The 288,358-nt window shown below is 40.4% G+C and overlaps 4 protein-coding genes across 8 annotated transcripts; 3 read left to right on the top strand and 1 right to left on the bottom strand.

Annotated features, from left to right (window-relative positions):
* The first annotated feature begins 61,254 nt into the window (after positions 1–61,254).
* On the top strand, positions 61,255–140,419 carry LOC138620666 (E3 ubiquitin-protein ligase HECW1). Of its 5 annotated transcripts, none has more exons than XM_069698096.1 (30): positions 61,255–61,434; positions 68,814–68,871; positions 73,195–73,516; positions 74,586–74,693; positions 77,816–77,910; positions 87,553–87,628; positions 88,902–89,071; positions 102,739–102,881; positions 103,263–103,363; positions 104,512–105,506; positions 106,439–107,018; positions 112,890–112,988; positions 117,776–117,929; positions 118,997–119,100; positions 120,756–120,862; positions 121,019–121,204; positions 122,021–122,155; positions 122,875–122,989; positions 123,104–123,200; positions 124,290–124,373; positions 124,510–124,616; positions 127,449–127,563; positions 128,038–128,151; positions 128,672–128,824; positions 129,795–129,893; positions 130,154–130,283; positions 130,560–130,706; positions 131,002–131,116; positions 131,445–131,643; positions 135,334–140,419. In XM_069698096.1, the coding sequence occupies exons 2-30, from the start codon at positions 68,845–68,847 to the stop codon at positions 135,443–135,445; spliced, it is 4,989 nt and encodes a 1,662-aa protein (XP_069554197.1). In that variant the 5' UTR covers positions 61,255–61,434; positions 68,814–68,844; the 3' UTR covers positions 135,446–140,419. The 5 variants fall into 5 exon arrangements, with proteins under 5 accessions (XP_069554197.1, XP_069554196.1, XP_069554199.1 ...); XM_069698097.1 differs by lacking the exon at positions 61,255–61,434 and adding an exon at positions 64,686–65,165; XM_069698095.1 differs by lacking the exon at positions 68,814–68,871.
* Positions 140,420–142,076: 1,657 nt separating this feature from the next.
* On the top strand, positions 142,077–183,431 carry stk17a (serine/threonine kinase 17a). The gene is made up of 7 exons (XM_069698107.1): positions 142,077–142,512; positions 160,933–161,145; positions 175,617–175,758; positions 178,336–178,462; positions 178,551–178,599; positions 180,267–180,446; positions 180,760–183,431. Exons 1-7 carry the CDS (start codon positions 142,331–142,333, stop codon positions 181,199–181,201), a joined length of 1,335 nt encoding a protein of 444 aa, XP_069554208.1. The 5' UTR covers positions 142,077–142,330; the 3' UTR covers positions 181,202–183,431.
* Positions 183,432–193,136: 9,705 nt separating this feature from the next.
* vopp1b (VOPP1 WW domain binding protein b) lies at positions 193,137–244,084 on the top strand. The gene is made up of 6 exons (XM_069698093.1): positions 193,137–193,436; positions 215,402–215,460; positions 226,689–226,766; positions 229,549–229,682; positions 237,826–239,053; positions 239,167–244,084. Exons 1-5 carry the CDS (start codon positions 193,386–193,388, stop codon positions 238,023–238,025), a joined length of 522 nt encoding a protein of 173 aa, XP_069554194.1. The 5' UTR covers positions 193,137–193,385; the 3' UTR covers positions 238,026–239,053; positions 239,167–244,084.
* A 2,971-nt stretch (positions 244,085–247,055) lies between these two features.
* Positions 247,056–279,014, bottom strand: lancl2 (LanC lantibiotic synthetase component C-like 2 (bacterial)). Its single transcript, XM_069698091.1, has 10 exons — positions 278,555–279,014; positions 275,734–275,948; positions 270,959–271,076; positions 270,650–270,857; positions 269,597–269,744; positions 261,378–261,524; positions 258,679–258,861; positions 256,675–256,851; positions 253,739–253,811; positions 247,056–248,762 (listed from the first exon to the last, which is right to left on the bottom strand). Exons 1-10 carry the CDS (start codon positions 278,718–278,720, stop codon positions 248,686–248,688), a joined length of 1,512 nt encoding a protein of 503 aa, XP_069554192.1. The 5' UTR covers positions 278,721–279,014; the 3' UTR covers positions 247,056–248,685.
* Between the last annotated feature and the right edge of the window lie 9,344 nt (positions 279,015–288,358).

Here is a 288,358-nt window from a genome sequence, read left to right as displayed (position 1 = left end):
CTCTGACTGGCTGGAATCCTGGAGGTCACTGTCAGGCCTTCCCTAACTAAGACCTACAACTGCCTGGAAGTCAAGAACAAGTATTTATAGCTGATTCTGTGATCCACTATTTTGTCATCATACAGTATATTGCCATATATTCAATAATAAAATTCCTGAGATTTACACACTTGTTCATAAGTAACCGGAGAATTGCGGCTACTGCTGATGCAACAAGGGGTATCACATTTACTTTACTAGATTTTAGGCCCTACCCCTCCTAGCTCAGTTGTGAGGGGCCACAAGAGGGCGCTTCTAAATAAGGGGTAGGGCCATGGGATGGGAAATGGGATTGGACCTTACTGTCTTGCAAGTCTCCCTTCGTCCTTTCCTGTTCCCATTTTCTTCAGAGCAAAACAGATAAAAAGTTAGTCTGTCTACTTTCATCCAGACCGGCAAACAGTAAAGGACAGTGTCAGCCTTTCATACTGAAGTTTTGTAAATAAATGATTAAGCCGTGAACAACCTGAACTTTGTGACCCCCTTATCAGTACAGGACACAGAGCAGTGTCTATTTTGCTCTACCTCTAATATTCACATTGCCCTTCCTTTCCTTGCTCCCCTCTGTGAACAAAGACAGAATGGAATGCACCCCAGTAGCTGTTTAACATGCCCTCACTGACTTGGGCCATGGGCACTCCTCCTCCGGGATCCCTGCTGCCATCTTAAGTGCCATTCCATTACTCTGAAAACTCCAGTGAATGTTTGTGAGATCAAGCCTTCAAGGGCAGTGGGGGAATGCTTTTTGGTTTCCTCTGCGCAATGCACCATGGGAAGTCAAGTGATAACTGGGTAAACAAACAATGTTTCAAGGTTTCAGACTCAAGTAGGCAACTCTTCTGCAATAATGTACTTCTTTTTCTGGGAAAATGTCATCACCATGCCCTAATATAACATATATAGTACACATCGTGACAGATAAACAAATACAAAAGGTGTATCCACAGCACCGATCCACCATTAATCCGACCCTCCTCTTCAACATCACAGTATTCCTTGCACTGCTGCTGAATGCTGCCATTGGCAAACATTTTGAAGTATCATAACAAGAAAAGCGCAGGCTGAAGTAATATCATAAATGATGTATGTATTTGATTTGGTAGAGCTAGTTCTCAGGACTGTGCATGCTGACTCACTGATGTGCTTTAATGAGATATTTCAATGCAGCAGAGCCATTATTAATGTCTTTAATCACAACCGTGCTTTTCCTACTATGACAAGTCAATGTATCTGTCAGGGAAAAAGATCTCTTGCTAATGCAGAATAATCAGTCAAGGAGGTAATTTATGAGAGACAGAAGGCTTTTCTTAATACAGATTAACTTTGAACTCCAGTTCTTGTCAGTTTAAAAATGAGCAGTTGAACTCTGGAGTCACTCTATTTGTTTATAGCCTAATGACAACAGTGATCTTGCAAATATCACCACACTGTTTGACTCAACATAGTTGGCTACACCTGTTGTGTGACAAAATAAGATCTCAAAGAAGCCTATATCTTTATCTTCTTATTTGTATTATCACCAGTTATCACCAGTATGTGATTGCTGTTGTTTTCAGAAACAGTGGAAGCCGTGGAAGTACTTTTTCTATTGGAAGGTAAGTCAATTGATTTTAATCTCGGTCATATAAAGTTTTCTTTATTTCATTTTTGTAATTTGATAATACACTGATGGTTCCAACAACCTCATCTGTTCCCTGAATTACTTTATCGGCTTGCTAGTTTGCTAAATTCTTAGCCTCAGTGGCTTCTAAAAGCTATCCTCGTTGCCTAGCAGCTGTGTTTTTACGACTACAAAACGTATGTGCATGACTTCCCATGTTGTAACCACAAGCTCACAAGTTCCATTTGAAGGCAGCAAATCCATCTCAGTGTCTATATGACCTTAAATTAAATAGCATCCATTTTTATTGAAGTTTTGTATATGAAAGAAGCCAAAAGTCCACAGAGGCAGCATGGCACTGAACAAAAACATTATTATACCTGCTTTATATATGCTGATGCTTTGTGTGCCATCAAAGCAGCTCAGACTCATCGAACATGGACTCTAAAATATCTCTGAAGTTGCTCAGACCCCTGGCAGGAGGTACTCACTGCAAGTCGGACCCAATCATCTGATCATGGCAGTTAGCCCAAGTCATTTAGGTTTTTACACCTGCCAATCTCTTCTACACCCAACATGTTCACTGTGAGGACCAACTGTGCATTTGCAATGTAATGTATTCCAAATATGTCTTTACAAAAACAAATCTTTACATATAACTAAACCGAGCAGTAAAAACATTAAAAACATACTGCAAACAGTGATATACGGGCCCTCACACTCCTGTACGCCGCCTTCCCAAAGCCACCTCCCCGAAGCCGTCTCCCCAAAGCCGTCTCCCCGACGTGCAGCGCGCGAGGGACCGCATATCCCTGCTTAAAGTTACTATTTTTGTCTAATTTCCTGTCTCCAGCAGGGGGCGCTGGCGATCCGTTTGACCACGCCCACTCGCAAAACACATATCACAGGTATCGTCTCACCACGCCGGATGTATGTGACACGTTTCGTGAGGTTTCAAGCATCCTTTGGCCTTAAACATCAACTTCCTGTGTCACGGCGAGCGAGCCGTTTGGCCACGCCCACTCGCAAAACACGTATCACATGTATCGTCTCACCACGCCGGATGTATGTGACACGTTTCGTGAGGTTTCAAGCATCCGTTGACCTTAAACATAAACTTCCTGTGTCACGGCGAGACATCAAACTTTGCCGCATCGTCACGGCGACGCCCATTGACAAAGTCGAACGAATGTCTCAATATATCATCAACTACATGTTTAGGTTATTGTGACCCAACTTTAGGTTCATGTGATCAACCAGCTCGACGTAGAATGTGAAAGTATGAAAAGTGTCATTTCCAGTGGCCAACAGGGGGCGCTATGACTATGAGTGAATATTACCCCACAGGGGTCTTCAGGGCGGGGCTGTTATCATACCTGTGATGTTTGGAGAAGGTCGGTCCATGTACATAAGATTTAAAGCAACTCCTAGTTTCATGGCGATGCCCTCAAAATGGCCACCACGCTATGGGCACACACATCGATGAAAACGAATTATTTTGATAACTTTTAATCCCAAACATGTTTTCTATCCATAGAAACTAAATTCAAGTCGGTGCGACAAAATCCCTCGGAGGAGTTCGACAAAGTAGAACGTGTCAGAATCGGCCAAAATGGCGACTAAATTAAAAATGGTGGACTTCCTGTCGAGTTGACGTAATAGTGCAATGTAACTTTTTTGTGCGTCTAGGTGTGATACACCTGTCCACCGGATTTCGTGAATTTAGGTAAATGTGGCCACCGGGGCATCTCTTTAGGGGGCGCTCTCGAGCCATTTGGCCACGCACACTCGCGACTCCACTAGAATATGAAATTTTTCGCAGGGAGACAAATGTGTATCCACTTTCATGAGTTTTTGAATATGATAAAGCCTCCAAAAAGGCAAATCACTTTACGTAAGAATAAGAACGTCTAAGAAGAAGATTTTTACGAAAAACAATAGGGCTTCGCACCATCGGTGCTCAGGCCCTAATTAAAACCCTCTTCAGATTACCAACAAGATTGTTTTTATATATGGATGATATACGATGTTGAGCAGTTGGCATGTATCCAAAAACCTCTGCAACTGCCTGGGCCCCATCCAGTGACCTCTGAAGTGTAGTGGGGCAGCTTCACCCTGGATGTCCTCCCTACACCTCGGAGGGAAAACAGTTGAACTGGGGGAGTTGGATGTCTCCTAGTCGTTGTCAATGCTGGTATAGCAGCTGTTCCTTTTCCTTGATTGGCCTGAAGTCTCCATCACGTGGTCAATTTTCTTTAGCCTGAATACCGAGCCAATAGAAGGTTCAGAAGTCTAGTGTTTGGTCAGACCACTTGAATTAAACATGGTGAGAGGTTCCCCTATGCAAATGTGACATAATGTTCATATATTGAATTTCCATATATGTAATATATGCACATATGAAGAAACACATACTGTATGTACATATATGTAAAGAACAACATACGGAACCTCAGCCAAAGGCCATCGGCCATCTCAGGCTTATTCAGAACTGGTCCGCCAGACTTCTGACAAACTCCAAGAGACAAGAACATATCACTCTCATCCTTCCAGCGTTACACTTGCTACCTGTGGAGAAGAGAATTGATTTTAAACTTTAAATACATACTTTTAAAGCCCGACATGGCCTTGTTCCAACTAATATCACAGATTTACTCAGGCTTCATGCACCGAGACACTGCATGTTTTCCTATTGAGGACCCTTTTAACTGTTCCCTCAGCTCGCATTGCTACAAATGGAAACTGAGCGTTTTCTCACTCCCTTCTTTTAAGTCACACCTTAAAAACCTAGGGATTTAATAGATATAAATGTTTTATACTACATAAAGCATAGAAGTGGAATATGTATGTATAATGATGCAAAAAAAAACTGCCTATCCCAGTTTTAATGAGTTGCATGCTGTAACTATTTTTGTCTACATGCAGTGACTTCCTTGAGTCTTGTTGTCACTGTAATGTTGCCGGGCAACCGGCAGATACTCCTCTCTGTTCCTTTTAATCTGCAATGTGTTGAACTCCCAAAGCCACTGCATTATTCTAAAGTAAAAAGGGGAAGAATGTGTGTTCCAAAACAATGAACAGAATCATTAAAAATGAGTACCTTGAGGATTTTGTCATATGTTGGGTCACGAAAAGTCACAGTCTTTAATCATAATGACCATCGCTGGCAGCTGTTCAAGAATAAGACGTATACAAAGTTGCATCAAATGAATGATGCTGAACAGCCACACAGACTCGATGTGGCATGTTGTCTTTGTGACTGTGCAATGAATTTAAAGTTCCAGGTGGTTGACTTGTCATCTCTCAAGGGCTGTCTCCACTAGCAAAGAGTGAGGATGCCTCCTCTGATGTTGATCATTCACTACATGGATCAAAAGCCCAGCAGCTGTGTATTCTCTGATGCTCAAACTATATCTTTATACCCACAAGCGCAACTCTTAGGTCTCCCATTAAACTCGTTCAGGCTAAGCTGTTCACGTGTTCAGGTCCCCAATGTTCTCCTAATTTTTCTCTAATTAGCCATGCAGTGTAATGTACCCAGAACAATGAATATCAAAGATTTCACACAATTTAGTCCCAAATGTAAAATAATAATTCGAATTTGAACTGACATTCCAATCGTCCAGATATTTTTTTTAGATTTATGTTAAACACAAGCACCATTTTGAATGTGACAGATTGGACCCCACATACACATATTTAGTTCCTGCCACATGTATTTTATGCAGCCTTGTGTGTTTTCAGTGGTAATATAGCAGGATGCATTGTGGGTACATGCCCTCTACCCATGTCATTTCCACACCAAGCAAATTATTCTAATACGGAGGCGTGAAATTATCCCTTTAGGGGGAGACTGCATGTACTCAATCAACCATGTACACGTGTGTGCATGTGTGTGTGTGTGTGTGTGTGTGTGTGTGTGTGTGTGTGTGTGTGTGTGTGTGTGTGTGTGTGTGTGTGTGTGTGTGTGTGTGTGTGTGTGTGTGTGTGTGTGTGTGTGTGTGTGTGTGTGTGTGTGTGTGTGTGTGTGAGTGAGTGAGTGTGTTTCCATATATCCCTGCAGTTTTCACGTCTCACCTCCTCATCCATCCACACTAACTATCAAACAAAATATGCATCAAGCTGAGATGCTTTGTTTTTGTTGAAGGCTTTTGGCTTGTGGATAGTCTCTGTAGTTAAAGATCTAATCCACCAATTAAAGTATTGTGCTTTCCAACATGTGCAGGACTAACAGGAGACAGATTTTTTTTTTCTTTATTAAAACAAAATCTGAGCTGACCCGGCCTTTATTCATTAATAGCTTTAAAACTGGATTGTGATCTTCCCTTGATGCAGCTGGATAGTATAACAGTTTTCAACGCCTTCTCTTTTTCCCATCTACATTCCCAGTAGTACTGTCCTTCCTGGCTTCTGATTGGATAGTACTTGTTGACTTTGTTGTTAGATTGGTGATATGGTTAGGATAAGGCTTGTGCTAGATTGGATCAGCCAAAGGGATTTTCTTCATATGATTGGTTGTTATACTATTTCATATACAGTGACTGTAAGCAGGAGTACAATGCATTTCTTCTCCTACTCAAAATAGTGGAGGGTGGTACTATGTGCTACTAGGTGTGGCTTCTGACAGAAATCGACAAGGCATGTATTTCTAGTGGAGGACACACTTCTAAAATATTTCTAAAACACACTGCAACATGATATGCATCTCAAGCATTGTCTAGAATGGCCCTGTCACAGCTGGAGCGCCACGCAGCGGGTCCAGGTGGAATCCAGCTATTAGGGCAAGAACATCAGGGTGAGAGCCAACTGCAAGCTGAGCTTGGCTGAATGTGAGCAGGAAAAAAGACTCCACACCACAAGTTTATAATGCAGACTTTATTTTACATTTGTACTTAGACAAGACGACCCTAAAGATATCTGTGACATTACAAAGTAATTTCCAGTAGTTGTTATCATCCACAAATTGCTTTGGTAATTATTCTTTTCCCAAAATTTTGTAGCATCTGCTTTTCAGGAATTGAGACTATGGTTTATTTATGTTAACTTTATATTTTTGGAAGCAAATAAAAAACTTTTTATGGTTTGCAAAAAAGTCAAAAAATGTAAAATAAAGTTAGATTTGTAGGATTGATTGTATTTGAACAAAATGCAAATGAACATTGCTTGATTGCCTTTCGGGCACCTGCCAAAGTGCTTCACACCTTGCAGTACACACAACAGGGTGGTTGTGTACCCTCTGATTCGCATTTGTGATTTTTACTTATTTTATTTATTTATTTAAATTATTTGGCCCATTTCACTTTCACATTAGGTATATTGTGATGCATTTCCGAAAAAGGTACACTAAAACTCTACTCTTCAGGTGTAATTCTATTTAACCTGAAACACATTTTCATGTCTCCAAAATCAAGTGTGGGTATGGAGGAGGACATCTTGGGACAAATGTCAAATGAAAGGCCTGAGTTCTTCATTTGATCCATCTTTAACTTTGTGGAAGTACCACACTGGAGTATTCTTGTAATGTTGTGACACTGATTTCAGCTTTGATATGCTACTGTGTATCACATGTGGTTGTAACTGTAGCTGAGTTGTGAACTTGAGATCCTCTAAAAAGGTAACAGGCTTTGGTGAGAAATGAGCTCATCTTTGTGTTATGCTGCTAACGCTGTGTGGCAGGACAACCTTTCCCTTCTATCCTCTTATCCTATGTGACAGATGAGCAATCTGCTCTTGATGAACACAGTATAAAAACTCTAGTTCAATTGATGCAGCATTTCAATTATGTCAACAGCTTTGCTGCCAATAAGAAGCATGCTGATGTTAAAAAAAAAAAAAAAAAAAAAGAATCATTCTTTTTCATCAAAATTTCAATCAATGCAGGTTAAAAGAACCCTCCATAGACGAAATGGTCAATTGTGCTGTCATATAAAATCAAACTGTACCATGTCCATCATGTTGGAGGTAGATGACACTGAGCTTGAATTGCAGCTCAATACTCGCTCTATGCACAGATACACGTGAGCCAGGAGTTACAGAACACCGGACATGTGACATACGCCCTCGAGCATTTAACATTCTCTCTTGCTGCTCTGTCTTTGGCTGAACATCTCATGTTCCAGCATCAGCAGAATCAAGGTTGCTGCAAACAGCCACTGCTAAAACACAAAATCCTTTTTCTTTAAAAAAAAAAAATGTTCTCACTCGACTGGTCTCCTCCTTTGATCTGGTCAGCATGAACATTCCATCTTTAGCCTGTTTGAGTGAGGCACATCAGTGAACAGCCCGTCAGATAATCATTATGCTGCAAACAGACTCAGCTCTTAATTGTTTAGTGGGATATTCATCTCTTGAATGCAGATTTTTTTTTTTTATCCCTAAATTTGGTCTTCAGTAACTTTTAAAGCAAGAAAATATTTGCCCCTATCTGTGGCAATATCTTATATGTTTTTTGCATCATGCATTTGACAACAGTAGACATATTCTGTCTCTTGGGCATTGCTTTCTGTCACATCAACCTGACACACTTTCATGACCACTGCTGATTAATTTGGACTCAAAACAAACTTCAGCCTTTGTCATCAGCAAACAAGGAAACGGCTACATGCAATGACATAACGTCAACAATGAATTTGATTTAAACAGAACTTATCATAAAATATGAATTAAGTCTATTATTTTGCCCTGATTCCATCATGTGTCATTTAGTATTGAGTATCTGTCTCTAATCCATCCCATCTATCCCATTCTATTCAAATCTTTGGTCCAGGCTTTTTAAACAGGTATTTTATAGATGGAGGGATTGAAAGGTAGCGTCTTCATGAAGTTGAAATTTGAGGTTTTTAAATGTTTAAAAAACTATTGGATGGATGGTTTACACATCTGAGTGCCCACATGTATGCTCAAATCTTTATGAACTGTAATTAATTAAAATGATCTGTTCCTAATCACTTTGGTTTGTGACCAAACACCTGCAAAAATAAAGATATTCCCTGTTGACATATTAATACTGCAAACATGGTAAACATTACACCGGCTTAACATCAGCATGTTTACATTGTGACGTTAGCATTTAGCTCAGCTTGCAGAGCTGTACATGTGGTTGCTAAATCCTCGTCTTGTTTCCTCACAGCTGAACTATGCTCATTGAATCTTAATGGGGCTTTCATTAAAGAAAATGTCATGGAATTTAAAAATAATATTATGGTTGTGTTTGTGGCTTTATGAGTTGCATAAGGAAAAACACCAGCTAGGGGCAGTCACTGTCCACAGCGCTCTAAGCTTTTCTTCGCACACTGAGGTTTTCTTCAGTGTCTGAACTGGCCCTGATTTTCTTATATTATCTAAACATCCTTTGGGCTGCCAATAAAGAGTCATCAAAGACAATCCCAAATCTGTATATTTCACCCTACGTATTGTTTTCTCATTCTCTTGATGCATTTTTTTAAACAACCGTCATTGTCAGTGCTAACCTGCTGTGACACATTGCATTTCCTGTGGGTATTTCATAATAAAGTTCCACTCATGTTTCACCAGCATAATGCATTTCCTGCGCAGCAGCAGGAAGATATTCCACTTGCATTGACAATAATGAATAGAGCTCTGATAAAGTGTAAAGATAGTGAACAGCAGACAGTCAGACTAACAATGAAAACCGCAGTAAAGCCAGATACACTTAGCATACATTCATTTAATGTCTGTGTAGCAAAGATGTCAACTGTAAATGGTATCAAAGATAGATTTTAGTTTCCTCAAACTGCATCAAATCACACATTTTGTTTGTTGAGATTCAAACCTCTTGTAATTTCAGATTTCACCAGAATTTGTTGCTTGCTTATTTTATGTTTTTTCCTCTCGACCAGTGTTAAGCTGTGATGGGCAAAAGACATGATGGCATCAGTGGGGCCGGGTCAGAAAAAACAAGTCAAGATTTCAGCTATCATGCTGTGGAGCAAAAAAATATCACTTCACATTTTACTTGGGTCACAATTATTTAATTGAAAATGTCATCTTGTAGATTTTAAGACGCATTCAGTGTGGACAATTTCTTTTGAGCTTAAATAAAATCCAGTAACCAGCTCTTATGGAATTTGCTTGTTGTATGCAAAGATATTCTATATAACTGCATATTTATGGGAACAGTAGTATAATCAATTTTTTACCATTGTGGCTAATCTCTAGTATGAACTTTTTAAACATAAAATTAGTTTTAATTCTTGGCCTGGACCAAAATTAGACCAAAATGTTCCTAAAATCTTTGTCAAATACTGTCAGGCATGTCAAATGTCAAATATTCTTCATCATTAGGTTGACTAAGTATGATTAAAACGTTGACTGCAGGACTAACTTCATGCTTGCTATTGTAGATATTTGCTCTGCCATGTGATCACTGCAGTTTAGGAGAACTTTAACAAATGTTTAAAAGCATACAGTATTGTTGTCTAAATACTGGTTAGATTTTAATACTAAATGTTCGAAATTGTCTTATTTGTCAGTTTGAGGATCCCCTTACTTCTACGTATGTGATGAGGTGCTGTCTAGTTCTTTTTCAATTCCACAAGTCACTTTCACTTAGTTCCTGACAGTCGTGGTTCATAATGTCACGTCACAGGGTCACTTAAGGTTTCTGAACCCCTCATTTTGGAAAATAGTAGTATTTTTCTGGACTGCGTGAAGCACGGACATCTAGATTCATTTCTTCTTCTAATAATACTCTCCATTGTTCCAAGAAAATGGGAAGTGTGACTGTGTGCTCTTTACTGGGAGTAAAAATATACGTTTACTGGGAGTAAAGAGCGCACAGTCACAGGAACTAGCAGGAGGACGACCGTGCAGCATGATTTAATGGATTACCATATGTGGCCCACCATGGAAAAGTCATTTGCTACTTTTACTTGCGTATGAAAGCCTGATTAAAGTGAATCAGATTAAAGCAGTTTGACTGAGTCATTTACATGGTTGGAAATAACCTAGTTTCCCCTAAATTTACTTCTGAGTTTAGAGGATTGGTTTACAAATCAGTCTCATGTCTGTGGGAATATATGTTCACATACAGGAAATGTCCATAATATCATAATAATAATGTTGTCAAACGAGGATTTAAAAGAATGCAGTCATCTCATTATCAGACATTATCAGACTCATTAATGTTTATGGAGATGCAGAGATGTTAGTAACATACTAGCAACTATAAAATCTTATGATCTACATGGTAATTTCACTGTATGAATAATAAGGTATAATAAAATATTGAGCAGTTTCTATTGATGTATTTCTATTGAGTAATGGAGTCATAAGAGGCAAACAAAGTAACTTGTATATTAAATACTGGGTAACTACTAGTAGTACTATGTAACAAAACCGCACCGCAAATTAAATGATTGTCATATTTTGAATGCCACACACGTCGCATTTTCTGGTTTCAACACTTTATATGACACTACCAAGTTGTTGTAAATATGTTGAACTCCAGACAGCAAAATTAGTGTCAGCAAGTATGTTCAAGCTGGCTAATTAAAGAGTGAAAACAGGCGAGAACCCAACACATCACTTTACAGTCCACACGACTTACAATGAGTGTGTAATTTTGACATTGACCTTATTAGTATTCTGGCACGTACGATGGATGTTAATTGAGGAAGGGGCTGCTCTTAGTGACAGACTCAGACTCTGCAGTTCACCACAGCTCTATAGAGCATTTCATCGACTAGATTGTTTTGGTTTTCAGCCTCACCAGAATCCAAGCTGTTGTTTCCGTTTTTTAGTAAAAAGCTGTGATAAACACATTGTCTGCTTTTTGGTGCTGGGCAGACAGTGTACTGACACATTGAGAGACCAGCTGGTGAACATGTTGGAGCAGTTAACAGCTGAGGAGACAAATATACATATTTTTTCCTTTGGGGTTGGTGAAGAGTTAAAAGAGGATACATTACATTAAACTCCAGAAAGCGAAATTAGTGGACATAATTGCAGCTCCAAATAAGAGATCATGTTACTACTTGTAACATATATGCACATAGATGACAGTATTCTGAAGATCTACATAATATGGCACCAGGATCGACAGTGAAGACAGTGAATAAAATAAGGCTTCCAACGTAGCTTTGCAAATGAAGAACAAACATGAAAATATTTGACCTAAATGTAGGTCCACTCAACATGTTTGACCCCTTCATGTGAGTGCTGTTCACTGTTAACACCTGCAGAGTAGTTCTTATTCCTCACTGATTATCCAAAGAATTCCACAGAACTACATACATCACATAATTACCAGATACAAGTTCAGATTGACTCTCTCGAGCAAGTGCGTTAATAATTAACATAATATAATTAATTTGTATTACTAATCGCATGAGAAAGACGTGTATCCTTCGTCACAATAAAAGCTGTGTACTAAATTTAAAGCTTTTTTTTAATTTTACCCTTAACAGGTTGAATAGCTGAACAGCCGACAACGGTCTGCAGTGGTATTTGATGTCTTTATTAAGTGAAGCCCAATATTTACCGTGTGAACCTTGGACAGAACGTTCCAGTTCACACTCTGTTCTTCCCCACAGCCATCGAACAGAGTGGATGTCTTCATTTCACTGAGATAAACCGGTTACATTGTAAGTGTGCTTTAAGGATGGGCTAACACAAACAGACACACTTCATTACGGCACCGAGGGTGAGACAGTGGATGAAAATACATGAGAATTCAGAGGCAGATTAGTCATTAAATCAGCCAAAGTGTACGGCAAGCTTCAGAGAGGAGGCAGCTGATAGAAGAACTAAATCAAAGAGAATGCATTTGTGATCAGAGATCAAATCCTCCCTATTAGCAGCTGAGTGACACGTTCATGGTAAACAGAGAATCAAGGCTATATTCAAAGGCATTACTGTTTTTAGGGGTTGTTAAAATGAACATTAAGAATTCACCGCACATACTAACTCATGTTTCATAACAAGATATGGTATTAAAAAAGAGATCTCAGAACACCATATAACAGATATGACAGTGGGGAGGTGTGCAAAACAAATCCAATAATTTGGCTTCAGAATTTAAACACCTCAGAACTAGTACTTTTGAGAACATCATAGTGGCAATAGATTTAGATCAAAGCTGGGGCCTGAAGGTTAGGGTAAGGGTTTTAAAAACAGTGAGTGGGATGAAATTAGCTGAAGCCCACTATAACCACCTACACGCTAAATTTCCACAGCTTTAATTCCACTCATCCTTCTGCTGCTCTCATTTTCTCCTTTTAAAAGGATTCTAGTTTCCATCTACCTCTTGATGCCAGTCATTTACACAAATCAGTTTTTTTGTATCAGCTCTGCCTCCTTTCTTTAACAGGTGCGAAACACTAATTGAAAAACAAGCCAAAAAGTGAAATTACTGGAATTATCTGGTTGAATGAAGCAGAGTGGTAAGATGTGACTTTGTTCTACTGATGTAAATAATGCTACAGTAATGGACATTGTATTGTATATATTTCATTCAATAAGTAAACATGGATTACACACATTACACAGTAAATTAACGGAGAAGCAGGGGAATGTCTCGAAGGCCTTGTTCACACCTGACATTAACATGCATCTCCACATGCGTCTCCGGTGACCACTTATGAAAGAATTTCACTTCCCTGCTCTATATGATAATTAACACATAAATCACGTAAATAAACATGTGAGCACGTGCAGAAACATGAGCAAATAGGAATCATAGCATCTTAGCATCTACTGGGAGATTTGCTCACCTGAGCCTCATTGTGTGCAGCATCAATTACCCTACTCATGACGCATTTCACATCTGTAATTTATCAGCATACATGGATGCAAATGCATGTTATTCCAAATAAAGACAAATAGTCTGATGAGAAAATTAACTGAATGTATGACTCAGATTTTCTGTTCGTTTTTATTTTGTGCTCAAAATGCAGAATTTGTTTTAACCAATTCTTAAAAGTGATCATGAGGGAAGATGTAGCAAAATGTCTGAATGCTATAGAATTTCTAATTTCTTAGATTAACACAACACTTAAGTCAGATGACATCAGTTTAGAAGAGGGTTCTTCAACATGATGCATGTGGATGCCAGGTCTAAACAGGGGTTAATACTGTGCATCTGTAGAATATTCACAGCGCTTCACTTTTTTTCACATTTTGTTATGTTACAGCCTTATTCAAAAATGTATTAAAAAAAATTCCTCAAAATTCTACACATAATACCCCATAATGACAAAGTGAAAAAAGTTTGTTTAAATTTTGTGCAAATCTTTTCAAAAATAAAGAAGGAAATATAACACATACATAAGTATTCACAGCCTTTGCTCAATACTTTGTTGAAGCACCTTTGGCAGCAATTACAGCCTCAAGTCTTTTTGAGGATGATGCTATAAGCTTGGCACCTATTCGTGGGCAGTTTCTCCCATTCTTCTTTGCAGGACCTCTCAAGCTCCATCAGGTTGGATGGGGAGCTTCGGTGCACAGCCATTTTCAGATCTCTCCAGAGATGTTCAATCGGGTTCAAGTCTGGGCTCTGGCTGGGCCTCTCAAAGACATTCACAGAGTTGTCCCGAAGACACTCCTTTGTTATCTTGGCTGTGTGCTTCAGGTCGTTGTCCTGTTGGAAGATGAACCTTCGCCCCAGTCAGAGGTCCAGAGCAGGTTTTCATCAAGGATGTCTCTGTACATTGCTGCATTCATATTTCCCTCTATCCTGACTAGTCTCCCAGTTCCTGCCGCTGAAAAACATCCCCACAGCATGATGCTGCCACCACCATGCTTCACTGTAGGGATGGTATTGGCCAGGTGATGAGCGGTGCCTGGTTTCCTCCAGACATGACGCTTGGCATTCAGGCCAAAGAGTTCAATCTTTGTTTCATCAGACTAGAGAATTTTGTTTCTCATGGTCTGAGAATCCTTCAGGTTAGGAAGTAAACTGTCATTTGTTGGCTCCTGATAGACACAGCGTCCAAGCAGGATTGGGCCCATTCTAAAAAAGTCACTATCTCCAACATGTTGCTGGTTTCTTTGGAACACAAAGATGTTCCTTGAATCTTCACCAAGTAGATTAAGTTGCATAAATTTAGCCACAAAATCCAACCAAATAGATCTCAGCTGTTATCTCTTTCTTTTGATTTCTCTTGCATGATTCTGTAGACTCTGTTACAGCAATCCAACTCAGAGAATCACCTGCTCTCAGGTAGATGCATGCACCCTCCTGACGGCCATTATGGAGAGACTATACTGGTTAGAAACAGTGTAAGTGACAAATGGTCTCAGTTCATCCTTATTTAGACATTTTCTTCCTGAAAAGTGACACACAGGAGCTGCAGTGTGCCTTCTTAAGGACCTGAGGAGTTCTTGCAGAGGCAGCTGAATGTCAACTGTTACAACATAGAATGGCTAACAGAAACTTTCAGTTTCACAGAATAGAAAGTTACCTTAGTCACAGAGCTTTGTAGACAGTGTCCACTGGCCTTTTCTTTATTGAGTCATCCTTCAACACCACATAAATATAACAAATAATAATTTCATACTGTGGCAAAATACATGGTAACATCTTCACCTGCAGGAAGCACGAGAGAAAATGGTTTCATCATGACGATATTGTTGTCACAGCCTTTCCGGGAGTTGCTTTACAAACTAATGACAGTTACAGATGGGGACAATAATTTATCTTTCACTTCAGGAATTTCACCAAGCAAACCTACTACAACAATGGAAAATGCATTGTTTCTATAGGACTTCTAACAGGCTGTAAAGGTATGTATCCCTTCATTTGTACTGCTAACCCAAAGAGGGACTCATATTTTAGCTTAAAAAAAATAATCAGAAAAGCCACAGCAAATTTGGCAATTCAGACTTCAATTATTAATATATAATATTCAATATTAATATAGGGAAAGGGTTTATTGCCCATTTAACTTTTTGTGACTAACTACAGAAGTCTCCAGCAACACCAACTTTCCCATCTTCACTCCTCTCGAGTCATGGTGGAATCCTCTTGCATTAGTTCCGGTGGGGGATGGCACCTCATCAAGACAGCTGGACACACCAGCACCAAATCAGTTTTAGGTTGGATAAGTCCTATCCTCAAGGGGCTCCAAATCCACTGAGTCATATCTCTTGTTTGGATTACAAGGCTGGCTCAGACGCCGGAAGGACAAACTCAAGAAAGGGTGGATATGGCAGCTCTATCAAAGCTGTGCATTGGCGTGATGACCTTGCTCAGGTTAGTGTTTAGAATTTAGAGTTAGGCACGAGAATAGAGGATATCCTTTCATTAACATCCTTAACATATTAGGTAATATATGGTCTGTTTTTCTACCACTCACCCTTACCGCTCTTGTTGATGATTAGATGCTATGTTTCTGAAAAAAAGTGACTTTTTTTAAGGTTAAGACGGAGATGAATAGTATCGAACTAATGTGATGACATTTTGAGATTGATCAGACAGAAACCAACCCTAACCCACACTGGTTCATGGCCACCTGAGTGTCATCCACGTATGACCTTTAATTACAACTAAGTTAAAATGACTACGGGAAGTCTATTAAAATAAAATATTTTGTTACGAACCCTGAAAATAATTAAATCCTTCTTAAAGCCAATTTGCAGATATACACTACTGTCCTCCTTAAGTTGAGCTCAGGAATCCTCTAAAGAGACCCATTCTCAGTCAAAAGAAGAAAATTGGAGAAGAGATCAAAGTATATCTTATTGGCAAATACAATAGCAATTTATATGTACGATTTATAAATCAAGATGAAAAATGTAGATGAAATGTTAATGACCTCTGTAGGGAAATCAGGCTGCCACTTTTTAATTTCTTGGGACAAATTGCGCAGCAATACCTAACCTGGCGAAACTTCAGTGCGAGTTTTGCAGCTGGCCCAGATCAGGCAGTATAATGCCAGACGCAGCGGAAAATTACCCACCACGTCTTTTGTCTATCCATTATTAGATCCACACTGCCACCAAACGTAGGACACCTTTTTCATAAACTAGAGCTGTAGTCATTACGCAATAGGTTCATATTTGCACTGTTTCTCAATATGTCAAGATGCTTTTTATAATTCTGCTACGACCAATGAAAAGTTAATTTCACTGCACAAAGATGGTCACCATTTCCAACTTTACTTAGACAAAAGGTCAAGCATGTTTATGTGTCCAGCTGATTGTCGATGAAATTACTGGTCCATTTAACCGTCATGGGCCCAGGTCAGCATTTTCATTCACTGGTAACAAACAAGGTGCAAATTCTTGTTAAGTATTCTGAAACAGTCTGTAACTGCATGCTATTTCAACATGATGACCTTTTACCTCTTTCATTCACATGTTTTATACATATATCAATAATCATCACAAACATCATAATATGTCATAATGGCATACTAAGATCAATTCTTTGGGTCACTAAGTCAACCCAAAGTTTCCCAATCAAGCTTCACATAAAACGGGCAGTGTTTGCAACATGTGACCAATCGGAAACATGGACAAGTCTGCTGGCAGCAGAGCAGTGCATTTTATAAACAAAGAGAAAACTATAATACTGGTCAAATATGAATAGATTAGTCACCCAGTAGGCTTAAAGGAACACAGTTGCAGCTGCCAAATGCAGAAGACTAGCTGTCAATATTGCAGTGTGTGAGTGCATACATTAATAGGTTTATAATATTGCTGCCCCAAGGGCACAAGTACATCTAAATAAATTCCATTCAATTATTATGTTGCTTCTGTGTATTCTGATGGGGTGTATGACATTTTGTATGGTATACTCAAACATAATGCAAAGTTGTAGGTAGCTTACTTATAAGTACTCATACAAAGTTTTAGTGCTTCACATCAGTACTATTGAATGAAATCTATAGTTTTCACACAAAAAGCATTAGGGAAAGCCAAAGAGGTTAGCCGGGCTCTTAATACTTTACCCTCTTATAGACTCTCTCACAATCTGCACACTGAGTTCTACAGGATCTTCTATGATTGGAGAGGCCATTTTCCAAGACAATTGATTGGTCAGCAGGTGGTGCTTTTATACTGTTTGATCTATGACCTTGAACAGAACCTGCTCACTAACCTCTCTAACCCCAAATCCTGCTTTGTAGAACAGGTGTTAGTTTCATGAAAACTTCAACATCAGTCATCAGCCTCCAACTTTTTTTCCTCTGAGAGCTACTTTGACAAAATAAAGGTGCCCAAGAACTCCTCATGTTCAGAAACATATACACATAGCTGAGCTCCACCCAAACAAGCTGAATACGATTATTTTATGTGAGCAATAACACATTGATACTCTTCACACACATTTTGTATCACAGCAGCTTAAATCTAACAGTATGTGCATGCTTTTTTCTGAATGTATTTCTTTACATATTCAATTGATACAGCTCTCACTACTCACATCAGTTATAGAAAACAAAAAAATACATATTGCTTACTTGTCATTATTTACTATCTGTCTACTACTCCGCTCCTCCGCTCCCTTCACTGGTTACCAGTAGCTGCCCGCATCCGTTTCAAAACACTGGTACTTGCGTACCGCGCTGTGAACAGATCGGGTCCAGTCTACATCCAGGACATGGTCCAACCCTACATCCCAGCCCGCTCCCTCCACTCTGCTTCTACCAATCAGCTTGTTGCTCCTCACTGAGCTAAACACTCTACTAAATCACGACTGTTTGCTGTCCTGGCTCCTAAATGGTGGAATGAGCTCCCCAACGACATCAGGACAGCAGAAACTCTGTACATCTTCCGCCGCAAACTAAAAACACACCTCTTCCGACTTTACCTTGAACAGTAGAACTTTAGTAGCACTTAAAATGACACTTACTGATAGCACTTTGTAGTTTGGCTTTCTTGAAGAAATTGTATTTTCTTGATTCTTGTTGTTCTGAGTTTTGTACCCTCATGGTTGAAATGCACTTATTGTAAGTTGCTTTGGATAAAAGCATCAGCTAAATTAAATGTAATGTCTACATATAACTATATCACATAACTTCCTGTATTATTCCCTGCATATTTTAATTTGAATATTTGTGCATTCAGCCGACCTTGTGTAACTTTGATCTTTCAAACTTGCTTCATAGTTTGGGCTCCACTGTTGCGGTCCAGCCAAAAATGTTGTATTTATGTTATTGTTAATTTTTGAGACCCCAATTCTTTCCATTTCAGTGTGAGAGTATAACGAGAGAGTGAATAAATATATAAAAAATACTGAAGTGGAATCGCCAAATATACTTGGGTGGCTGTCTATCTGGGAAACATTGCATATTGTTTGAATCTTCAGCGAGTTATACTCTGATAGCGTGTGAACTACCGGTTGGAAACCCCTGTTTTACATCCTCCCCCTGTTTGCTGAAGGATTGTAGCTCGCACATGTCTGTGCACTGTAGTTACTTGACAAGGCAGAAGCAGTCGGGAGGATGGTAGGGCATTCAGGAAGGCCGTTAGTGGGGGTCACTACATCCAGTCTGGAAGATATTTCTCATCTATTTCAGTGAGGAAGCCAAATGTCTTCAAACTACATATTTTTTCTTTAGGCTGGTGAACATTTATCTACCGTATTTATTATAAGTATACCTTTGTCATCGGTTGTACATCCGTGTAGTTTTTCCTCTGGTATAATTGTCATGCTGTGTGCAAAGCTGTAAACTGTGCATACAGCATGTGGGAATCAGGTTAAACTCCAGTTTACCCTCTTTGATGCATAACAACAGGTAATGTTCATGGATATTACATGACTATATGATAGTGCAGACAAATAATGCCATATTGCTGTAAGATTCCTCCTGACACAACTCTGGATGTATGCAGGGATTTAAAGGGCTCCTGGAATGTCCTGTTTCCTTTGGCAACTTTAAGAGGGCTTAGTTTTCCTCATCCTGCAAAGGTACTTGCGCACAACCCAAACAGAGAGACAAGAGCATTACACCTTCAAGTAACTGAGCATGGTTACTTACATTGATGTACCTTGTCTGGTTCTGGATGCCACATTTCTGATGTAGGTGGAAGTTTATTTTCTTAAGGTATCCAAGGCAAGGAATCATGACCTCCATATCCCAAACTGCAGCTTGATATCCATTCTGGTTGGCAGTAGGAGCATACCAGTATCCATCTCTTCATAGGAAGGTTCCAGCTCTTCAATAACATCCCTGTCTCTTTTGCCCAGACCCAGTCCAGAGTGGAGAGATATGCAATTGCATATCTCTCCACTGGTTGTAGCTTCTTGTCCCTGCAGCTTTACCCAGTTCTCAGCTAGCTTCCACCGGTCCACAATGAATCTTTTCAAGGATGTTCATTGTCTGTATTACTTTACAGCTTTTTCCACTGCACCACATTGCACCCTGGAGCAACTTCCATTGAGCGCTACTTGCTGAACTACTACTGCATTGCTCAGCATCCTAGATTGATGTTTTCCAGCATCAAACCGCTTACTGCACAGTCACCCTCCTGATTGTCTCATCAGCTCCCAACTCTGTCAGACTCTCATTTGTCCTTTGACATTTCAAATACTTTCCACATTTGTCTCAAAATATACATTTGGCCTCATACACTTTTAATGCGTGTGGACCTTGTCTTGTGGATTTTTTGAGTCTTCTGTGAGAAATTTGTCTTCTGAACTTTCTTTTGAAAGAATGCTGTGCTTCATAGTAAAGATACTGTGGCATTTCCTGTGATACAATAGTTATGTATTCTATATTCAGTAAGGTCTTCAGCAAGATCAAGGTTGGGGCTGCTCTTAGTCTTCTGTTCCACGAGGTTTGAGTCATCATCCGCAGTGTATCGAACGGTCCCTCCTGAGATACTTTGGCTGTGTACTTTGTACTTTTTTTCATACTTTTTTATTTTGTGCTGTATATGATCTGAAAATGAAATACATCAAAAACAAGACAATTGTATTACTTTTGTATTTGTCATTTATCTATTGTGTTATAGTCTACATAGTCTACATAGACTATAACACAATAAAGGTGTAATTATGTGATTCCATCTTAATCATTGCATACATTAAATTGTTACATAAGAATCTTATAATGGCTTATTGACTAAAACTGACTATAACTGAGCCCCCAGCTATCAAATCTATTAAATATTAATAATGCTAACCCCTAACCGGAAGAATCTGTAATGTGTTGTTTGTCAATGCAAATATTTAGTAATGGAATTCACAGGGGTATTAGTATGATCTGATATTATCCTACATATTTCAACATAAGATATTTTGTATGCAGTGGCATATGATCATTCTTCTATATTTCATCTTAATACACAGGACAGGAATTACAGCATTTACAATGAAGACTGTTTAAGTCTTTAATGGGTGCTGTTAAGCACGGCATTGGAACTTATGAACCTAAATGGACTGCAACTTTTTATTTTTCATTATTCTATGACATGTCAGAATGTAAACCTAACTGCACAGTACATGTGTAGCTATATTTTTCATTGTATATATTTCCTGTTTTTACATTAATGTTGTTGTAGGTTAGCTTCTTTTCCTAATGTGAGACAACTCAGTGTCACAGCAAAGCATGGAATAGACACACCTGTCCACCACAAAAAAATGTTTTAACTGTCACGCCTAGACATTGCCAAGTGTAGCTATCTCATGTTTTGCTGTAGTGTATTGGTGTGCCTATTTGACGCTTTGCCGTGATACTGGGTTGTGAGAAGAAACTATTTTCACCTTCTCAGCAGGTCATTTGTTTTACTGTCTCTGAATCACAACTGCATAATATTATTAACACATTTCTGTTAATACTGCATTTTATTTCTACATACTTATGAGCACACATGGTTTTGAAGCAATTTTACTACTGTTTGGTTGTAGTTCTTTTTGGCTTATTAGAGATATTGTACCTGTCAGAAATTTCCAATACATCCAGCTTGGAATTACAACTATGAAGGTGAAGAGAATGGTTTTAGCACAACACAGCAGTAGATCTATCAGCTCCACTTCCCCGCTACTTCTAAAACCATCAACAGGACAGATGTTATGTTGTTCCCTAATCCAACACATTTTTTTACTAAAAGTACAGTCAGCATCAGCAATTATGGGGATTATGCAGAAATCATGGATTCAAGTAATAACTCAGTTTGTTTAAAAAGCACAGAAAATTGCCTGTTTACACATGCATGAGACACAGAACAACATCATTCTGTCCTTGTGTTCGTATACACCGGCCGAATTCAAGTTATTGGAGCCCCTCCCTATTTTGTGTTCGGTCTTCGACTACTGGATGGAAAGTCTGGCTTTTTAGCCTCTATTTAAATGCCACACTGTGTTCATCAGCCAGTTCCTAAGTTAAATCAAAGATGGAAACCTAAGTTGATGAAAATGCTGGGAAAAAAACAAAAACAGAAAGGTTTTCGGGTATAAATCCAAAAGATTTGCTAAATAAAGTGTCTAAAACATTGTAGAGGGAACTGCATGATAATTCTCAGTGAGTTTGACACAAGTGACCCTTTTTACATTCCACATAGTCATAATTAAAAAATAAAATAAAAGCTGATCAGGACGGCTTAAAAGTGACCACTATTTACATTAATAATGTAACTAAGTATTGGACACAGGTTCATAATTATTATAATATATACAGTGGGTACGGAAAGTATTCAGACCCCTTTACATGTTTCACTCTTTGTTTCATTGCAGCCATTTGCTAAAATCAAAAAAGTTCATTTTATTTCTCATTAATGTACACTCAGCACCCCATGTTGACAGAAAAAAACAGAAATGTAGAAATTTGTGCAAATTTATTAAAAAAGAAAAACTGAAATATCACATGGTCATAAGTATTCAGACCCTTTGCTGTGACACTCATATTTAACTCACATGCTGTCCATTTCTTCTGATCCTCCTTGAGATGGTTCTACTCCTTCATTGGAGTCCAGCTGTGTTTAATTAAACTGATTGGACTTGATTAGGAAAGGCACACACCTGTCTATATAAGACCTTACAGCTCACAGTGCATGTCAGAGCAAATGAGAATCATGAGGTCGAAGGAACTGTCCAAGGAGCTCAGAGACAGAGTTGTGGCAAGGCACAGATCTGGCCAAGGTTACAAAATAATTTCTGCAGCACTCAAGGTTCCTAAGAGCACAGTGGCCTCCATAATCCTTAAATGGAAGAAGTTTGGGACGACCAGAACTCTTCCTAGACCTGGCCGTCCAGCCAAACTGAGCAATCGTGGGAGAAGAGCCTTGGTGAGAGAGGTAAAGAAGAACCCAAAGATCACTGTGGCTGAGCTCCAGAGATGCAGTAGGGAGATGGGAGAAAGTTCCACAAAGTCAACTATCACTGCAGCCCTCCACCAGTCGGGGCTTTATGGCAGAGTGGCCCGACGGAAGCATCTCCTCAGTGCAAGACATATGAAAGCCCGCATAGAGTTTGCCAAAAAACACATGAAGGACTCCCAGACTATGAGAAATAAGATTCTCTGGTCTGATGAGACCAAGATTGAACTTTTTGGCGTTAATTCTAAGCGGTATGTGTGGACAAAACCAGGCACTGCTCATCACCTGCCCAATACAATCCCAACAGTGAAACATGGTGGTGGCAGCATCATGCTATGGGGGTGTTTTTCAGCTGCAGGGACAGGACGACTGGTTGCAATTGAAGGAAAGATGAATGCGGCCAAGTACAGAGATATCCTGGAAGAAAACCTCTTCCAGAGTGCTCTGGACCTCAGACTGGGCCGAAGGTTCACCTTCCAACAAGACAATGACCCGAAGCACACAGCTAAAATAACAAAGGAGTGGCTTCGGAACAACTCTGTGACCATTCTTGACTGGCCCAGCCAGAGCCCTGACCGAAACCCAATTGAGCATCTCTGGAGAGACCTGAAAATGGCTGTCCACCAACGTTCACCATCCAACCTGACGGAACTGGAGAGGATCTGCAAGGAAGAATGGCAGAGGATCCCCAAATCCAGGTGTGAAAAGCTTGTTGCATCATTCCCAAGAAGACTCATGGCTGTAGAGCTCAAAAGGGTGCTTCTACTCAATACTGAGCAAAGGGTCTGAATACTTATGACCATGTGAGAATGACCAGAGAATCTTATTTCTCATAGTCTGGGAGTCCTTCATGTGTTTTTTGGCAAACTCTATGCAGGCTTTCATATGTCTTTCACTGAGGAGAGGCTTCTGTCGGGCCACTCTGCCATAAAGCCCCGACTGGTGGAGGGCTGCAGTGATAGTTGACTTTGTGGAACTTTCTCCCATCTCCCTACTGCATCTCTGGAGCTCAGCCACAGTGATCTTTGGGTTCTTCTTTACCTCTCTCACCAAGGCTCTTCTCCCACGATTGCTCAGTTTGGCTGGACGGCCAGGTCTAGGAAGAGTTCTGGTCGTCCCAAACTTCTTCCATTTAAGGATTATGGAGGCCACTGTGCTCTTAGGAACCTTGAGTGCTGCAGAAATTATTTTGTAACCTTGGCCAGATCTGTGCCTTGCCACAATTCTGTCTCTGAGCTCCTTGGACAGTTCCTTCGACCTCATGATTCTCATTTGCTCTGACATGCACTGTGAGCTGTAAGGTCTTATATAGACAGGTGTGTGCCTTTCCTAATCAAGTCCAATCAGTTTAATTAAACACAGCTGGACTCCAATGAAGGAGTAGAACCATCTCAAGGAGGATCAGAAGAAATGGACAGCATGTGAGTTAAATATGAGTGTCACAGCAAAGGGTCTGAATACTTATGACCATGTGATATTTCAGTTTTTCTTTTTTAATAAATTTGCACAAATTTCTACATTTCTGTTTTTTTCTGTCAAGATGGGGTGCTGAGTGTACATTAATGAGAAATAAAATGAACTTTTTTGATTTTAGCAAATGGCTGCAATGAAACAAAGAGTGAAACATGTAAAGGGGTCTGAATACTTTCCGTACCCACTGTATTAGTCAACTATAGTACATATGTACTACACAAAGATATAAAGGAACTTATCTGTTCCTTTATAAGCAGTTAGCTCCTAAATTGCCCCGTACTCATTCCTCAGCCGCTACTGTAGTCACCATTTTGTGTACCTAATGCTAAAGTCTAACCTTTTCAACACATAAGTGGGTCACCTTTCATTTGCCAGAGATGCCAGATGGTCAGTCTTTCTCATCCAGGTGAGTCAACATAGAGTTTTGACAACATCTACTGTCCTATTATTATGCCTTTTCTATTCAAAGTGTGTCATCATCCTTGGAAATGTTCAATTGTTCTCTCAGAAGGCTTAATTTATCCCCATGTGAATATTACCAGCAGGTGGATAGACGAGCCGTAGATAAATGGTTAGTTTTATTTCTCGGGCAGATTCAATTGCCACATTTCAGAGTGGTAGCTACCACATAATTGTTTACACTATGATGTATCTAATGCATTTAGTGTGATACACAAAGACAATAATGCTAAAATGAGAAAATTATTAAATGTTGTTTTTGTTGCCACCTCTTTTCAGACATATTTGTTCGTTTCCCACCGCGCACTCACACAGTTACACGTGTACAGTAGCTGCCTATTAACAAGCAAGGACCACAACCTCAATTAAGTGTAAAACAATGTTTAATGATTATATTGAGAATGGCGATGGATGGCTGAGGGCGATGGAGCTGGCTAAAAGTTTACAGTTTGAGAGACAAAGAAAGAGGGTGGGTAGAGAAAAGGAGAACAGACAGGTTTGCAGGGCAGGTGGCTATTTATAGACATATGACCTAAAGGGGAGTGCTTAAGGTGCAGTCCTGCTCCTGAAACTCAGATAACATTATCTCCAACTAAAACCACTGTCTAGTATGTTGCACACTGGCAAGCTTCATGGAGCAGTTTGGTGTGATGTGCGAAGTTTGGAGCGCTTCAGCTTTTAGATATAGAAAAGATAGAAAACTTTTTTTCTTTTTTCTTTTCCCCATTCATACGTCCTGATCCCATTTGTCTTTTATTAAAGAGAGACTCTTTCTGCTCCAAACCATCAAAAATTATAGAAAATAAAGAAAATAATTAAGATCTGATGTCATTTGGCTCATGAACAATGTTTCAAATACATGTGTAGTTCATATGTAGCTTGCTAGATTTAATTAGTGAGGATTCACAACATAAAACTGAAACTTTGATGACCAGTCGTAGAGGAAAGGCATGTGTACATCTTAATGAATTTTTAGCACTTTTATGTAATTCTTTTTTTTTATAAAAAGCATTAGAGAATTTGTCTGCTTTGGGGCCTCAAACAGTTACAGTTGGTAATTTCCTTAAAACCATGTGAGTAGTTGGGAAAGAAAATCTCTGCTTGGTGGAGCTACTAAGAAGTCAAAGACAAGACAAAAACATAAAAACAACAGAAAATGGAAGCCAGGTACACTGCTTTTTTTTATAAGGATCCACAAGCAAAAAAAAAAAAAAAGTTTTGTCTTTTACAATGCAATGTATTGCATATTGCACGTGTTTTCAATTTGTTTTTTGGCTGTGGTGGTTGCATGGCAAACAGACATGTTTCCTACAAGATGACACTGATGTCCTGATTTTTGCTCTCATGCCACCAGCAGGGTGACACTGGGCTTACTTTGAAATATATCCACAACGATAGTAAACATCAACAGAAATGTATTATAGTTATTCATGTTGTCCAGATGATGAAGCTTTGGTGATCCCGACTCTTTTATCTGTAGCTTCACCAACAGGTCGACATTTTCTCTGATGTTGTTCAATGTCTTAATATTCACTTGATGGGTTGTCAAAAAAATGGGTACAGACGTTCATGTTTCCCAGAGGATGAATCCTGGCTATTTTGGTGAACCCCTGACTTTTTATATAGTGGTGTCATCAGGTCAAAATTAAAATGTTTCGATCGTTTGTAATTCATTTTATGTTGTATCTCCCTCTGCTATGGTCAGAGTAAATTAGCACATGTTAGTATGCAAGCACACTAAACTACGTTGTTTTGGCATTTAGCTCAAGGCAGCTCGATGACTTAATGCTTTTGCACCTGTTTTACATGCACAGATTTAACGCACGCTGCCGTATTTATTACACGAGCACTCAGGGCTTAAGTTTAAATTTGCATGTCATTTGTTTCAGTGTTTGCAATGTGTCTCTCTCCTCATTGCATATGTATTCAAGTGCATTCAAAGAAGGTTAATTATACAGTATATTCCAATAGATGTGTGTTCACAAACTCAGTGAAAACCAAAAACCAGATTCGTAATGTCACTTTTTTAACATTGTCTTAATGTAAGCAAAGCTGACAAATATATGTAAAGAAGGGCAATATTTTATTCTGAAATGTAGTAGAGTAGAAGTATATAGTAGACTTAGACAGAAAATGTGTCCTTTTAAATTCACATTGCAGTTTTGTATGTCGTCTTCTTTGTAAAACAGACAGCTTATGAACTAAAAATGAACCTGTCGTGACACTCTTTTTATTGATATTAACTCATCTGTATTCATTTCTGCCCTTTCTAGCACAAACACCTTCCCACCACTATTGGAGTTTTAGTTCATGCTGTCAGGTATTATGATCGGAGGTTCAGAACTTCTCTCTCATACTGTCGTAGTGTAGGTTTTACTGATGAGTTGCAGTGCAGGGGAGGAAAGATGGAGACCCGCCAGTGAGATCAGATAAGAAAACTAACCTGTTGTCTATTTTTACCTGTCATTTTACAGCTATGTTGTAAGGACAGTCATCACTACAATAAAAACCGAACTGTAAAACTGTCAAAGACGAGAGTTGGCTACTCGCAGGGTAGCAGCAGAGACAAACGGCGTGCCAAAGACCGCAGGCTGAGCCAACCACAGGAAGTGCCAGCCCACTGGTCCAGCCAGCAACACTCGGATTCTCCTGTCAGGGACAGATTCTGTTTACTCTCTCAACTCAGTCATTCCTTTCTACCACATACTGTGCAGGACTGGTTTCAAGGATTTCTTTGCCTTTTTTGGTTTTGTTATATTTTTTTTATCAAATATGTTTTGTTTTTTTCCTTGAAAAGTTCCACCCTTATGTAACAAAGAATTATAAGTATTTGAAGGTCATTGGAAGTGGTGTAATACAATTCACTTCCATAGGCACAAACACAGCTGGAGGTAAACAAGCACAGGAAAGAGTCGCTGTAGGTGCACCATGAAAGACGAGAACAGTTTGTTTCCATCTTCTATGATGCACAAATCAAAACGCTTGAACTTTCTTTGTTATCGAGACAGACTTACTCTGTTTAACCAACTGGAATGCTTGTATGTCTTCCTGAAAAACAGCAAAATAACAATGAAGGTGCCTTTAGAAATTTTAACAGAATGTAAGTAACAAGGTCCTGAGACAAGCACATGTTTTTCCGAGTGCCGAAGTCCTCCTTGACTGCTCATGATAATGCTATCTCTGTCTTGGTGGAATAAACAAACACAGTGCAGATCTTTTGTTTCTCTGGTGGAGGAACAAAGTCAGTTAATTAAACCATCACATCTGATTATGTGTTTATTTTTGCTCGTCAGATCATCATAGTTTCTTTAGAGTTCATAAAGAGGAAAGACCAAATTTTTCGGACGCTTTGAAGGACTAACACTCAAATGTGTGTCATACCATGTATTCTACAGAAGTGGTCAGTCACAAACCACTTGTCAATACTGGTCCTGATTAAAGCACATTTAGGAAATAAACCATATCAGCGCTGAAATGAAGAATTGATTTATCTACTCGTTGATCCACAAAAAAAATATTCTTTTTGAATATTAAGTTAATTGTTTGTAATTCTTTATCTAAAAATGCACCAGGTCATGAAACGCACACTTGTTCCAGCTCCTCCTTTGTAGAGATTCGCTTGCAGTTTTTCTCTGTTTTATGTCTGTGTAAACAGAAGATCTTTTGGTTGTCAAATGTTTGATCAAACTAAATAAAACTTTAAACTTTAAAACTAAAACATATTTCATGTTAGCCCCTGAGAAATAGTGACGCCATGATGTTTAACTTTTTATTCTGTTGATAATAGAGATGTATGCATCACAACATTTGTATTTTCTGTTGATTTTCTCTCTTGCAACAAGTCCTCTGACCTAACTGACCATATACTATACTATAGGTGGCTTATCACTATCTTCTGACACAACCTGATAGCTGATTGGTTGAAAACACCCTCAGCAGTCCCTGCTTGACTTCCATCTGACCAGACCTTTGCTGCAAATTATTCCTCTACTTTATTTCCCTACATTTCCTGTTTGCATTTCCTGCAACTCCCCAATAGGAGGTGAAATTGGATAGTTAGACTATGTAATCGTCATGCTGTTATTTGTTGTTGTATGTCACTGTAGTAATTAGTATCGTTAAACAGCACAAGGTCTGCTCTAATTAGTATGACCCAAAAACAATGTCAGTTTGAAACAAACAGTGGTCTCCTGACTTCCTCTGTTGCTCCCATCATACTTACGTATAGTTACTACTACTAACATAAAGTAAACAAAAAAAACCGTTTACATTCAAACAGTTTTAAACATTTACAACAACCACAGGAACAATAATTATTCAATAGTTATTTTCTTTGGAATAAGAGTGCGTGCACAGCAAAACAATCATTTTTTTACTGTCATTATTCATTGTAAGAGTCAAAAGAAAAAGATGCTTTCAAACTTTTTAGTATTTTTTAGTAAAAAAAAAAAGTTTAAAAGAAATTGCTTATACTTCACTGGCGTCAACCTTTTTAAGGCTGAACCCCAATAAATGTGATTAACTAGTTACTACTTACTTGAACAAACCTTAAACAGTCCATTGTTGTCATATAGATATTGTAGAGAGGAAGAATTTTAAAAAGCTTGGAGAACAGTACAATACGAACATTCATGTCTGGTTTCACACACACACACACACACACACACACACACACACACACACACACACACACACACACACACACACACACACACACACACACACACAGGACAGTGAGCCGACGTACACGCCAATTTAACTACTCAGATTTGAAAATATTCCAAACTATTTGCTTTGACAATGTTGTGTCAGGGAGGAACTTAAAGATCAACACAAAGAGCTCTGGTACGTTTAGTCAGTGTGTGCAGTGGTGAATTCCTTATAAAAAAAATACAGCCAGGTACAGTTGTACAAAAACTGTTACCAATTTTCAGAGAGGTTTAAATGACAAACATTTTACTTCAGTTTAAAGAAAAGTAAATTTGACCTCAATAAACCCAAACCATAACAATCATTGTGTGAGCTCCCATGTTGTCATTTAATTACAGAACTTGCTGCAGATGGATCTGAGTAATAAGATCCACAGCCTGAAGGGACAGCAACGGTCCACCACCAATAAGTGACATCCAGCTGGGACAAGATGCCTCTTCATCAACAGCCCGAGGCCAGTCTCCAGCACAATGCAGGAATTTGGGGTCAATTTAGCTACTTGGCAACAGTTTGGGGATTATTGTAGCTCCCTTCACAAACCGCCATCAGTGTGCTGACGCTGTCTGTTTTTTTGTTGACACACGTGAGAAAAAAAAATTTCATGTGCTGGTTAAAGAAAATAGCTAACTGCAGGGAAAGTGAGGAAGATTCTGCACAAGTTGAACAAGAAACACAACGTCCCAAAGACTGAGTGATGGTGATGATGCTTTTTGCTGCTGAGGACAACTGGTAATGTTGCAGTGGACGATACAGGTTCCACTCGCAGCTATAATAGAATACTCTTGATTCTAATACATGTTTCATTGTTTTCGGTGTCAAAGAGCATCAGCCTTCCTGTAAGTTACAGAGCTTGTGGTCGTTTTCTGTTGAGCTAATTCCAATTTCCAAATTCTCATATAGACTGGATATGCTGATGGAACAGGAGGAGCAGCTGCAGGACCACAAGTGAAGTCTGGGAGGAGGGATGAAGAGGAGCATGAGGAAGCAAACAACTGAAAACTGTAAACATGAAACTAAACTTTTAAAAACCGTAACAGTATCCTGCCTCCCATTCATCCATTCAGACACACACCAAATGGCAACAGAGCTGCCATGCAAGGTGCTCTCAACTTCCACCAGGAGCAACTCTGGGTTCAATGTTTTACCCCAGGACACTTTGGAACCAAATATATGCTATAATGCTAATTATTGTAGCAAATAGTGATCATAAATCTTGAAGTTAAATTGTGCATGTAGGCTGATGGGATGAGATGTGAGACATAGTTGTGTTCTTTTAGTATGTTGTTTCCTCTACACAAATACAAAGAATAAAAAGATAGTAATTGGATCTATTTTGTTTTCCTTTTTTTAGTGCATGTCGTGTCGTATCCAACTCACCGATGCCACTCGATTGTTGTAGGCTGTAACTGACTGAACTACATACAACAATAGTTATGGTGGTCGTGTGTAGCGGGTATAATCTTGTGGCTTTGAAAAAAGATGTTCAAGGTGTTGTGGGCTTAACTGGACGAAACAGCGGTGAAAGGAGGTGCAAACTTGATAACCCCAGTGAGATACTGTACACTGTCACTGGGTTGCCAAGGCTTTGTTATAGGTGGATTTTACGTTGGTATATGAGCATAGCATGCATAGTGTTAGTTAGTGAGACATTTGGTAGATATTGAGGAAGTTGACCCTTGCAATGTTGTTCAGCATCAATTTGGCACTTTGTGTATTGAAAAACCGGCCCTGTGTGGATAATGGTAATTTTTTTTGTCAGCACCATAAGTGCCAGAGTAAAGTGCTTATAGTAAAATCATATATTGGATTATGCAGTGTTGCCCCCAAACTGTTGTGTGGTGGGTGTTTTACCAGGACCCAAATGCAGGCTCATAGACTCGGGTATCGGTTCCAAAATACAGTCTTTATTTTCATAAATAAAAACAAACAAACAAACCAAAAGGTGGCACCTACAGTGTCCACTTGCTTCCAAGTCGGGAGGGCAACTCAACCGACTGATCCAGGGAGACACGGCTGGCAGGGCAGCCGGTAGACCAGCGGACAGGACCGCTGGAAAAAGCAGAGTCTGTAATCCTCCGAGTCGGGAGGGAAACTCCACTGACTGGTGACTCGGACAGGTAGCTCTGCAGGTGGAACAGGAGCCGGAGGAACGGGAACAGGATGGCCGGAGAACGGACGGAGGACGGACGGGTGACTAACTAATGAACCGACAACCAGAGGAGTGCAGGGGCAGGTTACATATAGTCCGGGGAGGTGATCAGGGAGATGCAGCACACCTGCAGGTGGTGATCTGGGGTGAGTGGCTGCATCTGCTGGGACCGGTGAGGGGCGTGGCCACGGGAGGTGAGGAGAGGAGGACACAGAACAAGCAGACAGGGGACTGAGGGGACACAGGAGGAGAGGTGATCGGGGGCAAAACGGAGGAAAACTGGACTCCTGACACAAACATCTTTGTTTAAGGTTTTTACTGAACAGTGGTCAAGCAACATTTAACCTCTGGTAAATTAAGCTCATAGTTTCATATAATGACTGATGACAGCATGCTCATAATACGTGTTGGCAGTGTCTGTAATAACAATTGCAGTCCACAGATTTATGTGTGACAAAATGGAGAGCTTAAAAAAGCAGTGCGTCTCTTAAATGGAGGGGGAATATTCCTGCAGCAGGAGGCAGCAGCAGATTAAACAAAGAGTGTGGCGCATGAAGGAGAGTGTGACATTAATCATTGGCACAGAGATAAAACCGTGATATCAGTAATCACTTGCTGGCTGCTCCACTCTGACTGAACTTTATTTTATTGTCCTCACTTATTCAGTTATAACAGCACAACCTATGTATTTTACTCTGGTGTTTAGAAATACAACTTTATCTGTTGTAATCACAAAGGGAAATATACGGCCAGTCCTCAATCATAGCCATGAATAAAAGCATTTCACTTTCATGTTGAAAAAATGCCAAGAGGACCTGCCTGCTCATATCACCCTGTCACTATCTTTAATATTTAAAAGTAAAAATCTGAACAAAATCTTTCTACATTAGCGTGTCTGGTGATATCTAACCATTCAAAATCAATAGATAATATAAAATACCAACCACGTAAGATGTACCTATTAAACTAACAATTTTACCTCATGGATACAGTATCGAAACTCCTCTAGAGCTGAAAAAAGAGTCGATTAATCCATTGGTAATCACCATGAAATTGCAACAATTGCGATAAGAAAGTAAAATGTGCTGAAAAATCTCTAACTTGCAGCACAGTGGCGAGGGATTGCTGTGAACTGAATATATTTGGATTTGGGGTATTTTAAACTGTCACCTCAGGAAAATTGTAATAGGCATTTGGTTCTAGTTATTCATATCTACTGAGTTGTAAAATGGGCAGTGGAAGGAGTTCCCCCCACGCTGTACTCCTGTTTCAGTATTTTCTTTAAATGAACTATTTGATGTTACTGAAGACGGAAACAAAAAACTCCCTACATACAGTATTTCAATCAGGTTTTGTCCATTATTTTAGCATGTGTACCAATTTAACACTATTGAATTGAATTGTATTGATATGCTGTCAAATCACAATATGAGCCATCTCAAGGCATATATTAAAGTAGAGAACTTACAGTATTACAGAGAGACAGTCAACAAACTCCCTTTTCACAGGAGAAAATAGCCGACAGAACAAGACTAAGAGGTGGACAGCCATCTGCCTCAACTGGGTAGGGTGAGGGGAGAGCGGAGAGAGAAAAGAACAGTATAGAGAAACAACAAACAATAAACACAGGGCATGTTGGTGGGGATCATAAACATGCAACTCTGGAGTCAGAGACACCAGCAGGATGGTACAGGGAAAGAGAGTGCAGAGAGGAAAAAGTTAAAACTACACGAGAGAGAAGAAACAAAGGTAATGACATGCAATACTGAAATATAAATGTATGGAGAGTAAAAGAGAGGAGCGAGAGGACAGGTGCTTAGTGCATCCCCCAGCAGCTGAGGCGTATAACAGCGTAACTATGGTTTGGGGTCACCTGAGCCAGCCTGTAAGCTTTACCAAATAACAAAGTTTTAAACCTGACCTAAAAGAGAGGGTATCGGTTTCCTGAACCCAAACTGGGAGCTGGTTCCACAGAAGAGGGGCCTGAAAGCCAAAGGCTCTGCCTTTCATTCTGTTTTGGGGAATTCTGGTGACCACAACTAAAAATTCAATTCAATTCAATTCAATTCAACTTTATTTATAAAGCGCCAAGTCACAACATAGGTTATTTCATGGCACTTAACACATTAAAGTCCTTACAGCAAGACGTTACAATATTATACAGAGAAACCCAACAATTCAACAATTCCCACATAAGCTAGGAGGGGGAAAAAAACTCCTCTTTAAGGGAGAAAAACCTCCAACAGAGGGAAGAAAAACTCCCTTTAACAGGAAGAAACCTCCGACAGAACCAGGCTCAGAGGTGGAGAACATCTGCCTCGACCGGTACGGGTGAGAGGAGAGCAGAGAGAGAAAAGGACAGCATAGAGATAGAAGAGAAGAACTGTTGGTGGAGATGACAATCACAGAGCAGAGACATGCAGCTCCATGACGGGACATCTGCAAAAGAAAGAAGAGAAACTACGCGAGCGAGGGAACTGAATGGAGACAACAGACAATAAGAAAAAACTATGGGAGAGAAAAGGATGGTGAGGTATGAGTCAGTTAAAGAGTAGGAGGAAAGAAAAGAAGCTCAGCATGTAACGAGGTCCTCCAGCAGCCTCGGCCTTTAACAGCATAACTAAGGGTTGGTTCAGGTCTACCTGAGCCAGCCCTAACTATAGGCTTTATCAAGAAGGAACGTTTTGAGTCTAATCTTAAAGCTAGAGAGGGTTTCTGCCCCTCCAACACAAACTGGGAGCTGGTTCCACAGGGGAGGAGCCTGAAAACTGAAGCTCCGCCTCCCATTCTACTTCTAGAAACTCTAGGAACCACAAGTAGACCAGTGTACTGAGAGAGAAGTGCTCTGCTGGGATTATATGGTTCTATAAGATCTCTAAGATATGATGGAGCCTGGTCATGTAGAGCTTTGTAAGTCATCAAGAGAATTTTAAATTCTATTCTTGATTTCACAGGAAGCCAGTGAAGAGAAGATCAAACTAGAGAAATATGATCTCTCTTGCTAAATCCCGTCAGTACTCTTGCTGCAGCATTTTGGATCAGCTGCAGGGTTTTAATGAGTAATTTGGACATCCTAACAACAAGGAATTACAATAATCTAGTCTAGAAGTAACAAACGCATGAATGAGTTTTTCTGCATCACGCTGAGGAAGGATTTTCCTGATGTTATTAATATTACGTAGATGAAAGAAGGCAGTTCTGGAGATTTTCTTTATATGGTGTCTAAAGGACAAATCCTCATCAAAGATGACTCCAAGGTTCCTCACAGTTTTGCTGGAGGCCAAGATAACGTCATCTAGAGTAACTAAGTGATTACAGAAAGTGTTTCTGAAGTGTTTGGGACCAAGTACAAGAACTTCCATTCTGTCTATTTCATGGCACTTAACACATTAACGTCCTTACAGCAAGACGTTACAATATTATACAGAGAAACCCAACAATTCAACATGAACTCTGAGAGCAAAGGGCTGTTTTGGCCTTCAAGATATGATAGAGCCTGGTCATTGAGAGCTTTGTAGGTAAGGAGACAGCTCCTAAAATCTTGTCTTGATTTTACAGGGAGCCAGTAAAGCTAAAACGGGAGAAATGTGAATTCTCACCTGCACCCAGTTCCCCAATCAGCCCCAGCTGCACATCATTTGCAATCCCACGGTCAGTGCCCACTCCCCTTCAGTTACCACTAGTCACCAGATTGTTCAGTCATTTTCCTCATGTCAAGTGCTTCTGTGTGATTTTCTGCTTGGAATTAACCATGTTTTTTTTCCAGGAATTTTCCCCATGTGTTTTCACATGCATGGACCATGTGATTTGTAATCCTTTCTTGTGTGAGTAAAGCTCATTTATGTGGCCCATCCTCGTGTCTTTGTGTTGTGACAGGCAGTTGAAGAGCTTTCCTGTTCCAAGGCTTTCATTGGTCGGCCACAGGCTGTTAAGATGTGGTGTGTAAATGGACCCAAACGCAGATACAGGACAGCAGAATTCCTTCTCAAACCAGGGTTCTTTATTGTCTCCAGGCAGAAAACAAACAGGCCACAAAACAGAAAGTCCAAGTTCTCTCTCCCTTCCGCGATCGTGGCCGGCAGGCAGGCAGACAGAAGGCAGCGGGAGTGTGGCTTTGCTGGGGGAATCCTGAGGTCCTCCTCAGCGAGTGGCAAGGTGACGGAGCTTTGTGGGGAAATCCCGAGTGCAGCAGACAGGTTGGGTCACTGTGTGACACTTGAAGCTCTACACAGGATTGATCTCCGAGGAATGAACCGGAATCCTTCGTACAGGCGATACCCGAGGCTCGACGCTGGACGGAAAAACAGAGTCGACTGTGTGACGTCCGAGGTTCTACGAAGCCAAGATCTCAACAGCTGATTTCCATGGAACGAACTGGAATCTTCTTCGTTCAGGTGAATGCCTGTAGCTCGATGCTGAACGGCAGGAGCAGGAAACAGGAAACAGACAGGGAGTCAGAACCGGGAATATCAGGCAAGGAGACAGACAGACTTACGGGACGGGATGTCGGGTAGGTTAACGGACGGACTGACGTCGGTGGCGAGACTGGCCGGAGAATATATACCAGCTGGTGGTGATCATTGGAATGAGGCACAGCTGTGCTGATGGAGCGAGGCGAGTCAGAAGGTGGAGCTCGGAGGAGGGTACTGTGGAGTGACACAAAACAAAACTCAAACACGTGGCAAAACAATAACAAACAGACATGGGAATGATAGCACACATGAGGAGAGGTGATTGGGGACAAAATAGAGGGAAACACAGGTTAGGTTAGGTTAGGTAGTTACTTTATTAATCCCCAAGGGGAAAATTTTTTCGCTACAGCAGCATACAGAAGCAATAAGATAATAATAGAATAATAGAAAAGTAAAAAATAGTCAAATATAAATATAAAATGCACAGTATGTACAGTATATACAGTACAGTATATATCTATATGTATTATATACTAGGATCAGACAGGAACCCTCACACAGGCTCACCCACCGTTCTGGATTCATTGTTTGGTAAGATTTTTCAAAATCAGAAAGTCCGTTCTTGTCTCTTGTAGAAACAAACCAACTAAACAATTTTAGAGTGATGTGAGTTGGCGTTGCAAGAATGGATGTGGGCTTTCTGATTAAAGCTTCAGATCAATGTACCGTCAAACCAAGCTTCACCAGAAAGCTCAATGATCCAAGGTGTAGCAGCAAAACACCCACTTATGATGCTCACGTCTTCTAAGCAAGTTTCTGTCCTTGTCAGGGAATAAAGAAGCAGGAAGTTAGGTACAGGTTTTTTATGACCTTTGAGGCGAAAATCTTGGAAACCAACAGACCAGACGGCAGCAAAGATACCGGCACATGTTTGGAATTTCCTTATGACAGATAAAGTTGTGAGTATTTCTACAGAAAAACACAACCCTGTGGCTGGCTCAGGTATTATACTGTGAGCAATAATACCTGTAGAAAGAGCAAACTTTGTAATTGTCATTTGCAAGTGTGACATCTGTGGACCTTCTGTGGATTGTGGGACAACTTTCAAAAATACAGTTCAGAAATAAAGTCAGTAATCCTCAGTCTTTATTTCTGACAGGAGAAATGTTTCATTATTTAGCACTGATTTATTATGGTGCAAGAGAAGCAGTGTCCTAAAGTTTAGCACATGAAGTAATAACGACAACTTTGGATAACCTAAAATGCAGAAGGTTATTAGGTTTGTCTCGCATTAGAAATGAAGTACAATAATGTTCACTCATTTTAGTCATATTAGTACCAGGTAGCCTTTCCAGTTTAGCCCTTTGGAGACAGAGTGCCACAGTTTTTCTGATTATTAACAAGTGATGCAACTGTTTATGCGTCATGATGGCTCTTTAAACAAAATACACCATACACAAAAAAATGATGTCCTTTATATTATGTTTTCTTACTACACAATGGTTGAAACAGTCACAATGTTTCTTACTCTGAATAGTGAAACTTTGGCAAAACACAAAGGCCATGGAATCAGATCTTTTTAAAACAAGTTCTAATCATATTCAGTCTCTGTATCTCAAAATTCTCTTCATCTCACAAATCAGCTTCCTGTCAGAAGAGAAAAAAATTGACAAATTTGCCATCGGGAATATGACAGACACTGATATACCGAATATTTGATTGTATAAGCATTAGTTTCTGATGAAGAAAGCTAAACTGAAACCTAGAATTATTTGTGTTGCTGTTAAATATAAGGTTCTATTTCAAATTGTTTGCTGGTTCTAGCTGTTATTTTGCTGGTATTGTTTATTGGCATGATCAGAAAGATGTGACTGTCTAATTTCAGATGGTATCAGACATACTACTGAAGTGTAAGGGGAAAATTGTCATGTCACGTTTCAAATAAGACTGTTGCTCATACTGAGAATGTTTTTTCAAGATTCTAAGTGTTATAATTCATGCAAACTTTATCATAAACATGATTTATACTCTTAATTGTCAACTTTTGACCTTCCCAAAATATCCAAAAGGCCTTCCTGACCTTCCCAAAATGGTGGCCACGGATGACTTTTTAATGGAGATATGGCCTAAACTAAGTTTTAGGGTTAAAAGGTTAGATTAGAATCAGGTTTAGTTGAGGGTTAGGGTGAGGGTCACTCATTGCGTCCAAATTATATATATATTGTATATCCTATGAAACTCTTGGGCAACTTTGGCTTTCCAACAAATGCCCGTGTCTCGTCTGTAACAAAGTGTTTAAGAGGAAATGGATTTTGAAGTTGCATCAAATGTAGCTCTGCATCTCCACAACCAATACTCATACGCATACACATGAACTTGTCACTGCTTAAACATGAAACACATTTACAAACAGAGTGGGAATGTTGCATATTAGTAAATATTTATGTTGTAAAGACAAGTCAAACCCCTGCAGCATAATAACCACACATCAAAATAAACACCAGAACATACCCTTCTTAATGATACTATTTTTTTCTGTGTACAACAAAGTGTTTTCAACTAATCCAGTTCTGAAACTACGGCTGATTCCTGTATTGTCTCCAACATAGTGCTGACATTTTGCAGGCCTACCTGACAACACATATCACATCAGCGTATGCCTTGAGTGTAAATCTCTGGTTCACGTCCTGGTCAGCTAAACGGTGGCTGCATGTCATTCAGCTGCTCTCCCATGCCTCTAATGCTGTCCATCCCAAATGTCAACGCCAAATAAAGGCATAAAATGCCCATAAAATACGTTTTTAAAAGATAAATAATGTGTGTGCTTTTCAAAGCAGTGATACAAAAGTTGTGGTCAAAAGATGTCCAATATTTACTGGAGTATAACAAAGACGTTTATTTCCGTCAGGCACTGAGCACATATTTATTCAAATTGCATGTTTGTCCCACAAACATAGTTCAGATATTTCCAGATTTTATACAATCTCCTCTACACAATTATAAAAAATATATATCTACTGCCAGCATTATATGGTGAGATACTGTACATATAAAACCATAACAATTTCATAATACATCCTTTTCCAGCACAGTGGTGCAGTGGTTAGCATTGTCGCCTCACAGCGAAAAAGTTTGAATCCGGGTCTGGGCCTTTCTGTGTGGAGTTTGCATGTTCTCCATGTGCCTGTGTGGGTTCTCCCCAGGTACTGCGGCTTCCTCCCACCGTCCAAAAACGTGCACGTCAGGTTAATTGATGATTCTACAAATATCCCTTAGGTGTGAATGAGAGCGTAAACCGTCTTTGTTTCGGTCTGTCTAAAAGTGTTGGCCCCGTGATGGACTGGCGACCTGTCCAGGGTGTACCCTGCCTTTGCCCAAAGTGAGCTGGGATAGGCTCCAGCCCCCCCTTGACCCTGTTCAGGATAAAGCAGGTATAGATAATGGATGGATGGATCCTTTTTCCGTGATATAAAGACTTATGTAAGTATCAACAGATCAAACGATGACTGATTTGGATAGGCTGGAATGCTCTGAAAGAAACAAGATATAGCATGGATGGCTAGTCTCTATAATGACCAAGATGAGAGCTTAAAAGTGAAGGTCGTGTAATTAGCCTGAATAATAGCCGAGGGTTCATAAGGTTAAGGTTAGGGGCCAAATAATAAATTATGTCGATGAGTATCCTGACAAAGTGAAAGACCTATGGTTGTGTGTGTGTGTGTGTGTGTGTGTGTGTGTGTGTGTGTGTGTGTGTGTGTGTGTGTGTGTGTGTGTGTGTGTGTGTGTGTGTGTGTGTGTGTGTGTGCATGCGTGTGTGTGTGTGTGTGTGTGTGTGTGTGCATGCCTATTTGGACTCTTTCTGAACTATTCAACCGTGAACCTCCGTTTGAAATGTCCCAAAAGGGGATCGGCAAGCGAATGGGACATTAATCTTACAGTAGCCCAGGTAAAAAACATGCATAGATCAAGGGTTAATAAATAGTTTGATTCAATAAATAAATACAGTTTATTAAAAAGTAAGGTTAAACTACATATTTCATTTGTGTGTGATAAAATGTGTAAAATGTTCCTTAAATCTTGAATTATCAGCAAGATAATCTGGAGAACTTCCTGTTAGAGAAGTAGCAGTGAACTTCCACACAAAGTTTGATATGCTGTGACCTATATTCTGCTCGTTAATTCAGCGAGTAGTTAATTAGACACGTGTACGGACGGTAGCCTGCTGCTGTCTAACCCAGCTCCACTCAGTGGCTTTGTCTGGACTGCTGTGACGGTGAACTGAGAGAGGACCACCAGATAGCGCTTTGAGCTACCCGGGAATGCTCAGAGTTCCTCTGGCAACGCTGGATACCCCCCTGCATCCTCCTGTTGTGGATTGAGGCCTATGGACCAGTAACCCTGTCTGCTGAACTGCATTACTTCAGGAAAGGTACCACTCTCTCATTTGTTTTTGCTCAGTTGAGTGAAGTGACCGTGAAGTTTTTGGTCTCCACGAGCCCGAGCATCGAACCAGGCCTGCAACGTTTGTTATTTTTAAAGGTTAATTTGCTTAGTTAAGTATTTTTACTGGGGTGTGCATGTGTATTTGTGTATCATGGTCATAGTGAAAAAAGTGTGGAAGGCAAGGCAAGGCAAGTTTATTTGTATAGCACATTTCAACAACAAGGCAATTCAAAGTGCTTCACATAAAACCACTGAAAGCATCAAAACATAAGGAAAAAGAAAAGGAAATTTAAAGACAATTAAGAGCATTGATTGAAACATTAAAAACAGTCACTAAACAAGCTAAAAAATAGAATAAAAGTTGCAGTGCAGTTTAAGCAATAAAATACAGTGGTAAAATGCAGAAATGCAGGAAATTGATCAACATCCTTGAATCTGGTTCAATTAAAGGCAGCAGCAAACAGAAAAGTCTTCAATCTTGATTTGAAGCAGCTGAGAGTCTCAGTGAGTGTAGAGCACTAGGCACTTATTTTCCTTTTTTTATTTTTGATTCATTTGCCTTAGATTAAAGTGGGAAACTATTGTATGTAATTTTAAAACGGTTTCTGGGTGTGTTTATTCTCTTCAAAGGTTAAAGAGTTAGTACATGCATTTAGTAGCTATATTGTTATAGCAGTCTGTTAAGTTATATCTGTGAGGTACCAGGTTTCTTTATTGAGCCAAGACTAATAATACAGAGATAATTAGCTGTCCGAACACAATTAAATTAAGTAAAGAATTCAGGGCCTCATCTACTGATTTGGATAGTAGACGGGTTACATTATGTCGGAAACCATGTCTAAAACCCTCTGATGAAATGATTTTAATTTTGGGCAAGTGGGGACCAGCAGATGTGGATGTTCTAGCTCATACTGAGCCAACCACACCAAGCATGTAATATACCCACCAGTCCACAGCATGCTGTGTCAGTGTTGCAGATTTGATGCAGGCATAAAAAAACATGTGGTTACATTTACAACAACAAAAGCACGATGGTAGCCACAAACACTACCAGGTTTGGGTTAGGAAAAGGATTCCAGGAAGACACAGAGGTTAGATGTTTAGAAAACCTTTGAAATGGTTACAGATCTTCTCAGCTTTCACAAGAAGAGTATTTCAATCTATTTTACAATGTGCTTTGTGAGTTTAAATGTGAGAATGTAAAATTTTGTGTTGATGGATTTTACCGAAGAGGTCCACACTTGCACTTACATAATGACACCAGATGTGACACGCAAACAGCAGCAGGATTTTAGGTAGGAGAGCACAATAGGAACAAATAAATCAGAAGATGAATGGCAGCTTTCTGACAGTCGCTCAACCAAACATCTTTTACTAAGTGACTGAGTCCTGATGTTACAGCGTGTTCCTCGAGGTTAATAAATGAGAAGACAACAGGCACAGCATCTGAAGTGCAGCCGATAACTGAATATCTCATTGACTAGATTAGCATCAGTGATTTCAATGGGGCCTAAGCAAGTTAACAAAGTTATAGCATGAAATACAACAGAAAAAATATCAACATTATGATTAACAAAGACAAAAACATATGTTCAGATGCTGACCCTTAGGCTCCGGACACACAGGCTGCACGGTGTGCGCACAACGTCTCCCATGTTGCACAGCTGCGGCTCGTTTGCATGTGTATGCCTCCAGCAGTCCTGCTACTACCAGTCCTCTCATTGATTAATTTAGTTTCCCCTTGTTAATGGCCATCAGTATTGAATGTTTGAAGTCCCACAAGTGATGAGTTGTAACCAAAAAGCAGATACGTGATTTTTGTTTACCCTCATTCTGTGCAAGATACACCGACACAAAGTAGAGACAGAGATTGAGAGAACCGGGAAAATGCTGCCCTTCACCTTTATTATGGCCATGATATAATTAGAGCCCACATTGGGTTTCTGCTATTATTATATAGTGCACATTTTTTCCTCATCTCGTCCTTTGTTTCTTCGTTTAAATTTCTGCAAACTTGGAATCTCTATCGGCAATTTGGGGGTCAAATAGCTTAGAGGCAAAGAGTTTTAGTTGTGCTGTTTGAATCAGCAGATGTTATTCTGGCAGAATACATTATGCAATCAATTGCAGGTGATAAGTGTAGGCAGGGTTTGTCTGTGTGGTTCTGGCAAAGCATTGTGGGAAAAGTCAGATTTTTGACAGAATGTAAAAAACAGGCCGTGTGTAACTCCAACAATTAAGGACTATTTGAAAAAAAAAAACTGAGGAGGACGAGTCAGACACTGGACATGAGGTTTCTTCCTGGAAAACTCTCTAAGAGCCTCTTTGCACTGTTACATCCATTCAAAGATGACATCCGGGAGCCACGGCGCTGGCTATTCCAGATCAATCTATTGATGCACATGGAGCTCAGGGGACACCTTCGGGGTGTCAGGGTGGTAATGCTGCTCAAAGATAAGCTGAAACTCTGAAAGTCTGCTAAAAACCTGTGGCACACAGCATGCAGTTGTACCAATCCTGCAGTATGTGGACGTTTGATAAAGATTGTAGCCTATAGGGAGAGCGGCTGAGACGAGACAAATCCAAATGGCATAAGGCCAAGTATCCCTCAGTTCCTGCCCCACAGACATTACATGAGTTCTAGACCACAAGATTCACAGAGAATGTTATGAAATGCAAAGAAGGAGAAAGATGATAATTCTATTGGGTGTTTGTTTCCCTCAGTGAGAATAGCACTGATCAGCAGCAAGCACAATAAAAAAGAATTAACATTTGTGAGTGAAAATATCGTCTTGGTTCACAACAGATTGTAATAATGGATCCAACATTGTGTTAATTCCCGTTATTACATACATACATGATATAATAAGTTTCAAATCATTAGTATGTCCTTATACATAGTATGTTAAACGTAGTATACCAAAAGTACCAGGATGTTCTACATCCAGTTGTATTTTGTAGCATTGAGACCAGCATGCTACTCTGGCTGTTCTGACCCACAATCCTCTGCAGCGGAAGATATGTCACATCGGCCGAGCCGCTGAGACAGTTGGTGGCGCTAATGCTCCGCCCACAACAGGAAGAAGGAGAAGAAGAGACGTTAAAAGAAAAATGTGCTCATTACAAATCTCATCCTTTTTCTTTTTACTGCAAATGTCACATTATGGATTGCGACAGATATGACCAAGAGGGTCAAAGTTCAAGATGCATTTTATGATGAAGTAGTATGTCCCAATTGTAAACATACTACATGCAACAGTACATACTTTGTAAGGTTAGCTGCAGTACGCAAATAGAAGTAGTAGGCGATTTGGAGCGCAGGACTTGTTTCACACAGGCACAGTCTATAATCAAATTACACGCTTAGATAGTTCATCTACTAAACTTCAAAGCCCGGTGTTCTCAAATTTTCTCTTGAATGCTTCCCTAAAGTCTAGTAGGCACAGTTCATGTTTTAATAATCTTGTACCCTCTTTCGACAACACTTTCTCACACAGTGGGTCCTCTGTCCAGCCACAATGTGGAGCTCAAACTCAGTGTCAGCACAGTACTCCCAGGCCCGTTTTTTATGGAACAATTCCAATTTAAGCTTCGTCAAAAAAAGGTGACCACATCCTGAAAGCTGACAACAAGAGAAAGAGGCAGCATCACGTTTTTACATTAAAGTATGGAACCACCGATGAAAAATCCACAGTTGGCTTTGAAAGTCTAGTTTTATAGCTTTATTATAGCTCAGTGTCACGAAGACTACCTCAAAGGCTGTGTTGGTTAATATCCTAGCTGCAGTATTTTGTTCTCGTTGTATTTGGGTAATGTCAAATTTTGATAAGCTCCAGAAAAGTGTCTTATAGTAATCAAGGCTGGATGAGACAAAAGCATGAACAAGGGTTTTAGCATTAGCCATGTATTAGCCAAATGTACAACAATGCATTATGTATATGAGAAGGTTTCATTTAACAAAACAAGAGTTCAAAAATCCAACAAAAAATGACCCAAATAGGCTAAATACAAAAAATCTGAAGAATAAGAGTCCAAAAACAAGCTAATGACAAGGCACAGAGCTGAATCCAAAGTAAAGACAAAGTTAAAACACGGTGAACAAACTTAAACTTGAATGATAGCAAAAACGTATTGAAATGAAAATCCAATAAAGAGACAGCAGAACATTGGAAACTGAACATAGACACATACATGACTGATGACAATGAAAATAAAGCATGACAGTATGTGTGTGTGTGTGTGTGTGTGTGTGTGTGTGTGTGTGTGTGTGTGTGTGTGTGTGTGTGTGTGTGTGTGTGTGTGTGTGTGTGTGTGTGTGTGTGTGTGTGTGTGTGTGTGTGTGTGTGTGTGGATGTGGGGCCATTTCATATTTCCTCACACACATCCATTGTCCTGTAGGATGAATACAGGCTTACGTTCCTTTAAGTGTCTCCAAGTTGGTTCGTTACTTTCCGAGCACGTGTCAAAAGCGTCCAGCACGATCAGACTTGATTTAGCAGAACGTTATGTTAATCAGATGAACTGCAGCTGGGCTCATTTACATCTGTAATCTCAGTAAAAACATGGCTAAATTGAATTGAATTATGGTTTACACAACAATATGGCACCCCTGACACCAATCAAATCTACCAGATTATTTCACTAAAGTAATACTCCACCTCTACTTTGTGAAGTACTTAAACTCTGCGTGCTATAATTTGAATGGCACAAAAAGCACATCAAATACAAAATGCTGCAGCTTCTGTGCATCAGTGAGAATTGTAAAAGGAAGATTTTGAAATGTTTCATCCTCGGGTGTTGTGGTCACTCTGACTGTGCATATCTGTTGTCGAGATGTTGGATACACCACACCAGCAAAACCACTAATATCAGGGTAATTAGTACAAGACTCCACACACTTTCCAACTACTCTTATATTACAATATTTCACATAGATCTGCATGTTTGTTCTTACTGACGTCTATAATTCTGCCGCACGTCTTTGGTTTTGTTACACTGCACACACAAAAAAGAAATTAAGATAGAAATAAAAAAACTGGATGAACTCACCTTTACTCCAACAATTCAGACACAAGTGATACACATTTTACTTTACTGTATTTTAATTATAAATAAGATATTATGGTAAATATTCTGACTAATAATACAAAACACAGCTCAAGATCTACAGAGGGTCTTTAGCCTTTACCTTCAGCTACCCAGCAGTATATACAGTAATTGCTAATGCAAATGCTAATGTAAATTAGCCCCACCTTTACCTGCCGTTTTAGTGATGTACTCATTAATACATCTATAAGTGTAATCCAGTAAAATATGAGTCTAAAAGGGTTCAAGGGTATCTGAATAAGGGGTACTTTTAACATGAACTTTTGAACTTTCACTTAACACAGACTTTTACTTTACTTTAATTTTTACACTGATACCGCTTTAAGTGCAAAATCTGAGTACTCACTGGAAATCAGCCCACTGAATTAGCCCTCATAGCTCGTTGCATAAGGGTCTATATTCAGGGCAACCTGCAGGCTGTGAAGGATATTTGGTCTGGATTCTTTTTTTTTATGTCTCTGGGTTGCGTGCCAGGTTCCCTGAGCTGCAGCTGAAGCACAGAATGCCTCAAATGGTCTGAAAAAAAAAGAGAGATATTAATAATAGAGAGCACATTTGAGTGTATGGCCCCTATTATCTCTCTGGACAGTCTTGTGGGCATAATGTCAAGGGGACTGGATGAGGGTCTCATGTGCAACTCAGTATTCATAAGAGCATGCAGGGATATTAGCCTCAAGCAACTCAACAAATTTAGACAGAAATCAGGTGCAACAGAGGTCTGCAGCAGCGACAGGCGGTATGATGTTAACCCTGAAGTGGTCCATCTGATTGATAAAGAAGGTAAGGAGTTTTGTCACAATTAGTAAGCGGAAAAAGCATCTGTGACCTTCAGTTTACAGAACACAGTGTCCTTGAAGGCTGCAAATGCTAGATGGGGTGTGGGGAATGATGAACTAAGTTATAAATGACATTTATTTTGCTCCACCTACGAATGTGGTCTGAACAGATCAGAGCTCAGTGCTTCCTGAGTGTGTTTCCACCTGTACTTTTGCTGGCCACCTGTGGTCCGATCACAGCCAGGTCGCATATGTCTGGATTGAATTAGCCAAATAAACAGCCTCACTGAACACATCTGTTTATACACACGCTTCTGTATAAAAGAATAATGTTGAAATGGAAAGTATGAAGTCATAAATGTAGAGTTTTTCTCTGCAAAAGCTGATTTTGACCCAACAGTCTGTCAGCTGAAGCCTGGTGAAGGAGCTGATGTTTTTTCGTGTTCCCCATCATGCGGCTGTGTTTTAGAAGATCATGTTGGGTAACTGTTGTGTTTCGCCTTCCTCCCTGCTGGGACAAACAAGAGCAGCGTATGTCTATTACAGCTCCACGCCATTTTCCCTCTCTGCCTCTCTCTCCTCTGCGACTGTAGAATGTGGGTGAAGCAGAACAAACAGACTCGCTGGTTGTGGATCTAATGTTGATTTTGTGTTAAACTGTACATGTATATTGCTGCGATTATTGTTTAAGTGGCAGTGTTAGCCGTAAGTAGACATTATGTTCGCTCTATGCATGGGAGGTGAGCTGATTGCCCCCCCACCCCCTCCCCAGACTGTGTCCATTACTGTATCATCATTGGTGACAAGCATCAATGTTTTCCCATCTCCAAATGAAACACACCTCAACACATTAATTTAGAGAAATATTCAACACCTCTCTAATTGAAGTTATGGGCTGTGGGCACTGCTGATACAACTAATTGGATGTTATGGCTGTATGTCCGTCCTTGTTACTGCAGGAAATTAATGCTCTAAGAAGTTGTACAGGAAGAGACTTCTGTAAATAGGACATTGTTTAAATTGATACTGAAAGAGTTATAAATTAGAATATGGGAGAAAATGTAAAAATCTATTACGGTGTGCTCACGAGAGACAACTACTTGGTTACATCAACTTAGGGTCGTTTACTGTGTCTTGCATAACTAGTTCGTTCAAAGCTGCATGTTTAAGTTGTATATCTGCCTCTAAATGGTGAATCTGCATGTTTTAATGTACCACCAGGGATCATTCATAGATCATTTTAACACTATTAAAACACTAAAACATGGGATTTATTATGATGCATTAGCTGTTGGGAAAGTTTATCTTTGAGTATATTTTGATAGTAATTACAGCTCCACTTGCAAGAATGTTTGATTGTCATGTAAATTGTAAGCACACAGGATCAATGGCCCTTTTAGACACAGCACAAGAGGCTCCACTACACAACCCTTGCCAACCTACAAATTACCTGACTTTCAAAACTGCTCGAGTTGGTTAGAGATGAGTTTCCAATGTAGGACTTCCCTCCATAGATCTACAAACACAAACTTGTTTTTGTGTATTCAGGGAATTCAAACACACAATATATGAAAATTCGCCATTTTGTTTTTCATGGCAGAGATCAAAACTTTGCGCACAAGTTCGCCAAGCGTGTGCTTGGCTCAACACAGTGAAAAGCCATCACAGCATGGTGCAAGCCAATGGAAATAATCGGTGTCAGAACGTGGTGGTGCTGTCATGTTCTGTCTGATACTGAGCTAATAAAACCAAAGTGGATCTATACAATTGTTCCCATTGCTAGAAGGTTCAATTTTATATCTACCCATGAGCTAAAAGAAAAAAATAAATTCAAGGACTGTTCAAGTACAATGGGAAACTTTGCACGCTGGATTGTATTTTCGAGGGCTGGAATTGGCTTGGGTAAAAGATGAGACTTGTGGGCCTCAACACCATCCATAAATAATGGAGTGATATTGCTATCTACCTGTGGTCTGATCCTTTTTAATCATGACAGTGGCTGGAGCTAATAGACAGAGGAGAACCTTGAGTTTCTTCAGCAGTCTGCACTGAAGGAGCTGGACAATATGGCCATCTCACACTCGTATGTAAATCACTACCTTTTATACAAAGCAGATAACTGACGTTACAAACTGAAATTGATACTTTCTACCATTCTTGAGATATTTAAGTTCATCCTTTTAGACTATGTAATTCTAGTCATCAGTAATACTTGACCCACAGATGTAGCATTTTGAAAATATAATATGATGTATGCAGTTCCTCAGTCGATTAGAAAGGGGCCACATTTTGCTGCCCTGCCACTTGTCTGGGCAGAAATAGCAGTGTGCTGCTGCATCGCTGCACTACATTTTTTGTGAGGTAACAAGTAGCTGTATTATACAAAAGTTCAACTTCACATGTATTATCAGTCCATCTGCATCAGCAGCTCATCCGTCTGCTTTCCAAACTGCTGATGAATCAGAATCATGATGTAACACCTCTGCAACTAACTCTGCAAATTGGGTTGTCCAACAGAAAATCTTTACATGTGTACATTTTCTATCTGCAGGCCTTGCTATCTAAAAAGGCAAAGTGGACCAGGATCTTAATTGAATCAGTATAGTAAAATACATTTTCAGAACTCATCTATTTATTTCACATTTTCTTTCAGTAGTAGAGCTGACTACTCCACTCACTGGATGCCTCTCTGTTGCTCTTCCTGCTGGTCGACAGCGATCTGATTGATCTGAACAACTTGTTTTGAATGAAACAATGACAGATCAATCCTGTTGCTTCCCATCAACGCTACTCACCATTGTTAGGTGCTTAGGGCGCACACGAACAACGTCCCTCTGCAAGAGGCTTATACATCACAACAAACACAGGCCAGAAAACCTTTTTGTATAACTAAACCTTGCGGTGAGCACCCTGGATGGGTCCGGCGCTTCTGTCCTCTGCAGGCTTGTGTCCATTCAGTGTTCTTCATGACATGCACTTCCTTTAAGGAATCTGTTTGTCCATGCGATTCCTGTCTCGCAGCCACTGCTGTTGACAATATACATGTAGCTGCTCAGCAGAAGGACAGCACTTTGCATCGCCTTCATGACCTAGCACTCAGAGAGATGAGTGTTTTTCGTCCACTTCTTCACCACTACAGGATGTCATTCCTGCCCACCAGGGTAACAATATGTATGTAATGACTTCCCTCTGCACCAAGAGACTAATTCTCTGAGTGGCAACGCACGATGAACATTCTTCATAAAATTTTCACAAATAGAAGTACATTATAAATTCTATTTTGCCATAGTATGTCGTTGTAGTATTGTAGACTTATGTATATAATGTACGAGGGTAAATCAATAAGTTCCAAAACTATTGCCTGTGCGCGCGCTTGGAGCACAGCACCGTGACGTGCACGGAGCAGGAGAAAGATATAACCCTAATGAGTAACTGGTACAAATTTCGTCACTTGATCATCATCAGTTCCTGAGTTACACACGTTTTTGTGAGTAGTGGACCGGGTGCGTCTGCGATATTTTTCGCACTGAAACTTTAGCAGAGCGAACATTAAAGTTTGTGAAAAAGTTATGGAGAATAGAGAAATCTCAAAGAGCCAAATCCGGTGAATAGGAGTGGTGAAGAGCGATGATTGTGTTGTTGTGGGAGAGAAACTTGTACGTTTTCAATGCACTCTGCACGGGCGTGCTGTCATGTTGGAGAGCCTGAGTGCCATCGCCACAGTTCGGGTCATTTGAACTGAAAGTTTTTCATCAGACGTCTTAGTATATTATGGCAGAGCTCCATGGTTTCACTGCGACCCTCCTGGGATGAATTCACGGCACACAGCCCCGCCAATGTCAAAGAAAACCCACCTGGTTCTCCTGACCTGATGTGCTTTTTTCAGTTTTGGACACCGCCGTTCTGCCCCGTAGAAACGTGAATGTCACTAAGAACACCTCTCCAGGCTCATCAGAGACGCACCCGGTCCACTGCTCACAAAAACACCTGTAACTCAGGAACTGAAGATGATCAAGTGACAGAATTTCTACCAGTTACTCATTAAGGTTATATCGTTCTCCTGCTCTGTGCACGTCACAGTGCTGTGCTCAGAGCACGCGCACGAGCAGTAGTCTCGTAACTTATTGATTTACCCTTGTGTGTATATTTGTAAAAACAATGTTCTCTACCGACCTTGTTAACTGTTTTGTGTAAGAATATCTGTGTTCTATATCTTCTCTATTTCTGTGTCTATCTATCTGTCTATGTATCTGTTTATAGTAAGTCATTTTGACATATTTGATCATTTAGTATGCTCATTTTTCATGGTAGCAACAACTACTACTGTACAACTATTAGTGACATTAGCAGTAGCGTGTAAGCTATTCCATAACTTAGAATCTGTTGGTCTGATAAAATAATCTTAACTCAAGGTCCACTTACCACTTTTTCCAAATCTTTTAGCACATTTAATTGCTGAGGAAGACTATTAAATATGGTAAATATGTTGGAGGACTTGAAACAGAGGTAAAAGGAATATTATGGCAGTAACAGCAGTTGTCGATTTATTAGTGCTACCAGCAGCAATAGTTTTAGTACCTTGCAACAGCACTATTGATAGTAGTGATGGTAATAGTGTTGTAGAAACATTGGCAGAGTCAGCTGGAGTATAGCAGCAGTGACAGCACCAGTAGATGTGGTGGTCGTACCGGCAGTAGCAGTAGTGTTAGTCCTCACTGCACACATGCAGCAGTAATAGTGGTTACGAGGCATCAAGACCAGTCACATTAGTCGCATTAGTGGTTTACTAATGGTGAGAGAAGAAGTACTACAGTGGTATGACTGGTGGTATTAGCAACAGTTGTTCTTAACAGTAATAAAAGCAACAGTTGCAGCAGCAGCAGCAGTAGCAGTTCAATAGTGCCAGTAACAGTGGTTGTGTTAGGAGCAGCAGTCATTTTAACAATGGTGGTAAGAATAGTGCTTGTAGTAGCAGTACTTGTAGTAACTGTGATTGCAGCAGCTGCAGTATTAGTGGTCAGCTATTCACAGTGTCATGCAGCATTGGAGGAGGAGCAAGACAAACACAGAGGAGAGGGTGGGGGAGGAGGGAGAGGAAAGGTTGGTGGCACTTGAAGATGTTTCATTTGTTCCAGCAGATGCTGCGCCTTGCTGCCACTGACCGGTACAGACAGGGCAAACCAATACTGCAACTATCACCAAACACACACACACACACACACACACACACACACACACACACACACACACACACACACACACACACACACACACACACACACACACACACACACACACACACACACACACACACACACACATTTTCAATTCTTATGTAAACACAATATTGTGCACTGGTGTGAGAGAGTGAGATAGATACAACCACATGATGTTATAGAGAACATACAGTGAGCCCTTTCAATACTTCAAAAACAGTGAGAAAAAAACAGCAGTGTGCTGGCTGTGGAGAAGGACCACACTGCCCTCTAGTGCTGGGAGAAGATAAAACACCAAGGACAACTGCAGATGATTTCATCTCAACAAGATAACAAGTGGTTTCTTTCTGTGACATTTTGTTTTGTTGTGTGCCTTTCATGTGTGTGTGCCTCTCTCTCCAGTTGTATCCTGTGTGAATTTTAAAGTGTGGCAGCTTTTAAAGGAATGCTCCCATTATTTAACAGGGCTTGATGATAAAGACTTTCCAGGATAGCCGGGCTGTTTCTGTACAGTAAAACTGTCACAGACTGCTTGATGAAGTTTATGAATGTAATTTGTTGTGTGGCCTTACAATTAACTAAATAAATGGGAAGTAAAAAACCAACAGGTCCCAGAACAGCTTTTATGTTCCTTTTTTATGGATTCTCCACGTCTGTGGATCTCTACTGGAGGAATGAACAATTATGTGGTGAAGGGCGAGCCTATTATATAACCCTTTATTGTAATTCACATACATTGATTCAGTGAGCCATGGCCCCCTGTAGGGAACCATCTGCATCATTTTTACATTATACAGTTGTGTTAAAGCTGCACTTGTCATTTTCAATATTAACAATGGACCAAATAACTCTGTGAAATATGAGTGGGTCAAACACACCTCGACACGTGAATTACAAATGCATTATGTTCATTTTTTAGGATTGCCTCCTTTTTTCTTTTTTTTCTACAGTCTGTTTCCAGTTCTGCAAAATGTATTATATTTCCCTGTTTGGAGGAACAGACAAAACCATCAGTTTTACAACAGCATCACAAACTGGAATGTCATCTCCTTAATCAGTTAACTTCCCAGTTACAGTCATAAGAATTGGCTCCCAGTGGAATAATTAAAGGTATGTTACATAGCTTTTTCACACATGTCCACAAATGTTTAAAACAACCACACCTATTTGTATATTTTGTTGAGTTGTGTACTTACATTATCAAAAATGCTTCCCAGAATTCCAAACCCATATATCTTGATCAATGTGAAAAGCACTAAGAACTGCAATTGTGTAAAGTAAAATAATGTTGGGGATATACATCACTCTCTACTGATTGGTTGTAAAGTAATTTAATAAAATACCCCGCAAACCACTATCAACAAGAAATTGTCAAACATGAACACATTGTCACGATGAAGTAGGTTAAAGTCTCAGCTGTGTCTGCCTCGCAAAAATGTCAGAAAAATGAGTTGATAAGCTGGTGAAAATAAAAGACCATCAAGCATAAAGAGTCAGATGCTTCTCTCAGCTGGCTAAAAGGAGGCTGGTTGTTGGACTTCAGAAGGTAAAAAAAAACTTCACTTCCTGTGAATGTTTCTGCTGGATGTGTAAATGTCTTTTCTAACATGTCCTTGCTAACATCTGTCAGTGGATAGGCCTAATGGATCAGCGTTGTTCTGCTGCCTTCGAGTTGCCAAAAATGATCAATCAATGCAGCTTCAACAATGTTTAAATAATTATAAAATACTATGTAATAATACTGTAATTATATAACAACATAATTTAGGAAGATTTAATAGTTATTACACTTCAATATTATGACTATTACCCCGTTTCCACCTCGCATCAACATGTTTCATGGCGAAATCGGATCGCAGGTGGAAATGCTCCCAGGACGCAATGACATCTGCTCAGATCGTGTAACTTCTGCCACACATCCGATACACAGCTGTGAGAGAACCATTGCGTACTCGTGCAGTTTATTGATTCAAAGCAGCGGAGACGTGCTGGAACAATGAAGTAATCTGACACGAGCCGATCAGGTCCTCACGCTTTAGGCTGTGACTTAGAAACTCAAGAGTTCAGACAAACATGAAACACGTCTCACAGAGGGTGCATTAAAATGAGGCTCAGTGAGCAAAGATGTCTCATTTTGCCAAATGCCTGTTGCTTACACTACTCTTGTCTGTTTGTGTTCTTGTGATTATTTACTTGTATACTTCCGTGGTGTATAACGTGCTCATTTACATACAGAGCAGGGAAGTGAGATGCGATCACAAGTGGTCAGGCGAGACGCATCTGGAGAGGCATGAAATGCCAGGTGGGAACGCACGGCTTACAGCTGGCAACTTCTGATCGGATCTTGACAGGACGAATGTGGAGGTGGAAACACCTTCTCTATGTACTACCACTTATCTTACACATACCATCACTATATATCTCCATATGCCTGCCACAGAGAGTAATAAATATGTATTCTTGTAAGTTACAGTGCATAAATATTTTTTTTTTAAAAAGGTATCACTCATGTACTGTACGTCACAACAGCATATTGTTTTTGGACTATTTGGTTTAATACTCTTTTTAATATAATACCCCTTGAATGTAATGTCAACTTGACAGAATGATTGACCGTTTTTAACTGTTTTAAAACCCTTAAAAAGAAATCTTAATTGTTTACTTTGAAGCCCACATCTTTAGTCAGGTTTTGGTTTATCCCCAAATGCACCTCAATGGTTCCACAAAATCTCTGGAGAACCGACTCTCTAATAAGGAAGAAAAGATTGCATTTTAATTACTCTCAACAGTGCTTTGCATCACCAGCCCAAAGCAAAATATACAGAGGACAGTGTCAATTTAAAGGTAAACAGATTGAGATCTGGCTGCTTTAACTGCAGTCAAAGTAATGTCCCTGCTATTAAACCCAAATACCTCCACATTCTTCTTCTCCTCACTTAGATCAGGATTTTCAAAATTAGAACTCTCAGAAAACAAAATGGGCATTTCATTGGATTATTTCATCAGGAGATAAGAGAGACAGGTGTAAAGGTTGAGAACAGAAATAGAGCTAAAATACACAAATAACATAACCAGTTCTTCTGTGTTATTTCATGTTATTCATGGTCAGTGTTATCTACCATTAGTTCCAGTCAAACTGAATGAAGCTATAGATAAAGGACGCCACTTGAGATTCACTTCCCAGTTTTTTCCTCATGCCATTCCTTCAGTCTTTCTGCTGACGTGGAACTTGTGTGTGATGTGTGGGGAGCTGAAGCAGTTCCCAGAGATTGTCAACAACTCCTTCAACCAGAACGACCTCTGAGTATGACCCACAGGAGTGTCTCCTGAATTACCCGCCCTACTGTCAGCAGGGAACATGGCACAGATATTAAGAATTATGGGGCAGTCTTTTTCACCTGTGCTTGGTTAGGTTTAGGCACACAAACCAAACCACTTGGTTAGATAGGCTTTAGCCCTTTATCACCATTCAGTCTTCTGGAGTTAACACTTGTTAATGTTAATGGTGGCTATGAAGGGATACCGCATGAAGGTAACTAATTGTATGACACTACTGACAGTGTTAATATATTTGCTGTTTGTTGTTACATGGTTCAGATCCAGGGATTTTTCTGAATGCAGGAACATGTTCTTATCCACATTGATTTTATGTCAGGATTCCTGTTGCTCCTACTGTTTGCTCCTCTGTTTTGTCCCCAATCACCTCTCCTCATGTTTTCTGTCTTTCCCCTGTCTGTTTGTTATTGTGTCCCCGTGTGTTCTGTGTCCTCCTCCCCCTGCCTCCGGTCACCTCCCATGGCCACACCCCTCACAGGTCTCAGCAGCTGCTACCACTCTCCCCAAATCACCACCTGCAGGTGGCTCATTCCATTAATCATCTCCCCGGACTATATCTGCCCTGCCCCTGCAGTCATGAGGCATCGGTCCATACTGCCAGATACTGCCAGATACTGCCAGGAAGTGGAGGAACGGTGTCGTCGATCCGGCCGGAAGTTAGTGCCCCGATGTCAGCGACCCGTCCGGAGACAGGAACGGGAGGGACGGAGTCTTTGAACCAACCGGAAACTGGTGGTCTGGCGTCGGAGATCCGTCCGGTGACAGGAACAGGGGGAACGGTGTCGTCGATCCGACTGGAAGTTAGTGGCCTGACGAGCCGTTCAGAGACAGGAACTGGTACCCTGTTTCTGCTTCCAGTTCGTGCGATCAGTCAGTGCTCCCAATCTCGGCTGATCGCCGAAGCTAAGCAGGGTCGGGCCTGGTTAGTACTTGGTACCGGTGAGAGTTGGTTGAGTTGCCCTACCGACTCGGGAGGAATAAGAAGACTTTGACTTTAGGTACCATACCCCTGTGTCAATAAAGACTGTGTTCTGAATTTATACCTGAGTCTGTGTGCCTGCGTTTGGGTCCTGTTACACCTCACCATCTAACATTTTAAGTATCAGCGATGGAATAGTGCCACCAAACAGGAAAACATGACATCACCTGCTACATATATCAATTATTTTGAGGAATAGCAGGAAGCTAAGACTACATATAAAAAAGTATATGTTTCATTTTATATAACTCACAACCTTATTTTATGTCTTATCCTACGGTCTTGTCCTGAGGCCTTTTAAATCTTATGTAAAACTCTCTGTATTTTGTGTAGAAGGGTGTCAGACTAATAAACTTGTTTTGCTTTTGCGTGTCTTTTCATAAATTTCTTAAAGTATATCAAAAGTCCAACCTCCTGTTTCACTCTATCTATCAAAATCCAATTGAATCCATTTCAACACCTCCAAATCTGCATGACTGTACAGCTCAAGGAAAGTACGGTATTGTGAATTCCTCAGCAGCTCTGATTGTGTGGTTACTGGACATCATAAAAAAAGTCATCCTGACTTCCTCTCCTTTCTCTTCCTCTTCCTCCCGCTCATGTCTCAGTCATTGGTAAGATGAATAGGCGGCTGTTGCGTCTTGTACTTCAATGAATCCACCTTTATGGAGAGCTGCTGACGGGTGGACTCGGAAAAAGAAATCAAGAAGTGGATGAAGGAGAAGGAGGAGGAATAAGTGACATTTAAGGCAGGGGAAGAGAGGGATGGGAGACGACAGTGAGTGAGTGAAAGTGAAACGGAATGAAAGGGAATGGCAGATAATGTGAGGGGGTGGGATGAAAGGGAGACGGAGGGATACCAGGGGACTACAAGTGCAGCCAACCCAGGAAGATGTAAATGTTGGTTACTCATTTACATTCTCTGTGGCAAATTCTCCGTCTCCCACTCTCTTCTCCCCTCCATCTCCCTTTTTCCTCCTACACAAGAGCATAGGCAGAATGTAAACTGAGTCCTTGCACAGTCATTTCACATGCGAGTGTTTCACCATCTCTGCTGAAACACTCGGCTTATATTCTGCGCTGAAGAGCAGCCGCATTAACCAATTCCTCTGTAATCGTTGTAAGGGTAGATACTCAAGTGATGTAATGCAGATGCATCACCAGCCTCTGTCCACTAGATGCCACCAGAGGAACAGGCCACTCTGATCTCTACTCATCCCACTCCAGAGGGGTTTGTTCCATGCCCAAAGAGGTCAAACTGGATGGCATTGAAATCTATCTGAAGGAAGATGGTAAAAGATTTTGGAAAAATGAATCTAGCTCTGTTCTGTAGATTTCTGTTTGTTTCCTACCCAGATAATGAGCATGTGATGCCATCAGTTTTTGTCTTTGCAGGAGTGGCTGACCACTCTATCTAAAGAAACCAGTGTTTGGCTGATGTGAGACTGTCAAGGATCCTGGTCGTGACATTAAACTACGTCAACCCTCTAAACCTGTAGAGTGAGAGGGAGACACAGGTTTACACAATTAGCCTCTTAACACACTAATGAAGCTTTTCAAGTGACAGCAAGCCTGCATATACACCTTGTTAGAAACACCTTATAATACTGGGTGGTGCTTCCCTTTGCACTCAAACAGCAGCAGATCTTGGTGTTACATGTTAGTGACCTCCCTTTGAGATTCTGCTCCATGTTGACATGATTGCAACACATCATTCACGTCCCAAATGGGTTCTCCTGGGTTTAGATCTGGTGGTTGGGGAGACCACTGATGTCTACTGACCTCATTCTCATGTTCATGAAACCATTTTGAGACAACTTTTGCTTGGTAACATGTTACAGAAGAGAGTAAATTGTGGATATAAAGGGATGCACATAGTCCGCAACACAATACTCAGACAGGCTGTGGCATTCAAACCATGATTGATTGGTATTAAGTGGCCAAGGAAACGTTCCCCACAACATGACACCAGCAGCAGAAGCCTGGACTGTCGACGCAGGGTTAGACTGGGTCCATGGATTTATGCACTTAATACCACATTGTGAGCCTAAATCTTATATATTGACTTAATATATAAGATATATATCCATATATATATATATATATATATCTCAATATGTCTTTACCTCTAAGTATTTTCCCTACCTTCTCTCTTTTAAAACATGCAATGAAAATACCATGTAAACAGAAGGTAAATAAAAGCAATGTCTATTTCTTTTTGTCCAGATTAAAGGAAAACGACGCGGTGGGGATTCAAGTATGGAAAAGCTGTTTGCTTCTGTAAGCAAAGTCTCAGGAAACTGTACTTTTAAAGCCCAACAGTGGTTTATAAACCTGCCGAGCTCATAAACTACAGGATAACACTTGACTGTTTAGTGCTACAGTATTCGGGTTTACGAAGTTAGAGAGCAGTGATTAGATAAACAGTAAAAGTTTGAAGTTCAGAGGCTCTTAAGCAAACGACAAAGACCTCATCTTGAAAAATGTTAAAACCCTAAAATACTACATAGTAATGTGACCCACTAAAATTAGAGTATTTATAGAATTTATAAAGAAAGTTGTGTTTTTTGTGGTGGCTCTGTTCAACATTTGAACTGAAATCAGCTATGTTTTGTAATGTCAAGCTCATTTTGAATATGCACCCATTGGGCATGGTTTCTAAGTGACAGAGTGTAGACGGCTGTTGTTACACTTAAAATATGTACAAACTTACTTCTAAAATGTAAGTGTATGGTTTCCGTTTGTATTTGGAACATCCATCCTAATGGCCAGAAACAGTCTGCCAACATAAAGGCTCCACTTTTCCTCGGTACGACTTTTCCATGTCTACGTGAGTTTATTTGAACAAAAACCTGTTGGAGAAAGAGAAATTCTGAAAACCTATTTGGCTTCAGCATGTATAATACATGAGAAAAACGGACATTTTATTACATGGTACAAAAGCGTGGTTGAAAACTTCAAAAATTAAAGAGTTCCCATGCATGCCTTATGAAAGAGGCCAATTAAAGTCTATTTTTCAAATAACCATTGTTGTTGTTGTGAGTCATTTATTTACATCATCTAAATCACATCTGTTACATTTGAAAAAAAACCCTAAATTTGACTTTCGTCTTCTCAAGCAGAGTACCACCCTGTTACCAGACATCTGAGGGAGCAGTGTGTGTCCTGAACAGGCCCTGCTCAGAACAGCTCCAGCTGACACAAGTCCAAAAATGTAGAAAATACTGAATTATGCAACACTTTAATTTGTCTCCATGTATTGCATCTGTTCAATGTTAGCATTTAGGCTGGAATGAAAACAATGATGTTTGGAATACTGTCCACACTGAATCTGAACCACTGATGGATTCAAATAGCTTTTTTAAATGTATTTTATTTGTTGTGTCTCGGTGTGTGTCAGAGCGGGTAAAAGCTTCCAGTGTTCCAGTGGTGTTACAGCAGTTCATCCATACAAGTTTAACAAAGTCAGCAGAATGTTTGTTTAATCCTTTGCACACCTGTGACCTGTGACCTTAATGTGTTTGATTACATCTCTGCTGCTGCCACATTTAAAGGCAATAGAATGGCTGATACAGTGGCTGAGCCAGTAGAAGGATAAAACAACCATCAACCCCTTCCATTTCATTCAGATCTAAGAGCACACAGGTTTTTAGGTGTCAGCCGGAATCATAACAATATATAACTGAGGACATTGTTTCTGCTTTCTCGAGTCAGAGGTGCTTGAAAGTATTTTCCTCTGCCTTAAGATAGTGTGGAAGACACTTGACTGAATGTATAGAGAGCAGAGTCTTTGCATTCATCCTCTTTGGGAATGATCCTTCCATTCAAGACAACTGAACAGATGGAGTTTTCTTAGAAGCACCACTCTTGATCACAGAACCCTCCACTGATCACTCACTCTGCCTCTCCGGGACTTTCTCTGCCATTATACCATGTTGGCGCTTTTGTCCTTCACTCATTTCTCCTCCTGCCTCCTCTGAGTCTTTACATCATACCACCTCTTTGGTTCTACAGCTCTTGCTCTTGCGTGGAGACTCAATATGCATATTGAGTCTCCACGAGGTCTCTGTAGATGCTGGTTGTCGCTGTTTAGCCTTGTAGTGTAAAATCCAATTTTTTATCTTAATAATGGATAATAGAAGTGTCATAGATTAGATATATGAATGTAGGGCTGGGTATTATCAACAAAATCAAATATCACAATATTTTTGTCGATATTGATATGGATATTGTGGGGACGACTATGCTTTCACAAAATATTCACACAATGAGACATTTAATCATCAGTAATTTAAATATACTGTCAAAGTGGTTTAAGGTAAATATTGAACAGCTACAACAGCCTGGAGATATTAAACACTAAACAGTCAGTTGAATATACAATAAAATAATTGTATTGATAATGAAAGTAATTGTTGGCTGTAGCATTAAGTTATACTCCTGTGAGGGAAAGATAAGACATTATCTGAGGTTTTGTGTGTTGATGGCTTGACATATACGTTGTAAAAATAAATAAATAAGCAAAGCCTTGCAAGGTTGGGAATGGATGATCCACTGGGCATTTGAAGCAAAATAACAAATATCAAATTTGATAAATAAATCCCGAAAACAACCAACCAGCAAAATAACAAATAACAAATTGAATAAATTTATCCAGGAAAAAAACGGGGATGGGTGGGGAGGTTTGGGAGATTTTGGGGTCCCGGAAAGTCGGCTATATTACCCCTATAACAATAATATTTCTCTGCCTAGCACCGAGAAGCCAACTGTTTTCTAATACCAGAATGCTGAAGTGAACGGTATTAAAAGTTCATATTAACATCTGAGGTGAACAGTATTTCTCCGAAGGCGAGCTGAAGTGCATCGTGTATCAATTGCAGCTCAGTGAGAAGGATGCACGAGAAGGGAGGATGGGATGTGAGCGCGTGCCACGTCGCGCATGTATGTAGGCTACATGTTTACGTGCGCGTTAGTAGGCAGAGACGAGGAGGCAGCGCACGCGATGCGGAAAAAACGCTTTCTGATTGGCTGTGAGACATTGGTACCCAGCTCTGTCAAGTTAGTCAAATTTATCTCGAATTTGACCGGAAATGAAACGTTAAAAATAAAATCCCATTTTAACGTTGCAATGACTACAGTGACAGAAAAACAAAAGAACAGATAAAGCTATTTCTCACAGACATATTTGTGTCATGTTAGTAAGATCAACTGTATTTTCCATGAAAAATATGGACCAGAATTGACACGGGCTTTGGTTTTGTAATGCCTAATTTTAGAGGTGGGCGGAACATGTACGTTGCACGCTGGCTCGCTTTATTTTGGTCCAGCGAAAGAGGAAAGGATGTGACTCGAGCCTCTCTCGCGTGCCTAATCGGCCCTTGCTCGCTACGCTGTTTATGTGTTCCCCATCCCTTTACCGTCGAAATGGAGCTCCGTGGAAATTAGTAAACGTGTACCTCCTCGAGTTCTCACCCCTACCTTTGGAGAATGATCCACCGGCAGGTTATTTCATCCCAGGTAGGTCGTCTCCATTGTTGCTGTATGAGGTAACTTGATGTAGCCTATCAGTCTCCAGCAGCGGCCCATTCTGTGTAACCCGCTTATGTGTCATTCTCTCCCGTGTGGAGGAAACGATGCGCTGAATTCTGTAAACACCGAGTGATTTATCGGTAGCGGCACAATGCGAGATTACTTAAAAACATATGGTTGCCTCGGTTTCTTTCTGCAACATGGAGCACAATTATATACCAAGCAGCACTTCAACGAAATTGCCTTTTAGAGGTGGTTTACATTCGGCCAGACACGGTTGTCTTTTAGCTTAATTTTCTGCCGTTGCCAGCGAGCAACATCATTCTGTTAAGTTGACATTACATGAAATCGATTATCTAAATCACGTCATTGTGAGTTATTTGTTATAAACCGAATCAGAGATTGGGTACCATTCTGGGAATGCACCGAGTCATCTTTCATGTTCAATATCTACATTTTCCGGTAAGCAGCGAAACATTAAATTCATGGATTTCCTGAATGGTGTTTGGCGTAATATGTTTGCGCTAAAGATGTCAGGGCCATACAGCATCGCCCTAGTTTCTCTTGATACAGGATGTAGTAGCCTACCACGAGTATGTGACGAGAGGTTTCCCCCTTCCCTCTTTGTGGGGGATTCCCATCCTCAAAATCCTCTTAAATAGGCTACTAACCAGAGCAACACGCAACGGGTGTATTTCCTTTTGTTTGCCTTTGTGTTTTGACGTCATGCAGATGGTTTTATCGAGGAAGGTTTAAAAACAAAGAACATGTACATTTTCGGAAGCATTTTTAAAGATGTGACTTTGAGCTGCCTATCACCACGGATGGTGGTTGTCAAGATGTCAGTATGGTAAATTATTACCAGGTGACCATCATAACACTAACCACTGCCACAATGCAGAAAAATCTAAAATTATTTAACATAGTAGAGATTTTTAGGCTACATTTTACTTCTCATTGTGAAGTGTTACCAAAAGCTTTAGAAACACAAGATCAATTCTGCCAATAATAAGAAGGGTAAACTAGTTTATGGTATTTCGTTGTTCGGCTCTATTTCTGGACGCTAGTGATTTCCCACAAGCTATTTTGAACACAGTCATGAGTATGTATATGTTTTCTCTTGCTATAGTTTAGTGCCAGTTAAGGATCATACTGCCTCATATATGCAGCTTTTATTTTGTGTAATGTTGGTCTTGATAGCTGCTTTAATTGGATGAAGCTTTGCATTGGCTGGCTCTATCCCAGAGGTGAATTCAGGCAGTTGATGATAATTAGTCCTATGACAACAGGCCTATTACCAGATCCTCTGTCGTTATTTACTTCTATTCATGCTACCCTTTGAAGCATGTGGACTATTCCCTATCCCACTGCAACCCCACACAGACGCTGCTTCGATTGTGTTTCCATTTCATTTCTGTGAGCATTGTGAAAATGCAAAAGAGCACCAGTGTGACATTGACGAAGGCAGGTTTTTCTTTGAGTGACTCAGCCTCTTGTACAGTGATGTAGCTCTGTGATACTGATCAGACACATGCAGAACCAACAGTCTTGTTTATGTGTTAATCATGACAAAACAGAAACGTGTGGTGTTTGTTAACAGAAAGATTTGTGACATTCACCAAAACTATTATCAATTATGATATAAAACCTGCCACTTCTGAATAAAGATTAGATGCTTAGAAACAAGGGCTTTGGCTGCAGATTATTTCACTGTTAATTCATGTGTGCATTCTTGTTTCTATTAATTATTATGGCTTATTAGTGTCAAAAAACAGTCAAAATGCCCATCATAATTTCTCAGACCTGGTTTCAATCAAACCAACAACATACCAAACAAGGGTATCATCAGTGTAGTTTAGGATCTTGTGATACGGAGGGAGTAATTAAAGGGAATCCTGATGGTCAGTGCTCATCATTGCTGTTTGAATTTTTGCCATCTCATATTACCTTGATATCTCTATGTTGATTTTAAAGTGCTTTACCTGTAGGTGCTTCTGTCACCAAATTTCAAAATACATTTGTTCAAATTACGTATTACGTAACAACATAAACAGAAGCCTGTTTGTCCCTTTCAAACCAGAGGAAAGCACACAGTCGATCATAAATGCAAGGTACATGATCATAATGGAGTAGAGCGCTAACAATTAGTCAGTTAATCAAGAGAACAGGGATCTGCAACTGTTTTCATACTTGAGTTAACAGTCACTGGTTGCAGCTTCTTAAATGAGAGGATTTGCTGAATTTATTTCTCTAATATGATGGAAAATGTTGTATAATTGGGTTTTTAATGCTGAGGAGGACAAAATGTTGCTTCCTGGCAGGGAGGGTTGCATTGTTCCCTAAATTTGTACATAAATCAAACAAAAAAATCTATGAATTGTTACAATAATTAAGATATTTATTTTTTGTTTCAACCCTACAGCACACAGTTCATATTTTAAAGTGGAGCATCTAATAATGTGTATAATTTCACCACATCAGCAGTGAAACTGAGCAACAGAACTGTGTCTTTAAATCTTGCCTTGTTCCAGTCATAATGCAGAAAAAGCTCAGATAAATGCTTGGAGAGGCTGCTGGCTGTTTTCATCATAAAGAGCTGTTTATAGAATTTGAATTGATTCGCAGTATATGTGCTACTTTGCTGAGAGAGACACGGACAGAGATGGAATCTCCCCCCTGTATATATGTTGGATGAGCGATAAAATGTTGGCATGAGTTTTATGTTTGAATGTGTGTTTAATCTGCTGTTATTAGTCTTTGTGAAAGCCAGAAGCTGAAACATTCGTTTAAAAATAAAATAAAATTGAAGAACAGTTGTTTTAGAGATTAGATATACATGATTAGATAGATTGTGGTTGTTATGATAACAGATTGCGGCGAGCATCAGTACGCTGTATCAAGGCTCATACTGTAAGAACTTTTCTGCTGTGGGTGTGAAACAGCAGCTCTTTTGAACTCTGTCAGAGTCTTTCGGACTTTACCACATTTTAACAACAGTAGACCTGCGTGAATTTGGAATTGTGTGCAAAATACCCAGCAGTATCCACAAACTCAAGGGACTTTATTGCTTTATTTTATGTTTATTCTATACATGGGCCGTGCAGGGAAGACCAGGGATGGCATAACAACAGGCGTCTACATTTATTTTTGTGTGTGTGGCATGACAAAACAGTCACAGTTTTGGATCTGTCGCCCACATTTTCTCATTAAAGTAACAGTGACAGCCACATGGGCTGATCCTAATAATATAGATATTATTAGGAATTAGCTTCAGCCGGTGCTGAAGACTACAAGTTTGAAAAAAAAAAAAAAAAAGCAAAAAGATCAGGCGTTCAAAATAAGCGAGCTGACCAGCCCACTGGAACTTCCTCCTCTCTGCTGCAGTAGAGCCATCAGGCTACATTAAGCTGCCATGAAACAACATGGCATGCAGTGCTACGAGGCTGCGGTGGAGTGTGTGTGGCTCGGCGGTGGAGTGTGTGTGGCTCGGCGGTGGAGTGTGTGTGGCTCGGCGGTGGAGTGTGTGTGGCTCGGCGGTGGAGTGTGTGTGGCTCGGCGGTGGAGTGTGTGTGGCTCGGTGAGATTAATTGCCACGGTGCAAACGGGGGAGAAATGTGCAACGAGAACTGCAGCTGGAGAAAAAATATTTGTGTGGAACTCCTGTAAAAAAAAAAGAAAAAGAAAATGAGGTACAGCGCAAATTCTGCCAGGTAAAGCTTGTAAGTCTGCCACAACTACAGTATGGACATTCATTTAAGGGTAGATGGTCCGTCTACAGATCAGCAATCAATGGCTGGCATTGTCACCAGACAGATCTCAAAGATGAAAGCCAAATACAGGCTCTTCATCAGCTTTGTCAGAGGCTTCAGTGAGTTTCTCTCTCTTTCTGTTTGTGTAGCAGTGATACCGAATCCCTTTGAATAGTAATGGACTAGTTTCCATCCCTGCCATCGCACTTCTGAACATGTTTAACAGCAGTTTTCTAAAGGAAGGTGCACACCGAAGGCTCTATTTTCATACCCGGTGCAGCGCAGATCCGGGTGCATTTGCAATTTTGGTGTCTCGGCACACGGAGCATGCGAAGAGCAGCTCGTGCTTCTTTCCTTAACTCGCGTCGCCGTTCTGCTGCTCTGGTCAGGGAAATACCTCTCTTTATCCTTTTTATTAATTAGAAGAAAAAAAACAACCTTTTTCAGACACCTTGATGTACTGTCAGGCCGGTGCTGCCCGTGAGGCCATTCAGCTACAAGCAAAGAGTTCCACGTCCTGTGATCGGATCCTCTGATCTGCTCTTTGGAGACCGCCGGTCAAACTTTCTGGAGCTGATACGGACCGATCGATCGGAGCACCTTCAGTTATTAGTTAGCAGCAGTCGATTGTATGACGAGTATTATGCTGACACGTGCATAAACACGGGGATATAAACAAACATAAAACAGTCTTTCTTTTATCTACAGGCCATAATATCTCTTTACTCAATATTAAATTAAGGAAGGGTATGTAGATGCTTATTTCATTTTTAAGATGTTTTAACTCTCAGCTGTCGTTACAGGAGATTATTTGATATTGGATGAACTGCATTGACAGTCCTCTGCTGCTAGCTAATCGCCATGAGGCCATTCTGTATTGATTGCTGCTGGGTTGTAAATGATGCTGTCCAGCTTTGACATGATCTGCTGGGGAAAAATCATTCTGAGAGTACTGTACAGATATAGATAGTTAGCTGTACATAATGGCTAGAAGCAGAGTCAAACAATGAGCCTGGTTCTGTTCAAAGGTTGTAAATACGTCTAAAGGCCCCTCTAATGCTCCCTAGTTAACATGTTTTATCTTATTGGTTCACCTGAATGTCAACCCAACAGAGGCAGTTATATACAAAACTATTTCATCTCAGAGCACTCAGACTTCTTGAAGTCTTGACCATGAGGTTAAGTGGAGAAGGACCTTCAAGATAGATTGAAGATGTCATGTGTTGAGTGTTTGTCACCATCCGTCCCTCTACAATAGGAGCCATACTGAATGATCCACTTCTCTCAGGAGAGTCGGTCCACCATTGGCAGCAAAACTGATATTTCATTGTACCAGGCTGTAGTAACTGACCGTGTACCTTCAGGTACCTTTTTCATGAAACAGTATTGAAAGTACATATCAGTTTTCAGTAGACGTGGGAAATGGAACAGCTGCAGAGTGGAGGGTTCGTGTGCTTTACATGTGCACTGAAATGACAATCATGCCATCTCCAATGTGATTATACCAATTCATTACATGAGTGTCAGATCAAGTAGGAAGAACGAGTGGGGATATTTCCCAGGAGATTAGGATACATGTGTGTTAGAGGAGCTAGTTATGGCACCACACTAATACGCCAGTGCGTAACTAATGAAGACTGTAGAGATTTAAACCTTTCTATAGTATTTCTTTGTGCTCTTACTAATTTGCATATAAATAACGTTGCGGTTTAATATGTACACGTACGTAAAACAGCTTGCCAAATTAAAAATAATCGATGGTGGCATGTCGGTTTATAAGAATCTTTTTGCCCAGAAGAAAAAAGAGCGACAACAACTACCGATAACTATGTTCTTCTCTTGAAAAACCACACCTGCACCGCCGGCTTTAGAAGAAAGAACCGCTGCAGAGCGGAGTCAGGATGCAGCGGCTCAGTCAGAAGAGCAGTGAAATACACGAGTCACTATTTGTCCGACTGTACTTTGTATTTGTTTTCATAATCATTTTTCATTTCCTCCCGTTCTAATCCAATGACTCGGGTCGCAGTGGGGCGGTGCCGATCTCAGCAATTTGAAGCCTTCAGTTCGTATTGATGATTCAAATTATTATTTTACAGTACAGTAGTTATTTGTAAAAAAAAACATTTATACAGTACTTTTATTTGTTAAACAAATGCTTGGGCTTGTAAAAAGGTTTTGTTCTTTGGTTTCAATGTATTATGGAGTATTTCATTGTATAGTAATTGTAAAAAAAAAAAAGGTTACTACTTCACGGATTTCACCTATCACGGTCTCTATTTGGAACGTAACCCCCGCGATAAACGAGGGTTCACTGTATGTCAAAGATTTGCGTTGATACATTTGTCCTCCTATGTCAGCGCGCTAATTGTTAGTCCCTATGGTAAGATAATACAGAGGGGGCGGTAAGAACATGTCGACATCAGGATAGGGGGTAACTGAAAATGGATTCTACCATTTCAGATTAGGGCTTCCTCTCCAGGGTCAGAGGTCAGACCTTCCTTCAATATGTCAACAAAAAACATGCTTGTAGCCTATTATATTGGGCAATAGAATAGAACAGGGAGTTTATTATGAAGTCTCATTTCAGTAGATCCACAGAAGCCCTTCGACAACACTGATAGCACAGCAATGGGACTCGACCTAAACGGGTGAAGTGGCTGCCTGGTAGATAAAAAACGTAGAGGAGTAAAGGTTTGGGAGAAGTCATGCTCAATGATGCTGAGTGCTGGTGGGGGCATGGATGAGAACAGGGAGCTGCCTGCCCATTTAATGTTTTGGAAAGGATTTCTGGCCATGTGAATAGTCGTATCTTCTGTTCACCTGAAGGGCATTAACAAACTGAATACTTCACTCTTTAACCATCGCAGGTCGGTGTTGGCGGTGGGCAGCCTGTGCCAATACGAAAAACAGCTGTTGCTTAGCTTTTCACCTGAGAGCTCTGCTTTTACTCTGGACATTCTGGGTTGACCTTTTTTCACATCATCCTCCTGATGAGCGTTCCTCTCAGCACTGCACGGACGTGCACTTGATCAACATGTCCCTTACTCCTCCATTAGCCTCATTACATCTTTTGAGCACGATTCATTAAATCACCGGAGGTCCTCTGATAAACACTCAGTGAGGTGTTGAAGAGTACTGCAGTGAATTCAGGACACAAACAACAGCATTCATCGGACCACATTGTTTGCTAATATTTGCTTCCTTTTGCAGGCTTGCCTTTAAACTGCAGCAACACAAACCATGTGACCATCCATAGATGCACATGCAAACTGATGAGATGTTGTTTTTGTTGCTTGTGATGAATATATTTGAAGTTAAACATCATGAGATGCTGTGTTTGTTGTATCTGTGTTGTCCTCGTTTCACCATTGTCTCTGTCTCTCTGTTTCGTCCTGTTTCCTCTTGTTTGTCCATCTGTGCTCCTCCTTCCGCTCAATTATTCATATTTTTATCTGGCAAAGATGAAGTATGAAAGGATGATGATGACGTTTTGTTTTTGTTTTTTTCCTTTAACATGAGGCCACACAGATGCCACTCTTCCACCAGCTACATTTGTTGCCTCTGGTTTTTGTTTCTGTGGTTTGTAACACGCCGCCCTTCTCCTCCCACTTCCCTCAGGTTTTGGTCTGCTTTGGGTTGACTGGTCATTATGCTGATGCAGCTCTATAGTTTCAAGGTCAGTGCCCCCTCCCTCCCACCCACCATCACCCACCATCATCCACCATCACCCACCACCTCCTACATTTGCCTGCTTACCTCCACCCAGCCTACAGTTTGTCAGTAGATTATGGGATGTTGAACGGTTGGTGCTAATACAAACATATATGTACAGCATATTTAGTTTTAACGTTCGGTGCCTTTAAATGTGATCATTTGCTTGACTAAAAATAATGTGACTGTATTGCATTTTTGAACTTAAAAAAAACAAACCATAATAAATTAACAGTAGAAAAACAATTAAAAAAAAAAGTATTGTAATAACTTCCTAATAATGCTGGCTTTTCACTGATATTAATATGTCATGGTGGCACAAGCCAATACATTAATAAGTAGCGCTGTGCGTGCAGATAACTGTGCTTCATCACCAATTTTCATGCACAAAAGGCTTCAGCATTTAGACCGATCTGTCAGGGCCGGCTGAGTTGTACGCCGAAGCTGCTTTCTAACTGGAGCATCCTCTGATCTGATCTGATCTGATCTGAGTTCGCATGATGGTAAACTCTCTCTCTCATGTTTGGGCTTTCTGGTAATGAGGCTGCATCTTGAAATGATCAAAGCTTCTACACTGAACAGACACTGAACTCTCACTGGGTCACACCACACCTTAAAAGCATGTTTACAGGCTCAGGAAGGTTCACATTTACAGGGTCTTACTGGCAATACCTGAATGTTGCTCACTGAAGTCATTTCTAAATACCATCACCAACCAATATTTCACTTTTGGGCTGGACCACAATGATAATGTCACTGAATGAGTGATTGAGTGATCAAAGATGTTCCAGTTCTGAACTCCTGAATTTTTCTAATTTAACCTGCAATCCCAATAGATTATCTAATAACACATTATGCTCTTTGGCTTTTGAGATAACACCTGAATGAATTTGAGTTCTAGAAACGTCTGTTAGCATGATAACATTAGCAGCTTATGTTAGAGGAGACAAACTTAAGGTCTATTCTTTGTTATGCTGCTGTATAAAAAAATATTAGAAAATATTAAAAAAAAACATAAAAGTTTGACCAGCCTGCTACGCGTAGTTACGATTGCTGATCTATGACTGGAGAGTCACTATTTAAGGGACCTTTTGCAGTTAATTACAATTCTGTGTGGAAGGCATGGAAACGACCACATAGAGCAGCTGTTGCCATACAAATGCACTGCATGTCTACTGTAACATTGTACAGACATTACTATGTTAGGTGCTCTGCTGTGATGGCTTGTGATGTGATTTGGTGCCATATAAATAAAACTCAATAGAAGTACATTTAATATTGCTGAAACATTTCCAAAATAGTGTTCAAAACAACATTCAGCACATCAAATTTTGTGGCATTTTGTTGAACAAACGGATCCACAAAAATCCCAAATGTTATAATGCCGAAATGTATGTTGTTATATGGACTGAGAGATTTTACAAAGCACTCAGTCATGCAATTCCAGGCCATCCCAAAGCCTTAAATATATGTACAATTTGTTTTAAACCAATTGATCATCTCAGAGAGCTAATGCCGGACGGTTGTAGAGCAGACACCAGGGTTCTGTACCTCAGAGCCAGAGTTGACCCAGATGACAGTGAAACCTCCAAATTGAACAGATCCACTTACTATCATCAACAAACTGACAAAGGGAATTTACTGTATGTGCCGCCCTCTGCTCCAATTCAACCATCCATTCCACATGAATTACTCTGCAAACATTCCTGGACTCACATTCTTTATTTAAATATTTAATGTTAAAACGAAAAACTAAATTGCTTTGGATGGACGTCTCCTTCCCTCAAACGACCAGTCGCTTCGGTGTCACTCTCATCACCCACCACCTCACTAAACTGCCTTAATGATGGCTTTTTGCCCACTTAATAGCTTTTGTGTGCATTGGTCCAAAACATGTTTTGATGCTTGCACACTTGCATGTTCCTTTTGGGTTTGTACAGTCCATTTGTGTGTTTGCGCGAATGTCCAAATAATATCTCTACAAATTGCTGTGAACAAGTTTCATCATGTTAACATGATGTGATTTATGACACCAGCTTCAGAAAGGTTTTCTGTGTTGGATGTAAAATCCAATGACAGACAGTAAACCTTGGATTTTGTTGCTTTATACAGTTTTTTAACATCTCTTTGCCGCATGTTGATTTTGTGTAAGAGACACTTTTCTAGGTTAAACAGTTGTAAAGGGAGAGATCAGGACATCTGCTTTGCATTGAAATAAATTGGCTGGAACATTTTCTGCTGACGGAAACTGGAGGACAAACTCGAGACCACTTCTGAGAATAAGGAAATATGTTCACTCCAAAGGGTCTTATACACCTGCCAGTCCACTAGATGATTAGAAGTCAATCATTTTGACTCACCAGGGCGTGAAAAGTTAGGTGCTTTAGGTTTGTACCATCCAAAGCCACGTGATTAGGTTTAGGCACCAAAAAGATCACGGTTTGGGTTCAAATAACTAATTTAGGTAACATCAGGTCAGAAACGGTGCATAACGCATATGTTAAATATGTAATGTAATAACTGGGAGGCTGTGGCTCAGACAGTAGAGTGGGTTGCACACTAATCAGAAGGTGGGTGGTTCAATCCCCAGCTCCTCCTGTCCACATGCCCAAGTGTCCTTGAGCAAGACACCAAACCCTAAGTTGCTCCTGATGGTATACCACTGGTGTGTGAATGTGCTCCTGATGGCAGCACCTTGCATGGTGATCTGTCTCATTAGTGTGTGAATGAGAAAACCATGTTAAAGCACTTTGAGACCAAAAGGTGATCAAGTACTTACCATTTAATCATTATATAAGTAAATTACTTATGCTACTTCAAAGAAATTATTGTTGACTTTTGCTTTCTCACAGACTTGAAAAGCGGTTTGGTGGGGGAAAGTCTTGTGTTTGTTCCATCCGACCACATACAACTTCCTCTCTGTGGACTTTATCATTTTTGGTAAAAATGTCTGCACGAGTGTCTTCGAGCGTCAAACATCCTCCAGTGCAGTCACGGGAGTATGACACACACTTTGGCTGTTCCACCACATGCTCTTAGTATTTCATTACATTAAGTGGTTTATTTAACCAAGTTTGTATCTATAAAATAACAAATTTAACAAATTACATTTTGTATTGGTTATGCCAAACATGTGTCATGAAGACAGTGAGAGATGTGCTTTATTCTTCAGCAGGACCGCACGAGGACTTGTTCTCTTACGTTCTTATTCTCGGCCTCGGCTAATATCCCTATAGGATTCCCTACAGGATTATTTTTTATTTATTTATTTTTTTATATACCTTTAAGTAAATATGTAAAATAGAATTTCTATTATGTCACAAAATAGAGAATGTGCACTTGATGTGCATCATATCCAGTTTGTGGTTAAGCTGAATCACAGATACTGACCTTAATAAACAGAGGAGGTTCCAGCCAGGTGAGACTGGTCCACTGTTGTTTTAGGTTGTAGTAACACAGTTTTAGAAATAATAGAATATTTAAAATATAACCCCCCCCCCCCTCAACCCCCCAAACAAGTCTCGATTGTTGTGAATGAGCTTTTCCACTTTTGTATTTGTAAAGCTTCTCTATCATTGGTTATCGGACTAATTTAGCAGCTTGCTTTTCAGCTGCTGGTCACAGTTAAAAAGCAAGCTGCTTCATTCAGATTCACACACTGGTGTTGTGTTGGCCAACACAAGCTGCTGTGCTTTTAGCAGGAAACGTACACATGAAAGGAAAGAAAGTAATGTTTAAATTCAGTCTTCTTTTACACACTGACATGCATGTCCATTTAAATTAGTAACATAAACTCAAATACATCATCAATGCATTGGAACTCATATTGCTGAGTATATTTTGATATATTTCACTTATTTTAAACAACACATACTTCACATACTACAACAACCTCTTTAGAAATTAGAGCCTTGATGACCAATCAGAGATTAATCTACCACAGATATGCATCCAACAACATTCATGATGATATTACAGATGTAGTAGCATCATTGTGTATGTTGTTGGATTAGTGGACATTTTTATTCCCTAATATTGGTACATTAAGCATGTATTATTATTACCAATTACCCAATTCATAAACATCACTTGTTAAAAACGAGTCCTTCCTCAACCACATACAATACAAATTATGCAACACACATGCTGTACAAAGATCTCTGAGATGACAAAGCTGGTAAATAAGAGAACAGAAACATGAATTCATGTGTGTGCTTTCTCGTTGAATCACCTTCACCTTTCACCTTTTTATTTGGCTGAAAGCATCATGCTGTGCATTTTGTTGCAGAACTTGTACCAGAATCGGATCCTGGGCCTGGCGGCCATGGCCTCCCCGACCCGCAGCAGCCAGACCCGCCAGCGCTGCAAGGATGCAGTTCGTCACAGCTATGGTCCGGAGACCTACGCTGTCAATGGTCTGAACCAGGAGGCCTTCATGTTGGGTCTGTCGCGCTCCACCAGCGACACTGACCTGGTCTCCCCTGATGCCCGCTCCACCCTCACCATCAGCTGCTCCTACTACACCATCAGCCAGTCTGAAGACCTGGTGATCACATGGGACATCAAAGAGGAAGTGGATGCTGGAGACTGGATCGGAATGTATCTTGTTGGTCAGTGAGATATGACTTGATGACTTTGAATGTTTTAGTTTAAACCATATTTAATGACATTAGCCCCTAAAATAATCCCATACAAGCTACATCCAAAGTAAAAAGTACATATGTTTTGTCTTAAAGTATTTAGATCATGTTTAGCCATCGTTCTTTTTTTTCACTCTGCAATGAGGTAAGACTTGTTATAATAACTGATGATGTATGTATAGCTGCATGTAAAGTAAGAGAAAACTATACAGAATGAATAATAACCTGTCTGTAATGTATCAGTGTTGTTGTGATGGTCATCACATTATGATTTGGCAGTATAAATCTCAAATCTCGAAATCTGACCATACAAATTTCGTATTTCTAGATCACAGACGTTGGGATGAGGTTATTCAAGTAATTCAATTTATTTAATATTTTATTCTTTATTTTTTTATTTCTATTTTTTTTGCATTATGAAAAATAATGCGTGCCTCAAACACACATCCCAACGTCAAGTCTGTCAGCCCTTGAAGGAGGCTGCCCTCAGGGTGTCATTTAGGTGGAGGAGGTGGGGGACACACGGTTATCTGGTGGGGAACGAGGCCCAGACTAGAAAAGGTTTTTGACTGTGACCCCCGTCTTGCAAGACAAACCATTGGACCCGCCGGCCACAGTCTCAACCAGGGGAGAGCAACGGGGGGCAAACGCCTGAGCTGCCAGATCAGTCTATAGGAAATACAAAATAAAGGAATGAAGAGCGGAAGTTTTCCTGTAATGCCACCTCGAAGCATTTTTTGATTTTATCTTTAAAATCTTAACAATTTGCTGCTGACATTCATCATCCCCAGAGGCTGATTTGTAATTTCTTTGATCCCCTGACTTCTCATTGAGCACCATCATTAAGTCCAAATCTCAGTTTGTCCAGCATTTTAGTTTATAGCTTAATATTTCCAGAACTAATAATACTGCCAGCAGTCTCAGTTGCACTTAGTAAATGTGTTTTAATTATCGATTGCTAGTATGTTAACAATATAAGAGATATATGAGATAGAAGAAATTCATTGGTTGGTTTTAACAGTTTTATCTTACTTTCCAGATGAAACTCTGTCAGAGAACTTTCTGGACTATAAAAACCGGGGCATCAATGGATCTCACAAGGGACAGATAGTTTGGAAAATTGATTCCAGCTCCCACTTCAGTGACTGTAAGTATCATAACACGTCTCTTTTTATTTTATTTTTGAGCAGAAAACAGTTTTCCTCCAAGGAAATAAGTTTCTCATTAAAATCCATTTGAGTTAAAGTCTTCCATAAACCGCTAATGTGATGCTGTTAAGCCGATTGTTCCCTTCCATCCAAATTTTATTAGCTGTCTTGTGTACCCAGCGTCCATTTTTGTGTGTGTAAAATTAAACCAGCCCTTACTTTTTTTTCTTTGAGTGTCAGAAACAACAGAAAAGCAGTGAAAGAAATTATAAATGGCTTTAACCTTTAACATTTGGTGCAAACAACCTGAACCGTGGCGGGATGGCACTGTGGTCCTCCAACATGACAATGTGCCCACTCACAGCGCATCGAAAACGCACAAGTCTCTCGCACTCAACACAATTGTTGCTTCCCACCCCTCTACTTTCCGGATTCGGCTCTCTGTGACTTCTTTCCCAGTAATTTGTCCCAAACTTTGACGTGTGCTTTCTGCTCAAGTTTCAGGTAGGTAGATGAATTGCAGGTGAGGCAGACCAGTGATCACAACAATGGCTGTAACTTAGAATACTTACTCACAAAGGTTAAAGCTTTTTGCTTCGTGCACATCAAGCTGCTGCACGACAGCAGCAGGATCTGAACCTTTTGATCCTCTTTTGAACGTGTTACAGCCTGATGCACTGCCTACATTGGACCATTATTATTGCTACTTAATTTCCAGAAAAATAACTGTAAAAAAATGTATCAAGATATTAGTTATCTTAATGTTTTCTCCAGTTTTACTGCTCAGTTTTTGTATTCTGTCTCAAAGAATAAAGCGGACTGAGCCTGTGAGCCCACTTAGTGCTGTCACATTCTCTGCAAAAGTAACAGGCCTTTTTACAGAGCCTCATCATAAGAGGGAGGGAGGGAGGGAGGAATGGAGGGAGGGAGGGAAAGAGCGGGCACAGGAAGACAGTCACAAATGGTTTACAATTCCTGCCTTTAGGGAGATGGAGAATTGTGTATGTGAGTGAGAGACCACGCAGATGCAAAAACAGAAACCAGGCAGGTGTTTCCACTCAGTAGGACCAACCTGTATATCACAGGTGCAGGTGCCTGTTCCAAAAGCTTTTGCTTTATATGAGTGGAGGTGTTTTGTTAAACTGAGTCAAGTGTTCCACTTCCCCTCAAAAATGTATTCTTGTCAGCAAGGAGAGGCCCTCAAAACAGCATTGTAACCATATATTAAAACTGATACAAATAGTACAGCTGGTATATACCACTACCAAATACCCTGAAAGAAAAGTGATGCTACTACTACAGACATATCACCTTATATACATGCAATTGAATTGGAAAAGGAGTACAGCCTAATTTAGGTTGAGGTCGTCCTGTCGACAGCGGTATTAATGTCAGATAAAAAGCCAGCTGCTTTTTCATTTATTAAAACGTGCCTTCTGTTTCCGTTGTTAACATTTTTCTCCTTGACCTTTGGCTTCACATTTGTGGAGCTGAAAGGATTAACAAATAGTTGAATCCATTTCTGTCGATTAGTCATTGCTGCTATTAATGTCACCCAGTTCTGGGTAATGCATCTTATGAACATGTCTCTGATGATGTTATTAACTGACAAGACAAAAACATGATAAATACAAGAGATATATGAAATGAGTTCTCACTGAGGACTGTCGTCACGCACATTAATTTCTGAGGTCCATTAGTGTAATCACAGTCTGAACTGTGATTGGTCAAATTGTTGGTTCTGACAGAATCTTCACTTAAGCACAGCTACAACGTGCCTGCTATATGTAATGTTGTGAGCACACATGGTCTCCTCTGGACATGCGCAAGATCACACTCTAAGATGATTTTGTTGTTGTGAAAATGATCTCTTTGTAAGCTTGTTAAGTGTTCTCAAAACAGATTTTCACTCTAAAACTCCCTTTGCTTAAACACCATATCCTGGCATCAGGGAACCACAGCCTGTTAGACTTGACATTTTTTTGTTGGACTTTTAATCCTAAAAGCAGATGTCTCACTCTGAAGCGCCTGATAAATAAGGAACCAAAAGCCCATTTGTAATATGAAAACTGCATTTCATCCATCTAAAACTGAGTTTTCCTTCGATTTCTACTCTAAATGGGTCACGTAGTGTTTATCATATCGTCAATAAAATGATTTGTATTTGGTCAAAGAGCATTATATCCTTCCTATTGGAGTGGACAGGGATGCTAATTAGAACAAATATCATGTAATGATTCCTGTCTTTTACTTTCTACACTGATTCTAACCTATACGGACTAAAACCAGTCCTACACCAACACTTCTTACTATAGATCTTTTGTCAATTTATATTTTTGTCATTTGGTCACAAGCATTTAATAGGATCCTTAAATCTCCCCAGGTTTTCTACATATTTCTTAGTGAGTGCTTGAACTGACCACTTTAACTGGTTAAATAATGTACAAGTAAATGTTACCAAACTACTGAAAGGACAATATTTTGTGTCTTTTCCTCTGTTACATTGTTCCATCCGGTCAGCTTGCATGGTGTGTTGCTGTGCTCACTTCTTGTTAAAGCATCTGTCTGGCCAAACTAGCAGAAAAACATGGGGCTTTACTATGACCTTAATCTGCTTGTGTCCCCCAAACCTCCTGTTTTCTGATAGAGTGCAGAAGTAATTCATTTCACCTGTCAGCTGTCACAGATTACTCAGGAAATTGAATTAAGTAATAAAGGATTTATATGTCCCCTAACATAAAATCTGCTGCTAAAATATCTTGTTTCAACTTATTTAATTATAAAAATAGAGAACATGTTTTATGTAATGTTATGTTGCCATCACTGATTAATATACATGTGCAATTTCAAGTTTCATTTGGGTTCATTCATTATTCAAAGTCCACCAAGGAAATGTCATAACATCTGTACAGTTCTAACAAAACATGATTTAAAAATGTATCCGCACCAGTATTTACCAATCATTACCACCCAATCAGTCCCATTTTTTGTTTCGTAGCAGGTGCAGTTTAAAACCAAGTAAACAAGCGACAAGATGGAGAGTGGGAATGTTGATAAAAGGAAACAAATTCTAGCTTCGTTTTCCTTCCGTCGTCATTTATATCCTGTGTGTCGTCCACAGCGGAGACTCAGGTCTGCTTCAGGTACTACCATGGTGTCACTGGAGCACTGAGGGCAACAACACCCAGCGTAACCATCAAGAAGGGCCCTGCACCTGTAAGTCTCACCACACCTCAGGTCTTTATACTGACACATGCAGCTTTGTAGAGATTCATCAGTCACTCTGTATTTTTTGCCTTGCTTGGAATGGAAGTTCGGCTCATGTCACTCAAGCTTTCCAGGCATCAAGAACTTGCTAAACTGCAGTAACACATGATGAAAGTACAGTGTTATACCAGCATCCACCGAATATACTTCATTCAAAGAAGTGACCACTGACTGCAAATGCTGTAACAGTTAGATTTGGCAGAAATAGCCTCTGCTCTTGGAGGGAGCTCTCAAAGTGTCTGAGGATTCCACTGAGAGTTACAGCCTCGGGTACAGGAATGCATGTGGACATTGAGCTTAGCAAGATAACTAAAGCTTCAATGACATGACAAGGAGAAAGGGGTGGTGGAGGAGGTGTTGGCAATGCAGTAGTAATGTGACAGATTTTAAATTCAGACTAGAACAATGGTTTGGATTATTCTAGTCAGCTGGGAGCTGAGTGTATGATCCGTCAGTAAGCTAATGACGATGTGAAAGCTGATACTGATCGGCTGACATGAGCACAGTTTCAGTGCTCTGCCTGAACAACAGTGACATCCGAGGTTATATAATCTTGGGCACAAAAAGTCTTGTGAACTTCTGAAGATTTTTCCCAGCACAGCTTTTCGGTCAAAGATTTGTTTACAATCTAATCTTTATTTTCCCAGCAACACATGGTCAGTCAGTCCAGAAAGAGGATGTCAGGGACCTGAAACTGTTTGGTAACTTTCAAAAACACCAGAAGTTAGACACTTTAGCAGATTAGTTAGAGCACTATTTCAGTCTTGTGTCTCAATTTAGTGCTAATTCATTTGGTACTAATGTACTAAATTATTTTGGACCATGTAGCGTTGTGTCAAATCAAACATGGCTGTTGTGGACTTAGTAGAATTGACGACCTCAACATTTGTAGGCACCACCTACCAACATATCTTTTAGTTATTTTACCTAAAATGAAAGAAGTTTCCATGCCCTCTAAATTAAACATACTCATGGCCAACAACAATGTACTTCGTGAAATATAAACATTTTTACGTGGCCTTGTACAATTTTCCATTTGTGCAGCAACAGCTGCAGCTTCTTCTTCTTCACCAATTTCAGCAGTTTGAAAATAGGTTGATGGTCCCTCCCCTTCTGTTTCAATGAGAGACAGTATTATATTACATTACATTGTATTATGTGTCATCGTCACTGTCAAATTTAAGTCACATTGAAAAGCTAGAGTTGTGAATATCCTCAATATCCTATCAGACGTCTCATTTCATTTTACTTCCATGCTGCACGTTTTGTTGGTGCTGCTGTGTACACAGGCACAAGACTGACGTAAGATAAGTGGCGGTGACATGTACCTGTGCGGTAAATAAAATTTAGAAACACATTGTAAGTTTGCATCAGATAAACTGTCTGCTGAAAGAACCAAAAGCTGCTTGCGCAGTTTCACAACACTAGAAATATGTGCAATACAGTAAATTAACCCCAAGAGGTTATAGATATACAAAATGTGGTTACAGTCTATCAATTAGCTTTGATTTGTGGAGACAGTAAATGCTACAAGTGAAAATATTAACCTTCTACATTAACCTTTTTGTTATAGTTGTGGTTTCTGCTTGTTGTGGGATGTTGCCATATGAGTTTGATGGAGCCATAATTCCCTCAGGTGAAGTCATGTAGTGGTAATCACCTTCACTGAAGGCAGTGCTTGTCAAACCCGATGTGCACCTTTTCACTTACTACTGACCACCAGGATAAACGCTCCTTTTTTTAAGTACATTTTTTCATTTTAATATTTAGTAATTAAATGGTGAATGCAACGTAACGACATCAGTGTTCTGTAGGGGGCAACAGACTCTGCAACGCAGTGCAATCATTTCTGAGCATTTTATCGTATCTTGCTAGCTGATAAAGTAGTTTTGAAAAGGGCCGCACTAATGAAAGGCTGGTGAGGGAGAGACATGAGGCAAACAACAGTAATTCAGTTCATTTTTTAGAAAGTTAGAAATTAATTACTGTAGTTTATGTCATATGATTGTCTGCTTACCCACATGATAGGCAGATGCAGTAGCTGCAGCAGCAGCTGTAATAGACCGTCAATGCATTGATTTGCGTCAAAAACCCACATTTTTAAATGAAGTGTGAGTTACACTCTCTCGGGCTAATATCATTAGCTCCAATGTCTGAAGGTTAAAAACTTCAATAAATCCTCATTTAAATCACAGTAAAAATATTGTCCTCATACTGGAACTCAGGAACTTAGCTGACAATAATACATTTGTACGTTTTTCTTCGGCATCAGAGTAATTCATAGATCGTTGTCCATGATGACGCTGAAAACTCGAGCTGCTGGTAGCTAAGTCAGCTTACTTTTAATGGTGCCTTATGGGGGAAATAAAAAACATGGGGCTTCATTTTTAACCCACAGCACAGTGACAGATGAGATCAACCAACAGACGAGATGGTGAGCAAACAACTCATTAAACAACTCCATCTCATAAATTGCAGCTCCTCCATCCATTAATAATAGGCATCCATACATTTATTTCAGTTAGCATTCTAACTTCGGCTCTAAAAAAAAGGCAAGTTTAGTTTAGTTTTCCCCCTTCAGCCTGAATCTTTAATCATCTCTGATATCTAAACCTATGGCCTCATTATCTGCAACCTTCAAGGGGTAACTGGTGCCGTATATAAGCAGGGCTCAGTGCCAATTAAATAGTGATCACATTAAAATCATCAGAAGAATACTTTTTACCAGCAGTAAGGCAATTTCCATATCAGTTTATCACACATGTCACCGTCCTTCTGAAGCCTCAGTCAGTCATCCCCCTGATATCCAGAGAGGGTGTCCAGCCGGGTGATTGAATTTCCATGCTTGCCTTCCTATTCTGCTGCCGTGGGCCGCTGGAAATGCTGATGGACCCAGAACTTGATCTGTACCTGCTTCCTGAGGACAAAGGAATAAAAATAACCACCATAGGAAGGAAGCCGGGGTGGGAGGGAGCGACTGGAGATAGCAGAAACTAGTCCAGTCCAGGTAGTCATTCAGGCTTTTAACGGCGAGAGGTGGGAAGCACTGGGTCAAACTTCTGGAGTCTCACACTACAAAGGAAGAAGAAGAAGAAGAAGAAGAAGAAGAAGAAGAAGAAGAAGAAGAAGAAGAAGAAGAAGAAGAAGAAGAAGAAGAAGAAGAAGAAGAAGAAGAGGAGGAGGAGGAGAGCACAAGAAGAGAGGAGATGGACGGACAGGACAGCAGCGGAGAGAGATTTGTCGGCGTTGACTTTTTGTTTGTTGTAGCTAATAAAACACTGTCAGATGCTGCAGACAAAGAGGAATCAGTGTTTGTTTGTGGCTGTGTGTGATGGACGGCATGTGTCTCCAACTGGGACTGCTGTCTCCCAGTCACCGTGAGAGGAGGAGCGGGAGGAGGACAAGGCTCAGCTGGATAGCCTGGGTAATCCTAAATATTCACTCTGTCCATGTCTTTTTCTGACATTCAGTCATCTATTTAGTTTCCTTGCAGCAGCTTGAGAGACACGTGTCATATCGTATGGCTTATAAACCAAATTTGAGTCAAGTAATGAGTCTCAGAATCTAGTTTATTAGTGTGTAATGCGATACATGATAAAATGCAGTGGGTTAATAGCTTCTTGAAAAATATGATGCTGTGCTAACTAATGGGGTATGGAGTTTGCTTTGTATCTCATTCACTTTAGTCTGCGACTCGTGATATATTGTTGTTCATTCTGATGCACCAAATCTCCTAAATCATTCGATTAATTTAGAGCCGAGGAAACTTTAAAGAAATGGTTCAACCTTTTGTGAAATAGTTTTTTAGCTTTCTGTCATTTGTCGCATGCAAGTAACATATGTACATCTTAAATGTCACTATGATGAATGTACATGTGAAGCAAAAACATGTATTACATATGCAGAAACAATATATGACATTATATATTGGAATAATTTCATATATTGACATATGTGTCTAGCCTATATGAATATGTATGATTATGTATGTATGTTAGTTTTTTGAAATGTATAATTACACATACATGCATATCATATGTATATTCAGGAAGAAACAATATATGAAACCTATTAGAAATTGGAACACCTCCTGGAAAGTGCTGACATTAAATTAGTTATGTATGTTACATATGTATATCTAAATGGATTTGGTATGTCACAGAGTAAAGCAAAGAAAGGGTGAAAATAAATAAATAATTGTATCTTCTACAAATATACTCTAAAATGGCAAGGAGAATGAACCCCTGACTGAACAGAAGGTTTTATGGTGTGAATGGTAGACCAAAGCCCCTTTTCCATTAAAGGTACCGGCTTGGTTTGGTTCTACTTGCTTTCTTTGTTGGTTTTCCATCGTCCGTGGATGGTACCTGGTGCCTGGTAGTAGTTTTAGTGTCGCCTCCGTCAATGTTCCGAGCGAGCTGAGCCGATATTAAAAGGTGAGATTAAAATCACGGCAGATCACAAGCTTCCACAGTGTGATGGCCACGCTCTCTCTATAGACAGTAAAGTGTGTCCTGTCCCTCCATTACTGGAAGCAATGTGTTACGCAGGTAGATAAATGTTTCTGTAGACATTAAAAAGCTTTACAAGTGGTAGTAATGAAACCTGTCTGGTGTCGAACACTGAACCCCCAAGCACTGCCTCCCTCAAAACAATAAAGTGGGTGGGTGTTCAGAGCAAAGCTGGTCCCCGAGGGTGTTGTGCACATACTACTGAAGTCTTAAGAAGAGTAACGGTGCTCAAACTTAACTTTATTAACAATTTAGGTCTGTGGAATGTTCGACGGTAAAAGTGAAAGGTGATTTTGTTGTTGTTGAAGATGATGGCAGTTTCATGCAGTGTTGCCATAATGGCTCCTTCAGGGGGTGCAATCGTCTGTGGAAAACAAAATCCAGATATGTACCCGATACCAGAAGCGAGTAGAGAAGAGCTGGTAGCATCAGTGGGAATGCAGTCGTGAAAACCTTCAAAGAGGCACCGTACAACGTACATCAGTGTCTGATTGCACCATGCTGTGCTCTCTGAGCAGCAGTGGTGCTCCTTGGAAGAAGACCCAGCAGGTCTCCACTGTTGAAAGAAAAACATGAAAAAAACAGATTGGAATTTCTTAAAATGCATATTGATGTGCTAACTTGCCTCTAGAAGGATGTCCTTTGGCCAGATGAGATAAAACTTGAGTTTTTTTAGGTCGGTCACATGTTCTCTACGTTCACAGACCAAAAGATGAAATCTTACAAGAAACGTAATTGTCATAAAACAGGGAGGTTCTATTGTAGAGCTGATTTGCTGCATCGGACGCAGGGAGGCTTCAATCTGGTCATGACACAATGAAATATCAAGACAATCAAGACATATTTAAATGTATCCCATTTTTAAGTCATTAAGAACAACTGATACGTTTCTGCATCTACGTGGCTGTAAGGCTTTTGTGTAGATGTTTGTGTGCGCATTAAGTGCATTTGCAGACTCACAATCTTTATGTGTATAGGAGTGCTAATGTGTGCATCATCCCTGTGTAAATCCTCGCTCCCTCCGTCCCGTTGTATGATCGAGGCTTTAGATGAGAAGATCAATACCGCTCTTGGCATTAACTACCAAGCTAATGTCAGGAGTGGATTATCTTACTTCAACGTGAACACAAGCGCAAATGGAAACAGCACATCTCACTCAAATTTATTTTGTAATCTGCATTCAAGCCAGACCCAACCTGGCTGTGGGTCACATCAAAGTTTAGAATTTTGGTTTCCATCATTTGATTGACTCCTTGGATCTGTTTTGATATGTCAGACTTAAATTAAGACTTAAATATCAAAAACACAGAACATCAAAATGAGTTTACTGGCTTTCTTGCACAGTACAGTTCAGCTTGTAGGTGGGAAACAGGACTTTCATTTCACTGCATCCCCATGTATGAAAGCCGCTGTCAGATAAAGTTGCTGTTATCTCCGCTTAAGAGCATAAAGCACCCGTCCCACAACCGCTGCTGAGTGGTTGACATTGGGTGATGGTGTTTCACACACCACCCCCAGACCTCCTCTCAACACTGAGCTGGCACAACCTCTTCTTCCCTACTGTGTCTCTCTGTGTATCCTCACTAACCGAGTTACATCACTCTGCCTCTCTGTCTTAAAAGGCACTGGGGTGTATTAGAATATCTTACACACCCTCACAGAGTCTGGAGTCTTGGTGGATCTGACCTCTAATTAGATGTGGATCCACTTTGTAAATGTGAGCTGCCTCTTTCAATTGTGTCACGGTTGAGGGTGGAGGGGGGTGGAGAGGGAGGTGGGAGGTTGGTTGTGTAAAATCCCTCTCCTCTTACATCATTTAAGATTATTAAAGCACCTAAAGGTTGCTTGAATAATTGATATACTGTCCCTCTGATATGTTTTAAAGTGTCTTCTCTACTTTCTGCAGCTGCTGGTAGGTTATATACAGTAAAGTCTGCCGCAGACGGATGACGTTGTCTTTTGGTTTATCTGTGAGATTAGAATCATTGAGGGGACCCGTGCTGACACTTCCTTCTGTGACTGTACTCAGAAAAGGCAGATTAGCATCTCATTAAAATGAATTGGTCCCAACATCTGTCATTTCCCTTATCCCTCTATCTTGTTATTTTCACTGTCCATTTACTTGTTATTGTTCTTTGCAGCCAGTTGCATAATTCGGAGGTAATTCAGAGTTTTTGTGTGGAAAAACTGCAGTATTTTTAAGGACGGAGGAAAATGTCTTCTAACTTCATCTCTTAAATCACTTCTTCTTATTAGCTTTCTGGCGGTCCACCTGAAAATAATCCCATCAATAAATAGAAAATAAGCCTCAAAAAGATGTGTTTTTTGGGGGCGTGTCTGTTTGATTGACAGGTCTGTGGTGCAGTCAGTTTACGACTGTTGGTGGGAAGTTCAAGGTGTTTTTAGTTTTTAGTTTTACTGCAGCTTGTAAGTGAAGCTTTCTTTTTTTTGTTCTACCTTTTGTCTTCGGTGTCATGCATTTGGTCCTCTCTTTGTTGGTACTGTAACGGGTGACCATGTTCACCATAGTTTGGTGTGTTAGCTTGTTCACATTGCTGAGGCTGATGTGAATGTCATGCACATTTCATGGCAGTCAGTCGAATAGTCGTCAAGATACCGTACGAAAATTGTTACCCTGCTAGTTGTGCCAGAAACGTCAGGGGATCACGTCTTTCATGCTTTTGGGTTCCATTAATATCCCATTCAAACTTTATGGCAATCCATCCAACAGTTGTTGACATTTCAGTTATAACCACAAAAGTGTGTCTCATGGTGCTGGAGGCAGAGTGTTAAAAACAGCCTGGTGATTTGCTTGATGATGAATGACGCTGCAAGGCTAAAAATAAGTCACTATTTTTGTCATTCAAATGTTTTTTCTGAAGATAAGCACTGACCTGCTGTCTGATATCAACTATGGTACTGCCACTTGTCTGTTAGTCACACTCTGTGAATTCTGTATCCATTACACACATCTATCACAGGTGTTTGGGAAAAATCCAGTCTTAAAGTCACCAACTAGGTTTGCAATTTCTCTGGAGTGAGAAACTAAGCAGAAAATACCACCTTGTTCACAGCAGCTTTCTCCAGCCAGACTCGTATCTCTCACAGAAGGCTTTTATTCTTCTGTGAGTATAAGTTTTGACAGCACGAGAAGTAATAACTGTTTGTTACTTTTGAACAGATGCTTAAGTGGGATTTGTTTTTTTAATGCTCATGGATAATTACATGGACTGTGTAACCATTTTTAAAACCGTATTGACTCACAAAGTTGTGCACATGGGTAATAAATGAGTAGCACGTGCACATTTCATACGGGTTTGTCAGTTTACTCTTAACCTAGTTTTTAGTGATAAAAGCGGTGTCGCCTAACTGGCCTGTGTGAATCCCTTAAATGTGATACACTGTTCCACTCCGGATGAATTGGAATCACTTTGATTCATCTGACACCATCATCAGCCCAGAGTTCTTATTTGTCCAAGTACCTGCCTCGGTTAGACTTTCTGATCGGAGCTAGTTAGCTAACATTAGTATATGAACACACTATATGAAGGTTGTAAACACAGACAACATAATAAATGCTTCATATTTACATCCTTCCCTAGTTCCCTAGGCTGAAAGCGGCTGCGCAGTGGAAGAATGAGTGGAGGACACGCCTCCTGCATGCCGTGTGCGTTACCTCCACCTCGCTGCACAGCTGCTGCTCGCATATGTGTGTGTGTGTGTGTGTGTGTGTGTGTGTGTGTGTGTGTGTGTGTGTGTGTGTCTGCGTGTCTGTCCACACGGGCAGTGTGTCGGCTGCGGCACAGCGACCGCCGGTCCCATCATTAAATCAGTGAGGTTTCCTTTGATAAATGCCATCAATAATTTTCTTATTTTAGATCCAACAAGTGAAGACCAAAAAGCAGTAATGTCACTTTTTTAAAGCATGACACACAAGCACAGACACATGCGTTGCTGCCCTTCAGCTGATAAATTATGGCCATGATATTATTACCGCCCACATTGGATTTCTGATCTGATTTTAAAATACAGATGTGATCAGAGATATTTTTTTGCTGTATATTTTTTGAACTGTGTCCATGCTAAACAGCTGTTTTCTCTAATGTGCTGGAGGTGCGAGGAATGACTAGTGAGGTATGCGTCTCATGCAGGCTGCGTGGCTGCTCTAACTCATTAATAAGGGTGCCAACATGACAATTTAAAAGTTGTTTGGGGTCTAAGTTCCATAAAGAGAAGCGACTTCAGTGTTGTGAAAGTGGTTTGGTTTCAAAAGATCAGATTTATAACAAACGACAGTAACATGTTAGTTTTCTATTTAGAGGCAAACAGTTAACTTAATGCTGACATATACAACTATAACACTTATATTGTTGCAACAGTGTATTTTTGACATTACTGAACAAAACATTTGTAGTATTTTGTTGTATAGTCAGGAATATTGTTATTACTGAAATACCCCTGAAATATCGTGATATTATTTTGTGGCCATGTTGCCCCAATACAGAGAAAAGAATCCAGATAATGTAAAAACTCTACTTGAATAATTCAGTAGGTAAACCTGAAGGCATCTTTGCCATCCTGTCAGTTGTTCTTTTTCCCTGCTCCCTTTTCACTGGGTTTTACTGTGTAAGGGACGTCAAGCAAAACATTTCCACTGCATGCTGGATCTGACACAACACTGCAATATGTACACTCTTCTCCATTTCCTCCTCTTTCCTCCCATCCCCCATGCCCCTCCTCTTCCTGGATAAAAAAAAAAATCAATGTCAGGATAATGAAGACAGAGTATTGATCACAGGACGCTGTCAGACTGGCTGAAAATGGAGCTTAAAAAAAACAAGTGTTAAACTGGACGTTTGGGCCATTCCTACTTTCATATATATATATACATATATATATATATATTATTTGTTTTTAAACCTGCTATGTTGTTTAGCTGCAGTGGCCCACTTTCCCCATCATAAACGTTTCATACCACAAGAAGATACAGTTGTGGAAGAGCAGAATGCTTTAAATGTGTTTTGGTGTTCTCTTTATTTATGAACAGCTCTTCATGTTTCATGTCCTTCTGTGTCTGCAGGTGTTAAAGCCAGTGGTCAGTCCTGAAGTCAACCATGGAATGGGAAACAGGAGACTCATTAACTTTTCCTTGTCGGGTAGGCGACCAACACCTGTCGTTTCCTTTCCCATCAATCCCTGCATTGCTTTTTCCTGCATTTAAGTCCTGTAACCGATGTTTTCACATGCGGTGTCCTCATCTGACCCCTTCCTTCACCTGCAGCTCTCTGAGCAATGTCTGTCACTGTAAGCCTTCATTGTCTGCAAGCATTGGTATGCTCAAATCAACGCTAGTTTACCCAGAAGAAGATGTATAGTTGAAGGTGACGATCTTTGACAGTTACTATACTGAAATAACGTTGCACTAACTTCAATTTTAATTTGATTTATTTCAGAGAGTAAAATCATGCAACGTGAACCTGAGAGACTGTACAATTACAAAATACTCACAACAAGCAAAAAACAAAGTGATAAACAACCACATTACAATATAACTGTCAAAAACCTTTAGTTTGTAAATAACGTGCAGTTGTGCCCTGCACATTGGCTTTTTTAAGAGCAAAATCTTTTCAGGTCTTTTGTTTTGCTTCAAAGCATGCTCAGTGCTGCCGGGGATGAAATGATGGCAGAGAAATACAGAATACTTTATTTATTTAGAGTCTCTTCAGAAAGACTCTTTTGCTTTTTTACACACTTTATTGCGATGTAGGTTTAGAAAGGCACACACTGCATGTCAGGACAAAAGAAACAAGCGCTGAAGTCAGCAGAACTCTGTGGTGAAGCGAAATCAGGTTAACGGCATCAATTATTAGGACTGAATTCAGGATTTTTTTTCATGAGTTAGATGTCATTTGAAGAATATTTTACCAGGTTGTTAAACTTTTCTTTCTTTTATTTTCAAAAGCCTCAGATAGAAATATGTTTTCAAAGTGTATTTGTATTCATCTTCAGCTTTGTCTGACAGATATCTTTATAAATTGGGAGTAAAAACACTGGTTCTAAGGATATACTGAATGACAAAACATGTTTCTACGAGAAATAGAACGTCAACTCCCCCACTATAATACCTAATTCAATAGAAAACTGTTTCTCTCTTTGACCAGTTCTTTTAAGACTTTGAAATACTTTGTGTTTGTACTTTGATGTTGTTGCTTAGCCTCAGTGCAAGTCTTTTTTCCTTAATGCATACTGCAGCTTTATCTGAATCATAGAGATAAACCCTACAGCTGCAACTTACCAATGTAAATCCTGCATTGTGTCACTTTCATAATCAGTTTGAAGCTGTTTGAGTCGTCATGGCAGAGAACAAACACGTCTGTGTCCTTTCACGTAACCCTCTCACTCACTGTTTTTTTCCTCCTCATGTTTCAGACCTCCAGGCAGTTGGATTGAAGAAGGGGATGTTCTTCAACCCCGACCCGTACCTGAAGCTCTCCATCCAGCCCGGAAAGCACAGCATCTTCCCCTCGCTGCCTCACCACGGCCAGGAGAAACGCTCCAGAGTGGTCTGCAACACAGTCAACCCTCAGTGGAGCTCAGAGGTGGACACACACACACACACACACACACACACACACACACACACACACACACACACACACACACACACACACACACACACACACACACACACACACACACACACACACACACACACACACACACACACACACACACACACAGCTTCACACACACACACAGCTCTAAACAATTACTCTCTCCTCAATCATTTCAATCGTTGAAATGGTATTATCAGTATTTGTATAGTTTCATCCATGATCATGTCCACACACCTGCCAAATACAGTTCTGTGAGGCTTTAAACTGCTGACAGTCACCTGATGTTATTGAGCAAATAGAGAACAGTTTCACTTTGAACATAGCATCCAGGAAGTTCACCTCTCTGGATGCACGTGTTCCCTAATCTATACACAAAGACCATCTCTGACTCAAAAAAGAGCTAGAAAACAGGATACCTGGAGGTTTTAGTCTTGTAATTTTTTCACACATATACCCACATGAATTTGAGTCTTTTGATTTTTTTTATTCATGCTATTATGGTTTCTGTCCTGTGAGGTGTTTTTAGTCATGTTTTCTTTTAGGCCTTTGGAGGCTACAGCTTGTCACAGAGTGATGTTTTCCTCGTGGAGCTCAAGGTTAGTAGAAAGGCAGCTTGTACCTGTTCATACCAGACTGTGTTGGTTCACACACACAGATACAGGTCCTCTCCTCAGTGAATGTCTGATGGTATTAACACAGTCATTGTTCTTTAGCTAAAATTTAGGGGTTCACGGTTGAATTGCCCTAGATTAAACCAAATTATGAATTATTATTATTATTATCAATATTAATATTAAAGATTGTTAATCATATGTCCAGTGTCAAGTTTGGAATTTTGATTTAGTTTGAGTTAAAAATGATTATTAAGTTGAGTCAAATTGGGGTCATTTGATTTTTGTCAGTTTTAGTCAACATTTTCGTTGAGTTTTTAATGCTGCAGCTGTGAGTATAATGCAGTGATACAGCAGATCCAGTTCACATTTACAAACTGCGTTTAAGCAGAACATCTCTCTCTCTCGTTCCTGATCACATAGCATTAGCAACATTACCGCAGCCACCGTCTTCATTGTGTGGGTTTAGTTTGAGAGTCTAAAACATCGGATAACACAGAAGACAATTTATGACTGAAGACATCAATCCTGGAGCTTTTTAATTTTCCAGTGCCAGCATGAAAGTCATGGGGCCCCAGTCCAGAGCCTCCGTTTAAAAGTGATGCTCTATAAGTCAATCAAGTGACCACAAAGCGACAGAAACTGACTCGATGCAAAACAGAAAGAGATGCAAACCAGCCATGACAGAGGGATGGATGCACGTTAAAAGAGATACAAAATGAATACAGATGGAAAATCACTGCAGACAAAGAACAATGAGATGAAAAATGACAGCAAAGAGACACGAAAGGACCACTTTTAGATGCTAAACAGCTGTAAAGAGACTAAAGATAGCAAGAGGGAGTTGTAATAGGAGCACCAGGAGATTCAAGACCAATAAAAACAGACCGCAAATGACGGCAAAGAGACACAAAAGGACCAAATGGTCTCAACATTTTAATTATCAAAAAAAGAGAGAAATGAAGAATCAAGTATATTATCAAGTTATTAGTGGAACAGCTAAATAAACTAAAATAACAGAAATGTTTCATGGCATTTTTGAAGGTAGTGTTGCACCACTCATAGGATGTTCTGGTGTTGAAAAATTTAGGGGTAAGAACATTAATAATATAACAGGATATTTATGCAGGACATATTATCTTATCATCAAACAATTGACAAGCTCCTAATATAAACCCAGCACAACAGACTGCACAGCATACAGTAGAGAATGGATGATTGGGTTCCTCTTTGGTTTCAGCAGCAGAGTAAGAGGATCAATGTAATCCATGAAAATTATATTTGCTTTGTGGAAAAAAAAAAAAAATCTGCCAATTGATTTTCTCATTTAGGATTTTTTTCTTGAAAAAAACATGTTTCTGGAAAGTACATCTAGAATCAATCCTATAATGAGCACAATAGATTAGCGGTAATAGTAATCTAATACAACATAATATATAAACATAACACGTAAGAATTCACCAGAGCATCGACTCATTCAGTATCATACATGTTAATGCTCCTAAAGATTCAGCGTTTAACTTCTTTTTTTTTTACATAATGTTATTTCCTGCACACTCAAAATATAGTGGTTTTTTTTCCTGCTGCAAGAGGAAACGCATCACGATAGTCTGCAGTCTTCTCACCACTCAGAAAACCTGCCGCTAACAAAGTTAACCTCCAGAGGTTCCGCCTCCCCTTCTGAACAGTACAGCCTGCCAACGGGTTTGAAGAGCGCATTTTCTTTCAAAAAATTAACTTAGCTCAAATGATACAGCTGAGACCAACATTCACGTGACAACAATTCGGATGACTTTGGACTGAACTGCAGGCTCAGCCATTTTAATCTCAGCTGACTTGGATTTCGAGAAGCTGAGCTGGTTGTATTTACAGACATGTCAACGATTGATATCTATTTTTACTAATTTCTTGTGCTTCAGCTGCCTTCGTGGCTTCGAGCTTGACTCACATTTCAACCGCTTTCATCCCCAACTTTTCAAATTTTAGCTCAACTGCTTTCGGTGTTTACATACAAGCTTTTGATTCAGCTGTGTAGAGGACTAAAATTTGATTTTCAAATGTTTTCAGAGATTATTTTTAACTGAAAAAACAGCGCTTCAAAACAACCATTTAAATTTTACCAGTCGTCGGTCAGCTTTCCTGGTTGGTCAGCATTATTATTAGAATGAATTTATTCCAGGGATTTTTGATAATATCCTGCCCTCCTCTGTCAGTGCTACTTTAATTCACTTATCTTGGCTCACTCAAACTGTTTTTCTCTTTTTACTTGAGATTAATAGTTTATATATTTCCTGCTCAGTGTCATTAGTGCAGCATTTAAGGTGAGACATAGCCATCACTAATGTCAGCCCCTGAAACGTAATGCAATATTCTTGCTCCAGACTTTCCAGTTCATCATAATCACTGTCATAAAGGGATGCTGTCATTTCAGCCTGAGTGTGCTCCAGAAGAAAAAAACGAGTCTACATAATTCAAAATCCGTATTTATTTCCTAACTTCCAAATTAATGGTTTCTATTCATCAAAACCTCTCAACAGATTACCAGTGGCAAAAAAGATTTTAGTTCAATATGAATTATGTTTCTTTATGCAATGAACACCACAAGCTAAGGATAAATTCTAATAGTAAGATGATATATTGGTCACATTTTCCTCATAGTCTTTCCTGGATTAACACTGAAATAATGAGTTAATTGATTGATTAGTTGATCAACAGAAAATGAATCACTATTACTGATTAATATTTTCAGTCATTTTCCAAGCAAAAATGTCAAAAACACGATGTTTCCAGCCTCTTACATGTCTGCATGTTGTGCATTATGCATTATTATGTGACTCAATTGAATACCAATCTTGGAAGTTTCCACTATTTTGCAAAGAAATTTGCAATATTTATGATGTTCAATGTAATTGATGTGATTTTTGAAAGCTATGAATGTTCTGAAAAAGAAAATATACCCAAAACAATACAGATGTTTCTGGAGTCAAATGCCTTCTTTGTTCGCATGAGCTATCTTTAGGTGGTTTACAGCTCACAATAAAACTTGGCTCAAAATATGTTAGAGTTTAAAAGTGATCAGTGCAATTTTCAATCAAGTCTAATGAAAACAGAAACCAGTTTAGAGACACAAGGAGCTGTGAATCACACAGTACAAATCCTTGAAACACAACAACAGCAGGATGTGGACAGACATGTTTAACGGAAAATGGAAAAGGAGGTTACAGTCCAATACATGGACTACTTATTCTAAATATCACTTAGGCTAGAGGTCGACTTGAAATCCATTCATGAATAACAATTTAAGACCATTCTGATTTTTTAAGATATATCTGACTTAATATAGAGCTGTCTCATCGGCATCAAAATGGAAAATGATTTTAGATCTATGTGTAAGAGTGCGTAAAAACTGACCAAGCACTGATTTCTGAGGCACCATTCATAATCTGTTAAAAAAAAAAAAAAGAAACAGGAACAGGAACAACGTCTTGTATATCATTATTCTCTAGTTTTCTTTTTTTTTTTTAGGGGGGGGGCTAACGTCTCACATCTGTCTAACATGGAGCACCATTTGTAATTTGTTCTTTTATGGTCTTTGTCAGCTGTAATTTCTGGCTCACATCTGTATGAGTTCCTCCAGCTGTGTGTCTGTTGACGTTGTTTTTCTGCTGAGCACGGCTGTCTCCTGCTGCTGGGACCAGATCTATGAAAGCAGTGAGACTGAACTGTAAAACTAAAACAACAGGACTAACATGGACAGTTAAAACTTCATGGAGCAAAGTTGGTCCACGGCTCTCTGTGGATGTATTGTTCCCGGTGACCCTTTTCACATAACATATATTCTCTGCTGATTCGATTCATTTTGAAAGTTCTGATAAATGCAGCTACTAGAAAATAGGCATCATGTTTCTCTGCAGTCACTTACTGTAAACTCGTGCTTATCAATTGTATGTCTCGGTAGTGGTTGTCTTTCTAATGTTATGTCACTATGTCCCTGCTCTCCTCCTCCTCCTCATTCAGCCAATTTGAAAAATCACAGAAGGAACAAACCCGAAGTTGCCAGTAGCCTAAAAAAGCCACTTTTACTTTGGCTGCTGTGCCGTGTTTTGTCAGGGTTGGCTGCAGTTAGCCATGTGTGTTGTCATCACGTGTCCTAGGAGACACTATTTTGTTTGTTCAGAGTATTAAAGTTACACATAAACAACAAATATGATTGACCTCTTCTGTAATTCGTAAATTTCTTTGCACTGAAATGGGATTTGTTATGAAATGGACGTGTTGAACCAGAACAACGCTGGAAGTGACTCAGTGATTTGTGCGTAATCTGGAGCTGTTTTTTATTCATCCGAACGCTCGACAGCACAGTCACTACCTTTTATTATGTCCCTCGGGAGGCTCCACACACTGATTTAATGCTGTGTCCCTCTTGGCAGCGTCCACTCAGCTCTAAGCCCTCTTTCCTTTTCCAAACTGCTCCCATGTTGAGTGAAGCTCAGCTTGCTTGGCAGTGATGCACTCTATAACTCTAATGGATCTCCACAGCATGCGAGCTCAGTCAGCATACTGCAGTCCATCACTGCACAGATTTGAGAGATTATTCTGACTCTATGATAAAATACAGGTGATCAAATCAAGTCATAATACAATTTACAACGGCAAACAAATGACTCCAATAGATGTCTGGAAAGTGTACATTTAATAGAGTAGAAAAGAGGTAAGGTTTATCAGTGTTGACCGTGATTAATGCTACTCAATTGATTGTTCATAATCAGCAGAATTTAACTCTTCTGTTGCATAAAAGATGTTTATGGTGCATTTTAATTTGAATACATTAGTTCATTAATTCATTGTGAAATGTAAAATTTGGAAAATGCATGCCCACACATGTTGATGGCTTCAGATGATTACTTATTGTCTTGTATGTAAAATGAAATGATTTCATTTTCATTTTTCCAAATGATTTGCTCAGGGGATAAAACTCTACGCACATTACACATCTTATGCATATTAATGTGAAAATAGCAGCTGCATATAAGTCAGCCCTTTACTGTCAATACTCAACAGTGTTTGAGTACAATATGCATTTTACAGAAGTATAGAGAAAAACGTTTTTAAAAGGTGCTTTTCAACATACTGTGTACATTTTATAGATGAAATGTTTTAAAAGAAAATCTAAATTAGTTGTAAAAAAGACCAAATGCAGCTATGAAAAAGGATTTGGCCTCCCAGTGACCCTTATTTTTCCACACCAAACTAACACCTTTTATAAAAGTACTCTAGATAATATAGATAGATGATAATATGAACCTGATTAAAATGACCTTTATTACCACGTAACGATCAATATTTTTTCATGTGGAGAGGCATGCAAACTGATACTGTGTCTCATTGTGTGCCACGTGATAGCCCGTACTGCTGCATGGATAGCGTGTGGTGCTGAGATGAAGTCCCATTATCGGAGAGGCTGACCCAAGCCCGGCTAGCAGCAGTGGTGCCGTGATAATGTCACCGGGCCTCAGTGGAGAACTGAGCTTACTGTTTGTGCACCTTCTAATAATAAAGAAGGCGGCTGTGATCCTGAATATCTCTCTCACTTAATAATACGGGCCTGCTCATTTGAATGAAGGGATGTTTGTTTTCATCTCAAGTCAGAAAGGAACAGATACAGTGGACCTGCGATGTCGTGATGGTAAAAATTTGTATCTGTCCAGCGAAGCAGAAGAAACAAAGACATTGACATCTGGCAGCTTTATTGGCTTTACATTCCTAAAGTTCAATTCTTAGTTGTCCTGCTATTGAAATGTGCTCAGTGCCCACAGCATGCAATAATGTACAAGCATGCAAGCATAATTACAAAAGAAAAAAAAAGAAGCATCGTGCTATGTTTAGCTTCTTTGTGTGACACAGCATACATACAATTGTCCTATTTAATTTCATATATTCTGTCCTATATGAAATCAATTATGTTATACAAGTATATTACAGTGAATAATATAATCAAGTCATATTTATTCGTTACAAATATACTACTAATGGCCTTCTAGCAACTGAGGTGTTCGGAAGTACTATTACAAACAAAACGTATCAAGAAAAAAAGTATATAAATTTAATATATGATTTTTGCTTGATCAAACAAAGATATTTGGTTCTGCTGCATTTTTTTTAACTGTCCATCCTGAATCCAACAGCATTATATAAGTGCAGTGCTGTCAACCAGGAACCCAAAACAGGGTCAGTAAAATCTGACATGATCATCTGTGTCTCTGAACATGGTTTGAGGGTTGAAAGGACTTCCAGCTACTCAACTGAACTCATTCTGAAAGGACCAGTAGATTTTTAGCCTAAATGTTTCATGTTCAGTCCTTACTCAGTCCCAACTTTTCTAAGCTACAGTTGCAAGACAGGAAGTACTTGAGTTTCATGGACTGTGTCTCAGTTCACATACTTACTTAGACTGGCTACTTTTAGAGTATAAGTACGTTCACACTGACATGTATGGCAATACCAATGCAGTATGAGTACACTGCACATTATCATTAGCAGCAAACACCACCAATGGAAGCTTTACATGTCCTCGCAAAATTGTTCATTTCTCACTGAGTACCACTATACTGCTGCAGGATAGAAGCCATCAACACGTTTATTGTGCCCAACACATTTAGGTAAAATAACCAAACAAAGCCAGCAGATATGTTTGTGACTGAGACATCCAAATGTCATGGTAATTTCCAGTAAGTGTAGGATGGCAGTGTGCAAATGAGAAAACACTACCCTGTTAAAATTCACATGCTGCACAAGTAACTGTGCTAACATGTAAGTGTGAAAGTCGAGACAAAGGTAAGCAAAGGTACGAACGATAAAACAAAGTTGTATGTTTTTACATAAACGGAATTCATTTAAGTCAAAGTCAACTTTATTGTCAATTCACCATATGTACAAGACATACAGAGAGATCTAAATATTGTTTCTCACAGTCCCACGGTGTATAAAATATAAAGATAAAACAAGAAAAGTATAAATACATAGCAACAAAAACAGACAACAACCACAGCGATGCTTAACTGCAGGATATACTGTATATGTATCATGTTGTGCAAATACGGGTCCATAATGCAAAAGTTCCGACTTTATGTCGCAAGGGGGAGAGAGTTCAGCATCCTGACAGCCTCATGGGTATAGTATAAAATACTGATTTTATAAATAAAGATCATAAAAGTTGGACTCATCCTGTGAAAACAGCTGTGAAATGTCTTCTGTGACAAAATAACCCCCACGATGGCAAAGTGATGTCATCCAGGTTAGCTCACCATGAGTTTTTAATATGAAGACAGGAAGAGTCTAATGAAGACACACTGTCAGGTTACATTGTGGGAAATGTATGAACCTGTGTTTTTAAAGGTTAAACCAATACTACAATCTAAAAGTCAGAATATTTTTCCCTCTGCTGCTTTGATTTGAAACTTTCTTTGTGTGAAAGTACAGAACTATATTGGAGGCATTTCTCTTTAAGTCTGGTCTCTGATTAACTATTTCTGGTCTGAAAATACACATCAATCACATGATCTGTACACTGCTTTTTACTCACTTCTAGTTATATTTTGCTTAATCCCTTAAACTTCTCCTGCTTTTCCCTATTTGTGGCGTCTTCCTCCTGTTCTTCATCTTTATTTCACTTTTTTTCTTGGTGATTAATATGGCATACTTCTGCTGCAACAACACATAATCCCTCCTCCTTACTCTCTCTCTCTCTCTCTCTCTCATACAATCTCGCTATCTTTATTGGGTTTGTCCCGCACTCTTCACCCACAAATACACACTTTCGCTGTGTTCGCTTCCTCCTGGCTCACCTTGTAAATTATTCACTCCTCCTCCTTTTTCACTCTGCACACAAATTTCCCCAGCCCAGCCTTTCTCATCCTCCTCTTCTCATCTTCTGACTTCATTCCATGCAACCAATACACTTTTTGACTTTTTTATGCTTTCCTACCTTTGTTTCATCCATTGCATCCGCCCTCATCGATCTGTTTTCATTTGTTCCCCACCTCTGCGGCTGAAAATGAAATATCACAGGACATACAGGAACACATTTTCTAATCTGAAGGCATCAGGAAACAGCCAATATGATTCAAACACAGACTGCAACAGCAGCTGAAGTACTGCTCAGCTGCAAGGTTAGCAGAAGACAGCAGCTACAATTTACTACAGCCACAGCTGATAAACACACACACACACACACACACACACACACACACACACACACACACACACACACACACACACACACACACACACACACACACACACACACACACACACACACACACACACACACACACACACACACACACACACACATTCAATTAAATCTTGGTGTCCGCCCTTCAGATTCTATCTGATCATTTGCAGCTGAAAAACACATAGGATCAAGTTGAAGCTTGAAGTAGATGGAGATTCAGAGACTTTGTTGAAATATGAACTAAATCAAATCCAGAAAGAAAGTCTGCTGAAAGTGGAGAAAGAAGAAAAAGAGGAATTGCCAAAATGATGTATGAAAACAAATTAGAAACAAAGTCATTTCCAGCCTCAAAAATGCAAAATGAAGATATTGCTAATTAAAACAGCATTGACTTGAATCTTCTTTTTTTCTAAATAATTGATGTTGCTTCCAGTACAGCTCTGCTATCCCTGGTTGATGCTGCAGTCATTCCAGAACTTAGAGTTCTACTCAAAACTCACCCGTCTCTGTGCAACCATTTTAGAGCCTAACTTCTCTCGACCAGTTTAAAATAACTCCTGGACACTGTTCATCACAAGCATTTCTTATTCCAAAGAATTATGATGGAAAAAATGTAGGATTAAAATTAAGGCGACTGTTTTTCCTGGTATGTCCAAAATTGTACTTTTTGTTGGCACCATTTTGAGTTGCTGTATGAAGTACCAGAAACAGGTTCTTTGATTAAGCCTATGGGTCAGGATTATGTTATTCAGAAGGTTTCTAGCCCTAACTGATTAGTGTTGATAAAAGTTAACAGATGACAAATTACATCGTATTTGCTTGTGTCTTTACTACAAAGGGAACTTGGATTTCCCATCTTATTATTGCTTGGGGTCTTTATTCTGTATTTTTTTGTAGAATATGTAAAACTGCAAAATAAATGACCAAACATTCAGAGGAGGTAAAGTATTTTTTAACCCAGTCTCTTGGTCTTCCTTCAGGTTTCATATGGTCCTCAAAACCTCCAGCAACGCTGGAAATTACACACATCCATCAGTCACAGAACTTAACCCAAACCCATTTTCTATCTATTCTGTTTGTACTGTTGAATTTAGATTTGTATTGTTGAAATACAGCATATGTCAATATTAAATAAAGCTGTTCAGCCCTAAAGAGACAGGAAAGCCAAATTATAATGACAGAGAGACAGAGTTCAGCATAGAAACCTGAGCGAAGGTCATGCCTTTCTCCACCTCTGCTTCAGGCTTGTTCTGTTCCACAGCAGAATCCTTCTGATGAGCTAAAGAACTCCTTAAAAGTCCACACTCAGATGTTTACGCATGTATGTTGCCATAAAAAAACCTTTTGATTAAAGTAGATGCAAAAAATGTACATTCATTCTCAAAACATAGAATGCTCACACACACACACACACACACACACACACACACACACACACACACACACACACACACACACACACACACACACACACACACATGACATGTAACACTACACAAAGTGATTTATGAGGATTTTATGTGAATCAGGAGTTTGGACAAGTTTGAAGGCTGCAGCTCACAACTTAAAGGAAAAGAGAACTAAATAAGTGCTGCTAATGTCTTGTTGCCAGAAACTACAGGTCTCCTCAAAGGTCACATAGAGGTCACAATTCAACAGATCAGAGCTTTAAGTGTTTTAAGCAGGTTGTCAGAATGTTTTGTCTCCAATTTTTATGAAACTATAAGAGAGAAGTTTACAACTCTGTATTGTCAGTACAGCAGCAATTATATTAGCTTTCAATACTGCAAGCATGAGTTGAACAGCATAAATCCTCCACGGATCATCCACAAATATGCCTTTGAGCCAGGTTGAACCTTATTTTATTGAGGGTTTGTGGCGCCCTCTACATCAGCACTGAAAGAATTGATCCAACTGGAAAGATTTAGGAGGCTTCATCTTTTTAAGTTGTAGATATTCTAAATCCTGTCAAAAACAAAGGAGGAAAGCTATTATAACATATTTCCTCCTTTGCAGTAACATCTACAATCCTGATGTGCTGCAGTTTTAAACTGGTGGGAAGGCATGGACACGCAAGTTGTTTTTCACCATCAGAGCAGTGATGAATGTGACGATAAAGAGACAAGGAAAGCGGGATCTTTATCTGGAGACATGAATCATATTCACAAATCCACAGTATGGTTTAGAAGGGGAGGACCATTGTGAATATTTTTGGAACAAAGCTGCTGATAGGTTTGTGCCAGTGTTCAGAGTTTGAATGCCAGCAATTTTGAAGCATTTCTCCAAGGGCTTTAAGCTGTGCTCAGTGTTTTCCTCTGAATTGTATTTTGGTAATGGAGGGAAAACACTTTGGAGGATTTGGACAATTGAAGTTCCAAGCTCTGAAGCAACATTTAAAAAGCTTGGATAGCAATCAGATCCCCTCTGACAGGCAGCAGTTAGGACAGGGAATAGGAGAGGGGGATTATTTATTTCATATTAACACCACATACATCTCCAATTGAAAAATAAACCCTAAATTAAGAAGGCTACAAAGTCATTTTTACTCTAGTGTTCGTTCAATAGACCGATGTGGCAAGTGAATGAAGCCAGAGAGACATGCAGGCCTTTGTGCACATTTTATTGAATATTTTGTGGATTTTCTCAATAGTTATGAATTTCAAACTCAGTTTAATCTCATGGTAATCTGCAGTCTTTGTAAAACTGGTGGCTCGGGAAAAAAAACATGTTTTGACCTCCCAGTCAAAAATCTGCTTTTCTGCTTCTCGACTGTGATGTGTGAGCTTCATTGTGCAGAATGATGTATCTGCAGACTTCGCTTTTTTAATTCATCTGCCGAAAGGGAAATGTTTATCTGTGTAACTCTTGAACATTCCTGCTGGAATTTGTGAACAGTTTGCAAGCCAGTTGTGGTTGAGTGTGTAATTTACAGAAATGAGATGTGGAAGCTGGAAGCGTCCACCTTGTCTTTTGTTTGTGCTGGTTTCTTTGGTCATGCTGGCGGTATGACTATATGGTTGTTAGTGGTATGACTTTGAGATTAATTGAACTTTTCATCTGGAAAAATTCAAATCCTTCATATACTTTGGTTTACCGATCTGATATATAGGATTATTAGGTATCAATCACACTGCTTTAGTTTCTTTGTTAGTGCCTTCAAAAACCTGAATATTTCAGCCATCAGTTCAGTCCCAGTGGGCTGCCACAGGAATGCCTAACCTCATTTCAAAAGGTTCTTCTCACCAAAGTTGAAAGAATTTAAATTTAGAGACTGTATGAAGACAGAATCCACTGGGTTCTGGAAGATACTAAAGGTGCTCTGATCAGGATTTTTCAGGCCGATCTTTGATCACAGGGCCTATTTGAAACGTTCTCGTTATTGTGTATTTACTTATTCAAATATTCTTAACAACACTGTTGTATTAAAAATGAAGAAATTATAAACTATCATTAATTGACAAATGTTTATGCAGCATGTGCAACATATTCCATGTGCAGTCTCCTGTTGCTTGTGCATGACCGGGAAAGTCACTTTTATTTTGTCCTGCCAAAAAACAGGCAGCTGTCTGCTTCACATGACATCTGGCTGCGGTAGGTAGAAGAACATCTGCTGCTGATGTTCCCCATCTTCATCCAGCAATTCAGCAGACGGAGCATGCAAGGAGCAGCTCGTGGTGCTTCCTCTGCAGCTCAGAGCCGCTTGCTCCTCTGCATCAACGTTCTGCTGCTGCCGTCCGACGGCCAGAATATTAGAAAGCAGTATCTTTTTTTTATTAATACGAAAAATAAAAACTTTTTCAGACACTTGGATGTACTTACAGACCAGAGAAGCCATTTTAGCTTTTATGTCATGTGATCAGCTCCTCTGATGGGCCTTTTTAGCGACCACCGATCAAACTTCTTATGGCTAATACTGTGCCGATCATGATCGGTGGCCGATTGATCGGACCCCCCGTAGAAGATACTCAAAGTTTACAGACCAGAATCACCATCCGCATCCGCAAAGCAAATATTTGACTTTTGTGATTCACTTATATTTGACAGATGGACAGTTTTTTTTCCCTCTAAACCCCCACTATGACTTTACCTTCACTGGAAGCTGGTCTGCTTGTCTGCAGAAATTTTACCTAAGTATGTTTACGTCTGCCTCTTTACTCCACAACAGCTCCAGTTCCTCCTGTTGTTTTCCTCTGTTCTTTTTCCTCTTTTTTTTTCACTGTAAGTTCATGAGGCAGATTCATAAAGCTGAAGTGTTTTTCTGCTCTGTGTCTTTGGCTTTGGCCCAATCTGCCTTTAATGGTGTCTTTCCACTGACTTTTTGTGCTGCCTCTAACATTCCCTTCACGTTCGGTCTGAACACACAGCAACAGAGCTGTTCAATATTTAACCACAACCGCAGTCTTTCACTCGTCTTATCCAAGTGCTTTGATGTGCTGAAACATAATCATAAAAATGTTTATCATTCTTTAGCAGCTGGATGTGGATATTGTTGGGAGAAAAGAAAAAAAAACGCAATACTAATGACTAAATAATTGAATTATTTAGTCAAACATTGATGAAATGCTTTCCAGACACATCCAGTATAAACATAATGTGTTTTGTTAAATATTTCCATATGTTACACATTAGGCTACCCACCAAACATATCTTCTCCAGATTATTCTGATATTTTTTTGGATGGCTTGTAGGAGAGATGTTTGGCCAAAACATCTGAGATCTTAATGACCTTGTTGTGCACTCACAAATATCACAGAGCGTTCTGACTCTTAACATGTCATCTCCTCTGTATCTGTCTGTTCCCACAGAGGTTTAACTTTGTGTCTCTGCCCACCGACGTCCTGGAAATCGAGGTGAAGGATAAGTTTGCCAAGAGTCGACCGATCATCAAGCGCTTCCTGGGGAAGCTGTCGGTCCCTGTTCAGAGGCTACTGGAAAAACATGCCATTGGGTAAAACACACACACACAGCATACACACTCATCCAGAGGTTTTTACTGTTTGAAGTTGAGAGCAGCACATCTGTCATCAGCCGCAGTTTGGCTGTTTGTGCCTGATGATTCAGGTCCGTAAGGGCCGGGGACATTTTGTGTGTGACTCACACAGACAGATGATGAGGTGGATGATGTGGGCGGATGGAGACACTTTAAATCTCACGTGACCGTCTGATTTTAGCATCTCTTTCTTCACTAGGGCCGATATTTCCATTTATGCTTGCTCTTTCTGATCAAAAAATATGATTACTACTTCTGCAATTTCACTTCTGTCATTTTCTTGCTGAGTCTCTCAGCCCTCTTTAATTTGTCCTCTGTCTGTCTGTCTTTTGTCCACAGAGATCGAGTAGTGAGTTACTCGCTGGGTCGCAGGTTGCCCACAGATCATGTCTGTGGCCAGCTGCAGTTCCGCTTTGAGCTGAGCTCGTCTATTCACCCAGGTACACAAGGCATCATCCCATCTCACAGCATAGACACACATGCTACCTGCTATCTCCCCTCGCTGTTCACATGATCACTGTTGATCCTTGTTGAAACGCTCAAGGCTTCAACAACAGTGCTTTTTTAAAAAAAAAATTTATCTCCCCCTGTATTTATTTTTTATTTATATAAATTAATATCTCTTCAGTATGCCAGTGCAATGTCAACAGGAAACAGTTTGGGAGGAGGGTTCTTGCTATATGTCACCTGGTGTTAGACATTTGACTTCCAGTTATTAAATACTGTAGTCTGCAGATATTGGTTTTCTTTACTTAGTTTTCTTTGAGTAATGATTTGGGATTATTAAGATATACCTACTATTCTAGTTGCTGCCTTCAAATGGAACTTGTGAGTTTGGGGAAAAAGGGAGGTCAACTATTGGATAAACTAAAATATCACAAAGGTGAATCTCTGTATTTCATGCTTTTTGCCTTTCAGTGCTACAAAGACCAGCATGAAAAGAACAATAATTTGTGTTCACACATTAACAGAAAAAGGAATAAAATATATTGTTGACAATAATATTCAATGTATTTTTAAAGGAGCGCCTCATTATTTATCTGGCAAAGCCAAAACTATATTAATGTGCCTTTTTCCAAATTAAAAACAAAACCTCCGAGCAGCATATTTAAAAAACAGTCCGAACAATATCTGTAAAGTTACAGAAGTATTAATTACATTTAATCCAAAAATGTATTTGTTATGCAAACGTCTGGCTGCTTAGAATGTCATGATGAGACCATGCAAAAGACAAAGTAGGGAATTAATTTAGCTCTGCCATTTTTAAAGGGAAACTTCACAGATTTTACACTTAAAGTCTGTTTCCAGGTTTTCAAAAAAGGAGTATAACATCTGTAGCGTCTCCACAGTGAGCTGAGTGAAGTCGAATGAATGTCCTCAGGTCATGTCTAGCTGCATCCACTTATCATTCTACTATAGGGGGGAAAAAAACACTACACGTATTTTGTTAACTTAATCATAACTGTCTTGGGCAACGCTCGTCACGATGCAGCGACGGTGCCCTTGTAAAACAAACAGTTTGAAGGCAGCAACTGTCAAAAGTGAATTTGCTGAACAATGATACAAACATTTCTTCTTCCTCTCTCAGATGATGAGGAGGTCTCTCTAGTCATAGAGGCAGCCTGCCCGGAGGTGGAAAACGTAGCCGATGTAAACCATGCAAATGAGGCACCTGACGATGACACACTGAGTGTGGGTCCCGACATGCCTGATCTCCCACTGGATGCCCCTCCTGATGCTGAGACCTCAGAAGCATCAGCCTCCCCGCCGGAGGAAGTCCAACCTCCTGAGAACGAGAAGGGCGAGGCAACAACACAGGTGGAGCAAGGAACCGCGGAAGAGGAGAGCACAGTGAGGGAGGAACCCCCGACCGCTGAGCCTCAGGTGGAGCAGGAGGAGGAGGAAGGGGAGGGGGCCGCCACTGAACAGCAGGAGAGCAGCAACGTGGGGGGAGATGAGGAGGGAAGGGAGGAAGGGCAGCAGGAGGAAGGACGAGAGGAGCTGAGAGAGGAGTCTGCAACACAGACAGAAGAGGAGGTGACATTAGAAGGAAACGAGGTCGGTGATGAAACACAACCCGAGACAGACTCTCCCAACCCTGTTGCCGTAGTGACACAAGATGGGGCCACCGCGGTGGAGGCTCCCTCAGAGGAAAACACTGTAACCCAAGACGCCCCAGCAGACCCGGCTGAAGGGCCACAGGAGGCAACAGAGGGAGGAGAAAGAAGCTGTGCTCCCTATTCCTGCCCGACCATCTTCTCAAATTACAACTCCAATGCTCCCTCGCGCCGTAAAAACCGCCCCTGTTCTCTCCCAGTGTCAGAGCTGGAGACGGTAATTGCGTCGGCCTGCGGCGAGCTAGAGACACCGCGATCCCACTACATCCGGATTCACCACCTCCTCCACAGCCTCCCTTCGGCCCAGCAGAGAGCACCCAGCCAGGAGGATGAGCAGACCGGAGAGGGAGACAACAGCAGCACTACTCTGGACACCAACGCCACATCGCCCACGCTTAAAACGTCTAAAGAGGAGGAAGGGCAGGAGGACGAGGAAGATGAAGATACGACCCTGTCTCCCTCTCAGGTAGGGACAGTGATGAGCTTGTAAATAACATAGGGCACATAGCTTGTTACTGAATTAGTTGATGCTTGTACCATAGAAACTGGCAAACAAACAGATGGGGAGTAGGAAACTGAAAACTGAAAAAGTTTTCAATCACTGAAAGTGTACCTTTTTAACAATAAGTCATATATTGTGATGCCACGCTATGGCAGCGTAAGGGGAGGCAGTGCAGTATGACTGAGAGAACAAGCAAAAACACAAGGTTTCAAAACAAAAGCCAGCTTTATTTTCTTGTCAAAGACCCAAGTTAAAAGGAGAATAAGGTTTAATAAACTCAAAAGAATTACAATATTGATCAAACTTAAATGTCTTTGTTTCCAGTGTTTCCTAGTCAGATATCCATTACTTCCCTTTGATCAGTGGCTCCTTCCAAGTCCTTCTTCCTAGCTCTGGCCAGACATGTGTCCTCCCAGACCTCTGCTTCTTCCCTCTCTGTGTCTCCCAGTGTCTAGTAAGAATCCTGACCAAACCTGGCTGTTGACTATTTATGTATGACAAAAATATAATTATATATATATATATATATATATATTTTTTTTTTATCTGCTGTTCCAAAAACAATTTTTAGAGTTCCACCAATAGAAAGTTGTTGTTGTACATCACAATTTAGGTTATTTTTCTTTCCTCAGACGTGGCCATTGTGTTGCTGTTGTTTTCTACTCTTTTAAAGGTTTAAATCCTTTTTTTGTTTTGTGATTGAACGTTTTACAGCCTGTAAATTGACTTTAAAAACTCAAACAAACAAAATGTTACTTTTATTATTTCTTTTAGAAAGCGGTGGAGGATTTTGTGGTAATTCTACCACGATGTATGATTTTGAAATCCAAATATGTCAGGCCGACCAACTTCTCCCCTTTAATGTAATGATAACTGATTTATGTGTGTTCTCGCAGGTTCCTGAGTGTCCAGGCCCCTGCTGCCGGCGTTCTCTGCCTCGCAGCCTTTCCATTGAGCGCCTCTCTGAGCTGAACCAGCTCCTGGAAGGAGAGGGAGTTGGAGTCGGGCATGCAGCAGGCAGGAGGATCTCTCCCTCCTGCCTGGAGAGTGAGGAGGGGGATTCCAGTCACGGAGAAGGGAGGAGAGTCGGCGGCAGCACCCACAGAGCTCCGGGTGAAAACGAGTGTGAGTTTTGTGACACCTCCTGCTACAGCACCTCCTGCTACAGCACCTCCTGTTACAGCACATCGTGCTACAGCAACTCAGGCTACGAGGGGAGGAACCGCTTCTGCAGCCATACCCGCCTCTCCTCAGTGGACAGCAACCGACTCTCCGGCAGCACCGTGTTCTCCTCCCAGGACGAAGATGAAGATGAGGAGAGCGCCTTTGAGTCAGTACCTGACGTGGGTCACAGCCCTGAGGGCCAGGAGCTGGAAGGGGCAGGAGAGGAGAGGAGGACGGGCAGGTGGAAGGAGGCCAGGAGAGGAGAGCAGGGGGAGCCAGCTGTGGCCGGGCCCAGTGACAGGAACAGCATCGGTGAGATTAAACATGATCTTTTTATCGGTGGTCTGCTGAAGTCTCAGCTTCATTCTGGGTTAAAACTCACTGACATCCTTTCAGATAAGAGCAGAGAAATTTAGCAGAAGTTCAGAAAGCAACACATCAGCGTTGGATTTACATCCCGGGCTCATACAGCAGCAGCAGGCTTTGTTTTCTGACCAACTGCTTGGATTGTGTGTAAAGTGCAAACACTGACAAGAGTCTGGCCAATCACAAAATGGAAACTATAAATAATGAAGTAAATGTAAATGTGAGGTGGAATATGATAAGATTATAAATCTGAATACAAGTCCCAGTAGCTAAATTGCTGCTATCTTACTGCTATTGTATTGCTTTCTATTATTCTATTATTATCTTATTGCTTCCTGTATGCTGCTGTAGCGAAAACATTTCCCCTCGGGGATTAATAAAGTAACTACCTAACCTAACCTAACCTAACTTAACCTAACCTAAATGTTAAGGCACATACTACACAACAGCAAAATACACAACAACCGCAAGGAGTCTTCATGTGTATTTATACCTGGCCTGTTTTGTATTGTCAACTTTCAAAAAATGGCAACAAAAACTTAACTTTTGATATACTTTTTTTGTAAGTTCAATTCTTAAATCATTATTTAAAGATTAAAAAAGGAAATAACGTTGCAAACTGCCAAACTTAATGATCTTGAGCAAGTCACTAATTGATTGGAACTTGTAAAATGATTTAACTGACTACAGCCATATAGACAGATACTTCTCAAATAGTGGCCATATGTTATATGTAAACTTAGAATATCACCTAAGTTTATTTGATAAAAACAATAAGGGTCATGCCATGCTTCCACGATTGTCAATCTGATAATTTATTATCAGTCAAATTCAACAATTCTAAGACAGGTGTTTCACATTCCAAATAATCTACAACTTTCAATGGCTTGAATCCTCATTTGCATTTTGGGTTTTTAATGTGAAAAATCTGCAGGAAGTTTAAAGTTTTATCAATTGGTAGCTTGATAGCAATTGACTCACAGTCAAACTGTCAATACTTGGCGTCCGTGTATTGAAACAGCATTGCCACACAAATATCATTCAATACTTTTACCCTCAACTCCAAATGACTCTGTTGTACTACCGATGGAATTGGTGCTGGGGAAATATTCTTCTTGTTGACAAGTAGTTGTTAGTTCAAGCCCCGAGTTGTCAGACATTTATGATAGCTGACAAAGAATGTAATGAGTAACACTGTTAGCACTGCACTATATTTCAGAGAAACACAAAACTGGCCTTTTAAAATAGAACTTTTACAAGTGGTAATAATTCTGAATGTGTCGGATATTGACAAACAAAGAAATTAAACATTTGGTCAATTTATTTCGACATAGTTCATTGTATCTCAAACAACCTAATAGCGTCTATGTCGAGGCCACTTACAGATAGTTGACAGCCAGAATATAAAAGGACACCCTCCAGCGTGTTTGTGTTTGGTCACGAGCTTTGACTGTCTCTAACTCTGCAGCGTAGGTGTAGGCTAAAGAGGCAAGCTCAAACCTTCACAAACATTTCTGTAAATTGTTTATAACGCCTCTGACAAGGCTCAGTTTGAGGGTGCCACCGAAACACTGATGAAAACTCGACGAAAACCGAGAAATGTTTCGTTTACTGTTTGGGGGGAGTGTGTGTGTGTGTATGTGTGTGTGTGTGTGTGTGTGTGTGGGGGGGGGGGGGCAGGAGCAAATTACTTCCAGAATATCAGTAACATTTGTTGTTACTGTCTCTGGTTTTAGCTGCTGTATATGACCTGCAGGAAACTGAGATTGACTGGCCTTGATATGTTTATATTTGTACATTTTAAATGAGGACTGTTATGCACTCTGATAAAAAAAAAAGTAGGTCACAGACACACACACACACACACACACACACACACACACACACACACACACACACACACACACACACACACACACACACACACACACACACACACACACACACACACACACACACACACACACACACACACACACACAAGCAAGCACACAGACACACACAGTTTTGCAGAAACAAAATGAAGTTCCACTCCTCTGAAATAGAATCACAGCCATGCCAGACTTCCTGCCAGGTTTGTTCATTTTCCCCCTCCTGGTCCCATCAAAACACACTCACACAGTGCAGCCAGAGAGGATTATTTATTTTTTCCTTCTACTTTGGTATTTTCATATACATCTGATCTGATATGTTGCTTTTTGATTAAATATTAATGATCACAACAGTGTGTGATTATTGGAAACCCTTTATGTATATTTAAGACTTGGGTTAGTGCTTTTTTTTGGTGCCATTTGAGATTTTTTTGTAGAGTCTGACGAAGCCATGAAGGTCATCCAGGCCTGATAGACAGATGTGATGCATTCACACAAATAGAAATAACTCCGATCAAATTATGGGCGCTGTGCTGAGTTTACAAGTCCTTTTTTGAATCATAAGTGCAAATGATTTTGGGTGTGGGTGTTGAGAAGATGAGATGAAGGTTTTCCATCTCCTCTAGCGTGATGTGAACTCGGTCACAGACCAATTTGCAGCAGAGTAAACAAGGAAGTGCACGAGTAATGTTGTGGTAAGAGTGGCGCTGCAGCTATTTAAAGATAAGGGTGTTGCTGTGAAAAGTTATTTTTGTGTAAAGCTGTTGGAGTTCGTGTCGACCCTGTCGGCTCTGTTCTGCACAGCAACTCAAAAACAGGAGTCAGTCGGAGCTTAATGATGAAGTGAATCTGTGATGGCATCATGTCACAGGCCGGAATTTAAATCGTCACATAATTTCAGTTGCCATTCATGTCATTAAAAAAGATCAAATGCAACGACACGTTTTCCCATAGAAAATAATCATATTAAATTGAATACACACTAAATATACAACTTTGGTTTACTCCTAATCTCATTTCCCGGTCATACATGTTTTATTCAGGGCCCGTATTTATAGCAACACAAACCTTTCAGTGAACCTCAAGGGCTCTTATGATTACTAAGTTAGAACAACACTATAAATACCAAGGTTACGTGAAGCTTCCCATAACCTCAATAAATGAACCTTTGTAAGATTTTAGGGTAAAGGTGATGAGCTCAGCTTTCCACTTAATTTTATCAACGGGAAAGGATGAGACATGCTTTTAAAAGCTGACAGTGGGGAAGACATCATTTCTCTGTAATTTTCCCCAAAAATCTTCTCCAGCGTTCTCAAATGATAGTTTCTGCTAGTTGTGTTTGTGGCACGTCACACACTCTGCTCAGCAAGCACAGACCCTGATCAACCTGTGAGTTCCTTGAGAACATGGATCAGTGCCACCTCTCAAATGGGGCCAAACCCAGGAAAACTGCTCACTAACAGTTCAGTGAATGGGCCGGAAGTTCCTTCTATAAAATGGCCCAAACAAGTGGGATGAACACAAGTGTCGGATGGTTTGGTTTATATAAGAAAGCAAATGTCTGTAATTGATTGGATGAAGTCAGAACTAGATAGTTTTACACGGTGATACTGAAGTAATGTGTGGAGCAGCATTGAATGTTGTGATTATCTTTCTAGATCACTGACAGTTGTTTTCCCTGCAGACTGACAACGGTTGGTACGTAAATTGTCATATTTAAGTACACCAAATTGAGTTGTGCACATATGAATGTGCAGCTGTGAGGCAACAGTGGGTGAAGGTGACCAGATTTACAACCTATCTCTTTTGACCAAGAGGTTATCAAACTGCCCCACTGATCTTAATCTGTCCAGATCATATGAAACCATCTACTTTTGCTTTGCATGTACACTGAGTAATTATGTACATTCTGTTTTGTTTTCCATATTGTAACAAGTTCACATTTTTGGCAGATAACTCGGGTAAGTGTGGAAGATGCTGCTGCTATAACCTCAAGGGCTGCAGTCATGTGTTGTGTCTTCTATATTCTCTGATATGAGGTAGAATAAATACTTTTGCTGCAGTTATGTTGTAGATATTGTGAAGCCAGCGTTGCTTCAGCTTTTTGTCTGGAAGGTATTTCAGTCATCGTGATGCGGTTCTGTCTGTTGTGTGTTTTTTCTCCCACCGTCCAACCTGCTGTGAGAACACTGATGTTGCAGCCTTTTGCAATCATGTATCCACTCATTTACGAGACATTTAACAACTGCTACCACGGTGTCTCTGCTTCGGTGATATTGTGTCTTCCCAGTGGGGTGGGATGCTTCCTCATTAATGTGATGGCATTGTATGGATTACATTTCCACCAAACTGGCTCCAGCTGATCTTCCACACATCCCCGTCTCAAAGCATGTTGTGTGTATTTCCATTTTGCATTAACGCATATTTTTCCTCATCCCGATCATACATTCAGTCCGTAAGATAATTTTTAAAAGCTGATATGAAAGCTGTCGGCGATAAGTTCAAAAGAGATTGCTGGTAGCCAACGAGTATGCAGATCAGAGGGAAATAAGTGTAATATCATGTTTGACGTCAACTTTTTTGACAGTTCTGCAAAACTCTGGATTTATGTTTAGTGCCTGCACTCAATCAGTATTTTCTGTATAAACAATGCTTCACAGCACCCTGTGTATTGTTTAAGGGAATATTCATATAGGCTGATCATTACCATTCAACCTGGGTGAGATCAAAGTACAGATGTAAATGCAAAGGATGCATTGAGATCTGCTCAGGCCACATTCAGAGGTGCTCTCAGACACATATGAACACATTGTTTTAGCCGTGTGAACACATCCTGATCAACTGATGTCATCTGCATTAGAAATAGAAAGACAGGAAGCAGTACTCAGAGACATGTGACATCCTGTGCTCGTATCTGACGCGGTTCTTCCACGTGTAACTGTCACCAGTAGGTTTGTTACATTATGTTTGTTTCTGTTCTCTTCTACAACACTTTCTACACCTGAAGGCGACTGTCTGCTCCTCTTACATTTATTTTTTTGTTATTTGAAAAATAATCCTGTGTCATTATGCCAAGCACAGATGTGGAAGATCCGCCGCTCCCTCCCACGGTTCATTTATCCACCGCAGCGCAGAGCCCGATCCTCTCACACCTGCTGTAATAATTCAATAATCTGAAGTCTGAAGGTTGTAAATTATAAACTTAAGCGTTAAGACTTTTACAAATGTAAAATACAACATTAATTTCTAATAGATGCTGCATTAAAATGAGACTAAATGCCTGTCTCTTCGATTTTCTCCTTCCGTTTCTGTTCATTTGTTTATTTGCTTGTTTATTTACAACGTACTTGATACACATATTAATTTGCATATAGAGAGGGGAAGTGAGATCTGGTCACTCGCATGATGATGCTAGGTGTGAACTGTCCACTCCTGATCGATCTCCCAGGATGCACAGTGCCAACTGTGCATCAACAGTGGTGATCAAGTCTTAGATTTTGCAGTGGAACACAGTGGAGCATTAAATACTGTGGTTTACCAGGTGGCCATAGATGGCGATCTAAATCCGTGCTCTTGTTGCTGCTGGATCTGTAAACAGGAAACCAATGAATATTTTCATTAATGATTGTTCAACCAATTAATTGTACGGGCTTATAAAACATCAAGATGATATACAAGTAAAACATGTCAGATAAAACAAAGCAGCAAATCCAATAGCAAACTAATTGGTAATACATTTTCTCTTGATTCATTAATCAACTAATCTACACGGCACACCTACAGCCTTCACACCCTCGGCTTTCCTTGACGCTACAGAGTGTGTGACATTTGAAGTCATCCGCTGTATGAACAGAATTCCAGGAGATACAGGCTTTTAGTGTGGCAGATCATGGAGATGCCGACAGGATGGTGATTTCTCCCGTACTGTCTCTCTGGTGTCCTGTAGGCTCAGGCTTCCCCCCTCCTGTTGGCCATCTTCCAGTCCAGCGACCCAGCCATGACCTAAACCATTTTCCTGCTGCCACTGACCAAGCCTTACCTCCAAGTAAGAACTACAGCTCCCAGTCTTACTCTGGAGTCTCATCCTTGGTGTGCACTTATTGTGGCTGTCTGTGTGCGCATGCTGCCCGTGTTTGCTTTCCAAACATGTTCCATCTCCTCTGTGTTTGCTGTCATCCTCATCACACTCTCCCTGCCTGCACTCTCTTTGAGCTTTAAATGTAAAGCTTTATTTGACTTTCTGCTGCGTGCTTCACAGTGGATTTGCTCTCAGTGTTGGGTTTGGATGTCTTGCTGGTCTCAGCTTATTAAGAGCAGGAAGGTCAGCTCCCAGAAAGGCTCAAACTTCACTCAGCTGTTACATCATCATTCAACTGAGTGCCCTAATCAGAGTGTCGTTTCCGTTACACAGTTTGTTAACTCTTTTTTTTTTGTCATACATTGATGCACAGTTAGCTGTCTGATTCTTTTGATTTATACAGCAGTGGTTTATCACCTTCTAAAATACAGACACCTCAACAACACCTCTATCTGGTTGTTTTGCATTTTTCTACAAGTGGAAAAGTGAAAAGGTCCCCTTATAACTCTTAACACTTAAAACCACAAGATACTAAGGGCCTGATTTACTAAAGGTTCACATGTGTAAAATCACGTGCAAACTTCACTTCACCTGCAAATAAATGTCCAAGCTGATCTACTAACGATGTGCAGTGAGGATTCTTTTAAATGTGCAGTTTAACACACGCTGTCCATTTTGTGTGTTTGCCTGCCTGCATATGTAATATTGGGCATTTCTACTTGAACGTGCAAAATACTGGGAGGGGAAATACAAATACATACATTTAGCACCCGCAACGATATTTACTAAACCTGAAAGGAGAAACAGGAGAAGTGAGTGTGTGTTTATTTTACTACGACTGAAAGGCACGTATTAATCATTACATATGAACATTAGGAGAGACATCTGTTCTTACTTACTTACTGCTCTTACCAAATTTTCTCAAAACATTTCTGAGATGTCAGAGGCCAAAATTATTCAGACGTATTGTTTGTTCAATGATGACATTTCTGAGTTATTGAATGAACTGAATGATGATTGACAGCCAAAAACAAAGAAGAGCCACGCAACACCAGCAATGACAGAACTTCTTACGACTCAGCATTGTCCTGCCTCTGGGTCGTTCCAGCGTATCTCTGCTTGGATCTCCCTCCCAGTCCCGTTTTTTAGGTGAGCTGTCCAAGGTCCTGAATGTGTCCCGCAGAATTCACTGGTGACTTCATGAGGTTCCCTTCCACTCGCGAGGCACTGAATGAAACAAAGTCAGCTGCTCATCAAAGAAAGAGCTGGACCTGCTGCTCAGTGTTTGTTAGAAGCGTATCATCCACCGTCCCTCCTGTTTTATTTGCTGACGTTTTATTATTTAGCTGTTTTTTTCATCTAATATCTTGCCATCTTTTTGTTTTTCCCACAGCATTGACTTCCTCACTGATACCCATATAGCTTTTTGCTCTTGTTATATTTAGATTTTTTTGATTTTAATGCAGTCAGATTTCTTTTTCCTTTTGCGGGCGCTCTGTTTTTTACCGGCTGGAATCACTTTTAACACAAGCAAGCACCTCATTTAAACATAAGTGACGCTTCATTAAAGCACCTGAAAAACAGGTGCAAAATAAATGTGCAAACTTTTGGAACTATTTGAGATCTTAGTAAATCTGGCCCAAAGTGATAATTGGCAGCGTTGGGTAGGAATGCAGCGCGGGGACTCTTTTTCAGTAAAGAGTTGCAAGGAATTTTAACATTAAATCTATCAATTACATCAAAGTTACTCAAACTTACTTTGGCATTTGGAGGTCAGCCAAACAATATAAATAAAACCTATATTTCTATTCTTCTTGGCTGTCCAGCTGAGGTTTATCACTTCTGAAGAGCTGCGTGAACATCACCCAGTCTAAACCAACTCCAAACTGTTGAACTGCGTGCTAGTCAAAACTAATTTCTATTTCCATTGTCTCACATGTCATATGAAGGATATAGTGGAGTTCAGCTGACTCACAAAGGTAAACTAATGTAACATAACTTTGCTGCTCAGTAAGTTGTAAAGTAATGGGATTACTGTGTAATGTGTAACTGATTACAGTTTTCAGGTAACTTGCCCATAGTGTTAATTAGTGAGTTTTAGAGGGGTTTTCTTCAGTTTAGAGCCAGGCTAGAGGTTCCCCCTGCTCCCAGTCTTTATACTTAGTTTAACTTACCACATTGTGACAGCAGCTCTGCCCTCAACACACTGATCTGAGAGCAGTATCTATCCTTTCATCTCACTCTGGGAAATATTAATAATCAGATTTCCCAAAATGTGTAACTCACAAGTGAATGTGCTGATAGACGTAACGCTCAGAAGTTAACATTACTGTTTAACAGCCAGAGACAGAATATCAGGATGTGCAGAAGGTCAGACTCTGAACAAAATTTGAACACCAACAGTTTTTAGAGAAACTAACAGACTTTGTTCTGCAATGATCTCAGCATAATGATTTAATATTAATCCTGAATGGGGCCATGTTTATGCAGATTCAGAAGTTATGAAGGACAATACTGTGGTGTTTGCCCGGCAGGACACAGCTGTGATCTGCTCCCTCATGAATATACTCATGTACCAGGTACACGGATGGTATGCAGGTTTACACCTGCCTGTCTGCACATATTAACAAATGTCACTATGTATAATGCTCTTAGTGTCAATTTCCAATTGTCAGTTTGTCTGTTGATTTTTTTTTCTTTTTAATCATTTAGTCCATTAAATGTTAGAAAATAGTACTAAATGTCCATCAAATGTTATATATATATATATATATATATATATATATAAAACATTTATTTTTTTCTACTTGTATAAGCGGCATTTAAACACAATTGGCTACAAACCAGATGTGAAGTCACAAACTCCTGCTCATCTGTATTCGTGTTATACTGACATTTCACCACTCAGATCACCGCCCCTCCAGCACAGCATCTGTGGAGCTCAAACATGTCAAGTAACAAGATCAAATTTATTTATTGCACAATTCAGAAATCTCACATTCTTGTGTCAATTGCAGAAATAATCTCCTACAGAATATGAATTATGTCCTCTCTGACCTTGAGTATGTGGAGCTCACGGTGCGTATTTAGTCTGTGTTCAAGCATCTGACACCATGGACTGGATACACACTTACAACACACAGTCAAAGGACTTCATTTACATTCAGTGACACTCAGCCGCGCTCTGTGTTTGAGCTGATTGCAATCATTCAATCTGAGAGGAACAGGGGAGCATCTTTGTAAGGTCACATCAAACCAGACTGAAGGGAACTGGGCGGCAAAACCTGTGTGTGTGTGTGTGTGTGTGTGTGTGTGTGTGTGTGTGTGTGTGTGTGTGTGTGTGTGTGTGTGTGTGTGTGTGTGTGTGTGTGTGTGTGTGTGTGTGTGTGTGTGTGTGTGTGTGTGTGTGTGTGTGTGTGTGGGGGCAGACAGAGCAGTCGTGACAAACATCACAGAGGTTTTTTCTGTCCTGAGGGGACAGTCTTCATCTTCTTCCTCCTCCCACAGCAGTTAGTCAGAGCTGAGAGAAGCTGTAGCTCTTGTCTGCTGCATTCACACTCTGACCATTTAGGAGCCAGATCACTCATGAGACTGCCAAAATCACAGCACCTTCCAAACTCTGCTTCTGCATGCTGTTACATTTTATGAATTCAGATCTCCCCACAGCACACAATGAGCCCAGACTAAACGGTATCACAGCAGTCATCACACTTTCCTGAATGTTTGCTTTGGATTTGATCAGCTCTTAAAAAAGCTGCTTTTCTACCTTAAGGACGCCCTCCTTCACTCCACATTTGAACAGGAGCAGAGCTACAGTGAAGTCAACCAAATCCAACAATGTCATTGCATTCATGTAAAGTTCTTTCGCTCTTTCTTTCTTTCTTTCTTTCTGATTAGTAAGATCCAAAAATAAATCCAAAAATAATTTACTTTTTTTTCCCCTCAAAGAATTTGTGTTGCTCTACCACTGATCTTTAAATGAAATGTCCTAGTTTGCACTTTTCACCAGTGCACACAATGTGTGGGCTGACTTACATTTGCTGTACTTTAGTTGCTGTTTTCCCTCGCTGTATTTAAGATTTACATTTTTGAACAAAAAGAATAAATAATGTTTTGCTCTATTACCTTGAATTATTACCAATCCCTTGTCAGAAAAGACCTCAAAGGCATCAAACCCAGCCTGAAGGGATTAGTTATCCAATCAGGTTCGGTTGTGTGATGTACAACATCAAAGTAGAAGAAATCTGAAAAATCCCTCCCTCTCTTAAAAGAAGAAACCCAGTGACTGTGTATTAGCAACATAATATAGCTGCAGAGTGAATGAACATGAAAGTAAGGATTTATTTAATATTTCAGTCATACATAAAGTTGATTAAATTACAGGTTACTGAGATGAGTAACACTACTATTGTATGTACCTCAGTATATCAATTTCCGTTGCAAGTATGTCATGAATTGTTTTGTGGACTCTTTTTGTTAATATTAATAATGTACTGTATCTGTATTTATGTACAAGTGGAAGAGCTCCTCAGATTTTGTATCAAATTATTTTTTAAACTAATCAACGTAAAGGTTCCACAGAGGCTATTGATTGTTTAGTGAACAGTATGAGTATTGATTCACAACAAGAGTCTTGAGGGCCAGTGGCATCCAGATAACTGGAATACAATTCCATTTCATCCTCAACACTGGACCCAAACTGTACTTTGGTTAATACATTTGTCTAATTCTCCACCACCTTTCTGTGGCCGCAGACTGGGAGGCTCGTATCGACAGCCACGGCAGAGTTTTCTATGTGGACCACGTCAACCGGACCACCACCTGGCAGAGGCCGAGCCACGGCGGCAAGTGTAACCACGGCATCCCCCGCTCAGGATCCACGCAGCAGATGGAGCAGCTCAACCGGAGGTCAGGCTGGAATACACAGAAACAGCTCCAATGGAATCAGTTCATAGTGTTGGACAGCAGAAATTACAGGAACTGCTTCATTTATCTCCCAATTTATTCCTTCATATCAATGAATTTAAAATATGTGTACTTCCATAAAAAATAATTATCAACAAAAGTCAAATTAGTCAGCTAAATTCAATCAATGTATATACATTTGGGTTGTTCATTCTTGAACAATGTATCATCTATTATGAAGTGGTTATGGGTTTTCTGTGTACAGTCGTAAAATCCTCATCTCAAAAGTTACTAGAGACTTCATCTGGAAAATATCTGCTGAGTAAAGAGAAGGAAATATTTTCCTTTAATAAGGTGGTATAAAATGGAAGTAGTTGAGTAAAGATAAATTATTTACCAAACAACGTCATCTTTCTGAGCAGCTTGATTTGCCCTGTTAGTGTGGAATTGTACAGTATTCAAATTTCTACTTTTCTGATATGATTATTATTTTTGTGATCAATGTTGGCTTGAAAAGTTTTGATCTAACTGTTGAACATCACCAAATAAAATACAGTGCATGTATTTATTAAATAAAATAAGAATACAAATAAATATTGTCCAGTGAAGTGCCTGGAACCAGTAAACAGATATTTTTGGCTAAAATACTTAACTACTGAGCAAATATCAAAAGGCATCCAATGTACTATTTACTGTACATTTGATTAAGTTAGGTTTGGCTGTGTTTTTGTCAACCAAATAGTCTTTTTTGACCTGGAAAGTAGTTTAGTCTCACTCATTACAGTATTGTAAACTCCTATAATTCCTAAAGTGGAGTTAGGCTGACATCTGGTGCCTGAAAAGGGAACTCAAACCAGTTACTCTGTCATTTTGAACTGCAGTGCAATGCACAACAACAACAAAGATCATGACAAAATATGCAGGATATTTACATTACACATAACTGTAATCTATTTAAAGTTATCCCAGGTTTGAAAACAGTTAGATGTGATTTAGATGCTTAACACTTCAGAAGTGAGAGAACTCTACGTGTCATATTTTATTCTGACAACGTGCCGTTGATCCTGCAGGTACCAGAACATCCAGAGGACCATGGCCACAGAGGAGGAGGGTGGGGGTCCGAGGTTAGAGCGCAGCAGCAGCACCGAGGCTGACTCCGACCCTCCTCAGACAGGTACAGCACTGAGCCTCGTCTCTGTTTAAAGTCACACCACCTGCACTCCTTCATACCAACAACACATTAAAGAGATCGGTCCAGCTGTGTGTCCAACAGTGTACGAGCTCTCTGGATTACTGAGTTAACTGTTTGTAGGCTTAATGTAGCTTCTACCTTTTCTGTTTGCAGCTCTATTTTCTGATTCAGTACTTTATCACCCTGCAGTGATTTAAAATCGCACCACATGATTTAAAATATTCATACATATAATACCACAGTCCAAACCTTTTAGTGTTGGCCTTTTCACAAATACTCCTGTTGGAGTAAATGGCATGTCCATTGTGCCTCATCTGGTAAGTGGAGGAGATGATTTGGCAGCAGGAGGAGGAGACTAAAAGCTGCAGTGAAGACGGACAGTTTACTGTCAGATCAAATCCCATAATATAATGTTATCAGACCAACCTTTAAAGCTTGTGCTCCATTGTTTTATTGATGTTCTTCTTTATGAGAGAGAAGCTGATCAGATGCTTTATAAGCCTGTTTTTATGGTTTAACTGCCACAATACTTAAATATCTTACATGAAAAATGAGACGGGATAAAATTCTATTTTAAAAAAGCAATCATATCAGTTTTCTGCCCACATATTGTGAAATCAAAATAATAAAATCAAAATCTGTCCAAATAAAGCTCCTTTAATACTGTCTATAAAGTGTCCAGTGGTGAACAGAATATTTAGATCCTTAATGAATTCAAAGTGTTAAAACCACTCTGTAAAAATACAAAATAAATAGTTTCAAGAAAATGTACAATATTAAAACTATAAGTACTCAATGTAGAAAACGTCCCTGTGTGACTGTTATGCTTTTTATATATCATATAATGACATTTAATGACTAGGCAGGATTTTGCTGGATGTTGAGTATTTTTTATTAAGGATGAATATTTTCATTGTTTTGCTGATTATTGACTAATCGATAATTATATAAAAACGTCCATGTTTGTTTGGTCCAACCAAGAGTGCAAACGTTTAGATTATAAAAAATTAGAATAATTAAAATAGTTAAAAGAAAAAAACACTGAATCCTCACATTTGACAAACTGTTACTATGAAATGTGGCATTTTAAATGAAAAATGTGTTTTCCGTCAGCTAATTGACATCATTTCACCTTTATTTGTATTTCCTGTTCTGTAATTCATTCAATGACAAAGCATCACATTTTATAAGCTCGTTATAGGTTTTAAAATTCACGATGCCATTAAAAAAGAAGATACAATGGTAAAGGGCAAGCACTTCAAACTTTTACTGAAATACAATACTTGAATAAATGTACAACGTACTTAGTTACATTCCACTGCTGGCAGTTTCTATAAAATATCACATTGTTGGTCCAACGGCCGCCTTGATGTCATGAGGTTATTGTTGCCTCTGTATCTTTATATACCCCAGTGCGCTCCCTGTGACTGTTGTGCTATCATCCGTTTGTTGGGTTTCTCTGTATAATATTGTAACATCTTGCTGTAAGGACTTTAATGTGTTAAGTGCCATGAAATAACCTCTGTTGTGATTTGGCGCTATATAAATAAAATTGAATTGAAATTGAATCCATTTTAATGTTAAGTTTTTGTCACTCATCAAACACACCTGCTAACTCACCTGTTGTCTGTCTGCAGGCCCCGCCTCCCCTGTCAATCACCAGAAGATCAGCCATCTCCTCCAGTCACCTGCTGTCAAGTTCATTACACACCCAGAATTTTTCACTGTGTTGCACAGCAACTACGTGAGTACTGTACACACACACACACACATTTAATCACCTATATGCCATATATTGTGCTGAATTAGAGCTTTACAGTTGTTTTTCTACAGCATGACCTTATCATTAATATATAAGTAAACATATAAGTAAACTTGTAAATGGCCTTTCTCTCCACAGGCAGCTTACCGGATGTTCACCAGCAGCAGCTGTGTGAAGCACATGATCCTGAAGGTGCGTCGTGACGCCAGAAACTTTGAGCGCTACCAGCATAACAGAGACCTGGTGGTCTTCCTCAACAAGTTTGCAGACACACAGGTGGAGCTGCCGAGGGGATGGGAGATCAAGACCGACCCCCAGGGCAAGGTAGGACACCTTACACACGGAGGACAACCCTTAATGGATGTCAGCAGTGCTCTGAAATGCTAGAAAAGCAAAATGATGCAAGGTGAGAACACAGACAGTCCTGTACTGATCTTTGAATGTGTTAAGCTGTATGACCACCGGAGAAAGTCAGGCCATCACACCTGTCTGAAGTTTTATACCGTTAATATGTTTTTGTAAAGACTCCCTAATTCAAAGTTTATGATGTTTCATTTGAAAAGTGCATTTCAAAGTGAATTTGGAACTTTGGACTGTAAAAGTTTATCACCCTTGTGTCAATTGGTCAATTATATGACTTTTAATTTGAAATTGTTATGGATGGATGTTTTTGTTATGACACGTTTAACTAAGATAACATAACCTGTCATAAAAAACAAAATATATATTCATGAGACTTAGAAAAAGTCATAGTTGAGATTAATTAGTTGTCATGATAAAGACATCTCAAACACTGTCGACTTTGCATTAAAATGACTCATGAAGACACTTTCATGTTCAAGTATCATGTCATGTAATGTCATTCTCATGCACACCCCTTCACCAGAAAGGCTAAAGGAAATGATAACAGCTTTATGGAGCCATGGGAGCTCTAATTCATTACTTGCCCAATGATTTAAATGAATGCAAACGGGAAGGGCCCATTGCATGCTGGGTCTGTGATACTTACCAGCAACAGATTCGGGTATGAGTGTGTGCTGGGTGTATCATCCAATAAATTCTGTCTGGGTACAACATTTAAAATCTATATACAATTTAGAATGTTTTTATTTTAGTCCATTATTTTGTTTGTTTTTTTAGTCTTTTTTTGTAGATCACAACAGTCGAGCCACAACCTTCATCGACCCTCGGATCCCTCTGCAGAACGGCCGGCTACCCGGCCACCTCGCCCACAGACAGCACCTGCAGAGACTACGCAGCTACAGCGCCGGGGAGGTACTGCAACCCACATCTGTCACTTCGAAGTTACTCTCTAGTTACATCTACAGTATGTAGATATTCCTTCCTGATAGAGAACTCTGAACTCTAATCTCTTGCTTTGCTCTGCAGAGCGGTTGTATAAAGCAGAACCTTTACTGTAACTGAGAGGCTGTCCAGATGCTGCTAAGCAATAATAAGAGCTGGTGTACCAGATTTGGCAGCTTTAGGCCAATAGCGCACTTCCACAACTGTTCCATGTTTACTCACTTTCAATATCAGTTCAGATGGAGAACTTGAAAAAGACTTCCAGGATACGTTCACCAGCAGCATGCATTAAGGGAATTATTCAACTTTTTCTTGCTAAAAGTGAATTAAGATTATTACCACAATAATATCTCTTTACTATAAATTAAGCTGCATCTCATTTGATTTGGTACTTGTGCCTAAAAACAAATGTAACAATGAGCAGTAATGTCTATTTTGTGAGTGCTTTTTGTGTAGACTTAAATTTAAGAAATTAGATAAGTGAATAAGTATATTTACCACAATGCTATATGTAGGTGTCCAGATACTGAGGCTATATTTCTAAAATGTCTCCTTTTGTCGAGTCTTACAGATGAGAAACCAAAAACATCTGCTGGTCACTTCTGAAAATCTAAAACCATGAGTGTTAGTTCAGTTTGAGCAGCAGCTGTCTGTCGGTGAAAGCCTTTCCTGTTGCTGTTTGTTTCCAGGCCTCTGACGTGTCCAGGAGTCGCGGGGCTTCTCTGATGGCCAGGCCTGGAAACAGCCTGGTAGCCGCCATAAGAAGCCAGCATCACTCTGACTCACAGCCACTGACCGCTCCATGTAGGCCCTGTTTGAATTTTCTTATTGTCACTTTGAGGCTACCGCTGATCGCTAGTTGCTACAGATATCTGTTTTCTGGACTTTTATCGTATCTTCCTGTCTCTCTCTCACCAGCCTACAATGACAAGATAGTGGCGTTCCTTCGACAGCCAAACATATTCGACATGTTGCAGGAGCGACAGCCCAGCCTGAGCAGAAACCACGCGCTGAGGTAGAGCGTCTTCCTCACACACTGATTCAAAAATATTGAAATGCAAAAAAGTCTTCCACCTGCTGCCAATGTGACATTTCAACAGCCACTCATTCAAAGATTCACTATGTTTACTGCTGCGTTTCTTCTTTGTGTTCAGTCCGGTCTCTTCATTGCATATTAAAGGCAGATTAAAACACTGCTACATTTGTGTATTGTTAATGTGACTCCACCATCTGTCTGTTTTATCATGAATGTGTAAAAACATAACTGCAGTTATTTCAGAAAGTATCCACACCCATTTACTTGTACTTTTTGCACACATTATGATCAATTATCGTTATCATCATTATTATTATTATTATTATTATTATCGAGCACTGCAGTATGTCTGGTGAACGCTCATCACCCGCTAACGCTGTGCTTAAAAAGGAAGCATGGTGGTGGTAGCATCATGCTATGCAGGGAGCAGGGAGACAGATTGGAACTGATGCAACCAAATGACCAAAAGCCAACGCAACATTGGAGATGCTTCAGTAAAAGACTCACATTTCTAAAACCGTGTGTTCACGTTTTCATTCTGTGTTATTAGGTGTAGATTGTTGGGAAATTCATGAAAAATGGCCAACACAAAAAAAAGTGATAGGGCCGGAAAACTTTGTTTGTAGATGACTTTCACCTGTAACTTACTTTATTTGATCCCAATTTTTTGTTGTTGTTGTTGCTTTTTTAACCGATTTAATACAAATGAACAAAGTTGAGTGAAAGTGCGAGTCATGTAGACTTTGGGTAACTCCATTGGAGAGTTTTGATGATGTCATCCTGCTACATGGCGCACTAGGTAGATTTGATTATAGCTTATCTTTTGAATTCATGCTAAAATAATCTGATCCCATCCCACAATGGTTTCAACATTCAAGGAAAAGTTCAAATGTGTCACTGCAAAACAGCACTTGAGAATACACCTGAGGGAGTAAAGTAAAGACAAGGAAAGGTCATGCAGAAAAACAGAGACAGATGCATACGTCTCGGCTCCAGAATGGATCTTAGTGCTGAACCCAAATATGTACTTAAATGAAAATGAATGACACTTTCTTCTGGACTGTTCAGGGAGAAGATTCACTACATCCGGACAGAAGGGACTCAGGGGGTGGAGAAGCTGTCATGTGATGCCGACCTGGTCATCCTGTTAAGGTAAAGAACTTCAACCCTAAACCCGCCATCCATCCAGCATCCACTGTATTTTTTTTTAACTAATCATACCCTTATGTCATGTTTGGACTTTGTATTGTATAGAAAAGAACGTCTTGTTTGCTTTGTTTTTTTACAGTCTATTTGAAGAGGAAATCATGTCTTACGTTCCGCCTCATCCCATCCACCCCGGCTTCAGCTTCTCCCCTCGCTGTTCGCCCGCCTCCTCGCCACAGAACTCTCCTGGTAGGACCTGTTAACGGACTGATCTGTGTAATTACAGCGAGATGATGGGTGTGAAGCATACAGCTGACTTAAAGCTAAATTAAAATCAAAAACTTCCTACAGACAGTGGATGAAAACATGCCTTACAACAGTAGTTTTTACAGCCTACCTTTGAAATTCTCTGCAACTATCTGTCAGCGGTGAACCGTCTTTTACAGTTACTGTGTGACACAGTTGTACAACACGTTGGTTTTTTGGTTGGTTATCTTAATACCAGAATTTTTTTTGTAAGGATGCAGAAAAGCAAGAGATTGTTTGTAGGTTCCTACAGACCAGTTGGCCAATCACCAACAGGGAGACGCATGTGGTGAGAACGGCTGCAAACCCTGAGGTTTCCATGTGCATTTGCACAGTTTTCTTCCAGAATTTTCAAGCTCACCTCACCTTTACCTCCACGCCTACTCTATAAACTAAAAGGGAGACTGTGGATTGTACTGTAGGAGGCTGCTCAGTCCTTTTTAGGGAAGCAGTCACTACTGCTGCTCCAGCAGCAATCTCCTCTGTTAACTACCAAGTTAAACATTCAGAATTTATAATTGTAAAACAGGTTTATAATTCCATTCTTTGTGGTACTTAAAAAGTAGCTTTATCTCAGTGAACCCTTCTGTGAACTTGTAATACTGTATATTATGCCAACAATATTTGGTCACATATGACTGTATGTTGCTGCATGATTTATCACATTAGTCAGAGGGCAGGTAGCTGTGACACACGAACCAAACAGTAGTAGAAGTTAGTGGTTCTTCTTTTATGGCAGATATGTGGAGATTTTCAAAACTTTTTCAAGCGACCTGTGTTTCTATACACACACACTTCACCCACACGTGTGCTTTCTGCCTGGCTTCTGAAGCCGCTGTGTGTGTTATCACAGGAATAGTTACTCTCAAATGCAAGAGACCCACTATGGAGCCCTGTTGATGACAGAGACTCAACATTGTCACACGCAGAAACCCCATTACAGCAATCATTACTGTTTCACAGAGCCCGCTGTGTTAGGGGGCACTAATGTTATCTTAATGAGCTCCAGCAGACCTCAAGCAGGCCGCAAGTTTGCGTGTGTGTGCAAGTGTGTATGGTTGCACATGTGCCTGTGTGTGTGTGTGTGTGTGTGTGTGTGTGTGTGTGTGTGTGTGTGTGTGTGTGTGTGTGTGTGTGTGTGTGTGTGTGTGTGTGTGTGTGTGTGTGTGTGTGTGTGTGTGTGCGTGCGTGCGTGTGTGTGTGTTGTGGTGTGCCTGTTATTGATGGGAGGTTTCTATAAAGGGAAATTGGGTCACAGCAGGGAAGCCTGGTTTGTAATTGTGCTTCATTCATTAGTTGTACTATTGTCTTTGTGGAAACATGACCTGGAAAAACAGTAAAAACATAGTGAGCTCAGCTGAACTGCTGCACATCAGTCAGTCTCAGTGGAAGAAAGTCCCTTCAGAGTTCCCTCCATTCATTATTGACCGTTTGATTTTTTTTTCTCTTCTTTTCTTTGCAAGTTTAGTGAGATCATCTCGACTGTTCAGTGATGTCTCGAGGCCTATTAAAGGTCAAAAAGTCTCTTGAAAAAAACATTTTGTTTCTATTATGTTTGGTAGTTGCTGTTATTTATTAGTGTGAGGAGAGAAAAATATGTAATATGGCAGAAAAAAAAAAAAGTCCTTGACTCATAAATAAATGGTCAGACCCATTAAAGAGAAATGGAAACAGACTCAGAGCGTTGGGTTTTCTTCTGTGTTACTCAAAGTAATAACAAGTGTTTAGCAGGTGTGATTTGTGTATTTTCAGTGTGCAGCTACTTATGAGTCTGCTCTGCTGTAAAGCCAAGGCCAGACTGGGAGATGTCCTCTGGCCTAATACTTACATAATAAGAAAATTCTAGTGATAAGCAGTCTGGTAGTAATGATTACTATCAGGACATAAACTTGAGGCTAATGCTTGAACGTTAAACATATAGCCATCAGAGGACATGATTTTCCTGCATTTGAATGCCATTGGTGAGAGGTGAAATGAACTCAAATTTTTGAATTGCTGTTTATTTGAAGCGTGCTGTCCATAATAATACAGTGGAGTCATTTCCTCTCCTTTTTAGTAAAATAGACAACATCAGGTCCTTTTTTCTCTTGAAGATAAATGAAGCGTGCACGATATCAAATAAATATCAAATGGACTAATCAGACTTTATACAACACATATCATGACAATTATTGTGTTAAATTGTGTTTGTTGTGTCAGTCTGTTGCTTTAGAAAAGGAAGAATGTTGTGTTGAGCCAGGAGTCTCCAGTTTCTCAGTGTCTGTCCTGCTTTTGTCTTGAAAACATAGTTTGTTTAAGGTCTTTTCTGTTTTGCTATACAGTCATATACAGTCATGGTTGTCGCCTTCTCTGCAGTAGCAAACAGCCAATCACATCTAGCTCTGCCTGTTTGTCTTGATTGACATACATAAACTTTGTGATGACCTGTGGAATTATGGTGGAAAAAAAGTAATTTGGGCTTCTTTGTTTCATGCTTCCAGCTGATGTGGAAGGCAGCTGATAACAAACAAAAGTCATGATTATATCGTAGACATTGTATCCTTTTATCTGCACAATTTATTGATAAGAATTCATGTTCCAGATATACTGTATCAGATATTTTGACCTACATGAAGCCTCATATCCTTAATATCACAAAATCGGTCTTGTATTTAAAAACTCTCTATTGCGTGCGTGTGTGTGTGTGTGTGTGTGTGTGTGTGTGTGTGTGTGTGTGTGTGTGTGTGTGTGTGTGTGTGTGTGTGTGTGTGTGTGTGTGTGTGTGTGTGTGTGTAGGCTTACAGAGAGCCAGGGCTCCAGCTCCTTACCGCAGAGACTTTGAAGCCAAACTGCGAAACTTCTACAGGAAACTCGAAGCGAAAGGCTACGGTCAGGGACCTGGAAAGATCAAGTAAGATTGGCTGGAAATGACACAAAGGGAACAATTTATTGTAATATCAAAACAAAACTCAATGTTTGACAGCCCCAAAACCATATTATTAAACTGTAATCTCATTTTACATTGTATTAGTATATTTTCTGATGCAGTTCTGACATAGATACTTAATTATCATCAATTATCATCAATATATATAGATTTATTTTTTTTCTGTGTATTTTTACATGTCAAAACAAAATAGTTGAGGACACTGGGGTGATGTTCTCGAGATGTTTTTGGTTTCACTGAGATTTGGGTTATAAATAATAATAGCAATAGAATTGGAAAGATTTAATTGTAATCCCATTTTGGAATTCATCACCAAATTTTTTAAATTTGTGACATATGAAGATCCAAATCCTGTAAAGATTTTACAAACTTCCCTGTCATTGTCCTGAGGGGGTTGTTGGCTGACTCTCCATGTTTGATCTGTCCTGGTTGTTGCAGGTTGCTGATCAGAAGAGAACACCTGCTGGAAGGAACGTTTAACCAAGTGATGGCGTATTCACGCAAAGAGCTGCAGAGAAACAAACTCTACGTCACCTTCCTGGGGGAAGAGGGGTAAGACACACACACACACACACACACACACACACACACACACACACACACACACACACACACACACACACATGGGTGACCAAAGATGTAGCAGAGCGTTGTACTTCGGTGGGTTCTGTGCTATTCTCTCGGTGAATTTTGGACTCATATCATCAAGTGGTCACAAACAAAACTCCACATGAATGACATGAATTACAAATGAATGTCAGGTGTAAAAGAAAAACGGTTTCCTAACCATAACAGATTTTTAAAACGTTAAAGTTTGTCTGCTGCCCCCAAGTGGCCAAGACATCAATAAATGCTGCTTTCAATTTTGAAACATTATTTATTGAAGTACAACAGTTATATATTGTTAAAGTCAGTTAATTATAGGTACTTCGTTTTACTCCATTTGTTAAAGTGGGATAAAACTAAAGCTGTCTTTTAATGTCAAAATAAGACTTTACTATTAGTTCAAATGTTCAAATTTACAATGAACTAAATGTGTAAAAAAAATAATTCTGTTTTCTTGCATCTTCAGATTAGATTACAGCGGCCCGTCCAGAGAGTTCTTCTTCCTCTTGTCTCAGGAGCTCTTTAATCCATATTACGGTCTCTTTGAATACTCAGCCAACGACACCTACACTGTTCAGATCAGCCCCATGTCAGCATTTGTTGAGAACCATCTGGAATGGTAAGCTGGGAAATACACACACACACACACACACACACACACACACACACACACACACACACACACACACACACACACACACACACACACACACACACACACACACACACACACACACACACACACACACACACATCTTTTATGAAGCAGTGTTTACTGATCAATGTATTGATTGAGAAAACATGTGAACACATACTGGAAGTTGTATCTCTCCAGTTGTGACCCCCCCAGGTTCCAAATCTACAGTTTCTCTATTTATTCCAATCAACTGACACTTTATGATTCATTAATCACTTTTCCATTGAACGAGATACGAGATTGTAGCATCAAGTACATAACAACATGCAATTTATTGGGTCTGTAGTCATTCAGTGAATTGAGAAGACAGAACAGTGAACATGTTTTACAATAACTGGCTATCAGTATCCCATGATGCCGCAGCATCTCCTCTCCTCACATTACTGTTCCTGGGACCACCAGTGAATATCAAATGTAAACTGCAGCACTCAAATCTGAATGAATAAATGAGAGCACAATCTGTAATATGCAACATTCTCACAATTTCCTGTAGTTGTTTCAAAATAAAAACTTTCCACTGATGTCCCTTTTAACAAGCTTTTTTTTTATTTGTTTACATGAAAAACCTGAGTGTCTATCATCAGTGGCTATATTTTTGCTTTCAGCTGCAAATGAGGGTTGCTGAAAATAACTGGGATGCTGTGACATGCGCTGCAAATATTAAATACGCAAAGGATTGCCTGAATGAAAATATTGGAAACTATAAATATATTAAAAAAACACTTTAACTACTAAAATGACCGCCACATTAGCTAAGATCTTTATTGTTGCACTGAAATTCTGAACAGTTACAACACAATGTTCTCTCCCAGCAAAGACCGCTTGGCTTGTTCTCAAGGTTTTTGCTGTATACTAATATATATGCTCATTGTGTTTGTGTGTTTGTGTCCAGGTTCCGTTTCAGTGGTCGTATTCTGGGCCTGGCTCTGATACATCAGTACCTGCTGGATGCTTTCTTCACCAGACCTTTCTACAAGGCCCTTCTAAGACTGTCAGTACACACTCACATGCTCACACACTCACACACAACGTAAGCAGCTTGCATGCATGGATCCACAGTGAACTCCTAGAAAACTTAGATTCTGTTCCATAAGTTGGTCCTTCTCTTTCCAACTGTATGAACTATAAAAAGCCCCATTTGCCATTCGTTTGTTATTCTCAAAAAGCTGACTTGAAAGTGTGGGAGAAAACCGATTGGGTGTTACCGTGTAGCTTTGTGGGTTGTGTGTACGAGCTGCGTTTGTCCTCTAGGCCGACGGACCTGTCCGACCTGGAGTATCTGGACGAGGAGTTCCACCAGTCTCTGCAGTGGATGAAGGACAACGACATCACCGACATTCTCGACCTCACCTTCACCGTCAATGAGGAGGTTTTTGGCCAGGTCAGCATGTGTGTGTGACTGTAGATGACAGTGTCAGCTGTACTGTAAAATAGAGGTTGTTGTTTCAACGTAAAAATAAAACTGAAAGGCCTCTTTCAATTTGAGGTGAATTGAAAAAAAAGAATGTATGTTATCTGGTTTAAATACCACCTGCTGTAAAAGACCTTTTTCTCAATTTGACTTATTTAGATTTCTAATTCATGATCCTGCTTCGGAAGTTGTTTGATTTTTAGTTTCTTAGTTTGAGTCAGTGCTGTGTACCCGTGTTGCTGCCAGGTGACGGAGCGGGAGCTGAAGTCAGGCGGCTCCAACCTCCAGGTGACTGAGAAGAACAAGAAGGATTACATCGAGCGAATGGCCAAGTGGAGGGTGGAGAGAGGGGTGGTGCAGCAGACGGAGGCGCTGGTCAGAGGCTTCTACGAGGTAAACCACACCGGTCCACTTCTCAGGTGATACGAAACACTTTACAGCGATGTAGAATGGAAGGTAAACACTCGTTGGGCTCCTGTTGAGTTTCAATACGGCAATAAGGTGACATTGAAAAGCCAAACCCAACAAAGTAAGATAACGTGGCCTATATTATAATCCACAATGACACACTTGTTAATGCCTTCGAGTAATTGAGTTCATTTAGACCGCAGAGATGTTAATAACTCATGTGACACATGGATATCCATGTTAGTGCGACCGCGTGAAGCTGCTGTTGTGTCCGTCCCAGGTGGTGGATTCCAGGCTGGTGTCGGTGTTCGACGCCCGGGAGCTGGAGCTGGTCATCGCTGGGACCGTAGAGATTGACCTGGGAGACTGGAGGAGCAACACGGAGTACAGAGGAGGTGCGCGTCACACCGTAACGCAACAGCTGACCCACCTTTTTTTTGTGTGTGTACGCTGTCAAACTTTGGAATGAGCTGAAGGAACCGGCTGTTGGCTTTAGCTTCATATCTAGCATGCAGACGTGAAAGTGGTATCAACCTGAACGTCTCACTCTCAGCATGACAGCGTGTCGGACTGCATTGGGAGCTCTTTTTTTTAGCTCTCTGACTACATTTAATAGCCCACAAATTGAGCACAGTGTTATTTGGAATTAAACTGTACAGTGCAGTCTTGTAAATGAAATTGTGTCCGATGTCATGTAATAACTCCCCGACCGTCTCACACCAGGTTACCACGACGGTCACATAGTGATGCGGTGGTTCTGGGCCGCTGTGGAGCGCTTCAACAACGAGCAGCGCCTCCGCCTGCTGCAGTTTGTGACGGGGACGTCGAGCGTTCCCTATGAAGGCTTCGCCGCCCTGCGGGGATCCAACGGCCTCCGGCGCTTCTGCATCGAGAAGTGGGGCAAAGTCACATCACTGCCCAGGTATGTAACGCTCCTCTGCCCTCATATCGTCTTCCTTCGAGTCAATACGCTCCACCTGCCAAGATACATCTCAAAAACACGTCAACCAGTTTCAATTGAAGTTGCGTTTTTTGAAATTGTCAGACAATTTGAAATATTTCTTTAACTTTCTCATGAAGTAACGAAACACTGCAGTTCAATGAATGAAGGGACTTTTTAGTTGTCTGACTGTTAAACGTTGTCATGATTTTCTGAATCCACTCGTGGCTACAAAGGTGCATTTTAATCTTATCAGAACTAAATACAGCTGAGGCAGCATTTCTCTACAGTTCTGCTGCATCTCTAGTTTTGAAGGACTAAAAAAAGATTAGATAAGTTTCGTCATGTGCCGGTGGCCACCAGAATGTGTGTTGATAGTTTTAGGAACTTTGTTGTCTCTGTCTCTGTTTGCCGTGGAGTAGATCTGTGCCATTAAAACCTGAATCTCTCATCGACCAGACGAAGCAGCCGTCCAAAGGCATCTTTCATTTGAATCTGTACGTTTAAACAAAGTGGATGCAGGAAGAAGATCCCTGCACATATTCCTTCATCACAAAAATGAAGTCATGAACAGACTAGATTATTTTCCTCTCATGATTGTTAACCAAAATACTGACATTTCCCCTCTTTTTATTGAAGGCTGTAATTCTCCTAACAATACAGTTTCAACAGAAGACACTGAAGAAGCCTCATACATACAGTATATTTATTTCAATGAATATTCCATCACTTTAGTTTGATATGATTATGAAATATCATGAAATATGTGAACTCCATATTGTAATCTGTTTATCATGATTCATTTATTGATGGATTGTCATTAGATCCCCATCCAAGAATGCAAGATGCAAAAAAGCTGCAAATTTGTGCTGAACCTGAAAGCGTCAATATATTCAGCGATTCTTTTTCTTGAAACAATCCCCTTCAATGATTATTGAATTATATAGATAAATGAATAGATAATATAAACAGCAATAGATGTTCGTTTGTTTTTTTACAAACTAATTGATTAATCAACTAAGTGTTGTGGGAAATGGTCTTAAATAGTCTCCACAGCTTCCTTTAGCACAAATCTCCTGATCACAAACACACTTAATCTTTTAAGTAAACTCGTTCAGACTAATAGCTCTACTCTCAGATTATTCTCTCAGATCGTATTTGCCTTTCTTATGATATTCAGGAGACAGTGGAGGCGTTTAAAATCACGCAGATCACACATCCCTTTATGATTAAAATCACAGCAGCGTTAAAACGCTAATAAGTGCCAACACTACAAACTGTGACGTCATGTGTGTGCATAATAGAACTCTGGGCTTCACCCACTGCAGCTTTATGGCACTTTGAAGCAATAATATGACCTGAGAAGTAGAATCGTCGTTAAGGATGTTGTTACTTTGACTTCAAAAGTAGAAGCTGACCAGTGAAGCAGTAAAACTGTCGGCTACCTCAGAACTGTAGCAGCGTTTTCGATTGAGTGGATATTTTTTCCTTCCCGGCACTTGAAGCTCTGAACACAGTGAAAATGCTTCAACATTGTTCATCAGGATGCACAAGCTCAGCAGATGGACTATTTTTGTATTTTCCTTCCTCTGCATTGCAGGTAGATGAGAAATTTAACAAGGTGTGCTCCTCTGCCCTCAGAGTAGGACATTAATTTGGTAAGCAGCAGTTGAAACGCTCAGCAGAAACAGAGCAGGGCTCCGGTTTCACTGCAGAGAACAGTGACAGTTTGACTCAGCTTGAGACTTTATACTACACTGTGGCTTTACTAATAACAGGAGGTTTGCAAATACAATGTGATGACTGTGCGTTTTTGTGCAGGCACAGTTATGTTACTGTAAAGTGAAACTGTGTAACTACTAATTGATGAAATACCATCTCGTTCTTCTTGGAGAAGAACACAATAATTCCCAAGTAAAGAAATCCTACTGCAACAGCTTGAATTGATCTGTTCTGGAAAACCGCATGGTATTCATATTTTATCACATTTATGTGCGCGGGAGGCCAACAAGAAGTCAGCTGGCGGGAGTCTCAGTTGCACATGCTTTCTCTCCACCAGCTCAGCTGAGAAGTATGTTAATGATGGGCTTCGTGGGTTCAACATTGTGGTAGTGGGTGGAACATCTACGTATGTTTTGGAGGAAACTTGTTTTCAGCATCTCTGTCTGAGAGCAGCTTGTATTTGAATGAATCCAATAATCAGTTCTCCTCCATAACTTGCTTGATCAACATCAGCACCGGAGTTACACACGTTTTTGCGACTCCCGGTACGTGGACGGGCATTTCGTGGCATCACAATGGACCTGAAACTTGAGCACATCTCTCGTGTCCAAAACGGAAAAATCAGCAACATAGATATTCAGAAAGCTGATGGCAATAAATCAGTGGACCAGGTGGGGTGTCTTCTGAGTGGCATCCATGTTTCTGGGGGCAGAACGTCGCTGCAGGAGACCAATGAAGGTGCATCAGGTCAAGAGCGCAACCAGGTGGGTTTTCTTTGACATGAGGTGGTGATGTTGAGCCAGACGGTCCATGCTGAGTTCAACTGGGACATTTTGAGGAGTCTGAGGGAAAACATGCAGTGCAAACAACCTGAACTGTGGTGGTGACGACGCGCCCGTTCACAAAAGTTTCTCTTCTGCAACAACACAGTCGCAGCTCCCTGCCACTCCCCGTGTGGCCGTGGTGACATCACAGATGTGCACAAACGAGTGGTCGCAAAAATGTGTGAGAGGTCCTGATCAAGTGACATAACTTGTAAAAGTTACAAAGGCTGTCACCTCTCCCGTGCTCCATGCACATCACTGTGCTCATATAGCCAGCCCCTCATATATATATGTATACATACAATCCCTTCAGGAGTTATTTTTGTGATTGTTGCAATCAAAAACGCTTGATTTTGCAGCGGATTTTCTCCAAAATTGCGATGTAATTTGTGGAGTTTTAAGTGAGGTTTTTCTGCGGTAAACTTTTAGTATTAGATGAAATTGCGAGTGGAGAAACAAAAAAAGTATTTTTTTTAAGCACTACCTAAAAAAAAAGGATATGTAATTAATTCATGTGATAATAATCATGCTGCACATCACAGAAAGATTTTAGTTTTGACCTTTTAATACTGAGAACCACAAGGCTCAAAGTTAGAAAAAAAGTTTAGTATGTTTCCAGAACAGACAGTCTGTGACTGTAATATAGAAACAACGACTACTGCTGTGAAAATAAGCTTTAGAAGCTGTTTATTTAATGGTAATTGAACACATATGACTACTGTATGCACAAAAACAAAGTGTAGTCTCTTACAACTTGAAGTGTGTATAAAACTTATTTACCATATGTAACCACTTCCTTTGATGATAAGCATTTGATTCAATAATGTTATGGTGATGTTCTTGTTTCCTCTGGTGCACAGAGTTTTGTTTGACAAGACTACTTTATGCTGTAAAACTTTCAGTAGAGCTTCTGTTGACGACTTATTTCTTGGAAAAATCGCGTGAATTTAAAACAATTTTGATTTGCTTGAATTTTAGTTCATTATTGCAATCACGGGATTGCGATATCGTGGAGGGACAAATAAATAAAGGGTTGGTTAAAGGTCATAAAAAAGTGATGGTCCATCCTCCCACACACTTCTCCACTCTCTCTCTCTCTCTCTCTGTCTCTCTCTCTCTCCCTCAGGGCTCACACCTGTTTTAACCGCCTCGACCTGCCTCCCTACCCGTCGTACACCATGCTGTACGAGAAACTGCTGATTGCTGTGGAGGAAACCAGCACGTTCGGCCTGGAGTGAGACAGACCAAACAGACAAATCCAACATCCCTCTCCGTGTAACACTGGCTGGGCCAAATGTGAAAGACAAGCAGCCCCTGATGGCTTTACATGTCGTAAAGATACCCGAATCGTACCGGAAAACGTTTTTTGGTCGTGTGGATAAATGTACGTCACTGTTATGGTTCTACGTGTTAGAGTCTCTCACTTAGCTAGGAGGATCTTTATGACTGCACCCAGCACTTAGGACATCATGGCAGGATTGCTGTTATTTTTTATATTAATCATTAAGAGTGGGGAATATGAAACATGACACTGGATTTTTAAAAGAAAATATTTATATATTCAGTCTATGTATACCTAAAAGATGGGTATGTAAAATGGAACTGAGATCACATGTTGCATGTACCAAAAGGCTTCATTCATCCAATGATGAAAATATAATAGAAAATGCAACAAGCAAAGATAAATGTACAGAAGAAAGGAAAATGAGAGCAACCCGACAGCACTGAAAACAAGTGAAGCATTTAATTACATAAAATCTAAGACATTATTATGACATCTGAGCGCTTTAGAACTTGTTGGAATCTATCTTTGATACACACAAAAAAATTCAAGTGCTAATGAGACAAGTGATAAAACCTGCAGTCTTCTCATTACTGTATGAACAAAGAGACACATAAACAATAAAATCTGAAATAAATAAAAGTAATGTTGACCAGAGACACATCAAAAGATACCAAATTAAGTACTGACAGCCCTCATAAACATAAGAGAGTTTCAGGTTGAACTCGCTGAATGATAACTGCGGAAGAGAAAATAAGAAATTGGGTTAAAAAAAAAAATAACACATTTGTTCGTGAGACATTTTGGCAAAATCTGATAAATATTTTATGTGAATTCCAACTTGAATGCAAATGATGTGTACAGAGTTTGGACACAAATTCTCAGGTGGTTTGCTTCTCTAGAAATGTGGCTTAAACCAGCGTAATACAGATTTGTAAAAGTTTGTCATCCTAATGCAAAGTTTGGTAGCCCCGATGCCAAAGTAACAATCATGTCTGGTTTTTAATCTGGAGAGCCTACAAGGATTATTATGTATTTTTATGTGGACTTCAGTGGCCCAGTAGGATCCTGCTGGACCAGAAACCTAAAACTACAACCACTGTAGACCCTTAGCAACGGATTATAAGAGCTTTTGTCAAAAAATATATTGAGCTGAAGAAGTCTAAGAAACAGACTTCAGACCTCACCGCTTATTATTTGTGTTTATGTTGAAGAATTAATGGTTGTTAAAAAATTCTTCAGGTGATGAAGAAGAGGCTAGACTATCAGAATCACGATTTATAAACAGAAACAGCTAAATGAGATACAAATATATGTCTACAGATAAGAGTCAAGGAAGAGCCTTTTAAACTACAAAGAAAATGTACTTAAAACGTATCCCTGAAGACCTGCTGAGGATCTAGATTAAAAATGATCGGCTGGACAACAGAAGAGATACGTCAGTGTCAATAATAGGTATGACACTCACACGCTTTCCCATGTAACTCTCTCAGTTAACTATAGCAATGAAGTTTCTGTTTCAAGCAATGTCAACCAGCTTCTCCGAAGAGACAAGTGCAGATTCTGCCCTTCGGCCCGCGTTGAATCTCCTTAAGAATACGAGATGTCCAAAACAGTGGAATAAGGGAAAGAGCAACAGACGGATACTTCATAAACATCTTCAGATCTTTTGGTTTAAATCAATACCGTACAATGACAGTAAATCCAAGCAAAAGTTAGACTGTAATCCCTTCAGTAGAAAGGCCTCACTGGCAGTTACAGACTCTACAACTACTGCAATACTTAATTGCAGTTCTGATACTGAAGAAGTACCACTATCATCCAGAAAGAGGAACCTGCAGCCTCCCATTCAGTTTTTACCCTTTGGTTCACTCCAAAGGAAGGACAGCAGAGGGACATTCACAGACTGAGCGTTTCTATCCCGCAACACTTTCAAATGTCCAAATGATGTCATGTTTCCCCCACAAACAAAAGTGGCCATCAATTCCAACACAAGGGCTTCTGGGATTCCTTCTGTGGAGACTGACTGAGCAAACAGGCACTTTATGATTCCCTTCATGACAATGAATGCACATGTGGATGCTCTCCTGTTGGCCGAAGCAGTGCGTCAGCTGTCTGCATCTCCGGTCCTGCTGTTTTGAATGGGAGCTGCTCGTTCTCTCGTTCAAGTCTTCCACTGATGAACTCCTCTCTGACTGTGTACCATCACTATGCCTGTCGCTCTTTGCGAAGAGCAGGCGCTCTACTTGTGAACCTTTACTGTCTCCAACGTTGCGACTGGTGCAAAAGCAACATGTAGGTCACCGAGGGCCCAGGACCGTCGGACCGGCTCCCTGACCCGATGTGCTGGAATAAACCTGTGACATGTGCAGGGCCCCTTGGACAAATCAGTGTAATATATGCAATAGTCAGGAACTTTACTCCGATCCGTTCCACAGTCTGTCGTGCTCGATGGGATAGTGACCGACTGCAGTGTACCCTCAGCATCTCCAGCCCCTTGCCTACATCTCTCGCCTAGTAATGAAACTGTGCCTCGGTTACTTACTGACTCGTATGTGGCCTGGGGGGTTTGTTCTGCAGCATGATGGAAGAGAAGTCCTGAGTTCAGATCATTGTCTGCGTTCTTTAAAAAAAAAAAAAAAATGCTCCTGTCGCTCTCCAAAATCAAGTCAGCTTCATTGGAGACCCCATTTATACTTTTCTTCATGGGAAGATAACTATCTGATATCTGTTTGGGAATATTAAGCAGTTATGGGCCAAACCGCCCTGAAAGCACCAGAGTGCGCCTATCTGATAGCAAAACATATAAATGCAATTCAGTAGCAATAAAACTGGGTCGAAACCAGACACATTTTAGCTTAATGTTGAAAAGGTTGAAAAGCTGAACTCATTGTCTAAAGTGTGGCTGCAGACTTTTGTCTTTGCGAACAATTGATTGAGATGGAAGATTACCAAGAAACTCCGGATACTTTGTTTCCAGATGTTTTTGGGGCATAGATGGTACTCAGTCAGTGAGGAGTTAGAAAAAGAAGTGAGTTTACAGCCCACTATTCATCTCTTCTGCAGGCGAGAGGCTTCGCGAGTCACTACTGGTACTCATGGGGAAAGCCGGAAAGTAACAGTGTGCAGGTTTGGAAGGTGGTGGACAGATGATTAGTGGGACAATCTTTCACACAGGAGACCTGAGTTTGAACTCCATCACAGACTTGCAGTTAATGTTTGCCCTTTTGTTAACCCTAAACCCAGTCCTTTCCTCACTAGACTAGAATAACAGGGGCCTGATTGGATAAGTTCAGGGCTTCGGCCCTAACTTTTGGGGTTTCACCGAATCCTCTAATTTCAAAATTTTTTGTCTTGAGATTGAGTTAAGATATGAATCCCTTGAAATGACAAGTGTGAATGGGGCCTAAATTACAGAGGGTAAAAACATCTGTGACCTCTACTGTGTGCTTCATAATGCTCAGATAGGATCCGTCCTCCGACCCTGAACAGGACTGTCGGACATGTGTGTCAACAGAGAACATTCGCTCCAGCTGAACTTTCCACCGCCGTGTATGATCGGCAGCCCGTCACATTTCCTGCTTCTTTGTTCCCCACATGAACAGTTGAATAACACACGTTCAGAACTCCACTTCTAATCATTTTCATTTGTAGCGTAGTAAACATCTCAAATGATGTCTGATATCACCTGTTGGATTTGCTTGTTAGCTGCAGAAAGAATGAGATGTGGTGACGGGGCACGAAAAAAAATCCAAAAAAAAAAATCATCGTTTGATGTTTAAAAACCACGACATATATGAAGATGAGTCAAAGCAGATGAAAAGAGGGAGTTTGATTTGATTCTGTCTTATTTACTGTTGTGGCAGCCGTTGTGCTGCACCCTTCATCGGCAGTGGCGAGGCCTTATCCGTTCATCTCTCCATCCACGAGGACAAGGCTGTGAGTCTGTCACATTTCCCGTCTTTTTTTTCTACAATCTTTTGTACTGTTATTTCTACTGTATTGTATTTATAAGTAAGGGGAAGTCCCGACGCTTTCCTTGAATGTTTTGTTTGTTTGCAGTTTGGAGGAGCATCAGTCAAAGAGTTTGCCTTCACTTTTGAAGCCTTTGTGTTTTTATATGTCTTTTTCTATTTAGCAGGCTGCTCATCCGTCTCCCAGTGCGGGAACCGCGGCGTCTGCTTCCACCTCACACGATTTCTCTTTTTTCTGTTTACTCCTTTTCTCTGGTGGCGCTGACAAGTTGAATTATTGAGGTTCTGTCATTGTCAAATTTTCTTTCACATACATTTCAGAGCCGCATGTATCCCGAAAGTAATCTATGCTTAGTTCTGACAGTTTATGACGATCCATTAAGATAAGAGAGTTTTGTATTTGTTGAAATGGTAAAAGACGGCGTACAGGAGGGTTGTTATTATTGGGTCGATATGTTGAATACGTACAGTAAAGATCTTTAACACTGATATTTATTGTGGGGTAAGAATGAATAAGAATGTTCCAGTAACACTTATGTGTAAGTGCATTGATAAAAAGCTATTATAGAAAATATCTGAATAACTTATTGGAGAAGTAAATTATCATGGGATTTCTACAGAAAGGTAAGGTGGGGCAAATTGTAGCGGCTGTTTGGTATTTTATTTATTTTCTTCTTTTCTTTTTAAAGGGAATTTATCAAAGGGAGTATGTGAATGACAGGCTGGATGGTGACAACTTCACTGGGAGGTGACACTGAAGCATGCATATTCTTCTTCTTTGGTTTTGTAGTTTTGTGTATGCGAAATATACACATACTGTATGTACATAATGTTAAGAGGTACAGTTCTGATTTGACTGAGAACGGGTTGCTAAATACTCAGGCTGTGCTATTGCTCCACCATACCATACAATTGTTTATGAATCTCAATAAAATGGTCACTTTGTTACTGCGCTACCATCATGTGGACTGGTTGATGTTATAATTTCTATTTTTGAAAAATTCTAAAATGACACTATGACACAACCAACACAAATAAAATTATCAAAAAAAATATAATCTACCACTTACAACTGCTGTACATAATCTGTGTGAAATAGTTGGTCCCTGCGTACAGATTAGATATTAATATACAAGAGCCTACTGCCATCAGCTCAACCAAGACATGAATTAAAATGACTCGTTAGGTCTCGTTTCTTTGTAGTTGTTTGTGTCTGTAGTTTTATGGTTTTTGTTATTATTTTTATCTCTCTGGTGGATTTGTGTTTCTTGGTAGTTGTTTTGTATCTGCTGGTGGTTGCTTTGTAAATGGACTAAACGGATCTCACTTTTCACTGCAACAGTCAGCTTTAAAATAATTCCCATTCATCCTCCCACACACACACAAACACACACACATACACACACACAAACACACACGTATACACACACACACACACACACACACACACACACACACACACACAAAACAGAGCAATGACGACAGGAGTGCCGTGCACGTTGCTTGCTTGCCATCAGGAGCGACTCGGGGTTCGGTGTCTTGGCCGAGGACACTTCAGAAGCCCAAACATATTGTTGATCACCATTCTTTAAACCAGCTTTTAACCACTGTGTCAAAACGGTTCAATTTATCAAAAAGCTAATAAACAAAACTAACAAACTTTCTACTGAAGATCTCTTTTGCAACAGAAGAGCAACATAAAGTAGAAGTTTGTCTGCTCTGAAGGACTCAGCATACAACGAACAGCTGCAAACACATCTGCAGCATGTGCAGCCTGTTAAACTGAATAAAGCAGAGGTTGGTTAGTTAGTTGATTCAGGATGACTCGGATAGTTACTCCTCTAGCTGACAGTAGCTGATGGGCTGCAGTCAGATTGTTTGCTAACTGATTGCTGTCACCACTATCATTTTAAATGTCAATTATAAAATCACACAGACATTTAAAGTAATTTGAAAGGAAATTTCCTGTCATAAAAAAAATTAACAACAACAAAAGTGGATGTAATAATAAAATCATCATAATTACAGATATTGATCATTTCCGTATTAGATTATTGGCTCATTGCTACTGTACGGGCTAACAGTTTTTCTTTCAAATAACCTATCTCCTAATTATGCATGTGTTGAACATTTTTAAATTAGTGTATTGAAAAATTGGCAAACAAACATTCAGAAGGATCAGGATAAATATATTGTTATGTATAGTTAAATTAAATACAATAAATTAAGAAAATGCAATTATCCCAGCATTTGTTTTGTAAATGTTATATCCGTACATTTCTCGGGCTTACAGTATAATCAAAATAATAGTAAAGGTATTGATTCATTTGGTGGGGTTTCCCATCGCGAAAAATGTGACTTACTCAGTTCCACAATGACATTATTTAATTTGAATCGCTAAAATGAAATACGTTCGGTTGTTTCAGTTCACAGAAATTAGGCTGCATATTTGATTTCCGCTATGAAACGTTGGCTTATCTTCTACCATGTGAATGCAGCAGAAAGGTCAGCCTTCACTATCGTGCCATTCCAATTGGCCAGCCCGCCTGTCAATCAACTCAAGCTGCCATGGTTACAGAAAGCACCGGTGTGTCAGTGAGGAGCAAGTTGAGGATCGCTGACGAACAAAAAGCCAAGTGTGGACTGAACTTGATGAAAATGAGCTGCTCAGCTGCGTTATTTGATAGAATATTAAATTGTGCGGATACTTTGAACTCTTAGGCTACAACAACATTTGTCTTCTATCGCATGAAAGTCTTTTTTTTTTTTTTCAAGTTTAGTCAGCTGCGTCGTTTCATATTATTGTGCCGTTTGTGAAAGTTTTCATTTGGACTTTAACTTCACCAAGTCGCTCTTAAAACAACGCCATGATCCCCGAATGTCCACGCGCGGGGGACTCGAGAAGCCGAACCCGCTTTCAGCACAGCCCGGCGGCCGAACCGAGCCTGGGCCGCGGCGTCAGTGGCTTGTTGACCGAAATCCAAACCACCATCAACAACGAACTTTTCACCGACCACTACGCCATCATCCCCGGAAAAGAGCTCGGAAGGTAAGAACAAGTATTATCCGTTGACCCAAACGGTTGATGTTAGATGTTCTGTTATTTTAGTTGGGCGTGTCGCGGTACCGCCGGACTGTCAGATATGTTTCCGCAGCTCAGAGTCCGGGACAGTGAGGCTGTGTCCCTACCCTAAAGGAACAACTCTTCACTGCACTAGTAATAATAATACACTTTATTTGTTAGCACCTTTCATACAAGAAATGCAGCTCAAAGTGCTTTACAGCAAGATAATAACAAGCCGTGTTTAACATAAAAACAGATTTAAAGGAACATTTAAAAATATAGAAAAGAAATTAGATGCATAAGAAACAGATCAAATGCGTAAGAATGCATTAAATTATGAAATATAAAATAAGCAAAATGCATTTTAAAGTTCATTGCATTTTAGTTCAAGTGCAGGCAAGTGCAAGAGAGCTCCAAGAGTAATTAGTTCGAGACTAAAGTAAAGAGATATGTTTTGAGCTTTTATTCTTTTAAAAGTAGTGTTGTTATTATTATTATTACAGTAGTAGCTTCCCTGAGATCTGCAGCTAGTTTGTTCTATTGACTACATAAATATTCTCCTAAATATATCACCAAGATGACAAAGTTCCTCCTTTTACCTTTCCAAGTTGCTCATATTAGTGTTTCTAAGCAAGCCAGCATATACGAGCAGAAGAGCTGCACTGGTTATGATGCATAAACATGTCCTGACATATATCTGTATTCACAGGCCATATCAATATGAATCAGATATTACTTTTAAACCGTTACTGATTTGTTTTAGTTGTGTCATTGTGAAGTACATCTTTAGCAGGTGAAGAAGACGTCCCGGGTCGCTTTGTTTTGGGCTTTCGTTTGATGCCAAGATCTGGGCTGGCAGCTAATGTTTCACAGGATTTCTTGAAGGTTAATTATTAGAGGAAGTGCCCTGCTCACTGATGGAAGCTCAACTGACCTGGGATCCAGACTCTAAGAAAGTCACAAGGCCAATCCCCCTTTTTTGATGAGAATATGCGGTTTACTGCGACTAATTGCCCACAGAACAACTTGCGTCATACTGTTTCGCGTGAATACGTTTTCTGTCAGCTCTTTGACAGGAGTGTCGTGGCTCTTGTTTGCTGGTCCAAACAGAGATAAGAGCAGAGTTTAATCCAAATGATTTCCGCCACCGATCTTCTGTTATTTAGGTATGTTCTCTATGTTTGAGTCTGAAGAGGCCACAACAACGTGTGTGTGTGTGTGTGTGTGTGTGTGTGTGTGTGTGTGTGTGTGTGTGTGTGTGTGTGTGTGTGTGTGTGTGTGTGTGTGTGTGTGTGTGTGTGTGTGTGTGTGGGGCGCTTTGCATCGCATGACCTGACATTGTGACTGAGATTAGCTGCCACAGAACAACATGAAAGGTTACATTAATCTGCAGTAGCACCGTGATCAACAGCGTTATAGTGGCACCAGTTCCTGTGTTGGAGCTCATGTTAACACGCTACTCAGCACCAAACATGTTGTCTATTGTTTTGGTGTAAGGACACGTCACCATGGCGACAGGAAGGAGCTCTCCTTCCTTCTTTTGTGTTCAGTACAGTTGACGATATCATCCAACATTTTTCATTACATTTTCCATAAGTTTTTCATTGTATTAAATGCACAAATTAATTAAGCTTCCTTTCTTGTGTTTGTATTGAGTGTAATTCAATTCAATTGTATTTATATAGCGCCAAATCACAACACAGGTTATTTCATGGTACTGAACACATTAAAGTCCTTTCAGTAGAACTTTACAACATTATACAGAGAAACCCAACAGTTCAACAATTCCCACATAAGCTAGGAGGGGAAAAAAAACCTCCTCTTTAAGGGAGAAAAACCTCCAGCAGAGGGAAGAAAAAAAACTCCCTTTAACAGAAAGAAACCTCCGACAGAACCAGGCTCAGAGGTGGAGAACATCTGTTAACAGAACCAGGCTCAGAGGTGGAGAACATCTGTTAACAGAACCAGGCTCAGAGGTGGAGAACATCTGCCTCGACCGGTTGGGGTGAGAGGAGAGCATAGAGAGAAAAGGACAGCATAGAGATAGAAGAGAAGAACTGTTGGTGGAGACGACAATCACAGAGCAGAGACATGCAGCTCCATGACGGGACATCTGGAAAAGAAAGAAGAGAAACTACACGAGCGAAGGAACTCAATGGAGACAACAGATAATAAGAAGAAACTATGGGAGAGAAAAAGATGGTGAGGTATGAGTCAGTTAAAGAGTAGGAGGAAAGAAAAGAAGCTCAGCATGTAACGAGGTCCTCCAGCAGCCTCGGCCTATAACAGCATAACTAAGGGTTGGTTCAGGTCTACCTGAGCCTGCCCTAACTATAGGCTTTATCAAGAAGGAACGTTTTGAGTCTAATCTTAAAGCTAGAGAGGGTTTCTGCCCCTCCAACACAAACTGGGAGCTGGTTCCACAGGGGAGGAGCCTGAAAATTGAAGCTCCGCCTCCCATTCTACTTCCAGAAACTCTAGGAACCACAAGTAGACCAGCGTACTGAGAGAGAAGTGCTCTGCTAGGATTATATGGTTCTATAAGATCTCTAAGATATGATGGAGCCTGGTCATGTAGAGCTTTGTAAGTCATCAAGATCATTTTAAATTCTATTCTTGATTTAACAGGAAGCCAGTGAAGAGAAGCTAAAACAGGAGAAATATGGTCTCTCTTGTTAAATCCCGTCAGTACTCTTGCTGCAGCATTTTGGATCAGCTGCAGGGTTTTAATGAGTAATTTGGACATCCTAACAACAAGGAATTACAATAATCTAGCCTAGAAGTAACAAATGCATGAATGAGTTTTTCTGCGTCACGCTGAGGAAGGATTTTCCTGATTTTACTAATATTACGTAGATGAAAGAAGGCAGTTCTGGAGATTTGCTATATGTGGTGGCTAAAGGACAAATCCTCATCAAAGATGACGCCAAGGTTCCTCACAGTTTTGCTGGAGGCCAAGACAACGTCATCTAGAGTAACTAAGTGATTACAGAAAGAGTTTCTGAGGTGTTTAGGACCAAGTATAAGAACTTCCGTTTTGTCTGAATTTAAAAGCAGGAAGTTTTTGGTCATCCAGGCCTTTATGTCTTTTAGACAGGCTTCAAGTTTTACTAACTGATTAGTTTCATCTGGTTTTATAGAAAGATATAGCTGAGTGTCATCTGCATAACAATGGAAGTTGATGCAGTGCTTCCTGATGACATCTCCTAATGGAAGCATGTACAAAGTAAAAAGTATTGGGCCTAACACTGAGCCTTGTGGAACTCCATAACTAACTCTTGTTTGTCTGGAAGATTCATTGTTGACATGGACAAACTGAAATCTATCTGATAAGTAGGATTTGAACCAATCTGATGTAGTTCCTTTCCTTTAGTTTATTTTGGTAGAACTTGTTAAAATAGTAAATATGTCATTCTAAAGGTTGGGCTGAACAGCACAGTGACTGTTAGTTAAAATGTAAAGTATTTGATCTAAATTTTAACACGACACAAATTGTATGGTTTTGGTTTGTCGCTCAGTTCTGGGATCACGGTTCAGGGCGTTGTTGGTACGGCAGAGAAAACAATGCTGAAAATAAGATTTTTGTCAAGTTTCAAAATAACAGAAAAATTAAACAACAACAAAAATATGTAACACTAATGTCTTTAATGTTCTATCATAAAACTCGTATCTGTTTCCCCTCGAGTATAAAATAAATAAATGCAACTTCTAATTAAAGCTTTAGAATTAGACGAAGCGCCGCTGCTTCATTCTCTTCTGGTCAACTCTGGGCTCACAGCCGAGCCCGGTGCAACCCAGACCCACTTTCACTCCATGAATATGGGTCTGGCCTCGCTCCATAGGGACTCGTTTGCAGTTTCCATCCTAGTTAATTTTAACCAATCAGCATGTGACGAGGCTCACCGACACTCTGCCACCGCTGCAACCACCGAAGGCTCATGTCAACCAAAGCGTTTTCTTCCTGAGTACAGTATATTTTAAAAATTGTTTTAATGACGAGGTGCTGAGCATTTATTCTGCACTCAGCGATGGATGTTTGGGGATATTTTTTTTTTTTTTTACAGTCAGCAGGAGTTATCAAAAAACATATCAACACTGCACTTTGTCACTGTCACCAGCTGTCCAATCGCAGTGAAGGGAGGGGCGGCATAAACACGGTTAAACACCGACACTGATTGCTGATTGGCTGTGCAAACTCTAATACTAGCCGTGTTACCAGGCTGTATTCAAAGCAAAAAAACAAACAAGCTGTGAGCGACATTCAGCGCATCTAGGCGAGTCACAGCCATCTCCGTTTGAATAATGCAGTCTGAAACTGATATAACAATACATATTGCTGACATCACATCGTGATGGCCAGGTAACCGCTAAACCTCTGTTCAAATGGTCTGACTTGGCTTATGATCAATGTAGTGACTCAACAAACAATCACTAGACATACTGTAGCAAGACAGCTAATATTACTTACGAGTTCCAACAGCAATCGGCTTGTTGTCCGTCTCGCTGCCTCTTTTTTTTTTTTTTGCAAAGTTTTCCACCAACGTCTAAAATCCGATCCAGCTTCCTCCTGGAGGTGTCATTCTCCCAATTACAAGTCAGTATACTAGAAAAGGATTTTGTAGCTGTTATTTTAAGGTGAAATAGTTGAATAATGTTGCTTTAATGACTGTTTAAACTGTTGTTGATTCAATTTCAGGCAATCGACTCATATGTTTATGAAGTGCTTAGTAAATTAATAGGTGAGTGTCGTTTCAGGGGTTCAAGCCTGAAGAGACTTGAAGTTTTTTGTCAGTGTTTTTCAAAGCACCGTTTCCTCACGTGTCATTTCTCTGTTGTTTTGTGTCTAGAGGAAATGCTTGAGTCCCATTGGCCAGTAGTTATGACTTATTTTCATATAGCTCAGTGTTCCACATGAATGCTCAGAGCTGAGAGACGTCTGCCGGCAGCTGCTGCAGAATGACAGCTTCACCTTCCTGTTGCAATCAAATCTCACCGAGTAGGTTTGGGATCCAGTTGACCTCTGAGCTTCCAGAGGTCATCACACCAGATTATTTCTCTTTGCTCAACAAGAACACTGAAGCTGTTGATTTCAGCTTAGTTTTCAGCGGGACATTGTTCTGGTGATTAATACGTGTAATAACACATAAAGGGGTTGCCGTTCTTTGATCAGACATTTCGTGTTCGTGCTGTGATTGACTCTCGCCTGTTCTCCAGTTGAGCCTTCTGAACTCGTGGTGGAATTCCATCCGTGAGGCCTGTTCAGATTAAAGGCTCTGCTTTAAACTGGGCTTTGTCTGTCCATGCACATCTCTTTGCTGGTATGTTGTGACTGTGACTTTTTACCTGAACATATGGACATCATCAGACGTACAAAAAGAGTTTTAGTTAAAGCTGGGACGTAGACATGATACAGTATTTTACTGAATGCAGTATTTACTTTGGAGAAAAATCACCCTTATTATAGCATTCTATCAGCGTGCCTCTATGAAGTTTGGAGTGTGATGTGCATGGTGAGGCGTTTCCCGACTGAAATGTGGACAGATGCCTGCACGGACTCTCCTAACTGTTGGGGAGAGCCCCCAGTTTCTCATTGGGCCTACAAACGGCACAATCCAGCTCCACACAAACCTCAGTTTATATTTGCACAAGAAATCCGTTCCTATTGTCAGTACTTACGTGTGCGTCCTTCATATCAAAATAAAGGAGAAACATACCAAATACTTGGAACTTTTTTTTTCACTTTGAAAGTTAAAATCTTTTTTTTTTTTTTGTCCATTTCGTTACGACACTGCCAGTTTCTACATAACGTAGACATTCAGTCATAGCAAGGTTAGAAGAGCTTTGAAATCCACAGTGTAAGATTAAAAATCACCAATCTGCTGCAACTGCATGATACCATTATGTCACGATAGACAAAATCTCTAAAGAAGGTTTACAGTATCCGTAACGACACTTCGAAGAATTAATGCAGCAGTGAATGTAGTAGTGCAGTGTGTCTACAGTTTACAGTCTACAGTAAATGCTTCAGTGCCTTAATACCCATCCAGAGTCCCCATGTCTTGTTTGCCACTTGCTGAATCTGGATGGTCAAAATACAATGTTTATGTTATGTGAAATGACATTTTATGAAAATGCAACATAGCTAGTTCACTGAAAATTAACGTTCTAAATCTAAAATAAAATGGAAAAATATATAAATAAATACAATTTTTAGAATAATTAAACACTACTCTCTGTTGCTTAACAGTAATTTGTATTGTTTTGCTGAAATTATTGTTAAAAACAGTCATGCTGCCAAGTCTTTCTTAATTTCTTTTAATTAGTTTGACACCACCTTGATCTCGTCTTGACTGGCAGCCCAAAGTCAGTGACATAGGATGCACTAACGGCACACGAGAATTAGCATGGTTGAGATCAAAAACCATGCCGGTCCCTATGGTTGGTGACTGAATAGTTGAAGTTTCATAGTTTACAGTGGGATTGAGGTGTAAAGCCATGCTGTGGATCCAAGTCAAACCCACCAATAAGTACTGTCGTCTCTTCTCTCAGCGTAGATCCCGCCCACAAAGTCCAATTCAACTTGCGAAAGTTATTGACTACCAAAGGGACAATCAAAACCAGAAATGTTCCTCTCAAAACTGTGTTTTGTGCGCGCACAGAAATGGCCCAAAACTACTTTGATGAGGATTTGGGGTTTAAGGTAATACCCTCCAATACGTCTCTGCAGTGGGAGTCCCAGATGGTCCTCAGCCAAGCTCCTTTAGTGTCTACAACAATGGCGAGGCAGTCATATGGTTAAGACCCAAAGCTTTTTCCATGGTGGGTCTTAGTGACAGACGTGGACCCTCACTTATTAGCCCATATGGTCCCGGGAAGAGCTTTAGTGATTGCACATGAAACGAGGCAATCAGACTAAGAGCCCGTCCTAATGCTCCATGGTTACAACCATTTCTACTTTTCTCATTTTCTGTATTTTCTTCTTTTTTTTTTTTACTTTTTCCAAAGAGCGATTAATACACAGTGTTTCCACCCAGAACTTTATTCATCCTGCAGTACATGCTTGATGGCTGATGGCACCAGGGATTGGGAGCACCAACACTGTTGCCAGCTAATCCATTTTTATTTTTATTTTTTCAGAGCAGCAATTCAATTGAGGTCATCATGCCAATGTGTGTCTGGCTTTGACTTGAGTGACATATTTGGTGACAATAAATTGACGGGAGTTGGCACACTTTCATCCGGCCCCGGTGTGCACACGGGGAATCCGTTGATGCTTGTCACATTGTTTGGCCCCGAGCCAGTGGAAATCTTTACTTCATTAAATGCATCCACGGCTGCCCAGCAGTCTGTCACAGAGCCCAACAATGAGGCTGCAGTCAGCCTCCACGGGCCACGTGGATCCAACCAAGGAACCACTGCCATGGAGCTCTGTAGCTAATACAGGAACTCCCAAGATGAACTGTACAAGGTGAGGTGGGGGTTTAAAGTATTTAAACATTAACACATTAATCCAGGTGGTACCTTAAATGTTGGGAAATCACAGGCTATAGTCTGTAATGGACATTTTGCAGCCAAATGCTACACTGAGCTGATAGAAGAAGGAAAATGCCAAAAGCCTTAGAATGCTATAGGAGAGTTTAGGAGGGGGTTGCATGAAGCAAAGTTCACGCTCCAAGAAGTCACATCTTAAAACACATTTAAAAGCATATTAATGTCATTCAGTGTAACATAAATTTGTAGCGAATATCAATGTCTCCATGTCATCCATCACAATGTCTACAAATCAGGTCAGAAATCACAGAAAACACTTGTAGTTGTAACAAAGTGTTAACAAATGTAGGCTGAAGAAAATACTCCAAAAAGATATTACAAAAAACATTTGATGACCTCTTATGGGATGTTTCGTTTTTGATGTATTCCCTGTTTGTTGGTGTTTGCATGTTTTATTTTATCAATTCCACAAAAACACCTTTACACCAAAGCCAAATGCTACACTGAGCTGATAGAAGAAGGAAAAAAAGAAAAGAAAATGAAGGGCAAGCAGTTGTTTCTATGATAATAAAGATCCACTTTAAAAGAGAAAGATATACCTGTGGACGGGATTGTAACTGCAGGAGACTGGTCTATTACCCACATACATGCTCATTTTCAACTCACCCCATCTCCTCTGGAGACATGAATCCAGTCAAGATGAGGATGAGGATGAGGAAAGGCTTCCTCTTGCCAACTACTGTTGTATATCAGCTACAGCACTGATGTGAATTCACACTTTACCATACATGTCTGTCACAATATCATAGCCATCATGTCACCGACTGCAACATAAATGACGCTCGTTCGCACGTTGTGACATGAAGCCGCTCGACAAAGTGATGGAGACTGTTTGCAGCTTGTAAGGAGTTCTTACTTTACAGCGGATACATACAGGACTTGAATGTGGAAACTGAGTTCAAAGATGCCTAAGCATGATTGAACTGCTCGTGCCAGTTAAACTGAGGAAGACTGCTGCATCTACTACGTGCCACAACCTATTTGAAGTCATCGATGCATAAAGCCCCCCCCCCCCCCAACCCCTCCATATCCATCCACCTTCAATTACACTGCTTCTTTACATGAATTGTGACTGTGCTAACACCTCTGGCTTGGTCCATGTGCATACACACATGCATACACACACATGCACAAAGGCCATCTCGTTCAGGGTGTAGTCTGTGAATGAGGCTGCTGGCTTTGGAAATGTGCTGATGCTGCTTTAGAAAAGGCTGCGGTGGCCCAGTAATGGTTTCTAAAGAGCAGGCCCAGACTCCCAAACCAAACAGCATCTCTCTGCTGTTTCCAGGCCCGACCACGCCCGGATCCAAACGGGCTTCCTGGGGTCTTTAAACCACAACAGTTCAGAGGGATTGCTCAAATAAAAACAAAAATAAATAGCCTAATTTGACTTTTAATAACTAACTGTGCTTCTGCTTCTTAGACATGTTTGTCTAAAACAAAGAAGTCCAATAAAGACCTTGTAAAACAGAACTCACTCAACCACAGCACAGTGACTCCGAGTAGTTTCAAAAAAACACGCATGAACACGTCTACCATCTAGTGCCGGGCACACCCACTGTCACCATGATTTTCCATGAAACATGTTTCTACAAATTAATTTGTCAAAGATTTTGTTAGAATACATTCGCAGCTACATTACATGGTGTTTAAGTTTTGACCAGTGTAGCCGCCAGTATGCGTGGATCGAGTACAGGCTTGCAGCAATATCTCTCTTTCACTCTGTAACTCCCTCCCTCTCTCCTTTCTCTTCACTTTACTCAGTGTAATCACCAGCCAGTCAGTATTCTTTGACAGCTCTCCTCTTTCAGCACCGTTTGTGGGATATCAGAACAGTTAAAGGGGAATATTCCAGAAAGGGATGGACTGTGAGGTCGATGTATTCTCTGGCACAGTCAGTGAATTGGAAACCTTTTTTTTTTATGAGATGGCTGTGGCTCAAATGGGAGAGCAGGTTGCCCACTAATCAGAAGGTTGGGGGTTCAATCCTCCGTCTCCTCCTGTCCATATGCCGGAGTGTCCTTGGGCAAGATAATGAACCCCCAAGTTGCTTCCAATGGAGTACCATTGTTGTATTAATGTGTTTGAATGTATCCCTGATGGTGAGCAGCTTGTATGGCAGCTCAGCCTCATTAGTGTGTAAATAAAGTGCTATACAGACAATTTATCTCCTCTCTTCATATTCATTCAGATAGAACTAAAAGTGTCATAGCTTACACTTTTAGGGTGTTTTTTTATTTGAAGTCTTGATATTCACAAGAGGATAGTTTTGTAGCTTTCATCTCAATATCTTACAGCTCCTCTCTTAACCGTGTCTTCCAAGAACAGGCTGCTTTGTGTCTTTAAGGCACATTGATATCAGTGACCCTCCTTTTCAGGTTGGCTGACTTTTTTCTGAGTCCAAGTCCAACCGCAGGTCTTCTCTGGTCGAGTGGAATGACCGCGTGGTGTTTTCTTCCCCGTGAAAGGTTTGTCCCTGGGCTGTGCTGAGAACGGACATATGACATGCACATTTGTGACATCACAAACTGAATATGGTCGAGGTGCATTACTCTGTGGACTGAGAATTTGCAGGATTTTGAGTTTCAACTTTTGTTCTGGAAACAGTGACTGCTCTGGCACTATCAAACTTTTCATTCAGAGGTTTTAGTGTTTTATCTCATTTTTCTGAGTTTGATGGTTGTTTAAAAGTGTTCAAAGGGTCTGAGAAGCACATCTTTGATTTGAACAGAAATGAGAACACCCCTGCACAGTGACGCACTCACTGCTGGGACATCTATTAATTAATGCTACTTCAGTCTGCTTAGAAAAATGTATCTGCCAGGATTTTGACCATAGATTAAGCATTTAAGTCAACTTTTGAATGAAAATGTCAGACATTTAATGCTGCCTGCTTGTCCAATGTGAATTTTGTTCAGTGACTAAAAAATACATCTTTGGGATTTTGATTGTTTATCTGATAAAACAGAAAATGTGTTACAGTGGGTGACATTTTTATTTTGTTTTTATCTAACCGAGACTAATGGATAAAATAATTAGTGAATTTATTCATCATAAAAATCCTCAATTACAACATCTGGTTCAGAAAATCTTCTTCATCCTCCCTCTCTTATATCCACTACTTGTTCCTCTTATTTTACATTTCTGTAATCCAACTTCAGTCTATTCTCCTCTAATATAGTTCATTTTTTATGTTTTGTCTGTGAATTTTCCCGAATGAAGGTCTGAGGACCAAAACGTCAAAGTGAGTTTGAGTGATGGACAGTGGACAAAACCAAGTGTTGTACAGTAACTGTTGGTATCAGCCCTCTACCCAGTTCACTACAATATATGCATGTTTGAATAAATGAAGGGTTGACAGAATGAAAAGGAAATGCCAGAGGCACTCCGTCCAATGGATAGAAAGACCTCTTTGAGTTTTCATGAGTGCTCAAAGCAGTCACTGTAACAGGAAGGCATCGTATTGCACCATAAACAACCTCCTTCAGAGAGTCCAATGAAAGGACAGCTGAAGCTGCAGTAGGCCGAAAACACACTCTATTCTGTAATGGATGTAGAGTTTCTTTAAAATCTTAGTCACTGACACTAACATACAGTAAAGCCCAAAATCATTCATACACGTCAAATTTTCATGTTGAGTGAATTTGACCAATACTTTCCTTCTGGCTGGAAACAGCATAACTAAGTGAAACAGGATGTTAAGACATTGTGCTTAGAGATAGAAATGAAAACATGAACTACTTTTGTGTTTTGGGGATTTTTTTTTTTACTCCTGGCTTTATTACCTAAAGCCAGGAGGACTGACAGCGAAGATGTCTCTGTGCTTTTTGGGGCTGCAGCTCTGAGTTGGATTGCTGGCTTGATCAGCGGCAGCACTGCTACTTTTGGTAAATACCGGTAGGGTGCATTTTAAAAAAAATATATATTTTGGTCTGATTTTGAGCAGTCTGGAGTCGAGGTTTGTTTTTTAATAGTTGAACGTTGGCATTTATTGCGCGCTTTTTTTTTTCAATCAAGTAGAGTGCAGTTGTCATTAACTCAAGTACCGTTCATGTGTGTTCGCTCTGCTGTGTGTCTGAGTGGGCGAGACACAGACCACGACAGAGCGGAGAAACAGGACAGAAATTAGCATGATATGTGATATAAAAATAAATCAGTGACTGACACTGAGCAGAAACGGGTGCATGGGCACTAAATAAATGAATAAAAGTTACTGGGCGAACATTCAGTTATTATGTGCGTGTTTTTTGCATTTTCTTCAGTCGGGGGGAACTCTAACAATGAAACAGTGACGTTGTTCAACCCCATGAAGGTCAAAGACAACCCACCCGGTTAGGCTTCCTGAATCATTTAAAGGGTCTAGATTGCTGATTTCCAGAGTTTGTCCCAAACTTTAATTGTGTGCTATCTGCTGAAGTTTAAGTAAAAAAAATTTTAAAAAAAATCACAGTCGCACTCGGACCCTTGCTCACAATAGCATGTGTAACTCAGATGCCGATTTTGATCGAACAACAAAACTTGCAGTACTAACCCATGAAGGTTGCAGCTTCTCTCTGCTCTAAGCATGTCGTGGTGCTGAGCGCTGTTAACACGCAACCGGAGCATTCTTGGAACTTTTGAATCGACCTTTGTAGGTAATAAAAGAATAATTGATGGTTTTGCACAATTGTAATTCACAGCAACACATGCTGAATGTTAGATGTATTCATATGATTGCTAATATGATGTGATATCTAAAAGGATTCTTCCAACAGTGCAAAATGAGAAATGATTGTTCATAGATCAGTGACTCCTGTGACAGATATTTGTTTGTTTTTTTACAGTGATGACATAATGTACTGTAAATGTTTGAGTGCCAAGGAACTGACCAACTTAATCTAGTGTGTTCAACCACACTCCTCATGTCCCAGTCACACCTAGCATTACCATGATCTGATCACAAGTGGACAGTTTAAAGTACGTCTGCTCACACCTGGCATTATCATGCATTTCCACATATGCATGTCACGTGACCACTTCATTCACTCTATATGCAGGTAGACCAATGACAAGTAAGTAAATAACCATGTCAATATGCACAGAACATCTCACGTGTAAATAAACCAGCTTACTGATTAAGTCATTACCTTTAACCTGCAGGAAAAGTAACGGTCCAATGTTCCCCAGACGTTGCTGTCACCACTAATGTCTGGACTGTTTGCCAAACTGCTTAATTGACTGTTAAAGCTATTTGTTAATTAGCACAAATTCAGTAGAGGACAGTAGTTAGTAGATCAACTATTATTTTCTCCACTGAGAGGATTCGAGGCTTCTCTCTGTTACACATCATAAGAAGCTGAATATGTTTTAGACTGCAGGTTGGAAGAAGGCCACTTTGTATTTGTAACCTTGAGAATAACCTTTATTGAATACAAATGTATTTCCTTTGGAAATTGAAACAAACCAGAGTTATGAACTGGATTATGTATCTGGGATCCATGGAGACCTGTTCTGTCTGTGCTGAAAGGTTTCTATAGAACCGACAACAATATTGTCAGATTTGCCACCTATAAAATCTGTTGGACCTGTTCCTGCAGTGCACAGTTATGTCAGTGTTTGCATTGCACCACTTAAGAACATTTCTACTCCATTCAGGGTTTGTCACAACAACAACTTGTTTCGTATTTACAATCATTTCCAATGTAAACAGAGGAAAGACATTAAACTGCAACAGAACAACACAACTATAAAATTTGAAAGATCACTACTGTCAGATTCACTATTTAAAAACCAAATCTTTTTGTTCCAGTTTACTACATTCAAAGTGACTCAAACAGCTCTTCTCAAGGTGGCCGACAATGTATAAATGACAATAGGAATTGTATTTTAGTATTACATGATTTGAGTGCAATGTTTGTCCAAATTTAACACCGAATGAAAGGCTTGTAAAGTGAGTGGGACATTCCTGATTCACATCATTTACATTTAGGAAAGTTGTCACTGTACTGTATGTGATTCCTTACTGTTGTTCAGATAGTACATATTGCCTCTGTCTCTGGGGTATGGATTCATAACTGCCAAATGATCAATCAGATCGAGGATAAGTGATTTTTTTTCTAATGTAGTTTATTAAAAATAATTTTAAAGGAGAAGATAGTTGCAGCAGTTGATCTGTAACAAGTCTCTGCTGTGATGTCTGATCTAACAAGCAGGACATGTTGTCAGTGTTGGAATGCGTAGCTCCCGGCAGCATCAGCCCCATGACTCTCACATGAGTCCAGCTGAGGATGAAGCAGCCCAGTCCAGCGCTGCAGGCCCACAGCTGCTCCTCATACTCTGTACTCTCACACAAGTCCTTCCAGGTTCAACACAGTCTTTCTCATTGTGTTTTAATGTCACAACTTGGGTATTGGTCTTGGGTATCTATTTTGTTCATGTTCTGCAGGCCAGCTTATTCTGGTTCTGATTCATATTTTAACTGCCCCTGTAGCACCAAATTATCATAACACTCTTGTCTGCATCCTTTGTAAACTAAACTGTGTTCTCTCAATAATATAAAATAATCTGAATTAGATTTATTTATTGTCATTGTACAGGGTACGATGAAATTGAGAAAAACAGACCAAGTTGGTGCAACACATGGGAAATATCAAATATAAATGAAATACATAAATACAATATCAAAAAAAAAATTAAGTAAAAAAACAACAAAAACACGTGCCTGCTTGCCCAACCCAGATCTATGCAGGTATTGGAGTTGTTAAATACTATGTACAGGACTGCATACATGGGAGTATCTACATGGAAGGAGCTAAAACAGATTGTAGACAGAAACTATATGTTACATCATGTTTCTGTAATGCAGCCTTTAAAACCAGGAAAGGACAACAATTAAACCATATCACTACGATGTCTAGTCTCATATATAAATACAATACAATATCGTATATTGCCCACACCAACTTTCAACCTACCATCATGATAAGATGCTTCTGCAAAGCTGTTTGATCACATTGTTATGGTACGCAATGGAAATTGCTCCAAGCATGAGTTGATGTAGTTATTTATTTCAGAGACCGTTTGACAAAAAAAAAAAAAAAAAATCCATAGAACTAGAAAAGGCTTCATGTGTGAAAACGTAAACGTTATTGCTACAGTACAGCATATTGTAAAAGCAGATCAGTTGAATTGGTAAGTAAGCACTTGACTGTATTTAAAAAGTATAGGTTTAGCTTTCAATAGCATTTTATCAAAACTAAAAGCACTTATCAAGGCTGAATCCTATCGAACTCCTTATGTAACCTCCTTATGTTTAGGTTCAGTATTTGTGAATAACTAAAGTTACAAATAACTACAAGAGTAATTTTTGGTTTTTAATCATATTAAAGTACTCTACATTAACATAAATGAAGTTAGCCTGATTAACGCTAACAAACTGAATATGAGCTGACAATTAGAAAATCTGAAATGCTGATTGATGTTGATTTTCACAGTCTACGTGATGCACATAATGGAAATCCTGATTCACACCTCTGAGCTTAAATATTAATATCTTCAGAGTTTCCTTTAATAACCTTGCTTGTTCTTTTTTGGGCCTCGGTCCGGTGCGACCTTGGCATTGAAACCGTTGCTGGTTCAAAATGGCATTCTCCTTCCATTAGCACCTTGACAACCAGGAATATTATATCGCTGTGCTGTATGAATTACCAAGGTTAGTGTAAATTGTTGTGTCAGCCATGTGAAGGACAGTTGCTGTCTTTTTTTGCCCGGACAAGGTTTCTTCTTTGTCCTACCAGTTTTTAGAGTGAGTTTTCACATCATAACTAAAGCAATTCAAAGAGGCTCTGTGATTTTTGTTTTTAAAAAGGGGTTGTACTGTTATTTATTACATATAGCCGCCACTATGACACCACTATCCCCAAAAATAAAAGATTGATCCAAAAAAAAAAGGCTGTGGATGAAAATGAAGGGGAATTGTTACTTTTAAGAATAAATAACATTTCTAGATCTATTTTTTTAAACATTATTTTTGCAATTTTAAGTCCAGTATTGAATTTACCATTTTAATCTGAATTTCAAATCTCTCAAACTTTTATGAGTTCAGCTTTTGAAATTTAATTAAATTTTAGATCACTAAAACTCAAAAAATGAGGAAGCAGACGTAGTTTAAATGGAAATTAATGTTCACAACCTGAAAATGAGATAACACAGAATCACATTCAGCTTCAAATGATATACAGTATATGTAACAAATAAATGAATAAATACACAGCAGCGGACAATATCAAAAGCTGATTGGATAGGTATTCACACGACAACTGCTATTTATTTTTCAAAAGTGGCTCGCTCTAAATACTAAATGTCCTGATTCAGTTCTGAAAGTTAGATTTATTGATATCTTATGAACAAAGGGGACATGCATTGCATGTTTTTTTTTTTGTATCTATAGTTATTGTGGGGGTCTACTGGCACAGCTTTGCATAATTAATATCTTAAAAACCTTCTTACTGAAATTATACTGGCCTTGCTTGAAACCCTCTCAGGTCAGCATGTCTGAAACAGCATGTAGCTGAGAATGTAACGGACATTTGTTGGATCAGTGGGCCACGGGCTCAGTTACACATGTACCCTTCTTTTTTGAAATCATTTGAAATTGACATAAGTATTTGGCCTCCGTCATTGTTTATTCCATATTTAATCAAATTTGACTTTGCTTTAGATTTTTGATTCAACAGATTGTTATTTTGCATCCAGGCAGTTTGACTGCAGTCCCATGGACCTTAAACTTCTTCATAGTATTTGCAACAGTGGTCACAGGAACATCAAGCTGTTTGGAGATGGTTTTATAGCCTTTAACTTTAACATGCTTGTCTATGAATTCCTCAGACAAATCTCTACTCTACTTTCTCTGTTCCATGTTCTTTTGATATATTTGTTTTGATGGTACCAACACATCTGTCCAGGCCATTTTAAAATAACCTTTGTAGAAGAAGCAAAAATTTATTTTTACTCTGTGACAAACCAAAGAAATGCAGGTATACATAAAAAAATTAAAAAAAACTTTAAATTTCACAACTTTTCTGGTGAAGTGTGTCAATAAATTCATTCACGACTGTATTTCAATGAAAATCTTCATTACCCTTTGTATTACCCTTTGGTGGCTAACAGACTAAGACAGAGATACATTTTGAAGGATTGTGTTTCAGAGTTTTGTCTTTCTTCCAACTGCACAGTTGGAAAAAACTTTGTTTCAAGCAGTATAAGCCATGTATGAACTGCAAAGACAAAAGTTTTTCTCTCTCCTATGCTTAATTCCCTATAATAGTTCATATGAAGACAGAATGAGTCCAAGCTCTATTACGGAAGCAGGAAGAGCAGTGGATCATTTGGGTTCGGCGAGGGTGCTGCTGATAATTATTGGAAAACATTGACTGCCAACATTAGCTAGAGGGATGGCACGATGTGGGCCTGTCATCTCCATCACCAACGGCATCACAGGATGGGCAGCGTGTACACATCGTCTTCACATGAAACCATCCTGCAGTCTGCCAGAAAACTGGGTCATGCTGAACCATTCATAATAAAAGAGAAAGGGAAGCAGGGCCAATAACATGCACAGTTTTCTTTACAAAATATGTTTAACCAAGAGACTTTACCTTGAATAGGTAGCACTTTAGTAACACTTAACATGGCACTTACTTATAACACTTTGAAGTTTGGCTTTCTTGAAGAAAATTGTACTTTCTTGATTGTTGTTGTTCTGAATTTGTATCCTCATGGTTGAAATGAACTTATTGTAAGTCGCTTTGGATAAAAGTGTCAGCTAAATGTAATGTAAAAGAGCCGTATTCATAAACCTTCCGAGATCCTCTTTGGGAGCTCCTAATTTAGGGTAAAAACTTCTAGAAGGAGTCATATACCTCCGGACAGATTAAGTGAACTTCTCAGAGCATCTCTGAGTGAGGGAGGGACATAAACTTTACGTCAGTGAGGAGGTGTAGTTATCCTGTTGTTGGGTATGAAGCACCCTTTTAAAAGGTGTGATTGGTTGATAAAAAAAAAATTAAAAAGAAGCTAATTGCACAGAATGGACAGTAAAATCCAGGGGAAATCAAATGTGAGGCTGTGGAAGTTCTGTTTTTGTCTGTGTGATCAATCAGCTGATGGAGGGTTGCAACAAACCTGAGTCATCACTGCTGCATTGTTTTCTGAGACTTTGGTCACCAGGAGCAACTCTTTGGATATGAAGCTCTATTAATATGCTCCCAGGATGTTAGCATTGTCAGTGCAAGCATTTTAGCCCCAAACGTAGCCTTTAGCTCAAGTCAATACAGTCTGACAGAGCTGTTATTATGGCTTATCATATTTTTTTTTTGTCTCTTCTTTTTCTTTCTTTTTTATTATCCTGTAAATTATTTTTCATTTTCTGTTTTGAAAAAGTGCTGAAATTAAGTATCAAATTTGCTTGTTTAATTATAACTTGGATCTTATTTTTGTAGATTGGGCTGTTGTTTCCATGGGTGACAATATTAAAAGAACTACTGACATTGCTACAACACAGTCCGATCATTCATTATTCATTATTAAACTGACTTAAATCAGTGTCATTGCTGTCAACTAAAGAAGAAACATAGAATAATCCCAATAATCTCAATTACACATCAAACATAATAAATTGGTGCACGAACCATGAGTAAAATAAAATTAACCCCTTGACTTCCAGCAAGTTCAGATGGGTGAATTTCTGTATTGCAGCTCTCTTTTTTTTTTTTTTCCTACTCTGGTACCTTCACAGTCAAAATCGGTTGATTCCTCGTAGCGAGTAGGGTAAACACAGCTGTTGTATATTTCTGATGGTCCTCTTTTTCTTTTCAGGGGAAAGTTTGCCGTGGTCAGAAAGTGTGTTGAGAAATGCACGGGTCACGAGTACGCTGCAAAGTTCATGAGGAAGAGACGGAAAGGGCAGGACTGCCGGATGGAGATCATCCACGAGATCGCGGTGCTGGAGTTGGCCACGGCCAGTCCCCGGGTGGTCAACCTCCACCAGGTCTACGAGATGGCGTCTGAGATGGTGCTGGTTCTTGAGTTGTGAGTAAACACCACAACAAAACACTCACAGAAGACTATGAAGAATATGAGTTTTCAAATATTTGAAAACTATTTTAATATTCTTAGAATTCTTCAAAGTTATGAATCCTCATTATCATGTGGTGTTATTCTGTTTTCTTATCCGGCCATGAGGGGTTCAGAGACCGTTTTTAATTACAAGTAACATCATCAACATCAAGAGTACTTGGTGTGCCAATAACACGATCAAACAGCGGTAAAGTATTCAATAATTCCATATTCGTATTCAATACTATATTATTGCAACTGGAATCATGTTTTACACGATAACGAGCTGGTTTTAGTGAATTTAAGTCAAAAGCGTGTGTTCTTATTGATTCACGCAGCATCCTGTTCTCGAATTTGGAAACACTCATCCAAATATTCAACATGTGACCTGACACCACAACGTCCACCCCAGATATTAGATTAAAATGACCAAAACCATTCAGGGTGTAACAGTAGTTTCTATAGTGAAGAGCTCTGATGCTTTACTTATCACTACAGTGATGTAGGTTAAGTTATTACCATTTTTTTGCATTTTCCACAAGGATCTCTAAATGGGGTCGTTTTTGCTTTGTTGGTCTGGAATGTGATTCTCACCCACCGATGTAATTCAATAAAATTCACTGAAAATAGGATTTTTAACTGTTGTAGAATAACAACTTGCATTGTTATGAAAACTGGACTGTGCAGTCAAATAGTGCAACTACTTCAAATCCAAAATACAAAGTGAATAAAAATTTTCCACAAGCTATTTCGGTGTTGTTAGCTAAAGTCGCTCCTTCTTATTTGTTTTCTGGCGGTCCAGCAGAAAATAATCCCGTCAATAATTGGAAAATAAACTTTGTATTTGTGGACGTGTCTGTTTGATTGAGGGGCCTGTGATGCAGTCAGGCTTCTGCTATAAGTGGGTCGGATGTCGTATCGTCGCGTTTACAATCGGATCGAGTCAGAGCTTGTTCAAATATGGTCTCCTCTGGCTCCTCTTCCAAACTAGCAAGATGGCGGCGGCCAATATCCGAACTTGAGGCCTCATAATAGTCGCTCACAAACCAACGGGTGACGTTGTTGTCGGTTGCCTCTTGATTATGATATCTTGTTGCTTCCCACCAGTAATAAAACAAAGTCACCAACACATTCTGACCGGTCACCATTACTGTTCTAACAGAAAGATGGTCAGCTGATCCTGGCACTGCGCAGGAGAACTTATCCAATTTGTGCCAGTTTGTAAATAGTGGTGATAAACAGTGTGATACTCATAAAGGACGAGTGTGAAAGGGGAACATAGCTGGAGCTTTTTAGAGCTGCAGGCCAAACTTTAATGCTCCAGCAAACACCAGCTATTCCAACAATTGACAATGTTATGTATACAAATGCACACACAGTTTGTATTGCACGACACGGGTAGTTGGGTTTCCTGCATCCCAGGTTCATGACTGACAGGTGAAGGGGACAGGAAGACTGACAGCAGTTTGATATGTTCAATTCATTTTTAACAGGTCTTAAAGAGCAACTAGACCCCAGCTTAGTTTGACCCAGTATATGGGAGTCACACGCACACGCACACACGTGATATTGTAGGGTGTTGACCAAAGTAGCCGCACCAGTTGTCGATTATCTCATCTCACTGGTCATGCCTGACCTGGTTCCCATAGCCTGTGTGTGTGTGTGTGTGTGTGTGTGTGTGTGTGTGTGTGTGTGTGTGTGTGTGTGTGTGTGTGTGTGTGTGTGTGTGTGTGTGTGTGTGTGTGTGTGTGTGTGTGTGTGACACAGAGATGAGAGTTCATTGCACACCAGGCTAATCAAGAAAGTCTCTCTCTTCCTCTCTCTCTCTCTCTCTGTCTCTCTCCCTCCAATTGCCATATTGGATTTAGCCTGTGTCCATCACCACAGTGACACCCTGACCCCCCCCCCTCCCCCTTCACCCACCACCCCCCACACACACACACACACACTTTTTTCCATGTTCATACTTTTGACTGCAAACTGCTAGATTAGATGGTATTGACACATTCTGGATCAGTTGTCATCTGTGATCCATGACCTCTAAACAGCCACACAGTGCTGATAATAACAGCAGTGTTTTCACTGCAGAGACAGTACATGACAACTCCCATAACTGATTTCAGTGCTAACCCCACTGACCCAGCTGTGCTGTCATCACCAGACGTGAATGATCGCTTCAGATGGGCAGTTCAATATGTCTTTCCTCTGCTCACATGCACATTTTTGTTGTTGTTGTTGTTGTTTCTCTCCTCACCTCTTCCATGGAAAGGGAAAAATGTGGGAACGTCGGGTGCAGTGAAGGGAACTGGGCTCTCCACGTTCACCGTCCTGTGCTGCATGATACGTTAAGCACAAAATGAGACTCTGGCACCATCTCTGGATGCAGTGCTAAACTCTTCCTGCTGTTCATTTTAAAGAAGAGTAGATAAGATATATGGTTGACTTTGGCTCACTTTCACATGTTCATATTAAAAAGGACAATAAAGACTGTTCTGCTTCCCTTCACATTGATTCTGTGCAGAGAGATGATGAACCAAATGTCCTCATCAAACAAAAACAGTTTCTATTTATAGTCACCATGTTTTGTGTCAACACAGACAGCATCTCTCTTTATAACAAGGAAGGACACTGCGCTGACAGATACTTAATAATTACGTGCTTTTAAGTGCTGTTGAATGATAATCTTGTATCTCCACAAACACCAGCTATTTGAATGTTTTAACCGCAGTTTGTTTATTTGGCCTGTTGTGAATCAGGGGAAGTGACAAGTTAATCCCTTACATCTTTTGTGTAATTGAGTCTTTTTACGTTCTGAAGGGATTGTGCCTGGATTATAAGATTAAATCTGGTGATTTCGTATCGATATTGGTCAACCTCATATCCCGGTTTGTAATGCACTGCAGGCTTTCTATTATAAACTTGTCATAAATCCACCCAAGACTAGATAACCCTCATGCTCTGATTTCTCATAACAGATAAAGCTGTGAAGTGGAAGGAGGTGCCGGTTCTGTAGGTATTCTCCCTGTAAACTCCCACTTCAGTTTTTTAATTTAAAGTCAAACTTACATCCTATTTAATTATCTGCAGTCTAAAATAGCCCATTTTTAAATACATTGTTAATCAGTTTTGTTTTGTTAAAAACATGTTTTATTGACTAGTACAGAAGAGTGAGGACCGCAGCAGCATCTAACAACACTGAATGTTAATAATGTTACTGCTGCAGCAGCTGCTGTGTGACTGACCATCACTTTTATTAATTTCTCCCGTTTTTTGGTATTTCTTATTTACATTGTTGGGCATTGAGCTGGGATTGTCAGTGGCAACATACAATATACTTTTAAAAGGGTCCTTCAATTACTTGTACAAACTGTATGTTGTGGGTCACAGAACCATTTTTTCCCCCCCAGTAGCGTACATTAAGATTGTATTGCACTTTTAAGGTAAATGTATTTCCAGTTCAGTTGTGTTTCAAAAAAATCTAAACCTCGCTTGTGTTTTTTGTTTACACTTGATTTGTTTCTTCCCAGAAAATTTTAAGACAAAAAGAGGATTTATATATTTGTTTGTAATCTTTTTTGCATATTTGTTTGTAATCTTTTTGGTACGTGGCTCTAAATCAGATTTGTAATGAATTCCAAAATCTTATTGTTGCAGTTGAAATGCAGCTCTGAAGTTGCAGAATTAGAAACAGCTGTAATTTAAAAAGCAGATTATGAAATCAGTTTTGTCCACCACTTTATTGGCACGCATAGCAGACTGATCATTGAGCTGATGGATCTGGAAGTGCTCTTAGAGACACATTCAATTGTCTGTGAAATGAATGTCCTTGACCTGTAAGTGCCTGTTCAATGGCAGCATACTTTAAAGTTTTAAGAAATGATTTGGGTCAGGATTATGTGCTGTCAGGGGCACATGCCATACAATTCAATCTGTCCTGTTAAGGAGATTCCATAAATGCCCCTTTAAACTCTCCAGTGCACCCACCCCCTCAATCCATAATCCCAATCCCAGCTGTTGTTCAGATGAAGGATAATCCTGGAATTAAATGTAGTCCTGAATGAGGATCATTCTCTGCATCACACAGACATACACACACAGTCAGCTGGCACATACTCACACACACACACACACACACACACACACACACACACACACACACACACACACACACACACACACACACACACACACCAAACCATACTAACACAGACAGACATTACAGTGAGCCTGGTGTTGTACATCCATTTTTAATTCCTCTAAAATTAGAGAAAGTTAATTACGGAGTATACATGAGATGACCTGATGGTAGGTTTGTCTTAAAGTAATTTCCACATGAATCACCTTAGTTAGACACCTAATAAGAGAACATTATTTGTCTCAATTCATGATAGCTCTGTTTACATTTTGTCCTTCAGAGACATTTTCAGTACACTAAATGTTCGTAGACCTAATTGGACTTGATGTTTTAATCCAGATGGTAAATTGGCATCTCGATGTTGACAGTGGGATGGATATGTGGGAATTGTTGAATTGTTGGGTTTCTCTGCATAATATTGTAAAGTCTTGCTGTAAGGACTTTAATGTGTTAAGTGCCATGAAATAACCTATGTTGTGATTTGGCGCTATATACAGTGGTGTGAAAAAGTGTTTGCCCCTTCCTGATTTCTTATTTTTTTGCATGTTTGTCACACTTAAATGTTTCAGATCATCAAACAAATTCAAATATTAGTCAAAGATAACACAAGTAAACACAAAATGCAGTTTTTAAATGAAGGTTTTTATTATTAAGGGAGAAAAAAAATCCAAACCCACATGGCCCTGTGTGAAAAAGTGTTTGCCCCCTAAACCTAATAACTGGTTGGGCCACCCTTAGCAACAACTACAATCAAGCGTTTGCGATAACTTGCAATGAGTCTTTTCCAGCTGTGGAGGAATGTTGGCCCACTCATCTTTACAGAGTTGTTGTAATTCAGCCACATTGGAGGGTTTTCCAGCACGAACCGCCTTTTTAAAAGGTCATGCCACAGCATCTCAATAGGATTCAGGTCAGGACTTTGACGAGGCCACTCCAAAGTCTTCATTTTGTTTTTCTTCAGCCATTCAGAGGTGGACTTGCTGGTGTGTTTTGGATCATTGTTCTGCTGCAGAACCCAAGTTGGCTTCAGCTTGAGGTCACGAACAGACGGCCGGACATTCTCCTTCAGGATGTTTTAGTAGACAGTAGAATTCATGGTTCCATTTATCACAGCAAGTCTTCCAGGTCCTGAAGCAGTAAAACAGCCCCAGACCATCACACTACCACCACCATATTTTACTGTTGGTATGATGTTCTTTTTCTGAAATGCAGTGTTACTTTTACGCCAGATGTAACGGGACACACACCTTCCAAAAAGTTCAACTTTTGTCTCGTCAGTCCACAGAGTATTTTCCCAAAAGTCTTGAGGATCATCAAGATGTTTTCTGGCAAAAATGAGACGAGCCTTAATGTTCTTTTTGCTCAGCGGTGGTTTTGGTCTTGGAACTCTGCCATGCAGGCATTTCTGCCCAGTCTCTTTCTTCTGGTGGAGTCATGAACACTGACCTGAACTGAGGCAAGTGAGGCCTGCAGTTCTTTGGATGTTGTCGTGGGGTCTTTTGTGACCTCTTGGATGAGTCGTCGCTGCGCTCTTGGGGTAATTTTGGTCGGCTGGCCACTCCTGGGAAGGTTCACCACTGTTCCATGTTTTCTCCATTTGTGGATAATGGTTCTCACTGTGGTTCGCTGGAGTCCCAAAGCTTTAGAAATGGCTTTAGAACCTTTTCCAGACCAATAGATCTCAATTACTTTCTTTCTCATTTGTTCCTGAATTTCTTTGGCTCTCGGCATGATGTCTATCTTTTGAGGATCTTTTGGTCTACTTCACTTTGTCAGGCAGGTCCTATTGAAGTGATTTCTTGATTGAGAACAGGTGTGGCAGTAATCAGGCCTGGGTGTGGCTAGAGAAATTGAACTCAGGTGTGATAAACCACAGTTAAGTTATGTTTTAACAGGAGGGGGCAAACACTTTTTCACACAGGGCCATGTGGGTTTGATTTTTTTTTCTCCCTTAATAAAAACCTTCATTTAAAAACTGCATTTTGTGTTTACTTGTGTTATCTTTGACTCATATTTAAAAAATTTTGATGATCTGAAACATTTAAGTGTGACAGACATGCAAAATAAAATTGGAAATCAGGAAGGGGGCAAACACTTTATCACACCACTGTAAATAAAGTTGAATTGAATTGAACACTTTGGGGTCATCAGGTGGGCATCCTCCATCTTACTGTTGGATCCTCAGAAGGAGTGATACCTTGTGTCCCACGTCACTCCCCTTAGCTCCATGACCTTCGGTTTTCATTTTGCAGTCCAGTTGTTGTATTTTTTTTTTTTTTAATCCAAACCCAATCGCTGCTTTTGTCTGCAGCGCTTGACAAGGACATGATTCCTTGATCTTTTCAGTGTATGTAGCAACGACTCCCCTTTATTTCACTTCTACAGGGGAAATAATACAAATCGTGTTCATATTCTGGGCCGCTTTAGTTCCCAATGTTCTTTTGTTCAGAGTACCTGGTCTTTTTCCTATGACAAGCTTCTTTCAAGCCACATTGTACTGTCAGTCCCAGAACATATTCCAGCTTAGCTGTTGTGGACCATAGAACAATGTTGTAGTCTCAATGTCTGTTTACATCTTCCAACCCTGATCATACTGCAGAATGCTCTCATCCTTTGATGTTCTGTGGTACTCTGGAGATTTCCCTGCTGGAACAGACGGTGTGAAGTTAGCATTTTACTGCTGATGTTTGTGGGATAGTATTTGCAGTGATTTACATCTGCTGCAAGATTCCAGCTGTTTTAGAACTGAATTATGCCGTGAAGTGAAACACCCTTGGGTGAGGTTCATAGTTTATTCAGGTTCTGGGGTGTGAGTAAGAGGTTATTAGGGTGGTTGATGACAAAACTTGGTTGAGATCACTCCATGTCCCAGATGTCACATCAACTGAGTTTCCTCTTTTCAAGGCTCTCTTAGTTAGTCCAATGGCCCAGCTGGACCACTGAGACAGTGTTGGTCTACCTCCTCCTGTTTTTTACAACGAGCTGTCATTTAAGTTCATTTCAACCATCACTTTCAGTTACATTACATTTCATTTAGCTGACGCTTTTATCCAAAGCGACTTACAACACACCGATGGTACAACATCCGGAGCAACTTAGGGTTCAGTGTCTTGCTCAAGGACACTTAGGCATGTGGACAGAAGGAGCTGGGGATCAAACCACCAACCTTCCGATTAGTGTGCAACCCACTCTACCGACTGAGCCACAGCCTTCCCCAGTTATTATTTCAATTGTCACCTCAAAATCTTTTAGGCTGTTTATGAATTTATGAGGACATTGTTCTAAATCTCATCTAACGTGCTCAAATGTAAAGAAGTGTGTACAATTACAAGCTGCGTCTTATCTGTTAGTGGAATGAAGTTGATAAAAAAAAAAGAAAAAGACTAGTACCCATATTATTTCTGTAAAGTACATCAGTTAATCGCTTTTATTATGTTGATCATCTCCCAATAAAATCTAGTGCTTGTGTTAGTCCAACGGCACACTCGCTTCTTTTTTCCATTTTTCCTGTGTTTTTTACGTGAGAAAGAAATAGAGCGGAATGCTTTCTTTCTTCCTGAGGTCGGATGTCGACATCATAACAGTCCTGCCTTTTATTTTTTTCTTCCCATCCTTTACTTGGCCGGCAGCTGACAGATATTTCGGGCAGGGGGGCAAACAGTGATGAAGGAGGATTGAAGGATAGATGGAGAAGTAGATGGAGGGAGGAGGGGGGCTGATATTCTACAAATGAGGGTCATAGAAATCTATTCATGCCATGATGAGGGGGAGGAGAGGGGAGGCTGGTAGGACAAAGACAGATGCACTGGAAGGAAGGAAAAAAGGAAGGAAGGGAGGAGGAAGGAAGGGAGGAAGGAATAGTTAACGACATAAACCCAGAGAGACTGAATGGGAGTAACAGAGAGCTCCATGGCCTCATTGCTGGCTGAGGTCCAGCTGGGAGTTCATTATGTCAGTTAAGCTGCATGAGTTCACGTCACCAGCCAAAGCATGGCTTCTCGCCTGGAGAGAGAGTCACAACAAAGAAAAAAAGCTAAAACAGGAATGACTCCACTGCTCAGATGAGCTTATTAATAGTCACACTGACTAACTGGTTTGTAACCGTAATGATTCTGTTAAAGTCAGGCTTCTTGTCAAGCAATCAAAAGTAAATAAAAGCTAAATTACTTCACAAAGCAACTTTATTTCTAACTTAACACAACAACACAAAATGTCTAGTATAGCACAGACAACATATATTAGGAATCAATAAAGTTGGTTGATAGTAAATGCCTGGCAGTGTTTACCATTTACTTTACATGTGCGGGCAGACCGGGTAAATTGATGACCACCCAAGTTCATTTGGCGATCCATTTCAGTATTTTTAATTATTTTTAATCTCTCCCACAGGACGACACTCTCATCTGATCTGTGTCTGAAAAGTTCAACAGTGTGGCTGCTCTTCACTACAGTCGATGCTGACAGTGTTTGTTGCCACAAGTCTTTTGCATGTAAAGGGCTGAAATGTGATCGACCTGTCGAAACACCCAGAAAGTTCCTATCAAGCTCGAGGTTCAGGTGTTGGGGTTCCAATATGAAAACAGAATGCAGCCACACACAGTCATCTAAATCATATGCACATCGTTTAACAATTTAAAGTAACCATTAGCAGCTGATAGTTGTGGGTGGGTTCCAAAAATTCAATCTAAAATCTTCTGAAGTGGAGAAAGCTCAGAAACTAACGGTTAAAGTTTCATGTCACTCAGAGCAGTGCGGATCAATAATAATGTGGGAGGATCAATACTGATGTGGGCGGATCATTAGGGATATTGGCGGATCAATGCTGATGTGGGCGGATCATTAGTGATGTGGGCGGATCAATACGGATGTGGGCGGATCAATAGTGTTGTAGGCGGATCATTAGGGATGTTGGCAGATCAATACTGATGTGGGCGGATTGATACTGATGTGGGCGGATTAATACTGTTGTAGGGGGATCATTAGGGATGTTGGCGGATCAATAGTGATATGGGTGGATCATTAGGGATGTGGGCGGATCAATACTGATGTGGGCGGATTGATACTGATGTGGGCGGATTAATACTGTTGTAGGGGGATCATTAGGGATGTTGGCGGATCAATAGTGATATGGGTGGATCATTAGAGATGTGGGCGGATCAATAGTGATATGGGTGGATCATTAGGGATGTTGGCAGATCAATACTGATGTGGGCGGATCGATACTGATGTGGGCGGATTAATACTGTTGTAGGGGGATCATTAGGGATGTTGGCGGATCAATAGTGATATGGGTGGATCATTAGGGATGTGGGCGGATCAATATGGATGTGGGCGGATCAATAGTGTTGTAGGCGGATCATTAGGGATGTGGGCGGATCAATACTGATGTGGGCGAATTAATACTGTTGTAGGGGGATCATTAGGGATGTTGGCGGATCAATAGTGATATGGGTGGATCATTAGGGATGTGGGCGGATCAATACGGATGTGGGCGGATCAATAGTGTTGTAGGCGGATCATTAGGGATGTGGGCGGATCAATACTGATGTGGGCGGATCGATACTGATGTGGGCGGATTAATACTGTTGTAGGGGGATCATTAGGGATGTTGGTGGATCAATAGTGATATGGGTGGATCATTAGGGATGTGGGCGGATCAATACTGATGTGGGCGGATCGATACTGATGTGGGCGGATTAATACTGTTGTAGGGGGATCATTAGGGATGTTGGCGGATCAATAGTGATATGGGTGGATCATTAGGGATGTGGGCGGATCAATACTGATGTGGGCGGATCAATAGTGATGTAGGCGGATCAATACTGATGTGGGCGGATCAATAGTGATGTGGGCGGCTCAATAGTGATGTGGGTGGATTGATACTGATGTGGGCGGATCGATACTGATGTGGGCGGATCGATACTGATGTGGGCGGATCGATACTGATGTGGGCGGATCATTAGTGATGTAGAGGGCAGGTAAACTACTGCACTGTGAAAACACCGTCAAAAAGAAAAATTCCTGTTTAGAATAATGCCACTCAGTTTGCTTTTACCTTGTTCACTTTCCTTTTTTTCTGACTTTCTTTTATGGTGCCTCGGAATCAGACTTTTGTCTGCTAATTTAGCACTTAGGTTTTGGTTTCATCAATTCATTCAATTTAAGTGCCCCAAACTTGTCACAATTTGTTTGGCTGATAACCACTTCAGTACAATAATTATGTTTCAATAATCGGATTCCAGTGGAGAAAGCTCAGTTTCTGGGGCTCCAGGTTTCAGGGGTCATGTGTGGGGTTACCTCCGTCGGGGCCCACCCCTCATTCTTGCCCTAACACCCCTTCATAGTTGGTGATGTCAGGTTTCAGACATGTGGACAAACGTGGGTTCATTACCAAACTGTGAGTTTCTATTTTTCTGCCATAAATGGAGGCTTTAGGATGTGGGAAAGTCCCGTTTACTGGACATGAATACATTATGCAGGACTGATGGCTGCTCCGAGGCATTCACTTGACCTCACTGGGACTTTATTGTTCCCCTTCTCTCTCTCACGCACATTTGTGTCTGCTGTCTCTGCGGACATGGTTTCCTCTCTTACTGATGAGGTTCTGTTGGTCCACCGTTTCATAACTTAAATGTGATTTTACAAATAGAGTCCCATTACTCCACTTTTAGTGAGTGCCTGTTAGACATTCTGGTAAAGGAATATCCAGTACTTTCATATCTTCGAGGGAAGGCGTCCTTCAGATAACAAGTGTAAGCCCTCCTCATTCTGTTCATTGTTTTAATTGTGTTTATGGGATGACTAAAGCAGGTCAGATATGAAGCAGATTATGTAGGTCAGCTGACATGTTTACAGTTTTTTTTACCAAACCATTTGAGCTTGAACGTAACGGGTGGCTGATCAAAGCTGAATTGATCCATTCTCACAGGCCTGCTCTGACGCTGATTTCATTAATTACATTAGCAACTCGCCAATCAAACTCCGACTTCCCCGTGGCCCGCATGAACCGGACCTCTCTGTGGGCTTCAAAGCCGCTGCACGGCTTCAGGGACAACACACAGGCAGCTGCTCAATCAGCTTTTGTTTGGTATCACATCAGTAGAGTGTGTGTGTGTGTGTGTGTGTGTGTGTGTGTGTGTGTGTGTGTGTGTGTGTGTGTGTGTGTGTGTGTGTGTGTGTGTGTGTGTGTGTGTGTGTGTGTGTGTGTGTGTGTGTGTGTGTGTGTGTGTGTGTGTGTGTGTGAGAGAGAGAGAGAGTGTGTGTGCAATGGTGACACAGATTAGCAGCCAATCACTTCACACTTACAAACCATCAGCTGACCTAATTATTCATCATAATTCTCCTCCTCTCATGCTCACTGGTTTATGGTCCTCACTACATTCACATTCCTCTTTAATGTGTTTTCTGGGTCTATGCACAATAATGCTCTCCTTATGGCATAAAAGTGTGTGTGTGTGTTTGTTTATCTGTGTAAGGATAGGTAAAACCACTCATCTTTGCTATAAAGTCCTTGCAGACACACATTAATCATTGTCAGCCATAACTAAGAGACTACAATAAATATATGAATAAATAGTGACACTTGTGGACTCATCAACGTGTCACAGTTTCAAAGGAACTTAAAATCTGAAAAAAAAGAATCGGGTACATCCTCTCCTTTTAACCTGCAGCACATGTGCTCAGAGTTTAGCACAAAATCCTCACAGCAACAAAGTATTCAAGTTTATTGTGGTTTTTTACTTTTACAATCATGAAATACTGAGAAATAAAGCCGTTTTAAATAAATCTGATCTCAGTTCCAGTGGAAACTCACCATCACATCTAACAGGGGCGTTTCTGTGTGGAGTTTCCTCTGGTGGCTCCAGCTTCTATGTCATGCATGTGCTTTCTGCATGCATGCAAGGCTGGATACATGTTTGACTTGTTACAATTTCTGTGTGATATGAAGGTTCTAATGTTAAGTCTGTGGTCCAGTCCGTGCCAGCAGTCTCATTAACATTTTAGTTTGGGACTGACATCAGCAACCGATGACGTTACCTGTTTGTCACCCAAGATTGACCTGAAGTTGACTTCATTTTACTAAGTTGACTGACTCACTTCCATTTCCCTCTACAGTTCTACATGCCTCTCTTCAGAATCTCCAGAGGTTTTTTGGGGTCCTTTTCAACACAAATGTTGCTGCTTATAAGCAGTGCAAACTGCTGGATGTCGTCCACATTTTTATTTTGGTACCAGAACACGATCTATGGGGTCATCTACCACCCGAACACAGTAGTTACTGAGCAGTGTCTCCTGTTCTCATGTGTGTCCCGAGCATAGCATGATTGTTGCTACGGAAACCAGTTGCTCATTGACTGTTTTCCACTTAATGAAGATTTTAAAACAACTTTAAAACTGAAGTGTCGATGCTGCAGCACATATGGGTCTGATGTGTTTCTCCACTCATGTTGTGCATCAGTGTATTCTGCATTTGGCACTAATGTGAGCTGAAATCTTTTTGGGAAAAATGCTCCTTTGACACACATCAAAAACAAAATGAATTCCACACAGGTGCACTGCATGATACAATGAAGCAACTGTCTGATCCACTAGCTGAGTGCTAAGGGTGCACACTACATCAATATATGTGCCCAGAGAAGCAAGTCACTGTTTCAGTTCCAAGTTGGCAAGACCGTCGCTGCTATTTCTTTTCTACTTCCACTGTCACAATCAAATATAGGCATACAATACCCCAAAAATCATTTCTGAATCAATTATCTCTGATTTTGAATCCAGATCTTAAGAGGAAAAGATCAAAGTGACTTTGAAGGAGAGTTCATTGTTGGGGTAGGACTGGCAGGAAGTGACTCGTGTCTGAGTAGAAACAGTGAGTAAAGTGACACCAGCATTTAGATCCATGGTGAAGTAATCGAGGTCAGAAATTGTGGTTGATAGTTGCACGTTTGGTGACGCCCGTGCATGAGTGCAATATGTAATTAAAACCAGAAGAGTGGTGACTCGGGTGACTGTGAATGTCAATGGGCGCTATCACCAGACTGACAGCTGGAACAGTCTATCAACAATCACAGAGTTTTAATATAGTGAGGGGTTGGAGTGCATAAACTCATCTTTACAGGGCGGAAAGAAGAGGATTGCAAAAACCACCGGTCTTCAGAGATGTGGAACAAGTGACACGGTTAAATGTGTCACCTTTCAGCGTATCCTTGACAAGTTGGCATGTGTGGCGTACGCAGGAAAACAGAGACCTAGAATCAATGCCAAGGTGCACTGATGCTGTTCTGGCAGCATCCTCCTCAGACACGTTGTTGTGTTTTTCTTTCATTAGTCACCGGTCTGTATTTCTGAGTAATATGCAGTCCTTCGCAAACATTGTTAACACAAGGTGTAACATCTCCGCAGCAACGCCTCTCTTTACTTAAGTTTTAACTGCTGGCTTTTTAATTTAAAACGTGAATGGGGAAAGTGATGATGAGTTACTTGCAACAGTTGCAATTTTAGTTGGGATGAAACTGCGAAAACCAGTTTTATTCTTTATTATGTTCTTTATTCTTCAGTTGGTAAATGCCTTTTCACCTCACCTTGAAAACATCAGTCACTCCTTCCTTCTCCTCCTTCTTCTTCTTCTCCTTCCTCTGAGATAAAGCCTAATTCACCAACACCCTGAGGGGATGCCTTGTCTATTCCTGACTGCCCTCGCTTTCCTTCTTCTTGAGTTTCTAACTGAGTTTATCCATCAGAGTTTATCTCAGGTCAGAGGAAATTAAAGGCAGTCGAAGGAGGTCTGTATTTCTGATTGGTTGACAAAGTTTGTTTTGATCGCAACCCTGTTTTCTCACGTGGAGGTGGAGAGAAAGTGATCCGTCAACAGCACAAATGGCCTCATTCAACGGAAGCTCATAATTAGTTGGCTATATTTGGAGGTGCTTTGCTATTTCTGCCACCTCCTCCAGCAAGTCAGAACACAGACATTCACACAGTGAGGCCACAGAGTGGATTATTTCTGCTGAGCCTGTTGGGACTCAGCCCGACGCAGGGCGACGCTGCTCATTTTGGTGAGGATGGAGAACAAACGGGGAACGCAGCCTGTAGTTTGGGTTTCCTATGTTTGCTCTGGTTTCCGCCCACAGTCCAAACAAATACTCTGAATTACAGATGACACTGGTGTCTCAGCTGCAGGCCTCCTGACTTTGCACAGATTAAGCAGAAGAAATAATAAATGACTGATATACATGATGTTCTTTCACTGGAGAATTACAAAAGGAACAAGTGAACATGTTTGCATTGTCGTCTGATGCGTGTCTGTTTGCAGTGCGGCCGGAGGAGAGATCTTCCACCAGTGTGTGTCGGAGGACGAGGCCTTCAGCGAGGAAGACGTCAAGAGGCTGATGAGACAGATCCTGGAGGGAGTCACCTTCCTTCACCAGAACAATGTGGTCCACCTCGACCTGAAGGTCAGTGGACACACACACACACACACACACACACACACACACACACACACACACACACACACACACACACACACACACACACACACACACACACACACACACACACACACACACACACACACACACGATTCTCCACTACCACCCAATTTTGCATGTCTTGTATCGTCAATTCATTTCCACTCTTTTCCCCTAATGAGCTCCAAAACTGAACCAGTCAGTTCAGATAAAACCTGAATATTCTCTGGAGAAACATTTTCACATTTCATTTTTGGGAAGTGACCGTTAAAACCCGACAGACTCATCGGTCCTCTGTGTCTGTGTGGTCGGGTAAGGCTACAGATGAAGTAGCTGTACTGATGTCATTCCAGGCAGATGGAAATCCGACTTTTCTTTTGCTTACTCCTTCCTCAACTGTTTGAACAAACCACTCTGTGATACATTTGGTCATCAGCTTTTCAAACTGAAAAACATGTCATCATAGAAATTGTAAACATCAACTAGTCATAAAAATGAGGCTCGGCATAGATTTGAGACCAGAAATAAATCTGCTTCATTTAACATTTATTTTACAGCAACATTTCAACAAGTTTTAAAAGGTCAGCTGCCTAAATTACAAAAACACTGACAATATATAATATCAATTGCTGTGCAGTGAGATAGCTGCCACACACACACACACACACACACACACACACACACACACACACACACACACACACACACACACACACACACACACACACACACACACACACACACACACACACACACACACACCCAGACACAAGGAGACCAGTGTCTAATGTGTCCAGTTCCTTTCAACCCTTGTTAATTTGGCACAGTGTGTTTTTTCACTGTTTCTATAATGACTCTGATACATTGACTACAATCTCCGAACTCTGAAGGATGCAAGAGTGAACCCTCTCCTGAAGAAACCCCCCCTGAACCCGTCTGAAGTAAACAACTACAGACCGTCTCTCTTCTTCCCTTTCTTTCCAAAACTCTGGAGCGAGCTATCTTTGGCCAACTCTCCTCCTATCTCCACCATAATAACCTTCTTGACCACCAGTCTGGTTTCAACAGACCACTCAACAGAGATGGTCCTCCTTGTTGTCTCTGAGCAGCTTCACACTGCTAGAGCAGCCTCTCTGTCCTCTGTCCTGATCCTTCTAGACCTTCTGCTGCATTGGACACCGTGAACCACCAGATCCTTCTTTCCTCCTTCAGGACCTCGGTGTCTCAGGCTCTGCTCTCCCTGTTCTCATCCTACCTCAACGACCTCACCTACCGGGGAACTTGGAGAGGATCTGTGTCTGAACCTTGTCCTCTCACTACTGGTGTCCCTCAAGGCTCCGTCCTGGGTCCCCTCCTCTTCTCTCTGTACACCAACTCTCTCGGCTCTGTCGTTCCCTCGCATGGCTTTTCCTACCACAGCTATGCTGATGACACCCAACTGATCCTCTCTTTTCCCCGATCTGAAACTCAGGTAGCGGCATGAATCTCTGTCTGTCTGACTGACATCTCTCAGTGGATGTCCTCACACCACCTGGAAATCAACCTCCACAAGACCGAACTGCTCTTCCTTCCAGGGAAAGACTCTCCCACCCTCGACCTGACTACTACCTTGGACAACTCTGTTATCCCGACCCTGACTGCTAAGAACCTCGGAGACACTCGACAGTCAACTCTCTCTTACTGCCAACATCAAAAAACATGTTCCTGTAGATACATGCTGCACAACATCAGGAGAATACGTCCTCTTCTCACTCAGAAGGCGTCGCAGGTTCTGGTCCTGGTTCTGGTCCAGCCTCTGGTCCAGGTTCTGGTCCTCTCACGTCTGGACTACTGTAACTCCCTCCTGGCAGGTCTACCTGTTAGCGCCAGCCGACCTCTGCAGTTCATCCAGAATGCCGCAGCTCAACTGGTCTTTAACCTCCTGAAATTCATTCACACTACTCCGCTCCTCCTCCTCTTCCTCCTCTTCCTCCTCCTCCTCCGCTCCCTTCACTGGTTACCAGTAGCTGCTCACACCCGTTTCAAAACATTGGTACTTGCGAAACATTGCTGTGAACAGATCGGGTCCAGGACATGGTCCAACCCTACATCCCAGCCCGCTCCCTCCGCTCTGCTTCTACCAATCAGCTTGTTGCTCCTCACTGAGTTAAACACTCTACTAAATCACGACTGTTTGCTGTCCTGGCTCCTAAATGGTGGAATGAGTTCCCCACCGACATCAAGACAGCGGAAACTCTGTACATCTTCCGCCGCAAACTGAAAACACACCTCTTCAGACTTTACCTTGAACAGTAGAACTTTAGTAGAACTTAAAATTACACTTACTGATAGAACTTTGTAGTTTGGCTTTCTTGAAGAAATTGTATTTTCTTGATTCCTGTTGTTCTGGGTTTTGTGCCCTCATGGTTGAAATGCACTTATTGTAAGTCGCTTTGGATAAAAGCGTCAGATAAATTAAATGTAATGTAATGTAATCTCTGCAGTGTACATGAAGGAGAGAAGATCAGCTGTCACCGATCAGACAGATGTGGGTGTGTGACTAACATGTGTTTTCCCTGTCAGCCTCAGAACATCCTGCTGACTAGCAGCTCTCCTCTGGGGGACATAAAGATTGTGGACTTCGGTCTGTCCAGGATGGTCAGCAGCCACCAGGAACTCCGAGAGATTATGGGAACCCCGGAGTATGTTGGTGAGTCAACCTTCTATCGCCCTGTAAGAATGTTTGCCTCTGATTTGATGCTGAATGATGACTGACATGTTTCTGTTCACTTTTACAGCTCCAGAGATTCTGAATTATGAGCCCATAAGCACAGCAACAGATATGTGGTAAGAAATGTTTGCAACTACAAATTGTGAGGCTCATTTTGTCTCGAGTTCAACTTAATAGTGAACATCATCAACCTCCTGGGCACTGGGCCTTTCTTTTTGCAGTAGTGTGGGTTTGTTATGTCTGTTTTCTTGATTGTTTTATATTTATTTTTATTAGGACAAATGCACTGCATGAAATACACAATCCTTGGCATTTATAGCTGCAGCTTGGTTGGCGTTATCTGTCTTTATATAATCCACAGCACCAAACAGAGAACTCCAGAAAAAGATACTCTTTTTTGTACACGAGGCACAAGTAGCACAAACAGCACAACTAATTTACAGTGATGATGCAATGAAATACTGTAAAACAACAAGCAGCAAATTATTCATGACTACATGACTGATACTCGATTGAGTTTAAAATGAGTTTCACATTTGAATCCACCAAGCAGAAAAAGCTGTTTGTTCAAATGAACGCTCCTTTTACTGAGCCAGTGTTCATCCTAAGTTATTTCTTGTTAAAAGCATCACAATTTCCTGTATCAACTTTTACATCACACTTTGAACCAGACGTCTCTCTGAAGTTGTGCTCAGTTTTCTTCCCATCTTGAAGCATAATGCCTATAATTTGTGGAGTCTCCAACTTTGGTGCCCCCTACTGGATTTACCAGTAATGACACTCGTTTGACTGACCAACACAGATTTGATGTCTTTTCTCTGTCAACATCCAGGAAACTGAATTCAGTTTCACCACAAAAAGTTTTATAAAAGTTTAAAGTTTTATTGACAAATGTCTTCAAAAAATGTTCTTGCCTGTTTAAGGACAGTGATATAACTTCTTTTTTTTTTCATGGTTATATTAAAACTGATAGCAGGTCATTTTTGAAATAATTAATCTATCCACCAGTTTTGTGCTGCTATCTGTGTCATGGTAAATGATTGATTATATTTTTAGGGATCATTGTTAAATAAAACCAGGACATACTGAATAAATATAGACATAAATGTCAAGAAATAAATGTTCAGTAATAAATAATTGTCGACCTGATTGTCCCGGCTTGTTTCCCGTTGAAATTTGAGCAACACTGTTTTTATACACAAAGTTTCACTTAATTAGAAATATAATCACCTAAAACGACAACCTTCAGTTGTCGTTGGAAATATAACTAAAACTTGGTGTTCATATGACAGATTTTCCCTTCTGTTTTTGACTGATATGCGAGTTTCTCGTATGTCAGCTGAGTGTTAGCGTTGAAGTTTCTCTTCCTGAGTGTGTGAATAGAGTCAATCAATTTCCGTTTTCACTCTGTTCGTGAACTTTTTGGGGCTCTGTACATTTGACTAGATGTTCTTTTAACGAGTGAGTACAACACCTTCATCAGGCATCACGTCAAGTAAACAACAACAAATCTTCTAGTAGCTCTACAGAAAAGCTTTCACTGACCATGAATGGTAATGCAGACAAAGAACGAACTTAGTACTTCAATCAAAATGTGGATATTATTTCTGTTTTAGTACCAGTAATAATAGTCTTTACATGTCACGTATCTGTGGAATAATTTACATGTTGCAGTTGATCTGACTCAAACCTTCCATGTCTTTTATGCGTTATGGATCTTATTCCTGTTTGTGCATCGTCTTGCCCTCACCTGTCTGACTTCTCCTCTGTGTCATGTGTTCAGGAGTATCGGTGTGTTGGCCTACGTAATGCTGACGGGAATCTCTCCATTCCTGGGTGAAGACAAACAGGAGACGTTCCTCAACATCTCCCAGCTCAATGTGAGCTACACGGAGGAGGAGCTGCAGCAGCTGGACCAGGCGGCCCTGTCCTTCATCCAGATGCTGCTCCGCAAACAGCCACAGTGAGTCATCACCTCGCTCATCTGCAGAAGCAACACAACTTCAAATTGTCAACAAAATAAAAATGGATTGGCATTTTGCCTCTTTGGCAAATAATCCTTTATTGTTTTGGGATACTTGGCTTCTTGGAAACCTCACATCTGGAGTACTTCAGTGTCCAATTAAAGTGCTAAATGAAGCATTGTTCTACTAGTTTGAAACCATGTGTTTTACTGGATATCACCAGTTAAATATAAATAGCTGATGGGCACTGACACAACACAGAACAAATACAGAGAGAGATGTCAAGAGGTTTCTGTATATTTGTTTTTTTAGGGATCGAGCCACAGCCAAGCAGTCTCTCAACCACGCCTGGCTTCAGGCCTTAGAGCCTCAGGAAACCCAGGAGATCCTCCCAGCAGAGGACCAGGATGCAGGCACCGCCGCCAGTAGCTCCGCCAGTAGCTCCGCCAGTAGCTCCACTAGTAGTTCCACCAGTAGCTCCACCAGTAGCTCCACCAGCAGCTCCACCAGCAGCTCCACCAGTAGCACCGAACCTCCCAGCAGCACAAGCACAGCTGAGGAGGAGGTGGAGGGCCCGGTGACGGATGAGTTGATCGTCATGGCAGCATACACCCTGGGTCAGTGCCGCCAGTCCTCCAGCTCCACCTCTGAGAAGGAGGCTTTGGCTGCCGAGCAGAAAGGCATCTCCAAACGCTTCAAGTTCGAGGAGCCCTTCAGTGCCCTGCAGGAGGTCCTTGGAGAGTTCATCTACTGACCCTCCACCCACCTCGTGCACCATCAGCGTCTGACAGAGGAGAAGTTAGTGTTGTCACGGTAACAGAAATAAGCCTACTGATGTACCAACTCCCCTCCATTTATTGTGTAAATGTATAATCAGAAACTGTTGCACGGTCAATCTTTGTTATTTTAGTAGCTGGACTTTAAGTGCATTTTAAAAGTACATACAGTATTCCTCCCATAAGCATCAGCCCTGCTCGACCCCCACTTTCCTAAACACCTCCTGAAACAATAGCTTAATTTATGTTGCATTTCATTACGACCACATACCCACACACACGCACACACGCGACACACACACACACACACACACACACACACACACACACACACACACACACACACACACACACACACACACACACACACACACACACACACACACACACACAACACTGATATATTTCCAAAAGCAACTTTTTCAACTTTGACACTAAACTTCAACTGCCGCTGTTTTAAAGAGTGAAGTCTTTTTTTCTCCAGCTGCTGTTTCAGATCCAACAGGGAGACATTCATCTGTGTTTTTATGAACAGAATTCACAGTTTGAGACTTTGAGTTGTGTGCAATATCAAGTCAAATACAATTAATAAATTTCTACATCGATTTTCAAGCATTGATTGAGACTGAAAGTTAATTTGACCTCAGCAGCTGATAAAACAATCTGACCACCGGGTCCCTTTAATAGTTCTTCTAGAGCTCTCCAGCAAATTATAGGATCCTGTCATGGAAATAACTGCACATAGAAAAATGATGCATCTAAGTATATATCTACTTACTTCTATTGTTATTATTATATTTTAACAATATAGCTCCACCTGAAGTCTCCGGACTGCTGAGCTACGTTCTTGTTAAGCGGGTTTGTGAATGCAGTGTCGTTCGGTTTTGGATTGAAACCCGGAGGAGCAGAAAATAGGACAGAATTCTGCAGCAACGCACGTTGATCAAGAAGTTGGTCCAGTTTCAGTTTTAACTCTCACAAACTCACAGACAGCAAGTAGGCGAAGAGACACTCGATCCAGCGAGGAGGTTTTCTGAAAGAGAACATAGTTAATATTTGATGTTCTGTTGTAATAATATAGAGCCTGACTGGTGGTGGAGCTTATAGACATGTGCCAATACAGGTTTTTAGAAAATTGGAAAAAAAAGGTTTTCCAAAAACACAAACATTTTTGACAAAGAGCCTAACAATTTTTTGGGGATGAATTAACTATGACCACAGGAAATTGTACCTGTCTGAGTCCTTAATGGATGATTTCTAATTACTTACTGACAGACAAACAGTTTAAAAGGGATCATTTCTAACAAGCTGCACATTCAATAAAAATGATCTAATGTACAACTTGAAGTGTATTATCTGGCTCATACCATCTCACAGGGAAGGCTTGCAATCCTGAGAAGTTAAAAAAAAAAAAAATGTCTACACTGATTTTTCATATGTCACTATCTATATGTCCTCATCCTCAGCAGTAGGGTGCTGAAATGAAACTGTCACATTTTGATCAGAGGGAAAAACTGCATTCTGGGAAACAAGGTATCTCTGACTAATATAGAAACATAACTACCGTGAGCAGATGATGTCCAAACATCCTCATGTAACCGGCAGAGCTGATATCTCTGTACAGTGTGTAATGCTTGTGGATACAGCACATACCTGACACCAGTCATCATATTCCTCCATGTGTACTGATGGCTGGAGGGGTGGGTTTGCAGTTGGGACTGTTTGTACTTATAGCGGTGAGCACAGACTCACTTTCCTTGAACCAAATGACTGTTGTGTCCTTTTCCTCGTCTGTGCTGATGAACCAGCTCCTTCCTCAACCCTGTTTGTATCTCTCCTTTATTTTCTATTTGGTGCCATGCTCAGAGAAAGAATTTGATGATTTTAGATCTTTCAGGGTTTTATTTTAGGCTTTTTTGTGTAATATTGCAGATGTTACTGAGTTGTTGTTTTTTTATTCTGGTACGCAGGTTTGTATTTAACAGAAGTGTTTAAAGAGCCATGTCACATATTCCTATTAGAACACGGACTGACCTCCTCAGGGTTCAGTCCTCTCTGAAGCAGATCACTCTCAACTTGTACGCCAAGCACTCCAGACTTCCACTGGGTCTGTACTGTAAATGTATGTCCAAACAATTAGCTCTGTTGCTATGGAAACAGATTTGTACATGAATGTCCTGTACTGTAAATAAACATTTCAGAACTGTTGACAGTTGTGGCTATTAGTTTGTGATCAGAGTACGACATTAAACATCTGTAGCTCTGTCTGGAAGTCATATATCACTGGAATGGAATATTCCTAACACTTGTCTTTATAACATTATACACCTGCTATGAACGTGTGATCTGTATCTGGATATGGGTGAAAATTAGGTGTATATGGACAAAAGTGATGAAACATTTGGAGTTGGTCTGGTACACATTATGATCTCAGTAGGTGTACATGTATCTGTACAGTGTGGCCACATTCTGATAAATATACTGCATATTAGATAGAGATAGACAGACAAATAGATAAATAGAAATATAGCAAAGAGCAGCTTGGTCTAAACATTAAACGGTATAGACACAGAAAAGTAAAATGGTACGATTGTAGATTAACACCGTGGAATGAAGGAAATGGAATTAACAGAACTGATATGGCGAAGAAGGACATTCACACCTGACAGAAAAGGGATTCTCATTTTGATGACTGCCACCAACCGAGCAATTCCATCTGCAAAGGAAACCCAAACAATTCATCTGAAAGCTCCATAAAACAAGTGGGAATTAAAATGTAAAATGTCTCTTGAAAAGGTCTGTCATTGGGATGAACTTGTACAATCTCTGTTGCTCCGAAATGATAGATAAATAGAATACAATTTTTTTTTAAATTTACGAACCATGAGCTGCCGCATTACCTCAGATTACCACTAGATGGAAGCAACAGTCCTATTGTGAAGGATATTAGGAGAACGCGTAAGTATTGGAATGGATTTCTTTCAACAAAAAAACTCACGGTTTTTGCATTTGCATTTTATATACATGGATATAGTTTGTTTTGGAAAAGAAAACATCACTTGGAAACTAGTTTGTTGCAACAAGTAATAATGGCACATTGTAACGTCGTTGTGAAGGGGATGGAAGATGGTGTATTCATTGAGTGCAATTCTAAATATGTAGGAACAGCTTTAGTAAAATACTTCTGACTACACTGTGGATTTACATCCAGTGGAGCTACAGTGCAGACTGTGAACAGATGTTTAGTCTCCGTGCTTCAGCACCTGCAATTTGAAATAGAATAATAAATTTAGCAGGCTTACATCAATATGGAAAGAACTGTATGGGAGATACAGTCCAGAGAAGACAGCAACACTTTGTACTTGTGTTTTATTCCATCACTGCCAAATTTCTGTTTGGCTTATTTCCTTTAATGTTTCATAGATTAATCAGAGACAGAAATTCCTGAGACACTGTGAGTCTCTCTGTGCAGCTTCCAATCTATTTTGTTAGAAAAAGGGTGATATTGCTCAGCAGAACGTCAGCAGTAGCTCTCTGCCACTCACGCGGTTTGACTGAGAGCATCTTCTGCTGCTTCTGGTCTGTCCTGAAACATGAAAACGAGTGTTAATTTTCTCTGAGAGACCTGATGTACAGGATGTTGCCACGTGTCCATTGGAGGCCCGTTGCTAGGCGACCATGACAGACACATGCTGGTGATTAATGTAGAGAAATGCTTGTCTGATAGTGTCACTAATACAGCAGCACTTGGTGTCAAGTACAGAGCCGCTAATTAAACTTGACACCAATTACCTTCCTGTGTTATGGAGCCCACTCTTGGAGCACCACACACACACACACACACACACACACACACACACACACACACACACACACACACACACACACACACACACACACACACACAAAGACACAGTGTTTTGTCAGCTGGCTGGTGGCAGTGGTAGCAGGATGACAGCGGGCATCAGTTAACTTGTCTCCTGATAACACTGCTATTTATTAGTAGAAGCTGGTGTTTCACAGCTACAAAACCTCAGTACAAAACACTTTGAAATATTTAATGACTGATGCCTAATTAATGACAAATCAATCTATGAGTTGGTCATGATTTAATCTCGTATGCCATGTTGATGGATAGCTATGCAGAAACTCCTCTGTGCTGACAGTGTTTACTGGCCTGTAGAAATTAATTTGATCTTGTCCCCATTAAACATTTAAATGTTAAATAGCCATTTAACACACAAAGCAGTTCGTAGTGGTACAAATCTGACAACCAAATCCATACAAGGCTTTGTAGCAGAGGGGGGGGGGGGGAGGAAGCTCCAAACAAACAAGAAAGTAAGGAAGAGCCCTTAATCAACTGACAAGGAAATGATCAATCAAGCACACCTATGAACAGAGAGAGAGAGAGAGAGAGGGAGAGAGAGAGAGAGAGGGAGAGGGAGAGAGAGAGAGGGAGAGAGAGAGAGAGAGAGAGAGAGAGAGAGAGAGAGAGAGATGGAGAGAGAGAGAGAGAGAGAGAGAGAGAGAGAGAGAGAGAGAGAGAGAGAGAGATGGAGAGAGAGAGATGGAGAGAGAGAGAGAGAGAGAGAGAGGGAGGGAGAGAGAGAGAGAGAGAGAGAGAGAGAGAGAGAGAGAGAGAGAGAGAGAGAGAGAGAGAGAGAGAGAGAGAGAGAGAGAGAGAGAGAGAGAGAGAGAGAGAGAGAGAGAGAGAGAGAGAGAGAGAGAGAGAGAGAGAGAGAGAGAGAGAGAGAGAGAGAGAGAGAGAGAGAGAGAGAGAGAGAGAGAGAGAGAGAGAGAGAGAGAGAGAGAGAGAGAGAGAGAGAGAGAGAGAGAGAGAGAGAGAGAGAGAGAGAGAGAGAGAGAGAGAGAGAGAGAGAGAGAGAGAGAGAGAGAGAGAGAGAGAGAGAGAGAGAGGGAGAGAGAGAGAGAGAGAGAGAGAGAGAGAGAGAGAGAGAGAGAGAGAGGGAGAGAGAGAGAGAGAGAGAGAGAGAGAGAGAGAGAGAGAGAGAGAGAGAGAGAGAGAGAGAGAGAGAGAGAGAGAGAGAGAGAGAGAGAGAGAGAGAGAGAGAGAGAGAGAGAGAGAGAGAGAGAGAGAGAGAGAGAGAGAGAGAGAGAGAGAGAGAGAGAGAGAGAGGGAGAATCAACAGACAAAGGAAGCATGGAGGAGAACTGAGGAGGAGTGAGAGTGACTGAAAGAGGAGCTATAGGCAAAGACAGAATTCAGTTTCTGGAGGTCGTTGCTCTAGAAAAGAAGAAGTTGGATAGAGTTGTTCAAAGAAGAGAGCCTGGATTATCCCAGAACCAGCTGGACTGCTTTGACCTTTTTGGAGACCGAGGCCTAGTGGATGAGTGGATGAGTGGATCCCTGGAGCAGGTGGACCGAGCATGAATCACCTCACAAACATGGAGGAATGTAAAGAGACAATCTGGTAGGAAACAACTGGTGGTGTACAACTGCTGACAAGAAAACCCACCAGCACAGACAGGAACAAGGCAGCTTCTGTTCAACTGCTCATCTTCAAAGTGTCATTTATTCATGTTGTTTAATAAATGCATAATAATAATTATTATTTTGGATTAAAATCAGTTTTTGCAGCATGTTTACACTTTAAAGTATTTCAGCGAAGAGCTGCATTCACAAAATAAAAGGGATCAAATCCTTCAATCAATGACACACTGTCGCCATTACACTCAGAATATACAGCACAAAATGCTCCACTGGAAAAAAATTAAGAATGACATTAATATTAGTTGTTCCTTCTGTTTACTTGTCCTTGTTTTTCTTGTACTCTTATTTTTTGGAAACTTTTTTTTCCTTCTTTTTTGGTAATGAAATAAAGTAAAATTATAAAGTGGTCCCTAAGTCCATATTTTGTGTTTATATCAGTCTTTTTAAAATCAATGTTTTATACTATTAAACATAAATCATCTGACATATACACAATTTGTAAAAATAAAAAAAACGGCTTTCCTTGTTATCAGCAGCTTTTTTATGTTCCCTGTTTCTCATTTACCTGAAAACAAAGAGCTACAGTCCCCAAAGCTGACAGACATGAATCAAATATTAATATCAAGTTTATGACAAAAGAGCTCAAATCATCTAAAGTGACAAAATCATTTTCAAGGTCGCAGTCATCCATCAAGACCGCTGCTGCTGACGTCTCTCATAATAGCATCATAAATCATGTTCACACAAGAATCTAGATCATAGAGATATCTGGTCAGGTAAGTATTGTGTGAATATAGTCCTCACTTTGTGCTACAGAGACTTTGAGACCTGCAATTACTTCATCAGGGTTCATTTGTCTGCTGGAAACTGAGCAGAAGAAGAATCAGAGAGAGGCTATCTGTGTGTGTGTGTGTGTGTGTGTGTGTGTGTGTGTGTGTGTGTGTGTGTGTGTGTGTGTGTGTGTGTGTGTGTGTGTGTGTGTGTGTGTGTGTGTGTGTGTGTGTGTGTGTGTGTGTGTGTGTGTGTGTGTGTGTGTGTGTGTGTGTGTGTTTAGTTCCCTGGAACAGTAACAGAGTCACATCTAACCAGTCCTCTTTCTCATTACGTTTTAATGTAGACAAGACAAAAAATGTTCCATGGAAATATATTCAACACAGATATAGTAAAAGACAATCCATATCTTTAGATGTATTTCCTTTGTGTGTATGCATTTACTGTGTATTCATAGGTATTTATCTTTTTGTCTTAATTAATACTGAATGAATTGGGTGGTTTATCGGGCGGCACGGTGGTGCAGTGGTTAGCACTGTCACCTCACAGCAAAAAAGGTTCTGGGTTTGAATCCGGTCCTGGACCTTTCTGTGCGGAGTTTGCATGTTCTCCCTGTGCTTGCGTGGGTTCTCTCCGGGTTCTCCGGCTTCCTCCCATCATCCAACAACATGCACCTCAGGTCAGGTTACCTGGCGCCGCCTAGTGGCAGCCTGCTGCAGCAGCTCCCCCCTGAGAGCCCCCCTGCTGTAGTGAAGACATTTCCCCTCGGGGATTAATAAAAATCAATTGATTTTTTAATGTGACTTGAATGTTCCATGCTGCATTACTATCAAGTGATAACACAGAAACCAGTGAGGTGTGAAGGCAGATATTCCATTTCAGTGTAGTCCAGCAGAAGGCAGCACAGACCTGCCATTACTGCATACAACATCAGCACCTGTGTTTGGTGTGTTTTTCTGACCTTTGCTTTCTGGTCTTGAGGTGTGAAAGGGGCAGTACTCCAAGGAACGAGGCGGGTGGTTTGACTGGGATATTCAGGACAAACTGCCTCAATCATTCATATCTAGTGGAATACTGTGGGAGAACGGGATAGAAAAAGTTCAATTTAAACTAATCTCTTGAACCGCCTATTTACGTGGTAATGTTAATAAGGGTTTGACCGGTGCGCTATTCGTTTTTACTTCCTGACAGGCACAAATAGCTTCATGTTCTCCTCCTTTTCTGTCAGCATCAGAGCCTGCGGCTGTGCAACACACATGCGCACACACACTACTGCAGAAAAAGGAAAACATTTCTGAGAGCCACCAGCCTCTCCTTGACTGGAACCTTTCTAAACACAAGGAATAGCAAATGTTAAGTTATTTATCTGTGTAGGTTAACCGTGATGATTAGAGACAGAAGGAAGACTGTCTTCTATTGGTTGTTCTAGTTGGCTATTATTGGACAACTATTAATTAATGAATTAACTTCCTGGTAATGGTTAATGGGACGGTAGAAAATGTATCACTACAATCTTATTTTCTGAAGTAAATCTGTGTGACACATTATGGGAACTACTGTATACAAAAACCAGCTGATAGACATCAGTCAGTTGGAGTGAGCTAACATGACTGTAAAATGACTGCTAACTTCATATTAGTTGTCACAGATTGTGTGGAATTGTGTTGTTATGTTAGTATGTTATGTTAGTTTGGTAAATGACATAAAAATAATTATCCATATATGACTCTTGATGTACCAAAATATGTTGGACAAGAATGAATCCATAATTCATAAAATCCTTTTGGAGCGTGTCTCATAAAAAGGGACACCTCATTTTACCGCCATTTCTTTTGTCATGATTGTTTATGAGACGGTGCCTTCTGGGGACACTGTGTTTCTTCCTCTGGACATTCCTGGGATCTTTCAGATAGCACGTTTTCTGCTTTGTTTGATGCAGATTCTGTTACGTCTTCTCTGTCTCAGCTGTTTTGAGTCCGCGGTGCTGAATCTGAAAACACCCCACTGGTGTTCAACAGCTGATGTATGAAGACATTTAGAAAGCTAATTGGATTGATACAGTGGAAGAAATGGAGAAAAACAGAACGATGGACAGGGGAAACAATATAGTGCCACAGACTGTGTATAACAGGTCTGAGAAACGAGACCGATGCGGAAGTGCTGCAATACCACCGCGTGCCACTAGAGGTTGGCTCCGAAAAGCCTCAATAGACTCCCATTCAAATTTTCTCATGGAATACTAAGTCAATAAATTTTTTCCACAAGTAATTTCAGTGTTGCTACCTGAATGCGCTCCTTGTTATTAGTTTTCTGGCGGTTCATCTGACAATAATCCCATCATTAATTCGAAAATAAGCCTAAAGAAGCTGTGTTTTTTGGATGGGGTGTCTGTTTGATTGACAGGCCCGTGGTCCAGTCAGGTTACGGCTATCAGTGGGCAGGACGTAGTGTCATCGGGTTTCCAATCAGATCTAGTCAGATCCTCTCAGCGCATTTTAGTATGGTGACTTCTGGCTCCAAACCGCTTCAAACTAGTAAGATGGTGGGTGATGTCACTGTTGGTTACTGCTTGTATAGCACCTTTTATAATAAACTGTAACTAAAGGTGGGCGGGGCTAACACTATCCAAGCCATGGCAAATGCCACGACAGCGTGTTCAGGCAACAAAAACAGAGAACCTAAATGTTGCCTTGTCAGGATAGGTCCGTGACATTTTTATAAGAAGACATGAATGCTAGCTGTATGGAACATTAACTGATGCAAGGAAGTCCACAAAATGCAGAGTATACCAACATGGTAGGTCACGGGGAAATATAGGTGATATATGCAGGCTAGGATAATGAGAGAGTGGGAAGCAGGAGCATAGGTGGGTGAGGTGAATCATAGGCTGTATATAAAAAAATGGACGTAGTCACTGTAAGGTCACCCATAGGTTTCCTGAAGAGTCGTTTTAAAATCTCAGTTCCGGGTGGCTCTGGTCATCGTCATCTTTCCAGCGCCTGATTCAGCCTTACTCCTGGCTTATCCAAAAGTGGGTAAAAATGTGGTGTGTGGAGGCAGCCCAAAGGAGGCCTGATTGCTGAAACCAGCAGGCAGCCAGCCATCACACCCATCTGTCACTCAAGCAACCCACACTTAATTATGCATAACCATAAGCCTTCATACATTTAGTTTTATAAAAAAAATTCAACCCCTGCACAGTTGTCACAGATGGAGAAATTAGTTGGACATTTTAACATGTGGGTCTGGGGATTGACTCACTTTCGAAGCGAGCCTCAAGTGGCTTTTTAGCCTTGGCTTAATTTTTCAGCCCTGGAAGTTGCTGGCTGGTAAAGCCTGGAGAACAGGGGTCACTGCAGGTCAGAAGGATGTACATCAGAGGACATCTGGTGGAGAACGGCAGGGTGGAGTTTGGAGGACAGAGGACAGAACCATGCCAGCCAACAACATATGTGTAATCTGTAGATGCATGTAAAATTATGCAATCCATTTTCACTTAGCTCTGTAATAAAATAATGACATATGAAGCTGCCTGACAATCTGAGTGCTGATTTCTGTCAGATATTGACCAAGGATAAGGCTGGTACTGTTTCATGTCAGTATATATAGGATGTTACTGATGGTGTTGGTTATTTTATGGCATTTATTGACTAAAAAATAAAAACAGAGGGTGACCTTGAGGTTCATAAGCCTCTCCCTATCTCTCCCATTGTTTATTTCAATGTTCATTTTATAATGTTGAAACAGGAAACCGTCTTTCAATTCAGAAGGCACATTGTATGAGGGGGACCAGATCCACCACTTATTTTTAATGTCTGATTATTTTCAATATCTTCATCAGATAAATGACGTAATCAATACGTTATTTAGAACAGTCAGCCATTCACAAACCACAGAGATTATAAAGCAGCTTACTGTATTTGAACAATTCTCAAAAAATAAATCTATACTCTATCAGCTTTCAATTTTTATGATAACTATAAAACAGCAATATTTGTAAATAAATTATGAAATATATGAATAAATGACTATACACACTATAAATTGTAACGTGTTCAATTTAAAATAAGACAAACAATGACATTACAATATTTTTATTCCATGAGTTTAACAATATCGACAGAAAAATTGATTATCAGTAATGTAACTGTTTACAAAATACACATTTTAAAATAAGATGGCAGAGGAACAGAAAGTCTCAGTCTGAGTCCAGGACAGCTTGGAGCTCTATAAGACAGAGACACAAGTATGTCTTAACTTACATGTTCACTTTCAAAGGCTGCCTCTTCCTTTTCCTCTTCCGACCTGATAAAGGGCCGAGAAGTCTGATTCGTCCTCCCTTGTTTTAGAGGAATTGACAGAACTCGCATGTGTGGCTGCTGTTTGCGTGTTTGTGCCTCTTCCACTGACATGTAACAATGTCTCCATACTTCTTCTCAGTTCTGGCTATTTCATTGGGGAGTCTGGTTGCTGCCTCTAGCTTCTCCCTCCACCGCCTTCTTCTGCCTGCTGAGCTGGCACTTTCTGGCACTGGCTGTCAAAAAAACACAAATGGGACAAGAATAAAAATGACCCCTGAACTAAAAGGTTTTCCCCGACTCCATCCAGCCAGCCTCTCTCCCTATTACACCTGCCCTGGAGTTCTCAGCCAGCTTTTGATGTTTTGTTTTTTTCTGATTGTGACCAGCACATTTTACAGGGATGCCATGTTTTATTTGACTCTTGTCAGTCCCGCCACCAGAGAGGATCTGCCTCCTCTGGATCATGCACCCATGAGAGCATTCTCTTCCTCTCGCTTACACCTTTGTAGACCGCAAACATAACCTGACATGTTTGGGTATTATCATGTCTGAAAGAAAATCATTTTCAATTTTAAAAGCAGGTTATAAGCTTGAAAAAAAGCACATGATAAACATGTGGGGAGGACAGTGTATAAACCCAACTTAATGTTGAAAGGTTTCATCTAATGTGTGCACATAGTGAGTTCAAATGAAATTTAAATGTGCAATAAAAGCATTGAGAAACAATAGATCTAACGTAAAAACAAATCTGCAATTCACAAATAAGGGATAGTATTCAAATATCATCACAAAAATAATACATTTTACAAAAATAGTTTTACAATGTGAAATTACATGCATGCTTTAATTATTAAAGTTTATGCCACCAAATTTGGAGGCAATGAGGAAAGGAATGGGGAGAAACTGATCAAAGCTACTGAAAAATACTAAATCACAGTCATGCTGAAAAGAAATGTAGGTACATAATAGTTTAAATGTATTAAAAATCAGCATGTCCATCAAAGAAAAGAAGAAACACAGGCAGAGCTCAGCTGCAGATCATGAGGCAACAGCCAAACTGATGCTGCATTCAATTCTGCACACATGGTTGATGTAAATAAACCTTCATCTGTAAATGACTTTTAAAAACAAGACTTTCTGGAAGTGCCTCCACGGCTAATATTTACAGGCTACATCAGAATGCAGCAACAGCACAGCAGTTTATAACTCACAGTCTGTACAAAAAATAAAAAATAAAAAGTTCCTCAAGAAAAGGGGAGGATAAGATTCATGTCAAATGAATGTGCGTCTAATGTACTGCGAAGTGATGGAAACAAGACGGTGTGTGTCTGTAGGGCGGGGATGGAGGGGAAGTGGTGGTGGGGGGGGGGGCAGGGAAAGGGGCGTGGAATAAGACAACATCACAGGATAATGCAGCTTCTCACCATGTCATTAATCTCCGTCTGTGAACCGTCTGACCGTCACTCAGGTCGCTTTCATCCGTCTCCTCACCTGGCGGACCGGCTGGATCTGCTCTCGGAGGGTCTCCAGTAGCGGGGATGAAACCGACATAGCAAATAAAAGAGCATCTCCTACGCGTCCGTCTCCTTCTCTCCAGCAGCGAAGCTTCGCCTCCACTCTCCTCCTCCCGGCGGAGATATGAGGAATCCACTGGCCGATGGAGCCCTGACATTGTGGCTATTTCTAGAGGTGAGCGTTGTCTGCCATTATCGCCGTGGAGCGGACAATATTGATTGGATATTGAATATTTATTGGAGCTTTGACAGACGAGCCTGTTGGTTGGAAGGTGGAGTTTTGCCCTCATGAGTGCTTTTGCTCGGAGCTTATCGGTCCGCCAGCGGGCTGCATGTGATGCAGCTCCGATACGTGCCGCTTGGTCGCCAAAGTCAATTCAAAACTAAAACAATCCGATATCCCCTCGCTTAACGGCCAAAGTGCACACATTGTCGAGTCTAAATGTGAACATTGGCGACGTGTATGGGACTTTCGTTTAACTTCGGCATGCAAGTGACCCACAACAAAACACCTCCTATGTATGAAATCTTAACTTAAAAATTGGTTAACGCTGCTCCCATCTCTGATGCGTTTGACATGAGAACAAAAACAAAGATCAAATAGGGATGGTGCCGGTTGGATGGTATGCATGCTGGAAAGACATGTGGAGAATAATACACAGGTTTTTTTTATTATTATTATTATTTTTTATCAAAATACCACATTATATTGTTTGATGTGCTAGTCGGCTACCTGTGATACTTTCATCCTTTGTCTTTGTGTCAGACACCCATAACTCCTCAGTAGGTTACTGGGCCTGCAGGCACACACTGTATAGGTGCACAGCAGGCAGGAGGCAGAATCCAATTGTAAGCTGTCATGTTCAATTGTTTCTGTCTAATTCTTTTTTAATGATTTTTAATTTTTTAATTTTTCATACACATTTATACTTTTTGTGATTTTTTTTTTTTTTTTCCTTTTCCTTGATTTGTAGGCTTCATGCCACCTTGATGCTCTCTTGAAATGAATGAATTAGAAACATAACTTTGAGTCATGGATGTTCTGCATGTCGCTGGAGATTTAAGGATCATTTAAGGGGAAAAAAGAGACGACTATGAGCTCCACTCTTATTGTACAGGGCTCTGAAGGCTGCACGCTGTGGTCTCAACCCTGCTCCTTCTGCCAGTCCAGCGCCGCTGACACTCGTGTCTATTCATGTAATATTAACTCTCATCATTATTATTTTATTTCATTCCGCCGACTTAGTGAGCACATCCATTTTGAATGGGAGCCGACTGCCTGGAGGGAATCGAGCCCTTAGACCCAGTGCTGGTGCTGCTGTGTTCACTTTGATGAGTGGTCGTGATGACATCAATGTTTTGTTTCATTTTCAGCAGCTTTTGACACAGAAGTCTGTAAAGCCTGTAAATACACTCATGAAACCAGGATGTTGTGTGGAATTCTGCTTAAGATGTTTTAGATTCAGCGATGTCGTTTTAGGTTTGAATCCCAGGTTTGAAGATTGTGTCCATACTCAGGATCTGTGTTTTTCTGCCACTTTTGGACATGCGTTTCGACAAATAACGGTGGTCTTTCGAGGTTATCATGGCGAGCTTCTTGGATGTTCAGACTACACTGTATTCTTAGCTGATAATGGTCACCATGTCTGATCAAGGCAAATTATTGCCCTTTAACACCTGACAAACTACCTGCTACAGCATGCCATGATTGGTTCAGGTTGGTTCAGTGCTGGTGACAGCACTGCATGATGTCACGAGGGAGGAGGGGCCAAGCGCCAACTTCCAGAGACAAGAATGTAAACAAACAATGGCATTCGAGGCCAACAACAACAACAAAACTGTTAGGCTATGTGGGGGTCACACCTAGACATGTTGGGTCGTGTGATGAAGAGCACTCTTTGCTCCTATTTGCCAACCTCACTGGAAGTTGTCATGCGAAACAATAATGGGTAAAGAGAGTCTGAAAATGCACGATGATGTTGATGACACACGACACAGGATAAAATGATGAGATGTTTTGCCCATTTTCACTCCTGCTGCCCAGCTATTTTCTGGTTGATAAGTGGTTGATATCATCCTGATATCTGTCATAAATGTTATACCCAGTCACACAGATTGGAAGTAAATGTGTCGGCTGTGCACAACCAACAGGTTTGATTCAAATAATTATTATCAAGTGTTCAGCCTTGGAGCTGAGCTCTCCACAGGAGATATGTGCTGAAACACTTGTCACATATCCTGTCAATGGGCCTGATGAGGGAAAGACTCGAATGAAGCTATCCTCAGTGACAGTGGTTGCCAGCCATGCAGGGAAAACTTGTAGCTGAAGAGTGTGAGAGAGCTGATGCATGCAAGAGCACACATACCGCACAGATTTAAATATCTGCAGCATCGGTGATGTGGGCCAAGCAATGACAGCTATATCAGTGGAAAGGCAGCATGTACATACAGGGGATGAAAGCCAATTGAGGAGGCAGCTAAACATTTTCAAGCCACTGCTGTCAATCTCATCTTCAATCCACTGACCTGTGGTGGCAGCGGAACCGGATCAAATGCAGGACAGCCAATCAACACTCGAGATTTTGGCCCGAAGCCCGGAGGTGTAATCAATGAGAAATTATTTTGCAGTACAACCACTCCGAGGAGGCAAATCAATGTTGATTATCCTGTTACAACTGCGCATGTCAAGATCTGAGGAAATATTAGATGGCGAACGACCAGCTGCTTCTTGTAATCAGCCTGTAAATACCTTGATATGGGAGAGAATTGTTTTACCGCTGAGATTGCAGCATTTCTAACACAGCAGTGATGAGTAGCAGTAGTTGAAGAAGGAAGAGACCGTGAACTGGCAGCAGGGTGTCACCCATGCTTCTGTAGGTTGATGATGGTTTGGCGGTATGCATAATCTCCCGGTTCATCAGTATATGTATTATCCAAAGAAGGTTATGGTCTCGTTTGTAAAACAAATTCATAGTGAAAATCCAGTGTAATAGTGTTCATGGCTAGTTTTTACCAAAGAGTCCTGTTCGTGGGTGAAATCTGGTTGTACATTGACGTTGTACTAATAGTGTGTACCTCACAGGCCTCTCAGATAGGGCTGAGCGATGTATGGTGTTCTTACAAAACATTGATATGTTTTCATCAGAAATATAGAATAAGACAATATCATTTGTTTATCTTGATTTGCAAACTACAGTCTAATATTTTGTGCATACAAATGCATACATACTTTTCTGCAGTAAAAGGGTGGACTCTGATGAGTGTATTTATATCGGTTCCCATCTCGTACACTCATGGTTTTGAATCATAGCCCATGTAAAATTATTTGTCTTCATTGAAACGTTCAGAAAACTGCATGTTTTATCAAAAGTAAATTTCACTTCTACCTGTCAGTTAAGACCCATTTAATTTTGGTTGCTTGATTCTCTAAAGTTATGAAGTAATAACTAAGGTTTTCAGGGGAATGCTCATGCCTTTGGGGCGAGAGGAAGGTCACAACCCGGCTCCTCTGAGCTGTAGTTAACGATTGGGCTCTTTTATGATGCGGAGCCTCGCTTCCAATTATCGGAGCCTTACCTCCATCATGACAAATAGACTACATTAGTTTGCCAACATGTACCTTTATTACTAAAGATGGCTGAGGAATAACTAAACATAAGACACACAGAGCAGTAGGGAGAAGGACAGTGAGAGGGAGAAAAGCAATCACAAACTGCTAAGCTAAAGTAGCCACCAGATTTGAATGAAGCAATATTACATGAGAGAGAACAAATTACCATCTAAATAAAATATGGAATCTAAATGCGTTCATATTGTGGGGCCATTCGCTCTCTAAATATAAAACCTTTTGTTAGCGGGAGCGCCGTTTCCATGGCAACATGTAGGTGTGACTAAGACCTGGAAAACAATCAGTCCTGTCAGTAGAAGCAAACGTATGCAATGTTTACTATTCCAGGAAGTAGTCAGACCCTTAGCAATGACAACAGAGACGAGATCTTGTCCGTTATATTGCTTTCTAGAGGCGGTTTCTCAAACTGAATAAATACTAAACTGCTCAGCTAGCTCAGTCTGGTTGTAACTAAGCCAGGGGTGTCAAACATACGGCCCGCGGGCCAGATCCGGCCCGCCAGGGGGTCCAGCTCGGCCCGCCGGATGACTTTGCTAAGTGTGAAAATTACAGAAAGACATAAAGGTAGGTAGGTAGGTATATACTGTATTATACTTTATTAATCCCCGAGGGGAATTTTTTTTTAAATAAATTGCATTTCTATGAGAATATGGAGGTTTATGAGTACAAACATTTTGTAATTTTTTTAATCGATCCAGTAATTGCTTCAAAAACAGCGTAAATGCGACGTCTGCTCCGGAGGGAGCAGCGCTCGCTGCGAGGGAATCTGCAGAGGAGAGCCGGGGCAGATAAACAGTGGGCTGATGTCTGAGTTTTTGGTCTTTATGTTTCTAGTTTATTGTAGAAAGACCTTAAAATAGGGTTTATCATCCAACAACCTTCACCAATGATTTAAACATAGAGAAATATTGTCGTTATGTATGCGTTATTATGCTATGATTTTACTGGTCAGGCCCACTTGAGATGAAAGTGGGCAGTATGTGGCCCCTTAACTAAAATGAGTTTGACACCCCTGAACTAAGCTATCCACTGAAAAAAGATAACGATGGAGTCAAATATCTTTAAGATTTTAGCACCGTGTCATTTGTTGAACATATCCGGTCATGCTACCGACCCGATTTCATCACATGGGTCACAATTAGTAGGCCTATAACAAGTAAAAACTACATTATATTACATATTATATCAAATTCAATTCCAATTATATATTCCATTGAGGAGGTAGAGTGATATTTCCAGTGATGAGCAGGGTGTGATGTCATGATGATTTGAGCACAGTCCAAATGTTCTGTTGACCAATCAGATCGCTGGGTCGGAACTACTTGTTGTATAATAGCTTGGAAACAACTGTGGTATAAAGTTGCTGAAGGACGGAGAGCTATGAATATGTGAAATGAATTAGTGAAAGTTTTTAATGTACAGCAGGTAATTAACCACTGTAATTATGAATAAACAGAATTAACCCGGTTTGAGAGAGCAGCAACAAGGCTACCAGTAGCACGGACAAAGTTGAAAACAACTGAAGGAGCATTCTCGGAGAAAGATCTATTTTATTTAATCTTATTTAAGTTATTATTTTAGCTATTTATTTGATATAATTTTTCATTTCAATAAGGAAAAAAAACCTGATCACACCCTGTTTTATTAAAAGTGTCATCTCACTTACAAATGAACAGTCAGCCAACTTTGTAGAAGACACAGAGATATATATTTTGTGTCGCTATTCAGCCAAAATATCGGTATATTAAGGTTTTTAATGCATTTTGATGATTTTTCTCTTCATATTGACGAACAGCTCCAATCAATCTAAAATCTAAACTCCAAGTTAACTCGGGCAAATGTGGAAACACACACACACAGTTATCTGTTAATGTTTTGTTATTTTATTTCAAAATGAATGTATTGACGCAGAGAGCAAGAAAAACCAAACATGTGAAAATATCCAACTACAGTCTGAACTTTATTCCAATCTGTATGTTCCATCCCTTTAAAATGCAGTAATCTGATATAATAGGCAAAATATGTAATCAGAACATTTTCATTTGAATAATTATGAATTGAGGGTAATGATGCTAACAGAGGGTTAAGGTTGATTCAGACATATGTGTGTTCAGTAATAAGCATTCCAGCTAATTTCAGATGTAAGTTTGACATTTAACAATTTCGTTTGGAAGATTTTAATGTTTTGAAAGTGAGCTGTGACGACTGTTAAAAGTAGGCCCCGTTTTTTTAAATATATAAAACTCTAAAGGTGCATCCACTGTTCAGGCTCAGCTCTCATTGTCAGTTGTTGCTCACCGTTTATTCGTCACCATTGAATTTGAAATCGACCTTAGCCTTCAACGTGTTAAAATTACCCTGCAGAAGATGCACAAGGCTCACTTAGCTGCTGGTAAGAAAAAACAAAACAAAACATGGAGGTAAAATGGATATGACAAACAGGCACACATACATCCTCAGGGTGTGACTGCATTACCTTTTCAGAGGCTCTCCACTTTATGTAAATGCTTTGGGATGCATCATGTTGGATGGAACCTACTTTTCTGTTTTGTTAGCCTCCTCCTGGCCCATCTGCTGCATCACCATCATTATTACACACGGCTGTTGAGCAGCTGGAATCAGTGCTTGCAAAAACATCTGAACAATCACTATAAAAGAGCAGATATGTTTCTCTGATTTCAAAAGGAGTTTCTATTTTAAGCGTCACTCTAATGACACAAACAGTGCATCTTACTGTCTGTCGCTGGTAAGGCAGAATAGCTTGAGAGTGTAAAAAGGGTTCTTGTACACGTACAGCACGTTAGAGGTACGACGGTTTGAGGAAAGTATTGTTTATTATTTCAGGACAACAGTTTAAAGTTCTTGTGGTTAAGATAGTTATAACCAGTAAAACACATTTACGTAACATAATATATTGCTGCATTAAAAGTCAGAGAACATGATGCCCTTGCTGGTTTTGGACAAATGTCAATGGGACATTAAGTGTTTCATCTTAAACACATCCAGCTGCAGAGGAGTATTTAATTTATTCTACAATTAAAGTCACCTTCCACCATCTGCTGGACTGGACTAACAATGCCCCCAACTGTTTTTATGGATAAGTAGGTCCTACTTCACCATAATACATCTAGATGCAGTGGTGGAAAGTAACTAAGTACATTTACTCCAAAGTGTTTTAATGTTAATTTAAAGAATGGGGTCCAAAAGGGTCAGAGCACATCAAATATCTTTCATTTTTACATGTAAACCTGGAAATAATCAGAATGAAGAAGACAACAACAAAACAACTTTCTGACATGTTCTGCATTATTTCTAGGTCAACATAAATTAAACTGAAGCCAGGCAGGGACATTACAGTGTACCGTGGCATTGAGACAGTAGAAAACATGACATCAGAAGAGTCAGATGTCTGATGATTATTCTGAGCTAAAAGGGGATTTCTGAGCATTAAATCATGGCTGGACTGAAGGTTTCTAAGCTCTCAATGCTTTTTGGAAACTGGATCAGTTGTTCCTGTCGAAAGCAGGATCAGGCAGACAAAAGTTATCACATCACAGACAATTAACTTTGTTCACTCAGAGGAAGGAAAGCAAATCACAGACACAGGTTTTACTAAATATAGAACCCAAAACTAATCAGCCAAAGTCCTGTCAAAAGAGGCTGTTTGTGGTGGTCTCAGAGGACGAGTGGCCCGTGTACTCCATTTCTCAGGAGGGAAAACAAGAACAAACTCTTGAGTGTGCTAAGACATACCAGCATTTCACAGTGCATGATAATAACAAAAAAGCCCTCTTTATTGATGGATCCAAGGTAAAAAAAAATATATGTGTGGCAGTAACAGAAGGGTGGATGTGAGGAGACAAACAGCAGAGTGAAAGATACCAGAGTGGATCAAACCCACAGTGAAACATGATGGATGTTTGGCTACTCTGGAGTTGCATTAATGTGGAGGAGCAGCCTCATAGTTCAGGCCTGTATTAATTAACCTTGTATTGTAATAATTTTCCATTTCCATATATTTCTTCTTTTGCTCTGCTATTCTTTGTGTTTGTACCTTCTTTTTCTCTCCCTCTCTCCCTTTCTCTTTCACTGCAGCTATTTGTGTTGGCTCTCTGTTTGAATGTTTTATTAGCCTCTAAAGCACTTTACAAATATCCTTCAACCTAAAATTGCAGTGACTTAAAACTTACTTGCATGAGGTAACCATCACAGTCAACATACTGTTGCCATCTGATTCAGTTTTTTTTTCATTTTTTTCATTTGCCTTGTTGATTGCAGGGTTTTGGCCAGGCTTTTAGAAATACTGACATCCAGAGCTCAGATCCCCCCAGTAAGGATCTGATTTCAACTTAAAGGAACCGGTATTATACTAAATGCAACTTTAGAAACCCTTAGCACCTGATTTTTGATTCAGTGTAAAATATATTTCCTCAATATACTGTATATATATTGTCTCTGAATCTTTTTTTATAGTTTCCTTCTGTATCTTACAGTGATTGTCATCATCCACGACTACATTGCGAACAGGAACTGCTAATAGCTCATTTAGCACATTTTAAACTGCTAATTTGACAAAATTTAGGTTTATATGTAAAAAAAAAAAACAGGGGACTCAAGTGCTTTATAACCAAGTGCCCCTGAGGCAACTTGTGTTGTGTTTTTGCACTGTATGAATTAAATTGAATTGAAATCAAAATGAACTTATTCTAGTTTTACAGCCTCTTTTTTGCGTCTTCTTCATTCTCATTTCTCACACAAAAACCAAGAGAAGCTGTGATCTCAATTTGACCAGCACAGGCCACCGTATCCATCCTCGTGCTGAGGCAGCCTTGCAGTGTGCAGTCATCCGGTTAATAAACAGTCCTTTTCCACCTTTGCAAGGATGTCGTTAAGGTATAATCAGAATGTGATTGCATTATCATGCAGCTGTATGATGCATTATTATGTCTACTCTCTTTTATATTCAGTAGAGGCTTATAAATGTAATGGAAAACAAACAGCCTACATGGTGATACAGATATTATCATCATATTGTTATATCATTATATATGATATAAGATTAAAGATCGTATTACATTATGAATATCAGAATATAGTGACATGGCTTAAGTCTCGTCTTTTTCTGGTTTTAAAAGCTACATTAGTAAAGTGATGTCATTTTCTGAACTTACCAGACTGCTGAGCTCTTACTATTTACCTTTACCCAAATACACATTGTATCTTAATGTTTCTCGTATACAGTATGCATTTAAATTGGACCACAGTTGCAGGATTTTATTTACTTCTTTTTACAAGAGGGAAAGGGCTCCTTCTTATCTCTTCAGAAGCTAACATTATATTATATTGCATAACGGATGCTTCATATCCAGGTTATTTCAAACACTTTTGAGTGAAGCATGTAACTGCATGTACTTTGGATAACACTCCGATTGACCATGACCTGGATGACTGAGAACCTTCACAGACATAAATGCAAAGGCAACTGGACTTCTTTAGTTTCTTGAAGATGTTTTGCCTCTCATCTGTAAGGCTTCTTCACTTCAGACCAACAGGAGGGGAGTTCCAGGTTGAACTTCTTGAGAGTCATTGAAAGTTGTTTAGGTCACATGTGAAACCCACCCTGTGGGTGGTTAAGGTCACAGTGCTCATGGTGTGAATGGGTTTCAGGTCATTGGGTCACCTGGCCATCAGAGGCATTTTTGGACCAGAGGAACTATTTCAGTTCAAAGAACAGTAGGAGGAAGTTCCCCTTTTTTGTGTGTGTCAACACAGGGGGAACTTAGAACCTTTGAAGTTCCTATAACTCCATTTTGTGGTACTCTATTAGCGCCTACCCCTGGTTATGTACTTTCCCCATTATAAAAGGAACTGTGATGACATAAGTGTACAGTGAACCGCCATGTTTAAATCAGTAAGCCGGGTAAGGTACAGCTATGAACAAAGCCGTTTAAAACAGCAGAGGAAAGAGTTTCTTCAAATGAAGGTGAAAAATACTGAGGACCGACAACAAAGTCCAGGCTTTATCAACTCTATATGCATTGGAGGAAATATATTGTGATTTCGATTCAACGGAGAGAATATCAAACGTGGCTCCGTTTACGTCGTGCTACGCAGCGGTGAAGTACCGGAGGTTGTACTGGATTACTCATCTAAGGTGTAATCGTCCGACTTCGGTCATGACTGTAATGTTCTAATAAAACGCTGAAGGGCTTTTCATTTAAAATAAAACGGGAAGTGTTGAGTTTGTATTAATGCAGTAAACTGACAGTGCAAATGTAAGCAGATCACAGCAAGGCTTCAAGATGATTTCCTGAATCAGTTCATGAATTTTAAATGTAATTATGACAAGTCTGACCATTCCATGTGTCTTTATTGGCTCTCTTGAATAACAAACTCTTGAAACATAGGGAGGCTGTGGCTCAGACGGTAGAGTGGGTTGAACACTAATCAGAAGGTTGGTGGTTCAATCCACACCTCCTCCCGTCCACATGCCTAAGTGCCCTTGAGCAAGACACTGAACCCTAAGTTGCTCCCGATGTTGTACCATCGGTGTGTGAATGTTCTCCTGATGGCAGCACCTTGCATGGTGATCTGTCTCATTAGTGTGTGAATGGGAAAAACTATGTTAAAGCGCTTTGAGACCAAAAGGTGATAAAGCACTATACAAGTACAGACCATTTACATGTAAAATATGTACATGAATTTCAAGCAGATGAAGAAACCCAAAATCTTTGTCTCCTCACTAAATGGTGCTACATCATTTCATAGTTCCTATTTTTGGCGCAAATGCAAACTGCAAAAGGCCTTCGAACCTATTTACTTCTGGGGGAAACTGTGGTGGGGTTAGTTCCTCTAAAGAAAGCCCTCAGAACTGTTTGGTCCAAAAACACCTAATGTGAGCCATTAGGGTCCTGGTGTAAATGGTTGTTTATCTTCCTTGGCAGGGATGTCAGGACTGCGTTGTAATTGATAAGTGGGGTCTCAGACCACCTCCTTTGTTCAGTGATGGTCTTTCCAGTTTGACATACATGGCTTGAGTGTCCTTTGTCCTTCACGGGAAGATGGACTGCTGAGTCCTGAGACACTCCGGCAACATAAGGAATGACAATACTGCTCAGTTTGTATTCCGTCTGTTCGGTTTCTTTTCTTGGTTTTGGTGAAGGCCCAGTTTGGGTACCCACAGGTTTTAAGAGCTTCCATGATGTGCTGCTTTCATTCTGTCCTAGTGGGCATCGTGGAGGGTTCTGATAACACCCATTTTGAGCTTCAGTGAGAGTACAATGACTTTAACAAGTAATAAGATTATTGTTTGCGAAGCAAGAGCAGATCAGAGCACGCTTTTTTAGTCCAAAAAAATATAAATTTGAACATACGAAAAAAAAAATGTTTGCACAAACTGATGCTTCACCTCAACTTCTAACCAAGTAAAGAAACAGAATAGACAGACAGAAGAAGGAACCCAAACTGAGCAGCATTGTCGTTCTCAATGTTGGCTCAACTCCATCCTACAACACTATCCACAGCACTAATGATAATCTGTCAAAAATGTCATGAACGTGTGAATATTTTGTGAAAGCACCAACAGTCATTCCTACAATATTATTATTTGGTGCATCTTATTTGGAAAAATATATCATGATATTTGTTTTTTGTCCATTTCATGTAGTCCTGGTTGTATTGTGTGATCTGATTGGGTTGTCTTTGTTATTTTAATAATTGGTTTTGAAAAACTAGTGCAAAATTGGTTACAGATACAAGCATTGAAAAAGAAAAATCACCATTTACAGCCTAGATTAGCCTTTTGCAGTTCAGATCTTTAATCATAATTTAAGAACAATTTAAAATGAAACTGTAACCAGTAGACACACAGTGACAACAGCCAACTAATACATTCAGCTTGAGCCAGGAGATAATCAAATATAGTTCTTGTACAGGAAGCCGAGCCCTGCTTTTCTCCAGCTCGGTTTCCTCCCGACTGCTTTCTCCACTTCAGGAAAAATGCTCATGTGCATCATGCTCATGTGTGTTGCTGCTTGCTAATGGTTGAAGCATTTGTGTGGTCAGCAGAGATCAATATCACAGGAAGGATGAGGAGAGGGGGTTTGATGGGAGATCGAAGGAAGAGGGGAAGTGTAGAGTGGTGAAAGAGATGAAACGGAATGTAAAATCAGGCAGTGGAGGAGATTTTCACTAACGTATTGCAGGTACAGTATTTCTGCTTTTGGAACTGCTTGTTCCACAGATGGAACATTATTTTTGAATCATTGAATACTTGTTCAAATATAAAAAATTAATTAGTATATGTGACTATTCTTCTTCCTCATCTCCCCTGTTTTTACTGCCGCCTGGTAGTATTGCTTTACGTCCATCCGAAGGTGGCGGTAGTACAGTTAAAAGCTGTCTGAGACCCACAATTGTGAAGCAAGCGTGTGAAGCACCGAGCAGATGAAGCCTCCACTGATCAATAATCAGTAGCCAGCAGAAGTGAGTTTAATGTTGGACGTGCGGCACAAACAACAGCCCTCATCTCAAAGCTCAAACTAAAGACGCACTTCTTATCAGCTGTGCACGGCAACAGTTTAGGAGTTAGATGGCGTTCGTTGAGCCCAAGTTAGCGGCGCAAGTCTTTTCTTCTCTTTTTGTGTATGTGCAGTTGGGTTGTTAGTGTTGGAGGGGGTTAGAATAGTCGATTAATAATCAAACATTCACAAGCAAAATCTCAATAGTATTTTTTCTTGAAATGCCCATCTGTAGCATGTTCCTGATCTGTGGACAGTGGCCTCACAAACCAGCCAATGCTTCTTTTTTTTCTTTTTTTGTCTATGCTGGTCTTCTCTCTCAGCACGTACCTCTCACCCCAACGAGGCAGATGGTCCTCCCCACCTCTGAGCCTGGTTCTGTGAAGTTTCTTCGTGTTGTAAGGTTCTGTTGGGGTCCTTATTATGTTCCCAGTGCCCTGAGATGACTTATGCTGTGAAAAAAACAAATTATATAAATAAAACTAAATTGAAATTAATATCTATGTATTGACACTTGCTCCCTGTCTTTGTGGCCATAATCCATTTGAGTTTGCCAGAATTTACAGTTTAGCACCATTCAGATCATCATGAAAGACAGAAATGTCTTGAAATCCAGTATAATGAGAATATTTTCATGCTTTGTGTACAAAATGCCTCAATAGAAAGGTTTTGTTTCACAACCTCATCTGGTAAATCCTGCATCTTCAAAAGCAAAACACGCCCTGATCACTTTACACATTCTTTACATGAAAAGGTTTAAGGTTCAGCGTACAATCATTTGATTTATTCATCTTCCTGAATGTCCTGCAGCCAAAACCCATCTGAGCTGGTCTTTAAAGCATGAAAATGCATTCTATGGTTGCATAACAGTCATTTTTGTCCCACGGGAGCACAAGAGGGACACTTTCCTCTGCTGTCAGCTCTTTCACTGAGCTCTAATTAGAGAAAGACAATGAACAGAGCTGGATGGTAACCATTGCTGGCAGTGTTGGGGACAGGATAACAATTAGGTCCAAACAAAACTCAATGGGAAGCAACAAAGTGAAAGAATTGTGAAATTAAAGCTTACAGCTATGGAAGTGAAAGATTTTAATATCTACTAACACTAGGCACAGGCTTGACAATACTGACAAAGCTTTTTAAAACAATGAAATACATGTTTTGAAAACAACAGTTTTAGTACAGTTTCTTTTCTCACTCAGTGTGTTTGTGTGTGCATGTAGGAAGGGTCACACATCTGTGTAATAGCACATTTCACCAAAATCACACATTGGTCCATGCCTACCAGACATAAGGTGTTTCCTATAACAACACTGTCTACTAAAACCTATATGCATGGACTTTGTTGTTTGGGTTTTTTATTATTTTGCATAATTTTGCAGAAGAATATCATTGATATGTGAAATGAGTAGAATACCTTTTTTATATGTCCAGCTCTGAGTACTACTTTTAATGAAAACGAGGTGGTAGCTCGTTGTCTACCGTCCTGTGGTAGGAGTGAAATGTTGTTCGTGTTTAGCATTTTATTGATGAGCTATTGATTATGCAAAACTTTTCAACTTTATCGAGGTTGTTTTTAGTTTTTTCCCCTCCAATCAATTGAGTGCGTTTGCTGTAACGCTGCTGTGCGACACTCTTGACGCTGCGAGCTGATTTCACTTCGGTGAATAATACAAATCTGAAAAGGTATTCACCTGTTGCTGCAGCTGACTTCTACGCTTGTCATTACCATCGTTGTGCTGTCATTTTAAAGTGCAAAGTTTAAGCTCACTAAACGCTAAGTTTCTCGTTTACATGCTTTATTCACATGTTTATGAAATGACCTGGATTTGAAGTGTCCGTAGCGCAAAGAATTATTGAGAGACCTCTGCTCTGCTCTCCTCCTCCTTACAAAGGTTGGTCAGTGTGTCTGACAGCAGCCGCTGGGCTTTTGTCTTCAACATCATCATTTTCCATTTTGTTCACGTTTAATAGCTGTTTTGTATTCACCAGATACATTACCGTCCAGATTATGCTTGGTTGCGGGTCCCCCTTTGGTCCTGCTTGGGCACATTTGACATACACTAAATGTTTCAGATATGGCAGTGTGCCATTTATACCTTGCAGCAATGCAAAATGTTTAGGATTTGAAATTCATATACATAATATTAACACATGGACACATGCACACGTGTAAAATGATATGCATGAATGTGTCATTTGTATATTACACATTTATACAAATACATATATGTCAAATGTATAAATAATTATATATGTGACATATATCAAAATGCATTATACATACATAAACATGGATATTTGTATGAGCTCGACATTTATGTCACATGAAATTATTACATTATTTGATAGGTTTCATATATTGTTTGTACATATATATAATGCATGTTTGTGCATTATATGGACATATATTACATATATATAAAAAAATTACATAAATACATATATGAAAATGTACATAAATACATATATTACATTGTTAACTGAGTCATATTAAGGCTAATGTCTGGGATAATGTGACATGAGAGGACCAAAGCTATTCGATTCAGAGGAGGATTGCGAGTGAACAGCAGCAGCTTTTAACTGGAGACAGAAGAGTGCTCATATTGATGGAGAGAGGAAGGCAGATAAATGGATGGTACTCATATCAAGTCAATGGCTGATCCTCTCTCAAGCATGTTCAGCTCATGTGTTGTTTCAGTAGGTCTGTTAGATGTTAAGTATTGTATAGATATTGATAGTCTGAAGAAGATAAATTTGAATGACTTTGGTGACCCTCTTATATTTACTTTTACACCATGATACAGTCAAAATGGGATGGGAGGGGATTGAACCTTTTATTTTAGCTCTAATACTATCTTATTTTCTGTGGATATTCCTGGCCCTTAGGAACATCCAGAGGATGAATCATCGTGTTTCTGATCCAACGTGCAGATAATTTACTGAGTCCACTTACCATACGTTTCCTACACTATGTATTCTTTCAAATGACAGCCAGATTAGTAACATGGCTCCAGCAAAACCGATGTGTGTTTTTTGGTCAAGACAAAAATAGCTTTACAACTATTGGAATGATCGCCATTAAAATTGGTTTAAACATTCATGTTCCCCAGATGATGAACCCTTATAACCTTGGTGGTGAATTCGTTGTTTTGACTGAGATACTTACACAGCTACTTGAAGGGTTGTCCTGTAGTTTGTGAGACATTCTCTCCGGAGGATGAAACCAAAGACTGAGGACCAACAGTTGGTCAAAGTTTGACCTTATCCAGTAAAATATTTCAACATTTACTCCATTGATTGTTGTTAATTTTTCATGGTTCCCAGGGAATGAATAGTATCCTTGGTGATATCTTGATTTTAAATTTTTAGGGACACCTGTGCTTTTGATTAAAACATTGTTTCAGCTCTTGATGGATTTCCATGAAATGTATTTCAGACGAGACGTTTCCTCAAGTGCCATCATCAGGTTAAAATGTCACCGCTGTGCCTGAGTGCAGTCCCACAAGGCTGCTCGGGAGGCTGCAATCTTGTCATGAGCTTTCTTTTTTATAGCACCTCTTTCAGGGAAAAAAATTCAGTTTTGAACACAAAATAATCTTGAAATATGAATCTGCTTAATTTATCAGTGATCCCTTGAGGATAAACCCATTGGATTTTAATGACCCCATCACCACTACACTGCAACTTATTTGTTTTCACAGAATTTCAGTACTCAAATATTACAAAGGGACATCATTTAAAATCAAGGCTATTGATCTAGCTGCTCTGTGATTTAAAAAAAAAAAAATCTAAAGATATAAAAAACATGAGACAGCCTGTGTGCTTCGTGTGGGTATGAGATTTCCCACCAGTCACCACCAGTGCGGTGGAACACAGTCTGGGCAGAGAGGATGTGCAATGTCTCAGAGGAGAGGATGAGTTGCTTTTCTATGCTGTATTTCTATCTCCCCTGCCATCATTCCCTCACACTTTCCTACAATGTGTGTTCTGCCATTATTTCTCAGGCGAAGTTTCACAGTATGGCCCCATTCTCCACCAGTAGCCTGACAAATAACCTATTATACTCTGGTGCTGTGAGCCACCAAACAGCTCAACCTGCCATGCCATCCTGCAGCTCTGCTTCTCACACAGTATTAGAGTGGTGGTTGGATTCTGTACGATTCCTCAGGGCCTGTATTTATCAAATTTTGGATGTGACTAAAAGATAAAAGAACAGATCTTCTATGTTGACTTCTATGTTAATTAAAACCACTTGTAAATTTAGAGAAATGCAGATCTCTTTTACATTTAGAAGATTTTAGGAATCTAGATGACTGCAGTACAAAAACAGAGGTGGACACATTTGTTTACATCTTCAGACAAAATCCCATGACTTATTATGATGAATATCTTCGCTGAAGAAATAGGAACCGTGTAATTGAGAATTGGGAAGTTACTAATCTTTTAATTGCAGTCATGTCCCTGCATCTCTTTTAGTAGCAGGATTTCTTTGCTGCATTTGTTAGTTTTTTTTGTTTGGCTTTTTGTTTCCACTTAAGCCCACATTTCTAATTACTCCATCCATTTATATATTATGAGAAATAATAAAAAAGTTGTGAATCTCTGAAGAAATTTGAATGCAAAATTGTAGGCAATTGGACATTGGTACGGGAAGCCTTCTGGTTTCCGTTTTTAGTTTGAGTGGTCTTTGGTTGCATGCAGGTAAATGGTCCATGTGGTGGGAAAAAGAGGTGGAACAAACTGGCCAAAATGAAACCTGATGACATTTTAGCTTTTTAAAATGTATCTGCTCTCCTATGCATATATCTGTTTATAGAGTTTACTAATCTCTATAATCACTGTCAGAATTGACGGTCAGACAGTGGCTCAGTTGGTAGAGAGGGTTGCCCATTAATCATAAGGTTGGTGGATCCCCAGCTCTTCTTGTCCACACGTGTCAAAGTGTTCCTGGGCAAGACACCAAGTTCCTCCTTATGGCAGGCGAGCACCTTGAATGGCACCTCTGCTGCCAATGGTGTGCGAATGTGTGTGTGAATAGGTAAATGGAAGCAGACTGCACAACGTCTTTGAGACCACTATGGTGGCCAACCAACTTATCCTACATGAATTTTTACTTGCCAAGGGCCATCGGGCCATTCTGAGTAGGCATTGGGGGGTTGTGGTTATGTCATAGTTACGCCCATGCTGGACACATCACCAAAATAGACATGGCAGTGACCTTTTCAGTTTAAGTGAAGTCCTGATTTCTGTGCAGTAATTACTGGGCTCGGATTCATCAGCCTGAGCAACACAAGGAAAATATTTTTTAATATGGAAACTGCAGACCCAACAGGATTTAAATTACCACAAAGAAGTAAGATTTCTCCTGTGCATTACCACATGACAGTTGTGGAAGTATGTTCATATATAATTGAGGACTTCTGCTTTCACACAGTGAAAGTGTTTTGTATCTTCAGACGAAGCACCAGATTCCTTCACGAGAACTCCTACCACTTGACTGTGCTGCTTTGAACTACCAGAGTTCTTCAGGGTATTTCTCAGCACAGCAGGACTTCAGAGAGTTCGATGCATAACAATGCAATGTGATTAAATGTTGTATCAATTTCATAACCAGATCCAATTCCTGCACATTTACATTTGCATGAGAATCCTCCACTGCCACCACAAAGCCGGCTGAAAATGTCTTACCTGTACATGTACTGGTACTCGAAAAACCTGCTGGCTTGGATGAGGAAGAAGGATTTCAGTAAAAAAATATCTGCTGTTTCTGATGTTGGCAGTTTCCATGGAAAGGTTCACTGGAAACCGGAGGTAATGGCATTTATTTTTTTCCTCAGTAGTTTTATAGTAATGTTTCTCAGTGGGGGTCTTTAATAAAAAGGTTTCAACCCAGGGGAACGGGAAACCTTCAGAAAACCTGATGTTTGTCAGTTAAATACCAGATTTTATTTTTTGTAGTTAACCAAACAAATTATACTTTAAGAAGGTAATTCTACATATGGCACATTTTACCTAGGAATCCAGCAATAAAACCAGCTTTGTTTATGATACAATTGATGTTGCTGTAGACTTGATATACTATCAGGTAAAGTGAGCTCGGAATAGTACATGGACTATTTTTTTTTTTTTTTTTTTTTTTGTCATTCTGAGACAGGATGTCCCTATTTTGAAAATATTGCACAGGTGAAAGAAGGCAGTACTACAGACTTGCGTTAGTTGTGAGTTAAATGATAAATCCTGATCAAAAATAACTCCAAGGTTCCTCTAAGTAATGCTGGAGGCAACACCATTTAAATGTGGTTAATGAGTTCAGTGAATACAATAATAGAGGTGGAAAATAATAGAGGTGGAAAATTACAGTTCATTCAGGCCTTTATGGCTCAAGACATAGCTGAAGTTTGACTAACGGATTTATTTTATCTGGCTTCATGAATAAATACAGCTGGGTGTCATCTGGAGAACAATTGGAATGTATGCAGTGCTTTCTAATAATATAGCCTATGTGTAAGCATGTGTAATGAAAAAGGTATCAGTCCGACCACAGAAGCATGTGGAACTCCATGTGCCACTTCTGTGTCCACTTGTGTCATTGTTGACAATCTATCTGACAAGGAGTATTTAGACCAGCCTTGTGGGGCTCCTTTAACTCCAATAATATGTTCCAGTCTGTAATAAAGTGTTGTGATCATTGGCATCGAATGCAGCACTTATCCATCAGGACAATTGTAGAGATGAGTCCGTTGTCTGAAGCAATAACAACAATCAATGGTAACTTTCACCAGTGCTATTTCAGTGCCCTGATGCAGTGTAAATCCAGAGTATCACCATTAAAACAAACCAGTCCTGTTCAAATGGTCACATAATCCATTTGCAACAACTATTTCAAGGATTTCAGAAATAATGGACAGGTTGGATACAGGTCTACTGTTGGCAAGCGCCTGCTTTTTAAATAGGGGTTTAACCTTTTAAGCCCTCTTCTCCCTTTCAAGTGTGTAAATATCAGCATATATGTCTTAGCAAAACTATTAATATAATATGGACATATATACTGATATTTACACATCTGAACAAATCTTACAAGTGTTCCCTTTATTATTACACCAACATTATTCAAATAGACCTTGAGATATACTCTTTTTATTATGGGTATGCAATTTTCGAGCAGAGGCCTAAAAAAATAGGTGTGTTTTTAAAAGGTTAATTACATCAACTTCAAAGGCCTGGGGTGCATAGGCAGCCTGTTAATAATGATAAATTGATCAGGTTAGTTCGGGCCTGCCTTTATTTCGTTTATTGAATATGGCCCAGAGGTTTGAAGTAAAATCTCAGGAACTTTCATGTTGTCTGGCTTGCGGTGCTGAATGCAGCTGATTGGTCGCATATGCCAACATTTTCTGCGGTGTGTGCAAGTTATATGTGTGTGCCACTATATCAGACCTGGGCATTGTACGGCCCGCGGGCCACATCCAGCCCTTTGGCTGTCCCTGACCAGTCCATGTGAGTTCAATGGTAAATTAGGAATCAAACGTAAATAAGTGTAAATCATGCATGTGTAACCCAGGTAATGTTCAGTAGCCCAATTTACAGACGTTCCCTAAACGTCTCACCGAGCGAGCTAGTGGTCTGGAAGTCCTGGTGTTGCACGTAGCAGAGCCCTTAGCACCCCCCCCCCCCCCCCACCACCACCACCACCACCACCACCACCATCCTCTTAACCACGCACTCACCTACCGGAGACGCCGCAGCTAAAACAGAGGTGCAGGAAGCAGATTTGGAGCAAAGTACGACATTTTGAGATTCCCAAGAGATATCAAGTGAATTTATCAGTTTTTTCCAGAGAGTTACCTGCTGAGCCGCAGCGGAGCTGTGGAGGGAGAAGTTCTCACCGGGACCAACTCCGTCGGGCGTTTCTTCCCCATTAAGTTGCTACCTGAGTGACTTGTGTCAAAGAATTATGAGTAATTTACCTTGAGGAACATAGCAAAATAAAAACCAGTCTTTAATTCAGTAAGTCAGTAATTATGTACCCTCATTAAGACTTGAATCATTGGTTGTGTGTGCTTTGTGGGCTGGAGGTGTCATTGCTCTTATATATACTTAACCCTTGGGGAAATTAATTGCCCACCCCTGCTCTATATGGGGGTAATACTGTTTAAATACATTCAGATTGGCTGTATGACGCTATCTACTTTTTTAATAAATGTATTTCTGAATGTATGCTTCTTTATTTTTATTTAATGACATCTGAGGAGAGAATACAAGTTTTTTTTTTTTTATGAAGCTACAGCCATGAGAGAAAGCTGATTATTGTCTATACTTTAACCACAGTTCATTCAAATACATGCACAAAAACACACATTAACTAGAACAGACTAAATCTGCCCAGAGATTTTAATTACACGGTTAAGGGCATCACACGTCAGTTGGTGCTATAAAATTTACATGAAAGCAGGCTATTCCCAGTGCCGCAATAAAGAGGATCCTTCATGGAGGAACTTTTTAGGAAAAACATGTTTCATTCTGCTTCAGCCTGAGATAACGGGAAGACTGAAAAGTAACCTGGCCTGGGTTTTTGTCTGGGTTTTCTTCCATATCCATGGTAACTTAGATCAGACTTATTTACAAAACTAAATTCCCTGAAAATGGATTAATTTTCATTTATTCACTTACTGAATTGAGTTTGATTTAACTGGTAGTCTTTATGGAACACACCTCAGGTCTCCACCAGCTTAGGTTATGTTGTAGAGCAGGGGTGTTAAACTCACTTTAGTTAAGGGGCCACATACTGCCCACCTTCATCTCAAGTGGGCCAGACCAGTAAAATCATAGCATAATAACGCATACATAACGACAATATTTCTCTATGTTTAAATCATTGGTGAAGGTTTTTGGATGATAAACCCTATTTTAAAGGTCTTTCTACAATAAACTAGAAACATAAAGAGCAAAAACTCAGACATCAGCCCACTGTTTATCTGCATGGGCTCTCCTCTGCAGATTTAACGGGTCACAAAGCGAGCAGCAGCTTCTCCCTCCGGAGCAGACGTCGCATTTACGCTGTTTCTGAAGCAACTACTGGATCGATTAAAAAAAAAACAATTACAAAACGTTTGTACTCATAAACCTCCATATTCTCATAGAAATGCAATGTATGTCTTTCTGTAATTTTCACACTTAGCAAAGTCATCCGGCGGGCCGAGCCGGACCCCTTGGCGGGCCGTATGTTTGACACCCCTGTTGTAGAGCATGCAAAAAGGATGCGCTGATCTCAAGTAAACCGGTATGTACAGTAGGTTCCTGCCCCTTTTCACTGAGAACATAATGACATTGATTGGGGCAGGTGATACCAATATCATTCAGTCACAGCTCCTGTCCTCTTTTTGACAACCGTGGACTTGGTCCAGGAGGCACAGATCCGGTCAGAGGTTTAAACATAAAAGGCTTGGAAACTTTGCCATCTTCATGTTGAGTGATGATGATGGTGGTGCTGGCTCACAATCCAATTCAAGGATCCAAGAAGCCTTTCCAACCATTTATTTGTGACAGTTAAGGATGGATGAATGATTTCTTTTTTGTATCATTAATCCATCCACAATCTTAGCATCTCCATCATTTTCAGGTTTTTAAACATTGGAGTAAAGCCACTGTTTATTTTGCACACAGACAATGGTAAAATGGCTTTTCATGCCAAAGGATGTTTTATAACTTCCTGGGCATGTTAGGCTACATTGTGCAGATACAGTGTTAGGTGGAATGATTTCAGGTATGGTAAGATATATGATTGAACAATCCTTCAGAGGCGGACGTCATCGCTATCCATGCTAACTAAAAGCATCTGTTCAATTGCTCTGTCCCGTGTCTGATTTGAGTTTTTCCACCAGCACCAACATCCACTGTGTGTTGTGCTTTCTGTCCCATGTATGTTTAGAATAATTTCTGTGTGTACATAGTGTTTTAATAATTATTTTCTCTTGTCTTTCTCTTTCATAGTTTGTCGAAGCCAAAAAGTACTGCTGGTATTTTGAAGGTGGATACCCAATCTACTTCATGTAAGTTTCACTCTTTCAACTTCAAACCAATCAACTCAAAACTCAGAATACAAAAATCTCAGATATCCATCATTGTGGCCAAAACAGACTTCAGAAATTTGAAATTTTGATTCCAAACAACTCTACAACATAGTTATATGTTGTTTTTTTCAAATAATCTTTTGGCCATTGTTCACCGACCTTCAATGGCTTTGTTAGCACTTCTAGATTCACAGTGCAGATTAATCACTGCTTTCACATTAAACGCAGTTATTGTAAAACACATGAAGGGCATCATAATGAGGATTTAGATGTGGTGATAACAGAGCACAACAACAGTAACGTGTATGTGTTAACTCCGTTATCCTACTGTGGACCATTTAAATCTGGCTGATTATAGACCCACTGGCACCACATCTGCTGTCTTTAATAAGGCTGATGGCTTCCACCCTGTAATTCCTAAATGCTTCATGTCAGGGCACAAAAAATGTATTACAGATGGTTGCAGTCTCACTTTGTACTCAGACGGCCCTATTTTCGTCCACCTAGCGCACGTGTGCTGTTAGACGTGGTCAGCTTGTTTGGTATTTTGGTCAACACAAGCACAAGCCCAACTCTGGCACAGCGCGGCGCACTAATGAAGCAGAAGGAGTAGATAATTACCGCCGATTTCAATCATGGCCAATCAAGTCAAGCTCATAATCATCAAATTTATGGTACTCCACAGGCTGATGATGATAAATCAGCTTGGGACGAGGTAACTAATATTATAAATGCCTCTTGCACTGGTAATATGATAACTGCTGCCCCATGTAGAGCGCAGTTCAATGAAAAACTGATGCCAAACACTGGTATTAATTAAATATCAAAGTGAACAAAGAACACCCATCCAATACAGTCGAATTGTTGAGGAGTGAGCATAAGTAAATTATGTACACTTAAAACTCCCAATGCAATATATTTATTACACTGATAAAGAACAATGTGCTCCAAACATCACTGATATTGTGGTCTTAATAAATACCCTGGGTATGACAAAATTACTTTCCAATACTTAATTAAATGGCCAAAGATGCAGTGCGTAAATTACCCCGACCTTTAATGACCCAGTGTCACACTCTGTGGCTTTGCACGGCTGGCTAGATTACGCAACCAGATTAGTGGGCATCACTTTATAAAATGTTCTCTCAAATAATAAGATTGTAAATCATAATCCTGAATGGTTAATGCTTCTGTATTCTGAGCATTTTAACTTACAAAAACTACAGATACTACACCATGAAAAATACTACTGGTTCTTAGTAGTGGACCACGATAGCTGGACCTCAATTCAATTTTACTTATATCGCGCCAAATCACAACACAGGTTATTTCATGGCACTTAACATATTAAAGTCCTTACAACAGAATTTTACGTCACGTAATACGTATACGTTATACAGAGAAACCCAACAATTCAACAATTCCCACATAAGCTAGGAGGGAAAAACTCCTTTTTAAGAGAGAAAAACCTCCAACAGAGGGAAGAAAAACTCCCTTTAACAGGAAGAAACCTCCGACAGAACCAGGCTCAGAGGTGGAGAACATCTGCCTCAACTGGTTGGGGTGAGAGGAGAGCAGAGAGAGAAAAGGACAGCATAGAGATACAAGAGAAGAACTGTTGGTGGAGACGACAAGCGCAGGACAGAGACATGCAGCTCCATGACGGGACATCTGCAAAAGAAAGAACAGAAACTACGCGAGCGAGGGAACTAAATGGAGACAACAGACCAAATCAAAAACTATAGGAGATAGAAAGCATGAAGTTAATGAGATGTAATGGTGAGATATGAGTGTATGGAGAGTGAAAGAGTGAGAGGAAAGAAGCTCAGTGCATAGCGAGGTTCCCCATTAGCCTCGGCCTATAACAGCTGTCCAAAACACAAAAAAAGGCCAGGTAGGTTTTCTTTGGCATTTGCGGGGTGGTGCATCATGAATTTGTCCCCCATGGTCAGACTGTCAACACTGACTTCTATTGTGATGTTTCGAGGCATGAGGGAAAACATCCAGTGCAACTGACCTGAACTGTAGCGCAATGGTACTTGGGTTCTCCAAGATGACAGTTAGCATGCTCACAGTGCAATGAAAACGCACAAGTTTCTCGGCCACAATAACACAATCATCGCTCCCCACCACGCCTACTTGCCGGATTTGGCTCCCTGGTACATCTTTCTGTTCCCCAATAATTTGTCACAAATAATCATGTACGCTCTCGGGTTAAGTTTCTAGCACTTAAAACATCGCGCCAGCCCACTCAAAAATGCAGGTGCAACTCAGGCCCTGATTTTTATCAAACAACAAACTAAGAATACTTACTCACAAAGGTTATAGCTTCTCTGTGCTCCGTGCATGTTATGGTGCGATGCATCGTTCACAGCCAACAGGATCAGCCTTGGAACTTATGGATCCAACCTTGTATACATGTACTGTAGGTGTGTTTCTATCCGCCTGGTTTTAGGCACATAAAAGATGTCAAACATGACTCATAATTCTGAAAATATGTCAAAATAACTGATTAAATGATGCGGACTCGTGAATTAAACAGTAGTCTTCAGAGGGGAGAACATCACATCTGTGAAGAGTGATGAGAAAACACCCTTACATTAACACACGTAAAAAACAGAAATGTGATTTTTCTGTCACATTTTTTATTATTTGTGTTACAAATCTGGCTCCAGACTTGCAACAAAGGAGACTCCACATACAAATCCAAAGAGAAAAGAGTGTTTATTCAAATGAACTGAGAATAAAATGTAGGAATGTAAGATATCAGTAATGGAAGCATATGTGGATGGGTGAAGAGGGAATGCAAGTATAAAGGAAAAAAACACACGCAAATGAATCTAAATGTAGGCCATGTGGTCAGTGGTCAGGCTTCTCAGCAGTCAGCAATCACAGGAAAAAGCCCTTTTATACTCCCTCCTCAGGTGAAAGTAACCAACTCGGACAGACTTCTTAAAACCAGCACTCCTACAAAACACACAGCAATGATCTTGCTGTTTCCTTTTCTTCTGCGATGGTTTAATAGCACCTGATTAGAAGAATTAACACCACCAGATGTTTATCTTGATGAACCTAATATCCTAACTTTCTTAGAGGAAGGGAAAAAACCCTCTTTAAATCACATTTTGTTGGAACTTGGATGGCTGTCGAACCAGATTACTAAAAAGAGTGCACGATGTTAATTCGCAGTGGGTTCGTTAACATTTGCGACCGCAGGATACTAAAGTAAAGTTTGAGTCAACGCTTTTTCCAAAGCTGTTGCTTACTGGAGCTTGAAACTCACCGAGTGTGTTTTACTGATTCCGGCAATCGACAGGCTTCTGCCACAGTTCCAATTTACTTTCATCAATTTACTTTGCTTACTAGCTGCTGGGCACAGCAAGGGCGTGATTATAGGAAGAAAGAGAGACGAAGACACAGAACATTAGGGAAGAGAGATTACCTCGCTAATGAAAAACTCTTGCCCTCCCCCATCAATATCTGTTTATTTCTTCCGATTCAATGACACCAGAGATCTGTTTTTGTTTTTTTTTTCAAATAAAAATCCAAAATATGTTCAAATAAATTAAGGAAAAAGCCAGAAAAGCTTTTCCACATAGTTTTAATTGCAGAGAAACAATACCCATGCATGTCTATTTTAATTAAGAGTAAAACAATTCATGATTGTAATAAATCTATTTGAAGCTTGTACCAACTATTCAAATTAAAATATTAAAATTCCAAAAACACAAATCATGTCAACAGGTCATGTCATATTTTTGGGTCAAACTGCAACCCAAGATATGACCTGGAGGTTGAATCTCTTACCTTGTAAAGCAGTCTGATTTGTCATCGTGTCTGGCTTCAAGTTGTGTGCTTTTGGCTGAACCAGAGTGGTTTGGACCAATCAGTATTAGTATTAGGACCTATTGGCAGCTATGGGTGTTTGTTTGTTTTTCATGTGTTGCTATAGCAACAAGGGGTTGTATATTTGAAATCAACAATAATCTGATCCGTTGATAGATACATTTGGCCGTTTAGTAGGTGAATTTCAAATTTGTATTTATGTGGCGCCAAAGCACACCATAAAACATCTTAGGGCACTTTGAACAGGAAACCAGATCTTCAACAATTCCCACCGGAGCAACAACTGGATTATAAAATGCCCTCCCTTTTAACAGGAAGAAACCTCCAACAGAACCAGGCTCAGAGGGGGCTGGTCATCTGCCTTGACTGGTTTGGGGTGAGGGCAGTGTGGAAATGACGGTGGAAGCTTCAGATGTTGGGACTGTAAAACCAGAAGGATGAGGTGGTGATGAGGAGGAGAGGGTTTCACGAATACGAGGGGAGATTAATAAGTTCCGGGACTACCGCTCGTGCACTGCTCACAAAAACGTGTGTATCACAGGAACTGATGATGATCAAGCCACGAAATTTGTACCGGTTACTCATTAGGGTAGGATATCTTTCTCCTGCTCCATGTGCGCACGAACAAGCAGTACTCTCGTAACTTATTGATCTACCCTCGTATAGTGACGACAAAATTGTGAATGAGTGATTTGGTAGCGTGGAAAGGAAGGAGGAATAGAATAGAGTTGCAGAAAGGCCCATGGTCACCCATAAAGGAATTTTACTATGCATTCACTTCACGTACGCTGCTAACACGCCAATCTTTTGCTGTAATAGTGTTTACCACATTAAACAACTTAATCAAGCAAGTTAATATTTGCTCATTTGCAGGTTAAAAGACAGAAATGTGATGTTGTGTCACATGTTTAATACACTTAAACTGAAATGGCCCTGCCTCGACCGATCAAGACAAATTCCAAAGGCTTAATTCATGCAGTAAGACTTACTATATTTGCATATAAAATGACAGTCATAACTTATAAAACTTTATACAACTCAAGAAATTGGTTGAGAATTCACCTCAGTTGTTACTGTAATCCATTGATGGTTTTGCACATCCATGGTTAAATTATAAACAGGACCTCTTAATAGCTAATTTGGCCTCATTTTAATACTGCTAATTTGATGAAATGTAAATAAATATAGGATAAAAAAAAATCCAAGACTCAAGTTGTAGCCTACAGTTTAACTGTACGAATCCATGCTGATGTTATACTTCCTGTTTATATCCCTGAAAGCATCATGGGAACTGTAGTTCCATATCTTGAGCATAATTCGCTAAGATGGCGCCACGCTAGCGGCAGCCTGTTACAGCAGCTCCCCCTGAGTGTGTTTTGTTTTATGTATTTTTAAACCTTTCTCCTCTCTTCGGAGTTGTTGTTTTCTTTTCTTCATGTGTATTAAGTGAACGGTCAGACAATGGACTGTAATTTTTCCACTTTTCTGGTTGGGGGCTTTGTTATTGTTTACTTGCGTGATCGTGCTGAGTCGGCCCCTACTGCTGCTGCCCGGAGCGAGGCCTGAGATCCCGGATGAACTTCGGAGAAGACGGCGTGGTTGCAGAGCTGGAGCTAAGATGAAAGCGAAGAGGAGGAAATATAAACCAGCGGTACCGGAGATCTTAATGGGGAACGTGAGGTCGTTGGCCAACAAGACGGACGAGCTCGGCGCTGGTAAAGACCCAGAGAGAGTACCGGGAGTGCAGCATCATGTGTTTCACCGAGACATGGCTGCACTCACATCTCCCGGACCACAGCGCGGCCGTACCCGGCTTCAGGACTGTTCGGGCGGACAGAGACGTTGTTCGGAGCGGCAAGAAAAAAGGTGGAGGGATTGCAGTCTATGTGAACGAGAGGTGGTGCAATCCCGACCACGTGTGTGTGAAGGAACGTTTCTGTAGCCCGGACATTGAACTGCTAGCCGTGGGGATGCGCCCGTATTATTTGCAGAGGGAGTTCTCGTCCGCCATTGTTATCGCTGTGTACGTTCCTCCAGCTGATGCAGAGGCAGCAGTGGACACCATCTACTCCACTGTGTCTAAACTGCCGACTAAGCATCCCGGTGCATTTTTGGCAGTTACTGGAGACTTTAACCACACCAGTCTGGACAAAGCTCTGCCAACTTTGCACCAGTATGTTAACTGCCCCACCCGGAACAATAAAACCCTGGACCTACTGCCTACTGCAGAGAACTTCTGCAGATGGCAGGACTCTGAGTTGTACTGGAAGTCAGTTGTGTATAAGGTGAACAGGAAGGGAGACAGAACAGTTCCCTGAGGAGCTCCAATACCACTGACCACCGTATCAGACAGCACACTGCCCAGACGGACAAACTGTGGTCTGCCTGTCAGGTAGTCAGTGATCCAGGAGACGGTGGACGCGTCCACCCCCACCACCCACAGCTTCTCACTCAGCAGCAGTGGTTGGATGGTGTTAAATGCACTGGAGAAATCAAAGAAAGTGATTCTCACAGAGTCACCGGTTCCATCCAGGTGAGACTGAGCTCGTTGCAGCAGGTAGATGATGGCGTCGTCCACTCCCACATGAGGCTGGTACGCAAATTGCAGAGGGTCCAGAGAAGATTTCACCAGCGGCCTGAGGTGTGCCAAGACCAGCCTCTGGTAGTAGTCGTTGAGGCCGGATAGAGTCGTCTTCTTAGGGAGGCAGCAGAGGTGTTTGGGAGGTGTAAGGTGTGGAGGAGACAGATGAGGGTAGTGAACTAAACCTGTTGAAGAAACAGTTTAACTCATTTGACCTCTCCAGGTTCCCCCTGGTTGTTCCTCTCCAGGTTACCCCTGGTTGTTCCTCTCCAGGGAGCCCCCTGGTTGTCTCTCTCTCCCCTTGAACCCAGTAATCTCCTTCATACCGGTCCACACCTCCCTCACGTTGTTCTGTTGGAGTTTGGCCTCCAGCTTCCTCCTGTAGGAGTCCTTGCACTCCCTCATCTTCTCCTTCAGGTGGCGCTGCACTCTCCTGAGCTCCTCCCTGTCCCCAGACCTGAAGGCTGCTTTCTTCTTATTAAGAAGAACTTTCAGGTCACTGGTGATCCACGGCTTATTGTTGGGGAAGCATTTAACAGTCCGGGATGGTACGGTGGTGTGTTCACAGAATTTAATGTATTCTGTGATACAGTCCGTCATGCTGTTGATGTCCTCCCCATGTGGTCCACACAGCACATCCCAGTCCGTGGACTCAAAGCAGTCCTGCAGGGCATCTTTAGCCTCCTGTGTCCACCTCCTCACAGTCCTGGTGTTCACAGGCTGTCTCTGCACCAGGGGAACATACTTGGGAGTCAGCAGGACCAGGTTGTGATCCGACCTACCAAGGGGGGGAAGGGCAGTAGCACTGTATGCATCCATGTCATTAGCATACAGTAGGTCCAGAGTTTTATTGTTCCTTGTGGGGCAGTTAACATACTGGTGCAAAGTTGGCAGTATTTTATCCAGACTGGTTAAAGTCTCCAGTAACTGCCAAAAATGCACCGGGATGCTGAGTCTGTAGTTTAGCCACAGTGGAGTAGATGGTGTCCACTGCTGCCTCTGCATCAGCTGATGGAGGAATGTAAACAGCGATAACAATGGCGGACGTGAACTCCCTCGGCAAATAATACGGGCGCATCCCCACGGCTAGCAGTTCAATGTCCGGGCTACAGAAACGTTCCTTCACACACACATGGTCGGGATTGCACCACCTCTCGTTCACATAGACTGCAATCCCTCCACCTTTCTTCTTGCCGCTCCGAACAAAGTCTCTGTCATACAAGCCAGTATACATGAAATATAAACCAGTCTGGGGACAGGGAGGAGCTCAGGAGAGAGTGCAGCGCCACCTGAAGGAGAAGATGAGGGAGTGCAAGGACTCCTACAGGAGGTGTGTGTGAAGCTGGCCCGGAGGCTAAACTCCAGCAGAACAACGTGAGGGAGGTGTGGACCGGTATGAAGGAGATTACTGGGTTCAAGGGGAGAGAGAGACAACCAGGGGGCTCCCTGGAGAGGAACAACCAGGGGTAACCTGGAGAGGAACAACCAGGGGGAACCTGGAGAGGTCAAATGAGTTAAACTGTTTCTTCAACAGGTTTAGTTCACTACCCTCATCTGTCTCCTCCACACCTTACACCTCCCAAACACCTCTGCTGCCTCCCTAAGAAGACGACTCTATCCGGCCTCAACGACTACTACCAGAGGCTGGTCTTGGCACACCTCAGGCCGCTGGTGAAATCTTCTCTGGACCCTCTGCAATTTGCGTCCCAGCCTCATGTGGGAGTGGACGACGCCATCATCTACCTGCTGCAACGAGGTCAGTCTCACCTGGATGGAACCGGTGACTCTGTGAGAATCACTTTCTTTGATTTCTCCAGTGCATTCAACACCATCCAACCACTGCTACTGAGTGAGAAGCTGTGGGTGGTGGGGGTGGACGCGTCCACCGTCTCCTGGATCACTGACTACCTGACAGGCAGACCACAGTTTGTCCGTCTGGGCAGTGTGCTGTCTGATACGGTGGTCAGTGGTATTGGAGCTCCTCAGGGAACTGTTCTGTCTCCCTTCCTGTTCACCTTATACACAACTGACTTCCAGTACAACTCAGTCCTGCCATCTGCAGAAGTTCTCTGCAGTAGGCAGTAGGTCCAGGGTTTTATTGTTCCGGGTGGGGCAGTTAACATACTGGTGCAAAGTTGGCAGAGCTTTGTCCAGACTGGTTAAAGTCTCCAGTAACTGCCAAAAATGCACCGGGATGCTTAGTCGGCAGTTTAGACACAGTGGAGTAGATGGTGTCCACTGCTGCCTCTACGTCAGCTGATGGAGGAATGTACACAGCGATAACAATGGCGGACGAGAACTCCCTCTGCAAATAAAACGGGCGCATCCCCACGGCTAGCAGTTCAATGTCCGGGCTACAGAAACGTTCCTTCACACACACATGGTCGGGATTGCACCACCTCTCGTTCACATAGACTGCAATCCCTCCACCTTTTTTCTTGCACAACGTCTCTGTCCGCCCGAACAGTCCTGAAGCCGGGTACGGCCGCGCTGTGGTCCGGGAGATGTGAGTGCAGCCATGTCTCGGTGAAACACATGATGCTGCACTCCCGGTATTCCCGCTGGGTCTTTACCAGCACGCCGAGCTCGTCCGTCTTGTTGGCCAACGACCTCACGTTCCCCATTAAGATCGCCGGTACCGCTGGTTTATATTTCCTCCTCTTCGCTTTCAGCTTAGCTCCAGCTCTGCAACCCCGCCGTCTTCTCCGAAGTTCAACGGGGATCTCAGGCCTCGCTCCGGGCAGCAGCAGTAGGGGCCGACTCAGCGCGATCAGCTGATCACGCGAGTAAACAATAACAAAGCCCCCATCCAGAAACGTGAAAAAATTACGGTCCATTGTCTGACCGTTAACTTAACACACGAGAGAAAGACAAAAAACAACTCCGAAGAGAGAAGAAAGGCTTAAAAAATACTAATAACAACACACTCGGGGAGGGGAGCTGCTGCAACAGGCTGCCGCTAGCGCGGCGCCATCTTTTGCATATTCAGTGTTTAAACCTTTTTCAGATATTATCACCGACTTTAGTTTCAGAGGCCATTTCTACATCCACAGTCACCTACAACCACCTGGTTGTAGGTGACTGTGGATCAAAGTTCTTGGCTGATTCTGGGTCCATGTGCTCTGCTAAGTCGCTGGCTCAAAGTTTCGCCTCTCAGCCCTCCTCAGTCTGGCCTCAGTAAAGCTGTGAGGAAGCTTTACATTCTTTACATGGACTGACAGGAATGGAAACCTTTCCTCCTTGCTGCTTCAGAGTTCCTCCTGTTCCTCTTTAATGTCAGGTCCCTCTCACAAACTGGGGCTCAGCTCAAAGACAATCTCCTCTTTAATCACCAACAGCTGCAGGTCATTTGAAAACTCTCGAGGGGAAAATGAGTTCATGTGTAACTTTGACTTGTGGGTGGGGACGGGTGGGGGTTTCACTCTGCCTCTCTCTAATTAAAGTCATAATTTTAAATGGCATTTTAATCATTGGGAAATTGACACAACATAATCTGTAATAGACATGGACATCTAAGCAGGACAAAACCCAAAAGCCACCCTTAGAATTAAACATGAATCAAAGATGCTGTGTGAGGTGAATTAGTCAGAAGTCACACTGCTTCTTGGAGTCATAAGTCAGTCAAATCTGAACACACAACAAATATTGACAGCATCTATTGTGACTTTTACACCCCGTGACGATAACCTCATCTCTGATGTCCATTGCATATTAACGTCTTAAAATTTACAAAGTTGCCTCTGAACCTGCCTGAGAATCATCATGTTTTTAGTATCACAGGAATACAATAATAGTTGTGCATCCAAACATTACAAGCAGGAGCTGCTTACAGCTAATTTTGCATACTTTAATGGCAGCAAAATGTAAGCAAAAAAAATAAAAAAAATTCTAAATAGAACTAGCCTATTAGATTTTTTTGTACCCATTGACACTGCCTGGTGAGCATATAATTATGTTCCTCAGACGTGCAGCAGCTCGTCTCCTCCCGTGCCTGAGCAGAAGAATTTCAGAAGACATTATGAAAACAGCTCTCTGAACCATATTCAGTTGACTCATTAAATACATGTACGTGAACTATAAAAACAGTGGCAGGGCTACCGCTGCTTTAAGGTTATTTTAATATCTAGTTGTTTTGTATGGGTAATGTAACTTCACAATGAACTGGTCGTATCAAAAAAGTGTATATGGTTACAGCTCCCCATCCGGCAGGTGGATACAGTACTGGCAAATTATTTTGTAAATGTGTGCACAGATATGTTTTGAAAAGTTTTATTTCAACATTGTGATGATGTATGTCGATTACAATAATGTCGCAGCAGAACATCCAAATAGTGTCCGAAACGTGTCAATGGCTATCTGAACTTATCTGCACTATACAGTGAGGAGTGACTGAGTGAACAAATTTACAGTTCTAACAGGGGGCGGAGTTTAGTTTAAGTAATTCAGTAGATGTAGACAACACTGTGTCTATTCAGACAGCGTAATCCAGACATTCAGAAACTCTTGCTGCATGTCAAATAAACGTTCTCAGGTTAAGACCAGAGCATGCTGAGAGAAACCTTCTTTAAACAGACCTTTGGCACCAATTGTGAACACTTAAAAAAGAAAAAATGTCATTTAAAGAGTTTCAGACTCTTGGCAAACATTTTTCATAATTTATAAAATACAATATAGGCACACTGTAAGAGACTGGATAACAATAATACGATGCTTGCATCATATTATGATGGTATTAGTGCTGCTGCTGACCCGCTGCTCGCTGTGTGCCTTTGTGTTTCAGATGTCGCTCCTATGAGGACTGCTGTGGGACTCGCTGCTGTGTGAGAGCCCTGTCCGTCCAGAGACTATGGTACTTCTGGTGAGTTGTGTGTGCTACATTTTTCTTTTATTTATTCTGAACCATTTAGTATGAACATCAGCAACATGCCAGTCAGTGAACTGAAGAAAGTGATTTTGAAAAGTGAAATGTAATTTCCACCTTTACTCAGAGTGGAAATGTGAACTCTAATACTGATTCCAGAGCAGCTTCCTCAACTTCTTGTACTGGGCTTTGTACTCAGGGTATTTTGTTCTTTTTAAAATGCCGTGGTTTGTTTTAGTTTCACTGGCTGTCAGCAAATTGCTTTATTTAAATAATGAATGCATATGCTAAACCAGAATGAATGCAAGTGCCAACATTTTAATATATATATTAATATACATTCGTTCACATTAATTCATTCAAAGAGTCACTACCACCTGTGGCTTTCACACCAATGTCAGGTGAGGTGTGTGTGTGTGTGTGTGTGTGTGTGTGTGTGTGTGTGTGTGTGTGTGTGTGTGTGTGTGTGTGTGTGTGTGTGTGTGTGTGTGTGTGTGTGTGTGTGTGTGTGTGTGTGTGTGTGTGTGTGTGTGTGTGTGTGAATGGGTGAATTAGAGACAAGGAGTGTATAAAGCGGCGGCCAGATAAAACATTTACCATGTTATTGGGAGGGCAAAAGAGCTCAGTACAAAGGATTGTTTTAGTAAATATATTCATTCACTTTAATATTGTCCACATTTTTCAGGCTATGTTGTAAGTTTTTGCGGTCTTTGGATGGAACATGCATTGGAACATTATTACGATCAAAACTTTTGTAATACACTGCTACACCGCACAGTTGACTATAGTTGAGCTAGTTTCAAGCTCGTTATGGTCATAAACAACTAAGGTGGTCATTTTGAATCTGATATGTGCGGTGGATATGGTTGTGTTAAGACCTCTGCCTAGGTGTTATTAACAGGTGTAAAATGATACTTGTGTTTTAACACAGCTGGCAGTAATAAAGTGGAGCAACGATAACAGTTTCATTTTACAGTAGCGCGCCAGAACCAATGGTTGTCTGCCAAAGGGTAGTGGGATGCCAGGATTGGTGCCAGGATAAAAATTTGCGTCGAAACAATAGTTTCACTGGCTGTCAGCAATTGCTTTATTTCTAAATAATGTAAAATGCCCACATAAAAGCTATCATTTCATCAATTGCATCTCCCTCTGCCTGTTTGTAGTTTCGGTTTGCACATAAAAACACTTTTTGCCCATAAATTTAAGTGCCAACATTTAATATGTATATATATATACATATTAAATGTTGGCACTTAAATTTATATATATATATAGTGCAATGGAACAGACTTAATGAACAATAATAAGTAATAAGTACATGAAGCATGTGACTGAAGCTCCTGCTCCACTGAAGAGATGGAATTTATCAGCAGATGAAAACTTCAGGTCTGTGCAGACTGACAAAGAAACTTCCACCTCTGAAAGGAATACATGAAATAAACAGAAATAATATACTTCCAACATTCACAAGAAATATGCGCAGATGTATCCAGATAGATTAGATTAATCCAGTGGTTTCCAACCTAGGGGTGACATTTTACAAAAAGCAGTGTGTGGGGTCACATTTCAGATGGCCAGTTGTTGATGGTTCAGTTGTTAACAGCCCCTACAATTATGTTTACCCCCTGAACCTCTCAAATGGTTTAATTTCAACGAATGTCCAAATGATCCAATATGTCAGAAAAGCCAAAAATTTGTTTAAATGTTCAAAAACTAAAAACAGAATTTGTGTATTAAAACTTTGTTTTTTTTCCTTTCCTCTCCCAATAATCACCTCACGACCCCCTCAGATTCATCTGGCGTCTGTGTATATAAACCTGGATATAACTTAGTTTACACTCGCTCCACCTCCAGCAGCTGCAACAGCAACGTGCTTTTATATTTTTTAATAAACTAATGACGTCAAATAATGTTTGATAAAACATCAGTCACTGAAATAAAATTAATACTATTACTACAAAGTAAGCTACAGTTTACTGCTGCTAAAACTTCTGTAATGTTATTTAAGTAGGTATTTTCATCCAGGACTTTTACTTATTTGTTTTTACATTGCTATATTGGTATTTTTTTTACTTATGCAGAAGGATATGAATAATTATTTCACCGCTAAGATTTAATGAATAAAAATGTATTAATACAGATTACTACTTCAATTAAATTCAATTCAACATGCAGCTCCATGGCGGGACATCTGCAAAAGAAAGAACAGAACTTAGTTGTATGTATACATGAACAGGTTGCCATTCCTTCAGAAAGTCAGACAACCATTTAAGGCAACATTCAGACCTACAGTCTGATAATATAAAAACATTTTAACACTGTGTTTACTGCTTAGAGCACAATAGAAAAGGACAGAAAAAAATTATAATTAACAGAAATGAATGCGTTTTAAGACCTTCAAACAACCTGCAACACAAACAGAAGAATATTGTGCACCTGTATGTAAGACAAGCAAATGGATTGTTAATGTCTATCTTGAAAGTGTAAATCCTTCAAATGACACACTGAATTCAATGTTGCTCTCAGTCAGTCACAGGTTTTGAGAGAGCGACGACACTGTGTAACCTTGTGAATCCTTGTAGTGGTAGGGAACCTTTGTCGTCAATAGATGTATACAATGCAATAATCAGGTAAGAAACGAGGTGGATAATAAAAGTGAAACCCAACCTTAAGCCTGATCTTTTCCTCCATCCTCCTTCTAGTCTGGAGTCTCTCGGCTCCGGCTGCTCAGGCCGTGATGATGCTGAAAGTTCTAAAATATGCATTCATTTTCTCTCAGGGTGCTCCTGATGATGGGAGTGTTGTTCTGCTGCGGGGCTGGCTTCTTCATTCGCAGACGGATGTATCCATCTTCTCTGAGAGACGAGCCAGCCTTCAACGTCTCTTTTACCAGGCATCCTGCGAACTCACCAGGTACGGTAGGGCTCAGATGGGTAAACAAATGAAAGGGTGGCAAAAACAAACTAAAATGCACTTTTAAAAAGGGTGGGAGGTTCAAAATACACATAAATGGACAAAGAAAAAGTAAAATTGTGTGAGACTGGGAGAATTGGATTAATACCTGCACATCTGTGGAGAAATGGCTTAGATGAGTTTAGAGTTGACATAGATTGGGTTAAAATGTTTTCCGTGCCATGTGTGTGTTAATGAGCGCTTTTGGCACTTGACAGGCTCTGGAGGCCCAAACAGCTGCAGTAATAAATACGCTGCACGGGAAAAAGCTGCACCAGTTTAGTTGGAGTTTTCTTTTAAGTTGGCATCCAATACAATCAGGATCCTAATACAACCATTGTTTAACACTTTATAATGAAGTTACATGAACTACCATAAATTCATGATGAAATCCTGCATGATTTACGCATTACTTCATGCATTAATAATTCATCAATCATCAGAAAGTAACAGTTCAAAGTCTTTCATTCATGATCTTGTGCATGAACAACACATTAGTTAAAACATTAACTAAAGTGAGTACAGCATCAATGTTATTGATGCATTAAACATGATCATAATGAATTCTAAGCAAAACAATTTGGGCCATTGAACCAAACACTGCAGCAGAAAGTACAAAACAAGACGAGCGAGTGAAACTGCAAAAAAGAAACAACAAACGAAAACAAAACCATGGGAGAGAGAAGGCATGGAGTTAATAAGATGTAACGGTGCCATGTAAGGCTCCTGAAGGGCCTCAGAGCATCATGGAAGATTCCCCCGGACCCTAGGCTAACAGGATAACTAAGATTGAATTTAGGTATAAACTTTATCAGAATGGAAGGTTTTAAGGCTAATCTTAACGCTAGAGAAGGCGTCTGCCTCCTGAGCCGAAAGCAGGGAGCTGGTTCCACAGGAGAGGAGCCTGAAAGGTGAAGGTTCTAACTTCCACTCTCTACTTATGGAAACTCTGGGAACTGCAAGCAGGCCAGCACTCAGAGCGAAGTCTTTGAAATTAGTCTTTGGCCTGGTCATGAAGAGCTTTGTAATTTAGCAGGATCATTTTTAAATTTATTTATGATTTTACAAGAAGCCAATGAAGAGAAGCCAAAACAGGAGAAATATGGTCTCTCTTGTTAAATCCTGTCAGTACTCTTGCTGCAGCATTTTGGATCAGCTGCAGGGTTTTTAATGAGTAATTTGGACATCCTAACAACAAGGAATTACAATAATCTAGCCTAGAAGCAACAGATCCATGAATGAGTTTTTCTGCGTCACGCTGAGGAAGGAGTTTCCTGATTTTATTAATATTACATAGATGAAAGAAGGCAGTTCTGGAGATTTGCTTTATATGGTGTCTAAAGGACAAATCCTCATCAAAGATGACTCCAAGGTTCCTCACAGTTTTGCTGGAGGCCAAGACAACGTCATCTAGAGTAACTAAGTGATTACAGAAAGAGTTTCTGAAGTGTTTGGAGCCGAATACAATGACAAAAATAAAAAATTTAAGCCCATCCAACCTTTAGTTCTTTCAGGATATTCTTGCAGTTTTGCTGACTAATTTGCCTCGTCTTGTTATGAACAAATTAAAAACTATCCGACAGATAAGATTTGAACCAGTCTAATGGAGTTTCTTTGATCCTAGTAACATTCTACAATCTTTGCAATAAAATCGTGTCATCAGTTGTATAAAATGCAGCACTGAGGTCCAGAAGAACAAGTACAGAGTCAGTCCATTGTCTGAGGTTATCAGGAGATCATTTCTAACTTTCACCAGTTTCACCTGTTTCTGTGCTATGATGAACTCTAAATCCTGACTGAAAATCTTCAAACACATCATTCCTCTGTAAATGATCACCTAGTTGATTTGCAATTACGTTTTAAGGTTGTTGTTGTTTTTTAAATAGGGCAGGTTGGATATCTGCCTAAAGTTTCCGAAAACAGCTGGATCAAGAGTAGGCTTTTAAAGTAAAGGTTCAATTACAGCAACTTTAAAAGTTTGTGGTACATAACCTGTTGAAATAAATGAATTGATCTGATCTGATAAATTAAGTGATAATTCTTACGGAAAGACATCCTTGAGCAGTCTTGTTGGGATGGTGTCTAAGAGACAGGTTGATGATTTAGATGAAGTCATTACTGCAGTTAGCAGAGAGCTCAACAGGAAAGAAATGTTGTCAGTATAAATCCAGTCCCATGGATGTTTCAAAGGCTGCTGTGCTTGACAACACATTCCTGACAGTGGCAGGAAGGTTATGCCTAATGCTTTCCCTAATAATAATAATTTTGTCAGTAAAGAAGTGGATGAAGTCATGACTACTGAGAGCTGAAGGAAAGAAGGAGGGCTCAACAGAGCTGTGACTCTTTGTCAGCCTGGCTACAGTGCTGAAAAGAAACCTGGGGTTGTTCTTGTTTTCCTCCGTTAATGAGGAATAACATGCAGTTTTAGCATTACAGAGCGCTTTCTTATATGATATGATCTAATTTAGAAATACCTCTGAATTAGTGGAACGCCACTTCCTTTCCAGCTCTAGCGTAGTCTGCTTTAAAGAGTGTATTTTTGAAGTGTGCCAAGAGGACAGCCTCCTCTGGTTCATTAGTCTGATTTTGAGAGGGGCAACAGTATCGAGTGTTGTACGCAGAGAGACTGCAGCGCAGTCAATGAGATGATCTACTTGTGTGATCAGTCAACGTAGCTGCACTCCACTTTATTGGCATTGAAGAAGATGAAAATGGAATCACCTCCTTAAATTTGGCCACAGCATTATCAGGAAGATATCTACTGCTATACATTTTTACCCCATATGCTGTGTAGTCTATTGTTGTAAATTAAAATGCTTTTAAAGAATATTCAGCAAAAGAGGGTTTTGAGTAAATTCTATTAAATGTTCGGTTTCCATGATCGAGTGTGTGATCATAACAGTGATCACACACTTGTTGACATTTGGAGAAAAGTCAATTCTGTCTAAAAATGAAGTGAGGGCAGAATTGAGGCTGTCATCGTCCACATCAACATGAATGTTAAACTTACATACTAGGATCAATTAGATCTGATCTAACCTAGTGGTGACTAAAACACTTATTTTGCACAGTCAGCACAACAGGTTTTGAGGGAGTATTAGGGAAATGTGTATGTTAGGAATGACTTCTCCTTAAGAACTGAACACATACTGTACAGATGAAGAAAACATTCACAAAAATATATTTTCCTTTTGTGAACGGTTCAAATTGACTGGAAGGCAGTCTGATGAAAAGAGCTAATTGGATGTAAAGACATGTAAATCTTGCCTCCTCTGGCTGATACTCTCAAAGCAACCACCAAATCTTCAGGAACAATAATTTTGACATTTTACAATCATTGTAAATTCTAATCTTTTAAACTTCAGTTTAAAATGGAGAATTGGGGAGAAAGTAGGGCAACTGATAAAACTCAAGTCTTAATATTATATGAATAGAATTTTACTTTGTCAGTCAACCAAGCAGAAAATTGAAACGAGCACTCCAATAATAACCACGATGTTAAACTATATTGCGCAGCAGACTACATACTGGAAAGGTGACCAGGGGAGGAGGTTATTACGAGCTTCCCTCATTCTGATGAACTCCAACATAAAGTCAGCATCACAGGCTGCTTGTTTTAATCATTTCTGACACTCTTCTTGGAGAATCCAGATAGGATAAGGATTTCATAAGAGTTCGTTCGAGGTTTTGGGTTGCAAGGGATCTCAGTGATATAACTTCGCCAGTTGTGGCAGGGCCAAAAACAAAATGAAGGGAAGGATGTCCTGCCAATGACTACATTCATTTTTTTTTTAATGTTTTCTTACTGGTGTTTGTTTTATTAACTTTATGATCTATCCTGCTGTTACTTTGGAGGTGCAGTATATTCTGTTGTATATTCTGTTTTATGAATAACAATTATCATTAAAGTTGTAATCCAAAAGATTTCTGCACATCAAACGTTACATTAGTTTGTCACTTAGGACCTTATTTTCTGCAGTGCAGGCACAGGAACAGCAGCACAGTGCGTACCTGTGGCCAACTTGTTTGTTATTTCGGTGAACTTCAATCATGGGCAATTAAAATCAACTCCTCTCATCCCCTTTAAACCCACTCTGGTGCGGCTTGTTGTCGGGTTCATAATGATAGACGAAGGAGCAGACCAGCAATGCCATCCGAACTTTACGCAGGAGAAAACTGACATTCTTGTCTGTGACATCTAATTTATGGAACTATGAATTGGCCTCTGCAGGCTGATGATGTCAGATTGGCTTGGGAAGAGGTAACTAATATTATAAATGCCTCTCCCCCTTGTATTATGAGAATTATTGCCCTCAGCAGAGGAGGGAGCTGCAACGATAGTCTGAGCTGTGAGTTTAGAGGGTTTCGGTGGCATTGATGTCACGTACCAGGTGTTACATTGGAAATGTGGATAATTTTACTTTAAACATTATTTGTTTTTATAAATTTTTAACAACAGCAATGTTCTCAAAATGTCAAAGATGTTGTGGCGTTAGTACCTGAATTGCATAGTAGCATTGACGACTGTGCATAATTTGCTGTCCAATCATCAATTAAATAGATTCACCTGCTGTGCATAAATCACCCTAATTTACCCTGCATAAACTACGCCTTGTCACACTGTAGCCTCACGCAGCAGGGGAGATTACTAAACCTGATAAGTCAGTGAAAAGGCTTTTTAATTATTACCCCTTTATGTGTAATTTTTTATTATTTTATTTATATATAATATTTTATTAAAAAATGAACCCAGGTAGCCTTTTAGAGATTAGAGAAATTACAATATCAAGAATGTGTCAAATCATTTGATTTGAACATGAAAAAATAAACAAAATGAGTAACTAAATGCACTCATTAAAAAATATTGACTCTTGTCCGTTTTAATTAAAGGCAGGTCTCTATCAGCACCGCAGGCGTCCCTCTCCACGAGCCCGGAGAAGAGGGTGAGGAGCAGAAGGTAGATGTGGAGTGGGAGCAGAGGGGGGAGACAACCTAAGGCTGGCAGGAGGTGGACAGGGACAAAGGGAGGAGGACCGACCCTTCCTGGACCTCCAGCAAGCTGGTTTAGACATGCTGGAGAGGAAGCTGGGGTCGCTCAACTCCTGCCTGCAATCGTAGCCCCCCGCTGCTGGTCTCCGTTAACGCCTGCCTCAGGAGGCTAGCAGATGCAGTGGAACGGCTGTCTCCCCCCCACCCAGCAGCACCCACCTCTGCTCCCCCTGCTGAGCCACGCCCAGCATGCCCACAGTGAATCAGAGGAGGGAGGGCAAGGAAAGGAAAAAGCGGGAATTAGTTATTTCAATAAAAACTTTGAATATTATTTAATTGTAAATATGTTAATAATAAAGACACATCCATTTGTTTTGGTGTAGGAGTACACTCACTACACTATGGAGCCAGTTGAGCAGACAGCAGGTACGATCTCTCCCATGCACCCGGCTGTTCTCCGTTTTGAGTCCAATAACGTCTCGTCTATGGGGTCAATGTGACATCCCATTGTGAAGAACACAAACACGCCACAAAGTGTTTCCTGACACTGTGAGGCCGGATTGTAATCTGAAACATCTGAAACTCATTTTTCATCATTCCAAATGTGCGTTCTGTCACTGACCCGGCACGACTGAAAACACCATTAATAACACGTTGACTTCTCATTGTGGACATTATGTATGGCATAATCAGACACATTTTTAATGGATAGCTATTGTTACTTAGCAGCCACCCGTACAAGGGGGCATCTGCTTTAAAGATTGTAAGAACGATAGAATTCGCTAAGATGAATGAAAGGTGTGCAGACCCTGGATAGTTGGCATACACTTGTGTCACCGGGCAGTTTTCATCACAAATCACCTCAGTGTTAATGGAGTGGACTCCCTAAAATTCACATAAGTGAGAGCATCAGTATCTGTAACACGCAACTTGCACATTAGTGCAGTCAATTGCACCAAGTATCTCGGAATCCACAATTCAGCAAGAATTCTTGTTTAGTTTTCAGCTGGCTTTCGTGTGTTATCGGGAAAACGATGAGGTCACTGGCATGTCGGACTAGACTGGAATAACAAGCATGTATAGCCGAACTGACGGTGGACTAGTTTACACCAACCACTGGGCCCAAGGTGTGTTGAAAACAGCCGGTGACAAGGAAGTTCAGAGCGGCTGTCAGTTTTAACAACTGACTCACAGACAGATGTAACCTTTTGCTGACGTGTTTCCTTTGGCATGGGTAGTTGTCACACGAAAGTCAATGGTTGTTCTGGCTTAATTTCAAGTCAGTCAGATGAAAAATCTGTTGAAATTGCAACTGACCAGCAGTGGGGAAAGTTCTGAAGAAAAAAGATACCACTGCCAGACTTTTAAATAAACACAGGACCTGTGACCCACAGAAAATAACTGCAGCTGACGACAGCAGAATCCTTGGACCTGTAAAGAAGCCCCCCCCCCTCCCCCCCACCACCACCACCACCACCACCACCACCACCTCACTGCAATGTTCTGGAGATGAGATCAAAATGAACATTTGTCAAAGTGATGGAAAGCCAAAAGTGGCCATGATCCAAACCATCCAGCTGATCACTGAAACATATCATCATGTCATGGCCTGGCCATGTGCAGTATCGCTGCTTCTGGAACTGACTCACTTGCCCAGTAAATGGCAGCACCAGAATTAATTCAGAAGTGTACACACACATTTTGCCTGGCTGTGTAAAAAGCAATTTCTCTAATGTGATTGGCCTGTCGACCAAAGCTTTTATCAACGACTGAAAATGGAAGTTGTCAGTCATGAGATTTAAACTCTACTGAGCCTTTTAATTGGTGACAAGGAGCCTGAGGACAGGGAATGAACTTACTTTTGTACTGTGCAAATAACAAAATGAATGTGCATATAAAGTGAACAGAGTGAAAAAGAATCTAAACCCAGTCTAATTTTTCCCACAAAAAGCTAAGGCCCAGTACACACTGCCTGCATGGCGTATGCGTCGCGTCTTGATTTTCTTTTTGGCAGCTACGTTAACAGGTTTGCAACAGCCAGACTCAGGCTTGACTCACATACGTTACCCAGAGAATAAACCCGTCATCTATTTTTCTACATGTGCCGTGCATGGTTACCAGCAAAAAAGATCTGCGAACACATGTGCACTATATAATCACGACAGAAACCCAATGTAGGTTTGAATGATTCTATTTTAAAAAGTATTTACTGGAGAAAATAGAAAAATATCCTTCAGTTAAAAGGAATAATCTACTAACATACATAATGCCATAATGCCTGTTTTATTTGTATTTTATTTTCTGTACAGAACTAAGTTTGGATAAACTGGAAATCATTGATCTTTCTCACTCCACATCATTCACAAGTACGATCTGGTTACTCGTAGTGTGCTGCTTGTTTCCTTACTTGACAGTGTGAACACACTAATGCACTCAAAACAGCAAGTAAAAGTATGTGAATTGAGACACAGCCGGGTGGAAAATAAAGTCTGATGTGATATGAAAAGCAACTAAATGGATGGTGAGATTGTTTTGTAAACTGCTGAATATGAACTGCGTTTGCTGGTCACAGTGGTTGTTACATGTGACATTTTGCCTTTTGATTAAATGACATTTAGCACAATGCAGGTCACTTGCTGTGATCGCTAGAAGCCACAGGTAAGGTCAATAAGTCCAACAGAACCGAATCTTAAAGCCAACTAAAAAGCAATGTTGTTCTCTTCTGGAGAACTCATCTATTGTTTGGATTTAATGTGATATTTTTTTAACAATGCTGTTGAATTTGATGTGGTATATGAGATATGCACATGTATAATCATGTGGTGCTGTTTTTATACACATTTCCAGTTTGGAAATGACGGTAAACGTGGAAGAAATCTTCACTGAGGTTTGAAAGGTTCCATCAAAGTACAATAGAATCAGACTTGGTGAATAAATAACGACATATGTCCACTTCAATGTCCACTTTTGAGCTTTGACTTCTGCAGGTATTAAGATGAATTTTTTTGCCCCTTTTCTGAAAATTTGAATTTTGAAATGCACTTGAATTGAAACAAAGTGAACAGTCAGACATTCTAGGAAGGAATGATATCACCGCTTCTGTTTGTCTTCACAGTTTCCCAGCAGCCAGGGAGTATGCAGGGCTTCGGTGTCAATGGGATGACAGGAGGTGACCCGGGGGTTAACATGACCCACCCGGCGTACCCTGCGCAGCCCGGTTCGGCCCATATGATGATGGGTTCCTATCCACCACCTCCATCCTACTGCAACCATCCGCCGCCGTCCTACGAACAAATATTTAATGACAAGAAGTAACATCAGAAAGGAACTAAGGGGATGGAACTTGATGTGGAAAAGGGAGGAAAGGAAGGAGGCACTCGGGCTGAATCATCAGGAAGTTCAGAGGAAGACGAGGATGAGGCACACCTGCCAGTTGTTTGCAAATTCATGATTACTGTTTATAGATGTAAGAATGGTAAAACACAAAATGTTCTGTCCTGTGGAAAAAACAAAACAAAAGAGGTACAATAAGCAGACATACTTATTTCTTTAACACACAGACAAACATACACACATAGAGCTTCATCTGGAGTCCTTAATTTACTCTCGATGTATGTGGATTGATTTGTACAGTGAACTGTGCCAGCCTTGGTCAGCTGAAGACAAGTTATGATGGACTTGGTCCGGTCACCTGTTTCCTTCACACTCCTAATGCAGTTAGAGCTACAACTGTGCAGACTGGAACAGAACATGCCACGCACACTCATTGTCTATGGAAATGCTGGATAACATGATTTGTAATGGTTATTATGATAACCATTCAGAAATAGTTTCAACTAATAATATTTAAATTAAAAAGCATACTTATAAAAAGACAGTAAAAGGACTGCGTGTGTGTAAATGGCTGTTGAAAACCATTTTCAAGGATGACGCTGATTCATTTTCTATCTAGCATTTTACTGTAACATTGACTCCTCACTTAATAGTGAGTTCTGGGTCCATTTTGTAGGCAAGTTATGTAATGACAGTGAGCTGCTGCAGCAGATGCTGGCTCATTCTCTGTGAGCAGCGACGAAGGCTTTACTTCACCTCAACACCTTCAGATGGACTCTCATTGTTGGTTGTGTGTCACGTGCTGATGGTGGTTCTGTTTGCTGCTCACTGACCGACTGACATATGAGAAATGAAATGGTATGTCACCGTTTCACCACTACTTGCTGCCATTCACTAGTTCTGCCAGTAGAGTTCTACTGATATGTGTCCCTTTTTCACTTTTTAGTCCGTCATACTCGTCACGTATGCATTTATACACAATACTGGAAGAAAACCACCCCATGAGGGCAGTTGCCACTGATGTTATCAATGTTGTACTCTTCTGTAGCTACTTGTAGCATTGTGTGTGTAGCCTTCAGCAAAGTTTGCTCCTTTTATGTGACAGATGCTGCATTTGTGGAAGAACAGGGAAAGCTGGTGTTATTTTTGTTAGGTGGAGGACAGGTGTTGTTACAAAATGGTTATATACCATCAGCCCTAAAACAGCAGCAAATATGATTCATTCCAACAGAATTGATGTATTTTTGCCAAAAGCTCAGCTTTCGTAAACTTTGACAAATGAATTTGTTTTTTTTACTATCATTTTTTATTAGGGATTCAAAGTAGATATAGTTTAGATTTACAAGTAGTTCCCATTTTTGTTACAACAGGACCATCCACAAGGGTCTCAAAGAGAGCCTTGACAATAAGAAGGACTATTATTAAGCCTCCCTAATAGAGAACTATAGCGCTCCATTTTCATTCGTATCTAGGTGCAGAACAAATGCAGGTCAAAGTTCAGTGTGCTGGGAGCGCCTGTAGATGTGGCCAATGATTTTGGTAACCAGGTGAACAACTACACAAGCCCCTCTTTGGCGTAGTGTAGGATAAATAGATCGTTAGGAGTAAAATATACTTCTATGCGCTGCACTTAGTCTTGGTTTCAGCAAGCACACAAAAATTGCACTGCGCACGCTTAGCTTTACTGACACGCCTCGTGTTGCTCCGGTCCATCCCATCTTGCCCGCGGCCAGCTCTGTGTTGAGCAACGAAAAATAGCAAATCAGCACTAGCGTGGGAAAACGCAAGCTGTATGCTTGAATCTGTGCTTTCACAGTGTGCTCTGTGTCGCACCATTCACTTTTATTTAACTTCCTCTGTCAGACTGCAGTTTGAATGGCTCCACAAAGGAGCAGTAGTTTGCAGACAGTTCGAAGACAGAGGTCAATGCTAAGAATACCTCTTTTAATGAGCAGTGTGAACTGTATTTCCATCAACCAGCTGCCTGTCTTGGACAGCTTTAGACTTCCTCTTCAATAAATTTGAAGGAAATGGTGTATTGTGGTGAAGAAAAGTGCCATGGTGGTTAATTAACTAGTTTTGTTGAGTTATGTATTGATATGTGATCATTTGGTCTGTTACTTAAGGACCTCAGGACCCCTCATGGTTCTTGACTTTTCCAGCCAGCAGTGTAAAACTCAAAGATATTCAATCAACTATCACAGTAGACAAGGCAAAGGAACAGATCCTCACATCTCAGATGCTAGAATCAAGATAATAGTTGATCTTCCGACAGTCAACATCAACCACTGCACTAGAACCATAGTCACAGCACTGAAGTGTGTCAGTCAGAACTAGTGAGTGGAAGTGGAGAGTGTAACAGTGGTGCATGAGTTGCCTACTGTTTGACTAGTGTCTGCTGGCTATGACATACAACATGCTATTAACAATGAACATAAACACTAAAACCACTTATCATCAGCCACTTTTCCTTTTCAGCTCTGCATGAGCGTCCCGCTACACCTCCGAGAAGGACAAGTGGCTGACTTGATGCTACACTGCACATTATGGGTAACAATGGAGGTCAGTGTCAAAGGAACATTTTGCCATAAAAAATAAAGATATATTAACAATATCTAAATAAGAGAGAGGAAGTAGAAAAGTGGATGCACATAGTCATTCTGTCTGACTGATGGAGCTGACAGCAGTGATCCAGAGTCCCTCATCTGTCAGTCCTGCTCAATCACTTGAGTGCCAACAGCACAGAACAACCATAACACCAGCCACCATTTCTCTGAAGAAATGCTGTTTGATGGCTCAACGCTCTCTCAGTGGAGACTGGTTTGGTTTCGACGAGTCGCTCGTATAACCTGATTGATTTGAAATATTTAACATTCATGTCAAAATGTAAAATTTTCCTCCAAGTTGCTGCAACAAACATCTCAAATGTCTTAAAGATAAAATAGTGGATCTGGTAAATCAAACCCTAATTGTGATTGAAGCAGATTGAAATGATTATGAAAAAGGATTGTCCAGTTTAAATTTACAACTGTACCAGTACATTATAAAGTTAATAATTAAAAGTACTTCAGACTTACCTAAATTGCTATTTATTAACTTGTGTTGAGTTATTTGATTTCCTTTTATATGTAAAATATTTTTATCTAATTTCTGTTTTAATGATATGTTGTTGTACAACCTCTAGTACTATGTGTGTGTTATTATTGGCATACTACCACCTCTGCTTGATGGTGGATTTGAATATGATGATCAATACCAAGTGAATTACACACACAAGTAGTAATCCAGATCAGTGTGTTTGTATGGGAGCAAAGGGGCACATGTAGTCTCTATGCTAAGTATAAAACCGCTCTCAGCAGGACATCCATCCTTTGGCACGAGAGCCATTACTGCACTACCAACATGAACCTCTCCAATGCACACTCACCTACATGCACACACATACAGTATGCTTGTGTTTAAACATTCTACTTTAAAGCGGTACTCCAAATGTAGTGTTGCTCTGTCATAAAGTTGGAAGACTCTGTTTTTGAAAGATAGATAGATATTTAAACTTTTATATGGTTCAGATTCAAAAATACTGGATCCTACATTTCCCATCCTGCAACTCCACTGAACCACCTGTGTCTTGAATTCCTCACTCAAATGGGTTCCTTTGGCCTTCTGTTATATAAATTAACTGATAAAATACCCATGATGACATGTGATATGACATTATCTAGGTCAGGGGTGTCAAACTCATTTTAGTTAAGGGGCCACATACTGCCCACTTTCATCTCAAGTGGGCCAGACCAGTAAAATCATAGCATAATAACGCATACATAACGACAATATTTCTCTATGTTTAAATCATTGGTGAAGGTTTTTGGATGATAAACCCTATTTTAAGGTCTTTCTACAATAAACTAGAAACATAAAGACCAAAAACTCAGACATCAGCCCACTGTTTATCTGCCTGGGCTCTCCTCTGCAGATTCCCTCGCAGCGAGCGCTGCTCCCTCCGGAGCAGACGTCGCATTTACGCTGTTTTTGAAGCAATTACTGGATCGATTAAAAAAAATTACAAAATGTTTGTACTCATTAACCTCCATATTCTCATAGAAATGCAATTTATGTCTTTCTGTAATTTTCACACTTAGCAAAGTCATCCGGCGGGCCAGATCCGGCCCGCGGGCCGTATGTTTGACACCCCTGATCTAGGTTATTCTGCAACAGAACACATTACACACAGCTGTTTTCATGGCTTTCACGAGGCTTCTAATTTATATAATGAGTTCAGACTTCCCCACCAGGGATTAACAGGTGCACATTTTCAAAGGGTCGTCATCTGTATGCCACTAATCTGTCTCTAGCTCGGATTCAGGACTCTACACTTGACATCATAATCATGGCTATCACCCAGAATGTGGACCTCATTTTTTTTGTCCCAGACATTGGCAGTACTGGGCAGCATTTGTATAGGAGGAAACGGTCCTGTACCATCTGTGATTGTCAATGCAGCATGCCTCACATCCACACTCACACTGAAAAAAATTAATCTCACTCAAACCCGACAGACAGCATGCAGAATAAATATGATTTAGCTGCTCACTGCTGTAAAAAAAAAAAAAAAGCAACTCATTGTGAATATCTAACTATCAGTGACTTTCCAAAGTCACATTACACGTATTGTTAGTAGAAAAGGTTATTTTGTGTATTGACTGATTCATCATTACACTATGACCAAATACTGTAATGTGAATATATTTGTGAGCACAGATTTGGGACACAACTGTGGTTTCTATTGACTTGAATAGATTCCTGCTTTATAGCTGCCTGTCTGATGTTTTTTTTTCTACAGTTTTGGACTCATTAAGTTTTCCAACCATTTGTTTCATATTAAAAAAAATCTTCCACTAATAACATGAGCAGATGTGAGCATCCAGGAGAGAGATGACACCATGGTTGTAAACTGGATCAAGGCTAATCAGCGTCATTAAGCGTGACCATCTTCATACACAAAAAGCGTGATATCCACGATAGCAGCAGGCAAAACAATAATTGATTAAAACTGTCTCATTAGATTTAGTTCAGGTTTGACGCTTCCCGTAAAGATCAAACATCCTTACAATCATGTTAAAGAGCACACCACGGCAGACAGGTCAAATCCTAATCAGAAATCAGTCTACATGTGCTTACTTGTGGCTCTTTGCTGCTTTTGTTTGTAAAAAGGTGACATGTTATCTGCAGTGTTTACAGAGTGTTGTGTGTCATTGAGCTGAGAACAGAATGACTGCTTTTACTTTTGGTTCTCTTTTGGACGATTGTGCTGCAATAATTACCTTGATGATGACACGGGAGTTTCATGAGGTAGCTGAGCTCTGTAGCATAGTTTTGTTCCCACCACCATCACACTGATGCTCACATTTAGCAAGCACCACCAACTCTGAAATAAACAAAAAACACAGTGGGCCTTATGCAAGAACACTTTAGTCTGGTTTTCAAACCTCTTGTTTTCTATGAGGTTTGCTTCATTCTTCAGGCCTCAATTCCATGTGGAAGCCCACATGAAGACCACACTGATACACTTGTTCAACTCTAGATTCATTCCCACTGTCTGAACACAACAGGTACAACAGGTCTGGACCAATCGTGCATTTTTGAATATGAGAAAATATGAGAGAAACGGGTGAACGAAACACGTTCTCTGACATCATCTGTTTGTGCCACACAAATCTATTTGAAGTGTTCTTCCATGAGACACATTGATTCTTGATGTAAACTGTAAGCTATTGTAATTTCATCTGGTAGCCATATGGGGTTCCTTGGCTGTTGCATTTCTATGTTGAAAAAAAAAAAAATCCCAATTTTTTTAACAGAATTTAGAAGACATGGTTAATTTCATTTATTAAGGTAACATGCACAAAGTAAAAAATAAAAATAAAAAAAAAACACAAAAAGGAAAAACCTGTTTCATAAAATCAAATGTATCATATTTCCACATGATTTGAGCATTTATTGCACAAGTTTAAAGTTTGAACTAATGAGGAGCTAAATAAGGAAGATCAGTATCTCAAAATGTGTTCATTCATTATGTACCCAAAAGGCGTAATTTGGTGGAAAATATATTTATGTGAAAATCCATGCTCACAGATTTATAAAGGATGACAATGTACTGCTTATCACATCAATTGGTAGATCACCCACGTTTACTAATCAGTGGACAGTTTCTTAATCTGCATGTACATATTTAAAAAAAATGTTACGTGACATTCCAACAAACACTTATTATGACGTAATTTTATGAGATAGTAGTATCTTAAAATTATGAGAAATCTTCAGATGCCAAAACTGAAAAAAACAAATCTGGCCTGATCCAAAAGCTGAATGGGAGGTGATGAGTAGTACGACATCCAATGTCTTGCTCCTTATTTCGTACAGTTAGAAATCTCTCTTTCTCTGTGCACCTCTCTCTTCCCTGTCTTTTTATACTTAAATATTAACAAACTGTCATCCAGTAGGCTCCCCATGTGGCACCAGATGTGGTTGTAAAAGATTTGTACAATTGCAGAGCCGGTACTGACATGTTTTAGTTTTCCTATGTTCCACGCTCTGGACACAGTTTTGGTGCTGGTGCTGTTGTTTTGATGGAATGCCACTTTAGAGAGCCCTGTGAGCCATATCTGGTTACTGGGCTCCAATGGGAAACCAGTGACAAAGTACACTATTAGAAAAGGTATTCAGTTTAATCTTATCAAACTATGCAACATGTACTGGAACTGGAAAAGCATCTTAACCCTGTGTTGCCTGTGCTTATTATCATCCCCCTGTTGACCTTTTTTTTTTCTTCCTCATTTTCATCTGTTTTGTGGCTTTCAACATAAAAAGATTGTAAAATATGTAAATAAACTTCACTTCTGATAAAATGTAATATTGGCTGGATTCATTTAAAGCTGTTTGGTTTTACCACACTGATGTAAACATGTAATTTCTCTGCATGTAGGTTAAAACACTGGAGAGTATTATATGTTAAACCCTTTGTCATAAGACATGCTGGCAGCTCTGTGAAGCTTTAATTGGACAAGAGTGTTTTGAGATAGATGCTAACGTGCTATGTCAAACGTGCTATGTTTTCTGCCAGTGTTCACTGGCAAAAAACAAGTCAAAGTGTCGAAGGTTTCCTAAATGTCAACGTGAACTGAAAACGCTTACACAATATAATGAAATCAGGGTGGTGCACACATAAATTACGCACATTCAAGGCTTCCAATGCATTTAATTTATTTAGAACACTGAAGAAGAGCAATGTGCTCAAAACATCATTGGTATTATAGTTTTGATTTAAATGGCCTAAGCTGGTTGAACGTAAATTGCTCGAACCTTTCTTGCGCAAATGACATCTATGGTCTTACATGGCTGGAAAGACCACTAAACCAGAGAAGTAGGTGAAAAGACTTTTGAATTGTTACCCTTTCATGTGTAATTTAATTGCAATTAATTTGTAGTTAACCCAAGTTTCCTTTTACATGATATGGGTGGGATTGGTTACTGCATCATGACGCATGCTAACTGTCTGATTCACATTCACTTCAATAGACAAGAATCAGTTAAATTATTGATATGATAAACTAAATAAGATGGTTGCATTAAAAAAAAATCTGGTTTCGATCTAAGATCCCACAGATTTAGGATTGTTCTGTTCATTTGCACATGGCTTTCATGGCTTTAGTGGGAAACACTAAAGCCATGAAAATAGGCTTCGGTCAGCTAAGTTGCAGTTACACTTGGTTGGGGCTGGTGGAAATTGAAGTGAGATTTTACCTAAAAAATTCTAATGCATGAGCGTGTCTTTACCGACACAGCCCTCGTTGCGCCATTTTCTACCCATCTTGGCCCAGCCAAGATCATGTTGAGCCACGAAAATAGCAACTAGATGCAAGTGTAGAAAAAAAGTCCCAAAATTGCATATTTGCTTCGAGTCAGTATCAACCTGGAGTTTCCCAATCGGGCGATGCAAGTGTTCACTTAAAGGGGGCATCGTTGCATTTGACCGGAGGGTGGCAACACAAGGAAGAGAAATTCTCTTGATGAAATCATCAAAGGTACAGTTCTATACATTTTGTATGGTGCAAAACTGCTTTTACTGCTTGGAGTGTCAATATGATGACATAATAAGATATTAGTGGATAAGTAACACTTTTTATAGAGCCACAAAACTGTTCGGCATCACTCGTTACGAGGTTATATTATTTCGTCAATACCGGCCTATTACAATAGAAGATGACATCACTGAAAGTCATGCCCTTGACCCTGTGAGTTGAGCAGCTGTGGCACCTTATCAAGCGGCAACCAACCTTGAAGCCAACGATTATTTTGTTCACTGCCACACTGAAGCCTCGAGTTTCATCTTTGGCCATCTTGAGTGTTTAGAGCAGTTTGGAGCCAAAAATGTCCAAGAGCTGTGGAGGAGCAAGCAGTGGATTTCCTTTGATCTGATCGTAAACCTGAGGACATTATTCCCGCCCTCTTGTTGCTGAAACCTGACTGCACTGCAGGCCTGTCAATCAAACAGACATGCCCCCCAAAGATATGGCTTTTTGAGGCCTAACATTTAATTATTAATGATGAGATTATTTTCAGATGGACTGCTAGAAAATTACAACCCCATTTCCCCAAAAAAGTTGGGACGCTGTGTAAAATTTGAATAAAAACAGAATGCGATGATTTGCAAATCATGTAAACACATACTTAATTGAAAATACACCAAAGACAACATAACAAATGTTAAAACTGAATTTTTTTTTTTATTGTGATTTGAAGAATTTACTCTCATTTTGAATTTTATATGTTGCATCACATCTTCCTTTAACAACACTCTGTAAACGTTAGGGAACTGAGGAGACCAATTGCTGGAGTTTTGAAAGTGAAATATTGTCCCATTCAAAATAGTCACATATGAATATAATTTCAGAAAACAAGATAAATTAAATGATTTAATGTGAAAGGAAGTCATAATAAACAATGAACGAGTGGTACAGGAACTCTATTCAGTTTTATTTTGTAATGTTAAACCTTGCATGAATTATATCATTTTATAACCACCGACTTAAAGCAAAATTAGAAGAACAATTAAGACATCTTGTGACTGCTCTGTCACTGAAGCCCTGAAGCTGGATGAGGAAAAATAACCACAGACATTTATATCTTGACACCAAATACTCTGAGGGCAAATCAGATATACAGACAGGAATAAAGGCCAAACACTTAACTTGTCTGCTCTAATGTTTAGAGACTTCTGGATACGAATCACCACCAAACACGATGGCACCAGTGAGCCTGGAAACACGCCGACAGATGAACACACACAATTTTAACATGTGACTTTATCCTCATGCAATGACATCTATCACAAGATCTCTGTGAGAAAATTAGGCATTTTTTTGTGCATTCATGTGCTGTTGGAATTATTGGATGAACTGTACAGATGTCGTTATAACTACGCATTGGTACTACACAAACTGAGTGTAATCAGATTTCATAAAAAATGCTGACAGTTGAGCTCAATTAATCACTTGAAAGTAAAATCTTGAAACTCGAAAGCAAAGTAATGTTGTTCTCACGTGACTGTTGTTATGAATCTAATCCTGTCTGCAAATGTTTCATCCAAATCCTTAAACACTTGTCACATTTAAGAAGAAACTTTTTCTGTTTTAGCTGGGTAAAAAAAAAAGAAAGAAAACACCAAACCGAGCTAACGTAGAAACCTTTGATATCAAACTGAAATTTACAGAGTTTTGCTGAGAAGTCACTTTAGCTGTAATTAGCAGCAGACTGTGTGAATGTTTTAACCGGAAGTTACCGTAAAAGACAAACAGGAAATGAATGAAAAGATTAAAGGGGCGGGCTACATGAGGTCAGTAAAGTCTGTGATCTTCAGCGCAATATGAAAGTTGAAAATCTCCTATCAGCACTCACTCTGATGTAAATGAACAGCTGACATGTGAAACTTGTAAAACCTGCAAAATCATTCCAGTATGTATTTCCTTGCACAAAAACGAAAGAGAAGTGAAATCGAAGTTTGATTTTACAACCCGTAAATTGTTGAGCCTGAAAAAACTATTACTGAGCTAGTTTATACTTGTTAATGAAATGACAGATGACAGAAAAACAGACAGATTCCTGCATTGAGACAAATGCCTGCGGAACTGAAAAAGCACTACTAATTATAAGAAGGAAAATCACTACATTGACACAAAATGAGACACCAAGAGTCAAAAACAAGGAGCATGCAGAGGCTCGAAAAACCAACACAGTTTTACTTCACACAGACACAGACACACCCTCTCTCATGGCCAAAGTGCTAGGATATTAAAAGCTGGGCGTAGGGTGTGTTCTTCTGTCCATACCAGCTGGCAATAAATTGTAATGGATGAGGAGGGCGCACGGGGACCATGTCTTTACCCTAGCTGGAGGATGACAGGGCGTCTCAGAGCCGAAGGACCCACAAGTCATGACAGTATTTCATCGAGACACCCCACAGGATGAGTGTCCATCCTCAACAAAAGAATCATCCATCCAAAATCGTCCTCTTCAACCCAGCGTTCCAAGTTGACTGCCAAACACCGTTTGTCCCATTCATCATTATGTCTTGTCAGCTGGCAGGTCAAAGTTCAAAGGCAGGGAAACAGGAAGCTTCAGGACTTGCCATCTCCGATAGGTAATGAATAGCTCCGGCCATGCCTGTGGGGAGAAACATCCACGACTGTCACTTTGAACTTTGTGGTTTCCTGCTCTTTTAAAAGGCACTAGAGTTTATGTGAGACTGGATGTAACTCTAGTTCCACGAGTATGTGATTATCATGTCTAAGGCTGAAGCACAGATGAAATACATTTATTAATTCAATACAAACCAGCAGTCACGTTTTACACTCATGTCTAGTTAGACTACATGGGATAGTAAACTAAATGAACATAGCAAAACTTCCATTGCTCTGACATGAAGGGATGAAAACTCAGAAGTCCGACACTGTTGAACAGCAACTGACACAGTAGTTGGTGTGTGACGTGGTGGCGTAATACCTAACATTTACCATCAAAAGGATTTTAAAGCTGTTACTTTAAGGTAAAACAGTTGCATAATGTTACTTTAAGTCAGTGCTTCCTCCCAGACTTGGGAAAGACAAAGCCAAGTTTGCATTAGCGACACTTCCCTTTGTTTGGTGATGGCAGTCTTTTCGTCTTTGCCATAACAAAATAATTCCGTTCCCATGTTAACAGGTTAGAGCGGCTAAAACTGCCAACGTGAGAAGGGCGTATATGAACTAAGGCTTTCTCAATTCTGATTCACAAGGTCCTGATTGGATGCGATTTCAGGTTCGATTTGATTAAATATGTATTTGGTTAGGGATTAGGGACATTAAACAGAACTGATTCTCTAAAATTTTAGTACAACTTAGTACATTATTAACAATATTAATATAATAAGGAAGGACCCAAAGCAGTTACATTATTGTCTGTAAAACAGGAGACGAGAGTCTCCAGTCATCGTTGATAAAAATGACAACTATTTGTCAGAAACAAAATACATTCCTCTGAATGTGATGTTAGTGTGACTCTCTCTGCCAATTTAAGTGAAGTTGTGACACTATGTTTTACATGTGGGATTACCACTTCACTGAAATGTTTGTGGGCGTATATCTTTGCCTGTGAAAGTTATTTTTTGGGAACGTGGAAAACTGAATGGGAGTTTACACGCCTCCTCCGACGGGGTCGGGTTTTTGCTCTGATGTTTTTGCAGACAGCCCATCTGGATGAGGCCTTATTAAATGGTTTTAAGAGATTTCTTGTATTTACACAGTATTTCACCTCTGTTTTCACATATCTTAGACAGGGTTTTGCTTTTAGTTCAGTTCTTGACTGTCTTCAAAGTTTTAAAATCCAAAATGCATTCAAATTTTGGAGTCTTTCAACTTGCCGCTGCATTCGGTGGAACAGCATCCGCCGCCATGCTTCTTATCTCTCACGTGCACATGGTCACACGAGATTAACACAGTGAAAGCTTCATGCATCCACGGTTTAAGGCCTTAGACTGTAAAAGATATTAAAAGATAAGTCTCCGGATTTTATGAATTGAAATTGAATTATTAAAGTGAAGATCAATTTGAATGACAAAATCTCTTTTTTAAACTATGCATCACTACACTTGTGGTCTGCACCAGCTGCATACATAGTCCATGAGGATCTTTGAGGAAAATTCACATTTAATTTCAGCATTACATCTTTTCAAGATGGCGCCGCGCTAGCGGCAGCCTGTTGCGGCAGCTCCCCTCCCCTTGTTATTAGTGTTATTAGTAATTTTTTTTAAGCCTTTCTCCTCTCTTCGGAGTTGTTGTTTTTTTCTTCTTCTTCTTTTCTTTCTCTCGTGTTAAGTTAACGGTCCGTAATGGACCGTAATTTTTCCACGTTTCTGGCTGGGGGCACTGTTATTGTTTACCAAGACGTGGCCAAGACCTGGTCGACTTCAGGAGGAAGACGACGGCTCCACAACCGCTGAGAGTTCTGGGAGAGGAGATGGACATGGTTGAGGAGTACAAGTACCTGGTGTCTCCATGACAACAGACTGAACTGGAAGACCAACATCAATGCTGTCTACAAGAAGGTGATGAGTCGACTCTTTTTCTTGAGGAAACTTCGATCCTTCAATGTGTGCAGCGAGATGTTGGAGATGTTCTACCAGTCTGTTGTGGCCAGTGCTTTGTACTTCACTGTGGTCTGCTGGGGGAGCAGCATTGGAGCCGGTGACACCAACAGACTTAACAAACTGGTTAAGAAGGCCGGCTCCATCATCGGCTGCAAACTGGACAGTCTGGAAAAGGTGGTGGAGAGGAGGACGCTGAACAAACTATTGTCCATATTGGATAATCCTGTCCACCCTCTCCACCACCTGCTGCAGGGACAGCGGAGCACTTTCTCTAAAAGGTTCCTCCAGCTCCGCTGTCACAAGGACAGATACAGGAGATCATTCCTGTTACAGGAGATCATTCCAGATACAGGAGATCATTCCTGCCCACTGCAATAAGACTGTACAATAACTCACCTCTGGCAAAATCCATCACAGTACAATAACACTGTTGACTGTGTTTCTTGGTTGCTTGTATATTATATATATAGATATATACTGTACTGTATGTATATATATACATATATATGTTGACTGTGTTTATTGGTTTGTTGTATATAATATATATATAATGTACTGTATATATACTGTATATACTGTGCATTTTATATTTATATTTTTTACTATTTTATTTTATTGCTTTTCTATTATATTATTCTATTCTATTATTTTATTCTATTGTTTCTATTATTGCTTCTGTATGTATGCTGCTGTGGCGAAAAAATTTCCCCTCGGGGATTAATAAAGTATATACCTACCTACCTACCTACCTACATATCAAATTTATGTCACGGCTGTGTAGACGAACTAATAATAACTCATGCAGGAGATTAGGGTGTTGTAGGAGACTGTTTCAGTAAGCGGTGTAGATATACAGTGGTGTGAAAAAGTAGACATCCTGATTTTCCTGATTTCCAATTTTTTTGCATGTCTGTCACACTTAAATGTTTCAGATCATCAAACAAATTTAAATATTAGTCAAAGATAACACAAGTAAACACAAAATGCAGTTTTTAAATGAAGGTTTTTATTATTAAGGGAGAACAAAAATCCAAACCCACATGGCCCTGTGTGAAAAAGTGTTTGCCCCCTCCTGTTAAAACATAACTTAACTGTGGTTTATCACACCTGAGTTCAATTTCTCGAGCCACACCCAGGCCTGATTACTGCCACACCTGTTCTCAATCAAGAAATCACTTCAATAGGACCTGCCTGACAAAGTGAAGTAGACCAGAAGATCCTCAAAAGATAGACATCATGCCGAGATCCAAAGAAATTCAGGAACAAATGAGAAAGAAAGTAATTGAGATCTATCAGTCTGGAAAAGGTTCTAAAGCCATTTCTAAAGCTTTGGGACTCCAGAGAACCACAGTTAGAACCATTATCCACAAATGGAGAAAACATGGAACAGTGGTGAACCTTCCCAGGAGTGGCCAGCCGACCAAAATTACCCCAAGAGAGCAGCGACGACTCATCCGAGAGGTCACAAAAGACCCACGACAACATCCAAAGAACTGCAGGCCTCACTTGCCTCAGTTCAGGTCAGTGTTCATGACTCCACCATAAGAAAGAGACTCGGCAGAAATGGCTGCATGGCAGAGTTCCAAGACCAAAACCACCGCTGAGCAAAAAGAACATTAAGACTCGTCTCATTTTTGCCAGAAAACATCTTGATGATCCTCAAGACTTTTGGGAAAATACTCTGTGGACTGATGAGACAAAAGTTGAACTTTTTGGAAGGTGTGTGTCCCGTTACATCTGGCGTAAAAGTAACACCGCATTTCAGAACAAGAACATCATACCAACAGTAAAATATGGTGGTGGTAGTGTGATGGTCTGGGGCTGTTTTACTGCTTCAGGACCTGGAAGACTTGCTGTGATAAATGGAACCATGAATTCTACTGTCTACCAAAACATCCTGAAGGAGAACGTCCGGCCGTCTGTTCGTGACCTCAAGCTGAAGCCAACTTGGGTTCTGCAGCAGGACAATGATCCAAAACACACCAGCAAATCCACCTCTGAATGGCTGAAGAAAAACAAAATGAAGACTTTGGAGTGGCCTAGTCAAAGTCCTGACCTGAATCCTATTGAGATGCTGTGGCATGACCTTAAAAAGGAGGTTGGTGCTTGAAAACCCTCCAATGTGGCTGAATTACAACAACTCTGCAAAGATGAGTGGGCCAACATTCCTCCACAGCTGGAAAAGACTCATTGCAAGTTATCACAAACGCTTGATTGCAGTTGTTGCTGCTAAGGGTGGCCCAACCAGTTATTAGGTTTAGGGGGCAAACACTTTTTCACACAGGGCCATGTGGGTTTGGATTTTTTTTTCCTCCCTTAATAATAAAAACCTTCATTTAAAAACTGCATTTTGTGTTTGCTTGTGTTATCTTTGACTAATATTTAAATTTGTTTGATGATCTGAAACATTTAAGTGTGACAAACATGCAAAAAAAAAAAAAAAATCAGGAAGGGGCAAACACTTTTTCACACCACTGTAATTATAGCAGCAGTGTAGACATATTAAGTGAAAAAGTCTACCTGTAATATGATTTTACTGGATGTCACTAGTCAGCTGGTGGCCAAGGAGCTGATGAATGCGCTGCATTCCTATTTGCAAGTGTAGTTCCCCATATAACAAACAGTATTTTGTTTCTCTATCAACATTCAGTCATTCAGACTTTAACAGCAGTGATTAAACATCCGATTTTTTGGGCTCAGAGCTTCATTTACACTCAAAGGAATTTATTTGCTGTGATGTGCTTCCAGTCGTGTCCTGAGTTCTTTCATTACAGCGAAGTGAAAGGCCACTCTAACTTCACACAGACACACTGACTGAGGCTATGCTGTATAATTGGCCATTGATGGAAGAAGATGCGGCAGCAGACTTATTGTTAAACAAATCACAGGCCCATTATTACATCGATTAAGGACCTGCAGTTCTGACTTTCATTCGGAGGAATGAAAAATGCCAAAGCAGTTATTTTTAATCAATGCAGTGAAAAGTTTAATTCATGCATGAACAAGAATTTGGTACCTTCGAAAAGAGAGTACGGTCTGTCGGGGATACGACAGCCATGCGTCCCATAGTCCAGACACCACTCGCCAAACTGGGGAAAGATAGAAACAATTGTATGTCAACATTCACAGAAAATGTATCTGAAAGTGCATGATTAAATGCAAAAAAAAAGGACATTGCAGATAATTAAGTTATTGCTGCCGGCAGCACAGTCACGACGCAAAAAACAGTCTTTGTTCTTCTTTTTAAAAAGGAGGAGATCTCTGGTAATTACAGTGTCAAAAGCAAAGGGGAAAAAATATTGACTTATTATTCTTCCCTTTCCTACTCTCCTTCACTTATTTTTGTTGTCATTTTTCCATCTTCTCTTTTTGTACTTTTGCTTGTAAGTAGATCATTTTCCTCTTCATTAGCAAGATTTTGATTCATTACAAATATATACATTTTACCACATCTGTCTTGTGCATATTTTGTGTCAAGTCACCACTGTTTCCCCGAGGACGTTGTGGCAGAGGAGGTGGAGCACGTGTGAGTGTGAAAAAAGTTGTGTGTGCTCACAAAGCCCGCTCGGCCTGGAAGTCTGCTATGCACCTGCCGGGCATGTTTACCACTGATTTGCACCATCTGTTCTTCTAACAACACTGTAAACATTTGGGAACTGAGGAGACAATTTTCTGGAGTTTTGAAAGTGAAATGTTGTCCAATTCTTGCCTGAATTTCAGCCGCTCAACAGTTCGGGTCTCCTTTGTTGTATTTTTCCCTTCATGTTGTGCCAAATTCTTTAAATGGGTGACAGATATGGATAGGAGGCAGGTTATCTGGACTCTTCTACTAGAAAGCCATGCAGTTGAAATATGTGCAGAATGCAGTTTGGAATTGTTTTGCTGAAATAGGCATGGCGTTCCCTGAAAGAGACATTGTCTGGGTGAGAGCATTAGCTGCTCCAAAACCTGAATATATCATTCAGCATTTATGGTTCCTTTCCAGATGTGTCAGCTACCCATGCCATGTGCCATACATCCCTGTACCATCACAGATGCTGGCTTTTCAAATCTGCGCTGATAACAAGCTGGGTGGTTCCTCTCCTCTTTAGCTTGGAGGAGGCAGCATCCATGATTTCGAAAAACACTTTCACATTTTTCAGACGACGGGACTGTTTTCAACTTCACCTCAGTCCATCTTAAATGAGCTCGGGTCCAAAGAAAACGGCAGTGCTTCTGAATCACATGTAATGATTCAATGATACAAGGACTTCCAGTAGAAAATTGTGTCTGTTTTTAAAGCAGTGCCGCCTGAGGGCCCGAAGATCACGGCCATCCAATATTAGATTTTGACCTTGTCCCTTTCATACAGAGATTTCTGCAGATTTTCTGAATCCTTTTATAATATTATGTCCCTTATATGATTAAATCTTTGAATTCTTTGCAATTTTATGTTGAGGAACCTTATTTTTAATCGTTTGCCCGCGCGGTCTTTCACAGTGATGGACTCCTCTCCATCTTCACTGCTGCCTCTCTGGGATGCTCTTTTTTATACCCTATTATGTTACTGACCTGTTTCCAATTAACCTAATTTGTTGTAAGATGTTCCACCAGGTACATTACACAACTTCCAATCTTTTTTGGCACATGTCCCAACTTTTGTGAGATGTGTTGCTGGCATCAGATTCAAATTGAGCTTATTACTTCATAAAACAATAACATTTCTCAGTTTCAGCATTTGGTGTTGTTTTTGGTCTATATTCAATTATATGATTTGCAAATCATCGCATTCTGTTTCTCTTCACATTTTACATAGCGTCCCAGCTATTTTGAATATGGGGTTGTACAGTATAGCATATTTGATGAGGATTTGTCCTTTAGCCACCACATAAAGCAAATCTCCAGAACTGCCTTCTTTCATCTACGTAATATTATTAAAATCAGGAAAATTCTTCCTCAGCGTGACGCAGAAAAACTCATGTATGCGTTGGTTACTTCTAGACTAGATTGTTGTAATTCCTTGTTGTTAGGATGTCCAAATTACTCATTAAAAACCCTGCAGTTGATCCAAAATGCTGCAGCAAGAGTACTGACGGGATTTAACAAGAGATCATATTTCTCCAGTTTTAGCTTCTCTTCACTGGCTTCCTGTGAAATCAAGAATATAATTTAAAATTATCTTGATGACTTACAAAGCTCTACATGACCAGGCTCCATCATATCTTAGAGATCTTATAGAACCATATAATCCTAGCAGAGCACTTCTCTCTCAGTACACTGGTCTACTTGTGGTTCCTAGAGTTTCTGGAAGTAGAATGGGAGGCGGAGCTTCAGTTTTCAGGCTCCTCCCCTGTGGAACCAACCAGCTCCCAGTTTGTGTTTGAGGGGCAGAAACCCTCTCTAGCTTTAAGATTAGACTCAAAACGTTCCTTCTTGATAAAGCCTATAGTTAGGGCTGGCTCAGGTAGACCTGAACCAACCCTTAGTTATGCTGTTATGGGCCGACACTGCTGGGGGCCTTGTTACATGCTGAGCTTCTTTTCTTTCCTCCTACTCTTTAACTGACTCATACCTCACCATCCTTTTCTCTCCCATAGCTTTTTCTTATTGTCTGTTGTCTCCATTTAGTTCCCTCGCTCGTGTAGTTTCTGTTCTTTCTTTTCCAGATGTCCCGTCATGGAGCTGCATGTCTGCCCTGCGCTTGTCATCTCCACCAACAGTTCCAGCTCCCCTTCCCCGCCAAGGATTGCAGTATAACCAAGAGGACTTTGTTGATTTGTGCAGTAATTTTAGAGAAATTACGCAGAATAAGACTTCAGTTGAATGTTTTTATATTATCTCTTTTATTTCTTTTCCAATTTTACCAAAGGGTGTATTTCCTGTCAAATGAGCGTGTTTACCGTGATATTACAGTATGGAGTCCTCTCCTCTTCTTTCCTATCATTGAAAAAAAAAATTGATTGGTTGTCTTACCTTACAGGCGCGGTACAGATATTTCTTCTCCTGGGTCACCCTGTAAAGTGACAGGAAGGCATAGCCATTGCCGGCAGTGCCGTGGCAGATACCGTAGCCTTTTCTGAGCAGGCCCCGCTGCCAGATCACCTCAGCACAATCTGCAGCCTCCTTCAAGTACTTCTCCTCTTTAAACACCTGGGAAGAAACACATTCAGCCACATTAACAGCTTCACCTAACAAAAGCAGCTAACAAAAGCCACTTTTATTCAGGGGAGGCAGTTTAAGTTTATATAAAACATTCCCTTCAAATTCATGAAAAACATCAGTATTCAAAAAATAAAATCGTAGATATAACTGATCATTTTGTTCACCTTGAACTATGTGGCTGAAAACACTGTTTCTTTATAATTATTGCTGGCTATCTGCTCAATACATCAGCAAAAAAATATGAGCTAAAACCCAAGGAAACCAGTAAGGACTACAGTACTATCACCCAATATCATTTAAGCTGTGTACTATACAAAACATGATTCCTGAGGGACTGGTTGGCATATTCCATCTCTCCTTGGAGAACAGGTAAGAGCTGAGGCCACATTAAAGACTCAATGTTCCCACATGCCCTGGCCTCATTAGTAGGTAGGAAATCTAATCCAGTCAAGAGCAATGCTGCTGCATTTCATAACCGAGCAGACAGGTGACCTATCATCCGTTTATATAGCAGATGAGACAAACAGACACTGTATAACACAGTGGAAGCCTGACAGTTTGTCTGATTAGATGTGATTATGTAAGCCAGCCTCCAACAGCTGTGAAGTCCCCGAAGGCTTCAAACAGGGAAAATGATGCTTTGTAAAGCAGCATCCTGTGTTCTTGTACTCGCGCTATTGTAGAGCTGTCATACAATGAAAACGAAAGTGCAGACATGAGCGACGAATTGTCTTCAGGTTCCTCTACGTTTCTCTTCATCAGCTCCACGTGCAACATAGTTTCATAAAAGGTTATATATATATATATGAAACATGAAATGTGGGTGCTCTCACTGAAAACACATCCTGTTTCCTTTTCCTCTTTAAGATGAAACATCAACTCTCTCTTTGCAAACAATATTATTCCTCGTCTTACTTTCAGCTGGCAGCAGCAGTGTGTGGCAGTACTCTTTGTTTCCACTATTGTTGGTCACCAGCCACATCCAATCCCGTTAACAACCTGAATGTAACTGGCAAACTGCCTCTAATCTCTCGTCTAAGAAGAGATTGCCATTATTGTTTACTCAGTGAAACAAACAATCATTTCATCAAATATGCGTGTGTTTTCTAAAACCATCATGCAACCTACAGTTTACTGTGAATTACTGTAAAAACTAAAGCTCAACAGAACACAGTGTGCAGGCACAACACCCGACCTGGATGCTTCTGCAACCAAAACAGAAAGCGGTTCAAATGCTATTCCTGTGAAAACGAATTTGTTTGATTCGTTGTGATGTTCTGGTGATAGTGAGACAGCAATTAGCAACTGTGCTTCCTGTCGTGCTTTCTTCTCTGTGTGGTGCCAAAGAGTCTCTGCATTAGTGAGAGGAATGTGAATGCTCGAATGGCAGCACATTAGCTGCCAAGTGGCTCCCTAATAGACCAAGAAAAAAAAAGAGGAAATTAGCCTACGGTGCACTGCTGCAGTTTGTGTATGTATGTGTGTATGCACAGCCAGGCTGATGACGTTGGTATCCAGTCAAGTGGAAAGGACTCAGTTTTGTCATAGTTTCATGGTAAAGTGTGCAAATAAAATCATTTTAGATCTGTCACCTATTTGAAAATTTAAAAAAAAACATTCTAAAATTGTTCTCGTGAAATGGAAACATACAGAATTTTTTTTTTTTTTTAAATATAAAATATATAACAATAAAGTGTCCATGCAGTGCACAGCCATGCCACAAGGTGTTAGTGTTGTTTGTGTGTTTGAGATGGACAGATGCACACTGACATTGTTCAAGTGGACTTCACAGCACAAAGAACAGCTCGGTCTCACCTTATGGGCCATGATGAGCATGTGGATGACACCAGGCGCTCCGTGGCACCAGTGAACCAGCCGATCACTCTCGTTGCTAAGTGACGACGGGAAGTTCCCCGAACGAAACCTCTTGTGGCGGACGTAGTCGATGCTGGGTCGAACCAGCTCGGACAGAATATCTGGAAGGACATTTGCTCCGGGCTGAAGGGACACGGAGACAGAGCTGAATTGAATTCGTACTGCGTTAATACTGTGATATCACCGTGTACGACAAGAATAAGCATAATAAGAATTGTCATCAGAGGTTTACAATTGATAGCGATAGCAGACACTCATAAGGTAATAAGCAGGCAAACTCCACACAGACAAGCCCCAGATCCAGAGCCATCTAAAAGTACTGAGTATATAGCATTTATGAAAGAGTTATTTTAAAATAGTTCCTGCTTTCCTGTTATCAGAAATTCTCTTCAAACACCGAAGCAGCATTCTGAAATCATATAATAATGAACGCTTTTATGCTGAACAATGATCTCTGTTGTTTTCACAGAGCACAAGTCAGACACACATACTTGGAAAGCCGATTTTAACTGGTCTGAATGGACTCAACACACACACACACACACACACACACACACACACACACACACACACACACACACACACACACACACACACACACACACACACACACACACACACACACACACACACACACACACACACACACACACACACACACACACACACACAGATGTAGGAATGAATTATTAATTCCCAGCCAGAAGGAATCTGATGTGTTAATGAGAATATCAGTGAACAGAAACCGAGACACACAGCAGTCAACTGTGTGGATTGACCGCAAAGCCTTTAACACATTAACACACAAATCAGCTCCTATTTTAAATGTGTCCACAACAAACTGACTGTTTAACTGTCACTGTATGACACTAAAACCACCACACATACTTAAATCACAGAATATTTAAAAACTATATAAGACATATACAAGGAAAAAAAAAAACTAAAAAGTACATTTTCAAATCTACTTTAGTCTTTATTCGCTCTCTCATCTTTGGTATGACCAAGAAATAATAAGAGTAAACTTCCCTTTTCCCCAATCATATTCATTTGCAAGCCACAGTTTCATGGCATCTCAGAAAAGAAGTGATTTAGCTCAGCAGCCAGCAACACTTTTATGATGTCTGGCTTGAGGAGACAGTGAGATGCTCCAAACAAGGCAACATTAACAAACTGGCATGGTGATGGATATTTCTTGTGGCACTGTTTTGGAATAAGTCTATTAATAAAAAGATGAAACAATGAAGCTAATTTACTGGAGAATATTATGCTATTTGGCTAATATATAAACATCAATACATTTTAAACCTATTTTGACACATTACTATAAATGAAGGAGATTTTTGCCAAAAAGTTGTCTTCTCAGTTGAAATAGGAATCGTTATTGATGCTTTCTGAAACCACTTGAATCGTGTTTTCCTCGGTTTAGTTTCCTTGTTGTTAGGTAGCATGCAGAACTAGCATGTTGAGTCAATGAAAAAACACAATGCCCTCAGTCACAACCACTTTAGCAACGTTGCATGCTTCATCGTTTTCATGTTGTGATAATGATGTGAAGTCGAAAGCAGAGAAACAAACAAACTACATTACCAGTAGAGACTATAATACACCCAGGGTATAGCTGTCATAAACTTCTATTGATTCCTCCAACTTCTGGCCTCATTTCATTGTTGACTGCAGCTGAATCTTTAGACATTATGACAATGCATGAACTCAAAGAGGAATCTAAACAACTGAAGACTGACTAATTGTTACGAATATCAAGTAGTAAACATTTTGTAGTGAGGTCTTGTTGAAAGAGACAGCTTTTAAAGGCAGATATGGAGAGACCCGAAGTTAAGTTGTTACCCTGGTCGACTGCTTTAATTGCTATTTTATGTAAAACATTCTGATGAATCAAAAATTAAAAGAAAAGTTGGATTTTTATTCAGTATGGACTAAACAATGATGGAAGTTGAATACTTTTGTCAGGTTAAAATTATTAGATTTTCCAAAATGCTCTTACATCTGTAGACCAAAAAAACCAACTTAGAACTCTTTTACAACTCTTGTTTCCAAAAAAGTTGGGACGTTGTGCAAAATGTAAATAAAAACAAGCAAATCATGAAAACCTATATTGAATTGCAAATAGACTGAAGACAATATATCAGATATTGAAACAGAGACATGTTATTGTTATACTAATTTTGAATTTGATGAAATGCTATCTTTGGTCTATTTTCAATTAAGTACGGGTTTATGTGATTTGCAAATCATTGCATTCTTTTTTTATCTATATTTTACACAATGTCCCAGCTTTTATGGAAACAGGGTTGTAGTTATGTATATCTGATTCTGATAGTCAGCATAAGATTCGATGCAAAAAGATAAAAGATTAGGCGGAAAGCAACAACCTTATTTTCTGAAGGTTAAGGCTGCATCAGAAGAAAATGCCACAACACAAAGGTCAACATGCTTAAGTGTTTTCCCATCACAAAAAATAATAAATAAATAATTATATAACCATTATTACCAATTCTGGAGAAGACCACAGGTTCTGAGCCCAGTTACTGACAACGAGGTGCACATATCCAACCATCATCTGGCAGAGAAACAACAGTAAGCAATCCCCCCCCCACACACACACACACACACCCTACCTGCATTAGCATATAAAAGATGCCAGCCAGGCCGTGGGCAGCACCGATGTACTGCTTCTTGTGCCATTCATAGAGCAGAGGGCAACGATCAGTCTTTTTCTGTTCTGCTGACATGTTCTTCCCCGATTCCACAATGGCTGTCACCACCTAACATTTAAAGAGAGAGAGGTCAAAAGTCTCTCCATCTAAATATATTCTGGCAGAATGTGGGCTCATCTCATTCCAGGGAAATGACTCCAGCTTCACAAAGCTTGTGTCCTCAAGGTCTTGAGAAGGAAACCAATTGACCTGATTCAGAATTATCCAAATTATCAGAAACTTTTACTCAGATTTGAACTTAAGTGTAAAGTCTCTGAGAAATGTGACAACATTTCTACAACAGCGATGAATTTAAAGTTAGAAAAACTTCAGCATTGGATGAAAAATGTGAGCATCTGTTCATTCAAATGTCTTCTAACATTTGAATGAATAGATGCTCACATGTTCTCCCGGTTAGTATCACAGTGTGGGAGACCATGGTCAGAAAGGGTCTGGTATTAATAGCATTTTATAAGATTGTAATTCTGTATTGAATCCAAAGCTAACTGGTTTCACTTTTAGCCTTTTGCAGCCAATTCAGAGTTAAAAAATAACCATAACTAGATTCACCTGTGATCAGGTTTTCATTAACTGAGAAAGCACAAGCTGTTCAGTTTTTAGTGATAGCCTGATAATAATTCACAACCTTAAACTTCAACCTGAGAATAAATGACATCCAATTAAAAAAGTGGAGCCTATTTGCTTACTTGATTGAAATACAAGATAGCTTAAGAAGGTCCAAACCTCTTCCATTTCGATTAGCTGACAGTTTGTAACCGACGTGACCAGCTAACTTTGCAGTATTTAAAAAATATTGTTAATATATTCAACTGTTTTCATATATGTACTTTTTTGTTATGGGGCCACCCAGCCAAAGCATTCCACATGATTTTATTGTACAAGTGGAGTGACGATAAACATCTTTGACTTTCTCACTCTTCTGTCAGTTGCAGTTGCCTTTTCATTCAGTATAAGAATACTAGGCTCTCTAAACAATGGCACAGGCTGATGAGACGACAGACTGCAGTTATTTATGTTAAGAGAGAAGTTTCAAAAGGCATTTCACATACTGGAGAGGCACATTTTTTTAAAAACTGAAAATATAGCTTTCTTGTGGTTGATGTTTTAGCTCAACATGATGAATATGTGAATGTAAATATATGCACATTAAATAAGGCTTTTTAACCCAAAAACCTCTGGATATGGTAAATTGCACTGACCCTTGAAATTTATCTAGGGCAAACTGAGCTCTGGACACATGCATCACTGCCTTCCATAATGACAGCACCAATGTGTAACAGTAACAGAAGGCCAAGCTAGCCCTGAAAGGAGCAAATTAGCAGAGAAGGTCAACAACTCAGTAATTGAGGAGCCAGAGATCCTATCCTTTTCTCTATTGGCATAATATATACATAATATACAGTGGGTACGGAAAGTATTCAGACCCCTTTAAATTTTTCACTCTTTGTTTCATTGCAGCCATTTGCTAAAATCAAAAAAGTTCATTTTATTTCTCATTAATGTACACTCAGCACCCCATCTTGACAGAAAAAAACTGAAATGTAGAAATTTGTGCAAATTTATTAAAAAAAGAAAACTGAAATATCACATGGTCATAAGTATTCAGACCCTTTGCTCAGTATTGAGTAGAAGCACCCTTTTGAGCTCGTACAGCCATGAGTCTTCTTGGGAATGATGCAACAAGCTTTTCACACCTGGATTTGGGGATCCTCTGCCATTCTTCCTTGCAGATCCTCTCCAGTTCCGTCAGGTTGGATGGTGAACGTTGGTGGACAGACATTTTCAGGTCTCTCCAGAGATGCTCAATTGGGTTTAGGTCAGGGCTCTGGCTGGGCCAGTCAAGAATGGTCACAGAGTTGTTCCGAAGCCACTCCTTTGTTATTTTAGCTGTGTGCTTCGGGTCATTGTCTTGTTGGAAGGTGAACCTTCGGCCCAGTCTGAGGTCCAGAGCACTCTGGAAGAGGTTTTCTTCCAGGATATCTCTGTACTTGGCCGCATCCATCTTTCCTTCAATTGCAACCAGTCGTCCTGTCCCTGCAGCTGAAAAACACCCCCATAGCATGATGCTGCCACCACCATGTTTCACTGTTGGGATTGTATTGGGCAGGTGATGAGCAGTGCCTGGTTTTCTCCACACATACCGCTTAGAATTAACGCCAAAAAGTTCAATCTTGGTCTCATCAGACCAGAGAATCTTATTTTTCATAGTCTGGGAGTCCTTCATGTGTTTTTTGGCAAACTCTATGCAGGCTTTCATATGTCTTGCACTGAGGAGAGGCTTCCGTCGGGCCACTCTGCCATAAAGCCCCGACTGGTGGAGGGCTGCAGTGATAGTTGACTTGGTGGAACTTTCTCCCATCTCCCTACTGCATCTCTGGAGCTCAGCCACAGTGATCTTTGGGTTCTTCTTTACCTCTCTCACCAAGGCTCTTCTCCCACGATTGCTCAGTTTGTCTGGACGGCCAGGTCTAGGAAGAGTTCTGGTCGTCCCAAACTTCTTCCATTTAAGGATTATGGAGGCCACTGTGCTCTTAGGAACCTTGAGTGCTGCAGAAATTATTTTGTAACCTTGGCCAGATCTGTGCCTTGCCACAACTCTGTCTCTGAGCTCCTTGGACAGTTCCTTCGACCTCATGATTCTCATTTGCTCTGACATGCACTGTGAGCTGTAAGGTCTTATATAGACAGGTGTGTGCCTTTCCTAATCAAGTCCAATCAGTTTAATTAAACACAGCTGGACTCCAATGAAGGAGTAGAACCATCTCAAGGAGGATCAGAAGAAATGGACAGCATGTAAGTTAAATATGAGTGTCACAGCAAAGGGTCTGAATACTTATGACCATGTGATATTTCAGTTTTTCTTTTTTAATAAATTTGCACAAATTTCTACATTTCTGTTTTTTTCTGTCAAGATGGGGTGCTGAGTGTACATTAATGAGAAATAAAATGAACTTTTTTGATTTTAGCAAATGGCTGCAATGAAACAAAGAGTGAAAAATTTAAAGGGGTCTGAATACTTTCTGTACCCAGTGTATATATTTTTTTAAACGGCTAAGTTCTGCTACCTGACTAACTGCTGCCAGTTATCAGATTGCAGGTCAGGTTTGCTAAGTCTTTAAGCTTTGCATCAAATTTTAGTTTTGTTATTTTCAAATTGAAATTATTAGGAATTTTCTGCTTTCTCTGTCTGACTGTACCAGTCATCTGCTTCCAGGCAACACATGTGCTGCAAAACTGACATGGAATCCAATATGTGGAGAGGGAGAGGGGAAAAGTGCAGCCAATTTAGTCTAACCAAACAGAGTCTTAGGGTTTAAGTACTGAATATACCCTAAAGTTTTATTTTAATATCATTATCTCCTCCATTGACACTTAAAGGTTTTGTAAAATTACAATTGTTTGATTTTAAGTTTGTCTGTCCATTTGTTAAATATTGACTGAGCACCTGCAGCCATTAATCCATCTCAATGCAAGTAAAATGAACATCACTTAAACATTAGTTGATGATAATGTTTAAGTTTCCTTCATATAACTGTCAGAATGTTAAGCATTAATAAAAAATAAAAAAAGTTTTTAAAAAAAAGTAACAACATTTAATGTTTTGCTGATTTCTTCAGTAAAATCATTTTGCCGCAAGCCGGACAAAATAAAAACAAAAGATCTAATCTGCTTCACTTATAAATTACTTTTTAAGGATAATTTCTGTTGGTGGGTGGTTTTGATGGACACATTTCACAGTTGTGTTGAAGATTTTCTTACAAGCCATACTGTGGGTCTGTGGCTGTATTGCTTAAAATATATACAGTATAAATGAGGGTTTAGGGGCTGGCTCAGGGTTCTGAGTCAGCAGTATGCTGTCCCCATGAAAGACAGAGAGCTTTGCCTCCCTCATGACAGAGCAGATTTATATTCATCCCTGCACATCTATACAGATCTATACTCTCATTCTTCACTGTCCATGTCCTAACTGCTCCCTTTTTTTCCTCCCCCAAAAAATCTAATCTTGACAATTTACAATTCAATGTAGAGAAAAGATGCATCTTTAACAAATATTATTTAAATGTATTCACTCACACAAATCTTCAAGGGCTTCCTATACTTTACATTTGGCATCTCTTTCTCCGTATTGTGATGACATGCACCACCCGTAATCCCTCCACTTCTCTCTCGCTTCCATCACATGCATAAAAGCCTAGAAAAACAATTGACTCTCTCTCGAAGGGAGGAAATGTAATTTAGAAGGGAATTAAGTTGTTTATAGCACGATTTAAACACTGCAACAAACTGAAGCCAACGGTACCCAGTACTAAGAGAATTGAACAGGCTGAATCTAAGGTCTTGTTAGGATTTGCAGCCCATATCCATTTTTTTTTCACATCCAGATTGGACCTAGATTAATTTTTGAAAGTCCAGACAGCAAAAACAACAACACATGAAATGTTATTTTTGCAAATCCTACCCAAAAAACACTTGGAGGTGATTTGAAATGCAATTCCAATTACATTTGTACAGATGTGCTCTGGCGGCTGAGATTGGATTTCTTACATCACTCACAATTTGACACCAACTACTACAGCATTTTCAAAGTGACAAAAATCTCTCATGGACAGGAAGAACATGGACTCAGAGTTACTTGAATGTGTGGTTGTCAGTGTCAGTATATGCTAACATAAACTTGCTGAAGTTCGGAAAGCAGCCTGCCGGTATGTCACCGTATACTGTACATCTTTAGAGTCCATCAGTTTGATGGTATATTGAGTTAACGAAGGAGGTGAGAAGGCAGATGTAATATTGGATGCCCTGAACTCTATTAAAACATAGTTTCATTCAGATTTGATGGCTGTAAGGTGGTAATAGAAGATGTGACGAAGGAACAGAAGGAGTGTCGCAGGTGGAAGTACGAACATCGAGCATCACGGACAAGTTGGCTAAACTGCAAGCTAAAGTACACACGGTGGAGTCAAAAAATAAAGTTCTGGAGGACAAACTCAACCAGATTGCGACGGAACAATCTGAGCATGGGGGGCCTTCCAGGGGTTAAAGATGGATTGCAGTTGTTATTGGATTGGCATAATGTCTAGTTGAAGGTGCCTCTTGAGGACACTAATAAAACAAGGACAAGCTGGCAGTCTTAGCTGCATCACGGGCTCAAAAAGACATTCAAGAAACAGCAAGTAAGGTTTTATTCCAACTTAGTAGTCAGTAATACACAGTTAGTAGTACACCAACTGAGGAAACAGTTCTACCTCATGCACCAGGAACTGCACGACCAAGAGATTCGATATGGAGTGATTCATCCTTCGAGACTGTTAACACATAAATGACGCAACTATACCTCCTTGACTCCGTCGGCAGCACAGCAGCTCATTAAGAAGATTGAAAGGTTGCAAATGAGTATTAATTGATGTTCAAATAAGGTCAGCGGTTGTTATTACTTGGTTTGTAGTAAAGAGTGGACAGACTGATCCTCACAAGGTGTGGAATTGTCGTTAGCGGTATCAAAAGGTTCAAACAAAACTGGGGAAAGGGTATCTGTTTATGTTTTATGTTCTGAATCCAGGTTATTTTTAGATTGCAAAGTAATCTATCATTCTTTGTTCGAGATGTTTCAAAGAGTAAATCTTAAATTTTGTTTCGTGAACCCGAAGAGGTCTGCAACAGCTTGGGAAGGTCAAACAAGTCATGAATAAAATAAAGGTTATGGGCTCCAAAATTGGATTTCGACAAGCAACTCATCTTTTAGGTGAACTGTAAGGAGATTGGGAGGTGGCAGAGCTATCGTATTTACAACATTGTTTTCATCCCAGGCCAGGGAGGTTATTCACAAAACAATCCCATTAAAACTGAAGAATGTAAAACTGAAAAAAAAAAAAATTCCACATGCCACTTTCAGCACAAATGGTTACAAGATAAAGACTTTGTAAAATATACAGAAAAACAGATAGAGGAATTGTTTTAAATGACTACCACACAGACATCTGTGTGTACAAATGCAATATTTAAAGCTTTTCTCAGAACACGTCATCAGTTCTAAAGGACCAAAGTAAAAAAAAAAAAAAAAAAAAAAGGGACACCATGGAGATGGAGGAGAGACACTAATTGGAACATAAAATAATTCCTTGCACAACAAAAAGGCCTTCGCGCCACTTGGTGCTCGGGCCAAAATAAGTAAATAAACAATAACCACAGCGTTTCCTATGTAATTTGAATACAGCTGTGGTGGGTATTTATTGATTATGGACTGCTAATCTATCAGGTTTTAGACGTATAATCTTTGAGCATTGAGCTGGATTTGATTTTTGTTCCTCATGCAAATGCAGGGATGAACACAGCAGGAATATGAACTGATAGGTTGGCGTTTGCTGCAGAACACACACATCGTCTCTTCATTTCTTTTGGAGCTGTCACAAACTGGAGATGCTGCATCTGGCTGCAACCCAAATAATAGACCATCTGCTGGTGAAAAAACCCCACAAAACCCTTAAAAAACAGCCCTCAGCACAAACTATTCTTTTCAGCACAGAGCTTCTCTACAAGCTGCCATAACCAGCCTGCACAGCAACCAAAAATCCTGACATGAAGAAGAAACAGTTGCACAATGCTTCAGAAAGAACAACACCAAGGTAGGAGTCCAAAGACGGCCAGGAAAATAAAAGCGTCTTTACAAGAACGTCCTGGAGCAAAGCCACTGCTTGGTAACCCCTGCAGAGCGCTGCTGAGCTGTGGGCTGGTGGTAGGTACAAGGATGAGAGCACAGGCTCGTGCTGCAAGAAACTTCAGCATTAAAGCTCCAAAATGTTATGTCATTGTTACTCATCATCATGCCGCTATCTAACACTTATCATCTAACACAACAGCAGTGAGTCCGCTGCTGCCTTCATTCTGAGCCCTTCAGTCCTCGTGTGTGTGAGTCTGTGTACAGTATGTGTGTGTGTGTGTGTGTGTGTTTCTGGTCTGGCACGATACCAAAGTGGACAGCTTGTCCCGCAGTTTCTGCAGTGAGTGTTTGCGTGTTTAAATGAAGAGGCAAAATATATTATTGGGGAGGGATTATTAATCGCTCTGTGTGTGTGTGTGTGTGTGTGTGTGTGTGTGTGTGTGTGTGTGTGTGTGTGTGTGTGTGTGTGTGTGTGTGTGTGTGTGTGTGTGTGTGTGTGTGTGTGTGTGTGTGTTTGGGACTTGTTTTCCCTGGTTATTAGTCCACTTTTGTCCCCACCCGGCCTGACAAAGAAACATGTTGTTTTCATGCGAAGATGCTTTGTAAGAACAGTTTCACCTCCTCGGCTATACAGAGAGAGGCAAAGGTGAAACTCACACATTCTGCATGTATGTCAATATTAACATACGGTATATGGTGCACGTCATCTCATATTACTTATCAGATAGCAAATGATCTGACAAACTGTAATACTAAAACACAGACAAATTATTTTGGCGTTATTTAAAAACTGCTCACACAAATTTACAGATTTCTCTTTGTGAAGTCAATTAAATAAAGCATAGACAGATATATCAGCAGATATTACAATGACATTTACTAATCTGCATTAATGTATAGACGTGTCCTGAAATACAGGTAGATCTTTATGAAAGTTCCAATTATGAACAAACTCAATCAATGTTAACTAGTAACACATCATGTCCGATCAGTGTGGTCGCCCTCGCTGGCCTTGGCCATTAATATTAGGCTGGGACACCTGAACGCATCACAGCTTGTCACTAATAATGGATTGCTTGCAGTAAGTTGGCTTCAGTAGTGAGCTCTGTTAAGACGGAGAGCAACGTTACAGATGCATGTTCAGACATTTAACTAAATATAAATATAAAATAGAAGATTCAAAATCTATTGGAAATAAAAATGCTTAATTTTGCAGCAGTTTTCTCAAAAATTGTGATGCAATTTGCTGAGTTTTATGGGATTTTTTTCTTACTTATTTTTATATTACTTATTGCAATCACAAGACTGCAATTACACCTGGGAACTGCAATATATTCATGCTTTGTAATACTGCTCATAATGTAACACTTAGATCAGTAACCTGATGTTAAGTTGCTTGACACGAGAAATCTGAAAAAACAGAGGGATAAAACAAGGTATTGAATTTGTGGGTGTTTCTCACCTTTGAAATGGTGCTCTCATCCACGGTGTCAGCTCCCATCTCTTTGTTGACATACAGCAGAGCGTAAAGGTAGCCGGCCCGACCGTACAGCAGCTCATCTGGCATCTCGGACTCTGGACTCAGCACTGACCGCTGCAGCTGGAGAAGTCTGACAGAAACGCACGGGTGATGACGTTTGGACAAGAACTGCAGAAAGGGCTGTGGATATCGTTAAAGACAGATTTACCATTTAAAAAAACACGGCGATCCTACTTCCCCACGCGCAGGCTACATTTCGGCAGGTCCAAATAACAAGTCCCATGTGCAGACCCAAACCAACAGTGAATCTATTCGATAGGTATCAGGTGTGTCACAGCCTACTAGGTCGTATTCCTCTGTGGCAGAGAGCTACAATGTTGCCCAAAACTATTACAAACCCATCAATGATCCGCTTCATTTCACACACTCTGCAGTTCCTCACTGCACCACCTAGTGGGGATGAACAGTTCTTTCTGTTTGAATAACATCTGCTAAAATCCATAGTGTGATGGTGACAAATACGTTGTCTTTTTCTTTTATGTCTTTAGTAGAAACTGATGAGCCTGGAGCTGAAAGGTGCAGGTCGCGTAAGTGAGGTCAGAAAGTACAGACGTTTCATGAGATTTGTTGGACAAAAAACTGAAGCCTTTTAAGTCAAAAAAGTACAATGTACAAGTACATTACTCCAGGGTGTAAAGATGAGCCATTTCATATCTGAAAATGTATAACAGTGTCAGACAACAACCAATACCTACAGATCAAAGAAAAAAAGGAAAAATAATCATGGACATGGCTGTACAAAGAAATTCCCTTCTTTGTCAGTGTGTCTAAAATATGTCCGACACAGACAGGAATATTAAATCCTAGCATGTCTACCACTGATTCAAATCTTTACATCCTTTCTGAGGTTTGCAAAGCACACAGCTAGATCACAAAACATCCCCAATGGCATTACAAATACTGCTACTGATGTAAGACTGCAGCATAGCCCACATCAGAGGCAGCGTGTTGAACAATCCGTCCACATCCTCTTACCTGGACAGACAGTCTTTGCTGTCAACGGTGTTGCTCAGTTTGTGGTGGACCACTGCGCCCACTGCCAGCGGCCCCGCGTCTCCACACAGGAACGTGACTTTGCGGCCATTCAGGATCCTCATGGTCCTCTTCACATAGTCCAGCGCCCTCTGCAGGTGGGAGTCCTCATTGGAGACCCGGTGGAGCTGAAGGTACAGCAGGGCGATACCTGCAGTGGAAAAAGAGCAAAATGCGGTGGATGCTACGGTCGGGCCAACGGATCGAGGAGCCGGCATCTCTTTGGGATTTTGGTGGTGGCCGAGGACAGACCTGTCCAGCCCGTGTAAGTGGAGAAGTCGTGGGGGTCAGCAGTCCTCAAGCCCTCCTCCATCTGCTGCAGGAGATCTTTGATCTTACTCTGGACCTTCTTCTGGAAGGCTGCGCTAACCTGAGAGAGCAAAGATCACAGTGAGACACAGTCAGGCAGCTACAATATTCACTGGAGAGAAATCTGACCATAGACTCCGTTTCACATGTTGGTGGTAGATTTGCGTTGGTTTTGGTCTGTCTACAGTAAATACAGTAGAGCTGAAACAAGTATGCCTCCAGTGTGACAGTGAGCCAGCAGGCACAATACCACAACTGTGAAATTAAGGCAGCTAAATGTAATTCAACCATTAGTCATTTGATTATTTTAACTGATGATTTTTTTTTCCTTCTGGGACATATTAATTAGAAGGTCAACTGTGAAAGAGGCCTGTTTAAGGCACCATGAGCATAGCAGATTCACAAACAGGTTCCTGATCTCCCTCATACATATAACACACTTCTTCCCTTCACAGCTGCAGCCAAACTGGCACCACTGGCTTGAATGTTTACATCAAGCTGCAGTACGTCTGCTTCTTCAATTCCAGCGGCCACAAAACGCCTGAAAGTGTGTGCCTTCTGTAACTTTCAGTCAGCGGTGGGAAGTCTGATAATTGCTTCGATATCAGCCGGTAGGTTATGGCCCGTACTTCCCCATTCATGGGATTAATTTCAGCAAGCACACTATGTTAATTCAGTTTTTTTTCCCCATAAGACTCAAGGCTCTATTTACCCTTTGCAAATTTAACATCGTAGGTCAGACTGTGCTTTAAAGGCTGGTTTGATCGTAGACATGGAGTTAATTAATTCTCTTTAACACTGCTTCTAAATTCTGTCTACAGTGTGAACTGAAGGACTGGGCAGCTTCTTCAGTCAAAAGCACCTTAAGAGATTTCTGAGTTCTCTCACTGACACAGATGGGAGTCTGGGAGGGCACAAGAAAGGCAGGAGCTGTTTGTCAAAGCCCATTTACTCGAATACAAGGCTTCACTTTAGAATAATATTAATACAAGGAAAGCAGCAGACACTCTTGTGCTGCAGCCAAAAGGACTTATGTAAAAATAAAAGACTAATCTCTCATTTATCCTGAGCATACTTTGGTTATATGGATTGTCATCTGATTGACTTTGTTCCAGAAACATATCATTGCGCACTACTTTCTGCTCCATACACTCCATATAACCAAAGTATGCTCAGGAAAAATGTGAGATTAGAGTCTTTCGTTTTTACATAATTCCTTGGTCTGCATTTCATAAATGTGAAAATGACAGCGCAACTCTACAGCTGTCAGTCCTGACTCAAAATGATGGTGAGGAGTGAACAAAATCTCACTATTAAGGTGAACTACTGGGTGTGTATTATGTAGGGAGTACTGAACAAGTGAACAAGGGAGTCATCTATAACGCCTCAACAAAAGACTGGACCTAAATCAAATTTAGCTATAAAATAACTACAGCTAAAATTTGCTTGCAACAGTTATCATAAAGGAAACAAAACAGGAAGTCACTGACGATAAAAAATAAAGTGCTTTTGTCCTATCTGACACCGACTGCATATGTGCCATGCAAGGGGCAGCAACAGCAACTACGTCAATGGTCAATCAATGGTTTTGGAGTGTGTGTGTGTGTGGGGGGGGGGGGGGGACATAGACAATCCTCCCTCTAAATTGAATCCTTTCCCCAACCATTGTGCATTATCATCACCAGGAAACACATTCATCAATAAACATACAGGACATTCTTTAATCTGCCAGTAGCCTACATTCTGCTTCAAATCGGTGGTTTGTCAGTCGCAAAATCCTTATTTTCTCCCAAAACAAGTTCAAACAGAACAGACAGGCTGAAAGGCTAAAACCCCAGAGAAGCTGACCACAGTGTGCCCTCTGTCCTCAGACATGGAGGATTATGACCGAGACAGTCTGTTCTCTCTGTTCTGAGTCACGGCTACAGTCATCCATGACTGAAGGCACCGATGGTGGAGGAGAACAAAGCAGAGTCGAGCGGCGGATGCAAGAATAAGTGTTATTGTTTAGCATCACAGTCATCTGTTCAGAAAAGCCAAAGACGAGAATGAGCTCATTACTAACAATATCCCACAATGCTAACAGCCTAAAGCTTTGCTACAGCCGCCAACACAATACAATACCACACACAATATAACACAATTCATTATTATGACTGTTTACATATATTGTATACACAACACTGCAGAGTGGGCTGGAACCACCTACACACTGACAGTTTAGTTCTTACTGCCTTTGTTGGCCTAAAACAATATGAGGCCATTTCCAGACAGGCAACAGACGTTACGAGGGTGGATCAATAAGTTCTGAGACGGCTCCTTTTGTGCATGAGCAAGGCACAGTATTGTGACGTTCATGAAGCAGGAGGAAGGTAAAACCCCGATGAATAAGTGTCACAAATTCTGTCATTTAATCCAAATCACCACAGGAGTTGCACACGTTTTTGTGAGCAGTGGTTTCCGGGTGCGTCAGTGATGTTTGATGCACCTGAAACTGGAGCAGAGAGCAAAAATCAAGGTTTATGAGAATTTATTGGGGAACAGAAAGAAGTAGTAGGGAGCCAGAGGAGCTGCAATAATGTACATGTAGGTGTTAACATACAACATTCAGGTGAAGTTTCATTTATTTTGACATTAAAACAACACCAGTCACCCTACACAAACAAACTGGGCTCCGTGTATACACCTGATTACTCTAATTAGCCCGGACATACCATCTACAGGTAAGTATATAGCAACAATTAATATGTACAATCAATATTTACATTATTTCACCAACCCAAAGATATCAACAGTATTTTACACATATTTACAGTCGCTATAAATATAAGAAACTAACAATACATAATTTACCTAAATAAACAGAGCAACGCATATCTCAACTTCCCCTGTACTATAAATGGGTGCTCGAGCCCCCGGGGAATTATTTTGCCCGAACACCCTGGGAAGGGGAAACAGGTGAGTTATTGCAATATTTCAAGCAAATTTTATCTTTAGCTTGGCAATGTATTTACTCTGTTGATCTGCCACATAACTAATTAGATATTATGGCAATCAGTGTGTTCAATCAATCACTCACTGCACTTGTCTGTTTATTTGTTCCCAGGGAGAACAAAAGGAACAACCCGGTGTCCCAGCCGTGCACATGGCTCCCACTTTTGCACTGAATGTGGACCGTCAGACGCCTCCAACCATCACAGCAGTCTGACCCTGCACCTGTTTCGGTTCTGGACGGTGTCCGTCTGCACCTCAGAACCGTGAATGTCACTCAAAGCACCTTCAGCCGGCTTATTGCTTCCCTGCCATAGGCTTCCTGAAGCATTTCAAATGTCACTTTTTTTTCATTTGAATTGACTTTTTGGAAAGAGTCACAGCACTCGTCGACACCAGCCCGGTAAGGCCCGCATTGAACAGATGAGTCTGGCTCCACTCCGTTAAGGATTGTGTCACTAATCAGGTAATTAATGAGGATTCATGACCTGTGACGGAGAGCTTTCTAACACTGGGCAGCATGTTTCACTGCATTGTTTCCTTGATAGGCTGGAGATGTCATCGTGTCCTCACAGATTCAAGACAACCTGTGCAAAGCTGACCCAAAACATAACGGGGCCTCCTCCAGGTTTAACAGTAAGGATGGTGTTCTTTTCTTGGAAACCTTCATTGTTTTTGTCTGTGACTTGTGGAAACAATCCAAAATCATTTTTGTCTGGACCCCTCCCCCCCCCCCCCAGCACACTGCCCGGACAACCCACATAAATATGTGTACCAACTGTACTATACCTTAAAACTACAGCAATTGTATATTTGAAGCGCCCAGAAAATGTGGTGTATATTCAGGTCCAGAAACAGATAAAGATGTAATTTGTAATGCAAATAGTTGTTTATTCAAGCAATGCATGGAGCTCTTTACTTTATTTAGTTAATGTAGATTTCAGGTATGCAAACATTAATGATGAAATATTGCATAAGGTTTCAGTAGTTCATAGATCAGCTACGATCCCATGGACCTTAAACTCCTTTGCAACAGTGGTGACAATCTTCAAGCAGCTTTATGCTCCGTAAAGCTGCTTGAAGATTGTCTTATAGACTTCACCTTTAACGTGGTTGTCTATCGTTCTCTCTCTGAACTCCTTTGCTTTGCTTTACGGAGCCCATCTTCAGTGTGCTGCACGTGATAACACCAAACAGCAGTGACGACTTTTCTCTGTTGAAACAGGCTGAATTACAAGATTGAAGACGTGCGATGGTCATTTGAGACATTTCAGGATATCTTTGCAGAGGAAGCAAATAGCTTTCATTTTGTTTGCACTGCTTATCTTTACTAGATGACATATGAAAGGAATGCAGATAGATATGTGACACAATTGATTTTATGTCATTACTTTTTAAAGGGGAATAATACATGTTTTCCAATAGGTGCACAGACCAATGCATCCACGGCTGTATGACGAAGGTGGATCAAAAAGTTCTGCACAGCACCGGGACGTGCACAGAAGAAGTTTGAACCTTTGTAAGTCAGTGTTTCTCTCACACGACAGCACGATCTCGGCCTCCCACTACACTTAATAACAAAACGTTTGATAAGTATTGCACATAAAGTGACACACCAGCGATCACGTCTCCTCCTGCTGTCTGGGCCAGAGCTAACTCCACTTACTGTTAGCAACGTCCGCAGACGTTACGACAACAAAAACCGCTGCAAAAGCCGAACCTCTCACCTTTCCTTCTGCGTCCAACGGCTCACTGTCACCTCCGTCCGCCTCGGAGTTGGAGGTGAGGACTCCTTGGTCCCATTCCGGGTAGGGGTTCGCAAAAGAGCGCTCCTCCATCTCCGCCTCTGTAGCGGAAATCAGCTTCAGCCGCTTAGACATGTTATCTCCCATCGCTACGGCAGCTCGGCAGGGACAAAAATCCCCAGGGCAACACTGTAGGGCTATTACAATGGAAATAAGAAATCGCGTTACAGATTAAATTACTATATAGTTCAACCACACCAAAAGTGACACGAACCAATAGCATGACGATGGAATGTGGTCCTGAAAGCGAGTCTGTGCTATGTAGTAAAAGTCAAACATCTGGGCTCATTACACAAAATAATTATTAATAGACCTGTGTTTCATGAATTGCAAACAATATGCCAAATTCATGCATGCAGGCTGCACAAGCATATACAGTGGGTACGGACAGTATTCAGACCCCTTTACATGTTTCACTCTTTGTTTCATTGCAGCCATTTGCTAAAATCAAAAAAGTTCATTTTATTTCTCATTAATGTACACTCAGCACCCCATGTTGACAGAAAAAAACAGAAATGTAGAAATTTGTGCAAATTTATTAAAAAAGAAAAACTGAAATATCACATGGTCATAAGTATTCAGACCCTTTGCTCAGTATTGAGTAGAAGCACCCTTTTAAGCTCGTACAGCCATGAGTCTTCTTGGGAATGATGCAACAAGCTTTTCACACCTGGATTTGGGGATCCTCTGCCATTCTTCCTTGCAGATCCTCTCCAGTTCCATCAGGTTGGATGGTGAACGTTGGTGGACAGCCATTTTCAGGTCTCTCCAGAGATGCTCAATTGGGTTTAGGTCAGGGCTCTGGCTGGGCCAGTCAAGAATGGTCACAGAGTTGTTCCGAAGCCACTCCTTTGTTATTTTAGCTGTGTGCTTCGGGTCATTGTCTTGTTGGAAGGTGAACCTTCGGCCCAGTCTGAGGTCCAGAGCACTCTGGAAGAGGTTTTCTTCCAGGATATCTCTGTACTTGGCCGCATTCATCTTTCCTTCAATTGCAACCAGTCGTCCTGTCCCTGCAGCTGAAAAACACCCCCATAGCATGATGCTGCCACCACCATGTTTCACTGTTGGGATTGTATTGGGCAGGTGATGAGCAGTGCCTGGTTTTCTCCACACATACCGCTTAGAATTAACACCAAAAAGTTCAATCTTGGTCTCATCAGACCAGAGAATCTTATTTCTCATAGTCTGGGAGTCCTTCATGTGTTTTTTGGCAAACTCTATGCGGGCTTTCATATGTCTTGCACTGAGGAGAGGCTTCCGTCGGGCCACTCTGCCATAAAGCCCCGACTGGTGGAGGGCTGCAGTGATAGTTGACTTTGTGGAACTTTCTCCCATCTCCCTACTGCATCTCTGGAGCTCAGCCACAGTGATCTTTGGGTTCTTCTTTACCTCTCTCACCAAGGCTCTTCTCCCACGATTGCTCAGTTTGGCTGGACGGCCAGGTCTAGGAAGAGTTCTGGTCGTCCCAAACTTCTTCCATTTAAGGATTATGGAGGCCACTGTGCTCTTAGGAACCTTGAGTGCTGCAGAAATTATTTTGTAACCTTGGCCAGATCTGTGCCTTGCCACAACTCTGTCTCTGAGCTCCTTGGACAGTTCCTTCGACCTCATGATTCTCATTTGCTCTGACATGCACTGTGAGCTGTAAGGTCTTATATAGACAGGTGTGTGCCTTTCCTAATCAAGTCCAATCAGTTTAATTAAACACAGCTGGACTCCAATGAAGGAGTAGAACCATCTCAAGGAGGATCAGAAGAAATGGACAGCATGTGAGTTAAATATGAGTGTCACAGCAAAGGGTCTGAATACTTATGACCATGTGATATTTCAGTTTTTCTTTTTTAATAAATTTGCACAAATTTCTACATTTCTGTTTTTTTCTGTCAAGATGGGGTGCTGAGTGTACATTAATGAGAAATAAAATGAACTTTTTTGATTTTAGCAAATGGCTGCAATGAAACAAAGAGTGAAACATGTAAAGGGGTCTGAATACTTTCCGTACCCACTGTACTTCTTTCTTTTTTGTTTTAACCCAATAGAGCTTGCACCGCTTTGAAAGCCTGGAGTCTAATGACCAGATGTTTCATTTTACATTTAAAAGTGCAGATTTCACACCCAATCTGGTTTCCTTGAACAAGCATGTCTACACTAAGCCAAGAAAACACAAAAACCTTGGAATGTTTCTTAGTCAAGGTTCTTCTTAAAAGAAGCCAATATTTTAATTCAGCAGTAGGTCTGATGATTTTGGTTGTGGGTTACAGGGCTGTTTAAATGATCGATTCGCAAATTTATAGAAAAATAGAGTTTTGTGAAACTTGAAACTTAAAACCAGTTAATGTTATAGATGGTTATTAGACATTAAGTTTAAACATTTTATCTAATGAATGTCACCGTGTGTAGCTATAGGCTAAGCTTTCAATAAAGGCCCTGTCAATTATTAATTTGTTAAAAAAAAATTGTTAATGCTAAACATTTTAATGACATGATAAATTGATGAATTTTGAACACCTTTGTTTTGGTTTGGAATGAAATGTGATGGTCAACTCAGAGTAATGCAATGCAGATCAAAAGCATGCTCTCATTGGAAAAAAAGAGAACAATTGTTGCTACTGTGATTGCTGTTATACTCGCCTATATAGCTTACAGTACCCTAGATCATTGCAGCCCCATCTGCAATCATAAAATAGCCTACAGCAGGTAAAGGGTTTAAGCTAAAGACAGGTGGAACCAGCATCGGGCTTACCAATAAGCAGATTGATCTGTCCGATCAGCAGTCTACGGTCCCCGGTCCCGGAGAGCTTGTTTGTGTGTGGTTGATCCTGGTCGCTGATTGCGGCAGCGTCCCTCAGCCTCACCAGGGTCCAGCCTCTCCTGTTTCCTGCTCGGTGGAAAGTGGGGGCCGCAGTCATATAAGCGTGCAGGCGGTACTGGCAGCCATGTGTCACCGCATCAGTGTCTCTCCCTCCTCTGCATCCTCCCCGCTCCTCACTGAGAGCAGCGAACCATCAGAGTGCTGCTGATGCTGCTCCCGCAAATTAGAAAATACCCCTCTCCACCTCCCCCCGCGGCTTCAAAGACAGACTCCGTGCGGATAGACCACAGTGTGCAGGAGGTTTCCTAAAAATTTTTTTTTAAAAACACAATAAAAACACTAGTAGCCCAGTACCCACCCGCAACAGCCGGTACCCGTCAATACCCAGCAACCCGGGCAGCTGACTCCAAAATGTGAATGGTGACAGATGGTGTTGATGTGTGATGCTGTGCTGTTCTGCCTGGATTAGGCAATGTAGCAAACAAATCCAACACCCCCACTCTGCATTTTTCAGCTTCAAAACCTCGGGATCCGATTAAACGCATCCAGAGAGTAAAACTTGAGTCTTCATCAATTTGATGAAGGCACACGTGGTTTCCCCCCAAATATAATTTCCAAGAACATTTTACATCAATGCTTCCCTGATTCCCTCTTTCCGCTGGACTGACCACCAGCAATTAGTGAGATCAGAGCACTAATGGCACATTGATTCAACTATTTACCATTGAACACTTGCCCTTAGAGTTTATATCTCCAGAGCACCATTGCAGTAATCCAGTCCAATACTTCTAGAGCGCCAGTATCTGATGCTGCAGTGAAGGTTTCAGTATTTTTGTTTCAGTCATGCTAATAGTTATCAGAGGAAATGGAGGAGCTCTAAATGAATAAACTATATGATAGTTATCTTTACATCAGGGAAAGACAGAAAACCACTTAAGTTTTGCCTGCAGTTTGCTGATAATTACCATTTTTTTGGGGCAAATTAAATATTTTGGTCCAGTATTTCCCTATTGCTGAATGAATAGGGTTGAGGTCCGAATGATTTAAATAAAACAAAAGTCAATTTGTTTTCTTTTTATTTGGAGTCCCTTACACACTTGATGAAATCTGTTGTCATTTATTGCAGAAAAATGTTCATACAGTTACTAATACAGTATCAGCATAGTTATCAGCAAAAATGTTGAGTTTTTATGACAGCTCATTTGCAACGTTATCTGACTTCCTATTTTGCTTTCATTGTAACTGCTATGACCATTGGAGGGTTCAGTCACTTGATGGTAAACGTTAATTCTGACTCTAAACAATCACCATAAGTCACCTAACAATATATATAGCTATGCGCTACTTGAACAAACAACCCATTGCATGAGTTTTATGGTAGAACCATCTTGCCACCCTGAGTATGTTCAATAACTTTTCATGTTTTCTTAAATTAAGAATTTAACAAACTGTAGTGTATGAAAGACTGCATGCTCTTCTACACTGTAAAAAAAAAAAAAAATTTAAACTTTCATAGAAAAACAGTTTTCCTGTGGTTTTATTGTGTTCACTGATAAAAAACGAATAAGAAAAACAGAATTTACAATATGTTGATTTTGTAAATGTAAAATGTGTTTCATTTGAATCACCTACAGTTAATGTATGAGCTGCTTTGTCCAAATGATCAAATTTGCCATTTACCACTCCAATTACCACACTCTCCTGCTTCTATGCAAAAAGTGTACTTCCTACTCTGGCACTCAAAGTATGGAAACGGACAATGCAACCCGAACTCTGACTTTGCGGGGGAACGACATAGTAGTGATAATAACACCTTTTTCCGGGTGCCTTTTTCAGTTCCGGGTTTTCAAAGCGTGATTTAGCACTGTAACATTACGAGATACTCGACATGATAGACTGTAAAAAAATACCTAAGAAAAATAAACGGGATCAGAGTGGATGTAGCAGAAGGAGAAATATTATCATTTTTTTCCCACACATTCCTCTTCCTTCTTCAAACATTAAAACATGGCACCAACAAAAGCACCCCCAGAAAGCAGCTTGACAAAAGGCTGTTTGGACATACATTAAAATGTGTTATGTAAGTAGTGAATAATGTACAGCAGCCTGAAGTCTGTATGGAGCAGCAGCAATTAACATTGGGCTACAGAGGTATGGGAAGCTTACTTGTTTTCAACTCTATAATTCAAGTTATTAGGAATCATCTTCTGGGGACTATGAATACCCAGTTTAGTTTACTGCAGTCTGCAAAGTTACACATCTCACCTCTCAAAAGCACTAGTCTTCTAAACTCAACATCAAATTTGATTATTTTTCATTACCCTTCAAAACCTCATATAAAGGACTCAGAATTAAACCTAGAGGACAAAACCTAAACCTAAAAAAAGATTTAAAAAAAAGTACTTCATGATTGTGAACAGGTGTGGTCATGGTCAAAAGAAAATCAACAATATTACAGTTAACAACAATCTGCAACTTCCCAATTTATCTGATTAATGCTGTTGTTTTTAGTCTATAAAAGCATTTATGGATCCAGCTGTGATTCACATCTGCATGCATTTACATTAGATGGTGGAAAAAGAGCATAAGTATGGGCTGACTTACTGTATTTACCCCAAGGAACTTGATGACAGCGTCTGTGTAGAGCATGCCACAGCCTCTGCTGGTTGAGCAATTCACATGGTTCATTGCTCAATGTACGCAGTATTAACCACATCCTGCCACAGTCATTGTTACCACCTGATCACTTTGTTCTGCAGAGCATCTCCCCTTCTTGATCCAGTGCTCAGTGTGAGATTTCTTGATGGAATCATGGAGAGCGGTAATGACACTCTAATCCCCTGGAGACGAGCAACACATGCATGTAAATGCTTGCCATGGCATTGTCAGGCATGCTGTGATAATGCCGTGCATCTATGGGAGTCCCAGCAGAAATTGACAAGGTTGATCAGAGCAGCACAGTATGATAAACTGTCTTTTCTCCTGCAACTGAATGTAAAACAAAAGTCTTAAACATTTTTGCAGTAAGACATTGATCAAAGGGAGAACTGACACAGGGGGAAACAGGGAAGAAGCAGCTTATGGTTTAGATGGAAGGGGAAGCAAATGGGTGCTCAAGTTCCCAGCAGGATGATAAACTGGAGCTTGGCCTGCAGTGACTGGTGGGTTAGTCATCCAGGGTCAGCACAGTGCAGGGTCAGCCTGAGGGCATTAACAGAGGCTATGCACTCATTGTTTTTATAAACTCAAACTGTCATTCAGTGTGATCTTTTAATAATAACACTGAACATTGTTTCCTTCCTTGCAGAACTGCAGCAGTGTTTGCAGGCTAAAAATAGCAAAGACTTGAAAAGGAGTCTTTCTTTTCTTGATCATCTTACTGACGGGCAGTTAAATTAGACAGCTAATTTTTGACACGTCCTCCTCCTTGGTATGCAGGCAGAGATACGGCTATTACACCACCGCAGCCACAATAGGTTTTTGTTTGATAAAGGGTTGGCTTCTACAAATGCTAACTGAAACTAGCATTATTGATGATAACACAACATTAATATTACTGTTCTATCATTCATTCACATGAATATCATGTTTCTTTAAATAGTTACTGGCTTTTACCTTAACTGCTGAATATAACTGGCCTTTATTTCTAATTCCCTCTGCTTTGATATTTCATTAGCTTCGTTCAGACATGTAGGAACGTCACAGTGGAACTCTGTGAACCCTGTGTGAGAAATTCAAGGCAAAAAAAAAAAAGAAAAAACCCTGATTGCAGGCCTGACCTAATACGCCTTTTTCGGTTTTGGACAGTGATATTTTACGCCCCTCGGAAACGTGAATGTCACTCAGAACACCTCTCCAAGCTCTTTGCTTAATTGTCGTAGGCTTCTAGTAGCATTTCAAGGGTCCCCATTGCCAATTTTTAGAGTTTGACACAAAATGTGACGTGCCGCTTCTGGTCATTTCCCCAGAGAAATTGCTGACGCACCCGGTCCATGGCTCATGAAAGCGTACATACTTGTAGTACTCACTCACCAAGGTAAAAACTTCTCTTTCCTCCGTGCCCCTTTAAAGTGCTGCACACCGTTACTATGCGTGAGTCTCTGAACTTTCTGATCCACCCCACATACTGAGCACTTCATGTATCTGTTTTAAGCTTTCTAGTTTTCTAAATTGACAGAAACATTTAATTTTCTTGACAAGGCTTTTATTGTGAAATATTTGCACAAATTTAGGTGTTGTGGAAAACTCGTTGATGTGCAAGGTTTCCATCCTGTTCTTGAAATGTAGTTATTGCCTTTCTTTGGCGTTTGTACTTGTCTGACCCTAGTGTGTTTTGACCTTTGTTTCCCCAGACCCCCTTTCCTCATGAGTCCTGTCATTCCCCTGTGTATTTGTTGTGTTTGGCTATGTGCTTGTGTTTTGTTCTGTCTTTCTCTGCCCGCCTCCAGTCACCTGGCCACGCCCCTCATCAGTCCGAGCAGCTTCCACCAATCCTGCTGATCACCACCTGCAGGTTGCACATCTCACTACTCACCTCCCTAGACTATATCAACCCAACTCATCATACTCTCAGCTACATCGCCTCACCCACAACCTGTCGCCAGCCATCCGTTCCCGTTCCCGTTCCGTGCTGGTGACGTGTCGTGGACTACCACACACTTCATCCTGCCTGCTACCCTGTCTCGTAAGTATCCAGTCTGCTGCCCTCTGGTGTCGGACCTCGGGAAACCACGCAAGTGATCCAGTCTGCTGCCCTCTTGTGTCGGACCTCGGGAAACCACACAAGTCGTCCCATTCTGCTGCCTGCCTGCCATGTCTGTAGCTCCCACCTGAACCTGCCCGGACCAGAGCTGAGTGCATAGTCGCACCGGCTGGCTCCGCCCCCTCCGGTGAGAAGTCGGTGGAGTTTCCCTCCCGACTTGGGAAGAGGAAAGAGAGCGGGGAAAAGACATTAGGCACCTGACCACCTGTAAAAATAAAGACTTTTCTGTATTTTTACTCGAGTCTGTGTCTGCGTTTGGGTCCATTCCAGCCACACCTCATGACAGCACTTGACAGAATACAGTTTCGCTGAGACAAGAACACATTGTACAGCCGCTGTGAATGAGATCAGAAAATAACCTGATGGTCACTCTGACAGAGCTCCAACGTTGCTCTGTGAAGAGAGGAGAACCTTCCAGAAGGACAACCATCTCTGCAGCACTCCACCCAGCAGGTCTGTATGGTAGAGTGGCCAGACGGAAGACACTCCTCAGTAAAAGGCTCATCACAGCCCACCTGGAGTTTACCAAAAGGCACCTGAAGGACTGTCAGACCATGAGAAACTAAATTCTCTGGTCTGATGAAACAAAGATTGAACTCTTTGGCCTGAATGCCAAGCGTCATGTCTGGAAGAAACCAGGCACCGCTCGTCACCTGGCCAATACCATCTCTACAGTGAAGCATGGTGGTGGCAGCATCATGCTGTGGGGATGTTTTTCAGCGGCAGGAACTGGGAGACTAGTCAGGATGGAGGGAAAGATGAATGCAGCAATGTACAGAGACATCCTTGATGAAAACCTTCTCCAGAGCGCTCTGGACCTCAGACTGGGGCGAAGGTTCATCTTCCAACAGGACAACGACCCGAAGCACACAGCCAAGATAACAAAGGAATGGCTTCGGGACAACTCTGTGAATGTCTTTGAGAGGCCCAGCCAGAGCCCAGACTTGAACCTGATTGAACATCTCTGGAGAGATCTGAAAATGGCTGTGCACCGACGCTCCCCATCCAACCTGATGGAGCTTGAGAGGTCCTGCAAAGAAGAATGGGAGAAACTACCCAAGAATAGGTGCCAAGCTTGTAGCATCATACTCAAAAAGACTTGAAGCTGTAATTTCTGCCAAAGGTGCTTCAACAAAGTATTGAGCAAAGGCTGTGAATACTTATGTATATGTGATTTCTTTCGTTTTTGATTTTTAATAGATTTGCAAAAATTTCAAAACAATTTATTTCACATTGTCATTATGGGGTATTGTGTGTAGAATTTTGAGGGAAAAAATGAATTTAATCCATTTTGGAATAAGGCTGTAATATAACAAAATGTGGAAAAAGTGAAGCGCTGTGAATACTTTCCGGATGCACTGTATATGCTTTATCAAAAAGGAAATTTTTCAGTCTAACCTTAAAGCTAGAGAGGGTTTCTGCCCCTCCAACACAAACTGGGAGCTGGTTCCACAGGGGAGGAGCCTGAAAACTGAAGCTCCGCCTCCCATTCTACTTCTGGAAACTCTAGGAACCACAAGTAGACCAGCGTACTGAGAGCGAAGTGCTCTGCTAGGATTATATGGTTCTACAAGATCTCTAAGATATGATGGAGCCTGGTCATGTAGAGCTTTGTAAGTCATCAAGATCATTTTAAATTATATTCTCGATTTAACAGGAAGCCAGTGAAGAGAAGATAAAACTGGAGAAATATGATCTCTCTTGTTAAATCCTGTCAGTACTCTTGCTGCAGCATTTTGGATCAGCTGCAGGTTTTTAATGAGTAATTTGGACATCCTAACAACAAGGAATTACAATAATCTAGCCTAGAAGTAACAAATGCATGAATGAGTTTTTCTGCATCACGCTGTCGTCCTTCCCACCACCCCTTGTCGCTGAATTTGGCTCACTCTTACGTTTTTCAGTTTCCCTTTATTTATGTGTCATTTATGGTCTCAAGTCCTGAAAGTGCTCAGAAAAAAAATATAAATTTAAACATGAACGATTTCAGTTCAACTAAATGGACCTTGATGTAAGGTTGGTTTGTCAATGTACGATCTGTTACAACATAGCTAGATCACATTTGCCTTTTCCGAGAACCAGCCGTATCCATGAGGTCAAATGCAGCCATACTTTAAGAAACTCACCTTTAGCGAGTTTCTGCTTTATTTCATCGTTGCATTACCCGTTGTAACCAGCACGGGTAATATTGTCCTAAAAATTACTCCATTCTGCCGCTCCTTTTTTCCCATCTACAAGTGCTGTGATACTGCAACTTCTGGATGAGATGAGGGCGATTATCACCATGGCAACAGTCCTGTCGCCATGATGACCTGGCATGTGATTTTTGCCGTAATGCTGCAGCAGAGACAGCGCGGCCATATCCCACCACTGCTGCTTTTACGCTCACACACATACAGGAATTAATCAGGGAGTGGGCTGCTAAGATGAGAGGAGGATAATAACCTCTGGCCAGTGGTCACTCCTCAGTCTTAGACATTTAATGAGACGGACATTCTCAGTGTTTTGGACTCTCAGTCTGGGTTTGGGGCTACCATGATTCTGCAGGGCCATTAAGAGAAGTTATTTTTAAACAAATCCTATGACAAGATCAGAACTAACCATATATTCAGTCTCAGTACTTTCTGACTTCCTCACCTCTAAGATCGAAGGTTCCTACTGAAGACATTGATCTGAAGCTACTTTTCAAATACAGTATATACAGTACAAGGTGCTTACTGTCCCAGACGCGATCTGTCTTCCTCACCTTTTTGGGGGGGTTTCCTCTTATTGTCATTCCCTCTGCCTATACCTGTGGTCCCTTGTGTGTCTCTGTCTCTTTCCTTGTCAGTCCTCGTATCTCTTCCTATTTCCACCTGAGGTTCTCAGTTCCGTGTCTCTCTCCTTGCCTTGGTCTCCGTCCTACCACACCCACCTCACCTGTTCTCAGTTCCCTAAACAGCCCCATCTGGAGCCACCTGTCAGTCACCCAAGCCCGTCCTTTTTAGTCACTGCTTTCCTATATCAATGATTTCTGAGAAACCATATGTGATGTATAAGGTACCACCAGTGTCATAAATATACAGCCAAACTCTAACCAGGCTGACTGACTAAATTTGATGCATAGGACTCTGTTCTAAAGATACATGTGAACATGTGGACCACAGTGTCAGTTATTGTTAGAAATGTAGCCAAAATACTTAAATTTTCTGCTTTTCCTGCATTGTCTTCTAATCTCCTCCTTTTTAAAGTCTGTTTCCACATCCTGAACAATGAATTAAAACACACCGAATGAGAGATTTAATTGTATTGGCTGAACCAATACAAACCTCCTGGGCCCAAAGGGGGGAGCAGTGCATGATTTGCTAGTGCTGCTTAGGTAAATACAAATTCTGTTTTCTATTTAATGACTTCCCACATTCTTTCATTTAAATAGCTTTTTTTTTTTTTTTTTTTTTTTAAATCATCTTATTTTTGCCTTTATAATAAAAGTAGTTGAAATATTCTTTCGACAGATGATTCTTGTGTCCCTCAGTATACTGATGTTCTCTCCTCCGTCCTATCTCTATTCAGGTGCTCTTATTGTACAAGCATGGTTTTGTGCAGATAAAACAAGTCCCCACTATAAAGGCATTACAAAATGCTGCAATCAATCAAGGACCTCTGTTGGTGACTGGCAGGAAATGCACAGTACTAATAGAGCTCATGCTTTTCTGCTACTAGACTGTTGTGCTTGAGAATATCCTCTATTACTGAGTGATGCATAACAGATGGTGTGGGTTGGTGGAAATGTTGTGAAACTCCACAATACTATCAGAAGATGAGCTTTTGTTCAATAAAGACCATAAAGTGAATTTTAAAAGCCGGCACCTTCCAACATGTAATCACCGAGGTACCGGGACCGATTATTAACCTTAAATAAAGCCCTGAGAATATATTGTATTTTTTTTTTAAACTTGTTATTGAGGGCTGAGGAAATCCAGTCAATTTTTGGCACTTGTTTTTTCTTTTTCTTTTTCCATTTTATACCCTTTACAGAAACTGCCTCATGATAGTAGGTGGGTTTTACATGTGAACCATATTGCTAGTTACTTAAAACCTGGACAGGAAGAAAAATACAAACAGAAATCTGTTTTGACACGCCATGGAGACCAAATATACTGAATTAATAAAGGCCCAGTCACACCAAAAATGTATGATGGCAATGAAATTCCTTAATTTCTTGGATTTTTCTCAATTCTGAATATGATAAGTTCAGACTGAAATTTTTCACTGAGTCCCGACTGCAGAGGATGGAGGGATGCAATACGATTAAGTTGCAATTGGGAAATCAGTCTTCTTGCTGACATCAACATCTCAACTGGGCTTTGGTGATTATATCCACATTGCACCACTGCTATGTGAGAGACTACCCCAGTTTATAGGTGTTTGGTGGGGGGGGGAAACCAGATACACTCTCAGGCACATTGATAAAAACTGAATTTAGTATACAGCACAGTGATTCTGTTTGTTTTCTTTCATACATATTTTTTCAAATTTCTAAAGCCTCAGAAAATGTCAGAGAAAGGTGTCAAATAGGTGTTTATTTAAAACACCCATTACCAGTCATTTGCACCATGTTTAGCCAGGTGTGGACTTAAAATCAGAACAGTAGTTGGGCTGCAACCAATGACATTTACCAGTCCACGAGATGGACAAAACACAGACCTTATGATTGTGGCTGACTGATCCAAGCTGAGCAGCCAGATTGTTTGGTGTCTTAAATCCTTTCCACTCCGGAGGTCCCTGTACCACAAGCAGGCGGTATCGGTCATTAAAACCCAAACCTCTAACATTTTTGGAAATGTAAAAAAAAATGCAAAGTGGATTCTTCCGCCCTCCTGTGTGGCCGTACAAACGGCAGCGCTGGTGCTGGGAGGACAACACATTTTGCAGCTGCTTCCCAGAGACACAGAGCATTTATGAATATTTCAACATAAAAAGTGGTGAATTTT

This window comes from Brachyistius frenatus, unplaced genomic scaffold (genome assembly GCF_029030835.1).
Source record: "Brachyistius frenatus isolate BFR_SWC_R1_liver_20210118 unplaced genomic scaffold, ASM2903083v1 Contig_25, whole genome shotgun sequence".
Taxonomy (NCBI): Eukaryota; Metazoa; Chordata; class Actinopteri; family Embiotocidae; genus Brachyistius; species Brachyistius frenatus.
Note: the sequence above shows the minus strand (reverse complement) of the source record. Positions and strands in the feature narration are given on the sequence as shown.

Excerpts from the sequence above, each read along its gene's own strand:
- LOC138620666 (XM_069698095.1), top strand. The coding sequence starts at position 61,405 with ATGATCCACCGGCAGGTTATTTCATCCCAG. Across the intron at positions 61,435-73,194 it reads GGCAGGTTATTTCATCCCAG|AACTTGTACCAGAATCGGAT; the intron begins GTAGGTCGTCTC and ends ATTTTGTTGCAG. Across the intron at positions 124,617-127,448 it reads CTCGCCACAGAACTCTCCTG|GCTTACAGAGAGCCAGGGCT; the intron begins GTAGGACCTGTT and ends GTGTGTGTGTAG.
- stk17a (XM_069698107.1), top strand. The coding sequence starts at position 142,331 with ATGATCCCCGAATGTCCACGCGCGGGGGACTCGAGAAGCCGAACCCGC. Across the intron at positions 161,146-175,616 it reads ATGGTGCTGGTTCTTGAGTT|TGCGGCCGGAGGAGAGATCT; the intron begins GTGAGTAAACAC and ends GTCTGTTTGCAG. Across the intron at positions 180,447-180,759 it reads CTGCTCCGCAAACAGCCACA|GGATCGAGCCACAGCCAAGC; the intron begins GTGAGTCATCAC and ends TTGTTTTTTTAG.
- vopp1b (XM_069698093.1), top strand. The coding sequence starts at position 193,386 with ATGAGGAATCCACTGGCCGATGGAGCCCTGACATTGTGGCTATTTCTA. Across the intron at positions 193,437-215,401 it reads CATTGTGGCTATTTCTAGAG|TTTGTCGAAGCCAAAAAGTA; the intron begins GTGAGCGTTGTC and ends TCTCTTTCATAG. Across the intron at positions 226,767-229,548 it reads CAGAGACTATGGTACTTCTG|GGTGCTCCTGATGATGGGAG; the intron begins GTGAGTTGTGTG and ends ATTTTCTCTCAG.
- lancl2 (XM_069698091.1), bottom strand. The coding sequence starts at position 278,720 with ATGACTGCGGCCCCCACTTTCCACCGAGCAGGAAACAGGAGAGGCTGG. Across the intron at positions 275,949-278,554 it reads ACAGATCAATCTGCTTATTG|CCCTACAGTGTTGCCCTGGG; the intron begins GTAAGCCCGATG and ends CCATTGTAATAG. Across the intron at positions 261,525-269,596 it reads ATGAGAGCACCATTTCAAAG|GTGGTGACAGCCATTGTGGA; the intron begins GTGAGAAACACC and ends TTTAAATGTTAG.